This window comes from Strix uralensis, chromosome 14 (genome assembly GCF_047716275.1).
Source record: "Strix uralensis isolate ZFMK-TIS-50842 chromosome 14, bStrUra1, whole genome shotgun sequence".
NCBI lineage: Eukaryota > Metazoa > Chordata > Aves > Strigiformes > Strigidae > Strix > Strix uralensis.
Window position 1 is genome coordinate 11,231,599 of NC_133985.1, and position 286,844 is coordinate 11,518,442.

General features: G+C 43.4%; 6 protein-coding genes and 1 long non-coding RNA gene across 15 annotated transcripts; 5 read left to right on the forward strand and 2 right to left on the reverse strand.

Annotated features, from left to right (window-relative positions):
• Positions 1 to 20,869: 20,869 nt before the first annotated feature.
• Positions 20,870 to 28,019, forward strand: IL12B (interleukin 12B). The gene is made up of 6 exons (XM_074883855.1): positions 20,870 to 20,951; positions 22,896 to 23,177; positions 24,329 to 24,446; positions 25,394 to 25,596; positions 26,416 to 26,561; positions 27,894 to 28,019. Exons 1-6 carry the CDS (start codon positions 20,870 to 20,872, stop codon positions 28,017 to 28,019), a joined length of 957 nt encoding a protein of 318 aa, XP_074739956.1.
• Positions 28,020 to 36,954: 8,935 nt separating this feature from the next.
• On the forward strand, positions 36,955 to 42,044 carry SPINK9 (serine peptidase inhibitor Kazal type 9). Its single transcript, XM_074884010.1, has 4 exons — positions 36,955 to 37,018; positions 39,160 to 39,179; positions 41,346 to 41,473; positions 41,999 to 42,044. The coding sequence occupies exons 1-4, from the start codon at positions 36,955 to 36,957 to the stop codon at positions 42,042 to 42,044; spliced, it is 258 nt and encodes an 85-aa protein (XP_074740111.1).
• Positions 42,045 to 55,868: 13,824 nt separating this feature from the next.
• Positions 55,869 to 80,870, forward strand: FBXO38 (F-box protein 38). 7 transcript variants are annotated; one of them, XM_074884026.1, is made up of 22 exons: positions 55,869 to 55,953; positions 58,658 to 58,799; positions 59,666 to 59,799; positions 60,932 to 61,095; positions 61,497 to 61,662; positions 62,011 to 62,148; positions 62,448 to 62,585; positions 62,999 to 63,092; positions 63,517 to 63,647; positions 63,952 to 64,122; positions 64,370 to 64,512; positions 65,391 to 65,613; positions 66,306 to 66,425; positions 67,517 to 67,696; positions 69,485 to 70,204; positions 73,241 to 73,341; positions 75,013 to 75,115; positions 76,152 to 76,318; positions 77,472 to 77,617; positions 78,448 to 78,551; positions 78,816 to 78,929; positions 80,227 to 80,870. In XM_074884026.1, the coding sequence occupies exons 2-22, from the start codon at positions 58,672 to 58,674 to the stop codon at positions 80,403 to 80,405; spliced, it is 3,564 nt and encodes a 1,187-aa protein (XP_074740127.1). In that variant the 5' UTR covers positions 55,869 to 55,953; positions 58,658 to 58,671; the 3' UTR covers positions 80,406 to 80,870. The 7 variants fall into 7 exon arrangements, with proteins under 7 accessions (XP_074740127.1, XP_074740131.1, XP_074740129.1 ...); XM_074884030.1 differs by having other exon boundaries at positions 59,682 to 59,799; positions 61,008 to 61,095; XM_074884028.1 differs by lacking the exon at positions 55,869 to 55,953 and adding an exon at positions 56,138 to 56,365.
• Positions 80,871 to 91,142: 10,272 nt separating this feature from the next.
• Positions 91,143 to 233,224, reverse strand: HTR4 (5-hydroxytryptamine receptor 4). Its single transcript, XM_074884035.1, has 7 exons — positions 233,111 to 233,224; positions 190,075 to 190,156; positions 166,709 to 166,834; positions 165,524 to 165,724; positions 150,923 to 151,076; positions 148,387 to 148,955; positions 91,143 to 94,057 (listed from the first exon to the last, which is right to left on the reverse strand). Exons 2-7 carry the CDS (start codon positions 190,098 to 190,100, stop codon positions 93,970 to 93,972), a joined length of 1,164 nt encoding a protein of 387 aa, XP_074740136.1. The 5' UTR covers positions 190,101 to 190,156; positions 233,111 to 233,224; the 3' UTR covers positions 91,143 to 93,969.
• Positions 102,273 to 104,865, forward strand: LOC141949715 (uncharacterized). The gene is made up of 2 exons (XR_012630840.1): positions 102,273 to 103,399; positions 104,414 to 104,865. It is a non-coding gene; the product is annotated as an uncharacterized LOC141949715 (long non-coding RNA).
• A 21,152-nt stretch (positions 233,225 to 254,376) lies between the features above and the next one.
• Positions 254,377 to 255,609, forward strand: LOC141949882 (putative G-protein coupled receptor 19). The gene has a single exon (XM_074884003.1). The coding sequence runs from the start codon at positions 254,380 to 254,382 to the stop codon at positions 255,607 to 255,609; it is 1,230 nt and encodes a 409-aa protein (XP_074740104.1). The 5' UTR covers positions 254,377 to 254,379.
• Positions 255,610 to 270,361: 14,752 nt separating this feature from the next.
• SLC26A2 (solute carrier family 26 member 2) lies at positions 270,362 to 282,512 on the reverse strand. 3 transcript variants are annotated; one of them, XM_074884199.1, is made up of 3 exons: positions 282,359 to 282,512; positions 275,248 to 275,900; positions 270,362 to 273,022 (listed from the first exon to the last, which is right to left on the reverse strand). In XM_074884199.1, exons 2-3 carry the CDS (start codon positions 275,887 to 275,889, stop codon positions 271,517 to 271,519), a joined length of 2,148 nt encoding a protein of 715 aa, XP_074740300.1. In that variant the 5' UTR covers positions 275,890 to 275,900; positions 282,359 to 282,512; the 3' UTR covers positions 270,362 to 271,516. The 3 variants fall into 3 exon arrangements, with proteins under 3 accessions (XP_074740300.1, XP_074740301.1, XP_074740299.1); XM_074884200.1 differs by lacking the exon at positions 282,359 to 282,512 and adding an exon at positions 281,048 to 281,182; XM_074884198.1 differs by lacking the exon at positions 282,359 to 282,512 and adding an exon at positions 281,087 to 281,165.
• Positions 282,513 to 286,844: the final 4,332 nt, after the last annotated feature.

Below are 286,844 nucleotides of genomic sequence, written 5' to 3' on the forward strand. Positions count from 1 at the left end.
GATACTAATCACTGAAATAACAGGTTGTCTGGTCTTCATATTTCACTGGATCAGATGACCCTCCTGTCCTAAGCAAATATGTTTCCTTCCCTTTATTCACTGGATCTAAAGGTCTTGACATTTTTTTCTTTCTATCCTCCAGCTGGTAGCTACATGGAGATATCCTTCACTCCATCAGCTGGCCCACAGTGACAGCAGTATCCATGGCTCAGTTTTCATGCTCTTGGGATATGATCTTCTACAGACCTGTTACTTCTGGCCCTGGAGATGATTTGGAAGTAGAAACACCATTGACTCCAGTAAGAAAACCGGGCGAATTTCTCATACTTTTTCCCATACAACAAAATGTCTGTCTCTCTGTGAGAAAGTCGTGGAAGGTATATCAGAGGAGGAACAGTTCAGGGTGAGAATTTCCAAGTTTCTTTGAGCTCTTCTTTTAATTTGGGAGTTTGCATCGCATGAACTTGATCAGAAATATTGGAGGGGAGGGGAAAATCTGTGTGCGCACACACGTGTGTGTGTGTGTGTACCCACCACTTTGCTGATAAGTGTAATGATTGTGGCGCTCTTGATACTTGATATCTTCATATGACTGCTATGACAGCTCACTTTCTGTGACAACAAGGAGCCAGTTTCAGGCTTCTGGGTTTTGAGGTCAAGTTAGGTCTTACAGACAGTTCTGGGGGAAGTACTACAGCGAATACAGACTTAACGTCTTCTTTGAAAGGCTTACTACTTTATTACATAATAGAGCTCCACTTCTGACTCATTGTATTGTTTTATTTCCCCTAATATGTAAATTAAACCACAGAGTTGTTTTGACTGGAGCTGATTATCACATCCCTAGATAACCAGTCAGCAACTGGAAGGTTTGCTAAAGCTGAGGAGGCTATGCAAATTAGTGACTGTGTACTCCACCTCTGGCTGCTCTCAGAAGGAAACAGCAGTTTTTAACGTAACAAAACTGGCTTAGTATTTCAAAACTGAAAATCAGAACTGTTGAGGGGAAGAAATTGTGAATGCATCAGAAAAAGTCACTATTTTGAGATGATGTTCAGTACATTGCAATGACTTCAAATAATACACAGGTGGTCCTGAATGGCTGGTTTTAATCTGAAGCTCTTTTATCTTGTGGTGAGTGAGAAAATGGACATGAGCAGCACAAACCTGTACTATGCTCCTGGAGGATTTTGCAGTGAATGCTCATGGTAGTCTCTGTGGACAGAGATGAAATGTACTGAATGTTGTTTCAAAATAGTGACTTTTTTCTCATCCTGCGAAGGGGGAGGCTGTGATCCCTGCTTAGTAGCTGGAGCATATGAAGGATACCACTGTAGTGCTGCACCCTGCGATGATGCACATGGGACACCCACATCCAGCCAGTGTTGCTGTCTGCTTCCACAGTGAGCGCCTCCTTAGACTTGTTCTCTCTGTTGTTTGTTTCATTAGTTTGTTTGCTTGTTTTTCTTTGACATGCTTCAGCTTTTTTGGGCTTGATATAACTCTTTGTAAGGAAAATATTTCCTTTACTTTCTGAGGCAGAGAACTCACTCTCAGTGAAAATGGCCAACTTCTTGAAAGACAAAAGTTTCCAAGAAAGATAAAATGAATCTGAGGAACTGGCATTTCATTCTGTCATTACATTGATGTTTTCATATAGACTGGTGGAATACTCTGCACCATGAAAATGGCCAGTCAATGAGAAAAAACATGGAAAAAAAGGAAAGTCTGAGGGCTTCTTCTGGGCATTCATTGAAAATATGTCAGCCAAAGTAATTTCTAGCCTATGCAAAAAGATCAGGAAAAAATGTAAAATCTGTGCTTGCTCTGACTAAACCAATGGGCCTAGTGAGAAAGAAGCAGTGGCTGCTCCCAGAATGTCTTGATGTTTCCTGCCAGGAAATCCCAAAGTCCTTATTAGATCTGTAGTGATACAGATGGGAAGTGATTGCAACTGTGCCGGGGGGTCTTATGTCTTCTGCACTGAGAGATCAGAAACAGGGAGGATGGAGTCCTGCTGGTGCGGTGCGAGGCGGTACCCGGAGAGCAGTGCTGGCGAGGGGGTCTCATGCAAACAAATCCACGCCTCTGTGCACCACACAGACCCCGTGCAGGCCCCTCGTGGTGGCCAGTGGGGATAGGGCCACCACTCGCCCATGCTCCAGTCCTACCCTCCAGCCTTTGTGCAGCAACACGTGTTTGTTACTGCCACCTTTTACACTTCCAAGTCAAAGACATCATTCAGCTGTTTCTTACTAAGAAAATGTTTGAGTTACTTGGGAAATGCCCTGCTCCTGGCCTTCCTCTTTCCCTCTATGGTTTCACCACAATACTCATCTTTAACAGGTTTGTACAAAAAAAAAAGGAGCACTCCAAACAATTTTAGTAAACAAAAAATTTCAATCTTAGATAGAGAAAATGTTGCTGAAACTCAAAGTGGATTATTTTCAGTGAAATTGTGAAGGAAAATGGAATTTTCTTTTTTACCAAATGTTCCATTACCATAAAATGTCATCAGTACGGAGAAAAAAATCTGGGAAGAATCCCAAAAATCTGGGAAGAATTTTTAATCAAAACTAATCAAGAGAGGCTGGATCCACAGGAAAAATGGACTTAGAGTGCTTTTTATTAGAATGTTTTTTTAAAAGTCCCTAACACTAAGATTCCCCAAAACCAGATTTTGAAATTTTACTTTAAATACTTCTACTTTTCTTTCTTTCTTTCTTTCTTTCTTTCTTTCTTTCTTTCTTTCTTTCTTTCTTTCTTTCTTTCTTTCTTTCTTTCTTTCTTTCTTTCTTTCTTTCTTTCTTTCTTTCTTTCTTTCTTTCTTCTCTCTCTTTCTCTCTTTCTCTCTTTCTCTCTTTCTCTCTTTCTCTCTTTCTCTCTTTCTCTCTTTCTCTCTTTCTCTCTTTCTCTCTTTCTCTCTTCTCTCTTCTTTCTCTCTTCTTTCTTCTCTTTCTCTCTTTCTTTCTTTCTTTCTTTCTTTCTTTCTTTCTTTCTTTCTTTCTTTCTTTCTTTCTTTCTTTTCTTTCTTTCTTTCTTTCTTTCTTTCTTTCTTTCTTTCTTTCTTTCTTTCTTTCTTTCTTTCTTTCTTTCTTTCTTTCTTTCTTTCTCTCTCTCTCTCTCTCTCTCTCTCTCTCTCTGTCTTCCCCTCACCTTTCCCACCCTGCCCCCACTCAAATCTATCAAGACAACTTGCTGAGTGCCTGATGTTTTCCAAATAATTATAGTTAGACTTTAAACAGATTCCAAAGAAATCTAAAGACCTTCTTATCTCTGTATGGCCATTTCAACTCCCACAAAGCTGCCCAAATCTAAACTGATTTAAACAAATTTTAGCACCTTGTTCCTTTTTGCGTAGCACAAGCATTTATAAAGAACAGATTTCTCATGGATACTAGTATATCCACCCTGCTGATAATGGTAGTTGCTAGAAACTTGCAAAACACAACAGCCTGAGCATCACTGGGAAGTTTAAACTATTTAATGGGATATTATCCATTCTTCTGCCCTGTCCATGTGCTCCAGCCAGTGAGCAATACCAGTGAAATCCTACAGGGATTTCAGGTCGGATTCTCATCCTGTGGGAGTCATGGTGGCACAGCTCTGCAGTACCACTGTGCGTGTTCATCTCATGTAAGATTCTGGTCTTTTGTTTCCTTTTCTGCAAGTGGCAGTTTCTGCCACCTGAGCCAACATGAGAGGAAAAGTCTTTGATTCATAACAACCAAGTAGCTACATCAAAGAGAGGCAGTAGCACCAGCTGGGATGGCTTTCGTCAAGACCAAGGTCAACAGGAACTTGAGATTTTATGCCAGGACTGGGTAGGAGGTAGTCTCTGGTCTGAAGCTAGTAGTAGAGGTCAAAGGCTACCCAATGTTACTGGTAGAGCCTTGCGCCATCCTGGGGTTTCTGTTATATCTCAGATGCAGGAACCCTCCCACATGGTTGTGGGACGGGCCTAAACCTCCAAACAAAAGACAGTGACAGGGAAGGGGAGCTGCCAGATGTTCCAACTTCACACTGAGTGATGGACACAATGCCTTCTCCTATAGAGAGGATCTTTTATCACAGTTTCCTAAATTTAAGCAAAGGGGATTTGTTTTTTCCTTTAACTTTGACCAGGATTCCCCTTTCAACTGAAAAAATTGGTTCTTTTAAGAGGAGTGGCTTTGACTTTTCCTTCCCAAGTGCAGATATGCTGAAGTTGTTTGTGAGGAATATCGAATTTCTTTGCATTCTGCTGGATTTCAACACTAGTAATGCTTTTTTTTTTAATATAAAATGAGAAATGGAGGCAAAGTGGGTAAGTATTTGAACAATGAATAGTGATAACAGACGTAACCTACATACAACTATACACCATGTTATCTACTGATGTCTTGTCCACATCATATGGTTTTATGTGTGCTGTTAATGGAAATGTACCCATGCCTTTTCTACTACATTTCTGCCTTGCTTGCCAGGAATTGTGACTGAAGTCATAGCAAAAACCTGAGCACTACTGAACATGTCAAACAGGACCTTTCTCAACAAAGATGTCTCTGGCTCACCTATGAATGCAGACACAATGTATAACAGCAGTGCAGTGTGAGATAATGTAACCCTCACTGTCTTGACAAAAATCAAGGCTATTTAGTAGAATCTGTGTTCCTCTACGCATCTTTACTTTTCCATAGATTTGTTATACGTAAATAAAGCTGCAGCGCACGTTAATGAAGTTCTATCTCACCTGCTCAGTCACAGGCATTCAAGAGACATTTGTGCGTAAGATAATGTAATGTTTCTGGGGTTCTTTTCTCCTCATTTTTCTTTTTTCCTTTTCATGAACAATTAACTGTAAGGAAAGAGCAATGCAAGTGTAGTCCCCTATAATGAAATGGTAATTATAGTATTGTCACAATGGAAATTCATGACTGCTAGGGATTTTAGCTCTGATGACTGTTCTCAAACCCATGGCTGTGCCCAGTCATCTCCCATCTAGCAGTTGTGAATAAACTTTGCCCTTAGTTATTTATAACTCTGTTTGGAAGGTTCCTGTTTTCTTAAAACAACACACACTGTTGCAGAGTTGACTTCTGTGGAAAGCTGTGTGGTGACTCCAGGAGTATGCCTGTCCTTATACCACATCCTGTGTCTGTGGTGTTTCTGCCAGCTGGCTCATGGAGCCAGGCTCATGATGTGGACCACAACCTGCGATGTGGCTGGCCCTTTCAGCCAGCATGAAGTTCCCTGCAGGTCCAGATGGAAGTGTCCTTCCAGTAGGATGCTCACACTAGTTAAGTAGTATGTTCATTAAATTCAGCTGGTTGAAAAAAAAAAAAGGCAGAAGGTAGCAGTTAACATATGAAGGATACTATTTGCTATATATTGTTCTACTGCAAAATTTCTGTTCCATCCAATCTATCTACCTACGCTAAACTGCATTCTGTGGTAAAAGTGCTTTCCTGCTGAACTCTCTAAATATGATTGACGTCTTGTTTGCTTTGGGCAAACAACAGTTCCTTTGACAAAGGGATTTATTGTTATGATTGTCAGACTAAGGCTCTCTGACGTGATTCTTACTCTCAGGTGTTAAGTTTAGGTGGAGGGAATTGAAACAGAACATCTAAAACTGATATTATTATTACATATACAAACAAGCATTGTATAGGAATATCAGTGTTTAACTTCTGAGGCAGTCAGGTGTGTGCTCATGAGAGAGATTCCGCAATGCAGGGCTTTCTCCTGATATTTCTCACTTGCCTTAGAAATTCCATAACTAATTGGAAGATAGTACAGCTTTGCCTCACAATATTAGAGGAATTTACTTTGTGGAAAGTCATAAGTGTAAGCACATGCTTTGCTCAGACAACAGAAGTCAGAGAAATAAACAGTGAATATGAGGTGTACTGTTTTCATATGGTGTTCCTTGCAGTGCTATTACCACGGAAAGGAAGTAATGTCATTTGTGGCTGGAACCCACATTTGATTGACTTTCTAGTGCAGGGAAAGGTTTGGTGGAGATAGGAAGAAACTCCATGGTGCACTCATTACGTCAATACCTATTGTGTAACTTCACTTAGCTTTGCACAGAGGAATTGAATTTTTGTTTTGGGTACTCTGAGGGGTGTCCTAGGGGATTTTGTCTATAGAAAGAGGCTACAGAAAAAGCCAATTAAAGATGTAAAGTTAAAAATGGAGTGATGCACTTTTGGCTCAAATAGCTTATAAAGTCAAGTGGAATCTGGGGGCCAATGAATTTTTATGCTCTGCAGCTCTGCACTGTGGGGTTGGAAACTAGGTTTAATTTCCATCCTGTTCATTCATTCTTCAGCTAGATAGAGAGGACTGTCCCCCTCAAAAACCACTGTTAAGCTTCAGGGAAGAGCAGAGCTAAGAAGTGACACAAGAGAGTCAACCATCACTGTGTGATAGCTGCAGGGGTTATTGATTTACTTAACAGGGTAGCATCCTCTTCTCACCGCAATCTAGAAGGTCCTGGTTTTGTTACCTTCATACTTTCTGCCTATAATGAGAGCCGAATTCAGTACAGACTCTCCTGTTATGGCACAGGATCAAATGAGCTCTCATATGTGCAAAAAGCAGTGAATTTTAACTTGAATTGAGTATTGATAGTCTGGTCAAAACTCTGAAGACCCCTGTGTATAGGATCACCAAAAAAAGGCAGTGGGTTACATTTTTGGCAAAACCCAACCCTAAGTACAAATCCATGAACATTTTAAGTGTGAAGCATTTCCTTTTCTTTTTTTTTTTTTTCTGTGTCTCCTCAGACAAACTTAAAAGAGATGTCATTCCTGCTCAAGTCCAGGAATTTACTGACACAGGTCAATGACTTCATCTGTGTGTCAGACGCTTTTTCTGTGGACCTGTTTTGGTGCATTTACTCAGGATGATGTCAGAGCCAAGGGAGGAGCAAGAGAGCACAATTCCCAATATGAGCAACTCCAGACACATCCTCATACTCCATGGCATGATGGTAAGTAGAAACAAATGTGTTCACTCCATGCAAGCAGTTTCATCATTCTTTTGGGAAAGTACTCAGTGGAAGTTCCCTCATGCACAGCTTTCTCCTCACTTCGACACCTAAATTGTTTGTGGAATGACAGTTATTGGCCAACCAGTAATCTCCCCTGAACAGTAGGTAAGTTCACACCCAAAATCTCAAAAGACACCCCGTAATGACATGAAAAGCTGTGTGTCTGCTTTTGCCTTGCTTGAAAAGAAATGTAAGCAGTCACCTCCTTTCCTGTTTTGCTTCCTCTGTGCCCCAGTCCAGTTACGTTGCTCGCAGGCAGTAAGAACTGAAGGACAGTGATCACTCTCTCTGCTCCTCACCTTTCTGCATCTGTGCAGCCCAGGCAGTAGAGACCTGCTCCTTGGATGAAGCAGCTTGATCCTAATGTCTTCACCTTCCTTCTCTCTTCCTTGCATCTGAACACAGGGGCTGTACCAGCTGGTTCAGTATTCACCTTCTTAGCTGGTTGGTTGATGTTGTATCGCCTGAAAGTAGCTTTTTGAAGAAACTGCAGAACAATAGCATTAAAAACAACACTGGGGTGTGTGACAATGTCTCTTAGTCCCATTGCTGTTAAGTCTTGAGTCAAGGCATTGCAATGTGCTTTGATGTGTCTTCTGCCGTATGTAGTCACAAAGACTCAGGACACTGCAGTGGAACTATCCTCTTGTTTCTTCCCCTGCCACAGTGTTTGGGGTCAGGTAGATGTTCAGATCTTTCAAGTTTGAAATTGGAAATAAAATCCACATTTTCTCAGAATTTTTAGAAGCAATACTTTAAAAAAAAATACATTCTTTTGTTTCTTTATTTCCAGTCACATTTCTGTCATTTCTACCATTCTAGCATCTGTATATGTAACACTGTTGAGTGCAATTCTGGATGGCATATGGATCAGTCAGTGGCTGAATATGGAAAAAGCCTCTTTATGTACCAATATGTGCTTGGTTTTAACTAAGGTAAAGGTCTTCCCTGTGTTCTCTGATACTGTTTGCGACAGGATATGGAGCTCAGCTGGCCTTTGGACTGATCTGGACCATACATTCTTATTCTTTGCTTCCTATTTTACTTTTTTTTTTTCCTTAATTAGAAACCTAAGGGGAGATCAGAACTGTTAAACCATGAACTAGTTATAAAAATGTTACATGATACAACAAAATCTACCAGCAAAAGAGTAACTTCTACAGGATCCGAAACTGAGTCAGAGATCAAGGTTCTGTGTGTGTCCATATGGGCTCAAAAACCTGCCATTGCTGCATTCTTGTGACCACAGAGACTGTCCATGTGCCTGTCTCTGTATTTGTGTAACCTATGTGCAAAGGAGGTAGTGAATTTTTTGGGCACAAAATGAAATGAAAGCCACAGGCCATACATCACGCAATGGGGAAAAGCAGCAGAGCAGGGGGCTACAACCAGCAACTGAGTCACTTGCACCCAGTACAAAACTGCCATCAGCTGGCATGAACAGAAACAATGCATTCCCGGGCAGGAGTGGAGGTGGCAAACACTGGGAAAGGTCAGGACAGGGACCATACAGAGATGCAACTTCAGATTGTCATTATTATTCCATTCTTACAGCTGGCATATCAGCACCCACACCTGCCCCTGTATCTTGAACAAGAAGCCTTCTGCAAAGTTTTCGTTAAGAAATGTGTGGTGGCGAGAAACGGAGATGAACTGCTGTGATTAAGTATCTAATTCCCATTAATCTTGTAACAGTCTGTATGGCAATGCAGCTGGGAATGAGACAGACAAAATACAGTTAAAATCCAAAGACTCTTTCTTATGTCTCTTTCCTCTGCCTGTTTAATTATTTTTGGCTGCAGATATCATATTACTGGTAAAAGAAATTTTTTAAAGACTTCCCCCTTTCAAATAAAAACAAGATAAATTCAGTCAACAGATTCACTTCATAAACATTGCAACAAGGACAGTTCAGCAGTTTAAAAATTGACAAAGAAAAATGGTGCTTTTGAGAGGAGAAGAAAAAATTGGATCCCCTGTTTTATGGCTACAATTAATAACTCTGTAATAAAGGAAAATTATTCAGGGACAATAATTTTAAAAAGTAGAAAAATGTAATACAACACTACAGCACAATGCAGTACTACAGAACAAGTGTTTTTGCACTGAAAGTGACACTGTAAAAATAACTTTTTGGGCTTCTATTTTTTTTTACTTTACAAGGAAATACATTGAGAAATTATTGAAATATTTGTATGCTCCCTATTAGAGTTCAGATCTACTCTGAACACCTTTTTAATGGACAAAGTTAAGGAACGTGAATTCTGTTGCATACTTCCAACTTAAACTCATGTGTTGCTGGTCTCCCTGGTGGTTTGCTGCATGATTAACTGTATGAAACTAACTACACAGAGAGAACAGAATGTATTAGTTTTCTGTCCTTGAAATTCCATGATATATGACTCAAGTGGATATTGAAAACTGGGTTTCATATTTCTTCAAATTTTCCAGTGGAATTTTAAATGTCTGTTGAGAATTTTAGACTACTGTGGTTACATTATTCTTTTAAAAGCTCGTTTATAAGCATCTTAGAACAGACTGTGGGCCAGTTTGCAAACCTCTGTTGCACAGAATATTTTACAAAAGCCTAACAGATGCATTCATTCCCTAAATAAGCCAGAGGATAGACTTAGGTCTCCTGATCCACTCTGAGAAGGCAGGCAGGTCTGATCATGATACATGTAAAAATGGTGGAAGTTTTTCCTATCCTTGAGTCCAGCGGTTCCAGGTTGTTTCAGCCAAAGCCTGCACACATGGGGCAACCTTCCTGCAGGCACCCTGGTCAGATTCAGAGAACTCTGAAGTAAGTTTTCCTGTCTAAGCATTGTAGCTTTAGTACCCAAGAGGACTTTTTGTGAACACTGGCACAAAAGCTGTTTTCACTGATGTCTATGCTGAAACACCCATTATATTAGAGGCAGAAGGATTATGCTTGTACTGTTTTCTCTTTAAACATGGAACATTCCTTTTTCCACTGTACAAACTCTGTATAAACTTGCATTAATCCAAATTTGTCTTCTATCAGGAATAGAAAACAAAAGCCAAAAAAAGGCTTTTCTTTCAGCTTTTTTTTAAGAGTGTGCGGCAAAGTTCCAAAAACCGCTTACATATTACCTTACCTTTTGTAGTTTAACAGAAAAACTATGTAAAGTTTTGAATTACATAGTTTTAGTTAGTCCTAGACTAGTGGCAAGAAATCTTATTATTTCTCTAATTATATTAATAACTCTCACAATTTTACAGGGACTTATCTTTTCTTAACATGACAGTTAATCTTAAGGCTTAGACATACATGATAACCATGAGAGTGAATTCTCAGCTTACTTTTTTTATTAAAATAAGCTTCTAGCTACTGTGGTTGCAAAGAACAGCTGACCAGTGTAACCTCGCTCCACCCTGAATCCTAAATACAATATCAGCAGAAGACAGAAAATATTGTTTAAAAAATACCCCCCGGAGGAGATAATATCTGGGGACTGCGGAAAGGTAGCAGGGCTCTAGCCTCTTCTGGGCATATTTATTTCAAATGTTATCTGGTACATAACAGCAGGGAGGATTTGCTGGTCCACAGTCCCTCTCTTTTCTCCATTCTACTGTGTTGCTAGAAATCATCACATTTCAAAGCTCCTGAATTTTTAGCACTCAGGGTTGGTAATTCTGTAGTCCCACTTATTACAACATGACTTCAGCAAAGCTAACATTCACAGAAGTTACAGAAGCGAATGTCACATCACAAAGCAACCACTGGAGTCATTTCAGAAATTTCCTTTGACTTTCAGAAGTTGAAGGATGCTTCAGTGGTTCATTTGTGAAACATCTTTGCTTTCCAAACAGGCCTTGTATGACCTCATTCATTAACAGTCATAGGAGGTGTTAAAGCTCTTATGACATAACTTAAAATATTTTTTCACCACCTCCAGGAACCTGGAATTTTCTGTCAGATAAAAAATGATGCAACAATATGCCTAGGTCATGACTGGGCACTGAATCTTACTATGAACCCCTAGTATCCCTTATAAGATGGGGCCCCATTCTCAGTTTGAGTCTCTAGGCTTTAGGATAAAATAAATATATACACATTAAAAATTACATAGCAAAATAGGAAGTTGTCATGACTTCCCTTTTCTTCCAGGTATATCCTTAAGTACTTTAGTTTATGTCCATCTTTCCCTTCAAAATAGCAATAAAAGCAGATAAGTATTGTTCATAATGATTCCACTTTGTACTGACATACAAGCATTAAAGTACAACTGAAATTCTGTCAATGCAGTATTTCATACACAGATGAAAGCTTGCTCTGCTGGGATCCTGAGCTTGATCAGAAGTTGCATGGCAGTAGTTAGCAGAGTGACAAGCCGGAACTACGTGCCCTCTTCAGAAAGATTCAAATCCACTTGTGAAATACCATGTAAATGTAGACTTAGTCAATGGAACTACTAGCAAGAATAACTCCTCTGCTCTGCTCTACTTTGCTCTCATTAATGCCATGATAACATGTCGGTACCTGAGCAATGTGCATGTATATAGCACAGACTTTTTGTTTTCCCCGGAGGACGAAGTGTGTGAAGTTTAGAAGGGCAAGAAGGAAGGTTGGTTTGTTCTTTATAGACATATTGCAGGCAGGGTTAAAAAAAAAAAGAGGTGCATTTGGAGCAGAAGGCAATGGTGTTTTCTGACTTGCTGGAACATTTCATTCAGAAATCTTGGGCCATTTCTGGAGAAAAACCTGTTTTCCTCCCTTCTTCTTCCCTAAAGAAGTATTACCTTTATGTCCAGATTTCTTCCTATTAAAAAAGGTAAGAATTTTTAACCACTATCATCCTCTTAACACTCCAGGTGTTGTTTTAGATTTCCTGAGCCCAGCTCTGGTGCAGCTGGAAAAGAATGGCCGTGAGGGTCCCAGATAAAGTTGGAAACTTACGTAAGCTTTTGCAAGATATTACCAAAAGGCTGGAGTGGTTCAAAATGTCTTGCAGTGCCTTTAGCAATTTTCCCTTTCCCCAAAAAATGGCAGCAAATGAACAGCACTTTTTTTCCCCAGCTTTTCCCTTCACCAAAGCTGCAGATCACTTAGCGCAGCACAGGCTACACTAGCCGGTGCAAAAGCAGCAGCCCTTCATCCATGGCTCATGAGCAGCCTGTTCCTCATAAGGCCCTCTGATATTTCAGGTGGCCATAGGGATGTAACGTGTTCATACTGCATTAAAGGAGAACGACGTCTCATGTTGCCAACAGCTTATTATTTTTTTCACCTCTGAGACATCAAAGGCACCTCTGAGACTGTAAATCCAAGTGCCAAAATGATTTCTTAAAGTTGCTGGAACAGATTAATTTAAAACTTAATTTAAAACTTAGAAAAAAACTTATCAATTTATACTACGCTTTTGATAGGTGAGTGGTTACAAATAGAATATTCCATATAATTCCACAAAAATTACAGCATAATGACTCCTGAAATATAAAAGATCTGCAAAAAGTGTTATTATAACTCCCCTTTCTCTAAGGCATGCTTAACATTTGCAGTTCTTTTCTAGCCTGTTTCTATTTTGCTTAGAGTCACTCACTGAACACTTTAAGTACATGCACTAAAAGTATGTCACTTGCTGTACAAAACTGATATGTATCACCAAGTTAATTCCCACCTATCAGCAAATATAATTTGTAATGATATCTAATCAAATAGATGTATTTCATATGAGAAGCTCAATGTCTGAGGAAAGTATCTGATGGATTTTAGATGATTAATACAGTTCCAAAACCTGAGAGTAATTTCTCAATAACTTCTCTAGTTAGAATTTTAGTGCAGATGGGTTTTATTCCCTTGAATGTCATGATATAGTTCTCCACTTTATCCCTGCATTGGTCTTTCTTCAACTGTGGCCAAGGAATAACTGAAGAGCAGTATGAGAGCATCAAAGCATTTTCTAGACCATACAATAGATGCTCTCTGGTTATTGTCTACATTGAAACGATTTACCTACATTGCCTGATCCTAATAGCAACAGAGAAGTCTTAGGTATTAACTGGCTTTTAGTAAAGAAAATACAGACTTTTCCACGGATGTTCTTATGGCTTAAAGTACTGTGATGGACTACATTGGTCATTGCCTCCTTGCCACCTTCATTTACGTAGAAAGGCTACCGTTGTTTCCTGTATACTTGTTAATCCCAGTCCAATAGTGTGATTCTGGGTTTTAAAGACTATCTGACCCCATCACACATCCATTGCTAACAATCACTGGCTCTAAAAACTGTGACCAATCTACCTACCTAGCTATGTACCCACCTACCTAGCCACGTACCTTTGCCTGTCATGTCTTAAATAAACTGAAATTCCTATTAGTGCAATACAAATCATGAGTATGTCACCAGGTTATCTGCACAGATACTCAGCAACTGATTTTGTTCCCCAAGGATTTTATTCTTGATTATTTCTAATTTATTGTGAATACCTGAAAAAATGCTATATGTAATTTTAGAACTGCAAGGAAATCAAGTGTCCAGCCTCCTTTGTATAGAAGTTGCCTGACAAACAAGAAAATGCTGCTTGAATTTAAGTCAATAAGTTACTATTGGGTTTTTCCCTTTACTTTCAGTTTGATATGTTATTTCCCCCACCCCCAGCACTATATCCTGGTCTAAGTAATGGTGACAGTGGATTTCAAATAGTTGCAACATCACACTCAAGAAATGAGTGAACTTCATGTAAAGTGAACAACTTGCATCTAGATCCTACAGTTGAGTGTAGCATATCAGATTTATGAAATGTGAATAACAGATTTATGATGGAAGCAGCGGACTGATGTAATAGGAAGCATTGCATCGCACTGCATTGCATCGCACTTAAACAAAAGCAATGAACCATCTTCTATGCATGCTCAGGGGGAGGAACTTCCCGTGTTAAAGAGGACCGGTATCTCTATAGTTCTGCAATGAGTCTTACACAGATACCAGTTTCTTTTGTATCTCTGCCCCAGATTTTCAGAGTGGCTACGAAGATTTGCAAAAGCGTATCATAGACTTAGGTACGCAAATCCCATTGACTCTCTGGAGTCATTTACTGTAGAAAATGTGGTTTGGTTCTTAAAACCCTTTTGAAATGTCATACATCTTTTTGCTTTTTTTAATCCTTATGCAGGATAGTACTATCCCCTTCCTCACATTCTTTTTTTACTTCTACTATTGTCTCTAAATACAGGCTCTATATATAATGGAGTCTATGTAGAGACACCCAATACATTGTGAGTTATAAGTTGACTGGGCAGATGTGCATTTACTGGGGAGAAGGGAGTAGGACTAAGAGATGAAAACCCCTTCTTTCCACTTCTCTTATTTAACACCAGCTGGTACTCTGTGTCTACACAGAGTATATCCACATTCAGCCCTACACAGAACAACAGCTAGCTCTAATCTGAAAGCTGAGTAGCTACATTAGCATGATACTGGCCAATTTATCAGGTCAGGCCACAGTAATACTGTTGTGCAATTTCTACTCTGGAGGTGGTGGATGGCCTGCCAGCTTGGAGTAATTAGGTAACATCTTATTGTCCTCTCCATCTAAGGAGAGATGCCCAGAGTCCCATCTTGGGTGGCTGTTCTAGTTCTATCATAATGCAAATGAATCACTGCTGTATAAAACCTAGATTTTTTTGATTTTTAATAGAAGTGGAAAGTATTTTTCCCCTCTATTGTTTTGCCTTCCTCTCAAGGTTTGATCTTGGTTCAGTGATTCCACATAGTAGCTTGCGACTGGAATTTTTTAGGAAAGTTCATTGATATTACACAGTATTTCCTGATGAAGTCACATAAATCACTCTTTGGTGAATTATATATAGAGAACAGAGTTCCCTTCTCACTGCTAATACATTAATATTAATTAATAACAATTAATAATAGTAATGAATAAATAATAATAATAAACAAAAACTTGATCTTTGGCATTAATCTCCAAATCAATATCCATGCAAAACGAGCCAGATGCTGAAGGAAATTCCATATAGAGGAATCATAGTGATTATACAGTTTAGATAAATCTTCCTTTTACTAATGTGGTGAAATAACTGCATCATTGCACAATGCAAAAATCATCTGTCCCTCAAAAGAAAGGAAAACCATTTTCAAACAGGCCCTTTCTGCCCAAAAGGAGGGTTTCCATTGCATTAGAGGAAAGCAAAACATGGACATAGAGTTTCCACCATTCTCTTTCAGTGTCATAGGGGAAGTAGGATAAAATGATGGGAGAGAAGCTGCTCTCCTCCAAATTTCCCCATAAGAGTATATGAGCTCATAATGGAAAACCAGACTGTCATCAAAAGATATTTTCACAATCTCTATGTTTTAATATTTAAAAATTCCTCTGATGGATCATAGCAAACTATCCCATCATGGAAGTTCCACATAGATGTCTGTGCTCCATAACTGGCATCTAGGATTCTTGACATAAAGCTTGGGTACCGTATTACTCCATTTGTCCTGTAACAATAACAGAGATGTATGCTTTATGCATGTGTGTGGCAGCATGCACTCTGAAAATGTGTATTTATTTATATTAACCATTAACTATTCATGTTTCAGAACTGAGCAGGCATTTAAAGGCTACCATCAGGTTGGGCAGATGTTTAAGCTATGCATTAGTGACATTACAGTCAAAAAAGAAAAGACGTAATACATGGCTGACATAAGCAAACAGGCAAGCTAAGATGGGTTGAGAAAGAAGTAGGCAACATGTATGTAAAATTACTTGTGCCCTTATCTGCTCAGTAACCAGAGGCAGCTCTCAAGTTTTCCTGGTCATTGCTGGCTTGCTGTTAAACTCATGTGTTGTCACAGAAGTGAATTTTGGAAATTGGGAATGGTCTTAAATAGGAACAAATTGTTGCCTAACCTGGGTTCAGCCTGGGCTCTTTCTCACTTGTGAGAGGAGAGCTGCCCTAAGTGCTTCCCAGAGGCTGCAATTAGAACAGGCTGAGACTACAAGGGGAAAGGGGTGTCACTGTTCCCTGGGGCTTCCTCCCTGCCCCTGTTACAAGGCTTCCCCTGGGAGAAGAAGCAGATGAATGGGAATATGGTGCACAGCCCAGGCGCCTTCTGACATGCATTTCAAAGGTAGCCAGGGATCAGGATCAGAAGGAGACAATTTTGTCACCTGGAACAGTTTTAATACCTTTCACTTGACTGTGCCCCAGCTGCTTCTGCCACATCATTCTCAATGTGCTTTTTCAGACTGCCATTTTCTCCTTCTGAACAGTTGAAACAACAACAGCAGAAGTGTCAGTGTCTGCATGGCTCTGCCTTTGGCAAAATGGCCTGGGTAACAACAGCTGTTAAGATAGGAGTGGGAATATAAACGGTGTATGTGAATGCAGGACCGAAAACTGCACGAGAACACATTTGTCCCAAATGACCATGTAAGAGAGAAAGACAAGCATCAGCCAGATGCAAAGATGGTACACGTGCTTGTAACCCACACGTCCTTTCAGTGTGTGTGTAAAACCGTGTGTATGTGTGGGAAGGGGAGATTAGAGCTTTTTGTGGACGGTGGAGATGTATAGGTATCAGTTAACATTTTGGAAGTGTCTAGTACTCTGGCTTATCTGTTATATTGTTGATATGGATCTCAAATGAATAGTTCACTGGTTGCTGGTCAATTCTGTGTCACAAATAAATCAATAAACTACTTTGATCCAGATTCAGTATACAGCATGTGAAGGGAGCAGTTTTTCTCTGTGACAGAGGTGCCATTTCAAACCTGCTGCAGAAGGCTGCACTCACAGCCTGCAGCCCTCTCGCTCTCATCTTGCCCAGCTCTGGCTGCGAGCCCTAGCAAAGGGAAGTCTGGGGCTGATATTTGAGTAACAGGTTGGGTACATTGGACTCAGCAGGGGAGTTGTGAGGCCCATCTGAGATTGCAATGATCTAGCTTTGTGTTTTGTGAGATGGGAGGGAGTTAAAGCTCAGCTGCCAAAGGTGTATGTGATCCTACTCAAGCTGTGTTTCTTTGAAGAGGATGGCTAAGGAGAAAAAAGGATTCCACTGGCAGTACATTTGTGTAAAGCTTTCAGTACAGTTAATCCAGAATCCTGAAACTAGTCTCATTCAAATTAGAGCATGCCACCCTCTCTGCTGTTTGCCTCCCAGATGTGTAACAATAAACAGGAACCCCATGCACTGGGAACTGCTGGAGTTCATAATAAGTTTATCTCACTGCTAATTTGGGTTGTTCCTCCTTTTGTTTTATGTTCTTGCCATATTTGGGGGCACCAAATATGCAACATATTGCAGATGCTTGTGTTGTTTCATCCGTGTGAAGGGCTTATGAGAGACCACTGACTACAGCTGAAGGGACAGGCACCATCTTTTCATTGCTGGACTGATTACTACATTATAGCTTTGGTCTCTGGGCTGTGGGAATACTCCTGTCACTAGAAAGCACACAGGATAGTGTTGTGTCTATTTATGAATTCCTAAAGCATGTCAGGTTGAATTTCAAACTACTTTTTTTGCTTTCATAAGCAATGTATTTCTTCTTGCTTATAACTTTTCAGTCACCTTATTCAGGTTTGGAACAGGGCTAGAACAACTCAGTTTTGGTTTGCCTGACAAATAAAGTGAATTTCACAAATAATTTAAAAAAATAGAAACTTTTTCCTCATTTTCAAAGTATATGCTATGTATGGGGCTTTTCTTATGCTTGAGTACGGTCCAAAAGGAACATCAGTTTATAAAGAAAAAACAATAGGTTATATTTAAAAACTGCAACATAAAAGAGTGTGACAATCTCAAGTTTTTATCTCTGAGCAAGAACTACTTGTTTATTTTTTGTTGACCTAAATCTCAATTTGTAAAATAAATAAAATTGTAAAAGAGCAATTAAAAATTCATTTTTCCGTAGATTTACTTCTGATTGATGTGGTAGCTGGGATTTTACTTCATGTAATTATCTCTTTTGTGCTTACCAGGTAGAAATAGATTTAGTTTGTTTATTTAACTTTCTCTTTCTGTCTTCATAATATATTTCCCATCAGACAATTTTGGAAGTTTATTTAGTCTGTATTTACTCTTCCTCAGATGATGAGCAGGCAGTATGAGAGAGACAGAAAATCAAGCAGGAAAGGAAATGCCTTTGGCATACCATAAAGGTCATTGTAACAATCTCATAATCTCATTTCCTCTTTAAAGTTTACCTGGGAGTCCCAAACTTTTTTTTTTTTTTGCTTTAGCTCTGCCACTATGTAAAAAAGGAACTCAAGCCACGTGTTGCAATTCTGTGGTATTGCGGTGAAACGGAGCATCCCTTTCCTTTCGGAGTTTAGAGGTATTTATAGGGGAGCCAGCACTTTGCTTCCTTCAGATCACAAAACCAACCTGCCTGGCAACTTCAGCTAACAGGCATCACAGGAAAAGGTGAGAATTCATTTCTTCTCTAACACTGGGGAAGCACAAGTCTGGTACCAGCTGCTTCAGATGAAACTGATGAAAACTTAAAATTCTTTAATTAAAAGTGTATTTAAATAGTGGTGGCATTTTTCTCAGGAGAGTATTTGTATGCTTACCTGCCTGAAGTTAGGCACATAATGTATATATGTATATAGCTCATAGAATTGTTATCTAACTTACAGAACAGCTGATGTTATAAGGTAATAATCTCTTGTAATTTACCAATATTCATGTTGCTGGGGTGTGTGCATCAACAAATATGTATTTATAGTCAGACCGTTCTCTGTTTTAAAAAACATGCAACACCATTGAGTTGGCCCTGCCTTGAGCTGGGACTGGTTCAGATGACATCCAGAGGTCCTTCTGACATAAATTCTTCAGTGATTCTCAGTGAAGGAATCTGTGCTGATTTACAGCAGCTCATGCTCCAGATCACAGGGAACATATGATGTTGATACACTCTCCTCATCTATGAAGTGCTTGAGCAACTGCACTGATGTTCAGAAACTGAGCTTATTTCTGATTAATTTTTCAATAAAATTTTGAGATGGGGGGAGGGGGTGTTCTTCCCCCATCTCAAAAATTGAATAATTTGTTTATGAAAATTGTTAACTTTTTTCATCAAAAGCCTGAATTGTGAAGCTTCTCTCTAAAACCAGGAGAAACTTTACTGTTTTCAAGATTTCAATTTTGATGAAAGGTTGATAAGGAAAAGAAGGCATGTTTTACACTCTTCTCGTCCAAGTTTTGGTCAATATTTCAGATACTGGTTTTATGAAGCATAGTGATGAATGCCATGTTACAATGAAAGAAAGTAGCATCTTTCAGAAAATTGCAAAATGTATTTTTCTTTCACAAATTACAGGTAATCCTGCCTACAGTAGAAAATCACCAGGAGCTAAGAGTGTTTGCCTTTTAATGAAGCAATGATAGGCTGCCTGATAGCATCTGGCTTTTCACTGATGCTCATGCCTCTCTCTGAGTACAGGTGCAATGTGAGCTGGCTCTTCTTCTAGATACTCTCCAGATACTACACTTGTAGTTGCTGGTCCCATTAATAGCTGTGCTGTGCGGTGTACAGAATCAGATGGCACGCTTTCTTGGCCTAGGTCCAGACCCAGCTGTTTTCTGGTCAAGATTAAGGACCACTAATAATAGCAGGAGTTGCCAGTGAGGAATTTGGTGCATACAAAAATATACACATACTCTTTCTTCATAAACTGAAATGAAAAGGTTTCATAGCACATGAGAAGAAATCAGGAGGACTACTCCCCTTTTTCTGAAAAAGTCTGGTTTGGGGGGAAAAAAGCCCAAACCACTTAATTTTGTGTTTTTCCTGTGCATTCAGACTCCCACTGTAGTTAGAATAGACTTTGAAAGATATATTCACTAATCTCTTTTTCTAAGTCATACTCCTATTCATTTGGCTTAATCTCCAGTTGAAAAGAGTCTCAAAGTGTATCTGAATAACTGTTGTTAAAGTTTTTTATGCACCCAGTGCTTACTACAATATTTGGCAAATATGTTTTGTGTTTCATGAAGAGCTCTAGCCATATTTTGAAGTCAGGACAAATATAAATTTATATATTGTATATAGAGCTATATACTTATACATTCTCCAGTGAGATATATGTATATGTATCAAACACAGCAACAACGATATACATGTCCAGCCATTTCTGCAAATATAGCTGTGGTACTGAATCCAGTAAGAATTTTGCCTGAAATTGCTTGCAAAATTGATTAAGACTATGCAACATCAGGTGGATACTAGAACTTGTGCCAGTTAGGCAAGTGTCAGTGTTGATGCCAGCTCCACATTGCATTATTGACAATGCTGTCACCTGTTCTCACAGAGTTGGTGAAGACTACAGTCCAGCAAAACACTTCAGCAGGTCCTTCATTTTATTTGCAATCCTTTGTTTTAGTAGGACTACTGACATGCTTAAACCAAGGAATACACTCACAAGCTTTGTATGACTGAAATTTAATGTTCGTTGATTCTTAAGTCCAATGCCTTGTTCATGCAACTAACCTCACTGGCATCAGCAGCACTTTTCTTGCATGAGGGACATTTAACAGAGGGGCATGGGAATGCTTCTGAGCTCCTGACCGTGTAAGACCTACACACACAACAATTTCCTCTAATTTCCATGATTTCTTCTTTAAACTGGTTTGCAGTGTGAATAACAAGCGAATCAAAATCTGGGCTTGAACTCCAATACAAACCTGATATTCGATTTTTATGTGGTCTAAAAGTTCTTAGAATGAAGAATGTTTCTTAGTTCAATGGAACTGACTCTGTCTTCTCATTATCCTGTCCTGCATTGAGTTCAATTTCAGTACACAATCAACAATCCTCAATGAAGTTTAGTAATTTATTTTTTCCTTACAGATGTCTCACCTACTATTTGCCTTACTTTCATTATTTTCCTTTGCTGCCCTTCTGGAAGCACAGTGGAAACTGAGGGAAAACGGTAAGTAAGCAGTCTTCACTTACTGAGACCTACAGCTGACTAGGACACGAGGGTATTTCAGAATTATACTTGTGTCCACAAGCACAGAATTTGTTAACTATAGTATCTTAGGCCAAGGTTCTTCCTATTTGTTTTGAATAACTAGGTAACTAATTGTTATTAATGGAAAAAATATTTAGAACTTCTAAAATGTCATACAACAGCCATTCTGAATATCTGCATTAGAAACCCTCTTATTTCCTATTCCCTGTTCTCTTGTTTCAAAAGTTTCAGTCATGCAGTCTGGAAGCAGAAACAGTATCTTGTGACTTAGGTAATAGCCCACAAACAAACAAGTGAAGAATTATTTGTCAAAAAGAATATTTCACAGTAAAACCTAAAACTAATTTCTCCAACTTTTCTGGTAAATAACTTAAATATAAATACATTTGTAAAAATACAGGGTCAACAATAAACAAAAAAACCTTTTGAATAACTTACCAGAAAATAGGGCTAAATTCAGATAATCAAATTTGCTGTTCTTATTCACCCAGTGTAGCTCCATAATCCAGGCTGTCTTCAGTGCAATTATCCAAAAAGAGGGACCCTAATCAACATGAGAAAAGTATTCTCAACCTGATTGTGTTTTGTTTGTAAAAAGTAATTCAATTACTTTTCCTTGTATCTTTACATTAAAAAATTATTTATCCTGCGGGTTCCCTGGGCAATACCATGGTGCTGAAAACTGCAAATGTTTGTCAGTATTGAGAATAATCTTTGTGTTTGAAGACTGCAAGATTTACCTTGCCTGTGTTTCAAATATTCATAAGCAGTTTGGTAAGCTTCCACGCTTCCTAGAGTTGCATGTTTTCTGCCATTTGAGATTCATTTTTTAGCGTTTCTTCTTTGTGGTAAAGTCTTAAAGCTCTCATTCTGATAGTGAAATGCTCTGGTGAGAAGGTTGTAGAGCTCACTGGAACTCTGATTTCCTGAGCTGAGTGTCTGCTGTGGTGTTGACACACTGAGAAATGAATTTTTGCCACTTCTTGCATGTGGAAGAGTCTCTGAGGGCACTCAACGTGGTTGGGGAGCATGTGACAGCAGTAGTATATTTGAGAAATGACAGTCAAATTCGAGAACTGTTGCCACACAGAAGTGTAGGTGAAGTTCTTCAGCCAACCACAGCAAAGAGACAAGAGAATGTTTCTTTAATGGGGTGGTTCCAAGTTATTTTGTTATGTGGTGTGTCTTTTAATTTGGAAAGACCAACAGGGCACTTCAGAGTTACGAGACAGCATTTAGAAGACCACATCTCCCTGTTGCAGTCCACTTAGCTCTGCTGTAGCTCAGCGATCCCCTGTCTCTTAGTAATTGCTCCACTGGGATGAGGGTGATAGGAGTACAGATTGTTCCCTGCAGAAAATGGAAAAAGCATCAGCTACAGGCAAATACAAACCACTTACCCAGAGCTCCCCTCCTTCCCTTGGTCACTCACAGACTTTTGACATTGAAGAGGGGAAAGTGTCACAGCTTTGCACCACAGCAAAGCACCATAGTACAGAGTGGTTTTACATGCCATTCTGTGAGCAAAGGCCACAGGTCATGTGCAGGAGGAATACCTGGGCTCAGTGTGTCCTGGCATCGTCACTTTTAAAACAAAGGTACCTGCCTACTTCCCATGGTTACAAACTGCTGTAAGATTCTCTGGGAACATGGAAAAAATAATCACTTCTTCCATTAAAATGTCATCCCTATTGATCAGCAGGTTCTAGATACACTGTAAATTTCTAAGTCAAACCTCTTCATGTAATAAAGATTTCCAGGTGATGGTGAGGCCTTGGGAAAGAAAGCCAGAGATTTATTAGCAGTTTTCCTGCAGAGTAGAGCTGAAAACAAGGGCTCAGTTCAATCTTCACACTGTTAAGTATGAGTAGCTGCTAACATGTCTTTCTCCGCAATGTCCAGTGTACGTCATTGAATCAGAGTGGAATGATGAGACACCAGCTAAAAGACTGGAGCTCACCTGTAACACATCTGACGAAGCACTGCCAGTTTACTGGAAAAAGGGCACCGAACTGAAAGGAACTGGGAAGACTCTGATCGCTGAAGTGAAGGAGTTCCCAGATGCTGGCAACTACACCTGTCTGACAGCTAATACTCATGAAATCATCAGCTATGATTTCTTCCTCATAACTAAAATAGACTCCAATGGGCAAATGATAAGGTCAATTCTGAAAAGCTTTAAAGGTACTGTCATAGGATGATGTGATGTTTCTTGCTCAGCTTAGTGCATTAGAGCTTTGTGAGGACCAGAGGGAGCTTTCTGGAGAAATGCATGAGAAATATCCACCTCAAAATGGGTCTTCTTCAAATGCTTTACTAACAGTGAAAGGCAAATGATTACTTTGGTGGGTCTGTATATGGTGCGGCTGATGAGCAGCATAGGAATCAGGTGCCATGGGATTAATTTAGGACTCTCTAGACCTAGAAGATGGAGTGATGGTAGGAATTATTAGATACAGGATAATGTCAGTACCACACCACTGCTTTTCTGGTGGGAGAGCAATTGACTTGCTTTGCCTCCACTTCACAGACCCAGCACTCAGGAAGGGGTTTGAAAAACCAGGGCTACATGATCTGACAGAACCAGGGACTGACCTAGATTTTAAGTGCTGTCATTTAGGCTTCTCCATTCACAATTAACCCACTGGGGTAAGCCTGTGATGTTTTGCATTTGCTGCATGAACCTCACTCATCTATATCTCATATTGCAGTCCCTTGCTGTAGTGCCAGGAACTTAGAATTTCCAAGGCTTTTTCCCCGGCTCCTGGATCCACATATTAGATGCAGTAGCCAGCTAAATCCAGGGTACAATATAGAGTTGTTGAAAGTCTGCAGTGCTGGGCAGCAGAAACAAAACACACACCTATACTGAGGCCTCATTCACTTCTTACACTGGAAACATCCCCCATCAAGTGCCCCAGTGTGTGAAGATGTGAGATTATCCACTGCGTGCACTCTCACGCGTGGGGTAACAAATACAGAGGTTTGCTAGCTGAATAGCTGCAATATTTCGTTGTGAAAGGAACAATGGATTTGTCTATGTAGATCTCTTACTGGCAGCTCTCTTGCAACAGCTTGGCTATGCTCTAGCTCCGGTCATTAACCATGTAGATGTGGTTAACGTGGTGCCATGTAAATCAGCCTTCAGCCACTGTGTGTTATATGGGCTTTTAACTACAGGTGGCTGCCCAAGTGGCAGTATGAGACTGTGTTGGCCTACATACCTACCACCTGCCAAAGTAGATGGGAGTCTATTGAATTACTGTTTTCTTTGTGTTTTGACCGTTTTGGCAAAAAGAGTGAATAAATGATGTGTTCTTTCTTTTTCCATGTAGAGCCAAACAGGACATTTCTAAAATGTGAGGCAAAGAACTACTCTGGAATTTTCATATGTTCATGGATGACAGAAAATGAGAGTCCAAATGTGAAGTTCACAATCAGAAGTCTAAAAGGGTAAAAGCTTGTACTTTCCTTAACAACCTCATAGTAAGGCCAGAACAGCCCTTTGTGTTACTCTGTGTAGGAGATCCTGGGGTTTGGGCTATTGAGGGTGTGTAGAAAGCGAGGAATCCCACTTTCAGAGTCTGAATATCTGCAAAATGTTTTGAGCCATCACTGGGACTAACTTAACTAATAAGGGCATGGAAGTTGCTCAGAAATTAATAAAGACTTGAAAATGGAACAACCCCCACTGGACTGTTACAGCTGCTACAGTACAGCCACAGAATAACTTAAGCAATATCAAAAACAGTTCATGCAGGGGAGAGAGAGGAAGTTGAGCCAAAAGCAGAAACAATCATAGCACTGAGTCCCTTCACAGCAGATCCAGCGGAATTAAGGGAGTGGGAGGCTGCACCCACTGCAAAAGCCACATGTCCACTGACAAGTCTCTGTTGAGGAACACTACAGAAACCTGTGAGGGAAATATGTGAGGGGAACCTTGTGGGGATTTCCTACCTCCCACTACTCTTGGGGGTTTCTCCAAAACATGGAGTGCTTGAACAAAGGTCACTTGAGTTTGTTAAAGAAGAAACAACTGCAAAGTGTTTTATTTTGCTGAATGCAAAAATAGAATCAGATTCAGGTAGTAATTTATAGACGGCTTTTTTTTTCTTTTTTTTTTTTTTTAATCTCCCAATGGATACATTTTAACCTTCCCTTATTTCTTCCAGCAAGGTTTTGGAAAAGGCTAAGGAACTAAGATACGCTTGTCATGGGACAGTGATAATAAGAAATGAGATAGAACTCCCACTGAACTGTTTCTGCAGCTGTTGAAGTGCAGCCATAAAATGATACAGGCAACATCAAAACATTACCTTACTAACTACATGTTATTACTGTGGCAAGAAATTCTCAGAACGAACCAGCATTTCCAGTATTTTTCTCTGTTCTCTATTCAGTTCTCAAGGAGACGTAACCTGCAGCAGCCCTGTAGCTCATACTGATAAATCAGTGACTGAATATACTGAATATACAGCCCAATGCCAGAAAGAAAACTACTGTCCGTTTGCTGAAGAGCACCAGCCAGTTGAGATGTTCCTGGAGGTCATTGACGAGGTGGAATATGAGAACTACACCAGCAGCTTCTTCATCAGAGATATCAGTGAGTAGACAAGGAATCATGATTAATTCTTAGCTTTATTCTTACTGCTGATAGTGGAACTAACAATGGTAGCTGATCAAACCAAGCTTGGGAATCCCTGCCCTATTCTACTGTAAATCTGTATCAAGCCTCCAGTTACAGGAACAGGGGACAACAAATCATAGCAGCAGTCCGGAAGAGGATGAGGAAGTGAAGAAGCAACATCTCCCTAGCTTGTGACCTCCAACCCTCTCACTCCCACATCTCCCAGAAGTTTCTGTAGCCTTATCTATTAGATGGACATGTTTTGGAAGTTGTGTGTGGGAGAAGTCAGCGAAAAACCAATAACCCAGCAGGCTTTTCTCTGAGAACTGCAGAGTTACTCAGATAATGGTTAACGCCGTGTATGCTTCCCTCCTGACCCGTTCTTGCAGATGGGCATCCAGGGCGGCTTGGTAGAAACTGACAGGAAATGAGAGGACCAGTTGTGACCATGATGCCACAGGGCACAGGAAAATGAAGCAGCATCCTAAAGAAACAGATGTTTTGCTAAATGCCCTAACAGTCTGCAGGGGTTGAACATATTCCTCGGTGTCCAACAGAGCCCTCTGCAACTCTCCAGACAGAAAAAAAGAAGGATCTTACTCAGAGAGTCTCTGGGAGAGTGCTTAATTTTCCATAAGAAGCGTACAAGGCAGTTCTTACACATCATGCCTACTCCTCTCTTAATCTCATGGAGGCTCCCAAAGCTGATTCCTATAAAACTATCAACAGTAGTACACCAACATCTGATATTGTACTGCTAATGTGAATTAATTCCTTCTATATTTTCTCTTGCAGTAAAACCTGACCCACCCCAATGTCAGTATGTGGCCACAAATGGAACAGTGACCTGGACATATCCCAGAACATGGAGCACACCAAAGTCATACTTCCCTTTGACTTTCAGGGTCAAAGTTGAAAGTACAAAGAAACACGAAAGCCAGGTAGAGATACAACACTTGAAATACAATTTTCTTGCTTGAACAGACAGTATAAATAATACAAACTTAGTATGCAAGAACCATGGACTAAAAGTTTTTTTAAAAAAAGTGCCAAGACCAATGTGGCAAGGTTCTCTCTTGGCAGAAAAAGACCTCCTTCCCAGTTCTAGAAAAAGACCTACTCTTCCCAGTAAGATCCAAACAACACACTCTGGGTGGATGCAACCCTGATGTAACTGGGGAGATAAAATCGTGCCCAGCATTGCATAGCTGTGTAGCGTGAGAAAAGTATTTACTAATGCATTAGTAGGCTGTGTGGGTCCTAATGTGGGAAAATCCCAATTTCCAAATCAAGAAGTCTAGGATCTGTTGCACTGTTTTCCTTGTATGGTTTTTGTACCTGGGTAGCTCAGACTTTCTTTATAGGTGAATTGGCAAATAAGGAATCAGTAACTCATTTGGTAGCATTTCTGTGGAGACTGTAGTCTTCGCCACTCACTTTCCAATTATTAGTTAATTGTTAACTAAACATTACTACTCTGTATTAGCTTTAAATCACAAAATGGTTTTGCTTCCTTTGCTAATGTGCATGGATACACTAAAGGGTACATGACAGCAGGGTGGCGATTTGCCTAGGTTGGCAAAGAAATCAGCAGCAGAACTGGCACACAAACCAGTTGACCACAGTGCAGGTCCTTAGCTGCAGCGCTGCCCTTCCTTGGTCCAGCAATCAGAAAAGTAAACAAATGTAATGATCATTCCAGTTTGTCAACTGATTAAACCAAAGACACTAGAGGATGTCTTTTTCTGTGTGAAAAAAATAAGCAAGCCTGTACCAGCAGATGGGGCCATTCTCCCAGTGCTGACTCCTCGGTTTTAGTAGAGTTGTCTTGTACGATTAGGTAGAGAAACTGGTGAGGCTACGGAGTGCTTCTTGTATTAGCCACAAGTCCTCAGTGGGAATTTCAACGATACTGAAAAGCAGCAGCTTCTGTCTTTTAGGGTTCCCACTCTGGGGGAAGAAGAAAAAAGAGAAAAACCCAGATAAACAGATCAACCCTTTGTTTTAATGACTGCCTCAGGTTGGGGTTTGGACCACTCTGCAACACTAACTTCAGTGGGAAGTGGGCTTTTTAGTTTGTTTCTACTGAGACTCAAGTTCTCAGAAGTCCTCATGACTTTGGTATCTGTGGGTGAAGATTGGTGGTGCCTTTGAAACAACAGGCTACCAGCGGGTTTTTTGAGTTACACGTGCTTGTTGCAATCTATGTGGCACTGTATTGTATGTTCTGCTTGCCTTTACAATCTGCTGATGGAGCTGTGCCCTGTTCATAGGTCTATGATACTGATGAGCAGTCTATGCAGATTCCAACAGCTGGACCAAAAGACAAGATCTCTGTGCAGGCCAGGGATCGCTATTACAATTCATCCTGGAGTGAGTGGTCTTCACTTTGCAGGTGAGAATTAAAGAACCTTCTACTGGAGAGGCAGGGATGATTCCTTACTTAGGAGAGTAAGGAGTCTATGAACTACTTCTGCTTCTTAAATACTCATTTATTTCACATTTCCTCATAACTGTTTTTTGTCTCCTGAACATTTTTAAATTAAATATCTGTGAGAGAATAAACATGTAAATGTACTGGGCTGTCTAAAAGATGATTCCCTTAAAAAAAAAATAATGAGGAAACAATTAGAATCCATTTAAATCAGAGAGGAAACAATGGATGTAGGTTCATGGACATGGGTAGGGTTCTACCCAACTAGGCAATTATAAAATACTCTTTAAGAAATACACGATCATTTGGCCATTGCTAGAGTAACCCATGCTCATTTTTATCCTTTCTGTGCATTGATAGTTTATGAATCAATATTGGGTGTCAATCCATATACAGCTGAGTTTTACCAGTAAAATGAGAAAGAAGGTGAAGAGAGAGAGAGGGGACTGAAAATCTAGGTCTGAGGAAAATAAAGATAATTCTTATGTAAATTTCTTTTATCTTACAGATAACCAGTAAGAGATTCTAGAAGACTGGCACAATGCTCCTAAAGAAAGCAAAGAATGAATTAGCACAAAAACATAATTAGAAGAAAAATCTGCATTTGAGATTACTAAGAAGCCATATAATATCTTTTTTGTATTAGATTAGTAGGGTCCTGATTTTAGCAGCTCTTTTCAATTCCCCACATTTGAGTAACACCTTTAGCATACATCATGTTATATTAACATGTCTAGTATTTTGATACATTGCTGTCAGCTGTTATTGAAGGTTCTGCATGTTATTGTATTGCATTTATTTATTTATTTATTTATCTATCTATTTATTTTTTATTATTATTTATTTACTTGACATGACTTGCAATGCCAGATAATGGCAGTTGCTATTCAAACTGTGTTAATTTATTTGAAAAGTAACTTACTGAAAGAACTGGTTTAGTATTCCATTATTTAACTGTTTAATTATTTGATTATTTATTTTATTTATTTATTTATTTATTTTGTTGAGACGTATCAGCATAGAAAGCCTTGGCTGCATGAGCCAGCTATGTATGAGGGCCATCCTCATCATCCAGTCTGATGGCAGATGTTTTAGTAAAAGAAGGAATTGCAAGTTCAGAGTCCTAAAAATGTTAGCTGTTGCATTTTGTCAGCTGTCTTTGCTTACATCATGTTGATGCCCAGCTGGTGAACACTGCAAATGGTTGTTGCATGAAATGAACCACTCTCAAAGCCCTACACTTCCAGCTGAACCCAAGCTGCAGTGGGAGCAACAGGAGTGCTGGCGTGGAGGTTGCTTTGAGTTGCTGTGGTTGAGAGTCCTGTTGCCACCTCTCATGAACAGGAAAGGAAATGGGAGCCAATAGCTAAATATAACACCTTCTAAACAAAACTCCATTTCTTTCATGCTTGTGATCGTTAGAGGCCCTATATTCAGTGACCCATGTGTACCCAGTGCATCTCTTGCAGTGGAGTTTTCTGACAATAAAATTAGTTCAGACCTGCTGTGCCACAGGCAAAACCACAGGGCACAAGTAGTCAGGAATCTGCAACTGAAACCAAGGCAGCTTAAATTATTTAAAAGTTTAACTGCAGTGTATCTGATATTTCAGAGAGCATTTGGTAACTGGTTTTATATGTGGATGTTAAACATCTAATCGAAGTTAGAGTTTTAGAATACAGATTTTTATAGTTAATTTTAAAAGTATTTCCCTACTACTGAAACATGTCCTAGGTGTCCTTACAGAACCTTAGGAAAAAAACCCCTCAAATCCTGGTTCTGAACTGCTTACAGTGTAAGTCCCCAGGTCTGGAAAGAAGCAGAAGCATGTGTTGAAGCCTGTACATTTTTGCCAAATGACCTAAGTCCTGACTTTCAGGAGGGCAAAATACATTAAAATATCTTTGACGATTTAGGCCTTAATCCCTGCTTCCTTTTTTTCCAGTCTTAGAAATGGGTGGTAATTTAAGATATTTAAACATTGAAGTGTGGGAAGTATCTGATATTTCAGAAAACTATTGATAATCTAGCTACAAGTGCTGTTAGTATTTATTAATATTAAGTGTATGCATCTTATTTCTGCTATAAATGCAATTTACCATGCTTGTTTTACAAAGGACCTAATAATAAATACATCTGAAAAAAAGAAAATTTGGTTTACTTGTGATCTTTTAAGAAGAATGGTTAATATCACTCTTCAATTTCCTACCAGAATATTACACACTACTTCTGAGGCAATGTATGTAGGGAGAAGTAATATTACTGATTAATGCTACCAAATTCATGGCCTATAAAACTGTACAGGACAACACAGAAAAGTGATGTCTGTTAGTCCGCAGTCTCTTCTAAACCCTCTGCTGCAGTGATTGGTTTTTTTTGCAGTCTAAGAGTACATTGAAGTTCACTGGCCTTTGTGGTCAGGAGACTTGCAACTGAAACCAGGCTGACAGACATGTTGAGGTCTTTGAGGTTTCTCTCTAACACTGTTGGTACAGTGTTCAGAAGTAGTAGGACGTTCCTGTTCTTCAGATATCTGGGTTGAAACCCTGGCACCATTGAAACCAATCATTGAAACCTCTCATTAACTTTGATTCAGCCCAGTTTTCACTCTCAGAAATGCTCAGACTAAATTTACAAGTATCCTGACAAAGACTATATTGATCTATTACCTTTAGAGGAATATGCCTTTCTGTGCCATGATCCCATAAAGTGAGTTAAACTGCCCTATAGGAAGCTTTTCTGGCATAGATCATGAGGTAATGAGGAGTCCGTAGTGAGGAAAGTCATTGTCTAAGATTCTTCAGAAAAATAACAAAGCACAGCTTGAAACTGCCCCTTTTTGTGCAGAAATCAAGTTAACTGTAAGACGGCTGCTCTTCAAGACATAAAGTTGGCTTCAGTCCTTGATTATCCATTTCCTGGGCCTTACATGGATCCAAGTGCCTCTGAATATCTGCTTTAGAAACTGTCAGACAGTTTCTCATCTCTGAGGAACTCTCTAGAGTGTATAAAAAGGTGTTAATATCACAGCACAAATATTCACTACAGTGGCACCATACACTGGAGAACATTTCCTAACATACTCCATTCAGTCAGGAAAATAATAGTTGATGTGTCAGTTAATCCTTGCACTTCTCTCTCTTAATTCCTCTCCTTGTTGCACTGCAAATAATCTGGAAACCTTCTTATAATGTCACAATGCATAGATTCAATCAGGCTGCACAATGTACAAAATTCCCCCCCCCCCCCTTTAGATTGCAAAGTCAAAGCTGCTGAAATAACATAATGAGAGAACTAGGTTTATTCCTGAGGCCCTTATGGTATGAGAGTCATTTATTGTATAGACACATAGCAGACACATAGCAGCTCCTCCAGCTTTCTATTCATACTCATCATTCAACATGTGGCTTTAGGTTTTGCCTACCACACCTCCCTAAATCTGTACTGAAGGGAGACTGACTAATTCCCTCCAGGGCTTTTTGTGGGTGCTCCTCATCTTAAAGAATGTTTTACAAATAGTTGGTGTATTTAATGAGGCACTAATAGGTTGCAGTAGGAGTCTGCTATCCTCTACCTGCTTCAGCCATTAGAACTGGGTAAGCAGGCACCTGTTAACAGCAGAAGGAAAAAAAAGACTTATGTCTAATTAGGGGATCTGTGAGAGAACAAATATTAGATTTCAGGTCCAAATGCTTCACATCCACCCCTCTTTCCATGTTGACCTTCATCTTTTCCCAGTTCTTCATAAGTTGTAGCTTCTTTTTTAATAAAAGTTATATTTTCAATAGAGGCAAAACCAATGTATTTATGTCCTGAGACATGAAAAAATCTAAGAAACTTTTCCGCAAATATTTCAGTTTGACTGACTTCAGTGTGACAGAACTTCAAAGTGCTAAACACCTGGAAATTACATCTTAAAATACAAAACAGAAGGCCATTTAAAATAAGTCCTATTCAATGCTCACTGTCCAATTCATTCACTGCTAAGTATTAAGCTGTTAATGCCTGTTTTGCATATATCTGTGAAGAATCAAGTCATTCAGAAACATCAATGGTATGACACTAAGTAACTCAAAGGATTCACAATCTAGTTGCACAATAGTAGGTATCACAGCCTTGTAATTTATCTTAAAGACATCAAAAGATACAAAGAAAAAGAATAAAAATTAGCTCCAGCCTTTGCAGAGAGTCATGGTTTGTTGGGGTTTTTTTTTTACTTTCTAAAATAACCTATGAAACCTTCAGCTGGGATCTGTCCCAGCTTGATACCTGCAATTTTAAAGAAAGGCTCCTTTGATCCTGAGGTGTGGAAAATGGAAAACTCACATTCCTTCAGGCAAATACCCAAATGTTTTGGCACAGTTTGATGCCTTATGAAATACATCACTTGGTTCTCAAATCTTCCATTGAGCAAGACTTTAGAAGTCTGATACGTTAATTGCACATGGGTGGACAACCCTAACCACCCACACACAATAAAATTGAAGGAGCCTGTGTACTGGGTTGTGTATAAACATGCACTGGAATCACTAAGAGGTCTGAATTCCCACTCACGACCATATCAGTATCTGTCTTGGCTTGTATATTCTTCCCAGGTATGCATGGTGTCTGAGAATATGTTTTTTAGCTATTTCATGTGCCCTTTTTTTAGTACTGTTGATGTCCTCAATGTGAGGCACTCCATCATATGAATGGGAACAAACTACTGTGCATCAACTCTTCCTGGAATGCAGCCAGATAACATCCTCCCATGCAGAATAACTCAATTAATGACATGCTGCAGCAGCATATTTGGCATCACATTTGTGCTCCTTTCGGGACTGCAAAAATAAAAGCAATATATCAATAATTGTGACAAATGTTCTCACTCAGAAAAATATGCAGTAGTATTTTATCTGATGTAACAGGATCATTAGAGTGAATAAACATTTGTTCACCAAGTAATTGCTTGTTCTTCTTCAAAATAACAATTTGGAGAGGTAAGAAGTTGAGAAAAGACAAGATACAATGGTAAAAGTAGAAAACTATCAGAGACCCACAATTAACATACATGCATTCAAACAGTACGTCCCAGCTCAATGGAAACCAGTATGAGTTTGCTGATGAGGCCAAAATTTCTCTCATAATTTTTCAATCCAAATAGAGTATTACCGTAAATTTCAGAATTAGTTTTAGGTATGGTAAAGAGGCCTTACTTATCCAACTCTGGGAAGCAGCTATTACTAAACAGATTTGAATACTTGTTTTCCAAGAAACGTTTATTTCAAGGAGCTAATCTCAATCCAATGTGCTACTTTATTGACTGTGTTCGCTTTGTCAAATCTACTATGTTAACTCATAAGGACAGATAAAATGTGCCACGAAGTCCCTAAGCAGCTGACTGCCAGCAACAGTTGACATTCACCTATGAGAATCACAGAATCAGTTCAGGTTGGAATGGACCACTGGAGGTTCCCCACATCCCCACCCCACCACCAGACCATGGCCAGTTTAGAACAGATCCATTTCTTAATGTCTCCAATAATGTCTCTGGGCAACCTGTTCCAATGCTTGACTACTCTCATTGCGAAATTTGTTTTCCTCACATATAATTGGAATTTCTTTTGTTGCAATTTGCACTATTCTCTCTCTTCCTTTCACTGTGCACCTACAAGAAGAGTCTGGCTCTTGTCCTCTCTATGCCCCTATAAAGTAGCTGAAGACAACAAGGAGACTTTGCCTCCTTTCTTCAAACCAAACAAACGACCTCTCTCAATCTTTCCTAGTTATGACACGCGCTTCATTCCTCTAAATATCTTGGCAGTCCTTTGTTGGATTTCACCCAGTATTTCAGAGACTTTCTTGTGCTGGGGAGCCCAGAACTGTGCACAGACCCTCATAAGTGCTGAACAGGGGGAAACAATGATGGTTTTGACTTGATAATTACATTCTTACTAATACAGCCCAGTGTGCAGAGCTGGACTTGTTCAGTATAGGGGCAAACCATTGACTCATGTTCAACTTGTCCACCAAGAGAAAAGTCCTATTCTCTCAATCTGCTGCTGAATGTTCCTGAAGACAGCACTCTGACCTAGATGAACCTTTGGCCTACCTCAGTATGACAGGTCTCAGGTTGTCAGACCAGCTCTGTATGAAGACTACCAGGGCAAACAAGCCTCTGCAAGTCTTGACAGAAAGGCACCTCAGATGAAGCATTTTTTCAGTCCAACAGTGACTATTTTCTCCAGTTGGCTAATGTGAATTCTGCCCATTCTTAAAGCTAGGCATACAGATACATAGATACTTCAATATCCTTTTAAACTGGAGTTGCAAAAAATGCTTTGTGGCACTGCTTTTTACCAAATTTCATTTTGAGATTTTGCACATGAGTATTACCTCACAGCAGAAAGTGAAACAGGCTGTTGCTTTCTGTGTATGTATTTTTTTTTCTCAAAGCTTCAAGACAGCTTTGATATTTCAAAACGCAAAGATCTGCAGAACTTCATCTGACACCCTGCTGTGCCCTGCTTGCAGCGAGCTCCTATTTGTGCACCCTACAATATGTCGCAGCTTCTCATCAGAACTGTATCCCTCCTACTTGAGTGGTCTGAGAAAGCCCTACAAAGATTAAGGTCCACGGCTCAGAAAATTCGTCTTAATTTGATTCAAAAGCCCTAATCAAAACACCTAAACATTACCAGAAGGAAAACATTCACACCATGACTTTCCTGCTATGGGGCATAGAATAAGCATCAGGAATCCTTTCAACAGTGAGGTAATTTTCAAATTCTAAGAAAAATCTGATCCAAAAATCTACCTCCCTCGTTATCCCCTTCCAACCTCCAAAAGTCCTCCCTTTCTACACTAGTCCTCAGAAAATCTTCCTACATTAACTCAGAAGACTGCAAACAGGTGTTTATATTCTTCCACTAGACAGATGGGATGGATGCGGAGGTTGCATCAGACAGTACACTCTATAGCACCATATTAGGCAAGAGAGTGTAACCAAAGTGGCAGATTTCCTCATACCAGTGTCAAGGAACCTGCGTGTTCTGTCAAGCTTCAGTTTTATAATTTCAAGATATCCTCAAGTGTCTTGTTTGCTCAGAACTACTCAGACTAAGAGTACTTTCTGGGTTGTTTTGGATTTTGCTCTTGTTGCCTAATGTTGATAATTGTCCATCAATCAACAAACATGTCCTAAATATTCTCCATCAGTTTATACACGCTCTACAGCAGGCTCTTCAAAAAGGTTTTGCACTTCCCAGAACAAAAATTTCACTGACATCCCAAAGCAGCAGAATCCAGACCAACTCCAATTTAAATCACAGCCTGTCTTTTGTGATCTCCACCTCACAGGAATATGCACAGATGTTCAAGAACAAAGAAAAAATTAAAATTAAATCATTGAAGTAAGGGCATTTGAAAAAAAATCTACTGGCCTCCACCTCAAGCCAGATCTTTATCTATTCTGGAACTGGAATTTGATGGCAACTATTTTTTTTGTCCCATTAAGCAATGAGAAATTAACCATTTATGCATTACCTACATTCTTTAAAAACAAGATGATCCATATTCCTCTTGGGATGGATCAGTGGGGCCCGAGGTCTACTTGACCTACTACAACCTTTTCTTCAAGAACATTCAGTCCTTCTGTCTTAGTGAAATTAGCATATATGACCCTAACTCCTTCGTGGGGAAAAAACCCCAGGCTATCTTGCAATGTAGGGAAGGTGATCACTGAAATGCTGTGAATTGTAATGGTGTGCAGGGATATTTCATATTGACACAATTTGCACATCTACATTGTCAATCACTGAAGAGAAAGCAATTATGGAAGGATGGGTTCAAACAAAACTATAGGCTCAAAACTCCACATTACTTTGAACTTTATGAAAATTAAGACTTGGATCTGAGTTTCCCACTGTGACTCTACCCCCAGTCTGTAGTATAAAAGCAAGAAAATTATGCCTATTGATTAAGTCACTAACACACAGGTATGTTGGATTTGTTTAAAGAATCCCACATGATATGACTCCTATTGTGCTGGAAATAGCAACAAAGGAAAAGACAGGCAAGCACAGGGATCTTCTTTATATCTCCATGACAGCAAACTAGGCAGTAACCCAGCAGGATGCACAACGGCTGTGAACTCATCACTTCTCTTTGCTAGGCAGTGCAATGCACTATCGTTGCTCCTTCTGTCACAAAGCATTGTTTCTGATCTCTAAACAGGTGGAACTTTAAAGGCAGAAGAACACTGAAAGACTGGGGGATCTTCTGGGCTGTGTGTGAAGATGAAGGTACTCATGTGAAACACAGACTTTTCCAAGCAGCAACTACTACCACAGAGCAGTCTGAAAGGGCTCAGTGCATGGCCATACTAACCAGCATCGCTTCTATCCACAGCTAGTGACAAGGGTCTCCAAAATGTCAAGAGAATAGGAATTAAGCATTTTAGCTCTACTGGTGTGAATCTTTTGGCATATACCCAGTAACAATGATCTTTTTTCCCTGGGAAAAGCTCTAAGGGTCAATATGGCAATAACAGAACAGCAATAAGTAACCACCTTACTGAGTCACTCCTTGAACTCGTTAATGGAGATGAAACAGTTAATTAGGCAAGGGGATTAGCCAAAGTACAATACATCTCCTTTATCAACACAATGCATGCTGTGACGCTCATCTTTGCCCTGTACTTATGACCTTCATGTTGTAGAGAAGACATTCTTATTGATACTACCCATGGGCAACACCTTCTTCTAATTACCTTCTCTACAAGGGGGATTTCATCATCAGGGTTCCTGCTCTTTGTGTGTGCATGTATATATACCAGCTCTTGCAGATACACAAATACACATTTAAGCTAAGTGTACTGGAATACTTAGAGCACAGATTGCTGTGAAACAGGTCAAGAACCCATGTCTACCATGAAGATAACAGGCGCCTTTTTGCTCCTCACACTGGCAGCTCTTTGCTTAGCAAGTGAGTACCCTTTTCTATTTCCTGATATGTTACAGTTCTAATGTTCAAACACTGCAAGCTTCTCAGTCTACTGGGATAGTAAGCGATGATTGCTGCACTTGGGTGGCAGAAAGCAAGTGAAATTTTATGCCTGTGCACTATTTAGCAAGCAATATTGCACCAGCTTCACAGTTGCCAACTTGAGTAGATGAAACCTATTCCTTGATGGTGGTGTGAATCAGAGCCTTATTCTGCAATATAACTAAAAAGTGAACTGTAAAGCCTCAGAACTAAAGCAGATTTTTACCTACTTTTTTATTTTTTCCACCGGAGCAGGGAGCTTGGAGGTGATGAGGTCCTTCTCCTGCCAAACTGAGCAAGCAGGAGACATTGATTCTGCACGGGCTACGTAACATGGCTGTGAATGACCTCTTTATAATGTTATTTTGCCAGCCTTGAGAGATCTTTGAGGCACAGGTTGTTATATGATAAAATAAGGAGCTGGGAGGAATTTCTTGAGCCTTCACTTGGTAATTTTTTTTAACAAAAACTTGCAATTAAAAAAAAAAGAAATATATAGAAAAAGAAGTATATTTAGAATAACTGGGAGTCCAAATCTTCTCTGCTAGTAGTATACCAGTTCAATAGCATTAAGAATGTTAAAAAAGCAAAACAATGAAAATGTTAAAACAAAACCAAAATTATGAAACAAAATAATCTTTTCCCATTTTGAATAGGTCTGAAAAGTTTGCTTTGAAAATAGTCTCAAAATCAAAATTCTTATGAAAAATGTCAATTTCAATGAAATGGAATGCTTTTGATGAAAACTGTTCCTTCAAACAGTGTTTCATTAACTGCAGAAGAATAAATATTATGTTCATAAGGATTCCAGCAGATTCCTTCCTCGAACTTTCTAGTTTATCTTGTCTGCATTAAAAATCTATGGATCAATACTTTTTCAGCCACATCTTTTTTGTATTCACTCCCAAATACATAGTGGCTACTAAAAAAGGTTACCAGAGAAAAAATAACATCTTAATGTTTTTGTGGAAGTAGGTTCAATTTGATCCAATTCCAGAACAATGAAAACTCAGTCAAACTTCTGGTGATATAGATTGAAACTTAACATGGAACATTATTTATGCTAGTTTTCTTTACCTTGGACAGCTTCATTTCATGAGAAGATATAAGCAGCTCCATGAAAGGAAGTTTCAGTAGAAAGCTTAATGGCTTTAAAGATCACAAAAAGCTACATTTAGTCAGGAAGACAAGTGCTAGAGCTGTATTGCCTTTTATAACATAATACATTTTCTTCCTGCTCCTTCTGTACAGAAGCCTCTGCCTGATAACTTTTATCCCTTGGAAGCCACAGAATGACGGTTACAGGACAGAAGAACAAAATACATTCCTAAAGAAAGTAACAAATGTGTCACCATAATGGAGACATGCCAGTGTTACTTGATTACTTTCTGGGAGGCGTAATTATCACTGTTTTGAAGGAGCTTTTTGAAGCCCCACCTGAGAACAGGGCTCCATTATATTAGATGCCATGTGTATACAAAATAGAAGCCAACTCTTCTGCCAAATAGTTTAGAATTCATGTTGACTGGCAGGGGAAAACACTTTTTTAAGTGGTATTATGATCCAAATTGCATTATCATTATTATATATAGTATTATATTTTAATTAAGATATTATCCATGTTATTGACAGAAAATCAAAGTATAAATGCACCATGTTATTTGCTTACAGCCACATATGATTTTTTTAAAATAAACTTAGGAATTAAAACCCACTCATGCTCAACAACTAGTTCATCCTAACAGCCTGGCCATTGAACATAATATTGTCGCCTGGGTTTTCAATCTTTTTTCTGGTGAAAAGGGGAACAAGAGCCTCCCTTCCCTCCCATGACAGAGGCTGTTCTAGTTGCTGACACAGCTTTCTAAGGTAAACAATACAATAAGGTCTGCTTGTTTAATAGGTTCTGACACCTGTATCTTATTAAACACTGAAAAACAATGTCAGTATTTACTTTCAAGGAGGTAAGAGACTTGGTGTTGCTGGAAGAGCTGGTAGTAATGAAATCATCCCAGTTGCAAACTGAATGTTCATCAACAGTGTTTTTTACTTTATCTTTTGTGATTCTGTTTATATTGCAGATGCTGCCAAAGAGAATGAGGTGAGTAATTTTCTCCTTTATTTCTGGATCAAAATACATAGTTTGTAACAACATGAGGTCCATGAAGACACAAAACCATGTTAAACATTAACTGAATTCTGCCAAAATATTGAGATTTCCAAGAGAAATCCCTGCGTTTGAGATATGTGGTTTCCATACAGTTGTCCTGACAACTCCTAGATGTTTTTACTTGTAATGCATTCTGGGCAAGAAATTGGGCAAGGCCAACTTTTAAGTCAGAGAAATCAAGATTTTTTTTAACATTTATCTGGTGGTGACACTATAAGGCTTTCTCGGTGACTTTCAGATCCTAAATCATGTACCTAGAGACTTTAATTTCTCTCTGACCATGCTGGACTGTCCATCCTGGGGTCAGCCTCTGAAAGAAATGAGACACCAAGCAATAAAAATCCTTACTTAGATGAGCAGAGAAGCCCTTTTGGAGTCCAGTGGACAGTAGCAGGGAGTGGAAATTCACACACACACAGAACTGGTCCCACACTGGCACAACATATACAGCCTCTGATGCCTAAATGTACACCAAGACATACATACTTTTCCAGGAAAAGCCTGCTCCACTCTTCACACCAAACTAAGTATCTTCCCCATTTTACCAGCTGTTATACACATATGGGGCAAATTCACCTAGTTTCTAGCTGTTTTTATTAGCTGGCCCTTCCTTCTCACAAGTTGGTGGTTGACCAGTTTTAAAATGGTAAGTTACGAGTCACAAAGACTCCCCCCCCATGCCACTGCCTGTGCTGGGTTATGTTGTGGATACCTGTCAGCTGTGTCAGGTCCCTGACCTGCTTTTGCCATGGGGCTTGGTGTGCTGCCTCCTGCTTTCCAGCCACAGAGTTCGAAATGTGTGAGCAGCCAGGGCTTTGGAGGAGAGGGAAAGGACCAAATGAAGGGAAAACCTAGGTAAACTAACATCCCATATGCTTTTTTTTGTTGGTTGGTTGGTTTGTTTGTTTCAGTGTGACACCGGATTTAAGCCTGTAATACCCAAAAGAGTTATTGGCTAATGACTCTTTTTGTCAGTGGAGACCTCAGCCTGTGCTGAGCCATAGCTGAAGGAGCATCTGACCACACACACAACTCCTCACTTCACCCACCTGCAAACCCTGGGCAATGACTAGCATAAAACCAATCATATAATCTGTAATAAATTCCAGGGGTTGGCTGAAGTAGTACTCTTCACTAAGAGTTAGAATGAAGGGGGGAAAATCAGGCCATAACAATAGAACAGCAAGGTTGGGTTCTGTTTTAAATATATACATTTATAATACCTATTTTGGCTAGATCTTCAGGAAGGAAAAGCTCCAGTCACAGTGTCCCTCCAAAGACTAATATGCTTCAGATTGTCACTAGACTAGCAGCAAAGAGAGCTGAACCAGTTTTAGTTACAGCAGCACCTATAAGGACAGGTGATTTCCTAGGCAAGCAAACCCCAGGCTTTTGAGGATGACAACCAGCACATTAAATAGAATATGTGCACTGCACAAGGAACTCCTTGCTTGTCAAATACTAGGAATGACATTCATTTGACAGGAGAAGATTGAGCTCCAAAATCAGAACAGGAGTACTTTCAGTCATTTCTTTTATGAGTTTGTACTCCCATTTTTATATATGTCTGTAATGAATACAGTCCCACTACCAGATGAAGGCCTTTTAATAATTTCTTTTCATGTTAATACTTAAATAGGACTTTACTTAATTCCACCTGGGCAGATTCTTTCACCAATGTAAAAAGATTCAAGAGCTGATACTTGTGCAATAAAGAGACAGAAACCCTTCACACCCTTGAGAACTAATCTTACCTGAATTTACTGACAATTGCAATAGAAGAAATATTAGGACTCAACTTTTCTGTAGATGGAAAAGGGGCTGTATTTTTCCAGTGACTGTATTCTTATTCAGATAGACAGCGAAGTCCCTGAAGGTGCTCAGTACCTGACATGGGTAGCATCACACACATCTCTATCAGAAGAAACATTTCTTTTTTGAGGCTTAGGCTCAGCTAATATAGAAGGTGGAGCCCCATTGACTGTGCTGCTCTAGAGCAGCTGACAAGCTTGTCCAAAAACTTCATATATTCATAACTTCTGCAGGTGGAGAATGTGAGAAAAATAGATTCAAAGAAAAATTATACTCTATTTTCAGGTAGACTGCAGTGAATACAAGAGGTTAGAGAGAGGAAGGCCTATTTACTGCGAAAGACTCTATCAACCTTTTTGCGGCTCTGACGGGAAAACATATAACAACAAATGTTCTTTCTGCAAAGCAGTTCTGTAAGTACAATACTATGTAATTACTCCTGATTAAGCCAAAATCTGAGGTTAGCTGAGTTATCTGGTATTTCCAGTCCACCTAAGTGCTATAATTTCTTTCAGGGTCACTATTCCTCTGCTTCTTTGCTTAATCTTTATAGACAATTGCTTCTCCCACCAATAAGGTCCAACTGATCTAAACAAATGACCTTGATATTTGTGTGAGTAACTTCCTATTCCAGCACAAACTGTAGAAGTCAGACAGTAAAGAGAAGAGTCCAATGACTAACACAGGGCTAACAAGGCACCTGGACCCAAATCAGGTCATGTGAAAATTCAAAAGTGGTACTGGAAATACTTTGCTTTTTATGGATAAAATACATAATTTTTAAAAGAAAATTGTTTATAGCTCAGTGCCTTGTCTGCTGCAAATGTTTATAGTGTCTTCTCTGCTAGCAAGTTGTTGGCTGAAGACTTCAGAGAGATTTTAATTCATAACGTTAAATTTAGTGTCTGCAATGTCTATGTCCTTCCTTTCCTTTGCAGGCGAAGTAGAGGTGCCTTACATATGAAGCAAGCAGGGGCATGCTGAATGAATTCTGCGTGACAGAGGAGAGTGCTGAGAACAGCTTTACACTGCCTTATCACAATCTCTTCATTTAATTTCATTCATCCTGCCTGTTCTGCCGATGGCGAACAAAGCACAAAGTAGGCTTTTCAGCTGTGCTCTGTCATTTGCTGCTTCTCTCTGCTCCAGAGTGTTGGGACTGACACTTCTGTCTTCCCTGCAAAGCGCTTCCTCGGGATTCTCAGGAGCATTCTTCTTTCTGTAGCAAGTTGCTTTTCACATGAGCTTTTCATTATATATTTGTCTCCACAGCTAAAGTTCAAATCTTCTGACAATGCCACCTGATTTGAGTGGACACAAGTCAGTGCAGGCATTGCCTCTTCTTTCCTTGTTGGTGAAGTGTCTTCTTTCATTTACCCAGAAACTTTCGCAGATGCTTCTTTTCAAAGGCTTCAGCTTTCCTAGGCAGTGCTTTGACTCTTTCTGTTTTGTAGTTAAATTTTAAATTCTCATTTTTCTTCTAACTTTGTACAATTCTGATTCATATATGTTGTTTAGCTACTTAATTTGCATGTTTACTAAAATAAACGTTGACTCATTTTTTGTCCATTGTGACCTTTCTAGAGAATAAGTTTACTGCATCCCTTGTTCACAAATGAGATATTTCCCAAGTTACAGAAAATCATAGAGCAGGAGCTAGGGCCAGAGGTAAAAAAACAAAGCCTGCAAGACAAATGTTGTAACACTGATAATATGCACTAGATGGCCTCATGTTACTGGAATTTACCCTACAATCTGGCTCTTTTTTTTTTTTCTTTCAAATGAAATAACCCTGGTAAACTGTAAGACTGTATAAGCTTCATAGCAGTGTCTCTGTTAAATCCTGACATTTAAATGTGATCATTAATTATTCTGTTCACATCTGATAAATTGGCTGCTTTCAGACCTGAAGAAATTTCTGTTCTGCTCTTACATCCTTATTATCTTCATTATTAAGCTAGTTTATGTCTTTTACACTTGAATAGTCAGTCAAGGGAATGCATCTACTCAGAATTAAAGCTTATGAATGACTGACTTTACTGGTCTTACACGTGAAGAAAATTTTGAAACTGGAATATGGGTATCATTTTTGATAATTTCTGTGTGGTAGTCTAGTTGAGCTATGGTAAGACTCATACTTCAGAAGAATGGGAAATGAGGAAAGAAGCTCATGTCCTTGCCTGTGAAGGCAAGACACCAAAAAGCCTAGCCATTACACTGCTGTCTGTAGCACCAGGCAGACTGCATTCTTTAATGGAAGGACCAAGAGGCTTTGTTGGTCCATGGTGTTAGTATGTGCTCTTTCTCCTAGCAGAGCTGGGAACATTGATCTCATGCCCTGTACAGGAGAAGAGGCTGTTGGACTTTGTGACGCTGATTAAAAACCAAAGAGAGAGTCTTTCACAGGCTACTTCTTTGCCAAGGAATTAAACAGTGCCAGGACACGGCTGCCAGCACTAGAACCCCATCATCTTTACTTTGAAATTGTTAGCATGGCCCTGGCATGATCCTGTCTTGGATCAAAATTCTTCCTAACGTTCTCAGGCACATCTTGGGCAGCTAGAGACTATTCCTTTTAGAAGCTAAAATAATTTCATAGCAGAAATGTGACTAGACTCAACTAGTTAGCCTCTGGGTGACTAGGCTCAACTAGCTGGCCTCTGGATGAGAGAGGCTCTGTTTAATTTGTGAGTACACACTGACGTAACCCTAGTCTCTAGTTTGATTTATAATGTGAACTGGCTGAACTATTTTTACGCTAATTGCCTATTACACTCAGTACATCTGGAACATCTGGAAGAATGATAAAGCTGAAAACAACAAAAAGTGAAAGGAAAAATAGAGGATTAATTAAACGCTAGATTAAGTATGTAAATGGAGTGCTATTTTCCAACCAAGCAAACACCATAAAAAGTAACTACTCTGCATTTCTATGTCAAATAATACTAAATAATGAGTGTATTTAACAAGTGACTTCTTTTTCCTGACTGTACAGTTCCCTAATGCATTGCATATCTGGGTAAAACAGCAGTAGCTACCGAATGTTATGTAAATCGTGGCCAGATGGATTTCTTAACATTATTATATGCTGTTCCCAGGCACTGGTGTGTCACATGAAACCACAGGCAGCAGAACAGGAGCCTAGGGACTGTTTTTTAGGATGGAGTGGGATTTATTTCCCACTGTGGGAGGCTTCAGACTCCTTTCTAAGGGACAGGTGCTCTTAGTGTATTAAAAACCTACTCAACGCTCTGGATCATTCGAAGGCCACTGAAACTGATGGGAGGCTACCTGTGACCTTGGCTTTAATTCTCATCTTTCAGAAAGAAGAAAATGGGCATGTTGTTTTCTAGGTGATGCATAAGCAGAAGACACTGACTTTGATGTTCTATTGAGGTTATCGGTTTAGAACAATGGTTTTAGCCAAGTGCTGGGATGAAACTGGAAACTTAAACATTGAGACTAATGAAGATGGATGAAGAGTTTCTGCATAGACCACGGCCCCCTTCTCTTTGCAACTGAAGTCAGGGTTAATTAGCATCTTCATGTGTCAAAGGACTGACTACTGCTCTGAATACCAGGTCACACATGTATGCGAGGAACACAAAGCTCCTAGAGCAAGGAATGTGGTTACTCTCTTCGTGGTACCTTGCAGACTGTGTTTCTGCTCGGTATATTTCTCTCAATAAATTCAGACTTTATGTATGGTGTGGGTGGGGAGAAGTGGTGGAAAGGCTCATCTTCAGGGGCCTTGTTATTCGCGAAACAGAAAAAGCACAGTTCATTATGAGCAAGCTATAGTTCCTACAATGCCAACTTATCGATGCTATTCCAGTAAAGCTGGCAGAATAAATCATTTACATTCATCTTTGCACTTTGTTAACAGAGGCTTAATTAATAAAGGCCATTTCCATGAAACCAAATGTTCATTTCATAGTAAAAAAAAGAGAGTCTCAACAGACAGTAAGCAGGTTTCTATCTCACATATTTCTTTATTTAGTCCCTCCATCATTAATATTTTCTGGCTGTGGGAGGTTTATGTTGCTATGAACTATGTTCCAATGGATATGTTTAAAATAATTTTTTTAATGAGACTGGCCCAACTGCTGAAGCAAGTTATCAGAATGACACATTTTCAAATGTAATTTACACTTATGGTTGCTTTGGAAAGCAGACCTCCCTTCCATATTAGTGAAGAATGGATGCAACAAATCACAGATGATGAAACTTGGCATGTTCAAGCATTTTCAGATGGTGGCAGTAACAGTAACCATGAGCAGATGGGTGAATATCAAGCAGAACCAATGGACAATGTTAATATGATACAGGAATCCACCAGAGATCAACACATATAGACTAGAGTTTAACATCCCATAAGATCTCTTGAATTTTTTCATCTCTTCCTCTCCATTAGCTCCTACCTTGACCCCTAAAGGAGAAAGGAAGACAGAAGGTAGCTAGACAATACTGGAGATCAATATACCAAATGCTGAGAAGCAATGGAATTCAAGTCAAAGAGGATTATGTTTTATGGAAGGTAAAATATGTTATCACCACAAGGGAAGCTAAGGGTGAAATGTAACAAATACTACAAATCTTAGGAAAAATGAGAGGAAACCTTCAGGAGAAAAAAGCTCAGGGAAGATTTTAAGCCAGGAAGCTGGAGAGCAGCTCCTTCTCCTCATTATCTCCTCAGGCTTACTTCAGTGCACAAATCAGAGCACCATAATCTTTGCCGACTCCTAAGGATGCATCTGTTAGCTGAAAAAATCTGTAGTGAAACACACGTTGACCATACTGCCTTCTTTCTTTTCTCATGATTGCTTGGTGGAGAAGAATCCATGTATTCAGCTAACCCATGTACTCAAGAATCCTGCAGGCTGACTGAAACACTAATAAGGGGTTATGTGCAGATGGCATCTTTTTCTCTTCTCTGTGAAATAGAGAGGCTGGAAATCCTTGTAATTCTAACACAAATAAAGTCATGTGGACTTTTTTAGCTGTTTATATGGTTATCTTCCCACTCTCTTTCAACCCAGCATGAACTCTGTGAATAAATGATGGAGAACACTAGAATGGTGGCATATATTATGAAAATACTGATGTAACTGATATTAAAGGGTTTTTTTCCCATATTTCTCTGGCCAAAGATAGGGACATTACATATGATTGAAATACTTTCTAAAAATCTTTGAGAGTCTAGTGAAGTTGCCATGTCTTGAAGTTGCAGGTAAGACATCTGACTAGAAAAGCATTGCAATAAAAATCCTCCACTGGGTCACCAGACCATTCAGGTACTTTCAATGCATTTTTAGTTTCTTCTTTAGCTAGACTTCTCACATCAGTACCTCCAGCATTAATTAGATATGTTGCTCATAAAGAGATAAACTCTAAATCTGTAGTAAGGTAATAAATTGTTGGTTAGAGCCACAAGTGCTCATGACCTCTGGCACAAGAATAGCAAGACTTAAGGGTTGTGTTCATGGACTGGTGAAAGAGGCTAGTCAGATGGCTATGACTATTATCTTTTGGATTAGGACATGTATAAAGCATGAGGATGTAGGCTGGTACTGCAACTAAAGATAAATCAGTGGCAGTAAAAAATCTGCCAGTATGAAATGTTACTGCTCATCAGCTAGAGTTGTTTCCTCTTAAAAGAGATAAGCTGAGGAAGGTAAGGAACCTAATTCTCTTAGTATTGAATGAGAGGAATTAATGGAGGACACTGGCAGAAAATTCTTCTATCTATCCTAGGATACAGACTAAAGGCATCAATATCATGAATTATGTTTATCTGGAAATCAGGTCCCAGCAATTAGGCAGTAGGAATGCAAATGAACAAGATAATATTGTAAAAGTTTCTCATTGTTCAAAGGCTTGTGGCTCTGGACAGTCAGCCTAAAAGGATTCTCACAACAGGTTGTCTTGCCCTGAATGTGTCTTGACTAAGAAAGATCAAAATGAGAAAACAAAGATCAATTGGAGAAAACAAAGCCAAACTCTGATGTTTCATCATGATGTCAAAAAATCCAGCAGACAATTTGGGGATATTTTCTGCCTTCTAGCTTGGCTTGTTATAGCCTAAGTGAATATTCACACCATCTGCTTTAGTATATTAAGATATTTAACTGTGTTTGTGGACCATACCTAAGATACTAAGTTTCTGATGCTTCCAATGCACATCCACAAGCGTGATTCAGAGCCCTGTAAATTAGAGGTCTAAAATATTCTACCATAGACCCCTGAATCTACCACAGACCCCTGGGACTCTAATTTGTTTCCGATAATTTCTGACATGAAACAGGAGACAAGCAGCTGGAGAGCAATACTTTCCAACATGGAGTGTGTGTGCTTTTTATCAGCTCCTGCTAGCATCATGTGCTGGCCCATAGCTGTAGATAACGCTGAGAAGCATACCAGCTTTTGACACATACCAGAACAAAGAACATGATTTGCAAATTGCTGTAAATGACATCTGAAGAAAATGCTGAAATGGCTGGACAATCTGGACAGTCAAGTTTGTGTGATGGAGCAATGACACAGAAATATGGGGAAGGAAAAATGTACGTAGCTTGAGTGAGCTGATGAAACATGCTCGGATTCTGTTTACTAGAAAATAAAATAAAGGTAGCCAGGTATCGGCATTGAATGGAAAAACAGAACAGATCTCCTTGCACTTATTGAAGATTAGAGTTTTCAAAACTCTGCACTGAAAAGGTACTCATATATCATTGATGTATCTGTTTATATGTGGAGAAGGAAGGGCTTTCACAGTAAGGTCTTATGACATTTTCACTTCTATGACAAGAGGTAATGAAATATAGGCCTGAAAATCAGATGGGTTTGGATTCCCAAAAAAAATGCCAGTGCTATAAGAAAGCTACTTCACTTGTCCATAAAGCCTGCACTGTATTTTCTGGTATTGTTGTTACTGTCATTTTGACACTGTAGTTACCGTCATTGTTCTAGCATGTAAGTACAGCAGATGAAGAGCACTGGTGCTCCACAATGCTCAGTATAAGAGACGGACCCTGCCCCTAACACCTCAGAAACTGACTGGGAAAGCCAACTGCTGAGGGGGAACATAGCCACTTTGATCAAAGCCTCTTATATATCAGAGATGTATGGGTGAGCCAGAACCAACATCCAGGTCTCCTGACTCCTACACTAGCAATTACCTTCTTAAAGACATCAAGGGCAAGATGAAAAATTGCCAGCTGTGCTCTACAGTTGCTATTGCACAAATCATTCTTTAGATCAGACTAGAATCCCATGTCTCTGGATTGAAGATAATACCAGGTGACTGACTGGTGAAGTATAATGGAATATAATTCACATTCAACTGGCTTCATTATGGTGTATCAGTGTCTGGTCAGCCTGGAGACCTGCATTCTAATCCTGCTCTAAAAGCACTGTGATACTGCTCAGGATGTTTACACTAAATAGCTCAAAGGTTTTCTCATGCCTGTTGAGTGTTTCTAGTTACTACAGTTATTTGGTGTTTCTGAATTTTTTAATAATAGTAAGTATTTGGAAAAAAACAGGCCATTAGTGTCACAACTTGGAGAATGTAAGCAGAAGACATTTGCAACTATTTGATCTTAAGATCATAAGATCTTATTCTGTAAGACTCTGTAACCTGTGGCTGCAAAGAGCCAAGGTAAAAAAAAAAACCCACACTGCCAAAATACCAGTGAAATTCTCAACACTCAGTACTCTTTATTTCAGCCGTGTGTCAAGAAGGAGACATCTTAAAAGTTTAAGTTTTTATTGAATTTGCATTTTCATGGCAATCTCTTGCTTTGGAACATTCTTCAGCTGTCTCCAATAGAAAAAAAACAGATGGAAGAGAATCATAAGCAAGTCTTGAGCTAAGGGAATGGGTAAACAACCAGGATATGGTGCTAAATTAACTCTGATCACATTAGTATGTAAGCTTAGAAAAAGATAGAAAAAATAATTTTTCCTACCAGATTTGACACCTTTAACAGTAGATTGAAATGCTATCCTGTTACCTTTGCACAAAACATGCAGACTCCCACATGCTCTGTTTAAACAGATGTGTTGCCCTCTCTCCCCAAAGCTTTAAAAATGACCATGCAGAACATCAGAGTACCAAAGCTATGTATTTCAGTGATGAGCAACAATCAACACACATATAGTGTATTAACCAAGGAGCAGGAAAAGAGACTCAGGACTGAGGAAATACAGATTTTTTTTTAAAGAAAAACTGGTTATAGGAGTCTACATATTCACTCACAAAAGAGGGTTCTCTTCTGAGTTTAACAAGCCACATGCAGAAAAAAATGTATCTGTCATGAAAAACAAAACAAAACAAAAAGTCATGATGATCATCAAGAAATGTGAGACAGACTTGCCCAGGAATCTTTCCCAAAAAGGCCATTCTAATCATTCTCTGTGGCATGGAGCTCATTATCTCTAGTTTCCTTCCGTTCTGTTCAGGTTTTCGTACTTCACCATCACTATGACAACCCTAATCATTGTCTCACTTTTTTTTCTCCAATTCAAATGAGGCAACCATCAATGTAAAACAAAATAGACTAATACTAAAGTGAATTGGAATGAAATGAATTCTGATATTCTTCAGAGAACATTATTCAAACTTGCCATCCTTACTTGTACTAGTGTACCTGATTACTTCTGGTTTTTTGGACTAACACCTGAACAAATTCCATATAGAGATTTTTGGCTGCTTTTTTCCCCTTTCCTCAGTTTCAAATATTACAGATAAAAATAATTACAGAAGCAAAATTTCCTCTCTGTTTTGTAGAAGATAAATAGACCATAATCAAAACAACTAAAGTCTGATAACAGTTGGGTTCTGCGATTTAGTTCCTGAGGATCTGGGAAACTGAGGCAGTAACAATCTTCCTTGGGAATCACTCAGAAGGAGTCATGATCAAATTCAAATAGTAATCCAAACTGTGCATCTATCTGTCCTTGGAGAACTCACAAGCGTGTAACAAGATTTTCAACTTCTATATTACACAATATGCATGCTTTGACAGTTTGGATTGTTTCTAGTAATGCAAAGCTTTATATACAAGTTATATATACCATGAGTTACATGAATTAACTTATCAACTGTCCATAAAGGGATATTTTTCCAATTCTGTGGGACATGAGGTGTCTTAAATTACTGAGACACAAGCAAACACATAGAGATACACATTTAAAGTCTGAAAAACTGAAAACATCTAAAAAATGTTCTTTCCCTTCTTAATTGGACTTTGAAATTCCAGCACAAGATGGTGACAGGGATCACTAATTATAAAGCTTTCCCCTGTAGGCCTAGGTATTCTCAGATATAGCAGGAAATCAGAATGCATCAGCTATAAACATGACAGCTCTAGTATCTCATTCCCAAAGGTTAATGATTCCTCAAAGAACCACAGGCCACCTTGACAGAGAAGTATGTCACATAAACCTTATGCTAATTTGGCCATGCTGTGACCATGTTCCTTCACACCTCCCAGAAGCAGCACTTGAAGGTAGAGAAATGTGGGCATGGGGAAGGCTGTTTTCCCATCCATGCCACTGAGGTGCCACCTCCTGGGAGAAGCACAGCACATCTGCAGCTGCTGGCCCCCCACCAGCACACCTCTACCCTTTCTGAGCACAGCCAGAAGGAAGATAATTTCATGTGACACAGAACTTAATGAAACAGATTTGTTTCTGCTGCTGTACCCACTCTGGTGGCTGGTTTCCACTCCTGCAGTGAACAAGCCCATCATTGCAAGGACTGAAGCTGCATCTGCTTCCATAGACTACACCTCAGTGTGACCTTACAGGAGGGCTTGAGGCTTTTGACAGGAAAGCATTCACACCCTTCCGAACACGAGAGTGACAAAACAAGGGAGTTCCCCCCCCGTTCCCAACAAGCGTTGATTTTTATAGCTTGTCATGGCCCCAGCTCTCACCCGTCTCCCACAGTGAGTAGGACCCCAGTTTAATTCCAGCTCTGAAGGCCCTCGCTTCCCTATCCCAATCCTAACCCTACCTAACCTGAAGCAAAGGGCTATGAATTTCTTTCCACCTCCCAACTCCAAATATACATTTAACTATAGCTCCCTTTTGAGTCCAATGCTTATTGTAGCTTTTCTGTCTGATCAGGAAAAAATTCAGGACCTCAAGGGAGGCCACGGTTTCCTTTGCTCCCTTTGTAAATCCATGAAATCACAGAATATCACCCCTGAACCTATTGCCTTTCACCCTATGCCTGCCCGAGGGAAAAGTGCAGACACTGAGATGCTACAACTACACTATTTGATTTTTTGTTATATACCTTACTAAGAATTTATCGTATTTCTGGAAGATGTTTTTATTTTTGAATTCTGTCTTGCAGCACAGCCTCTTAGGCCTGTTGTTCTAACAGACTCCACACCCTCTTAAAGGGGAGGGAGAGGTGCATTTGGTGACTGTCAGCAGACACGGGCACATTCTGCCACGAATGGCTCCCTGTAATCCTCCCACAAACTGACAAAACCTGACACCCCTTGTCACTTGTGCGAAATTAAACAGCCAGTAGTTTATATGAATTTCTAAGTAATGCCTCCATGTTTCCAAGCAACCAGAACATGTTACATGGCTATTCTGAATGTGCTCACTGGGCAGCTGAACTGTCTCTTTCTAACTGGAGGGTATCACAACAGCTTCCATCAGCCAGGTCAACAGAAGACAGCCCTGCATGGCTTATAGCCAGGGAAGAGGAGACAGTTCCACTCAGTGCAACCAAAACACCTTGGCAACAGATGGACTTCCCACTTGTGAAACTGTAAATATAATTCAGAAGGGTCCAAGGGCCACCAGAGAGGTACTTTCTCCTGTGAATGAACTTCAAGTTCACAGCACCAAATCTGTTGTACAAATGCATGCATATTCTTTTCTATAAATCCTTCCATAATTAAGGAATTAATGAGAAGTGATTTTATGACTTTCTAAACTTCCATGACTGCCAAGAACACTATGGAACTGGTAAGTTTATACTATTGCAAACAGGTATGTAATTATCCAAGCTGAGACCACCTTCCCTAAAGGGAAGAGACATGTAGTCCCACAATCTTCTATATTTAAATTATGTCTCATGGCCAAACACATGGCCAGTGCAGATGAGTTGTAACATCCAGGTATACAGACACAGATAGTATGGTGGCAGTTCAATGAAACACGCAGACAACAGCAAGTACTAGCAATAAGAAATAAATATTTTCACAGTATCAGTGTTATGCTAATCCCAAAGTTTTTACAAAATGTTCTTGAGCTTTTTCAAGGCAAAGAGGGACATGTGCATATCAGAAAATAGTACTCATTCTTTCAAGGTTTAACCTTGTTAGAAAAGATAATTTCTATGTGAAGAAGACACAAAAATGTGATGCTAGATATTTAAACCTTGATGAAAATACTACTGACATGTAAGAGGAACCCTATATGTCAGAATCCCTTCGATTCACTTTTATCAGGTATCAGTTGTGGAGAGAGCAGCAAAATACTAACTGCTGACTCAGTGATGCAGGTGAAACACATTAGGTACCAATTTCTTATAAATACAGAGAGAAAGACTCTTCTTGGAAGAAGCTAGTGATATGTTGGGGTTTTGGATAAGTTAAGAAATTTTCTAATAATTATGTTGCTGGAGTAGGACCAGATACAAGAAAAATTATATATAAATTATTAATGAGGAGTTATAAATACAGTAAATGTGTTGGGTTTAGAAGATTTTTCTCAGCTTGAAGTTTCTGTTTGGAGCTACATGGGTATTTACTAAGTTGTTCCCTTAGAAGCTTTAAGTTTTGAAATGTTGATAAGTTTTTGCTAGCCACTTCATATGTAGTTAGTGCTTAATTTTATCATCTGTTGGGATAGAGATCATTCATTATCTCAGAAGATTAAAGCCTAGAAACATCTCTTTGGGAGACCAGTAAGTATTGAGAGTCTCGACTTTTTTCTTTAAAGTATAAAGGAATGCATTAATTCCCTCAGGTCTTCTATTTTTAATTCAATAATACTTGTGTTACAGAAATAAGATTATGAAACCTCCCTAAAATATAAATCTGTTGTATGTACATCCAAATAGCTTCCACCAGCTCTGAATGAGAGATCTCAACACTCTGGATAAAAGGAAGCAAAGCCATGTTCTAATATTAGTTAAACAAGCAATAGCCTCTTAATCTTGTAAACTTCTCAGTAGTGCTATATGTAATGCAGTGTGGTATTTCATTTCAAATTTGATCAAGCCCAGAACAGTATTTATTGCTGGCTGTTCAGCATCTCTAGTTTCTAATTGTTTTGCTTTGGTTTTTCATTTAGATAGCCTTGAGCAACTCAAACTCTGAACTTTCTCATATGTAGCAGTGAAGAGAGAAAGAAATAGAACAAAAAAATTACCTACAAAGATTCACATTAACTGATCTATGTGATGTTACCGGGTTTGTTATGAAAAAAAGACAGTGGTTTTTTTTCTGCTGTCTTGTAACCACCTAACTATTCATATACTATGACTGTTTATACATAAGTTTAAATGATAGTTAAACCAAACTGCCCTGCCTAAATTCCCTAATTCAGTTTAGTCTCTCTTGTGTCCTTTTGGCAATCTTCTCTTATTGCCATTAAATGTGTGCCCCTGCCTTTGGGGAGGGGGGCAGGAACAAGCATTACTAGACTTGAATCCTGATGTTGAATGAACTTGTTTTCTTCCCAGAGGGGGCCTCACTTGCCTACTTTCCCTATATTTTAGGGTCTAAATCTTTTGGATGCTGCTGTTGACACATCTAAAATCCACACTGATTGCCAAGAAGAGGGTCTGTCCCTGTGTTGCACAGTTGCTAGCAACTGTTCAATGTTCAGCAATAGCATCAGTGGCACCAGTTCCTCTCCTTCAGCAACCCAGCTTAAATTGTCTACCCTGCATGCACACCTGTCACTGGGTCACACTGCTGTATGCTGCCTTCTGCTTTTTTTTTCTGTATTGAAAGAATCTTACAGGAATATAATGTGCCAGGTTGTGCATAGATTGTATGAGGTATTAGCCAATAGATGTTTCTGTTGTCTTTGCTGTAGGTAGCAGTGATGATGTGAGAAGCTAGCTGAGGGATGGAGAAACCAGACTTGGACAGAGCAGTTATTTTTGTAGTCATGAGAATTGCTTCTAATATGCAAGAGGAAAAGCTAAACAGGAACATTTCCTGAAGCCATTTCACAGTTGGGGTAAATAAGAGTAACATCAGACTAAATGTGAAAGCTACTGCATCCATTAGTTGTATGATCCTTCAAAAGAGATGGTCTCAGTGCTTCCTTGTCGTGGTTTAACCCCAGCCTGCAACTAAGCCCCACACAGCTGCTTGCTTATTTCCCCTTCCAGTGGGATGGGGGAAAGAATTAGAAGAGTAGAAGTGAGAAAACTCATGGGTTGAGATAAAGACAGTTTAAGTAAAGCAAAAGCCACCTGCACAAGCAAAGCAAAACAACAAATTCATTCACCACTTCCCATCAGCAGGCAGGTGTTCAGCCATCTCCAGGAAAGCAGGGCTCCATCAGGGGTAATGGTTACTTGGGAAGACAAACACCATCACTCTGAATTTCCCCTCCTCCTTTCCCCAGCTTTTATTGCTGAACATGACATCATATGATGTGAAATATCCCTTGGGTCAAGTTGGGATCAGCTGTCCTGGCTGTGTCCCCTCCCAACTCCCTGTACACCCCCAGTTTCCTCGCTGGTGGGATGGGGTGAAAAGCAGAAAAGGCCTTGACTCTGTGTAAGCGCAGCTCAGCAATAACAAACATCTGTATTATTAGCAGTGTTTCCAGCACAAATCTGAAATGTAACCCTGTACTAGATACTGTGAAGAAAATTAACTCTATCCCAGGCCAAAGCCAGCACACTGGCCATACCTTATTCCATACCATTTACATCATGCTCAGGTCTTGCACTGCCCGATACATTCTCATTACCTATTGCCACCCTTCCCATCCTTCGATATAATACACAGATATCATTCCCTTAGTCTATGGACCACCCCTTTGAAATGTCTGTAAAATGTCTGCTAATGTCCACAAAATGTCCATGGAGTTCATTTAATCCATGACTTTGGGCTCCATCTGTTATGGTGGTCACTCAGGATTGGGAGAGGTGCTGTCTTACATGGGCACCAAAGCCAGCTTGGGTCAGATTGCTGCTGCACTTGCAGAGTTTCTTGTAAGGCTTGTCCTCCATTGCGAGGGGTATAATTTTACAAATTACAGTCCTCTTCATATGTGTGCAAAGTGACCTCAGAGTCTCACGTGGCCTGTGAGCTGTTTTAACCCACACCACTTCAGGCGTACACTGTCACACATGTGCAGTTGCTGTCCATCGTGCCAGAACTCCTCACTTATCTTTCAAGGTTTCTTCAGTTTCTTCTTTTTCAAAATACCCAATTTATGTCCCTGTACCTCAGCGGGCATTTAATGCTCTCAGGGGTTTGACCTGGGGATCTCTGCCCTGTCACCGGCCCTGCGGACACACGTCCCGCCACCTGCCGCAGGGTGAGATGAGCCCAGGGCGGCCGAGACAGTGGCAGGTCGGGCTCGCACAGCCGCAGCGGGCAGCGGGGGGCCAGCTGCGGCTGTACTGTAGCCACCACCGATATGGTGGCCCCTGGGCGACGCCTTGAAGATGGCGGACGTGACGCCGCACTCAAGATGTCGGCAGGAAAGCCCCGCCCTTCGCTGCCCTCAAGATGGCGGCGGGACAGGGCGTCCCGGCTCCCGCCCTCGCCCGGCGCCGGAAGTGGGGCCGGAAGCGCGGCGGCGCTGGCGGAAGGCGACGCGCAGGAAGCGGCTGCCGGGGTTAACCCTCCCCCCGCGGCCACAATAACAGGGCGGCGCTGAGGGGCAGGTAAGGAGCTGCGGGCCGGCGGCGGGGCGCTGAGCCGGCGGCGGTACGGCGGGGCTCGGTGAGCCGGAGGCTGCCGCCGCCCATCCTCTCGCGGCGGGTGGGCCTGGTGCGGCAGAGCGGTGCCGCTGTCCCCCTTTGCCGGCTGGGGCTGTCGTTGTCCGGCACCGGGGCCCTCGGGGCGGTCTGGCCTGGGGCCGGTGAGGGCCGTTCCCCGGTGTGACAGGCCCTGAGGAAAACTGTTCTGCTTCCTGCTGCTGTGGGGGAGAGGGGGAAGCCCTGAGACGCCGTGTTAGGGGCGGCTGCCGCCACCGCCCCCCACCCCCTCCTCGCTGAGGGAACGGCGGAGGTTGGGCTGGCTGCAGCGAAGAGGGCTGTGGGGAAACCTGCTTTTATATCGCTTATCTAAGCAAAAGTAAGCTTGGTTTTTGTTTTGATTTTTTTTTTTTTCCTTCTCCCCATAAGGAAACACCCCTCTTAAATTAGTACTTGCCAGACCGTCCCTAGGTGTTCGGCCCGCATTTTTCTCTAAAGTGCTCGTTTCGGCGGGGCGGCACGGGTCTCCCCGTGGCTTTATAAGCTTTTTAACTTCGGTGTAGTAGTTACTAATCAAGAAGATAACGCGTCGAGCTGTTGTTTCATATGACGACTCTCGTGAATTAGTTAAGTTGGGGCGAGCAAAACTGTTTTGACAGCTTTATTAAATATCTGAAGGTTTTGCTGTTCTTTTTTTTTTTTAAATGGGGTCAGCTTCCTAATGTAGAATGAGATGTTAAAGCTGCACACATTAGCTCAAAATAGTATCAAGAGAAGCACGTATTTTGCAGAAACTGCTGCCTCATAAGAGACTAGGTCATTCTTTTTTCCCTTTACTTAATGGCAGGAGCCAAACTGAACTACAGTCCAGACTGAGAGGGCAGGTTGTACTCATTACATTTAAAATTTAAAGGATCCTTTCAGACTCTTCCCTATGTGCTGGTCTGTTAATATCTTTCTCTTACCTTATATCACAATCCTTTTAATGCTGTTCTTTAAATACTGCTGTATTGTACTCCCTCATGTGTCTGCATCAATCTAGAATTTTTACATTGTATCCTGCCCTCTCTTCAAATTGAGTCATCAGGTGACATTCACTGGGAACCCGTGTAATACTTGTTTTCATCGGAATCCGATCTCATAAATAGTTTGGAGTCAATTTTGGACTTCATGAAGTTGAACAACATTACAGTGTAGTATTACGAAAATCCTAAACCCTTCCAGTGTGCACCGAAAAGAAGGGTAGTATGTGTACAGAAAGCAAACTCAGTGTCTTTAGCTTTCGCTGGAGAAGTCCCAGCCAATCCAAAGGAGTAGAGAGATGTTTCATGCTATTCATGGGCAAAAGGTGCTAATTTAGTTATTTTAATATCACCACTTTAAATAAAATTAATTATGACAACATACAGTTGTTAATTTAAAATGCATATGAAAATGTGTGAAAGCACATGTTTTTCAATAATTAGATCACAGTGAAGCTATCAATAGTTCAGATTTTGTGCTGTCATATAAATAAATTGTGTTGGAGAAGGCAAAATTTTTCTTTTTCATTTGCATGAGGTACTTTGTTTTTCTTCTCAGTTGCCACTTCCACATAATGTGAAGCAAACAGTGTGGTAGATTTACATCACAGTGAATGCCAAAATAGATGCATCTCTGACAAGTTTTCCCAAATCTGTCTTTTTTTTGAAGTTGTTTCTCCTCATCCACTGAATTTTGGTATTCAACCTGTTAAACAGGTTTACTGAGTTAATAATGCTTTACCCTGCTTACCAGAAAGCATTCCTCAGCTAAATAGCAATAGTGAAGACATTTCTCATGCCATTCATCTGCATGAGGTGTTAACGCAGTTATTATAATGTTAACATCAAGTTCATATTTTAGTTACTTATTTGTTACTTCTTGTAATCAATTTGTCTGTTTTTAAGTTAAACATATATTATTGTCCTTCTGTGCCTGTTTGTGTGCTGCAGGAACAATGTAGACACGAACACATTAATTCAGTAAAGAGAAATAGGAGGGGACATCCTGCTGCTGAGGCAAGGTTTTTCTGGGGCTTTGATCTTTAACTAAGCAACCTGAATATTTTATTTGGTATTCTAACCTCTAAGAAGAGCTAGTTTGAGGACCTTTAATAGGGCATTTTTTGGGAATGATCAGTAGGAGTCCATTTTTTCTACAAGGAAAATTAGTTACGTTTCTGTTAGAGGCTTTGGGCTTTCTTTTTCACTGGAACCTGTCTAGTTGGTATTTGCTTGTTAACCTCTGTAGTCTTTGCACAGCTTTCCTGTGCTTTGTCTTGATCAACTAGTGTGTGGATGGTATCTCTGAAGACGTTTTATTCGCGCAAAGAATTGATTTCTGATTAAACCTGTGGTGATTTTCTCCTTTGTCAATTTCCCTTAGCTTAGAGGGACTTTCTACTTTACCTAATAATTATGAGGTTATGTCTGAGACCTCATGTACTAGGCAAACTATAACTTGTTGGAAGAATTTGTCTATTTCTTAGTTACCTCAGTTCAGCTGTACTGGGACTTGTCTTTATTGGCAGATTTTGCTGGGTTTTTTGGGTACAGAAAACTTAACTGGTGTGTCCTCCTCTACTCTCTGTCACTTTTCTCTTTCAGTTGCACTGAATTAGCATAACATTGTGAACATTTCCTTTCATCAGGAATCATTGCAAATATGGGTCCCCGGCGGAAAAATGTGAAACCATGCTCAATGAACAGGGAAGGCTCTGAGTCTACCAAAGCTGATGAGCCAAAAGATTACATGAACCAACTCTCTCATGAAGTGCTTTGCCACATCTTTAGGTGAGCAGTTTACCAGAAGTCAATTTATTGTTTATTATTATATTGTTTTATACTTTTTTCGCCAATCTTGCCTGCATTGATGCTTGTGTCACATAGTATTCGGGAAGTGTAGATGTTCCACGAGTGAACTGGTGGATAAAAACTGGATAAATAGGCGTGATAAATGTTTTTCAGTCCCAGAATTCCTGTGGATACTTTGAAAATTAATTTATATGAATGTCATGAATGGTAGAACAAAGAAAAACTAAGTGATTTAATTCTGTTCACCAGTGTGTGGTAACAAGTGTTTAAATATTGGTTTCAGTGCAGAAATGTGTCTCAGGTAGTAATGCATAGTTGAGGTGCATGTTTTGAAATTGTTGCATCTGCTTCATAGCGTGCGGAAGGGAATTTGAATGAGTATGTAATCTTCTCTACAGCACAGTCCTCCAAGGTTCACTCATGCCTATTATATTCAAAACATAATGCCTTACCAACAAGTTCTTTAAAAACAGTAGTTCTCTAAAATGTTTGCAGATTGAGCGTGGTAGTATGTACTAGAAAATGAAAGTACCTTTAATTAAACCATGTAGAAACTGTTGTGGCAAATGGTTTGGTCAGCAGAACTAAAACATCTCTCCATTTTAATATTATATTTGTACCTTAAATATCCTATATTCAGTGTCAAAAATTGGTGAGTCATTCTGCTTAGCTAAATTTCATGCTTTATTAGAGTACAGTCTGAAAATTTTGTTTGAATTAATGTTTCTAGGTGTTAGAAATATATGAATTTGTGTAGTCATGCTTGGGATGTTCTTGAGTTTGGATAAAAGTTGAAAAGGATCCACCTTTGATAAATCAGAGGAGTGTTTTTTCCTCTCCCAAAGGTACCTTCCCTTGCAGGATATCATGTGCATGGAATGCCTGTCCCGGAAGCTGAAGGAAGCAGTCACTCTTTATCTGCGAGTAGTGAAGGTTGTGGATCTATGTGCAGGCCGTTGGTGGGAATACATGCCCACTGGTGAGTAATGCACTCACTCAAGATAGGGCAATAAAGTGGTATTGAGCAGAACTGTCTGTGCTATCCTGGTATTTATAATGACATGCAGGGTAGATTTTCAAAAACAGTAAAAAGAGTTAGATGTTCAATTCCTTTTGACTTTTGTGAGATTTGTGTGGCTTTCTGGAGTACGTGGTTTAGAAAATTTATCTGTGTCTCTGTGTGTGTGTGTATATATATATATATTGGATATTACTGTAGCAGAAATGGACATTCTCTGTAGCAATCTGTAAATACAATCTATGTTTGTCTGATTGTTGTAAGGGAGTTAATCCAAGGGTTAATCCAAGAAGAGGCTGTTTGCATGCAGGCAGGAAAAAATACAATGGAATGAGAGAGCAACTCATCTGCCAACACTTAACAATGTAAGAATAAATAAGTTTTGATGTCACACCTCAAGCCATCTTCAGATCAATAGATAAATTTGCCAACCTAGGTCAACCCTGTGAGTATTAGGATTTCTGTTGGATTTAAATTACACTGCTGGGATTTGTTGGGGAAGAGAGCGAAAATGAATGAATTCTAAAAGTTAGAGGATCTGCAAAGTTAGATTTATTATGGCTGATATCAGGTAGATGGTTAGACCTAACCTAAGATAGATGTAAATATAGGTAATTTACTAGTTTAAAATTCTTTTTATGTGTTGTTTTATGTTAGAAAAAAAGAATCCTTTGCTTTAAGAAACTGTCTGATTTCTTTGAGAATTGTGAGCTGTGGTGAAAAGTGATGAACTACATATAACTGATCCAGCTGGGCATTTTTGAGCCATGTAGATAAATGGAATTCTGGGAAAGACAGAGAGACAAAGCCTGCAGAGGTGCTTCATCTGAGAAGGGAGAAAGTATAGTTAACCCTGTGGCCATGCAACTGCACTGAAGGAAACCTATAGCAATCCTGAGACATTCAAGGCAGACGAGTATGTAGGTCATGATTTCTAGAATCTGGAAGTAGAAGACAAGCTATTGCTTCTCTGAGTACGTCTTTCAACATTGTAGAGTTTACACTACCATATAAAGAGAACAATGTGTTTGGCTTTCCCTTTTACTAGGTGACTGCTGTCACACATATACCAAATCTGTTGTTATCATCTTAGGTTTCACTGATTCCAGTTTCCTAACGCTGCTGAGGAAGATGCCAGACATTGAACAACTTTATGGTCTTCATCCCAGGTATCTTGAAAGACGCAGAGTCCGTGGCCATGAAGCTTTCAGCATTCCTGGAGTTTTAGAGGCTTTGCAGGCCTGTCCAAATCTGCTGGTGAGTGGTTAGACTCAAGAGAGAACCTTCTTCAGCAACTGAGGTGATGCTTGTTAACAGAGCAGAAGAAATGTGACAGGGACTTACTGCTTATGGGGCTTTGTGTTCAGACCTGGGCTTTGTATTCAGATCTGGCTGTACAGAGCAGCAGTTAATTGTGACCATATCTGCAAATGAGTACTATTTTTAGTTGCACCAGTGGGAATCACAGGTGCTCTCAAGTCCAGAAATGAGTTAAAACTCTGATCCCTCTGCTTTTGAAAAGGCAAGTCTTGCTACAAATTAGAAGTGAAATAACACATTGTGTTATATATAGTGTGTTATTGAGAAGTGTACATGGTTAAGAGGATGTTGTTGCTTGAACTGCTGTTAGAGCATTTGCTTTGCTTCCTTTTATCCAGGGTGTTGAGACCTCTCATTTAGAGCTGGTGGAAGCTATTTGGACATACATGCCACAAGTTCACATTTTAGGGAAGTTTCGTAATCGTAATGGTGCTTTTCCAATTCCTCCTGAGAACAAGCTGAAAATTCCTATAGGAGCTAAAATTCAGACTTTGCACTTAGTAGGTGAGTGTGGTAATGGTGAAGTAGTTGGCCTTAACACAGGTGAATTTAAAGGTTTTGAAACTCTGCAAGATTGTAATTCTTTTTAAGAGAGGGAATTTGGCATGTGGCATTTTTGAAATGTTACTTGCTATATATATGATAGCAGCTCCAAAGGGCAAATCCTAAAAAACTGTGTTGACAAACTGAGGTGAAGAACTTACATTTAAAATGTTTACAGCTTTTCTCACATGCCATATAGCAAAGAAAAGACTTCCTTTTTAAAGCCAGAATGTTAATCCAAAGAAATTTAGCCTAGAGTGTATAGTTTAAAGCTTGTTTTAAATGTTTGTTTTGTTTATGTATTATTAGGGGTGAATGTCCCTGAGATTCCCTGTATCCCAATGCTGAGGCACCTTTATTTGAAGTGGGTGAGACTCACGAAACCACAGCCTTTTAAAGATTTCCTTTGTATCAGCTTACGCGCTTTTGTCATGAGGAACTGTGCCGGTAAGAGGGATTCATGTATGGAGGGGATGTTTTAGCACGTAGGAAAACTAATTCTGTTAAAACTGCATAGACACCAACTGTAAATAGAAATCTTGGAAGACAAGATTCTGAAAACAGTCATTGTTTTATTCATGGTGTTGGATGGAAATGTATCCCTCTCCTGTACATTATTTGGTGCTATGTAGTTCTGTTGACTTCCTGATCTAGATGGATATATGTGTACATTTTAAAATTCTTTAATGTGATACATTCAGTGTTAAGTGAACAACCTTCTTTGTTTGTTGGTTTGTTCTATGTAGGACCCACAAATTCTTTGAAGTATGTTCCCCTAGTGACGGGCCTGGCGTCTGCTCGAAATTTGGAGCATTTAGAACTGGTTCGTGTTCCATTTCTTGGAGGACTTATCCAGCATGTGGTAGAAGATAGCTGGAGATCAGGTATGAAACTTCTTATCCCTCATATTTAAAACAAAGAAATAAAAATATTAGTAAATACTGGAGGCATGTGAAACTTAGCTTTTTTGTATGTAGCAAATCCTTTCTTGATCATTATTTTAAAGGTATCGAGTTTGGAACTATGGTTATGGTGCTAAGTATAGCTCTGTATTAAGCATTGTTTTGACCTTTTAACTGCAATTAATGTTTGACTGATAAACTAACCTTCCAGTTGCATTTGTTAGTGAGTAGAACTGGCAGGATTGGAGGGGAGTTGGGTGCAAATATGTGTTTTATTGATTTACTAACAACTATGTTTTGTTAATTCACTTGTCACGACAACACTGGTGGAAATACACAAGGCTTAAGGTTGTGATCTGTGACTGAAGTGAAAGAATGTTTTTTTTATTTCTCAGGTGGTTTTAGGAATTTGCACACTATAGTTCTGGGAGCTTGCAAGAATGCACTTGAAGTGGATCTTGGCTACCTCATCATAACTGCTGCACGAAGGTATGGGCCTTTAGATCTCTCTTTTCCCCCTTCTCCTTTTTCAAAATAAGTATCTTGGTAATGAAGTCCAAGAATGTGAAGAAGCAGAACAACCTTCAAAAATTTAAGGAATAAACATTTAAACTTTACGTAACAGGAGTATTCTGTGGTTAAAATAAGTGGACTTATGTCTGTTTCTGAATGGGTTTGTGTTATAAGCTGCTGCTTTAGACCTATATCTGGTAAGTGTGGTGCTGTTAGTCTCACAAGTGTATTGCTGTATAACTGCCAAATACTGTAAAGATGCAACAAATATCCTCTTAATCCTGCCATTGTTGAAAGAATATCTTCATTTTATTATGAGAGAGCATCTTCTTGCATGGTTTCTATGGCAATTTTGTTTTGGCATGCCTTTTAATAGGGAACAATTCTTAATTGCATTCAGGTTGCATGAAGTGCGGATCCAGCCTTCCTTGACCAAAGATGGTGTTTTTTCTGCTTTGAAGATGGCTGAACTGGAATTCCCACAGTTTGAAACTCTTCATCTAGGATATGTTGATGAGTTTTTACTACAATGTATGACATTTTTTTATATACATAAATTATTTGACAAATATAAGGATTAAATAAGTTCATGTGTTATCAGTCATTTTCTAAGAGTGATTAAAAATATTAATGTATCCATATTGAGGCTGCTGATCTCATACAGCCAAATATGTTTTTCTTAACTTCCTCAAACTCACTGAAATTGGGAAAGTCTCAGCTTTATTGAACTGAAGTAATAGTCTGATCCATTTTGCAAAATTGGACTAACATAGGGAGTTAGAAAATAAAAGGCAAGTTTCTGAAATTTACTGCTGTGTTTGCTACTTTTTCATAGGCAAAATGACAAATGGAGACTTGGTGAAGTATGGCTTGGCTGATGTGGTTGAAAATCCGGGAATTATTACAGATATTGGTATGAAAGCTGTAAATGAAGTTTTTTCTTGCATCAAGTATCTGGTTATTTACAACTGCCCACATCTACATAACCCAAATAATTGGATCACAGGTATTGCAAACATTTGAAATTTATAGCTATTAAATGGACTGCTGTAATATTAAACCAGAATTTTTCTGCTCATAGTACTACTTGTTCTATTTCTTAGTAAGTACAGTAGGTGATGCTTGGTTTGGAACCATAATGATGCTAGTAACAGTCAGAATGGAGATACAGATGCCTACTGTCAAATCTGGAAAGGGTGTAATGAAAAGTGAGATAGGACTCCTTCAGGAAATGCATCTCTTCTCTTCTGCAGATCATTCAAGGTGGACCCGACTGGTTGACCTTACCCTGGTGCGATGCCATGCAATAAAGCTAGATTCTTTTAGTCAGTTCATTGAGTTATTGCCAAGCTTAGAATTTATTTCTCTGGACCAGATGTTCCGTGAACCTCCTAAGGTGAGTCTTTGAGGGAATGGTTTTGCTTTTTATTGTTGCCAGCTCGTTGGAAATACGATGAGCTCCAGCTGTTATGCATTCTTTTAGAAGTTGTAATTAAATAGCTTGGTAAATAAATGAATTTGGTTTGCAGTTGCTATTATCATGATACGTTAGGGAGAATGATGCTGCTTCTGCAGATAGCAGTGGCAAGGTATGATCTTGTATGTATATGTGACCAGGAAGTAAGACTCACATTGATTCTGTTTCTGTTGAGGACTCTGCTGCTTAATGATTTTGCTGCTGGTTTTCATATGCTTTTTTTCACACTTAGGAATCTGTTTACAATGCTAAGGGGTATTTATGATTTTGTAGTGGGTGAAATGGGGGTACTGTTGCCCCATTGGAGTGCTTTCAAAGCCTAGGAATCTTATTTCTTCATGTTGTGCCGTCTCCCACACTGTAACACAAAACCTTATAACAGCTGTTCTAATAATGAAAATGGTCTAGGTAAAAAAAGCTACTTTTTTTGATCATTAATTCTATCTTGAGGCTACTGTGTTCTGGGAGGACTGTATAATCTGCTATTTGTATTAATGTAATATGATCTCAGAGCAAATTAAATACAATTTAATAAAGTAAGATTATATGCTTTGTGGAGTTCCCTTTCATTAAGAGTTTAACAGAGTGTAAGCTTTCTGGGTTGCCAAACTTAAGATGGACCTCTGCAATGTGTAGCATAATGAAGTATTAGGGGACAATTTCCCTGTTCTTCACATGCGTATTGTTCTGCCACCCCAGATACTACTGACAGAATGCTTTTTTTGTTGGCATTAGGATATGTTGTTGAGATAATGTGTCCATGGTTTCAAATCTTAATAGTTGCTCTTCGTTTTCAGGGTTGTGCTCGTGTGGGTCTAAGTGCAGGCACAGGAATTGGTGTCTCATCTGCCCTAGTCAGCAATCAGAACTCTAACAATGACAATGACAACAACAATAACCACCAGAATAACAACAATCCAAACATCCACCACAACAATCACCAACACCCAAATGACCAGAATGAGGAGAACGAGCTGCGGCAGGATGGTCAAGCCGAAGAGCAGCAGATTGCAGCTGAGGGTAATCTCTGATCTTTGTGAACCTTTGTAGGAAGTGATTTTATTTGCATTGCCACTTACGTAGGTTCCTAGAGAAGATATGAATATGTGTTGAAAGCTTGTTGCTCTTTCAGTTCCTGGTGTGGAACTTTAATCTTTTCTGAGGACTGTCTGTACATCTCTGATACCTCTGTGATAAAAGTTATCTTTGTATTGATTCTAATAGTCATTACAGGTGCATTACCACCCAATTAAATATGTCAGTACAGGTGTTAGCAATGTAGAGCTTGTTTGGTACTCACCTCTGGAAGTCTGATGTGTTTTCTAGGCTCCTCTGGTCAGAGCTGGGAGTGCATCACAGTGTCAGATGGTATATCTTTAAACTCTCCCAGAAAAGGCAGAAGTCACTGGGGGGAATGAATATGTAAATCCTGGTTATGCTGCTGTCTGCAGTAGAACAATAGTTTTGAGGAGGAGTTGAAAATATGGGAGAAGTAAATCCCAAAAGTTAGGCTGGGGCCTTGGCGAAAGAGATGTAGAACAAATCTGTGAGAGACTCTGTGCAACCTAGAGACTCGCTGGAGGAATCAAGGCAGCTATTAATTTATTTCTTTATGATCTCTGACTCTCTGTGGATGCTGATTGAACTTCTCCTGTGTTTATGGGCTCTCTTCCTTCTGTTTCCTCTTCTTGACCTCATCTTAATCTTTTCAGCACTGAATGAGATGGAAGAGGTGGCACAGGAGGAAGGGATGGCTGCTGGGCAGGACCAGAATGAGCTCCCGGCTCACAGCCAAGCTGCTGTTCCTATGGAGGTTGACGAAGAGCAAGCAGGTAACTGGTTTTGGAAGGAAATTACCTTTTGGTATCCCTTTCTTGAGGGGTTAAATTTTTCAGTATAAGTCTGGTTGGGGATGGTTTTCTTCAGCTGGCTTGTCTGATGTGTTTAGAATAATGATGCTAGCACAGCTTACTGCTGTGAAGAAATTTATTCTGGTTTTTTAAAGTCTGTTTTACAGTATACAATTTTCTTTTGCATATGGAGTAAAATATCTTGATCTTAAAGCCTTATTTTTGTGCCCAGAATAGTAGAAGACTTAGAAGGCCTGAATGAGCTTGTCATGTTCTTACGTTGGTGTTAAGGGCCTTACTTCTTTCACTGCAGCATCTGGATTCTTTTTTGCCTTTTCTTTTTTTTCAAGACAGAACAACTTGTTCCAGTGTTAATTTCATTTGTATTAGTGACATAAGGCAGTCTTGATTTCTTTTATAGCCACTATTTGCTGGACAACATAATTTTCTACTAAATATGCCCAAACCAAGAAATAACATACACATATGCTGGATCTGTTCGCTTTTTCAAGATAACTCCTGAAAAGGTTATTTAACTTAATTTCTTGTGTTATTCACCAGCAGTTATGTCATTGTGATTGGCTAACACCTTTGGTTAGTAGCCAAGAGAGGTAATTAACAAAGCACATTTATGCTGAAGCTTGATAATTCATGCTTGTCCTTCCCACTTCTAGTGGTGGGATTTAGAAGGATAACTGCAGATGTTCTGACCGACATTTCTGTCTGTGGTGGAGGTTTCAGGGACTGCTTATAATACATAGTTGTGCAGTTACTTGTACTATTGTGGAAGAACCTTTAAGCTGTTCTGAAGCACAGAAACATTACAGAAAACTTGTGTTTTGTCTTACATTGTCACACTCTTCCCCTTCCAAACTAGAATGCTTTAATGCTGAAATGCAATGTTTTGCTCTTCTCGTGTTTGCATTTTAATGAGGCAGCCTCAGAATGGGTGGCTAAATTTAATCAAATTCATGTCTTGACATTTTTTCAAGCAGTTCTGAAAATTTACAGCCCTTTAATCCATGCTTGGCTTATTTTTACATGAACTGTTGGCATTCTTCTACTGTTTTCAGGACCAAGTGGCATTCAGCCTGTTGTAAAAGCAACACCTATTACTGTCCATGATTCAGACAGTGAGGATGAGGAAGAAAACATGGGGACTTCAAGAGCCTGCATCACTAACAGCATTGCACAGAATTACTCAGATGGAGAAGAGAAAAGCAGGGATCCAGTGGAAACCAGAGAACCTTCAGGTGTGGAACAGATGGGTTCCTGGGCACTGTTAAGCAAAATTTATTCTTAAGCTTCAGTCTTTCCATCTTGTTCAGTTTTATTTCCAGCTTTGTCATGGGCATTTTTGCTTGTTTGCCCCCTACTCTTTTCTTCCTGCTATAAATGTAGAATGAAGGTGTTAAGGACGCATCTCTCTGAGCTCCAATCACATCGTCGCTGTACGGAAACACAGAAGTAGTGGTGCTGCACTGCTTTGCATGCAGAAACCTGCACCTCCTCTCTTGGATTTCCAAGTCCACAGAATTTATCGTTTGTGAAGCAAATTTGCAGCTATGTTGTCTATATGATTCATCTGTCAAAATGCTGAAACAGAATGTGACTGTTGGGACAAATGCATGAGAGTTGTCACCATCTTTTTTTCTGAAGGGGGGCCCTGTGAGAGTGCCCTGAAGGGGACACTTTAAGATCAACTTTACTCTGATGAGAGCTTTGGAGATTTGAATTCTCAGGGTGATGTTCAGTACTGTCATCTTCACTTCTGAACAACACTTAATATATAGCGTGTGTATACATATATTAGTAGTAGTAGTATGTATATTATTATGACTCAGAGTCAGAGGCCTAGAACTTGATGGTAGTATGACAACTATAGAGAGACATAGAAAAGGGCATTGCCTGTCTCTTGAGTTTACAGCTATAAGCTACTCATCTGTGGCATTAAGTCGAAGTCCTCGGTCTGATGCTTTATGATATACGTTCTTTCCAGCAACAGAGATTACATGCTATTTCCTATAGTTTGTATTCTGAGTGAAATAGTTTCATACATACGCAAGAAAGGAGGAAGTCCAAGTCAAATTGTGATCTATGAGTAATTGACAGATGAAGTACATACAGTACTAAGCTTTAATGAATATTTAGCTAAGCGGTTAACATAAAAATCCTGCATTGCGAAGGATTGACAAATGTACTGGTTTAGTACTGGTTTAATTTCTGCAAAGCCTAGGACATACCCAAGCTGTAATGGATCAAGTATCTTCCTGTTGTAACCAGCATACTCCCTACACATCAGCCCCCCTGTCTTTTCAACAAGACTGGTAGTTTCAGCTTGGAAATCTGTAGAGTGTGGGCTCACAGCATAGATGTCAGTTCTCGTTTGAGGGTTGAAATAACCTGTGTTTGGAGACAATTTGCATAAACTTTTGTATTGCCAATAATGTTTTTTTCAGGCTTGGTTTAGTGTAATTAGCTGAGAGGATTAAGACAGTAGACATGAAGTTCCAGTTGTGATTTGTACACTATCCGTTATGGTTTTTTTACTCATCGGTAAACTGAGACCACTGTTACCAACTGACACCACTTTCCATACCCAGGAGGGGGAGCTAAGGATTGCTATTGAAAGCATAAAGTTTAGTCCTCTCTATGTTACTATTCAATTCCCCAGATTGATTCCTCCTATTTAAGAAAACAAGCTTATGATCAGCATGTGTTTCATATTTTTATGCTTTGGCATATTTAACCAGTTAGCTGTTTTGTGAAAATATTAGCCTCTCTGTGAGAGATGTATCTCATTTAAACTGACAAACACTTCAACACATCACTACAGAAATAGCTGCAGGACATTACAGAGATTCAGGAACTGCTAGAAATGTAATTCCCATAATGTGAATAGCAGCATGGTCCTGACAAGATTTGTCATTGGCCTCTAGGCTGCCTTCTGTTTTAAGTAGTCTCTAACAGAGTAGCACTCAGCATTTATTTAAACTGTGTATTAGGTTGTCTTATTGTTCTCCCTCTCTTAACTCTTACAGTGAGCGGTAAAGGCAAGACACCACTGCGGAAGAGATGTAGTGTCAGCCAAGTGGGCCAGACAAAGCAGTTCCATACCGAGGAAAGCAGCTGTGAGAAAGGTTGTCAAGTAACAAGTGAGCAAATTAAAGCAGACATGAAAGCAGCAAGTGACATGCCTGAAAGGAACAAAAGCAAAGATTCTTACCCAGGTTGCAGTAACACTACAGGATCAACGGGAACTTCCAGCTCCTGCAGTGCTGTTTCTCCTAGCCCTGACTGTGCACAGACAGCTAATAGCCACTCTGGTGGCACCAGTCCAGCAATTGGAGATGAATCCAGGCAGTGTGTCTGCTCGCCTTGTAAAAGTGAAGGTTCCAGTGAGAGAGAGACTGAGGAGAGCTCTGTTTGTTCCAGGTGTTCCTGCTACAAGCCACAGGATGCACAACAGAGGACTAGTGGGTGTTGCGATGGGGAATGTCCATCCACGAGTGGAGCCTGCAGGAATGGACCAAACAGCACTGGGTCAGATTTTGCACTTAGGACTCTGCCAAACTGTGGGCCTCCGGGAGGGACAAGTGATGAGAGGACTAGTGGGAGTGCCTGTGGGCCTGCCAGTGAGGAGGAGAGCATGTGCTCACAGCGAAGGAGCTGTGAGATGGAGTATAAAGAAGAGTATCCTCGCCGACCACTAACAAGAGCTAGAAGCAAGCTGTCCCATGTCCCTCTGGTGTCAGAGTCAGGTATGACCTACATGCATATATTAATTTCTGAGTGCTAGCATGAGACAGTATTGAACAACTGCAACACCCACAGATAATACTGAAGTTAAACATGAAGTTTATTGGTTAATAATTTAAAACTAAGTCGTTTGTCAAAGGGTCAGAATATTGATGGAACAGAAACGACTGACTTCACTGCCATAGCCAGGTAAAATAACAGATCTCTCTGAAAGAGTGACAGTGACTTTTTTCTCCGTGCAAGTATTTCTGTATGTGTTATCCGTACATACTAAACAGTGTTTGATTTACTCATTTGAAAACCAAATGCAACTTCTTTTGACAGCTTCTCTCTTCCTGTGAAGGCTGTTATTCATTGAAACATAAGACTGTCTCCCCCATTAAAATTCTCCCTTTAAAAGGAAGAAGACAGCAGGTATGCTCAGATCTTAGCAAGAAGGCAAAAGTTAATAACTGATACTTTATCAGCCAATAAAGAAGGCCATAATTATAATTGAGCCAATCTTGTGCACCTGCATATTGGATTCTGCTTCCGAGTGTATAAGGCGTGGTGATCAAACTTGTTGAAAATTGTCTTTTTATTATATAGGTTCATGCTTCACATCATGTAAAACAAACAAAACAATAAAATAAAAACAAAATCCTGAAGGGCTGGAATGAAGCCAGAAATGTTGGGAGAAAAGAATAGATGTGAGAGGGGAACTTGCTGTTTCTTCCAAATATACTTGCTTTACAAAATAATCATCTTAATCTGGCATAGCACACTTTATGGTTACCTTATATATCCAGGATTCTTTGAGACTATCTGGCAAGTGAAATGAAACGTGCTAGTTACAGAACTAGCATGTATTCATCGGAGGTCGAAAAGATAGATAGAAAATTCATATCTCTGTTAACATGGAAATTTAAACACAGTATGTCCTAGTGCCTTCCCAGTTTTTCTTAATGTTCCAAAGTGTTAACGAAACCTGAATCACCTAGGATATTGTTCTGTAGCTAGATGCATCTCAGATTGAAGAAATGATCTTGCTATTAAATTTAAAATGTCTGTTTTCTGCCTTGCTCCATTATGAGTACTAATTAGTCTACAAAAATCAAAAGAAAATATTTCCTCTCTATCCTCATCCATTACCAAAACATGAAGTGAAGTCAGTCAGATCTAAGTATTAAATTAGGGTATGTTTCTGAAAGTATCTCTGTTTTCCTGTTTCAGTTGTTAGGAAAAAAGATCTGTTCTGTTCATGGAGAAAAATGTCTTGGTATTTCCTATATTTAGCCTACACAAGTCAGAAGTGTTTTCCCAGCTCCATACAGTTATATGTATGTCTTTGTGCACTTAATTCCCTCTTTGAAGCATCCAATATTAGCTGATGCTTGAGACAGAATGTGAGACTTGTGTCATTTTAATCTTTTAAATCTGTGTTTAAAACAGGACTGGGAGGTGGCTTCTGCCTGACTGTTACAGTGCTTTTTTTTCCCTAGGATAGGATATACAACTCATTAGAGTATAACCTGAAAATGCTTTGTTAGATGGAAATGTTTTTCCATAAATAGTCTAAAAATGTGCCTTGAATATGATTGCTTTCTGTTATCCTAGCATAAATGACATTGTTGTTTTCGGCTTCTGTAACAAACTGTGTTTGATAGTAGAAGTATTTTTTTCTCTTAAATTATTTACTCATATTAAACAGTGGAACCAGTAAAATATTAAAGACAGTAAAATTTTAAAATCATTATCACCACAGACTAGCTGGCTAAAGGATGACTCAAGTGTGTAATTTTGATTTTCACTCTAGTAAAAATGTAAGCCACACTTTTTCTTGTAATAAATGAGGGGTTTTTTTAAACTTGTTTTAGTCTGCATTTGTAGTGAAGCAAGCTTTTTCACATTTTTAAAATGCATGTTATGTTAAACCTTCTGTAAAGTTTTCTTGGCCTTGGGCTACATCTTGAACAATTCAACACAAAATTGGAAGGTTTTTGCTATAATATAGCCAGGAAGTATTTCACTATTTGTAGATACTCGAAAACTGTTGAAAAAATTCCCTGGGAATGATGATTCATGGGTGCCACAAGATGGGCACTTAATATTATATCTTTCAACCTGTGGATCAGCTAAAGGAGTAGCCTGAATTCTGGAGCTCATAGGCCCACTGAATGTCACATGTTAATTAGTAGTTTACATGTAGTAGTGGAATTTGATGTTAAGTAGGAAAAGAGATCTTTTTTAATGTTAATAGCCATATAGCATGGAGTAGTTCATACATAGTCTCTAATATTTTGCACTTCTATCTTGATTGTGAATCTTTGTGAACATGCCATATGTTTTAACAAAAAAGTCAAAGGAGGCTCAATTTTAGTAAAATAATTTCTCGTTTTGATCTGTTAATCACAGAAAATTAATTCTAAGGCTTTTTTTTCTCTTACTGTAGAAAGTAAGGGTGGTTGTCTATCATCATTTCTTTTCAAAGCCTCATCTTTTAAATCAAGCAGGAATTTGATGTCACTGGCACATGAAATGGGAGTAAAAGCAGCTTGGGAACATCAAAGTATTTTATACCTGGGCATCCTTTGCAATATTAGGAAAAACTTAGCGACAGTTATAAAGAGCAGACTTTCAAGTAGTTTGAGATTATTTCTACTGTTTAAAACATTAAAGCTATTTTGGTTCTTATATTTGTCAAGAATGTTCTGTTTGCTGCAGAGAACCGAGTGTAACCTAACAATTCATCTGTTCTTTTCTTGGCTCCACATCTTTCTGTGATGTTGAACTTGTAGGTTCAGCATTCCTGTGTTTTCATCTATAAACATCCCATCCCTTTGCCTCAAGTTATTTAGTATGAATGATTCTGAGCAACAAACCTGAAAGTGGGTTTTGTGCAAGGAAAAGAGATATAGTTGTTTTCAAGTCAGACAGGTATTTTGATCTGCTTGTGTAAGAAATGTATGTTTTTATTGGATGTTTTCAGCTAGGAAATGCCTCTATTGTTATCCTGAGATGTAAACAGAGGAAAGATTTTTCTGGTTTTCTGTTTCCAGAGGTGGCTAAGCCAAAGCCACGGCAAACCACAAAGCGGAAAAGGACAGCTGACAAGTCCACAAGTACAAGTGACCCAGTTATTGAAGATGATCATGTTCAAGTAAGGTCTCTTTCTTCACTTGCTACAGGTTTATCAGCTGGGGATGCTCATGAACAATGATGTAATTCTAAGCTTGTCTTCCGTGTAGAGTCAGATGAGTTATAACTGGTGTTGCTGCTCTCTTTGCTCTTAACCATGTACAGGAAATTTCTCTGTTAGGTGCAGTGATACTCTGTCTGGCCTGAGAAGAGCAAAGTGTAAGCTAAAGCTAAACTTGGAAGTTTGTCAGATGCTCATGGCTATAGTACTGCAAGAACTCCTGCCTTTCCACAGTGTCCTTCTTGATGTGCAGGGGAAAAATTTATTCTCTGTGGCATTTATTTTTGAAATGACATCATAGGCTATGGCTGTTAAAAAGAAACATGAGATATGTAATTACCTCTGGACGTAGCAACTCAGCTGTTACTTTGAAGGCTGGGGATTCTCTTAGTATATAAGTAACATGAGTTAATTCTGCAGTGAAGATCAGTCATGGGAGGAGAAATTGCAAGGTCTGGCCTCACTGTATTGAGGCTATTTACCCAAGGCTCATGTTCTAGCCAAGCATGAGATTGCTTCAGAAGGTGACTGAACATCTAACTTAAGCTTTTCTTCTGAGTTCTGCTGTAGAGGAACCTGCCTGCATTTATTTTCCCCTCTCGGTCCAGTGAAGAACTTAGCCTCACTGAGCTAAGATAGCTTTTGTGAATGTGTCCCATAATATTTTTCTGGTTACTAGGATGCATTACAGCTTTTGTAATTAGCATAAAAGGTATTTTTGGGTACATGATTTTTCTTCTTAAAATATGCCATTTTGAAAGAACAGTATTGTGAGGTTTTAATTTATTTTTAACTATCTGTGGTTACAAGAAACAGCTTAAATTGCTGGAGCTGAAAGAATCCATTGCAGAATGCTTCTTTTTTCTCTTTACACATATTTACTTTGGTGTGATAGAACTCTGTTTAGTCATATTTTTATAATTGGCCAGCTTCATCCTTGAGCTGCTAAATTTTGCTAGAATTTTAGTGATAAAACTTTGAAAAACTCAGATAAAAATCCAAAAAGATCCTTTCTTACTACATTCTCCCTGTGCTCATGGTATTGGAAATGATTCTGCTTGAGCTTGATGCGTACTTTATTTTTCTAACACTGGTAGTGGACATAGAGAATTAAATAAGTTATTTATATAATTTTCAACCCTCCATGGTAGATTTTCATCTGAGATAGCACTGGTGAAATACATTGGTATGGGAAGTTCAAACCATGATTCTCCGCCATACCTCCTTTCTGTGTTTAAACAAGTATTACTGTCCAGGATTGCCATTTTTGTCATTGTGGTTGAAAGACAGAAATTGAATAGTAGAGAATTTTAAGTTCCTGACAGATGATACTTAGGTTTTCTGATAAAAATTGTGCTTTCTGATATGACTTCTCTTTTAATCTTGTGAAGTTTTTCTTTTGTGTTTTGTGATGTTGTTGATCAGCAGGAAGTCTTGTCTTTTTTTCCTCCTTGCTGTCAGTAGCCTTAGTTGTCTCAAATACCTGTTGTGAACAGAAGCTGTATTATATTGATTAGTATCCAGTTAATATCCTTCTGATCTGGTGGTGTCTTTTAAAATTCAGTTTATTTTAATTTTTTTCTTTGCTTTTACCCTGTCATAGATTATTTCTTTCTTTAAAATTTTTGCCAGGTACTGACTTTGAAATCCAAAAACCTTGTTGGAATCACCTTGACCAATTGTGGAATAACAGATTTAGTACTGAAAGACTGTCCCAAAATGATGTTCATACATGGTATGTAGTTAATGTCATGTGTAGCTCCTCCATCTGGCATTATTAGAAATTTCTGAAAGAATTAAAGTCAGTCCACTGCTTATTTTGTATTCATCAGCTGCTTTGGTAAATGTCAGGCTGATGCTCAGAACAGCAAATAAGACTGCTTCTCAGATTGAATGCCTCTTTCCTTATAAGTCATAACAGGTTTAATAAAGATTAATATCTAAAAATCAACAGATGAAATTATATGACAGTTAGGAAGATGCAATGTTTATTGAAGAGTGATAATACAGTAATTGGAAGTTGATGAAATGAGTTTGAGAGTACCTTGTTTTTTCTCTCATTTCATTGTGCTTCCATAGATTATTTAGCTGACATGATGATACTTTCCTGCTTGACACGATAAAAATCTGTTTTAAATTATGGCACTTAAGCTGCATTAGATTCACATGCCAGGGTGTATGACTAGTCCTGTATTGAAGCATTGGGTCATTTGATGTTTTCTGCAACATCTATACTAAATAACACTTCTTCTTCTGAAACGAGGTATCTCTATTTAGCAGAAAATGAAGAAATTATTTATTCCAGAATACTTCTCAGAACATACATTAATTTTGAACTAATTTTCATTACAGGAGCAGTGTTACTAGAAAGGAAATAGCTTTATTTTACATTGTGTGACCTCACAATACTCTATATTTGATCTGATTTTGAAGTCAGTGGTTTTCAATTGTGGCAGTCCACAGACCATTTCAGGGGACTTAGTGAAAGGAAACAAAGAGAGAAAAAGGTTATTGTTAGATTTGACACAGCCTTTTGAAAGGACTTTTCTTACAAATTCACAAATTAAAAGTTTGATCATAATGTGGAAGAAATGAACAGCTAGTCTATTTCTTCACTATACTTGTTGCCAGCTATCCAAACTACCTCAGTAATTGTCTGTTACTGTTTGCCTTCTTTTGAAATAGCTTTGAAAATATCTGACAGGAGGCTCCTAAGATCTTTTCAGTATTATATTTCTTTTCTTTTAATAATTTTGTTTGCTGATTTATAGCTACAAGGTGCCGTGTATTGAAACACTTAAAAGTAGAAAATGCACCAGTTGTCAATCGGTTTGACTATGCCCAGTGCAAGAAGTTAAACATGGATCAGGTTCTGGATCAGATTCTCAGGATGCCACCGGAAAGAAACCGGATTATTTATCTTCGACCAATGCAGCAGGTACACAACAAACTTTCATTTAATCATGAACACATCTGACGTTCTGCCTGTATTTTACCACTCTTGGCTTCATGTGTTTTCCAGTTAATGCAAGAAATGTAAATGTTACAGTAACACAGCTCTGAGAAACTTGTTTATTAAAACTTTAGCCCATCAAGGCTTTTATTGCAGAATCTGAAACTTGGATGATACTGAATTTTAAGACTTAATGTTACCATCTCCAATATTAATTGCATTAGAAGATATTGTAAAAAATTATGATGGATTGAATTCATTCCAAACTGAATAACTAACTGTAAGAACCTAGATGCTCCTAAATCAGCTTGTGGTTATGTATAAGCAGAAGCATGACATAGGCATAGGTTAAATCTTTAACCCATGTCCTACTAGACGTAGTAACAGCAGTTAGTGTTTTGAATATTAATTTGCTGAAAGCTGCATCTTATTTTGATGCTAAACAGTGTTGCAAGACAGTTGCGGTACTGGGAGCCACCCTCTCCTCCCCCAGATTACGTGTAGGAGATATAAGCACTGACATTTAGCTGAATTGTTGAGGTCATTTGACAAGTAATTAAGAGGGCTTAGTTTAAGATCCTGAATGTGTTTTTTGACTTTATCACTCTAACCAGAGCATTCTGTATTAGACTGTGATGCTGCTTCTCCCAAGCAAAGTTTGCCTTACCAATGAGGGAAAGCTGATTTGATATAAAAGCCATCTTTTCTTTGAAACCAGATCTCTTGCTTTAGTTTTAGGGGACAGTGGTAAGAAGGGGGGGGAGGGGGGGGAGAAAAAAAATACAAACCCCATGACTCCCCCTAAGCCAGAGACAAATTCTGAGAACGTGAAGGTAGTTTAGACCATTATGTAATTTTATGAACGTTTACTTACATATTGGAGTTGTGAAACACATCAGAAAATAGACAATCCCCATCACATTTCACTACCTGAGAAGATTCATTGGCAAAGCTGCACTGGGAAAGTTTTACTCCACTTAATCATCTATTTGCTTATGTATGCTGTTAAAATTTCTTTTCACTGGACATGTTTGTTCCCCCAGAATTTGGGGGATTTGGTAGATGTCTGCTATTGACTCTGAAATCACATCTCTTTGTTTCTCTTTGGTTACAAGTCTTTGTTTGCTGCCTTTCACAGGTTGACACGTTGACTCTTGAGCAAAAGATATTTAGTGGCCCTTATCCATACCACATTTGCATAATTCATGAATTCAGTAACCCACCTAATGTCCGCAATAAGGTGCGCATTCGAAGCTGGATGGACACAATAGCAAATATCAACCAGTGAGTACTTGCCCTTCAGTAACTTTACAGAAAAGGTATTCTGTCCTGAATCAGCAGCTACAGCTTCAGTCAAGCTGTAGCCTTGCTGAATTCTGTTAGCCAAATTAAAAAAAGAAAAGGTTTGTTGACTAGCAAAGGTTCAATTCTAGATGTAGAATTCTGATATAAAATTTCAATGTCAAGATGTATCTAATACAAAACATAGATTAAATAAACGTAACTGTGAAAAACACTGTAGAATTCTCCAGTTCTCTTCCATCCATCAGTAATGCAATTGAACACTGAAGTAGTCAGGATGGCTGATGAATATCTTCAAATCTGAAGACAAGTTTCTTTTAATAAAAAAGAGAAAGACTGATTTACTCCAAGACATAATGTTAGTTTCTGGGAAGGTGATGTGCAGTCAATGTCAGCTCCTTATTGAGGAGCAAGAATTCCCAGCAGCAGGGAATTGTATACAGTGGCTCTCATGCAGCTGTTTTAAACCAGTGTTTTTGTTGTCTTGGTTTTTTACTAAAATGACTAAGAGAATAAATTTACTTCTGAAGTTTTGTTTAATTGCAGCTATGTTGGATTGTTTCTTATAGATAGAAAGCTGTGCTTAAAAGGTAGCGTAATTGGTTTCTCAACTATACATATTCTCTGTGGTTACTCTCACAAACAAAGGGATTGCATACTGAGTTTGTGTGAGGGTCTTAGAGGAGCATTTCTCTGGGTTCAGGCTCGTTAAAAGAAAGGTTGTGTAATAGGATTTCCCATTTGTTTTTTCTCCCTCACACTTTCACATTTCCAGTCACTACTGGCTGTAATCTCTTCCTCCTTCTCTCTAGAGAGCTTATTAAATATGAGTTCTTCCCTGAAGCTACGCGAACTGATGAAGACCTTAAGAAATACACTAAGTACCCTTGGGGACGAGATATTTACACTCTAGAAGGTGAGTGTTTATAGAGAACTGAAAGCTGGTGATCAGTCTCTTGCTAAGATAAGTAACTTTGCATCAAGTTACAAGAGATACGAATAATAATTCTCGTCAGGAAAGTGGAGGACTGTTGGCACAGAGTGGGGGAATTGAAGTGAGGAGGTGCTTTTCCTGCATCAGTGACCAGTGTACATGGTATCAGCGAAGCTTACTTGAAGAGTACTGATGCTGCAGGAGTGACATTGTCCTCTTTGTATCCTCATCCTGTCTGTCTTGTAGGCATTGTGGATGGCGCTCCTTACTCCATGATTACGGACTTCCCATGGTTGAGATCACTGAGAACAGCAGAGCCAAACAGCTATGCTAGATACGACTTTGAGGATGATGAGAGAAGTGAGTAATCTTTTTTGATGTGTTCAAAGAACTTTAACTGGTGTTTGATCTTAAGCTGACAATGTGCTCCTTTATTTTTCAGTTTTCTAATTCTTATGCTATTTTTGGTAGACTATAAATAACTACTTGTAGCAGTGTTGGGAGCTGGATGAGGAGGGCGTCCAGCAGAGGAGAGGGCCATAGTACTACAACAGTGTATCAGCCAGCTGGAGACCCCTAATACTGATAAAATCAGAGGGCCAATCTGGTGCATAGCCTAAAAATGTGATGGGTTTGTCATACCCAGAAGAATGAGTACAATTAAAACACACACAAAACTGATGTGATGTGTGGTCCCAGCAGTTCAAGTTCTGTGGAGTTTACTGGCATTACTGCTGAAAGCTCAGCTGGACTACTGCTCGGGCTTTGCTTTACGAAAGGTTGTTAAGGTAGGCTGAAGAGTCCAGCAAGGAGACAGGAGACTCAGAAACTTGGGAGAAAAGAGGAAAGAACTGGACTTGAAAACTCTGGAACAGGGATGATGTGGGTTAGAGTTTAGGGTAGATATGCCTCTTCCTATTTAGGAGCTTGTCTTATAAAATATTATAGTGGGCAATTTCTAGGGCTCAATTAAGAACTTTGCTTGGTAGCAGGGAAAAACGTGTTCCACTGCTCAATTAGGAAAATCTTGGAATCTGCTTCATTAGAGGTATTTTTAATTGACATCAGTTTGGATATTCTTATCTAGCTCCAGTTCAAGGGGATGAAGCTCAAGAGGATGAGGAAGAAATCGTTTTTGACTATACCTTTCTCTGATTATTTTTTTTATTTTATTTTTATTTTACTTGAAACTGATTCATAGACAATGCTTGTAGTTCAGTATGTAGTCTGAATTATAAGAAATTGATACACATTTGATTTAAAAGAGTAGTTAGATTAAACATGATGTTAAAGCCATACAAAGTAAAGAAAAGGCTGCTGCTTTATCCTTAATTGCTCTTGTTTATAAAACATTTGATCAGTGAAATGGATAACCTGAAAGCATGTCAGGGGCAAGGCTTTGTTATGCACTGGGATTCCCTTCACTCACAGACATGCGAACTTTGTGTACATTAAATGAGTATTGGAGCTATCAAAGTGCGCTCCAATGGAAGCAGAATACCTTTTCTGCTTGAATAATATTCCTTAAATGTGGTTGTTCAATGGAAGATTTTTCTGTTTGTTTTGTTTTCCTTCTCTCATTTAATGCAAAACAGATTCCCTTGTGAATTTCTTTATAGGAAAGATTCTAGTTTTTATTCTTATGTGTTTTCCACAGCTACTATTTATGCACCCCGAAGGAAAGGACAATTGTCTGCAGACATCTGCATGGAAACAATAGGAGAAGAGATCTCTGAACTGCGCCAGATGAAAAAAGGTGTATTCCAACGTGTGGTGGCTATATTCATCCATTACTGTGATGTCAATGGTGAACCAGTAGAGGATGATTACATTTGAGTGGATACTCTCCCTAACCTGTCATCTCTTCCTAAATTCCGACTGGCACTGCTGGCCAAGAAAGCAGGTGGATTCTTTCCGAATGCAAAGCATTTTCTTGAAACGCATACTTTGCAGTTGCTCTCTCACAGTTTGGAAAAGAGTGTGTAGTAAATGTATAATGAAAAGTAAAAATTGTATACTAAGATTTGTACATAGAGGAAACAAAAGAAAAACTTCCTAATACTGAGACTTTATTTCATATGTTTATACAATTTAATTTAAATTCCATTTTAATGAAGGCCAATAATTAGGAACAGGGAAGAATATTTGAATTTTTCAGCCCATACAATTCATAGCAGTATTTTTTTTCTTATAAACAAAATCCCATTTGCTGTGTTCAAAAGAGTCATCAGAGTCTCTTTTAATCTGTGCCTTTTTCTTGAGCATTTAAGAGTCCAGTCTGAGTAAACCTGTTGAGCACAATCTTTGTGTCTTGTGTGCATTTTTCAAAGGGAGAGAATTATTCTACAGCTGTTGTAAAGAAGGCCAAAGCAGGAAAAAAGAGTAGTGAAGCTGGTGATCTGTGATAGTTTATAGAGTTCATTAAAAACATTTTCTGGGAAAGAAAAAACCCCACATTTAGCACCTTAGAAACAGAAGATATGTTCTAAAGCATTTTGTACCATTAGATTTCATTTTAATAGTGTATTTGACTGTGTAATATGAAAAATAAGTTGCTAATTGTTGGTTCCACTCTCTTTAACATAAATCTGCACATACTAAATGGCTGAAAGCTGAATTTTCCCTTAAGACAGGCAGGAAAAGGGATGTGTAATTGCTTAGTTATAGCTGTGTCAGTGCAGGATCCATCTGACTCAACCAGTGAGCTTTCAGGCTGATTCATGCTCACTCATGAATGCAGATTTTCCACGCAGTCAGTAAATACTGCTGCTCTTTGGCCCAGAATGCTTGTATATAGAAAATGCCTCTGGTTCCCACAGTATCCATAGATGTTTTGTGTGTATGTCCAGAATTTGCTGCAAGTCCAGTATACAGGTATAAAAATGCACAAGTTAGTTTTAAACTAGCTGGTTTGTGTGCTGTTAGTAATGTGCCCTGTGGGGGTGGGAGATCTCTTAAAGGCTAATTTGCTGTGCTGTGCAACAGTGTCTGCACGCGCACGCAGCTGTGACTGCACAAATGCACCTTTAGAAGTGCCCTACAATCAACTATGGCTTGATCTATCATTCACACTCTTTTGAAGTTGCAACGTTACCAGCCTAACAACTGACAGTTTACTAACTTACTGTGGTAAAAGCCATAGAGCAGATTAGTTTGTACCATAATGCAATTTTACACATCATTGTTAATGATTTTAATTCTTTGAACTTTGGTATAAATGTGACTAATGGGGATTTCTATGACGTTTAGCTGTGTAGAACTGAAGAGGCAAAACTGTTCAACACAGCAAAGCCACTGTTAGTTTTCCCTGTATCTGTTCCTCTGTGGAAATTCTTGAGGTAATGTGGAACTAGAAATATATTAGGTAAGAGAAAGAGAATGGTGCCGAATGGAAGCAGCAACAGATTTGGTACAGTATATTTTTCTCACGTGCTCTCGCTACTCTTAACTGGAGGTGGAGTACTAAATACCAGATAATGAAGTGAATGCTGTTAAATTTGCTTTATTGCAGGATCACAGTTAATGGTTTAGTTGTAACAAATATATTTAACCATAAATAATCTATTCAGTGATATTCAGACAAAACATAATTGTGACCCTTCCTAGAAGTGTTTCAAGTAATCTGAGTCATTGATTCAGTCATGTTTACCATTTTAATACAGCATGTACAGGAAAATGTTGCTGCGTTTCTAGAGTATTGCACCAGATCTCCATCTGGTATCTCTAACTTTAGCCTTTTGAAGAAGTATTTATACAAATAATGTACTTATTTATATTCAATATTTCCTTCTGTAAGCAATTGAACCTTGCAGTAATTTTAACCTCTTAAACATACACCCATTTTACACACAGTGGTAATGTAGTCACTAAATTCATTGTGTCCATCTCGTGAGAGCTCTGGGTGATTGCGATTGTATTGGGATTGTATCTGGGATCTGGCCAGGAACCTGCTCCCTTCGCTAAGTTCAGTATCTGAAATTGAGGAAAGGAGCAAAGCAGATGAGAAGAATTATTTTCCTGCTCAATCTTCATTAGTTAAAAGAATAAATAAAAATGTATTACTAGTACGTGAATGGGCATAGTGGGTGTCAGCAGGAGCTGCTGTACAAACAGAACTTTGCTTGCCAGTCTCTGGCCTCAGTGGTGTCCTGCTGGGGGTGGGCTGCACACTCGGTACTCTGTCACTGCCAGCTGAAAAGCTGTCCCAGTGATGGGGGCTGAAACTGTCTTGATTTGTTTTCCTCCGTGAAGAACAAAAAGGTGCAGTTGTCATTTGGGTTTCTGAGTTCTTTTGTGGATCCCTGAGTCACTTCGCTAGGGGATGGGTGTTTGCAGTAGAGATTGCTCTGACATCAGCCCAGTTTGCTGCTGGAGTGCGCAGTAGTGAGTGTTCTCTTTTGCAAGTTGTTTTTGATTTTGGTAACGACACCAAACACGTCTCTGCCAGAGCAAGGCTCCTGCAGCCTGGTACCGAGCAGGATCGGTTCTACACCCTTCGTTCAGGTGGTACGGCGGCGCCGGCCCGCTCCGCCCGGAGCTCTCCCCGCGGGTGAGCGGTCCCCGGGGCGCTGGGAGCCGGCCCGCTCCTCGCCCGGAGCTCTCCAGGGCGGCGCTTGCGATCGCCGGCCCTGCCAACCCCGACCGACACCTCACCGCGCTGCCGCCAGGGGGCGCTGCCCGCCAGGGCTGCTGCCGCCTCCTCTTCCTCCTCTTCCTCCGGGGTTACATCGGCAGGCTGGGGCGGTGCCACACAGTGTAAAGCTGGCGCTGTCCTACCGACTTGTCTTTGCATCACCGGGCCCCAGCTTAAATGCAGTTTCTTGGAAGGCAGGTTCTTGTGCCAAGGCTATTTCAGGAGCACTTTCTATATAAAGCAATATATCTTGCAAAGTTTCAGATACATTAGTTTTACGAAATTCTGGCAGAAATTTTTTGACCGCTTAGGGGAAACTAAGGCTTAGAATTAAGTAATATACAGTCAAGAATTGTTCTTTTGTTTTTAGTTTAATGGAACTTGACTTTTTTCTTCCAGAAAGACTTTTCACTTGTGTGATATGCAGGTCCTTTTCATGACATGGGTTCATAACCTCTTCTTGAGCTAAGGTCAGCAAAGAACAACTGATATAAATAAATAAATACCCTTCTATCAGAGCTCTGGGTAAACTAAGTAGAAATCAATCACATCCTTTCCTTTTTTTTGGTGCTTAAGCAACTTGATTCCAGGAGGTCACAAAAGGTACAATAGAGTATATTTAGACATTTTAAAGTAGTACGTATTGTAGCATGCTAAATCTCTTGCATGCCACAGAGTGTTTTAACAATCTCTTTTAAGGGAATTTGATGTAGTATCTAGAAAAGGTGATACTTTATGTACGTTTCATTTTCTTTAGTCCTACATATATCTCCAGAAGATCCTATATACTGTTTGAAAAACTGACACCACATCTATAGAAGCAGTTGCAGAGATACTAGGCTTGAGAAATTCTGGTTTGCAGCTTTCAGGTTGTAAAGGTATACAGTCTTTTGTGTCTGAGCCTCCCCTGTCTCTCCATTTTGTTTCCTTTTTGGGCGCTCTGTTATTCAATTGCCATGTCAAGCCCTGGCAGGCAAGAAAGGGTTCCCATTGGTCTGCTACTTGTTAAACTTTCCTCAGGAAGCAGCCCAGATGCCTTGTCTGTCAGTGGCAGGCTTCCCCTCTTCACACTGAAGTCCGGTCTGACACCTCTCTTTTGGTCTCTGGCAGGAGGAGCAGGCTGCTGTCACTGCAAATAAGATGGCTAAGTGATCCTGCTCTGTTCATCTTTCTACAACAGAGAAAACTCCAGCTGGGGCTTTTAGCTTTACTGTGCTCATGTGTGGCAGCTCTGGAATGAACTATGAAATCCATCTACAGCACACTTAACAAACAGTGATATTTGCATCTGGATATCAAAGCAAGCTGTTTGCTGGAGTTCAAAGGCAGCTTTGCAAGCATTAAATCTGATAGGTAAGGAAAATGACAAAGGAAACTCTGATAGGATTGCAAAATTTCTGTCCCCTGCTTCCTTCACATGCTTTGCATGCATGTGACTTCGGGGAAAGAATTCAACAGGAAGTATTATCTTCCCTAGGTTAGCTCTGACTTAACAGTCCTGCTCAACAATACACTTCCTGGGTGGGTTATATCTTTGTTAGATTTATATGCCTATAGTGCAGATGCACTACTCAGGGGTCTCCTCATACAGCCAGTGAAAAGAAATAAGCGCTTCCAGAGCCTAATTCAGGTGGCCAAAGGCAGGTATTGACTAGCTCTCCACTAATTGGAAAGTGACTCTGAGATGACTCGTGCCACTGCAGGCAAGTGCTTGAACTGCTTTGTGCCTCTTTTTCCCCACAGCAAGTAGGAGTAACAGCATTTCCTGAAAGGGGATGCAGTGATCATGGCTGTGAGTTGCTCAAGTGCCTGGGAAAAGTCATCTAAATAGAGAGTGCATAAGGAAAATAGATAAAGCAGAAAGCATGCTTGGGATGTGGGCACTGTGGAAAGAGGAGCACAAAACATAGTGTTTCAGAGATGGGCAGTATGCTGGTTCTTGCTTTTTTCTCTGATTTAGGAGAAAGACAAAATCAGTGTTTGGGTTTTGAAAAGAAAAGGATTTTGAATGTATGCTTTTATTTGAGGAAGAGTTATAAGAGACAGGAAATTTTCCTTTACCCTCACTCTAGTCTCTCAAGCTCTTCAGTCTGTTAGAAACAGCTGTAGACTCCTGCCCTTGCCCATGGTTTCTGCTCTGAGTTATTAGTTCAAGCAATTCAAACTTACTCCCTTGTCAGAGGGAAGACAGGGCATTTGTGTGCTGTGCGTGTGGTAACAGGACAGCCAAAACTAGTGCCCCATCAACTGCAGAGTTTCCATTAGCTCATTAACAGTCATTAGGTGCTGAGATGAGATAACCTTTCTCCATTGCAGGCTAGTTGCAGAGCAAAACCACTGGCTTTGTGTTTGCAGGGAAGAACTTCTGCTTCCTATGGTATGATGGCTCCAGAGGAATTATCTAAGCTGGAAACCTGCCATTTAGTATGAGAGCGTGAGATACGTATGAATGTATAGGTGCCCATTGTTCGTGACAAGGGGTAAGGAACTACCCAACCTGAACTGTTGGGTAGCTGACCTTCGTTTAGCCAGTCCAGCTATATCACACACTTCCAAAGAAAGGTGAGGCAGGAAGATGAAACATGTTAGCAAAGCAGCACAAGTGCTTAACTTTTCTGGAGGTATCACCCCAAAACCTGGCTTCATCTCAGAAGAAAACCTTTGGCTGGGAGCTTTCAGTACAATGCCTCATTGTTTTGAAGTGCTTCATTTATGAAGACCCACAGCAACCCCCAGCCTTTGGGGACAGGCCATCCTGAAGAGGAGCTACCTGAGAAATGGAAGTATTTCTGGTAAGGAAGGTGCTTGCAGAACAGTCATTTGCAAGAAAATACTCAGGATTGTGACAGGATGGGCTGTTAAAAAATGTCCTTGCTTCCATGGGACAGATGGATCAGAAGCAGAGAATAGGTCAGGTTTCTCCTTCAGCAAATACTTCCCATGGTGGTCCGCAGTTTAGATGTGAGCCTTTACAAACAGAACTGTAAAGGACATATGAAAAGCTGTACATTGGAACTCTGGTATAGCATAGGGAGATGGCAGCGTTTATCTGCTGCATATAATTATGCTCTGGACAAGCTACCGCATCTGTGGCTGAACTGGAGGTCTGCAGGCAAGGAGTCCGAGGGTAAGAGTGAGAGAGCATAATGACAATCCTGCTTTGGCTGCTACTGTTTGTTTGTGGAGAGAGGACACAGGTCATCTTTTAGGGTTTATTAGATGAGGGCCACACTTCTGCTGTAAAAACAAGCAGAAACATTTTCACTCAGTTTTCAAAGCAGAAGATCATGTTTCTCAGTGGTCTATGCTGGCCAGCTCCCAGGTGGATTTCTGCTTGAGGGTATTTCCCAGTGTAGTTTAATCTCCTTATCTATCTCTCAGTCTCTTCCTCCTCCAGGAGCGAAGAGAAACAAAAATCACAGATTTTACATTAAAGTTAGACTCTGGCTTTACTGCACTCCTCTTTCCAACTCATTAGTTGGTCAAGGAATGGACCAAGCAAGTGGAGGTTATCATTTTAAACATGCCTGGTCTAGCAAAGGGCTAAAAATCTGGCAGTTTGAAATGGGAACCGAGTTGTGCTCTCAGGTGATGCTGTCCACCCGTAGCCAGCGTTGGTGACGCAGAACTCGATGTAGGCTCTCAGGGGTAGATAACTCCTCTCTTGGTTGTTCTGAGTTTATGCGAGAGGCACACAGATGTTCACAGCTTGAATTTCTGTCTCTTCACATGATTACCAGTAATGATCTTGGGACTGCCATTGAGGGCTGTAAAGGTGGTAGCAAGTGAATTGACTCTTTCAAAGAGAGTAATGATCGAGTGTAATAGCGGGGCACAGTCGTGGAAACTGGTATGGAGTAAGCGTATATGTGTTAATCTATGCAGATTAAAGTAACCCCTGGATTAATAGCTGTTGTTCAGTCACTGACAGTAGTTATTGCAATAACGCTCTAGACTCTCCTTTACTTTTTCTGGTTTTTGCAGATAGAGGGGTTCCCTTGAATGGGGTTGGATTTAGAGATTAATGTTATGAAGATGACCATTGATACGGTGTGACAGCCCTTTCAGATATTCATTATGTCAAGAGCCCTGTTTGGTGCGTGGGTTCAGCTGACAGGAATATGAAAACAGATTCATTACTGAGGCTGCTGGAAGAGGATTTAGTTCTGATACTCTGTCTGGATCAGTCAGTGCCTGACTGAAACACACCCCATGGCAGCTGGAGGTCCTCATTTGGGGCCTCCCTAATCTTGACTTGGAAGAAAGCTTCATGGTAGTCAAGGGTAATACTTAGCAAGGAAATAAATTTTGCTCTTGTCCCAGAGGACTGAGAAGCCCCCTTCACAATATCTCTCAGAGAGTACACACCTTGGCACTACAGCTGTTGTGTAAGGAGCATCAGCTAGCATTGCATTCCCATTCTGTTGGGGTCCAGGAAAGATATTTAGGGTTTCTCTGGGTTCTTTTAACAATTGATTTCAAGAACTTCAGAAGATCAATGAAAATAATTTTAAAAAGACAGAATTCTGTAAATTGTCAAATAATATATGCTAAAATAATGTTAGGCTCTTCTGCCAAATCTTTGAAATTCTTTAAGTACTAAACATATATTTGACAGGAAATCTACTAGATTTCCTAATAGCATAGGCAATTTCATTTCACTTCAACAGGAGTAGTGGAACTCAGATATCGGGTAAATGCCAGTTAAATTGTATCTGTTTTTTTAATTAGGTGAGAAAGTTCCTATGATAAGGTGAGTCTTTATAAGATGCTGAGTAAATATGTGATTATTTGGATTGAGAAAGATTTAAGTTATACAAAAATTGAAAGAACTAAAAGCTTTTATATATTTTTATTGAGTTCATATTAGTAGGAAAAAACAACAGATTTATTGCCTTTTGGCATGATACTACTCAGAGATGGCTCAGGAAATCTAATGCAGAAAAGATTGGATCCTAAACGACTGAAGGATTTACAGTTGACAGTTACAGAATGAAAATGCTCTCCTTGGCTTTAGCGTTTACAAAGATGGGTGAAGAAAACTCTTGAGAATGACTCAGAGTCTGCCGTATGTGGGCTGCCTGCTCCAAGAAACCATCATTTTACTGGCGTTGTTATGTATTTTTCTTCTGTGCTAGGAATTAAATGGACACGGTTTGGACTCAGTTGGTTAGTTCTGTTGCACACTATTAAGTCAGGCTGACACCAATATATACCTTAAATACCTTTTGATTCTTCCTCATCTTTGCTGAGCAGGGCCATTTTTGAGTGTATTCTGTTCTAAAAGCCACAGTTCTTTGGTCAGATGATCTTGAAGATATTTGTTAGTAATACCTAAAGTGAGAGGTATTTTGAGATGCACAAAAGCATTTAAGTATAACTAGTACACTATTACTGATTATTCGCAGAGCTCTTGATCCCATTTAGGGCACAGTAGGAGAAGGCAGAGTAAAATAAAAGCCATTTTGAAGTGTGCTGAAGTCAAAGGCAAGGTGAATATCACTGAACCCTCTCAGTTCTGACTCATATTCAAGTTTTCAGTGGTTACCTAACACATTTCTAATGTATGTTCTCCCTGAAGTGTCCTTTGTTATAACAGACACTCATGGAGGACCAGAGTTTGCAAAAGGAAAGAGACTCTCTGGAGCCAGGGATTCATACTGCTCAAAATCAAGATGACCCTAATGACGGTTTTCATTGCTCATGTGAGTCCATTTTGCTTGCACTCATTCTGCAAGCTAGACCAGCACTGCAATGACCCTCGAACTGGGGACTCCTTCAGGTAGATGTGCTAGGCCAAGGTGTGGGCTCCTATGATTGCAAGTAAATCATGACCAGTAATGAATTAAGCTTATTAATACGACAGTATCTCTATAAGCAGATGGTGGTTGTATGTGCCTTGCTATCTGCTTGTGACTGGAAATGTGCAGAGCATTGAGAAAGAGGTTTTCAGTGTGCCGAGTTTGTTTTTTCCACTCAAGTCCTCTTCATGTGCATACTATGTGCATGGCCTCTCTTTGAAGCATACACTTCTATACTGAGATCAGGAGGGATTTTAGCCTTCAAACAATCTGGATGTGGAAAATGTAGATTGGAGCCAGGCACTATGTGGGTGAGAAGCAAGTAAGGGCTCCCCATGCATCTCTACAAATACCCCTCAGCTCCAACACTGTCAGTCCCTCTGTTCCCACTGTGAGCCCCTTCTCAGCTCTGCTAATACACCGCAACTGGATGTAGGCACAGAAGCAATGTACTGTGGTGTAATGCAAATGGAAGCTATTGCCTTCACTTTTAAGCCACTGTGGTAAATATTTTCATTTCTTATTGTGCTTAGGCATCGGATCCTGCAATAGGAGCAGGTCACGTATTAGAGTTCTGAACTCAATGAAAAGGGTTTTGATAATTTATTGAAAGCATTTTTCTAATTGTTTTGCAGAGATGGTTTCTCCTTTTTTTTTTTCCATTGCCCTCTCCAAGATCAAACAATGAAAATACATTCAGTGTTGAAAGAACTGTGAAGGATAAATGTGGAAGGGACATTTCCCCATAAGGATTCATCTGCCTGCATGGTGTTTATGAGCATGACCTGCTAGTACACTTGGGCTGCAGCCATATCTCCATACATCTCGCTAAGCAACACAGCTGCTGACTGCCTCAAGCACTGACATTTACAGAGTGTGTATCATCCAGTTATTGCTTCACATCCCTCCAGACAGTCTTGATCATCAGCTAATTAAAGGGTATGGCCTCTTCTGCACTCTTCCTTGGAGCTTCTGTTTTGTGAACACAGCTTCCCATTGGTGACATGTTTATTATGTCTCTGAATTTTACTTTGCAGCAAGACTGTGACTTAGTTTCTATCTGAGTAAACTGAGTATCAGAGACATGGAAAGCTGCTCAGTAGAAAAGATGGCTTATCTCATGGTGGTGTGCACCTTGACACTGTCTAGGGCCCACTTAAAGTCAGATGGCCCACAGTTTTTAGTGTTAGGCTAAGTTTTCAATCTGCCTCTGGAAGTAGTCAGCCTGTTCTGCTTCCCTCTTTCAGGTAACCTCAATGCATCTTTGGATTTGCTTGTCTGGGCACATGCCCTGCTATCAAATGTCATGCAAGATCTCAGAAATGCTTCTGGAGCCTAGAAAAATACAGAAATACAAGAATACAACTGTGTTGACAGATCAGCCTCCTGAAGAGGGTGTAGCAAAGGTCCTCCAGCCAATTTCTTACTAGCTAGCTGTTCTGCTAGCACATTACCTCTGGTGAGGAAAAGTGTAATCAGTTGTAATCCAAGAAAACAGCTATAGCAGGCATCATGCTTAACACTTCTGAGGCTCACTGCATTCAAAAAAAAGTAAAGTGTTCCCAGACCATAGATGTGGTGGTGTGATAATTTGCTGATGAGTACTAGTATATTTATGTGAAAAAATAAATACATGGTTATTAGAGTGAATCTGTGAGAGAAGACAGGAGAGATGGAAAGGAAGGAAGAAAGGAGCATCCTTTTTCAGTCCAATTCAATGGGAAACTCAGAGAAACAGAGCCACACAAAATTATATCTGACTCCCCATTTGCAAATGCCTGTCTTGAGCATGATGCCTGTAGAGGTGACATCTCTCAGTGTAGGTAGTGAGAGATGAGGTGGACACAGCACAGGTGATGGAGAAAGAGGGTTCAGTAACAATTTAAGAAAAAGTGTGGGAAGAAAGAGCCAGTGCACAAGAACTTGGTGCAGGAGGCAGGATTGTTCTGGTAGATAAATATTAGGAACTTTATTATAAACCAAGAGCTCATCAGTATTTTTAAAGCAATGGGGTCAGATTCTCCCTTGCTGTTGTAGCTGTTGTTTGAGTATATTGTGAGGCAGGTGGAAAGTATTACTTGGTAGCATTTTATGTTTTGAATAAAAACAGTACAAGAAATGAGCTGGAGTTTACTGCAATGTACATAAAGGATTTTTTATTTTTAGAAACATCCAATGCGTTACACATTATTCAGCACAGGCAAAGACTCTGACACTGCTAGCCAAAATGGTCAATGGGAAGATGAACTCAGAGGCTACAGGAGCAGCTACCTTTAGCAAAGGAGGTCGAGTATGGGTCCTTTCCATGAGACAGCTGCTTTTCCATAGAAATTCTAACATTACTGATGATGGACAATGTAATTTACTGGGTTCACAGAAGCATTGCTGAGATTATTGATTTATTAAGCGGGAGCTGCCAGGTGGTTCATGACAGGTTTACTGAGTCCAATGAGCAATTAGCCAGGGATGACACAGAACATGGACATTTCATGTTTGGTATTTCATTCAAATATAGTGTTTGGAATTGGAGCCTTTTTCCCAATCAGAGCTGTTGACCATTTTGGCTAGTGAGCTACTGATCCCATTTATAGAGCCTTCTGAACATTGCCCATGAGTAAAATTCAGTGTTGAGAAGTTCATTTTAAATTAAGAAGAGATATATTACTATAACACATAAAAATATAGGAGAAAACAACACTTCAACGACAACAGTGGAAACAAAGAACACCATCACTATAGCATCTCCATGCTGCTGGTTCCGTATCACTCCAAGAAATTTCACACCAATATTTTGATGCCTTTTAATGGGGACAGAGAAAAGCTTTTATAGGATTTCTTTAAGAAATTTGATACTTGAGGTGAAACCAAGACCACCTATTCTGCAGTCTTGCATACCCAAATCCAGACAAAAACCCATGAGAGCAGTTCCACAGAGGTGTAGATCATAGGACTGAAGCAGCTGGGATAGATATTTTTTTTTTTCCCAAACTTCCAATAATGGCCTGTTTTTTTCACCCACTGTTCTGTTTTGGTGTTAACAATAGAGTTGAACTGATAACGAGTTCTTTTGGAAACACAACCTTGTAAAAACAAGTCATTGCCAAACTGTTCCTAATGATGAATCAGGAATTGGCTCAAACTATCTCACCCTCTCTTTTCAAATAGCTCATGTTCTTCCCATCTGCACCTATCACCACAAACACCAATAGTTTTTCTCTAACTGCTAGCAATTTTCTGCATTAGTGTCTGGTTTCTTCTAATTAGGTCTGTTTCTGCCCAGTAACCTTTGAATCCTATAGGAAAATGATGTGAAGCTTTATCAGTTTAATTTTATGTGGAAGAAGTATTTTAAGAAGTCAGACACCATGGCAAGGAAGCCAGTAGCTCTTATCATGCATAAATTTTTTTCCTACTAAGCAACATTTTGGTTTGTTCAAAGCAAGATTTGTTTGTTTGTTTACAGTAAATACCTGTCACATAGCAACAGAAATATTACTAAATAATAATACATATAATGTTAAGCTCCTGGGTCTAGAAGCTTTTCATGAAAAAAAACCCCACATGTTCCTGATAAAAAATAATAAATAATGTAACCTTTTCTTTTTACATTAAAAATATCTGTACATGATTACACAATATAACAAAGTATTTTATTTTCTAGGCTCAGGGTGGCATCTCTGGGTTACATCTTCATCTAAAAAGGGTAGAGGCTTGTAGTCTTGATCCTGCATATTTCTCACTGCATTTTCCCAAAGTTGCAAAGTCTACAGCCTTGCCTACCCTTTCCATGCAAAGGTGGAAGCAGCTCACAAGGAACATAGCAACATCTACATGCAGGAAGCAGCTAAGGACTGAGATTTTTGCAGAGATGTGCATATGGTGATATTTGAAAGTCTTGAAACTTCTTGCCTCAACTGGAAGAGAACAGAAACAAATAGAAAAATAAAGATGGAAAATGTAAGTAGAAGTCTGTCTTTCCAATGTAGCTAGAAAAGTTTTTTAGATGGTATATTTTTCAAGATGGCACTTAGTGATCTATTACAGACTGACTCTGTCTCTTGGCCAACATTTCTTCTTGGTAAGAATGCCCAAAGTTTGCTCAGAAGAGGACAGCACTGGCAGCTTGCCTGGGGTTTGAGGGCCACATCCCATTCGTTGGCCTTCGAATGGCAGAGGATGGCCACTGTTCTTTAGCAATTGGGCTGGATTGAAGCACCACTTGCAGGACCTTCTGTTAGTGGTGGAATGTCTCTGTAGGTCCCACTCCAGCTTGTCAGGCACCATGTACACCCTATGAGTCTTCTACCAATGAACTTGGCCAGGAAACACAAGAAAAGCATTTACAAAGAAAGCTCTGAAGGGTAGGGTGAATCAGCAGCTCATGCTGACCTTTCACCAGTAACTATAATCAAACGGCAAACATTTCCTCTTATTTTGCTAAAGAAAAGGTAGTGCTGTTTCTCTCCTGACAGCAGCTGGTCACTGGCAGGCAGGATCTGGTGCAGATCAAGCAGGCATTTAGTCTCACATCATGTTAGGGCTCTAGCCAGAACTTGTAATCTTTAAGATCATGATATCACAGGACACAGAGGTGGCTTGTACACAGGTGGCAGCTGGAAAGGAATAACAGAAGTCCTTGCACTGGGTGGTTTGTATCTGTGTTGTTTCCTTACGTTGACAGAAATCAGCTCACTCGTGGAATAAGGCTCTGACAGTCGTATAGTCCTGCTGTCCTTGCAGATACAGGAAAGTCTCCGCAGCTGTTTTGCTCATGTACCTTCCTGTGCCCCCATCAATCCACACACGTGCAGCTGGGCATTCATATGACGTCAGTGCAGGAGGCACCATGACAATGCAGATGAATGAGTCTTCATAAAGTCCTGCTGTCCATGAATCCGTTGGGTATCCTAAAAAGGATCTGTTAATCTGTTCCTTCAGCTGAGCCATTCCTCTTCTAGGGCTGTGACTAGAAACAGGACTCTTGGGATTCAGGGTCATTGTGGATGGGAAGCTTCTCATGTTCCTGATGATGCCCATTACGTAAAACAGCGTACCTGGGAGTGGAAAAACATAAAGATTTGTTAGTGCTAGTTAAAAGGACAAGATTATGTAAAATAAATTCTTGAAAACTCCAAAGTACATCTTAAGACAGTACTTCTTGCAAATATCCAGATCCCACATTAAGCAAATGTGAATCCCTACTTTGCTCCATAACAGGAAACCAAATCTTCAGTTTGATGCAGTCAAGGCAATCCCTGAAAACCAAGAACCTGTTGGTTTTCATGTATCTAAGGTGCAGCTGGTAATGAGAGAAGCCAGACCAAAGAACTAAGAAACACTGATCATCTGTAGGTAGACTAACCTGAAGGTAATTCAGTTAATGTCTTCAATGCAAGCATTTAAAGAATCATTTGAGACCAGCTTGGGAAGTGAATGCTGTTTAAGACGAAACCAAGACCAACATTTCAGGGCATTTCCACTTACAAAAGAAAGTAGTCTTTTGCAAAGTTGGGTTTAGTGCCAATTCTAGTATCAAACCAGCGCTGTTTAGGTTTTATGTCCTTTGGAGGTATCATGTCATATATAAACCTTTCTGATATTTCTCCAGGCTTTGGGCCAGATACGGAAAAGCAGAATTCTGCTGTAAGGAATTCCACATTATCTCTTATCCTGTGCCTCATCTACCAGCCTATTTCCTGCTGCCCATCTCAACATGGCTTTCTGAACAGAACTGTTGATTTCATTTGCTAATGACATGCCGCTCTTTTCCCTAAGTGGTGTGCAGTGCTTAGTAGGAATAAGCAAATCTGAGGTGACAGCAAAAATGTTGGCTAACAAGTAAAACTGATTTAGCATATCTTTCCAGAATTTCACATTTAATCATTCTTGCTTGCAAACCCCCTGAAGGGTACAGAGCAAGCCAGGTATCTTGCCTTGGCAGTCTGTTTCATTTAAACTAAACTGAACCAAATCATCCTTCAAGTAGGTCCAGAAGTAGGAAGCTGCAAAAATAACTGTAAAAACATATTTTTCCCTAGTCCAAATGCATATCAGGGAAATCAGGTCTCTGCTAAGACTCTCCTCTCCTGAGTGTTTAGAGATGTAGATATATTATTTCTCTTAGTAACAAACATCCAAGACATACCTGAAATATCCACATCCGAATAAAGATTAAAAAAAGAAAAAAGCCTAAGGAAATAGAATAATGTATCAGTTGTCCTGCTATTAGCAGAGGGAAAAGAAGTACTATCAGCCTCAGGATTTGTTTGAATAATCATTAGAAAAAAGGTCAGGGACTCCTCATTGTCTACATATTCAAAAACTGATACTATGACATCAATTTACTTGGCATTATTAATCTGGATGCATCTCTTCCTCCGTTGAGTATACTTGGGAACTAGGCTCCTAATTAAGGTGCTTACAGTGCCACTGAAATGTCTGAAGTAGGTGTCTGAATATCCTACAAGTGATGTATCTGTTAATTCCAGTAGGTCAGCCAGGCATGGACTCAAAGTGAAGCTAGGGTGTAAACTGTACTGCCTGTCTGAATTTGCCCTGGTGAATATTCCTGGAGGAATTTACCCTCTAATGTATTAGATGATGTTTTTCAACATTGTCAGGCTTGATTGCCTTAATACAGGTCACTATATATCCATCACTTTAAATAATGATCATAAATTTCAAAAAATGTGTTAGTTCTACCAACAAGATACAGACTTGATGTAAGAAACAGGAAGAGACATTTCGCATCTAACACTGAACAAACACTCCAGTTAGATGACCATGAAGCATACAAGTCATAACATAATTTTAATTTCATATACCAGGTAAGACATGGCACATTGTGTGACGCAATCCACCAAAGAGACCTTCAGCATGGCAAAGTCTCTGCTACAAATGGTGATACAGAGGATGAGAGCCAGGAGACACTCCGCTCTGTGAACAAGGCAGACACAGTTCAGAGCAACTTGGGACTTGCTCAGAAGCACAACAGACAGGCACTGAAAGCTGACTTCATACAGGATATCCAAGGAGCCAAACCTTTCTTCTTCTGCAGTAGTCAGAAAACAGTTGTGCAAGATCAGCAATTTAGCAGGTGATGCCGTTTGTTACAAAGATGCATTAAGCTAAAGAGAAGTCATTAAGGTGTCCCAGGATCTCTTGTGGCACAAAGTGTCTGAAGCCTCTGGCAGTTAGCTCAGCACTTCCAGCTGTTTACCCTGTGGGGAAAGAGGACGGTAGGAGAGGAGGAAAGAGCATTTGTAGGCAGGGTGCAAAAGCTGCACCGCAGGGGTGATGGCTTGCTCTGGTACTGGCACATCGTTCCTAAAAATCTTACCAACATCTCCAGGAAACTGTTAAAGGAGTCCTCTGCTGGCAGGCCTTTGCGTTACCAGGATTGTTTTCACATATTGTAGTTTTTCCCTTCAAATGAAAGTTCAAAGCTACCTGCCAGTTACAGGGCACCAATTTAGTGTCGGATAAAAGACAGGATTATAACAGCCCTCCTTTTTTTTTCACACCACCCTGTCTTAACTGATCTGCTCTCTGAAAATATAATTAATTTTTCAGTCATCACTATCTATGTGAAGCAAGTTTCAGCTGCACCTGAAACTCATTTTTGCCTCACCTACAGGAATGCACACCTAATGTGCCTCAGCTCTCACCCAGCTGAGAAGTCAAGCACCGTGGGATTTATTTTACTGACTGCAAGAAGAAAACAACACCCGGACCCTGCATGTGTGGGCTGAATGTTTCAAGAGAAATTTATCAAGAGAAAATATCAAGTAGGTTTGAGTAATGAATACATTTGAGGAAGCCATAGTATGTGAGCAGGAAAAAAAAATTAAAATGTTTAAATGCATTAAATAAATTACCTGCAACAAATTAGTTGTTCAGCTTTCCTGCCTATAATGAGTTCCCTCGTTGGAATCTGTATACGCTGGCACATCAAGCTACAAAGCTCAGTTACAAATAGCATTCCAGGCTGCCTCTGCCCTCTGTATCCAACTCCTCCCAGAACTGGGGGCGAGTGTTACTGTCATTTCACCTGACAGCTTTACTCAGATCATAAACACCACCACCCAGTAATAAAGCCCAATAATGAAAATGTATTACCACCTATAAAGGGACCATGCTGCAGGCTATTCACATACTTGCCAAATGGTATTTTAATTGTGATGATGACCAATTTGGAGATAATTGCTTCTGCATCTCCTGCTGTTTCTGACAGTCCAATGGACTCTTTAATTAACTGGTTTGATTAGCTCTCAGCACAGTGAAGGGGAGCTGTGTGGTTTTACCCTCCATAGGTCCATGACCAGAACAAGTTGCTCCAGCATTATTCTGGGAAATTGGCAAAAGCTGGGGTGGAAACACCAAGGGGAGACAGTGGCTGTTTGTAATCTTCCCGCTTTCATTCCCTGCAGAGCTATCCCCCACACCAACTTGTACAATTTATTAAGGAAGGAAAGCTGAAAAATTGCTGGTCTTTGGCTTCTCCAACCGTAATAAAAAACAGTCACCATTTTCATGGAGCCTGGGGTCCCTGCTTAGTCCTCTCCTGATGAGCAAACTCCCAGCATCCACCTCTGTCCCCCGGGATCATGCCTGTCTTCCTGAAAAGCAGAAAGCAGTGCAATTTTGGGGCAGGGTTCCTGGCTCTAAACACAAAAGCTAACTGCATCCATTTCTTTGACAGAGCATGACCCAGGAGGAGGGGAAGCAATACCCTGATGGTATGCGGGCCATCCCTCTATCAGAGCTTGCAGCCACTCGTCCAGTTTCCAGAAAGGAGCCTCTCTGGAGATGGTGCCTGGGGTCCTTTGGGCAGTGGGGAATGGACAGGAATTGGAAGGCATCTGCTTTTTCCCAGAAATGCCTCCTACGAACCTTTCATGCTTGCAGTATCTGCGTAAAGCTGCCTACACTGGTTACACATGCCCATGGCTCCTCTGCACCAGCAGAAGCGCCTGGGAAGCACAGCTTGCAGTTCTGCAGCTGTTTTACCCATGAATTACTCCCCTGATTTTTAACCATAGTCCTTGCTCTGAACACTCATTTCTGTCCTTCTTCCTTAAGCTCCCTGCAAACTCGAGTTCATCAGCCTGCAGGCAGTTAATCCTGGTGGCTGCTGTGAAGGGCAAGGGGCCCATCGCAGGTACTCTGTGAGGGTTTGGATCACATTAGTAGATACTTCTCATTAATAACAAACTGACAGAGAGCAAAGACAGCCTTTCCCATCTACAGCTGAATCACTAATGGGCTAAAGGAATTGTGTGGCAGCATCTCCTGCACTTTCCAAAGCCTCTGAAGAGTGGGCTTAGTGTTCCGTCAGCAGCCTCCGTCTCTTTAACCCTGTCAGGTGAAATAATTTTACCTAGAGTGTCATAATAATAGCAGAGAGAAAAAGAACAAAATAAATGCCCACAACTGTCCAAGCATGGCAAAGCTTTCAGCCAGGCTGAAGGCAGATTAGTAGAAGGAGCCACAGCCATCCTAAACCCACTGTAGGTGCACAGCTGTCTTTGCTCTCTGTTTAGCAATCCTTTCCCAATACACCTGTTTACATTATTAATTGCTTCCATTTTTGAACTGGCAGAAAGTGGTTCCTGTTGTCCTGACATTCACTGGAGACTGAGGTGAGGTTTTGCAGCTGTCTCTGGACTGGGTGGGGAAGGGTTTGCTTTTATGAGGGGCGGGGGGATACTGGGAGCTGTCAACTCTCTGCTCCCTGGGACTTTTGCCACCTAAATCCATTCCCCCTCTGCCCAGAAAATGAAGGACATATTGTCACCAGGTAGAGAAGAGATTTTGCGCATGCATTCAGACACCAAGAGGTCAATGTTGGTGCAGAAGTAGGTGGATGGGTGCATTTATGGTACTATGTCTGTTACCGGCACTGCCAGGATGGCTCGCATCGCATCTCGGCTGGCTACACAAATGGCTGCAAAGTCTGGGCAAGTTTAGACATGAACTGTGCAAAAAGCTGATAAGCACCAAGTGTCATAGTATTTGCAAATCTTTTTGATAATCTCTACATTATAAATGCAGAATAGTTACTGCCAGAGTTTCTAAATACCCCCTGGTAATACAAGACTAGAGATAAAATCCTTGATTCAAATTCTTTGAAATAAGTGGTGTTCTTAGCTGTTCGCTTTAAATTGTTTGAAGCCTGTAATATACTCCACTGCTGGCTCGCAACAGTGACCTTACAGATGTGCTAGCCTGTGAGAGTCTCCTACCCACACTCACAAAATTCAGGAAAATTACCCCTAACTGAAATGAAACTGTGGTCCTGGGACATGCCTGTACTGGGATTTGGGCTTTGTTGCTGGTGGTTCATTAGTGACTCCCTACTGGAATGATGGAGGGAACTCAGGCATGGCAGAGTCAGGCAAGAAGCAAGTTTTAACTGTGACATGCTTAAAAATTTGAAAGAATAAGAAAAGAAAGAAATCTACAGGTTTTGCAGCACTGAAAGTTTCCCTGAGTTTGTGCCAGTTCTATGAATTTGTCTTTTAAAAAAAATTAAGAAGCAATAATTCTGTAAAAATGACAAGTGAAATTCTTCATTTTAAGGCATTGAAATTTGTTGTTGTTTTGGGGAATTGTCCTTTATTAATTTTACTGATATTAAAATTTTTAGAATTTTAATCTTTTTTTTTGTCAACTCCTTGCATTCCAAATGAAAGATTCCAAATTAAACCAAACATTAAATTTCAACAAAACCAAAACTGAAAATTCTAAATCTATTCATGTTTTCCTGACAGTAGCATACTAAAGCAGAAATCTGTTGTGCTGAGCTCTGGCAAGCTCCTTTTGAAGACAGTGCATGCCCTGAAAAAATGTACAGGCTAATTTAGTTTAGAACTAGGAGGTTTAATAGGTTGGAGTGGATGTTTAAGGAAGGTCAGAGCATCTGAGAAACATGCAATTATTAAGTCTTGATAGGTCAAAAATAATGAGTTTCAAGCTAAAATCAGCAGTATAGAAAATGCTTTTCCCATTCTCCAAAAGTTTTCACAGTTTCAAATACTTTCCCCATTTCTGATCTGGAGCAAGTCTGTAACTTCTCATGAGACAGAAAAAAAAAAAAAAAAAAAAAAAAGAAGGAAAAAAAGAAAAAAAAGAGCAGACTCCAATTCAGGTTCAAGGCCTTTTTCTGCCCTTTATCAAGGTGACTAATCTAAGCACTGTGATATTGGCAATTTTGTATAAGAGTGCACTCATCTGCCTGTCTCTTCAATTTTCTCCTTTTTCCAGTTGTTGATTGCCAGCACTCCAAATGAAACATTTCAAAATACTTTTTTTTCTTCATATGCAACTAGAAACTCCCTCCAGGATCCCGGAAAACGTCTCAGTAACAACTTTAGTACAGCCAATTTGCATCTTTGAAGGTTGTGACAATGGTTGCAGAGGCAACCCAGAAAACACAGATATTTCTGGTTATTCTGGTTATTCCTAGTGAACACCATCAACTTTTCCACTGCTCTCCCATTTCCTTTGGCTACCTTTGGTTCTGCTCCCAGTGGGCTCAGACAGGCAGACACGAGTCCTGCGCCTTTGCATCTCATTGTCCCCTATTTCTGCTGAGTTTTGCCTGCAAAATTCTGATGACCCCATGGTTGTCCCACAGCTGTGGGGTACAAGAGATGCTTTGGTACAGAAGAGCAAAGCTTTCAGCTGTAGGAGAGCTGTAAACTATGTTTCTGAGCAGCCAACCAGCAGCACAGCCCTCAGACTGCCCATGGAGTGAGGAAGATCTGCTACAAGTGGCATCTTGAGGTAGCCTGGGTAGGAAACATGCACAAGGAGATGTGAGGGCAAGGAATGAGAACCTGGATAATAGCCAGAACTGGAGAAATAGAGACTCCTTCAAACTCAACAAAAGGAACCTTGATGCTGTGTCTCTGCTTTCATCCATGTTCAGACCAGATCCTGAAATCTTGATGTGAAAATAGTGAGGCAGGAGATCTCAGAAATAAAATACTGCAAAAGAGTTGAAGTGCAAAGAATTGTCTCCAGAGCCATCACACACCTTGCAAGATGATGAAAGTGGTAAAGTGAAGCTGGTACAATAAGATTTCCAGGAAGGAAGGCAAATAGGTGATGATCGCTCCCAGTTACATCACAAAATCTCTTGTTATTTGCAGAAGCACCCAGTAAACACTTGTTAGGACTAGAGAAAGACAAGATGTTACTATGTAAGATGTGATAACCTGTGAAGATTTAAGTTTTACATGAGCAGAGAGTTCCATTTTTAATAATGGAATCTACCATTATTGAACCCAACTACCTAAGACAGTAGACAGTAGAAAGAGATTGTGCATAGGTAGAAGCTGGCTGGAGCCACGTTTTAAGCAGAACTGAGCTTTCAAATTGAATAAAGACATGAAACTTTTTTTAGATTTGACAATTGTGTTGGTCCACAACTTAACTTTCCCTGCATTTTTCTTTCTCTCACAGCTGCAAAACTCTTCAGTGGTTTCCCACCTGGAATATGTGCAGCACCACTATTGTAGCTTCACACTCAATATAGTATCCATTTCTCAAAGCTCCGTTTCTTTCAGATGGATTTACAGAGAAAGAATAACTAACTCTCTTCAATATCAAATTGGGATTACAGTTAACAATCACTTGGCAGACCAGAGTAGGTTATTTTAATGAACACATCATTCTGAAATAAGCCTTCCACCATCTGTTCAGTCCCATAATTATAAATGCAAACAACATAATTCATAAATGCACTATAAAAGAGAGGGAAAAAGAGAACAGCTTAAGATGACTGTTTGTTAGTTATCCCAGACAGTGATGCATCTGTTTACTTTATTCCTGTTTCAGGAGCAGGTAGAAAACAGTCTTTTAATTCTGTATTTTATAGCAGTCACTAACACACAGTAAATGATTATCTGTAGATGATAGAGATGTCGTTAAGTGCAGTGCGGCTTCTGGTTGGCATCATCATTTAGCCATATCTATGATGGAAGCACCCAAGAAAGATCACTCAGACCACCCTGAATCCCAGTGGGCCAGGAATAAACTTTGAGCATGTTTTTCAGAACACAGGAAAGAGCCTGTGGCGTTGGAGTGCCCTCCAGGGTTACAGGAGTTAAGGGTAAAGATGACAATGCTATTGTCTTCCTGAAAAGATGCTTTTGACATTTTGGAAAACTGGGAAATCTTGGGAAACAGTCAGAAAGTTGAGAAGAATATAAATGTAAAATCCAAGAATCTCTGGAATTTGTTATTTTATTGTGTGACATTTTTCATTTTGAAAGAGGCAAAAAAAATTTTTAAATCTGAAATACACAAAATGTCAAAATGAAATGTGAAAAAAATATGTTGTTTCACTCCCATTTTCTGCTGAAAAAAATGAATACACATAATCCAAATTAAATGTATTTTCATGAAACATTTGATTTTAATACAGCTGCATATTTAATTTTCAAAAGGTCAGTGCAGAATTGTCCCTCTCACAATTAGGTTCATAGACTCCATAAAATTAAAAGCTTTCTAGTAACTCTGTAATCTCTGAGTGAATGACTCATGCTTCCAGCCACTAAAGTGAACTTCCACATTTAGCCATCAGTAGAAAATCAGTATAACAGGATAAGAAGAATAACCCCTATCTACTCAACACGATTCCTGGGGCAAAATGGAACCAGATGTTACAAGCTCGTTGTCTTTTTGTTGATATGTATCAACATAGCAGAACATCGTAAATCAATTTCATATTCAATGCTGCAAACTAACAATAGATCTAGGATGAATAGGTCCTGCTGTTTCTTTGTGGGTTTCTCATCTCTTCCTCTCTTCTGAGATGAGCAAGATACTTGCAGGATTTCCTAGCAATAAGGTTTAAGCTTATTGTGTATCATGCTTGTGCTGCATCTGATTGACCTGCAGCCCAGAGGAGACCAGCACGTTATCGGAGGTGAGTTTACTAAAGGTAGGTCTTTCACTGCACCTGCACATGACTACCTGTGACCTGCTTTGTCCAACAGAAGCCAATTCAGAGAGAATTTATCTTCTAAATGTACAGGAAACCAATGAATATAAAAAGAGTGCATGAACTCAGAAAACACAACGAGAACTGCTCCAAGAGAACTCCCTCAAATATCAGATATATTCCTTTAACTCTGTAGAGATATACTTAATGTTTGTTTCTTGTGCTCTTTCAAGCGCAGGGCTCCCACCCAAGAGGGCTGGAGGAAGCTGGATTTCAAACCAGACGAACCCAGGCGTGGGGATGGTGAAGCCGTCATTATGGCCGGCTGCTGCTTCTGCTTGGGAGCGGAGTTCGTCTGGACGACAGACGAATGTCTCCATCCCCTCCTCCTATGACTATTTCTCTTCATTGCAAGCTGACAGCCTGCAGAGCCCATAAAGATATGGTATGATTATCTGAGTAAAGTGGCTGGGTAGATGATTTGCTGAATCACCTATTGGAGCTCTGGTGGAGAAACAGCCGACCAGATGTGGTCGGTATTTGTCTCTCTGCAGCCAGGCCCAGGAAAGCACAGTCATGTGGCAAAAAAAATTAAGTCCATCCTCTGCAACAAGCCTGACAACAGGGACCTTCCTTTGCCTTGAATGTCTTTTATTCCAGTCTTGGGGAGGGATCATCAGTTATCTGTGTGTAAAACCCATCTAGTCAGTGGACTTAATGTCTCAAGCAGCATCAGCACCAAGGAGAAAATACTCCTAAATTCCTAAACTGTCCTAGTCAAATTTGAATTCTGTCCTAGTCTTATTATTTTTTTTTTTTTTTTTTTAAGTAAAGGGGAGCAAATATCAGTGGACCATTCCTCCTTTGAGATGATGCAGTCCTTTGGGAAAACATGGGCAAAATCCACAGAAATACCATCAAAAGTCCCATTTTCCTATTGCAGCTGAATGATGAAAATCCAGATCTCATGAAAACATTTGGATTGCTAAATTATTTATATGGATATGACAGCAATGTTGATTTTAAAGTCCTTTGTAGTCAAATGTAAATACAAATTTGTCTCTATCTCATGATAAGTTGGGGTTTTTTTTCCACTCTGAGCAGTTACATTGAATATCTTAATTATCTTTAAATCAAATAATGCTGTTCAGACCTTGTGAGCTGGAATTAAGCACTCATCATTCTTTACTAAATTTCAGTTAGAGGTTTTAAAAACAGCTGTCTCCAGCCCACATAATCCAGCCTTCAGTACATTTTGTAAGACTTCTACGTGCCTCCTCAGATTTAAAATTAGCAGACAGTTCTTGAAGTAAGCAAAGCCCTCATGTGAGAGAAACATACCGTTGGGAAAAAAAAAAGGACTTTTTTCGTATCTGACAAGTCACAGAAAACAAAGAAAGCATCCATCAATACATTTGTTTCTCTCCTTTCTTTTTCCTTTGTTCCATCATTCCTGAAGGATGTTTTCCTCAGCTGAAGCTTGCCTGTTCTCTCACTCTTACAAGCCAGCTCTGGCTGCCGCTTGCTCTAATGACCTGCAGCTCCAGGACACGTTCCCAGACCATCCCAGTCAGACAAGGGCCAAGGCATTCCCGTACAGTATGAGGAAAGTCACTGTAGCTACGTGAGGGATGTCCTCATCTCCAAAAGTGGAGGTGTGCGGATAATGCCTAGCGGATATGTGACCACACCATCACTCAGGCACTACTGCTTTAGGTTGATGCACAATAGAAATGTTTCATGTTTGTTTCTGGCAAAACAAGACTAAAACAAATGAACCTCCAGTTCATTTATTTTTGTGTTTACACTAGAAGCATATCTTTTTTTAAGGAGGATGTTTAACTCCTTTTAAAAGTACAGGCAAATAATAAACTGAAATATGATTTTGAAATAAAATGTCAAAACACTTCACATCTTGTTTCCTTTTCATTCTCTTCTGATGAAAACATTTGCTGAACTTGACCCAATCAGTTTGTTTCCCTGGAACTGCAAGTGCTTATTATATCTTCCTTTTTTTATTCTTTTTATTGCCAGGCTCTGTTAATGAATTTGGTCTAAGAAAAATTATAGGAACACATTTAAGCTGCTTTATCTTCAACAACTAATCCCAGCACACTGGTCCTTTGCTCAGAAGACGCTTGTTCCGTGAATGAAGGAAAATCACATTGGCCTCTCCGGTAGAGTGCTGAACACAACCCTTCACTTGGCACAGGAAGTACATTAGATAGAGATTGATTAATGAAGATAACTAATTAGGAGCCTGGCCTGAGTCACCCAAGGCATTTCACATAGATCAGCAAAGAAGCAAAGAGTTGAATTCAATAAAAAATAGGGCCGAAGGAACACATTTCTGTATGTCATTATCTCTAGGTACTGGCTAAAACCTTTTGCATGATGTTATAAAGTCTCATTCTTGTGTCAAATAATAACCTCTTAAGATGATTACATTCTTGATAGACATCAAAAGTTAAAAACAGGAACATGACTACAGATACTTTAATGCTAAGCAAACAGACAAATGCTAAATGTGTGCTAATAAGAACAAAGATCAGCTAAGTTCTTCAGTGAGCTATTCTAAGAAATTGTTCACGGAAGATTACCAGGGACTCAGGACACCTCAAGACTGCAGAGGTGGCTTTTCCAACAATTCTTGTTTGATTATGGGCAAACCATGCCATTTCTCTGAGCCTTCTTTCATTGTGGATAAAATAGAGGCAATAATACTTCCTTTGTATGCCTTCTCTTTAGACTTTAGCCTCTTTGGAACAAGCATTGTGTCATTTCAGATACGAATAGTGTCTGGTACAACTAAATCATAGTTTGGTTCAGGGCCCTGGTGCTCCAGCAGCAGCAATTAATCTCTTAGATAAAAACAGTTTGTTTCAATTTTAAAATGTCAGAAATGCTTTCCAGGACAGAACAACCTACAGCTGTAGGAAAGGTGTTTTATTTATTGAAGAACTTCTTTCCTCCACTAAATCATTCGCACCCTCAGAGGCTGGGAATATCCTGCCTCTGGGTCACTGACCATAATGATGCTCTCAGGCTGGTGAAATAGAAACAGGGAGATGGAGTTTCGTTTGGACCTCCCATTTCTCATTGCGCAGTCACAATAATTACATTCCACCTTTCCTCTGGTTCGTTTAGCAGTGCTTACTAAAAAGGCTGAAGCCTCCCTGCACTGTAATGGTCATGCTGCAGTTCTGCAGCACTGTGCTTGTGATGCTGAGCTGGCACGATTCTGTGTCCTAGATGATTCTGTGATTCTGTGATTCTTCCTGCCTGCCCATTTCTTAGATCTTGTCTTATGAAACCAAATCTTCAGTAGCAAGCAGCTGAACAGGTTAAATTTTTCAGCATAAAACAGTGTCACCATTGAGAAAGTTAATACTTTGGGAGATGGTTACCAGATCTCTGCCATGAGCCAGAATCACTGAGCTGCTGATGGCTCGGTGGCTATTCAGACATGAGCCAACAGGGCTCAACTGGACCTTAAATAAACCAAATAACCACAAACCCAAAGCACGGCATCATGGTTGTCAAAGTTGTTCTCTGCTGTCAGCCTGACCCAAGCAACTATGCTCAACTGAGAATGAGGTTTCCGTTTCCCAGGGAGCTGGTAAACTCTCATTGCTGTTGCCCCTGTGCTCCTGTGGCTTGATTGCATTTTCCCTTCCATGCTCAAGTAGGTGCCTGTGCCTTCCAGGGCTGTGAAACTCAGCAACTTTCAATCACCAAACCTCACTTTAAAAATAATCAGCCTCATTATACCATTAGCAGTTTTGATCCTGTCGGAACAATAGCTACCATGTTTCTCCAGTACAGCCCAAATGCATCTCACTCGCCCCTCGCTAGGAAGATGAGCAGTTTGTATCTCACCTCTTCCTGGATGTAAGGATGAGAATCACAGGCACCCCTATGCCCGACTCAGGATGTGCAAGGGATGCCACCTCTCTGCTCCCCTCCACCCCATTCATGGAGACCTGCTGGGGCACTGGCACCCCCAACTCTCTCCCCCGCAGCTCTGGGTGCTGAGCAGCACTGTGGATCTTAAGCAGAAAGATGATGCTAGCTAATGCCCCTCCTGACCCCACTGGAGGGCTGAAGACTCCCCCTCACCTTGATTGCTGAACTCGACTATTGCAAAATATCAGCATATGGTGCGATAGCTTAAAGATAAGCCTGCTTTGCTTTTTGTTTAGAGCTACGGAGGCAATGTCTGGAGAAGCTGCCTTGGATCTCATGTCAGGGTAAACCAGGGTCTGAAGAAGGCATGACCAGGAAGGTCCCCAAGCACCTGGGCTGAAAGGTACTTTTTCCTCATTCTAACAAGTCCAGTAGAGGCATTAGAGATATGACAGAGATTATCAGCTACTGTGTGCCACCTCTCTGTTGATATAGGGCTATACCACTTGCCATTACTTTATCCAGCTTGATTTTGGTCAAAGAGTGTTTCTACAGTGGTTCCCTCAAGAGACTACTTCATGTGCTAAGAGATGTCATCACTGACTGGCTTTGCTGACAGTCATCTTAATTACGCTTGTCCTATCTCCCAGTTTGGAATTTTCTCTTTTTCCAGCCTCCTTATGCTTCTGTCTTTCAGCTGCTTGAGCTGAATGATGTTTATAAATTTGCCTATTCTCCACTGCAGGATGTCCTGCTCAACTTTAGCAAAAGGTCTTGGACTTTGGATATTATGAACATAAATGTGACAATGACTGGTGATGAAAAACATGGGATCCACACAGCAACCAAGATGATGGAGTCAGTCCAAAGATGTTGACTTTGTCCATCACAGATTTGCACCTTGCTAATGTTATAATAGTTCATGGTTCCACAAGAGAAACAGACACTTGGGCACTGAAGGGCAGAAACTAAGCTAACTTTAAAATCAGTGAAGGAGCTATTTGTTTTCAGTGATCTAAATCCATTTGCTAATTATAAACACCAGGATAAACAAGTAAGGCCATTCAATGCTGTGCTGCAGAAGATGGGTACTTTCCCCTTTTTCTCACATTAACTCTGTCTTTCCATTTCTCTCTCACGAATGTTAAGTTTGGCACTACATTATATGCTCTAATTACCTGCAGATTTTGGCCTACAGTTCATTTTTGCACCATAATTAATGCAACATTCATAAGAGGTCCAAATCTGATAATTAGGAGAGTACTTGGAAGTGCTCACTTAGGTTAGAAATACACAACATCATGTTAAGAGCAGTTTATAACTACCTGCAGATGGGATAGCTCATAATAGGCTTCTGGTTTTTTTAAGTAAGGTGTTTCAATTACTGAAGTAAAAGCAGGATCAATTAAGAATATTCAAATGGAAGATAATGAATGGTTTTTTTAATAAATGGAGATCTTTCAACTGGCATAATTAGATCTTTCATCTGGTAGGAAAAAAACCACAAGCCATTTATCAAAGCTGTGGAATGAAATAGTGGCAAAATACCTTGGAGCAGTTTCCTTGTGCAATGGAGACACCACAATTTCCAAATGTACTTCAGACCAGCAGCCATGAGCCGCAAGACTAACTGTTGTTTGTCAGGCTTCAAACATGTGTCAGAGTGTTTGAACTGCAGCTGTCTGGGAAATGGGTGGCTTTTCTGTAGTGAAATATCCAGTGAGAAATGACAATTGCAGTTGAAATCTGGCAAAAAATTCTTCATCATTTCATGTGTCTACTTTGTGTGTGCAATTGCAGAACTTTTTATGTCAAAACAAGACTTTCTATAAAGAATTATGTGTTTTATAACAAAAGTCTAGCATATGCACATTGTTAATGTCAGTCACTAGTTTAAGTTCCTTTCTGAATAGCGAACTATCACAAACTCCCTCACAGCATCTGGGGCTCATGCACGTTCCCTCCTACTCTACAGCCTGCTGGTAGGTTTTCTGGTCACCAGGGTACATATCATCCTTTCCTGCTTTTTATAGGGCTGGCTCACACACGTGCCCATGCAATGTCTATGGTTTTGTATCCTGGTAATTTCTGGATATCCTGAAAGTGGTGTTGTGAAATTGTACATATCTTAAGGCACCTAATGGTAAGATCTGAAAATTATATTTTCTGGTAATGGACCAATGGCACAAAAATTAAATAACAAAAACCAGTATTAAGATCAAAATGAGTAATAAAGATCCTTGTTGATGTTTTTCACATCTCAGCTAGTATCTACTTTGTTTTAGGTTAAGTTGTAGTAAGTCTTACTAATTTAAGGTAAGTTTTCTTTGGCTACAGTAGCTGTTATCTTTTCTCAGCCATCCATCCTGCTCCCAGGAAAGGACAGCTCAGATAGCAAACACCATGTTTCACCATGTTGTGTTGAATGGGAGTTGCCACTCCTCTTTCCTTCTTCCTCAATGTTTTTCAATTAATATTTCTATGATATGCATTAACTAGCACATTTCTGACTTTAGACTGCTTCTCTCTACAGCCCACTGGGTATGAATTCGTAAAACTTTACACAACATATTATGAAAAATATTAACATGGCAAACTTTTGAGCTGTGCTCATAACTAATCTTATTTTGTAAGCATTTTATTAGGATTAAATGTCATACCACAGATGGTGACATTGGAAGTGGGTGCTAATTTGAGTAAAATCTCCATATTCTCCTCCAGACAGCCTTGGTTTGATAAATGGACACCGCATTTTCTTTCAGTGCACTGAGGGCAGCAGCAGACCCTCTGTGCTCTACTACTACTCTGTCCTCCTATACCTGCCCCATTTGCAAACATTAATTCCCTGCATTGCTTTCATAGGCAGTTGCTCCTCATTATTAGTACAGTTAAAACCGATACCAAAATAAGCCAATAAGTACATATTGCTTGGTGGCTGTGTTTTCATTCCCCTGTTGTTCTTCAGGAAGGATGATGCTTCGTTTGCTCATCTGCCTTCCCTGCCAAGAGCTATTTCACAGCTAGGTTAGATCGTCTTCAGGAGTATGCTGGGGAGGACAGGAGGTGCCTTTGACAGCTTCTTCATTTCAATATGATTCAGAGGTTGCTAAGTCCCCATTTTCTGTTAGCTATATCCCCAAACATCCTGTGATGATAGCCTGTTATCTGACTTCAGCCTTTCCAATCTCAACAGGATTAGTTCCTGGACATCTGCTAGTGAGGATCTTGTACAAGTGATTACAGCTACTGCTCCCCTCCAGGCTCAGGGACCCTCTGACCTTCTGTGTGAAAGAAGGACCTAAGGAAAAAATTTTCTCATCTGATTATCATAGAAAGCAGAGCCTCATCCCTTCGGAAGATGTCCAAATGAAAAATGTCAAGCTCAGTCTGAACATTTGAATACACCATGTCCAAGGATGCTTCTCCAAGTGTCAGAAAAGGCAAAAATCTAAAGATGAAAGGGCATAGCTGCAAAGTTTCTAATTTTTAGGAGGGTGAGAGGAACCCAAGGAACTAAGGAGCATAATCAAAGCAGATATTTCTTCTCTGGTGAGTTTAATAAAGTAAAAATAGCCCTAGGCAATCCCTTTTGAGATCCTCTGTTACACAAATGCCTTGTAGATTGGAACATGACACTTTAGAGCTGTATTGATCAATGTATTGATTTTGATCATAGGAGGAGGTAACTAGTGCAATCAAAATATCCGGTAATTGGCTGGGAGAAATGCACACAATAATTGCTGATAAAGTCATATTCCTTCCTCTGCTGACACAATTAAGTTTTCAGTTTCCTTGCAGAAATACAAGGTAGGAAAATTAAGGTTCAGGTGAAATTAGTCATTTATTCTACTTGATGTAAAGTGAAGTGCTGGCAGAAACCAATTCAAAAATATTTTATGAATATTGAGTCTTTGGATTGACTTAGCCAGGTTTCAATCCTTTAAGCATATGTGAAGCTCTGGAGTTCGTTGCAATGGGTCTGTGGAATATATATTTTCATTGGCATTCAAGTCACATATCATAGTTACACCTGCAAATGACAGAGAACAACCACAACAGTATGTGGTACCTAAATTTGAATGCTAACTGTCAAGACAGATCATAAATATACTTGTCATTTGTGCTGTGTCAATAGTCATTTTATGTTTTAAATATCATACAGATTCAGAATCAAGAGACTGATTTGATTCAGATGGGACAGGTAAGCCCAAAATCACCAAATCTTGTGGCAAATTCTGTTCTGCAAGATTGGATTTTTCAAAGTCTCATCATGTCTTAGCACAGGTGCAACCATTCTCCCCAGCACAAGTCGTTCAGAAAGCACAAGAACCCGAGCACGGTGCCTGGGAAGAAGCGTGGATGTCCCAGCAAGCCTCAGGTGCAAAATCTCCCTTCGATCCACAAGTGAAACTTCTGTCTACATGAGAATTGCTATGAGCTTACTTAAGGAATTTCTTTATAATCTATCCAGCACAAGAAATATCAGTATCTTATTTAAACAAAGAATGTTTAAAATGTAAAACCGAAAACAGACATAAAGTAAGCAAAACCCCATCTGTGTTTTCCCTCAGTTTATGCTTCTTTAGGTCCTTCAGCCTGAGCCAGCGAGGTTGTATTGGCCAGGTTTGCTTTACAGGGTGGGATCTTGACCATGTCCTCGCAGCATTTTCCCTGAAGACATCTGCTTACCTGGCTGAGCTCTGCCCCATCTTTGTAACTAATGGCATCTCGAAGGCCGCTGCTGTCCGAGGGATTCCCAGGCTGAAGGAGGATGTTTAAAGAGAAAATGCTGCTTTGACAGTCAAACAGAGCTATGAAAATATGCTGGCAACATTCAGATAAGGACTTAAACTTTTTTTAAGAGATCTGATTGTGCTTTTTTGTGCTGTTTGCCGCCACAGTGAGACTATCTGCACATGCTGCCTTGGAGGTTGATTCCTTCAGACAGAGCCGTTTTTCCTGAGCCAGGCTAACCACAGAGGTGATTTCTTTTCCCCCTCACATAATGAATCTCACTGGTGGCCCCAGCCCTTCAACCTATGGACCTGATGTCCAGAGCACCACAGTCCTATGCTGTACAGTAATTCAGATGCACCACTGAACACACCATACTGCAGCTTTTCTAAGCTGTGGCATAAGCTGAAGGAATATCACCCTCTGTCTGGGTCTCTCTGTGTTTGTACGTATGTGTGTAAATACTTTATTTGCCTATATCTGCTGTTAACACTAGGCTACTTTTGCTATTTTGTGATTTCTTTTAGTCCTTCTGCAGATATGATTATCTTTTAGGTCTCACAAAACTGGCAGACCCTACCCGTCCATTGCTTTATATATTGCCTTCAAATGTAAAGTGCAGAAGCAAACAAATAAGTTGAAACTTCTGAAGGTTATGATATCCCTTTCCTTGGTTGCTCCTGGGCATCTGTATTTTCTGCTTCAGAGAAGACAACATAGTCTATAAATCTCTGCCTTAGCCTCTGCTTTGGTAAATAAATGTTGCTCAGATTTATGTTTGTTCCCCTTCTTGAGGAAAAGCAAAGCAATGATACACGTAGCAAATGGAAAAGAAAATTGCATTTTAGCCAGCAAGTTTCAAATGTAACTGACTTAAGTTTTGGCTCAACTACACAATCACTGGTCTGTCTCTTATGAAATAAACCCAGTTTTGTACCTACAATTCTTTGTGTTACATTGAGGCAATCTAAGATACACTTTTCCCAATAATTTAGCAAAAGATCACACAACTGCATGATTAGCATGACACTTGCTACACATATAAAATACAACAAGGTTTTGCCCTCTTTTTTTTTTAGAAAAATGTGAAGGTGTATTAGCCCTTACAAGATAAATAATAAGAGGTGTGCTGGACTTTGGAGACATTTGTTCTTTATTATTTTATCAGTGATCATCCTAAATCCTTCGCTTACACTTCTTGGAATGGTCTCACAGTACTAATTACTTTTAAAAGTGAAATGATTTTTTCTAGAGCAGAGATCTCTGACTTTGTCAAAGCATATGGTTTTCACACACTGTGCCTCTAAGCCCTTCGCTTGTGCTAGCAATCACTTGTTATTTATAAGTGAGCAAACCCAAATATTTACCTTTGGGTGGCACTGGTTTCCATCCAGAACTGTGCTATCTCAGAACCAGTATCTGAGAACAGTATTATCTGGGGAGGACATTGTCACACCCTTGGCTAATGAGCACACTTGAGAAATGTGATTTCAACCATACTTAGCAATAAAAATAAGTTTCCAAACAGCCCCTGTGATACTGAGAATATCAACAGTGAGCTCGTTGTTAAATGTTCCTGTTTCGAAGGCAGATGTGACCCTGAGAGCTCTGAGTTTCTACTCCAGCTGCTCACACTAAAAGAATAGAATAGAATAGAATAGAATAGAATAGAATAGAATAGAATAGAATAGAATAGAATAGAATAGAATAGAATAGAATAGAATAGAATAGAATATTTTCAGTTGGAAGGGAAAATTTTTTTGATCACACGCAATTTTTTTGGATTACAAAGGTCATTGATGTAACAATCAGCTCACCTCCTTACTTGACCCCCAGATCATTTGCTATTGCAGACCCATAAAATGTGTTTATATATCATGATCTCCACACTGAGCTTGCAGCCAAATGTCTCAGGTTTTCCCTTACAGTGTAGCAGAGGAGTCTAGGATGGGTTACCTGAAAAATAAGCCTTATTTAGCAAGCAGAGATGGTGATTGTACTGTCCCTGTGTTTCTAATGCAGTCAGGAAATTACTTTCAAACAGGACCACAGATCTGGTGGCTCCAGATAGACTCGTCTCCTCATATATCACCCAAAGTACTTTATCTGTGCTACCAACATGGAAGTAATTTCAGCTGACTACATTGGTGCAAAGAGTGTTTTTCTTGCTGAGCTTTACAGCTTCTGAGTGATTGAAAAGCAGTAAGCAGCATCTCACAGTGATTAGCAACAGTCTGAAAAACATGGTTTCTGCTACAAAACTTGGTAATATACTGCCACTTAACTCTGTTGGGAATTCCCAAACTGTCTGTGAACACGCCATGAGGACACAAAACCAGGACACTGCGGTACTGAGACCTCGGACTATTTAGGAGGATGTATGGCTTAATGAAACAGCTGCTTTAAAAAAATGAGGCTGTCATGGCTGAGAAACAAAATATGGAGAGAGGCTATCTATTGAGATCATCTATTATACAGGCATTAGGTTTGAAAAACCAGAAGCTGAGAAAAAAAATGTATCAGGAGACCCAAGAATAGCTGCTCATTTCTGCCTGGGACACTGGCACGCTCTGAGCACTTGTACAGCAAGAGAACATCACAGCTGAGGCACAAAAGGTGTGACACTGTAATAGGTCAAATGGGGGTTTCTGGGCAGGGATTCCCCAGTTCTTGTAAAAAAAAAAAAAAATCACTAGCTTGCTTTTACCCTTTTTTTTAAAAAAAAAAAAAATTGACCCAGAACAACTAAGCTTCTTTCTTTCTTTTTATAGGAGAGACAACTTAAGATTTCTCTCCTGAAGTAAGAACGGATGACACCAATTACTGGAATTATCCTTTCATTCTGAATAGGCTAAGAAATGCTAATTTCTCCCAACTATTTCATACAGCTGGTGTGTCTGGAGTGCGATGATTCTGTTACACAGATAAACTGTGATGCTATCAGAGTAAAAGATCAGAGAAATTAAGAACACACTAATCTAGCTGCTGTCTCAGAGAGGCTTGTAAAGGAAATCTTGTGTATATTTTGGCAGGGCTTTAGCTGTGCTACCAAGCCTCCAGATGCCAAGGTTTTAACTCCTAGCTGTTTAACAGGTATGCCTGTGTTGGCCGAAAAAACAGGTGTGTTCCAGGGCCAGCACAACCTCATTAAATAAATGTGGTTGGTGAGGCTGCCATAGTAGCGTTAGTGAACAACATGTTCCCGGTATGTGCCTTCATGAATTCAGCATGTCACAGCTGCTTTGTCTAGCCAGTTTTGAATTGCTCAGTTTCATCTTCTCCAGCTGTAAATCATGTTGCTTAATTAATCTTAATTAAGTGTTGCGGGCATCTCTTGAGCTCAGTTATCTCTTTATTTAATTACAGTAACATACCATATAATGTTCTCTGTTTGATGGGATGTTTTGCACAATAGTTTAATCCAGAAAATGAAAGAATTAATTAGTCCTTAGAATACGTCTCTAAACGGGTGGCCAAGTAAACTGCATGTTTGTCACAAATGCCTGGACTCGTTAGTCATCATAATCTATTGCTGATATTATATACACAGAATCAGAAACACATTGCCTGGTCCCGTGGCTCTCAGATACTCTGTAGGCTCTTCTGAAGTAGAAACCAGACTAATGTTAAACTGAGGTATCTGGCATTTGTCAGCTGAAAGGTTTGGCCACAGCCCAGGGGAGTTTACAGTTTCACTCTTGTTCCATAAACATTTACACCTTGTGAACTGGCCCCCCTCTGCATCCCCAGCTATGGACCAACTGCCCAGGGAAATCTGGTACATCAGCACAAACAAATGTGCCAGAGCAAAACCAGCGCAACGCAGGGCCACTGCTCCTGGAAAAGCAGCTCAGTTTCCTTCCCTACCACCTGCCTACATATCTTTACAGGCCGTACGAGTTTCTTTTCTCAACAAAGCCCAGAGCTACTGGCCTCCCCTTTTCCTTTGCCAAAAAAAAGATGGATCAACAACAAATTGAACATTACAGCAAAACTCTTGCAGCAAGGACAAGGCTGAGCAAAGGCAGGGGACTCCCCTGAGCAGACTGCAGCCCCTGAGCTCCCGGGGCAGTGTGGCCCTGACACTGCTGCAGCGCTGGGCCCTGCTCGTCAACTTGATTTGTGGCAGCCTTTGCTGTCATGCTTTTCTCATTTTGCACATGGCTGTTATTCCTTCAGCAATACAAGTGGAGGGCAGCACAACGTGAGCTGCACTGGCTACCAGGCAAGGTATGCAACCCCTGAAGACTGTTTAAGAGGAGCGCTTTCTTTCCACCCACCCAACCACGCAGACATATACACTCAGTCAAATACACTTTACCATAAAAGAACAATACTTGCTAAAGAAAAACATGCAGAGCCCGACTGGTTTGCTATCAAATTTCCATTAACTTTCTGCTTCTTCTTGAACTGAGCAGGGAGGTTAGATGCATCAGCAATCTCTCCATGTGCAGGACACTTGAGTTTTGCAGGTTAGGAGACTGATGAGAACGTGATGATCCTTGGAGACTCAAAAATAAGTACTGAGGGGGAATTACTCCAAAGCAGCATGCAGCTTTCATTCATACTTCAGGAATTGGCTTCATCCAAATGGGGAGAAAATCCAGCTGGCCCAAAGCCCTTACAAACATAAATGCTGGTTTTCCGGTACATATGGCAGTACCATTCAAAGAGCTATGACAATGATACTGTTTATAGCTCTGAAAATGGCGCTGCCATCTGCACCATGGTGCAGCAGCTCTCATCCCCAGGATATGACTCTGCAGAAGGACCCGTCCCGTGCCCTGCTCTTCTACATGCTCAAGTGTCCTGCTAAAACACAGCGCAACTCCCAGGTCGTTAGTTGAAATAAATGAGAATGGAGGTGTGATTTCAGTTGAGAAATCCCTGCCATCTTAAAGAAAAGCACCCTTGAAGTTCCCGTTGTGGTTGTCTGGAGGAAAAGACAAGGAGGTGCTGCTGGCTGCACAGTCTTCTGCTGCTGTTGCTACAGTTGGCAGTCAGCCCCCTGCACGCTATTCCCTGCAAATGCTAAGGAGGCTGTTGCAGAGGTGCAAGTGGAGTATAGTGACACAAGCACATGTGCACACACACACACACACACACACACACACACGAGCCGGTTTCCTCTTTTACTCTGTGGTTTAACAGGAAAAAAAAAGGAAAGCCTTCCTCTTTTTCCTGATTCCTCCCATAAACTGGCACATTTTCTTTCCTTCACTTTTGATTAAAGTCAAGATGTTGCAGTGGGAGCATACTGCGCTCCCCTCCCGGACTAGTTAGTAAATGCTGTGCAACATTGGATGCTAATTTCTCCTGGAGAACAAGCACGTAGCATTCGCAGGGCACGATGCGCATGCTGCACCTACCAAGCAAGTTGCCAGATACCCACTTTCCAATTAATCCCAGTGTGCTCCTTGCAATGAAGCACTGATCATTATTCTTGCCCTTTCCAGCTGGAAGCCAGTTCTAGGCTGGGTATTTCCAGTTGCTCTTTGAGACCCGTCTTCAAAACAGAAAGATTTATGCTTTGGAAAATTGTGCAGCCCCTCATTTGTGTTCCTGAAACATCTTTCCAAGACAAATACTGTGTGACTACAGCCATAGCTCCCACCAAAGATAGTCCTTATCACACTAAGGCATTGTTAAAGTAGGAAGAAAGACAAAAAGGAGCTTTTCCTTCTCCTTGACAGTGGTGTTCTACCTGCAGTCTCCAAGGATTATTGTGGGAAAAGGTTTGTGTTACAAGCTGAAAATACTTTTTCTGATGTCTGAAGCGTTTGAATCAGTTGTGTTCCTACGACAAGCACTGACAGCTTTCCTCTCAGTGCTTTTAAGCCTCAAAAAAACCCCAGCAGGATCTCGAATAACTTTCCTGCACCCTCACTGAGTATCTCATCAATAACAACTGCGACAAAATCAACTGGGGGACATAAACAAGGACAAAAAGAGAAGCAGAAGAACAAGAAGCAGTTTTACCATCTCAGTTCTGTCTCTAGCCCATGCTAAACTGGCCCAGAGCTGCTATAACCTGTGAGGGTGACAGTGGCTCATGGGGTTGGCCAAAAGACTATTGCCATGCTCTGGCAGAGCTGCCCGTGCCATGGCCATGAGAAGGAAAGCAAAGGTGCTTGCTGGTTGTGACAGCCCTCTGGGTATTGACTTTGGCCTTCAGGCCAGCTGGGATGGACACGATAGCTCCATCACAGCTCTGAGGCACAGCCTACATCAGCCTTGGGGACTGACTGGAGGACCCCACTGCTTCTCATGCATTGCATTAGCAGTAGCTGCTTGCCCTCCCTAAGCTCTGCACCCTCACATACACAGAGCAGCCCTACCACGTACTTTTTTTACCTTCAGTTTAACAGTTCAGGATGGCATCATGAGTAACTCAGATTTTTAGAATAAGTTAATGCAAGGGCTAAAATAGCATTTAGGGAGTCCATTTATCTCATAGAAATATAAACAACTTAATCTTCTATTGACATTATAATATAAAGGGCTCTAAAGGACAACACTATCTCAGAGAAAACATTGCATAGGTTTGAGCATGGATTTTCTAAGTGGCAATTTGATTTGGCAATACTTTGAATTTTCTTGGCCCATGAAGGGAATTTATTTAAGCAAGGTGCTGTATTTTTTTATGAAATCATTGTACAGTCAATCCTCCTTTTTGACTACAATTTTTTGGGGGCTATGGATCTGCTTGCTTTAGTATTTCAGGAAATGTATGCTGTCAAAACTTTGTAAAGAATTGTTCAAGGGACGAGGAATGTAGGAGCATGTTTATGTTGCTCTGGCTCTGTAGGTATTCATCAAAGCTCAGCAATGGCTTAATGAATCTGCTGGAAAACTCCCTTTGACCAGTCCTGTGGAGTTCCATTTAGGGACCCCATAAAGTGTAACTTCCTGGCCAAAGGAGCTACCAAGTTTTTTTTTAACAGCAATTACTTGTACCAAAATATTGTAGTGCAGGATCATTCTGCCCTGATGCTCCAGCTCTCTGCTCTGATTCACAAAGTGAACCTCTCATTATCTTTCTCCAGTGACACAGAGGCAGTCACTCACCTCCTTAACAAAAGAAATGGAGCAATCCACATTAAACAGGGAGGCAGCCCTAACCAAAGTACTGTTCTTAACTAACTCTATCATAGCAGCCTGCCAGGGCTTCTCATTTCATCACAATTCCACATTTTGGAACAGCTGAATTCACTTCCGAATGAATCATGTTGTTCAGAGATTGCCTTGGCAGCCTGCTTGGGTTTTTTTGCAGACCCTAATCAAAGTAGTAGTGACCTTAAAGACTGTGGTAAATAAGGACTGGTCTTATCAACATGAAATTATGAGATACATCTCTGCACATCTCACAAACAGGATAGCAGCAGTCCATCCTGTGAAGGAGCCTGCCAAGCCATGGGGTCAGATCCCTGATTGCTGCTAGGTAGGCAGAGCAGTGTAAGAGGCAGTGGACTGTGCTGATTTACACAAACATGAAATGGCTTGTGCCAGCAGCATTTTGCCTTTTTTTGTCCTTGCTCCTTGTTGTGTTCTGAAACTGAGCTACTTTTGCTGTAGACTTGACTTCTAGGGAGGTGTTTTTCACTTTGACCAGGAAAGTCTAAAATCCTAGCAGACCAGATTGGTAAGGTTTTGTAACTATTTAGCATAGATACAATTGACTATACTATGGAAAATCAAGATTTTCTTCTCTGTGACTAGCAGAGCAAGTGGAGAGGTGTTATGTTCAAGTGTTAGTGGCTCACAGGATTTGGCAGCACCTCAGTTAGCTTGGATTGTTCCAGGCAGAGTTAATTATTTCACCGTAAAGCAGAGATAGCAGCACACCGAGCTGGAGACTGTAGATCACCATTTGCTTGCTCTCTTCAGTTGAGCTTTTTGGAAGAACTGCAACCAAGATGGATTACGCTTAGGTGATGGACATGCCGAGCAATGTTTGTGTAGGGATAAGCGCATGTGGTCATGTGATGGGAAAGCACAGTGGAGAAATTGCCAGAGGGAGGAAAGCAGACACAAAAACTCACATGAGGACATTTCACAAACACTTGACACAAAGAACTGAAGGAATAACAGACACGTTAGATATCTACATCTGAAATTTAGACCTTTGAGCTCTGTGCTCAACCCCCATCTAATGACGAGTGCCCAGTAAAGCCTCTTAGATCCCTAAATGTGAAGAACCAGAACAGCTATGAACCTGCCTCATGCAAAACCTGCAGGAGCCTCCAAACCTCTGTCTGAGTGAGTTTCAGCTTTCCAGCCCCATCCTATTGGCTCAGGCAGGCTGGCATTGGTGACAGCAGCTTAGTGAGCAGAAGGATTTGGAGTGGAGTTCAGCCTTCAGGTCCTAGGCAGTGGCTTAGGTAAAGGAGTAAATTGCAAAATTATAATTCCCAGTGAGAGAGTTTGTAGGCAGTTGAGCTCTCCCTTAATTGCGATACTGCCTGTTTACTGTGCCCTTCAATGCTGTAGAATAGTGTCCTTTTTATAGCTGAAATGTGGCTGCAGAGTGCTTATGTACAGAGTCTGGCCAGGAGAGGGTTACCAGAGACAGCTGTCTCTGCAGAGCAGGGAGATGGGTAGGGCAGCAGGAAGCCTGACTCCTCATTAGCACCAAGTGCCTTGGTGGAGAGGAAGAAATAAAAGAGCAAGGGTGGGAGAGCAGCACTTCTGGGTGCTAGAGTGGGTGTGGTGATTGAAGGAGCTCTGTTAGTGCTCTGTTATCCTGGAGAGCATTGAAAAGGTGAGGGAAAGGTATAAAAGATAGTGATGAGAGGGGGTGATAGCTGTATTACTCCTGTTCTCACTGACAATTATTTCAGCTGAGGAAATCTCTGTGGGTTGGGAGTTATGGGGTTTGTACCTGGGCTCTTTTAAGTGCTTTCCTTTGTCTTTCCTCTCTCCCAAGAGAGACATGGTGCTCCCTCTCCTCTCTGCTCATCTAGCTGTAAATGGCTGTGGGGCTGGGGAAGGACCTGAATGTTGCTGAAAACCAGAGCTGCTTGTCATAGCTTTGGGAGTACAGGAACCAAGTCCGTTGGGGAAGAAATGGTGTGGGGTGATGCTGGCAGTTATGGCTGGGAGGCTGCTCTCCCCATCTTGCATGCTGCAAAGGGTGAGAATATCTCTCCTTTGAGGAGTTCTGCTTCATGGGTGCTTTTGTACCTACAAGTGTATCCAGGGGATAGGGACAGTCAAACCAGCTCTGAAACATCCTGGAGTCTCCTCCTAATCCTTCAAGTTTCAGCGATAGCCAAGAACTGGGGGATGCTGGAAGTTACTGAGGTTTTTCTTCTCTTGTAGTAGTGTGCTCTCTCAGCTGTTTAGCCAGGGATGCCTTCTTTGTGCCTGGGGTCCCTACTTCATGTTGGTCTACTTTAAATTAGCAGTTTAGGCAGCTTCCACTGTCTGCTTTCAAAAAGGCATTTTGGCAACCCCTTGTGCTGAGGAATGTCCTTTATTTCTTACAGCCCTTGAAAGGATGGTGCTAGTTCTCCATCAGTGGTTGAGAGTTCTGCAGTGCGAAACCTCAAAAGCAGGTTGAGGGCTGATACAGGGAGCAGGTTGCAGCCTGATTACAGCTCTGACTCTGCATATGCTGCGTCCTAGCCAGGGAACCTGGCTACAGAAAGTTACAGGTGGCAGAAACAGAAACTACATTCTCCACTTTGAACTCTGCTGTCTTAAAGCAACTGTTGAAATCTGCCTTTCTTCAGTATCTGTGTGTCCTAATGAGGAAGAAACAAAAGCACTGAAGGGAAAAGGCAAAACCTCCTGCCTGCCACAAATCTGTTGGGATAATTGGAGGTTTTGTGGGTACTGGGGGCTGCAATCTTCCCAGGTGGCTTCACTGGCTGGATGCAGAGGGCATGGTCTGGAGAGCAGGTGGAGGGATTGGTAATGTTGAGATGCTGGAGCAGTTGTGGGCACTTGAAGGGTCAGATGCATTCTGTGTCTCCTGATGGAAGATGCAAAAGTCTGGTCAAGTATCAGTCCTTGTGACTTCTCATCCCAGTTTCAAGGTAAGGAGATGGTCATTGTGACTACCTGGATTTTCTTGGTCCTGAAATGAGCTCTGCTCCTTTTCCCTGCCCTCCTTCCATAAACATCTTGAGCAGGAAGCCAATTTCACACTTCCTTTTTAATGTTGAGCTAATTGGAGCTGTGTGTCTGGATGTGTCTGGCCCCTGGAGCATTCCCGTGATGCTTGTCCCATCCCAGCTGGAACCCTACACACCATCTGAGGGGAAGAGGAAGCCTCAGAGCTGTCAGAAGGTTTAACTGACTTAAGATATATACTGGAGTTACTGGAGCTTTCCACATTCCTGTGAGAACCTCTCATGGCTGTATCTAAACTCTAAAAATTATTAAAAGTCCTGTATGCTTTATGCATGGGTCAGGCTTGGTCCAGCCAAGGGCCACAGAGAGCTCTTCTGTCCTGAGCACATTCTGTGATACACAGTTGTTGTGGTTTAACCCCAGCCAACAACCTAAGCACCACACAGCCACTTGCTCACCCCACCCCACCAGTGAGGAGGCTGGGGGTGCACAAGGAGTTGGGAGGGGACACAGCCAGGACAGCTGACCCCAACTGACCAAAGGGATGTCCCATCCCATATGACATCATGCTCAGCATATAAAGCTGGGGGAAGAAGAAGGAAGGGGAGGACATTCGGAGTGATGGCGTTTGTCTTCCCAAATAACTGCTACATGTGATGGAGCCCTGCTTTCCTGGCTGAACACCTGCCTGCTGGTGGGAAGTGGTAAATGAGTTCCTTGGTTTGCTTTGCATTCATGGCTTTTACTTATTAAACTGTCTTTATTTCAACCCATGAGTTTTCTCATTTTTACTCTTCTGATTCTCTCCCCCATTCCACCAGGGGGGAGAGTGAGCAGCTGTGTGGTGATTAGGTTGCCATCTGGGGTTAAACCATGACAATGGTGGTGTGCAGCTCTAATATGAAAATAATCCCAGCTTGTTACTGTCCTCTGTATCTTGTTTACTGCTTTGTGTGGTACCTACAGGGTGAGACCCTGCACTATTGTAATGCAGTCCTCTGAGTGAGAACAACTATCACCAAAAGGCAGTGTTCCAGCTGCATGCTGTCTGCAGCATCCTGCAGCCAGGAGCCCACCCTCAGTGTCCTGGGTGAAACATCCCCATTCAGCTGGGGTTTCTGCCTCTACTGCACAAATCTTAGGCTATGCATCAAATGAGGCTTTAAATCATGTTACAATAAATACTGAACAGACACATGCATAGAGCTGCAGTAATAAAAGAAAGGACTTACAGAGCATGTTCATGGTTAGACAGGAGCTGGTCTACTGCAGAAGAGCAGGAGGAGCTTGGAGACAGAGGAACAGCCACTTTTAGAGCAGAAAGGAGGAAAGACAGACACAGTGAGGTAGTAAGGGGAGAAAGGAAAAAACACAGAGATAGTTAACAGGAAAATGGTTTCCAACTAGCCCGACATTAAACAGCAAATAGTTATATTCCAATAGTGTGAAAGTTAGTGCTACATCCCCAACATTCCACTAAAGGGAAAACCTGATTTTTACAGTAGTGGTGGTAAGTGGGTTAGAACTGTATGAGCCATCAAGTGGGGCCCCTGTTTTCATAAACCATTTTGGGAATCTTTCAGCTTTTCAAGAATATCCTTTTCCTGTCTCACTCATATGATTTTAGGCAGGAACACTCTGCTGAGCCCATTTTCCAAAAGGTCTTCAGTGTTGCTCTAGGAGGGGATCTGGTAGCTATATACTGTCTTTCTCCTGCTAATTTCATGAGTACCACCAGACCAGCTGGTCTGACTGAGGATCTTCTTTTGAGGAAACAACCTGTATCTCTCAAACAAAAGTCTAGGGACTAGTAACTAGGCCACTTAATTTCTATCCATGATAACTGACATGTTCACTGCTAAGAAATTTGATCTATGGAGGCAATGCAAACCTGCCAGAGATCCCTGGCTGGTGATCCTTGAGCCTTTTGACAGCACTAGTATGCTGGAAATGTCGGTCTGCTTTTTTAAGTACAGATGGGGGAGTAGTAGTTGAGCTCCTTGATTTTGTCAGACTGCAGTGCTGGAATACAGCAGTTACTATTTAATTTTTAGTAAAGTTATAACTATACCTGGCTGCTAGCCAGCACCTGCTACTAACTTTAAAAATATACTGCTGTTGGCTGTGAACAAGGTACTACTGGTCTCTCACCAATCCTCTGAAGTGTAACAGAGAATTACCAGTGCTTCTTAATGCATTTAGGAGTTGTAACTCCCATTCCTAGTCTTGCATTTTTCTCCTGACCAGCCAACAAGAGCCTGATAAAGTGCAAATGGAGAAGAAAAATTTCCTATATAAACAGCAGCAGTTCTGATGTGGAGAAGTTGAGAGCTTCTTAGGCCTTTTCATAAGCAGGGATTTCCTTGGATTTGATGGATTTGTTTGTTTTTTTCCCCATTGACAAGGTACTTGGAGATTTACAGGCAGGCCTTGGTCCCTGCTGTAGATTTGATGTCACTGTTCTCTTCACCTGGGCTGCCCTCAGGATGAAAAACACCCTGTGTGTATAGCACAGGACCTTGCTAGATGTTTCAACCACTTGTATCCTTTGGAGGGGAATCTTTAATTTCTTAAGATACAAGTAAAAGAAAAGCCATGCTGCATTTGATAATATTCTCAACTGAATAACTACTCTCACTGTTAGAAATTTGTGCTTTATTTTCAGTACAAATGTTCTAGTTTCAGCTTTCAGCCACAGGATCCTCTTTTCACTGCCTTTTATACTACAGGTTGTCTTTGATTGTCTTCTGGAAGCTTTGATTAAAGACCAGCTTCCCCTTTAGGCACAAATAAGAGATTATCTGTGAATTTCTCACCATAAGGCAGGTTTTCAAATATTTCAGTTACTTTGTGCTTTGTTCCCCCTGAATTTTCTGATTTTTTTCCATGTTCCTGACTTTGGCACATCAGAACAGGCTACAGCATAGCCTGTGACCACACCATGTCAAACAAAGAGGTCACTTCTTTATTTCTATTTGATATTCCTTCTATTTCTTCATTGGTGGACAGGAGAGAACCTCTTCCCCTCCTGACCCACGGGTGTGCTGAGCTGCCAGATCTCTGCTCAGCTGCCTGTCCTTGCTTACACACAAGCCTCATCCTCTGCTGACTGTCCCTTCCCCTGATAGACTCCCACTTACAAACAATTCATGGGGATCAGAAAAGGGGATTCTGATCATCCAGCACCTGCCCAAAAAGGGAGTTTTGGGGAATTAAGAGAAGCAGGTAGCTGAAATCTAGCTGTAGTGGGATGAAGACAACCTATGTTTGCCTTTCCAGCCTTGAGGTGATTATCTCCATCCATATCTTCAGGTCATTACAGGTATGCTTCCAAGAACCTGATCAGAAAGTCATGAGATGAGAAGATGGGTTTTTATCCTATACTTTTTAAAAAATGTAAGCATCAGCTGTACCCCTTATTTCTCTGAGGTGTGGCAGATCTAGACCTTATTCTGCAACAATTATAAAAAAATAAATAAAGCAGCATATACGGGAACAGGAGCGTGCAGTCAAAACTATTTGCCAAACAAAAAAGGACAGAACAAGTAAGGAAACAGTCAGTACTTTTCAGGTTTAAATAAGGTTTCACAAGCTGTGGAAGACAGGGAGGTTAGTGCAAAACACAAGTGAATTAGCAGCTCCACTGAATGACAAGGAAAAGAATTACACATTAGGGCAAACTGTGAGAAGAAGGAAAAGATTTTCACAGTTAACAGCCTTGGCTTATTTTCTGCATTTGCTTACATCTCTAGTTTAATAACAAACAGCCTTTTCCTTTCAGCCCAACAATACCCTTATACTTCTCCTGAATCTGTCTATCAAGTATTTTGAGAGCATCATATCAGGAGCTGCATGATCTTTAGATTGGGATTTTATTCTCCTTCTGCTGACTTAAAATGGGGGTTGGAGGGAAGGATTAGCAATACATCTGTGTGATACACTTGATTGCAGAGATGGAGTACCCACATTTTGGTACTGTGAATTCCATTCTGGAGGAGTTTGCCTTTCTCCACTGATTGCTCTGGGGCAAGAGAGAGGTCCCAGTTTAGGCACATAACCAGAGTGGTGGGATTACCAACCCCAGGTAACTGCAGGCTTGTGGCTATCTCAGACCTCTGCCTGCCTCTACAAAAGAGACAAGTTTCTGACACACAAACACTTGGATTTGGCTTGACTGGCCTGTTTTTCCTTCCCTAAAAGCCACTGAACTAGCTTAAGAGGCTACAGTAGTGGTGCCAAGTAGCATCAGTGGCAGTGAGAACATAACTGACAGCCGAAAATTATCCTGCTTGGGCACAAAAGCTTTGTAAGGCTAATTTAACCACAAGGGATGCCTCTCTGAGCTTGTGTTACCTGTGTCATAGTTTGACAAAACCTGTGGTAACAACAGCTGAGAATTTGTATTGGTAAAGAAACGAAATTTCAGGCATCTAAAAATTCATCTGAATTAGACAACTTTCCTTATGTCATGAGGGTATAATTTAAGGTTGTCCCTTAATATATGTCTGACTTATCTGAGCAATATTTCAAAGACTAGTCTCTGTAAAACTGCTTCTCTGCTGCTTCCCAATATATGTATTTTATACTTAAAGACATATACGGATTTTGCAGATCATGAGGATCTAAGTGTTTCCAAAACACTCAGCACCCAGGTCGGTACTGGAAGCCAAAGGGAGAATCACTGCTGAAAATCAAAGTCCTTTAGTCTGGGGCGCCCTGAAATATTTGCTTGTAAAACTCTGTGTGTCTGTGTGCGCCCATTGACTTCAAACAAAACGAGCACGTGAGGTAGGACAGCTCCAGGAGAGCATGGCAGCCCATACTGCTCAACCATTAATTAATCTGACAGTAAGAAGCCCAAGGTAAGCATACACAATTTTACAGCCAAAGCTTCCAAGGAAAACCCATGTGAACTCATGCATAGGGGAAAGAGATTTTTAAGGAAATTAATTTAGCCCACAGCTTATTTTAAAGGATTTTTATGGGCTTGTTTTAAAATTTATTAAGAACAAAGATTCTTTCAAAAATGGAAAAAGAAGTGGTGTGTAACTGAAGTGCATAATTTCCCTAAGTTCTTTGGACTGTTTTTTTAAGGACTTCTCTCTTGCATCCTGTTTTCTTCACTCCTGTATGACCACAGAAGCTGTACGGGGCTGTGCCTAACGAGGGAGCTCCAGCAATGCCAAGGTGCTGCAGAAGGTGCATCTCCTTGCTGGGGAGGTGGATGTGACACTCCTGCTGGGGTGGAACTGAACAAATGTTCCCATCTTCTGTGCTGACAGCACTGTGCCATTGCCGGGTGCTGTGTTGTCGATGGTAAGAAACTGAGCTCTTTGAATATCTCCTGGTAACATTTCTTGAAGTGTCATTCGTAATTGCTTTCTTGCCTACGAAGTAGGTGCTTTGTGCAGTCCTTGTCTCAAATATTGTATCAAAGTGTTATAAAGTGCTTTTATTGCTAATAAATACTAACTACAGTGCTATAAAAACTTGTCAAAAAGCACCACAGGACATGAATCTCACTGAATAAATTATATATTTAATACATTAGTGTAAACTGTTACTGTTTCTGTGCACTACTGGGCAGATTACAGATCAGTCAATGATAAAATTAGTCATACGTAACATTAACATAAGATACGACCAGCTTCTTGATTTTTCTTTTCTTTGGTACTAGTACTCAAGTTTGCCTGTTTGGCTACGCTCTATTTCATGTAGCAGCACTGCATCCCTCCATTCCTTCCAAAGTGACAAATCCATATTGTGTTTCTTTCACTTCTTAAAAAAAAAGCATATTACTGTGGTTTGCACTTAAACAGCTGTTACATGTCTTTCCAGAGGTGGCTTCACTTCAGTGGAGAAAAAATGCTGCCAGGACTCAGACCTTTGGAGACTTTGAGGCTAAAGGAATTTCTATACTTCATTTTGAGAGAGGTAAGGATTTCAGAGCAGTATAATGCTCCTATGAGTATGTCACATTATATGATGTGTGACATAATACCAAGGCAAAGCACAAAAATGGAGAAAAAATACGATGGGATGTAAGGAGATGTGAACTACCTTTTTGTTTTTCCCTTCATACAAGTGGACGTACATGAAGATAAGCTAAATGCAGTCTAACATTCACACACTTGTGTTGAATGATTTAGAAAGCAATCCAGAAAAAAGGGTTAGTCTTTGCAGCGGTGTTTCCCAAGCTACTTTGGCCTGCCTTCTTCCAGGAGAGTACAAAATGCAGGCTGATGCCCTTGCAAATGTCATGCCAATGCTTGGCTGATGCTATGGGCCATGTGAGTACCTGCCTGTTTTCAGGTATAGGCAAGCTAATGCTTGGTTAGTGACCAATGGATCAGTGGTCCTTTGTAACACTGAATCCTCCTGGGATTGAATGAACTCATTAACAAAACCTCTTATTAGCTTCAAAAGGATCAACAACTGACCTGGAAGAGCATCTTTCTGAACTAGAACAAAGTTAATGATCTTGAAAGCAAAAGCATCCAGCTGCACTTGGATTCACAGTACAGGTCGCAGCATTTGCAGGTGTTTCAACTGCTTGCACGAGGCTCAGAGTGCATTCCCACTGCGCTGGTGCATTTGATGTCATCATTTAAGGAGGCTGCTGCAGGCAGTGACGGCTGCTGCAACAACATCTAACAAATACTGGCTTACACCTGACATTCTTCCCAGGTAATAAATAGCACTTTATGAGCTAAATGCTCTTTAGTACCACGTGCTTCTTTAGTTACTGAAGTGCTGTGCTGCATTTGATGGGCCTACGGAATAACACAAATCAACAGCCTAATTAACATCCTTTCTGTTAAGTCTGCAAGAACATGTCTTCAAAGACTGTCAGTGACAGTGACACTTAACAAGTGTCAGACAGAATCAACACGCTTCCTTGAGGGACTTGATTGACTTTGAAACTACTGGCTCAGTCACTGCCAAGAAAGGTTTAACAAAGCAAGATGGTTATTTTGACTTCTGCAAGGGAAAGCAACATTAGAGAAAAGGAAGAATGCAGGATGGACCACAGCAGTGTTCCTGCTTTCCAGCACAGTACTGTTCAAGCAAGGAAAAGTAACACAGCTCAGCTGTATCCCAAGGATTGCTCTGTTGTGCAAAACTCATTTCAAAACCTGTGCCTGTAACATGTCTGTGTTTTCTGGAATTAAATTTAAAGAAAGTCTAGCTAAAGACTCCATGTTAGGACTCTGACTCTGCTATATGTGGAAGCACACAAAGCTAAACTGAGCTGGAGCTAACATGTCTTCCTTCCCTGATGAAAGTAAAAGAGGAAAAATATGAGTGAGTCTATCTGCTAGTTAACTCCTCACTCTATTAATAGGACACATTCCACAGGAAGAAGGGAAAACTGTTGGAGCTGTCCTCTGAAAAATCCCCACATTTTTTGCAGTGAAAGTATGAGACTGAGACAATTTCAGCCAGCTCTGCATCTGACAGTGCCTACGCCACTTCTCCTCCACGGTCAGAATGCCTCTGTGCTTGAGAGTTAATTTATAAACATTTTACATAGAAAATGCTGAAGGTCACTTTGATCCAAGTATATGACATCTGTGGAGGAAGTAGCCCGCCTCTTTATGACCAGATGTTTACATGTTATCGCTCCCTCAGAATGATCTTTCAGAGAAAAAATGCACATTTCTCCACAGAGAGTGACGGCTGAGTCCCACTGTGGATTTATCAGTTACCATTGACATCAGGGATACCAGCAGAGACCTCTTAAGCTTCCAGAAGATACTATTTCTTCTAATCCAAACAAATCAGTCCACCCACAAACTTCCTTGCTGGTGGTCTGGAGCCCTGCAGCAGACTCCTGGCAGGGCACAGTTACAACCTCCCAGCATTGCTCAGGAAAGCTCTGAGCTTTGAATGTAGATCAGCGCCTTGTAATACCCTTCAAATACCCTTCACACTTGGATCTGTTATGCTGTTCCTGCTCACCTGTTGCCTCTGGACCCTAAGAAGCTAAATTCATACAGAATAGAAGACATTGCTACAAAAAGTTCACTCCAGCTGCACAGAGATTGCAGCCTCCTTCCTTATTTTGGCATCTCACAGTGCAGTTAATTACACTTGATATGGAGCGTGCCAGTAACATTTCCTATGCTTCAGTGACCTCTTGGGAAGTTCACAGGTTATGAATTTGAAGTAGTGTTTATAGGTTAAATTCAAATATGAATTTGTAAAATAGAGGATGGATAACTTGTTTTGTACTGACTACTTTGTAGACTTTGGGTATAAGAAGCCATGGATATGAACATCAAGAGAGAGAAATTTTTAGTAAATGAATTAACAGAATGTAACAGGAGAAATTAAAAAAAGACTTATTTTTAAAGATGAAACAGAACTTAAAAAGCATCTAATAGTGAAAGCTATTAGAAATCATGAAAGTGTTCCCTACAGAGGGTAAGGAATCTGCTTTGTCTCTGGAAATTTTAAAATAGACTTGGGACTATGACATGTGTCAGTCACAGGTTCCTCCAGCCAGGAGTTACTAATCTTGCATGTTAAGATATGATTACTCTTCTCATTATAATGCCTACAAAATATGTAGGCTCATAGTGAAACCAGTCTTCAGATTATAGGATTTCAGATGGTTTGACATCAGTAAAAAGAAAATACATCCAGATTTATCCCTGCAATGTAAGAAAAAGACTTTAGATGTTGAGGAGCTTGTACATCTCCAAGGAGAGGACTACAGTTTGTCATCAGTAAGAGAAAGTAAGAACCACATGTGTGGTTCAATGAGCTCTTTAGGCAAGAGAAATCATGTAATTTGATCAGAATTAAATGAAGACATAGGGTCAAAGGAAGAATCCAGAAGAATCCCCCATTGATAGGGTTGTGATCAATGAAGGCATCATATGCCAGGTATAAATCTCATTGATAAAGATGCAACCATAAAGCACAGCATAGCAACAAGAACAAAGATGAGTTCCAGAACTGCCTCCTAAATGTGGCTACCTGAATTTTAAAAATACTGTCTTCTGTGATGGATGATAGTAATGCTGAAGTAGCCTGTGATAGCCAAAGAACAGAAGGAGTAATGCAGAAGGACTGGAAATCATCAGTTAATGGAGGAATAGCCTTACTCAGCTGTATGTAATGGTTGATGTAGCATTTGTAAGACATTATGTACTCCTGAAGGCATACATAAAGAAATATTGCATCTTTCCTGGTGGCAAAACCAAAATAAAACCACATCTGTGTCAATTCACAGGTCAGGTCATCTATTCAAGATGCAAATGCATACTGAGCAGCAGATGTTAGCAACTATAATCTTTGCTATGTCAAATAAATAAAAATAAAAACCTCAAAATGGCCAATTTACTGTTTTGAAATGTGCAGTTTAAGGTGGAAAGATGCTTACAGCTGACTAAGAACTGAAATCACAAGCAGAAATCACAGACAGGCTCACAGCAGGCTTAGCAGGTACCTGAATTCGATAAAGCACGTAAACCAGGCAGGCTGGCACTAGCAGCCACCCAGCAATCGGAAATACAGGCAACAGTTAAGGATCCAAAAAGTGGCAAAATGGTAAAAGGCAATCAAATCACAGCAGATGTACTGAAAGTCCTTGACACCTTCCTGGAGAAACCAAAGAGCTAGCCAAAATGTTTTGAGAATAACACGGCTTTTCTTTCCCACAGACACACCAAAAGCCTTAGAAACAATTTTAACTACAGCAATGGGGAAGCTTTTCCACAGTGTGAGTTTACAGAGAAAGAGGCGGTGCATATAATTAATATAATTCTCCTACAGCAACCAAAAAGAAAGAGGGTTACTGAAAAATGAAAAAAGAAGTTAACCTAAAATTAAAATGCACTTAAACAATTAGCTCTGAGTTTGAGAGATGTCTTCTGCCACACTGAATAATAGAATATAACAATAATTGCTTAGATTTATATAGCATTTCTAGCCCTAAGGTATGTGGAGCTCTTTGCAAATGCTGATATGCATTGTCTAAAAACACTTTGACTGATGAAACATATTAATCTCTGGAGAGAAGGGTAACAGGCCAACACATTCAGCATAGCTGTGCAAAGGTCTTGGTTGGGAGCTACGCAGCTGAAACAGAAGGGAAGTAGGTGGGTAGTAAACTGCTACCCATAACAGAATTTATTCAGGTATCAAAATTAGTTTTAAATCCTGTTGTGGCCCTCTGGGATGAATGGAGAGAGTCCCAAAGGACTTGGAATCAGATTCAGTATGTCAGTACGTATTATGAGGGATGTATGTATTGACCTAAATGTAATTGTTTAAGTTGCATTCAATTATTTAAGTGATATATTTTCAGTAGGTCTGGGCTTTGCCGTGGGACAGGAGGAGATGTCAAGCAGTCCAGCTGAAGGGAGCGCAGTGCTATAGCCAGCAGTGCTCCTCTCTGGGCAACGGGTCCCAGCTCCCAGTGCAATGGGCAATGGACTCCTAATTACAGCTGGAAGACAGATAAGCTACACACATCTTTGTCCATCTCATCACACCATTCCCAGCACCAGCTATTCAGCCTGTCCTGTATTCCCAACACAGGGCGCATTGCTGTTGAGAACTTCAGCTAAATATGGTTACGTGAGGGAGAATTCATTTTTCAGCAGAAGCCTTCTGCTTTAGGTGTATAAACCTGAATAAATACCTAGCACTGTATTGTTGATTCAGGAAGCAGAGCTGGGATTAAATTAGGCAGTCCAATAATGGTGCTCCGTATCGGTAAAGACTCAAGTGAAATCAGTTTAGAGCTCTTCCCAACAGATAATGTTCTGCTTTTTCATCAAGGCCTCCAAACCAATTAAAGTTACCATTCAAATCACTTTGTGCAAAGCAGGAGCTCCTTGCTTTTACTGGCAGGAGACCTAGAAGGATGGAAAAGTAAATGTGTGGAAATCTAGCCCATCTTTACTGAGTGAGTCTCACCAGACAGATGACTTTCCTGTATTCTTCATGCACTTGCTGTTTCCCTGCACTATCTTTTGCAGGAGAGAGGAAAGGAGACTTCAAGGAAAGTTGCAGATGCTGGACAGGAGGGAAGTGGATGGGAGAATGGCAGTAGGTGCTGGGACTTTGCAGCAAGGGAGGCATTTCTGAAGCCTTTGGGAGAGCACAGTCAGAGCTCTCCAGGGCTCCGCATGGAAATCATGTTCTTGTTCCAAGCCAGCAATTGCAAAATGCTGGTGACACACTGTTCATTATGCAAACTGGCTGCGCAAAGCGGAGAGAAATGAGAAACAGTCATGCATGTCAAAGACCAGAGAGGTTTAATTGGAAAAGACAACAATTAATGTAAGTTACTTAAAGTTTCCATTTGAATCAGAGAGACAGTGAAGTGAAACCCAACAATAATTGCACAGAGAAGAAATGTTGACCTGCAGCAGGACTAGCCATCCCTGTGGCTTCTTCCCCTCTTCTGCTTTTCTTAATGGCACCCTTCCTTCTAGCACTGTCCTCCGACAGCACTGGAGGGGCTACCGTCAGCTGGATCACCACAAATATCTGTAAACCAGATTGGTTTCCATTTTTCAAAAACAATAAGCAGATTAAGAGAGGCTTTGAAGAGAGAAATGGGGCTGAGCTGGGGTGGCATGGGCAGCCCGGCAGCTCCTGGAGTTACTGGACTGAGCCCAGCTTCCCTGGATGGCCCACGGAGTACAAAATCCCCACTGCAGAAAGGGCTTTCCCAAAAACCTCCAAATTATATGGGTCATACCACAAATGGGGAGGCACAGAACCAGGGGTTAGGCATTCCCTAGGGAGATATAAACCAGGGCAACGAACAGCAAATCTCGGATTAGAAGGAAAGCCTTAACTGGGATCCTGCCCCACCAGAATACATCAATTGCCTTCATTACCCAAAGCACAAGTCATGCAATTAAAAACAGACAAAAATGAGTTGGTATTTCAGTCACTTCCAAGCTCAAGGTGCCCTTCAGTGCCTTGGCTTCCCTACCAGAAACAGACACAGAAGAGAAGTTCTGATCTTGAATCTTGTATTAAGCCAAGTAACAAAAAGGGGTTTATCTTAGCTCTAATATCTTTTTCCAATATACAGACATATTGAAAGAGATTACCTTACTAAAATTGAAGGAAACTGTGGTATTTCAAAACCCTAATCCCCTCTTTCCTCTGTAGGAAATAAGATAAGTATCTTGATTTCACTCGGTACAATTAGAAGAAGCTTTTCTCTTATCAAAAGTTCTTAGTTTCCTCTAGTGAGGCATTTTCTGAGCCGTGTACCAGGCTTCAGCAGTGTCCTGATTATTGGCAAGAGAAGTGGTTTTTGGGCAAAAGAAGGTACCAGCCTCCTCTGACACAGGCTGCAGTGCAGATGCCAGCATCAGCTTACCCAAGGGCAGGAGTCCCCGTAGGAGCTGGTTTGTACGGGGACAGGCAGTTTGCTTTGGTGGTGGGTTTTGTGGGGCTTGGCTGGCAGGTGGGACCGGTGTGCAGTCAGGGAGGACCAGAGAAGAGGCAACGGGCACACACACACTGCCCGCACAGACCGACATGGTGCCAGCAGCACTTCATCGTCCCAGGGAGCTGGTGTGATGCTGAGCAGGGGAGGGGAGCCAAGGTCACTCCATGCCCCTTCCCTAGACTTTAACCTTTTCGCAGAAGAATTTTGAAGTGTGAAAAGAAAAAAGAATCTTAAAACTGTTCAGCTTTTAAATTTAGCACAGATCCCTAGGAAAGAAAAAGAAGGGAAGGGGTGGGAGGAAGAAACTTACCCCAGACTTCACAGATGACAGTTGAGAGAAATTAGTGTCTCGACTTCCTACCCTGGGGATAACCCAACCTCAATAAAAAGTCTATTGCATTTACAAATACAAAGAAAGGCTTCAGCAATAGCTTTAAAAAACACCCACAATAAAAAACAAGTCCGCCCCCACACAAGCTGGAGGTACACTGTATGCGATAACGCTGGTGGTTGCTTCAGTAATCACAAACATGCTTTGCCTTCCCAAAACCACGACAGGGGCACAGCAGGGGCTGTATCTTAGACAGTGAGCACAGCTTTGGAGAGGCTCCCGACTACCATGTCTTGCCATAAGCTCCCACCCCCACACAGCTTTTCTGACTTCAATTAATGGTGTAAATCCTGCTCTTTATTTTCCAGACTGTGCCGGAGTCTTCCTTCCTCTTTTGCAGCTCTTGGCCTTTGGGATTCTTTTTTCTGATGTTTGGATTTCAAATGATGTGGGAAGCGCCTGCGATGCCTGCCCAGGGGTGTTTGTGCAGCAGAAGCCCAAAGGCAACTTGGTGCTGAACAGCCCAGCATCTCCCACTCCCTTCCCCTGGGGTGACAGTCTGACAGAAAAAACCTGGAGATGTGTCTGTGTCACTGTTAAGTAAAAGGGGCCAAAACCTCTGCTGGCACTGGCTCCCACTGACGCACAGCTGCAAGCGCGTGTGCATTTTTCACTAGCTGAAGCACTCAGCGGGGCTGTAGCACTGGCCTTGGCTCTCTACCCTTTCTCCCCAGTTTCCCTTTTTAACCCTTGCGCTTTGACAGTGAGAAGCAAGCTGCTGGAGGAGAGCTGACAAGGTCGAGTGGTCCGAGGCTTGGCAATGGGAGCATCGGTGGAAGGTGGGCACAGACAGTCGTCATGGGGAAGCAGCTGGACAGTGATGGGAAGGGAAGGAGCCCTTACTGCAGCTTCTCACCAGCCTGGCTGTGGCTGCGGCTGCTTTGCCCTCCACACATCCCTGTGTGCGCTGCCATGCTAGATGTATGTCCTGGCCATTGCAAGTGCTTCTGTCCAGGGTGGATTCAGCCTCTGTGGGCAGCACATCAGCTGCCTGGGGGAGCTTTGTGTGCCACCAGCTGTGACAGGGTGCCCTGTGCAGTCACCTGTTTGTAGAAGTCAGAAGATACAGAAATACACACACCTTTCTTCAGATGAGGGAGAGGGGAAAGGAAGGACAAGACAGTTGTGCAGATGATGATGTCCCATCTTTTAGTTTGTAGGTTGTTTGATACTTCACAGAGCAACACACGGCCAAGCACTTTGCCATGTGTGCAACTCTATTTTTATGGTGATATCTTCTGCTGTTGTGGAACATCTAGATTTCCTGACCCAAGGGCTTCTCTGCTCTTGCACAGCAGAGTGTATAATCTCACCCTGCACTTCCTGACTCAGCCTGTATCTCCTGTTTGAGCTATCATGTACCTCCTGATATTTATAGCTCTCTGTGTCCTGCTCGTGATCCTTCACAACTCCCAGTCACAGTATTTGTGAATGTTACATTAGAAGGCTGTTACTGTGGAGAAGACTGATGCCAAGTTGTAAAATCATGCCAGGGAAGTTGGAACATAAGTTTGATTGTAAATATTGGCAAAGCTTCATAAAAAATTACAAGTAAGCTCCTCCAAGAAATTACAAAACTCTTTTTTTAGTTGTTATTGAGCCTAATGAACTCCTATATTTTTACAGAATACCTTTTCAGGTTTGCAGCTAATGAAATTTCAGTGAAAATCAAATTATCTCTTGACTAAGATTAACAACATTAGCAAATGGGAAGACCTAATAAGTGCTGTACTCTAATTCCCCAGTCTGAGCCTTTTCCCTGGTACAAGATTGTCCCCCTATACTATTTTTAACTCCTTTGTCCAGCCTAGATTTAAACGGCAGAATGAGATGAGACATCTGTTGTGTGTACTGTACCTGCCAGCACATACCCACTCTGAAGAAGAAACTGGGAAATAAGAGCAAAGGCACAAAAGAAATGTATTTAGAGAAGTAACAGAGGTTATTTCAAGGTCACTGAGAACACTTGTGCTGAACTGAGTGCAAACCAATACACTTGTGCTGCCTCTGCTAATACTTCAGGGACAGAGGCAGAAGTTGTCTTCTCCTTTCTTAAACTCATCACCCCCACCAGACTGCAATGAAATACTCTGGCTACTTACAAAGCTCCACACTACCGAGAGCTGATCAGCTTAGGCCATAGTCTGGCCTGCCAGCTCAGTGCGGTGTGGTATCCCTCTGCTCCCCAGCTGCCCCCAACTGCCCCTCGCTTGTCCTGGACATGGCTGCCAGGGTTTGAGCTGCCTTTCCCCTCTGAAATTGTGCAGCACCCAGCAAAATGGTGAACTGGCTTCTGGCTGGGTGCCCTCAGTGCTAGTACAACAAAGCAATGGATTGAAAGCAAAAGGGCTGGGGACATCCTTGTACTGGAGACCAGGTCACTCAACCAGCAGAGACCCTTGTCATCACCCAGTACGTCCTGAACAAAACAGGCTGCAGGTCTTCCCTGAACTCACTCTTGCTTTGTGTTCAATACCTGTTCTTGAACTAGAGAGGTTATTACAAAGAAAGCCAATCTTCAATCTTAAATTTCTAGGGGTAGAAAACTGTGTATGATAATCTGTTATCATGGCTTATGATTTTCACTGTTAAAACATTATGTTTCTAAACATATTAACATTATGTTTCTAAAGCAAGTTAGTGCACTTTAAACTTCCAGGTCTTTCCCTTGCTACACATCTGTGCATTAGATTTCTGTACCCAAACAGACACTGATCCCTCTGTCTTCTCTAGTACAAGATAAAAAGTTCATGTGCCAGGACTATTTTGTTACAGCCTCTTTTTGAAATCTTTACTCACACTTCATTTTTTCCAGCCTCCTTCCGGAGCACGGTGCCCCACTGCCAGCCCTGCCTGCGCTGGGTACGCGGGCAGCACCGGCTCGTCTCTGCAGGAACAGCCCCCTCCACCCTTCAGGCTCAGTATCAACTGGGAGCGGATGTTCAGCATCGAAGCCTGTTTCACACTGGCTGTTTATTAGCTTAGCCTGTGGTCTGGGGTGGTGTTCAGCATGCCAAGAGGCACAGCCATAAAGACCACGTTTCTGTAACTCTCTGGAAACATTTCCCTTGTGCTCAGTTAACCAAGTAATTCAGAGCGCAGAGTAGCCCTGTGCTGCTTGCTGTTATTAATGTTAGTCTTGTACTATCTGCATATGTTATCAGCAATTATTTTTCTTCTCCAGAGAGGAGATTAAAAGCAAATATCTTATGGCCAAGACCTGTTCCTTAAGAAGTCTGACTACAAATACACCTGCTAGAAGATGGTAATTTTATTATGATTTACAAACTAAGGGGGTGTTCTAGTTAATACTTGCCATGCTGATGTAGGTACCAAGTCAAACGTGTCACACCTTGCAAACTGCAGCCTCACAAGATTAGTTTGGAGAATTGAGATCTACCTTCCATAATCTCATGTTTACCAGTGGTAACACTACCAGGGACATTACCCTGTCTTTTCAGATTTTTTGTGTCATATTCTATATCAAACAGTCTGAGCACTATCATGTAAGCACATTGTTTTTCCTTCCCATTTATCTTTGGGTGGAATTTTGTGCCAAACCGAGATCCTGGGAACGAGACAGAGGCAACCTCAGGATACCAAGCTGCTGATCCACAGGGTTATGATCTTGAAAAGTCCACTTGCCAGCTATTGGGAAATTCTGCACTGCAGCCGCTGTCCAGAGGGTAAGGTGAGGTAGGAAGCACAGGAACCCAGCCTGTGACATCTTTTGGGAAACAGGGACAACTTCTGTTTCTCTCAATGTTCTTTGATGGATGCAAAATCAGCAGGATGGGGGAGAAAGCTGCACTTTACATAGGCAGTGTGGTCAGGTATCAACGAGACCTGGAGCAGTTCAGCTCTGCTTCTGGTTTCCACAAGGGCCAGAATTAAGGCCAAAGTGAGGCTCTGTGTGTTCCCGGGGAAGTTTTCTGCTGTCACAGTCATACCATATAATGAGATGATTTCTGTCAATTCACCAAGCTTTAGCTTGTTAAAAATTAGACATTTTTCCCTTACTTGTCTTACTAAGAGGTTGTTTCAAACCATCACTGCCATGATGGCTGGAAACTTTCACAGAATCACACAGAATCACAGAATCATCTAGGTTGGAAAAGACCTTGAAGATCACCTAGTCCAGCCACTAACCTAACATTGACAGTTCATCTAATTCCATCCTTAAATTTATTCCTGGCCACTTTATATTCATTTGTTCTTATGATAGCATTATTCCTTAGTTTAAATAACTCCTCTCCCTTCCTGGTATTTACCCCCCTTAAATACCCTGGTATTTACAGACAGCAATCAGATCCCCTCTCCATTTTGCTAGACAAAGCAAGCCAGACGTGCTCGGGCTGTGGTATGGAGCTGCGCGGTGCCGATCCTGCCGACATGCGGAACTGATAACTTGAACTGAAACTATCATCGGAGTGGAAAACATACCTTGAGCAATCTCTGGTTGTGTTGCTCAAAGGGCTCAGCCCCGGGGCTGTGCCAGACTGAAGGAAATACTCTTTGTCACCCCTGAAGTCATAATTTTTGAACAGTTTTATTTTATATATTTCATGCCTTGGGACAGAGAGCTCTCGTGAGGTTTCTCTCCTTGTCATGGCTCTGTACCATGGTGGGAAGAGCAGCCTCCAGTGACTCATGGGACCACTTGCTTGCTACCCTTCCAGCAGTGCTCATGCTGTGGGGTGGGCTTTTGGCCATGCCTAATGCTGTGCTTGCAGACTTGTAACAGGGGAAGTGTGTGAGGCTGGGGAAAAGGGCTGCCGGACAGCACCCGAGCATGGCAGCACTGCTCATCCAGACACCTGCAGCTGATGAAAAATGACACTACTGCAATTAATGTCAAGTCCACCAACCGATTTATGTCTATTAAATGAAAAATTTCATTAGATTCTCTTGTGCCTCTTGCTAAGCACTGGAGGGTCCCTAAGGACAGAGCCCTCCCAGGTGCAGAAGAGGACATTCCTTCAGGGCCTCCAGTCACCACAGAGCAATGTGATAACGTGCCTGCAGGATACAGTCAGCTGAGGGTGGCTGCCCACAGGCCTGCTAATCAGAGTAATTTAATCACAGGAGCATGATTGTTTGCATCTATTTGCTAAAATGGAGCAAAATAAATTCCTACTATCAAGGACAAAAACCAAAATTCCAGTCTAAACATATACAAAGATATTAGCTTCACCTCAGCAGTATTTCATCAGCTTCTCTGAAAACAAAAATTATTTATGTCTCACAATGGGGAGTTTCCACTAAACCCCTGTCAAAAAGAGGAATTACATTAAAAAGCAAAAATTGCAGGGGATAGAGATGTCAGGGGATGTCATCACTGGTTGTGTTTCTCAAGCTTTTGCTCAGAAACTTCCTAAAAAGAACTTAGAGGGAATGTGCTTTATCAGCACATTCACAAAGGGGTGAAGTTCTTGCCTATTGGTCCCGTTAATAAGGTGACTGCTGGAGAAATTACAACACATATCCTAAAGCTTAGCAGCCTGTAATTGCTCCAAGTCTCACAAGCACAGCAATATATGCTGCTTACATTGTGCCTCCAAAATGACCTATGGAAATCCAGTGTGAAAACAGCGAGCAATGAGGCAATGAAGGAAAGAGCAAACCAAGTCCGAATGATCTGTCTTGGGGCTAATGAACTTGTACTGAAGAACATGGTAACGTATGTCAAAGCTCTGATCCATCTTGCAGGACCATTAAAATTCCCAGGCAGTTCCTGCCCGTCAGAAATTTTAACCCTAATGGCCTGATTTTGTTCTAAATAACTGTACAGCTTTGGGCAGTAGAATCCTGCCTCTGGAATTCTTTTCCAAATGATACTTTAGTGATAAAAAAAAAAAATCACTGAACATCTACAGAAAAATCTGAAGGGTATTCATGTTGTAGTTAGTACTAAAATAAAAAAAAAAATCAATTTTAAATTGAAGATGTGCATCCTTTGTGTTTAAAAACTGAGTCACAGTGAAGATTCCCTTCCACATCAATTTTAAATTTGGTCAAACCAAGCTACACCAGCATGTTTGTTATTGATATTTTTTGCTCCCTTGCCAGGTCTGTGAGTTCTGCACACCCAGGTGCCTACCTGCTGCTTGTCTATTTCTCCTTAAGAGCAAAACCAAAAAAAACCTGTCAGAAACACTGGGAGAGCTTCAACTAATGTGGTGGAGCCTCCAGGCAGCCTAGCAGAGTGAATGAGGAATGCAAATAGCTGGCTTTGAAGCTGAGGGCAGTCAGGACACCCTGAGATGGAAGCTAAACCTTAATCTTTCACCTCTGGGCCAGCTGAAGACCAGAGCCTTTTGGAAGTTTGTCCAAGAAAAGCTGTGCCTGTACCGAAATATCTCATTTTCTTTCATTTGTTGCTTTTTTTTTTAAAGCAGCACCAAAGCCCTTCCTTGCCCAGCCTGGCCCGTTGCTGCTGCAGCCTGGAGCTGAATTCCAGATTCTCACTGCAGCCCTGGCTCACCGTGCTCTTTCCAACATCACAAACAGAGCAGGGTGTAACACCTCCCTGATAACACAGCCTGTAAACATCTCCCTTCCAGAAATAACTTTCCTCTGGGTTACATGATTAGTTGTTTCCACAACTGCATGCACATGTGTGAGACAGAAAGAGAGAAAACACAGGGGAGGAATATTTAGCGTCATGTAGCAGCAGCAGACCTGAGCTCAGATTCCTCTCTGATGCTACTGAAATGTTTTCTAGGGACTTCAGCAGGAGGGGCTGAGATATTGCCCTGGCTGTGCCCAACCTGTCCCCCCACGCTTGCTGCCACAGTCCCTCCTTTCTCCAAAACACCTCTGCCGGTGCCACCGCTCTGTCGCGTGGGAAAATGCGATAACGAAGGCACGTGTCCCCCCCGTCTGAGGCTACATGCACCTTCACCGATGAAGCACCCGTGCCGGGAGAGCTTTTGGCTTGCCAAACGCCAAGGGACGGCTCTGCCTGGGGAGAGCTGGCGAAGAGGCAGGCGAGGGGAGGCTGCGCTGGCCAGGCTGGCGGCTGGAGGCTCGGCTGAGCTGGGCTGGGCTGGACTGGGGTGGACTGGGATGGGATGGGATGGGAGACCCCCACTGCTGGTGCCAGCCCACGGCTGCTGCTGCGGAGGAGGAGCGGCGGGAGCCACCGGGGCCTTCCGACCCCCGGCAGCAAGTGTGTTATTCTGCCTCGGGAAGCTCTGCAGTCTCTGCGGCTGTCCTAGTGCCTAAGGAAGGATAAGAGATAAGAGGAACAGGAGGAGGCAGAATAGGAGATATTTTACTTGTAAACCCAGATCCTTGAGAGAGACCTGCCAGTTCCATCAGAAAGCAGCTCAGCGTAACTCTGTGTTTTCTGAGTCAAGCCACAACTGCAGCCCACAAAATCCCACCATCACAGGTGGGATGGGATCGCCGCTCCATCCACACCTTATGAACACAAGTGAAATGACCCACGCCGGGCGCTGAACCTGCTGCGTGATTCAGCCCATACCCACTGCCTGGCTGCACAGGGAAACCACAGCACTCTTTAACCCATCTTGTGAAGCCACTTCTGAGCCTGGGAGCTCAGAAACAGCCAGAGGATTTGTCACGCCACAGCAACCAAATGCTCCCGCTCCCCTGAAGACAACTCTGCAGGAGAAGGGGATGGTGCTTGGTGGCACAGGGACACCTGGCCAGACAGGATTTGACCTGTGAGGAGGTGACTGAGCACTGATGGAGTTAACGACCTTGTGAAATTCAAGCTGTTGAAAAGGCATGGTCATTCAAAATCATCTTTCAAAAGATGCAAATCGCTTTGCTTCCACAGCAGTGGGCATCTGGGCATCCTGATACGTATTTGCTGCAGGCAGCACCCAAGCTGCTGCTCAGGCAGTGGGATCCTCCATGTTGGGGTGTCGGGGAGACCCCAGGAGCAAGGGGAGATGGGTCTCTGAGCTGGCTGCCTTGCAAAGCCAGGAAGTTTTCAGGATGGCTGCTTGTCTTTGTGTAAAAGCTACCTCATAAACAGAGGAGGAAAGTCTCTTCAACTTATTCACTGTTTTAAAGCTGCATAAAGTAATGCAATGCCATCAGCTCATCCATCCGGCCTGTATGTAGTAGCCTCTAGCCCAAAGGCTCGTGGCCAGGACAAGGCGAGGAGTAAGGAAGAGCTCCTACCTTTGCCTTTATGGACTGGAAGTGGCAACACAAAGCTAAACACAGGTGCAAATTCACCCCCAAGCCCTGACCCTCCTGCCAATCCCACATGTCAAACCCCTGCAACAGGAGGGTCTGGCTGTGTGGAGAGGGGCAGTGGGTGCACAGGGCACCCGTGGAGCTCCCGGCACTGCGCAGACACCGCCAGAGCTGTGACAGGTCTCCTCTCAAATTACAGCAGACATTTCACAGTATGCTTGTGCCAGGAGGGGCAGCTCTATGGCAGGGGACTGAGCCATAGGACAGGACCAGCCCTGTGCACTGCCCTTGGGGAAGCATCACCAACAGGCACACATCACTTCTTCCTTCGCTCCATGGCAGCTCTGACCTTCTCTTCCCTACAACCAGGGTGGATTCTTATTCCAACAGATCTGTAAGCTGTGGAGTTGCTAGATTTCTAAACACTGGAGACCCAAGTTGCTGCGTTGCCTGTTCGAATGGCAGCAAGGAAGCACTGGGGCTCGCTGCAGTTCAGGAGATTTACTGGCACAATTACTCATGTTCCCTATAGGGACCAATAAGGGTCCACAGCAGTGCTCTGGTGCTGAGTGCTGGCTGCACACAGTGATTTACTGCACACTTCTCCCAGCATTTTGTGCACCTTCAGAGTGCTGACATGAGAGTGGGCTGATTGGGTTATTTATTTAATTGTGTATCTATGAAGACAATGAACTTCCAGCCCCCAAGGTGCATGCTTCTCTTTTTTCACTTCGTTTCTCTTGGCTCTTCTAAAAGGAAAATCAGGATGTGTTCTACTTCGGAGAAATGAAATTGGCATCAGCTCTGTCTGAGAAGACCTCTCTGTGATGGAAAATGAGCAAATAAACCAGTCAGTGTAGCTTTCCCTGAGCAGACTAATCACTGTACTGTGCTGAACAGTGCACTTCTGAGAGGAAATCGGGAATACACCAAAGTGACCTCCTTGACCCAAATGCTCCAGAGTTTGTCTACTCTGATCATTGCTCAGATATATTTTACCCAAAGTCATCTTCTTTGCTGTGGCAAAATTTCAGAGCTTGTTTTATCCAAGAATTCAAGCAATGCTGATCTGGGTTCCCATCCACTTGTGCAGTATGAGAGTTTAATCATTCATGAAGGCATGAGTTTGTTGTTTTGTGTTGAATAAATATCTATGCATGACAAAAGATATGCAAGCAATATGTTTAAAGGGGAAGCCAGCATTTTTCAGATGATTATGGCATTTTGCTTTCAGTCTCATGGTGCACAGAACTCCTGAACTCATGCTACAGCCATCCAGAAACCCGTATCTATTGCAGTTAATTATTGTACTAATTTTTGCCATACGTTAGTTGAGTGCTCATTGTAAATTCTCCTATCCACTCATTATTCAGAACAATTCCCAAGTCCTCTCAATGAATGATATTCCAAACCACAGGTTATTAGAACTATGAATTGCAAATATTTATAATGAATTACACAATTTGTGCTGCAGCCAGGGAAACAAACCTTTGTATATGACATGTGAGTTGCAATCTCAGCCATTGAAAATGAATAGGGCATGAATTTCGGGTTGTAGCCACACCTGCAGATTTCAATTCACCATTTGCGTGTGTCCTGCCTGAATTTTGCAGTTGATGAGACACAGCAGAATTGAAATAGGTGAATATCCAGGGGGAAAAAAAAAAGGTTCTGGCAATTCCTACACTTGCAGAAAGCAAACCTGGAAAACAGGCAAATCAAAATTTTCTGTGAAAGCTGAATATTTAATTCTAATATTCTTTCCCATCGTACACATAGATCCAGCTCTAACCAAATCCTATCTCCTGGCTGTTCGTGACATCTTCAAAACACATTTTGTGCCACATCTTACCCCGCCCAAGGAATAGGTGTCTCTCACACCAGCTGATGGCAAGTTCAAGAACAAAATGGGTGACAGGAAATCCTTTCCCCATCTTCTGGTTCATAATTTAGGGATGAAGTGGGGTGGTTGCCAGGGGATTAAGAAAGCCGTGGTCACCCTCATATCATGGTCGAGCCATTGTGCAGTCTGCTCCCTTGCCCCATCGCCACTGTGGTTGTGTCTGGCCCCAGGTGTGCTGTAAAAAGTCTCTCCCTGTCTGGGACACCCAGAGCACCACAGTCTTCACAGATCACTTGAAAAATAAAAGGAATGAGAACTGTCTCCCAAGCGGTCTCTCAGTCTGTGTGTGGTGAGGGCATCTGCCTCTTCTCACTGCACTCTGCTTCTCCTTCTTCTTTTTTTCCCATTCCTAATATAAATGTGAAAAATCCCAAAATGGGAATGTCAGAACATTATGACACTAAAGTTATCAGAAGAAAAACAGATGAAATGCCTTTCTTTCCTGGAAGGCACTCTCACAGGTCAGGTGCATCCAAGAGCACAAGCCTGAATTTTAACAGTGACAAACATATTCTTGCACTTGCTAACACACCGATGAGATGATTCTGAGCAAGGACAGAATGGTTTGGACAGGTAGAGCTGAAGGAAAGTTTGGATCTTCTCAAGATTGGAAGAGGAGAGGAATTAGAAATCCCAGACCTACTGTCAACCACTCCTGACTCCCTTTGAGGCTAAATGACTCACATCAGTTTAATACAAAATTGCAAATCTCTGTGGGTTTTGGGGAACTCTGCCCTAGATTCAGCACAAGGTCTGTCCTTCTCTTCAGTGCTCTCACTGCCAGGGTACAAAAAGCAGCTGTAAAATCCCACTTGCGCAACTTCCCCATTTGCAGAAGCTCTTGGTCAGGAAGAAACAGATTTGAGGTTGGAAAAGAAGTGTGTGAACCAGGTCCAGCCCCTGTGCAGCTTCTCAGTTGGGTTGGTATGAAGCCAACTCATACAGGAAGGTTTCGGTATTTCAGCTGCTGTGCACAAACCCCTTGTATTTCCAAGCTAGTAAAGAAATGTACATTACATCTTGAGAGAACCTGCCTCACTAAATTTCTCTTCCAGCCATGCTGGGTCCAACCTTTTTTTCATTTAAGAGAGAAGCACTGAAGAAATAAAAGTTCCTCAGGTGAGATTAACTATCCAAAGACTACAATTAGTTGGTTTTGCTTTAATCCCCACACCTATATCATCATCAGTGCATAATCTGCAGCAGGGAAAGAAGTCACGCTTTTCTCATCAGTTACAAAGCTGAGGAAAACAGAAAATAATTGCTCTCTGAAGTGCTGATGTGCAGAGCCGCATCCCTCTGACATGCAGAGGGAGGAGGGGATGTGGCAGCAGGAGTAAGTGTCTTCTGCAGAGCTGGAGCGATATTGGAAAGGCAGGAGATAATCTGACTTGTACATGTACTATGTTGAAGAGAGGCAACGTGCTCTTATCCATAAAAGTACTCATAAAGGCTAGAAGTGGACAAGATGCCCTGTGCAGATTTGGTTCTTATGGGGCCTCTTGCAATAGCTGTTACATCTAGACTGACAGGATTGTTATACTTTTCCATGGATAACTTGTGTGTGGGAGCAGAGTGGTACAAGTGGGAGGGAGAAGCTGGAAATGAGGAAAGCCTTATCTCATCTCCGTGCTGGGATCCACCATTTACTGCAGCCCACCAGAGCCTCCCCAGTTGGCCACGGTGGCCAAGACCACGGCCACCTCTAGCTTTGGTGGGAAGGTGACTCTTCACATTTGCTTTGGCCATTGCAGGGACATCGATTTGTTTAAAAAGAGTCTCTGAATGAGGAGTTTGTCAGCTCAGGGACACTCAGCACAGAATGAAAGAAACCCCTAGCAGCTCAGCCCTCCTGGAGGTGTGCAAAGCCTCCCTGGCTGCTCACTCGCTGGGGAGCCCATCTCCCCCATCCAGCATCCCCAGGGCAGTACGGGCCTGAGCCTGCCTGTCCCACAGTGCACAGGCAGGACAATGAGGTCTCACAGCAAGATAAATCAGTGCAAAAGCAGCAAGACAACTTGGAGACACGAGAAGGCACTGGCATTGCCATCTGCAACACTTGGGAGGTCAAACATCAGCACGGACTGAAGCAATTCACCTTCTGGGCTGACGTGCTCCCTGCCCTCCACATCTCAAACCCACACCTAAGAGAGGCTCCCTGTTGTCTCTTTGCCTTGTATAATTAACAAGAGGTATCTTGTTGCTGTGCTTACTAGCCAAAATAGACACCACTCTCTCTTTCTTTGTGTTTAGGCCACCGGGCTGGCCCCGGTTAACCAGGGATGGGAGAGAGCCCTTCCTTCCCTTCTCCCCATGCAGGGATGCATTTCCAGCATTTGCCCCTGCAGCTTCCCAGCCAGAGGGACCAGCTCGCTCACTGCGGGATAGTGCACTGCATCCAACAAGGGCTGCTCTCTCAATCCTCCTAACTGCAGCAGAGGAGCATATGGCTTGTCCCGGGAGCACGACTCCGATAGAAACCCAGGCTGAGCAAAGCATGCATCCATCACAGACAGAAGGCTCTGGGACCACAGCCCCCAAACAATTTTTAATCAGCAGAAGGTAAATACGTTGTAATGTCCTTCATGACTTAAAAAGCTTGAGAGGTCTATCTTAAGGTAGTGACAAGCCCTGCCTCATCTCCCATCCATTATACGGCTCAGGATTCTTTCCAAAGCTTCAGAGATCATTGCAGAAGGGAGCTGGCAACCAGCAGATCAGACTCAGCTAGGAAGTGCTCAGTGTCTGATTTAGTCTCTGGATGGGTTCAGCTCTGAACACAAACATGGTTACCAAGCCCTCATCTGCATGTGAAGAGCCATGAATTCATCTACCAAAAGAACCAAATCTCCTCTAGACAGTTGCATAGAAATACCTATGGTTTTTTTTAAAGATTGCAGTTTGTTCTGATATTATGGGAGATAATTGTTCTTCCCTGTCTTCCTCCCGTGCTCTGCCTCCCACCTCTCTGCTCAGGGAGAAGAAGACAGCAGAGAGTGCCTGATACCACAGAGCCCTCCAAACCCCTCTGTACCCCCACAGTGCACAGCCCACACACTCTCTCTTGCAATGAACACACTGTGGTACTCAGTGAAAGGTGGAGTGTGTGAGGCATGGGGTTCAAATGCACCGGGACCTCAAACTGCCAACCACCAGGACTATGTTCTGTAGCCCGTGTGAGGCACACTCAGCTCCCAGGGCTCCCACAGAGGTGGGTGCCACTGCTTTGCACAGGGGCAGGCTTTGACTGGGTTACAGTAAAAGGCAGACACCTCAGCATTTTCTGAACTGCTAAAACACAATGGCAAGTATCCCTCCTCGCAGAGAGCCATTGAAGTGCCCCAGCAGGGTCAAGGCATTTGGGGAAGTTCATCCTTTGCCCCTCATTAGCTCAGAAGATGCAGCAGTGGCCGGTGGGTCTACAAAGGCAGAACCTAAGAAGGGGCAATGGGGGTCAGGATACCTTTGCTAGAGAAGATGGAGTAGGCAGCTTCCCTCAAGGTGCTCCCTGTGCAGTCAAGTTGCTCCCCCCAGACCAAACAGCAGTGCTTGCCAAAATGCATAGATGACTTCTGCATTGTCCCAGCTCCTTCCTGAACACACCTCTGGAGAAACTGTGCATGCCAACACTATCTACAAACCCAGGTTTTTTGAGCCCCCTAAGGATTTCTGGACACTTCTCCAGCATTCTCTGTTTTTAAACAGTTAATCCATCAGATATTTCAAATGCAAAGCAAACCAATCCTTTACAAAACCTCTACAGAAGTACTCTTTCTAATGAGTCCGGGCATTTTGCAGCATCCGAGAAACACTCACCTTAGTACATGAGTTGATCCATTTATTGTGGTGGTGGAACAGGGGACCGTCTGCCCCAAGATGGAAGGCCTTCGGTATCGCTCATCACCACAGCACAGGATGATGAGGAAGGCACGTCTGAAAGACTTGTTCAGGAAGGCGTAGAGGAAAGGGTTCAACCCTGAATTGATGTAGCCCAGCCACAGGAAAGCCGTCCACAGCTTTCCCGGCACCGTGTAGTTTATGAAAGGGTCCACTATGTTTGTGATAAAGAAGGGGGCCCAGCACAGGCAGAAGCACCCCATGATGATGCACAGGGTCTTGGCAGCTTTGGTCTCAGTCTTCATCCGGTGCGTGCTGTGCTGGTCCGGGTGGTGCTGCCGGCCGTCGGTGGGGGCCCCCGCACGCTGCAGCACCTGGATCTGTCGGGCATGCTCCCTGGCCGTGACGTAGATGCGGTAGTAGGCCAGCACCATCAAGAGGAAGGGAATGTAGAAGGCCACCACGGAGCAGGTAATGGCGTATGGCTTGTTGACCATGAATATGCAGTAAGTGGAGTTGGAAGCCTTGTTGAACTGCCTTTGCTGGATCTGGGGCAGGGAGAGGAAGGACAAGGACAAAGAAGGAAAGAAGTTCAGCATTGCTCCTCTGATACCAGCACTCTGTTTGCCAGGATACCTCACCACCGCATTCCAATTCTCTCTCCTCCCTCCCCTCTCCCATCGATGGTACCTGCCTTACCCGCTGCTGCCTCTCCTGCCTGTGCTCACACCAGGGGCTCTCCAGTCCTGCTGGTCCCCAGGTCTGCAGGACCAGCCCATGTTGCAGCTCCGGCATCCCAGAGCATGCCTCAACCTGGTCAGTGAATTCCCAGTTCAGACACAGCGAAGGGGAATAACTTCACTTCGTGACGTGCTTTTTTGCAGTGCTCACTGCTCTGTCTGTCAAGCTGTGGTTTTACACCAAGGATGCACAAGTTTCACACAGCCAAGTCCCACTGGGGTATTAGAGAAGGACCAGATGGACAGGGAAGGGACAGGGCTGCAGCATCTGGCAGGCAGCTCCACGCTGGGGGTGGCACTGAGCTTCCCAGGCACAGGGGCTGTGGGCAGCAGCCCTGTCAGGAGAAGTCTGAAGGTTGAGTCTATAGGCTGAGATCTGGTCAATGACTTGTGATGGAAACAGAAACAGCAGAGGAAGAAAGGGGTCTTGCATGTGAGTTTGGGGAGCAGAGGGCATGACAGGGACAGACAGCATTTCTCTGAGGCTATTCTTGCTACAAAACAATGTCACTGCAGATCCATCAGACCCATAATTTCTGGTGTTTACTCCAACAAGACAATAACCCTGTCTCCTATATAAAACTATAATATCAAAATTATTTATTAAATTATTTAAATTCATTAATTTAAATTTATTTATTTATATAAACTGAGCAAGTAAGGATGTTTACCTCTAAAATAAACTGTGAAGCATTTTCACTAGGTGGTGTTTGAACCTTGCACTACCTCTCAGCATGCATCTACTGAAATCTGCACAGCGAACGCCAGCAAGCTACAAGGAAGGGCAGGGCTTGCACTGGTGTTTAGAAAGTCTGGTACACACAGATGGGTGTCAAGTCTTTTCTGAAAAGGTGGGGGCAAAAAATGAGTGGAAGAAATCAGATACCTGACATGGTTTGTTAAACAAAACGCACCTCCCTTTTCTACCAGCTGCATGTCCTAAACGTGCTTGTCTGGAAGCAATTTTGGCTTTATCACCTTGTCTAGAGGCTTGGCAGCTTGCACCTGTTATTCTCCATGAGCCAAAAAGATTCATATCTCCTTGACTGAGACTTGGCATAGAAGATGCCACATTTCTTTAAACAAGCTCTTCTACATAAGGTGCTTTCACAGTTTGCCATTTTTTAATCCCTGCATCTCCAGCTTGGAAGAAGAGCAGATCTGCAGCTCTTAACTCCTTGCCCTGCAAATGGGATCCTGCAAGTGCAGCCAGACTGCGGTGGGAGAAACTGACTCCTGCTGAAATGACTTGTATGGGGGAACTTCATCTTCTCCCCCACCTTCAAGGCTCACACCAAGACAGGGGATATTGATGGGACTGGCCCAAAGCATCATTCCTTCTGGGGAACTCTGGGTTTCCCAGCTCTCTAAACATTGCTAGCATGGCAAGGAAGGACCATCGGGCTCAGCCAGCAGTGGCCAGCACTCCCCAAGAGCTGCAGAGGCCAAAGGGAACCGAGGACTCCTGAGGTGACCATTGGGAGCCAGCTGGGGCTTGTCCTTTCAAAGGACTACTCACTGAACTGATTAGTAGACGTAGGTAAAATTCTCTCCCAGAGCCACCACTGTCTTTGTGACAGTCCTTCCAGGACAGAGTCATTTCAAACCCCCTTAAAGACACCCTCCAGAAATTCAGCAGTCCCTGTGCATCAATAACAAGAAGCTTCTCCTTCAGCCTCTCTTGCCTTCTTTTCTCTGAATATTGCTTTTGAAAGAAGAACATACATCACCAAATATATTTGATAGCAGGTTGGTGTACCTCCTTAGCCACTCACCAGATCAATGATGCCAATGCTATTCCAGCCTTGCATGATAGGGAGGAAAGAAATAAAAGTCGGGATTACCCAGCACCCTCCAAGCATTACGGCGATGCGCAATGGAGTCATCTTGTTTCTGTAAACCAGAGGCTGGCAGCAGATAGCATAGTACCTGCAAGGAGAAAAGTGAGAGAACAACCTTCATCAAAGGAGACTTTCATGTCTTCCAAAAATAAAACTGTAAAGCATTTTCTCCAGCTTGTTTCTCCTGCCCTTCAAAATAAAGAAAAAATAAGTCTATAGCCTATTTCCATTGACTGCCTCTCACACAAGGAGCTCAGGATATTTTCACAGCATGAGTAAATAAGGTTTCATAGTGCCTTGCAGGGGAAAGCCAGTATTTTGTTTTCCAGCTAGGGAAAATGAGGCACAGATTAATGCTGTGGTTTGTCTGAGGTTGCAGAGCAAGGGAGTGACTTCATATTCAGCCCTCCTCTCCCTCTGCACTTAGTCACAAAGCTGTCTACACCCTCCTTACCACGATGAATGAGTCCACCTTCCTTCCATTTAGCCATAACTGAGTAAATGTTGGGGTTTTCCTAACTGCAATGGACACTTATTTTGACAAGACTGCAAAAGGTGTTATTGCAAATTAACGAAGTGTTTCAAAGCTGTGAAAATGTCAGTAAAATGAAGTGTGTTTTTCCATAACCAAGCTCCCTTTCTACCTCCCAGGAATCAGCCTCTTGTCCAGCTGGGCTTTAACCTTCTGCCACAAGGACAGGGCAAATGTCTGCACCAGGCTTCTAGTCTTTTCACCGTCAAGGGGATGTGCCCTGTGCTTTCCTTTCTCCTCCTGATCCATCCAACATATTCATTGTACAACAGGTCCCTGCTCTTAGAATAACAACTGGCTATGACAACTAAAAATGTCATCTCAAAGAGATTCTGTTTGTTTGGTCCCTGTGCTACCCACCTGCTAGCAAATTTCTACATCAGGAAGGTGTATCAAACCTAAAACGGGAAATCTCCTTGCTCTGAAATTAAAATATGCCCATAAGCATAGCAGATCAGCAACCATATCATCCTGTTGCAGATTTTTGGTGGTCCTGACCTGAAGGTCTGTCTCAGGTTCCCAGTCAAATATTTTCGATCTTTAGATTTTTGGATTTCAGCACACTTTGTAGAAACTGGCCAGTACTGATGTCCCCACAGCTGCGAGAGGGAACTGGGGTCCAGAAACACAGGAGTGTCCATAAATTCTCAGGTCTTCTAAATAACTAAATATATCATTCAGCTATGTACCTGACGAATACATTTTCTTAGTGAATGAATAATGATGGTAGGTGTAGTTTCCAGATTTGGTAAGCACAGAAATTACGCAATATGGTGCCCCACAGGATATGAGCACTGCATTGAAGAAGTAGCCACAGTTCCAATAACTATTTATAAAGGGAATGAATGATCTCTGTCAGCGGTTTCTTTGAGTCAAGCCTCAACATCAAGGTATAATATGTACATAGAGAGCCTCACTGTTGAATGACTATAAAAGTTAATTTTATGAGGTCAGCAGAATCATGAATTAGAGACATTAAATTAGTAAACACACACTAAAGCTGGACCACTAACCTGAGGAGATGACCGTGAGAATTTCTAAGTGCCAGCAGCACATTAAAATAAGGCATATGTGAATACACACAGTTTATGTGTATATAGTAGAGAGATATCCTTGAGGTATGCAATTTATTTCATCATTTGAGTGGGAAACAAAAGGCTTGTGCTAAACAGGAACAAAAATCCAAGAACTTCCAAATTTTTTTAAGACTTCTGTAGTCATACAGAGTCAACTGAATTGCTTTATGTGGAGTCATGTGGAGTCAACTGAATTTCTTTATTTTGATAACATCAGATGATATATTCCACACAAAGGGTTGAAATAATATCAAAGTGTCAAAAGAAAACATTTTTTAAAAGTCTCTTTGAAACAAGATTCAAAATGTCACCAGGGAAAAATGTTGAAACAAGCGTTCAACTGTTTCAATTTGATCATTTCTACATTCTCTTCTGGTTTCATGTATGCATGAAAATCAGCCGTTCCTCTGAAAAGTTTCACTTTCAAAGAAATAGTATGTTTGACAGTAACTGTTCTTTTAGAGCATTGGGTGAAATGTTCCTCTCATGGAGCTCATGCTAACAGCCACAGCAGTCAGTGGGTCTGATTCCCGTCCCCATTAACACGGCCCTCACGTCCCTTCCATGAGGGAGAAGAAGCTGAATAATCTACAGGAACAGGATTTACTTAGCTTTGGAGCTTGCCTTCACTGGATCATGAGTTGAACAAGTGAGGGTATCCAGCCTCAAACATACACAAAACTCAACTGGGTAAGGCCCTGAATGACCTAATTAGAGAACAATAGATTTAAGTTTGAGTTTGGTCCTGTTTTGAAAAGAGGGCTGGATCAGAGACCTCCACAGGTCCTTTCCAACCTACATTTTTCTGAGTCTATCAGACAATGAGGACCATCATAGTCAGATTTCAATATCTTAATGATTTCAGAGGATAGAATAAATATTTCTTTTGTTCCTGGGATAACTACCTTCCTCATGACAGCCACAATGTGTTTGCACAACTTTGTTCTGTGCTGCTAGAGCTTATTGCATTTGGATTTCCCCCTGCTCTCCAGATTTCCTTCCCCCAGGAAATAAACTGACCTTTGAATTCAAACAGGTATTTTCAGTAATGTTTTTGGCTGCTTATTAGGACATACGGTGCTCCTCTTGGCATTATGTGCAACTGCTCTTCTGACTCTTAAACACAAAGGAGATATATCTGGCATATTTTATTGTTTACTATCTGAGAGACACCTACTGGAAAGTGCTACCCAGTGCTGGACATCAAAGGATTCCTGTGACATGCCTGATGGCAAGTTACTGCAAGTAATCAGAGATTTTGCAGAAAGGGCAAAAGAAGAAATTCAATAAATAAATGGGAAAGAACAGCCAAGACATCAGCTACCATTTCACAAGTTGAATAAGCAAACAGAAAAGGAAAACCATGATATATTACTAATTAACTACAGCAGGAAAACAATTCTTCTAAGCAGTTTGAGTTATTACATTTCTGTACTTCTATCTCTGCTGCAGCTGACAGCATTACACTGACTTGTACATGCTATTAAAGGCCATTAGAGTTAAAATTATGCCTGTAAAAATGACATCTTAAGATCTCATATTTCTTCCCTCCCAGTGATTCAGCAGCAATTTTCCTCCACTTACATGTCAAAAGATTTTATTTTTTTTTTTTTTTGCTAACTGCTGCTACCATGACTTCCCTTGTGTTCAGAAATTCAAGCTGGGTTCCTCCTGACCTACACCGTTATCGGTAACAAGGTTCCACAATCGGAGTGTGGGTGACAATTTCGCTGATGGCGAGGGAGGCAGAGAAGCACACCGTCCACTTTTCCATAGCTCAGCAGGATTTCCATTCAACGGTCCCAAGAATCAGATAATAGAAATCTGGGTATGCTAACGGAAGTCATTGAAGTCGCACCAATTTTTGCAGTAGCTGGTGAATTGATGTATGTGATCGTTTGGGCATTTAAGCAGCTATTTATTCACTGAGAGAAAAGTAATTATATCTCTAAGATTATCAATAGTTTTAGTCAAAAGCTGAAATAAAGACATTTTCTTATTCTACATTTCTGCTTCTTTTCAAGCTAAAGCTGTTTTCCTGTGCTCATAAAGAATATCTATTATGTACTGGTACGACAGTGTGATGGATGAATATAAAATGTAATATGAACACATGATTAATACAATGTCCAAGTTTAATTAAATATTAATTCTTACTATTATCATTCAAGACCCATGTTTCCGCAGTTCCTTGAAAATGTTCACTTGCCTGTTACCTACAGCAGAGCAGATGATGCGAAACTCATCCTCTCCTCCACCTCTGTTATGACATTCTTCGCTGAAGGGGAAATACAAGAATCCCTTCCTGGAGCTGTAGATCTTGCAAGTAGCTCCATAAAGCAAAGGTTATTATAATATTTCTCCTTTCCCGTATCAGACATTAGCCATATGAATGAATCAAGTCCTAACATTTTACAGATGGCTCAAAACAAGAAATCTGTAACTCCTATGGCCTTACTTATGGCTCTTAAGGTCACTGCAGATATGTCTGGCTACTGAGGACTTTTGACCTGCCCAGCATAACTTGGTGGCTCTGTGAAACAGTGCAGTGGCCGGACTCTGTCTCAAGGAACATGAATGTGATGCTCCCTGGTCTTCCAGTGGAAGTTCCAATGATGTGGATGATGTTCCAGTTAGTGCCAAGTGGATCAATTCCCAAAAGCAGAGTGTTACAAACACTCTCCCAGGATCTCCAAGAGGTTGCAGATGCACCTCTATTACATTCACAAAAGCTATAAAAAATGCCCAAGGTTCAGTGACTCAGTGCCCCAGTCTGTGGGGCAATCTTCTCCATAGTCCTACAGGCATCACCAGCAGGAGCTGCCACAGTCACTCACATACACAGTGTCTGTAAGTTTGCTGTAAGAGCAAAATGTTTTATCCTTTCCCAACAGGACTGGCGCTTTGCCTGCCGGCGAGCTCATCTTTACAGCCAGTGCTACACATAAAACCAGAAAGCAGATATAAATGCTTGATGAACTGTACATCAGCAACACATTTGTACCAAACAGCCTTCAGCACTTTGGGTAGAGAAGACATAATACCACAATCCTCAGCAGTAGGATCATGGACAGCTTGCCTAATGTTAAACTTGTGCATATGTGAAGACAGGAGATGGCAGATAAGAGGGAAGCTGTGAAGCCAAAGAGAAAACAGACAGAAAATGAACCTCAGTTATATTCTTGTCTTGTACAACTGAATGTTGAAACTGCTGTGTTGGCCCAAGGCTTTTGTGGAAATATAAGCGGTGTAAATCATGGGTGTTTGTTGTCATTTTGCCTGTATGAAAAATCCTATGCATACATGCACACACACGTATGCACATGCCCTGTATCATATCCTGCCTTTCCTCTAGGAAACAAATAGAAAAAAAAGATTCTTGAAAAGCACTTCAACTTTTAAGTGATGACACCTGCAGTTATTACAAGTTTATACCTTCTAGGTGCTTGTACACAAGAAAGAGTCAGACTGAAAATTAGCATTGCATTTCAACACACGGGTGATCTAGATCTGACAGCAGCATAATTTAGCTGTGGTCCGTGGCAAGGACGGCTATTTGTGGTAGTGACTGTCTGCATACTCATCAAGCACCAACACGATGAGACTCCACTTGTGAACGGGATCTGTGGTCAAGACTGAAATCAAAGGTCCAAGAATCTACATAACCAGCTGGGCCAACAACGTTAACATCCACCAGTTTCTGTGGTTAAAGAGAAGCAAGCAGTGATACAGCAGCCAGCACATTTGGCCACCCATCAGCCTGGACATCCAAGTGCCTCCTCAAGACCATGGCAGTGGAAAAGCTGCCCTGGGCACATCTCCAGAGAGCAGTCCTGGAGTCCTCAGCTCCTGCCTCAGATCAGTGATGCTCTAACCACACCGGTGCTCTTTCCTTGCTGCCTGGGCATTACAGAAATATAATTACTTAGCTCCATTAGATAATTTCTTGCCCTTGGAGAAAAATTAAAGTATCTCACTGGTTTGCAATACAATTTTGTTTGAGCTACGGGTATGCAGACACTACCCTGCAAGCTCCTTAGATATCGCAGACAGACAAATACACACCCACCTTTACTAAACAGACTGGTTCTGTGGGTGGCCCACATTTAAAACCATTTGGTGTCATGTGCATGTATAAAATCATATACATACCATATGTTTTATCATCACTGGGGCCAAAATGAGCCAAGGAAAATGTACTGAATACTCATATTGAGTAATTTTTTACCACCCCTTAAATAATCTAGAAAAAAGAAGAGGGTGGGAAAACTGCTATTAGCTCTCTCCCAAAGTTAGGGTGCAACAACCGTGCCCATACAGGCTCTGTGCCTGTATGAGTCTGCTGAACCATGCCTTAAACACCAAAGTGGGAATGACTTGTTTGTCAGTTTCTAAGGAAAGAGAGGCCACAGAAACACAACAGGAGAAAGCCAGACTGCACTAACTGCCACTGCAGGGGACTCTGCTCCTAACCCGACATCCAGGAGGAGGCTGAGCCCAGCGGAGGGGCTCGGGGGGCTGCCTCCCCAGGCAGCCAGCACAGATGCTGAAGACACTGACCTGACAGAAAACGCTTGTGAGTGATAAGAGAGATGCTACTTGTCCTCGCAGGACACCAATTATATATAAGGATTTGCCTAGTTTGGAAAATCCCCTTCTTTGTCTTTTTGGAGTTCTACTCTGGCACACTTCAGAAAGCCCAAATCTGAGCGTGGTTTTGCTCACTCCTCCTCTCCCTCAGTGAATCCAGACTAGTCCAGAGTCTTCAGCTGAACCCCGACTAAGTGATGAAGCCTTAGGAGCTGGGATCTCAATTTATTTGTGCCTGTGTGAAATTAAAACAGCACTACTGGCTTTGCTGATTTTTCTGTGAAACCAGATTCTGGCCCCTGTATAACCAGATTTTTACTTTTTTTTTTTTTTTTATGTGAGAACAGCTCTTTCTCTTTTCCTTTTTCCCACTGAGCAAATAAGTTATGGTTTCTGACTGTGCCAAATAAAACAAAGTTATGCATCGCTGGTCCAGAAAAAAGAAATGTCCTAAAATGATTATATCTAACAAAATTAAATTCTTATTAGAAAAGCAATGGCCTGCTGGTGTTGAGATAATTACACTGAGGAAAACGCTAAAGAGAACAGTTAATTGGAACTGGATAAATTTAGCTAGTAATACAAACAAACGTATGTTGCCAAATGGAGATAGAGGACTCCTTCACGATCCCTGTGTGGGTCGGTGTGTGTGGAGGGTTATTGGCAGCAACAGTGGTAAATAAATTACCATATTTCTAGAGGGTTTGTAAAGATTAATAAAGGACAGTGCATCCCTCAGGCTGTGCCATGGCCATCTGCTCCATTATTTTCCTTAATGCTCTCAGACCTGAATTCTGCAAATCCCGTGTTAGTTTTCTTGCCGAGCTGAGCACTGACAGGGATAACCCCACAGTTACGTGTTGTGTCTCGCAGCCCCTGTGGACGGTCTCCCTTTGCCCTTGCTCAGCCCCTTCCTCTGATGCCTCTCTGTTCCTCCACCTAAGCACCTGGGAGCTGTATGAGACCAGATGCTTCTCCAGCTGAAAAGGGCATGGGGGATTTATGGCCTGGTTCAAAACTATAGCTGGAATTTGTGTCATATAATCAGATTGCCGACTGCCTAATCATTACTTACTGATAGCTATTTAAAACCTAGTAAGTCTCCCTGCTAACAACATCCCCCCGCCCCTGGGCAGCCAGCAGATGTTTTGCAGAGCACCACTGGGCACAGCTGCTTTCTTCCCGTCCTTGAGAAAGCCATCATGCTCCCAACCCCGAGTCCCACCGTGGCCCAGGCATCCTTTGGCGAATCAGTCGCTCTCGCCCGTACCCCAGCTGTGTTGGCTGTAACACTGCGCAAAAGGGACGAGCACGAAGAGTGATGCGATGCAGGGTGGGAACAGGAGGCAGCAGACAGGGCGGGCAGAGCCAGTGCCCACCCAAACCTCGCTCCTCCTGTGCCCCTTGCACATGCTCTCCCACCCGTGCAGGGAGAGGGCTGCTTCTCCAGACGGACTGCCCCGCAGAGCACTGGAGGTTGGGAATCTCTAAAACATCATCTCTCTCAAGGGACTGTGCTCGTTTAATGTCTGAACAGTACATTAATGTTAATTAATGTTTGTAAATGGCGCAACGAGCATCTGTCACCCTGGTGCTCCAACACTCTTTGGATACATCTGCTTTGCTTTAGCCTTTATTTAGCAGAGATTATGTGGTATATTTGAATTCCAGTAGGATTAGCGTTGAATATACAAGCACACAGTTAGGTCTGTTTGATTGTGTGTTACATAGCAAACCTGCAAATGTTTCAAACATGCCAGGCAAACAGTGTACCTAGTGCCCAGCACAGACTTAGACTTGGAGGAAAGCTTCACAGGCTGGGACACAGCCAGGAGAGCTGGGGCAAGCAGAAGGGTGCAGGATGCTTTGGTTGTATGAAGAGCAGAGCTGCCAGATGTGCATCTAAGCCCAAGAATACAGACATTTAGGACCTGTTTGTTTCTCTATCCCCCCCCCCCAGACTTTGAGAAGTAATTGTATGGCAAATTGTACTGCAAATATTGGAGAAGAAAATTGCCTTTCCTGACAGGTTAAATGTATTTGGAGACTTTATCATAGCTTCTTGGTCTATTTATATGCAGTGCAATTATTTTTATTGCATAGGCACAAAGAATGGGTAAGTATGCATAAAACATGCAATAAATAAATAATTCAAGGCTAAATCTTTCTTTTATATTAGAATACCAAAGAGATGATGAAAAGCATAACCCAGTGACAGCAAAATTTGGATTCAGTGAGCCCTGAGATACCTCTCACACCTCAGAAAAACACTTTTTCAGATGAGACTGAGAGTGTCTCATACTTATGAGACTTAACTCCCTGTGTCTGACTGGTAAAATCAGTTTATTCTGTGGTGATTTCTCCAGATTTTCTCAAATGCCTTTGAGAATTAAAGCCTGAATGCTTTTTTTTTTTCTTTTTCAGAGGCAGTAATGGAAATAGGTACAAGATATTATCAGATAAAAGTCTTTTCAAGCAACACTTTCTGAAAATGTTGAAGAGAATGACTTTCCAAACTGAGTCCTAAGGATTAGATTAACCACCCAATTTTCCTAAAAAAACCCAGTTGTACGCCCTGAAATAAAACAGAAGGTATGAAATATATGAATCACAGGAAAAACACCAGCTAGAAGAAGCATACTTTCATAAAGTCTGAATGAACACAAGGGCAACAACTAGAAAAAATTACATAAAACACTGTGAAGGAAGCAGTGCTGTCAGAGTTCCTCCAACCCAGATGCCAGGAGGGGTGAAGCAGTGGTGATGGAGAACAGGATGACGATGGGCTGAGTCACGGAAACCCAGGCATTTATCTACCTGTTCTGATCTTCTCAGGGCCATCCACCACTATCTCCTCATTCAATCTGTCCTCTTAACACTGCTTGCGAGTAATTTCTCACTGTGGAAAAAACCAACCCCAAAACAACCAAAAATTGTCACAGAAATTCAAGTTTCTGCCAGCAGCCTTTAAAGCCCAGGTCTGAGTCTTGGCAGGTAAGAGGGGAAAGGAAGACATGTTGCTCTTACTCATATCAGAGTGAGCACTTGGAGCTGACCTGAAAGTTGCTTGGAGATGACTGCAGAATACTGCAAAAATTAAACTGTCTGGAGGCCTCTTCAAATCTCAACTAATGTTTGCAGAGGACAAGGGAGAGATATGTTTTGAAAGCCTGTAGTCCAAGTCCCAAAAGGAAAATTTGGTGCAGCAGTTGGAAATGAGGAGACTTTGCTAGCCTGTTAAATCCTAGCTGTGAACAGCACGTGTTGGGTACACTGCTCTTTTGGGTTAGAGGATGGTTACTCTGTCAAGTCATTAATCACTATTAGACTGCGCTGTCAGGTACCTACATTTTAACTAATATGCACCAGAAACAGCACAACTTTTTGAGTTCAGTCTGCAAAAGGAAAAGGATTTTTAAAATTGGCAAAGTGCTCAATAAATACGTGGAATTTAGAAAATTTTTGTACTCATATGTATTCAAATGTGACTGAAGTGTGGGTATTTTCACTTTTCATCTCTAGCACTGACATGAAGTGAGGTGAAAATTTTCTCCTTGCCCTTCTCAGGATGGCCACAGACCAAAACACACCTGGAAGTGATGTTCCCAGGACAGTCACAGCAAGGGGCTGGCAGACTGGGAAGAAGAGAATGCACATTTAAAAGGTGGGATTGAGCCTTCTTTCGGTATGGAAAATGGATCTGTTATTTTGTATCTGCCACTCCACCCAAGCTGTGTTGAAAATCCCTGTTGTCCTGCTTGCTGAGGAGGTTTGGAACAGCAGCCAAATTCATTGCAGCAAGAGTAAATTAATCTCTGCAAAAAGGACACAGGAGTGAAGTGGGATTGTCACTGGCTCCAGGTGACCCACAGCATGACATAGCACAAGTGTAATATCCCTCTCCGTGTAGCAAGGAAGACACCTTGGCACATCCTTAGGAAGTGGTAAAGACCAAAATCAAAATGTCTAAATGTCTATGTTCTCCCTGACTTCTTCCACCCAAATGCCTCCTCTGAGAGATGGAGGGAGAGACCTCATGTTTCATTTCAGTCAGAAAATGGTTTATTAAACAGGCCCAGGCCCAACAGGAAAAAAAATAATGTCCTTGGTCTTTGTTAATGTTTAGACCAGACAGTGTTGACAGGTAAGAGGTATCGTGTTTTGGATCTGCAGGCATCAGGTCTGCTGCTTGTGTGGTGGAAAGCAATTCTTTTATATGACATGTTTTCTGATTTACCTAATCAGGCTGCCAGACCATGCCAGTGAGCAAGCACTGCAGAAATGTAAAATAACATGTGTGGTGGAAATTCAGGAAGAAAGAAAGTCTTTTTAATAGAATGTTTGGGACAGGAAAGAGTTCATGAATTAGCACAGAAATTCCCGGTCAGGTTAGGGCAGTTTCTGCACTCAAGGATGATGTCCAGGTGCATATTCAGTGATGGCTACAGTACCCTACTGGTGTCCTACCAAGTTGTATTTTGAAACTCATGTTAATTGGTCAGCCAATCAGTCAGAGGAAGAAATGCAGCTTTAAGAGAGGAAGATGACTACGGACAGACCCACCTCCATAATATTTTCATTTATAGCAGTTCAGAAGAGTTAGTCCAGAGCTAGTCAGGTGCTACAGGAGGCATCTCGGTCTGTCGCAAGCACCATGGTGGGTAGTCTGAACTTGATGTTTGGTCCTGGGACAACCCAGAAGCCTGTAGTCTTGGGACTCCATCAGATTCATACTGAGGTGTCTGATCAAACAGAAAGTGATGAAAGCCATGCATCTGACTTGGGATTCTCGTCTTCACATGAGACAGAGAGATCCCAGGCTTTCTCTTTCAGCTGACACTCACTGTCAGCAAACACAGACATAATTGTGCCTTCTTGTACTGGGAGAAGAAATACACCTTTTAAAACATCTAAGATTAAATTCTGGTTTTTTTCATGTCAGTGGCAAACCTCCAAATGATTACCCATGGAGTCAAAATAGCATCCAAGATTGACTTCTACAGCAAGACTGAATGGCTAGGAGAGCTATGTAAGCCCTGCAGAGATTAGATGACAGAGAAAAGTTTCTATGGCAAATTCAAGTGCCTTTGGAGAGGAGCAGCCTTCTCAGTGATGTTGCTGTTAGTGCTCTGCTAACTGTGCTGTGTGTGGTGGTCATTGCTCTAACAAGCACTCAATAAAGCCATTTTGATAAGAGAAACAAAAACACAGTTCCGGAGAATTATGTAAAATTTAGAACAGCTCTGCAGCTAGTCTGCAGAGGCACCATTCTTCAGCATGAAAGCATCAAGCAAACGATAAAGGCTGCGATAATTATCCATGTCAGGCTGCATCCAGCCACCAGCTTGGAGAACCTTTTCTCTTCCCCTTTCTCTGCTTGAGAGCAAAGAACGGCACATGTATGGTAATCACATGCGAAAGAGAAAGAGCATTTGTGTGTCCTGAAATAATTCCCTGACATCTGGCAATTTCAGGTTTGTTGGGTGTCAAAAATTGCTGCTGTGTTTCTGTATCCCAGACAGTGCAGCTCTGCTCCCTCACCCCTGAACTCTCAGAGGTCTTCAGCACACCCATCACTCAGTAATGAATTAATCCTCTGCTTCTTGTCAAGCAATCTGATGCTGTTTAGTCTAACATGGCCAAAACTGTGGGGATGGCAAATATGGGGGGATTTCTTTCTGTCAGTACATTCATGAGGAAGAAGTTTACAGGCATTTTCTGAAAAAAAAATTTTTGCTGTGACACTTAACATGATCTCCACCTCCTTCCAATTCAGAGCCATAAACACTTTTTTTTGATAAGTTTGGCACCAAGATTGGTGGATGTTGGGTGTTTTTAGCCAATGTGTGTGTGTATTTTTCCTCCTACTTTAAGAATCTTTCTAATCCTGAAGAAATAGGAAGAATATTTCTGGACAAGCAACAGGTTCAAATACACACTCAGTAAGCAGAAATCTTTAAAAGTGGGATACTTTTATCACAGAAGGCCGAGCCACTTAAACGGTGTGATGCTGATACAGGACTCATTCAAGTGCAGGGTCTGTCACCCTCAGACCCCAGTGCAGGGTGTGCTGCACCTTCCCCAAACTTTCTCAGAACACACAGGGAACAAGTTTAGAGAATTAGTCTCCTCCAAAACATGGCTACAGCTTCTGCTTTCTTTCAAGACAGCCATTCTCCTCTTCTGTGTAGTATTCTAGTGATTAAAGCATTGGCTTGGGATGGAGTGGGGGTCCCCCGGCTCAGATCCCTATTTCCCTCTGTCCACAACAAGGGGAACCATCTGTGCGTTACTGTAGGCAGAGACGCTCACCCTTTGCTACGGCAGCTCTACATCTGGCAGAGAAAATTCAAGACTCTGGGCCATAGAAAAAAAGAGCATAGAAGAAAAAGCAGAGTTGTAGTCCTCTCCAGGTGTTCACACTCTGCTCCAAATGTATCATTTAGTACAGAATAATCTAATCCATCTTGGTTTAGGGGGGTTTTGTTTGTTTGCTTATTTTTCCATTTCCAGTTCCTTCTGCTGAGCAGGGTGTTTGCAAACTCTGCCTCAGGTCTGTTTACACAAAGAAAATCTTCCTGTACAAACCTGTGATCTCTGTTCTGTATCCCTAAAAAATTAACAATGCATTTTGATAGCCATAGACCCAAGGCTGCCCCCAACCCCTTCGCCACCCCCAGGCGAGGCTGTCCCAGGAGCATGGGGACCAACGGGGACAGACAGCAGGAGCAAGAGCTCATGACATAGCAAAGGGCAGCACAGGCAGGAGAAAGGGGACAGTTTCCCTTCTGTGCCCCCCACATGGGCATTCCCCATCCCCTGCGAGTGTCAGAGAGCAGGGGGTAAAGGGGTGGGGGAAAAACAATATTTTCCCTTCCTGTCCTCTTCTCTACATGACCCCCTACATCTAATTAAGAGCCCGAAGAATCAAACTCCAACATTTTATATAACAAGGCCATATCCAAAGCGCAGTGCATAACATCCCCTTTACTGGTAACTGGCTCAAAGTGGCAATTTGTCAATGTTTTTAAGATAATGAGCTTCCTATTTGTGTTCCATCCATCTAAACTTCCAGATAAGGAAATGCACTGTAGCTGTTACATGTCAGCTTCTCTCTGGAAACAATAGTGCACGTTTCAGTGCCCCCCTTCCCACAAAAAAGGAGTCCTGCCTGTCAATGGAGAAGTTAATCAATTATCTTTTGAAGTCTGGCCTGGGTACAGAGTCTTTGGATGAATGATGCTATTTAAATATCAATTGTCATGATGATGAGAATGATTAGGGTTATTCTGGCCAGATTAGTAATACTAAGTAATAATACTTATAAGAGTATTGAAATCTCTGCGCAGGACTCAAATGAAAGCTCTAAATATTGCTTATTAGAATAGCTGGTCAAAATGTTTTCTTCTAAGTATCTCTCCTGTGAAAAGTTCTTGCTATTCTGTATGGAAAGTTCTGCCACCTACCCAGAAAAACTGCAGTAAAACAGAACTGTTTGCCATAAATTATTTAGGATTTTGGCTTCATTTTAATTTTGTAAGAAAAGTTTGAAAGAAAAGAAAGTTTCCGGGACCTCTCACAAAGCCTATGCACCCTTTTCATCAGCTTTATTTGCCTCCTTGTTAGCAGTCGCTAGTGGAGATGGGCAAATGTATGTCTTAGAAAAACAGCCCATAATATATGGTTTGCTCTTTTTGCTCTTTCTCCATATAATCTAGTAACATATGCCAAAATGTGTCATTTAGTAATACTGGTGTTCATCTGCCTGTATGGCTGCTAACAGCACGAAGAGCAATTCTGTTAACACTTGAAAGATAATGTCAAATATTTTTTTGACAAGAGAGAGGAAGGCAGATAATTTAGTGTTTCAGTCCCTGGGAAGACAGGGCTCAGCACAACACATCAAGCCCTTCACCAGCCAAGCCTGCCCTGCAGCCCTTGGCAGGGAGCAATACCTGACACTGTGATGGAGTCTCTGCTAAAGCATCCTGTGCACGATGCACCTCTGCCTGCGACAGCTGCAGCTCTTTCCTTTGGATTCATCTTTGAGGTGTCTTGTTTTTAAGGAAGAAACTGTGCCACGTCTAATCAGTAATGCAAACAGAGCTGTGCTGCAAAGCAGCTGAGAACCTCTCTTGATATAAATCTCATTCCTTTCAAGTTTTTCTACACTGATGACGATTCAGAGAACTCTTTCCAAAATCAGCCACTGAGAGAGATTTATTGCTCTACAGTTCCCAGCAGGTCCATATTTGCCCTTTGGCTACTGCTGACAAGCAACAACACTGAAGAAACTCAAAGCAACTGTAACTATTCTCTATGCTCGTGTGTTCATACCTGTCCAGAGAGATACAGCACAGGTGCAGGATTGACGCTGTGGTGAGCAGGACATCAAGGGACGTTCGGACCAGGCAGAACATCTCTCCATAAATCCAGTTGTCCTGAACCAACTCAATGGCTCCAAATGGCATCACCAGCACCGACACCAGCAGGTCCGCAAAGGCAAGGGAAACAATGAAATAATTGGTCTTGATTTTCCTGCAAGACAGATCACAAAATTAGGGCAGAACAGTTTCAGTGCAGCATTCTCTATATGAGGACAGAGATTTCAGCTTGCGTTTGGATCTAATTTGCTCCATCACACTAAAAGGTCCTCTCTAACGTACTCCTCACTTTATATGCTCACCCTTAGCTTGTTCCTGGTCTTTACAGCTAAATATCCACTGTGATCCCTGCATAAAAGCATCTTTCTTCTCACACAGAAGAGGTAAATAGATGCTCACAGGCCTCTGCATGTGGCTCAGCCTTACATCCTGCATTGGAGAGTTTGGGGTGGAGGAGGGGGATTTTATTTTAACTTGTAAATTGAGAATATCCTTCCAGAAAGCACTGAGAAGAATCTAGACTGAAGCTGTAATTTTAACTTGAAGAGTACTTTTTAAATCATAACAATAAAATAGAATTAAATCCATTAAAAATCCCACGCAGAATATGAATAGAGGCTGTTGAATATCTCACTCTGCTCCTGAGGCTAGTCTGACAACTCCCAGGGATAGCAGCAAGCCTCAAGACAGGAGATTTGCCTGTGAACCCCAAAATCACCGGCTGCATTTGCCAAGCTGCGGCAGTGCAGCACAACTGCAACAGGACCTTGACCTGCGTGGTTTTCTGATAGACTTGTTAGGAAATTTGAAATGGAAGAGGGGTAGAGGCCAACCTGCTTCTCCAAGAAGCTTCTGCTTAGCTCTGTTTTTCACTGATTTATCTGTTCTTTTACACTGAGAGTGATAAAAATGTAGAGGATGGATACTAAAATGATCCCACCGCCATGGTATAAATCCGAGTGGGGATGCACTGAGGCCAGTGTGGGAGTCTGACATCACCGTGGTGCAACGCACGGACAGAGACATGCTTCATTGCAGCAGTTCATGCCTCAGCTGTGGGAATGGGGCTTTTTAGGCAGGAATTTTCCCCTGTGCCTCCCCAGGGAAGGGCAGGCGGTGGCTGGCTGGGTGGGCTCACCTGAGCTGCCTGTCCCGGCACACGGCCACCATCACCAGCAGGTTCCCCAGGATGGCCATCAGTATAACGGCGGAGATGAAGGTGAGCAGCACGATCTTCTCCGCTACGCCGAAGCCCTCACTCGAACTGGGGAGCACACAGAAAAAAAGAGAAAATAAAAGAAGCTGCAGCGGCACTGGGAGGGGATCGCCTGGGCAGCACTGATGTGCCAGTCACGGGCACCCGTTTCGGCGAGTGTGAGAGCAGCATCCCCATGCCTTCCACAGGCTGCTTCCCACCAAGACCATTAACAAAGAACATTTCATATTTATGGGGAAAGTTGTGAGGTTTGTGTTCATCAGCAGAAAGGCTACAGGCAGAGGATAACTGCAACACCCGTGGCTGCCCAGGTTGCCCAGGGGTGGGTAAGCCAACACGTACAGTGGAGGAGCCCACTTCCAAGAGCTGGAGTGAACTTTGTCTGATTTCTGAAAGTCCCTTCCAGTTCAGAGCCTCTGGGTGAAAATGTTTTCATTCTCTTTTCACCTCAATAAATAATGCTATTTTCTATGCAGAAGTATTTTGGTTTTATTTCCTTTAGTTTTTCCATTTTTTCCCAAGGTTTTCCTCCAGATGAGAATTTTACACCTTGCATTTTGAAATATTCTACATAATTTTTTTCCTTGTTCTCTCCTCCCTTCATTCTGTGCTACAGAACAAGAGGCAGTCTGGCATGGGTTTTTTTTCCTTTTCACTTGGTAACAGAAAATAAAATTTTTTGCAAAGGAAGTGCCTAATTTCCCTCTAACCTGACATCAATAATCTCTTTCAGTTAATGAAGAGAAAGAAAAGAAAAAGGAAGGATAACACAAAAACACAATGTTGAACATATTTTACATCTGCATTTCTACAAATATCTTGTTAAATGTTTCAAAAACAGTTGTTGGGGTTTTTTTGGAGCCTGCAAAGCAGGGAGGTAATACACAGCATGCAATAAACAGTGTTCAGTTCCTCATAAAATTATTTTTATTACAAAATTTTGACACAGTTTTTCCTTTAAAGATATTTCTAATTATGTATCCAGAACAAAATGAATCCTAAACCTTTGCGTGCTTGTGTAACTTTCCCTATTACATTACATGGGTGAGAATGGGTGTTTGTTCATGTTATCATCAAGTGTAGCTAGAAATAAACTGGCATTAAGAGCAGCACTTGACACTAATTCAGCAGGGAAATTTCTTCAGAGCGTATGAAGCTGGTATTTGGCACCCAAGATTAATGTTGTGAGATTGTTCAGGTAATTGAAAAATTGAACTGTTATTCTGTTTAACTTTCTCTGGGGTCATTTTTTATTTACTAAATACATTCCAGACTTTTACACTTTATCTCAGTGAATTCTCCTGATTTTGCCAAAGCTAAAGAAGATTAGAGACTGCTGAGGTCCTGCCTCCACTACCTGTGCCATTTTAATAAGCTTCTAGTGACTGACTTCACCCTTACCCTGCATTGCAGAACATCCACTTAATGACAATCTCAATTTTTATCCCTAAAAGTGATGCCACTTTGAGTATAACGTTTTTGCCCACTGCCAGATGCACCAGTGGGTCAAATGGCAGCCTGCTGAAGTTGGACAGTATTTTAGGAATTCCTTGATTTTCAATTAATGCTTATGAGCACATAAAGAAGAGGAAAGGAGATGCCCTGGCTTCACACTAGTTTCACAGAAAAACACAGCACTAGGCAGATATATGCAGGCTCAAAATCAAGCTGAAATATATGGCTATAAGAAAGAGGTCCAGGGCAACTGAATAGCCTAGCTTCATAAATGTACGGCCATATGCCAAGTAGTGCTTTCTCACCTGTGAGAGCGCAGGTAGCTTTTAATTCCAGATAATCTCCTGTGTTAGAACTAAGAGATTAATAAATGTCACATAGAGTGGACAGCTAGGTGTATCCCACCTCTCTTACAAGGTTTACAGGCAAAAAGTCCCTGAGCACTACCAGGCACGTGTCCTTCTGGAGGTGGGTTGCTGGGGTACTAGTGTATCAGGAGAGGGGATACAGGTGGCTCAGGGCGAAGGGTTTTGTCTTGTGTTGGAATGAACGATCCCAGCCCACAGACAAAGGCAAAGGCATGACTGATTCTTTTGCCCTGTCGGTTTTCAGTGCTAATGTCAGTAAATCCACTCCTGATTAATGTAGGAAGATCTCTGGGGTTATGTTGAAGGGGTCAGACATAGCCATGGGTTTGCATCCAGCAAGACACTTATTTCTGTGCAAGCCAATTATAGATGCTAAGATAGGAGAAAGGCAAAGTCAAGATGAATTTTTATTTAGCATCTGAAAGAGTTTGCACTTAATTAGGAAGAGTTGTCTACTGAACTTAACACGACTTCAGTGAGGGCAATTAAGGCTCCAAGAAGCTGAACAAATCCTGCAGTGCATTCGGAAATGTTGACAAGGCTCTGTCTGTACTAAATTGGCTTTCCCAGTTTTTATTGGGGAGCATTGCTTCCTGACACCTTGGGTCATTAGTTCTTGGACAACTCTTGCAACAAGTGGATTTTGTGTCTGCAGTTCTTGAAATTATACTGCAGTTGCTGCCTGTATATTGCCTACACTGGTCCAGTCATTCTTCCTCCCACCTGACAGTATAAAATCCCTATCGATCAAAATGATCTGCCTCATCCATCATTCTGACAGTGGCCTGTAGGAGGCGAAATGCCTACATGCATATAGCAGTGCCTCCCTTGCAAGCTATCTCATGCCGCAAAGGTCTGCGTCACAGTGGGCTTGTGTTTAATAGCTCTTGGTGGAGTCCTGTGCCTTCCCCTCTCTGGTCTGTCCTTCGAACTCTCAGTACATGTTGAACACCATCTCTGGGCAGCTTTCCTCCTTGATCTCACAGTAACATGCTAAATGCAAAATCAAGCAAATGGCATCAGTTTCTGTGCTCCTCAATCACCAGTGACCACCTCAAATTGCATACAGAGATTCTTTTCTCAAAACTAAAGGTAACTGGCATCTAATGCCTTATCCTAACTCTAAAATCCCAAGCCACCCTGCAGAACCAGTCACTGGCCACACACAGCTGCTCCTAAAATAGGATGTCACTCCTTCCCCCTGCTGGAACTCACTCTCCCTGTCGCCCATCCATCTCCACATACATCTGATGTGAAAGACCTCCTCTTCCCCAGAAGCAAAGCCCTGCATTGGAGATTTTGGGAGGCAGGAATCTGGGAGCTGCCAACACATGAACCTGCACTGCAGCAAAGTCCTTTGGAAAAGGATGACCAGCTGAGAGCGGGTCCTTCCCCATGGGCACCATGCACAGCGGGATGCACAAAGCGATTCTCCTCTGCCGGAGCCGCACAGACGGCTCTGGGCCCACCACGTGTCCTCCTCCTGCACAGCTGGGGAAGGTCAGACACTTGCCAAGCATCAGTATCTTGAGCTCAATCAAATGCCAGAGCCTTCATTAAGAATGTTCATCGGTAGAAGACAACACCATGAAAATAAAAGGGAAATGGAAAAGGAACAACTTCAAAGGCACGGCTCAGCCACAGGCCTTCTAGCTGGGTACCAGGTAGGATGAAAAGCCTCAGGAACAATGGGGATGCCGAGATCAAAGGCATCTTCACTGCAGAGCTGTAATTGTACCTGTTTAAATAAGCCTTCACAATAGGCTAACATTACTCTGTGGTTGCATCTGTGAAACAAAATGTCAAACCACACTAAACAGTGCCATACAAAAGATGTTCCTTTTCCTCCCAAGTGAGCATGGCAGCACATGTGCACTGGCACAGCAGTAAAGAGGATGATGATGGTTTAGTTATACAGAGCCAGGCTGAGTTAGATTTATATTTTGTCTTATCTAGCTTTGCTCAACCTTCTGGTGTTCCTAAACAATTCTCATCACTGTCTTATTTGAGCACCTTGCATCTGCACTCTGCAGTGTGTACAGAGGGGGAGAAACACCTCCCTTGTCCCCAGGCCCTGCCAGGGGGTGAGCTGGCCATCAGCCGTGCACAGGGCTTCTTGGTCCACCATGCAGCGTGCCTTGTGAGGGAGGCTGGCGACCGAGCCTGCTGGCTCTTTTTCAGGGGAAGCCCCGGGGTTTGGAGGCTGATTGCTGAGAGATTCCTGTCCCCTCCCCATAGCAGGGATGCTGGCTCTCAGGTTGCCCAGGAAAAGGAACTTGGTGTCAGGATGCTCTGGGGCCTCATCCCACAGAAGGAGGTAGAGAGGAGTGAAGCATTTTGATTTGACCTGTACCTTGAATGAGCTGCTCTGATCCTAAAGGCAATGGGTTTGCACTCAGACATAAACATTTCACAGTAATCAATACAACATGTAGTAAATTCATGGATGAATCTACCTGCTATTGCCACCGAAAGGATGGCCCTGTCGCCAGGGCTGGCTCTTCACATCACGTCTGCTCCTCGGGAGCACCGCATCCCTTGTGTCAAGGCGTACCCTCTGCTGCTGCCTCCCCGGCCATGCCAGCATCCACGTGCCGTGCAGCCAGGTGAGCAGGGGCAAGCCAGGTGTCCTGATGCGCTGCTGGCTCCTCAGCACGCACTGCTCCCCTCACGATGGGCACAGTGGCTCTGCAGGACTCAGGGGAGGAGGGAGCTTGAGGGATGCCAGAGAAAAGAGCTCTGGAGGTAGAGATAAATGATGATTTTCACCATGCAGCTAGGACAGAAATAGCTGCAGACACCTCTATGCTCTTCCTTAGCAGCAGGGTTTTCTGCATTGAAGAGAAAACTCCTACAGCTGCAAGGAAGTTATAACTCTGAAGTTATAACTGCCCAAATTTGGTGCTTTGGAGCATAAGATTGACCCTGAATTTAACCCGGGGTTTGCTAAGCAATGACACCCAGAGTGAAGGGATGTGGGTTTGGGTGGAAAGGAGATTTTCCCTTGCAAGGCAGGCATTGGCTGTCTCCTTTTGTAAAAATACCAGATGTTTTCCCCTCATTCAGGCTCATGAAGATGCACAGGGACCATAACAGCAGGTGAAGACTTGGATCTGCTCTGTGCTCCCAGACATCTTCCTCAGTGAACAAACTTATTGCCTGGTATGGAGACCTCTGTTCCTTCCAGCCTCATCAGCTCCAAAGAGCTGTGCAAGTGAACAGACACTGAAGAGAGTTACCCACCTCAGCTCTTCTTTGGTGCACACAGATTTTGAGTTTTACTCATCAAAACAATCTCTGGAAATGCCAAAGGAGGCCAGCACTGAGCCACATTTCACCAGATGTTGCCCTGCTTGAAGACTGAGGGGTACTTCAGCTTCAGCCAGGAAGCAGAGCAATGTTTTAAACCCACATTTCCCATCCGGTGCACACAGGCAACCCTGCCATGTGGCATCCTGATCTGCAACATTTGACTTGGCTGGCTGCAACCCAGGGCTCTGAACAGAGACCAGCAGGTCAGAAACACACACTGGCACGCTTGTCTATGGAGCATTTGCTGTGATAATAGTTTTGGAAGCGTTTGGGAAATCTCTCCAAAGAGTATTTCTCTTGTGCCGTGTTGCATTGCTCCCCTGGGGAACATTAGGCATATGCATCACCAGGGGTGCAGGAAGGATGATATCTGGGCTATGGTTCTATACATCTGCCTTTTGAATAAGCTATCATTAAGTAGGAATATTTGTTAATTATTCAGTCTCAGTAATTCAAAGCTGTTAATAATGGAAGAAGTGGATATTGCTGTAAATTAAAATCAATGGTTTGCATAACATCTTTGATCAAATCTGAGTGCTCTGGCTTCCAAGCATGCTTCCCTGTTTAATAAAGCAGAGATTGATGGGTTTGCTATTATGAGGAAATGAGATTCAGACGAAATGATTGTTGGTTAGTAGGAATATAGAAATCTCTTAAGGAAAAAGCTGAAATACTGATGTGGAATGAATGGTTAAAACCCATGTATGGACACATTTGAAAGGTTCTTCTGTATAGTCATTAATGTGAAGAAAAAAAAGTGTAATTATTTTTTCAAGCTCAATTTCTACTTTCCTGTAAACACCCTGACTTTTCTAAATGACCTCAAGTGTTTTTGCATATTTTATGCAGCAATTAAACTGCATAGATCAGTCATGTTGGTAAGACCACGCACATTGCTCCTCTGGTTTTCGTTACACCCATCACACCCTGACCTCGCTGCCACTGCAGTGGGAAAAAATCACTAATAAACAGCTCAGTGCTGAGAGCACCTTTGGCACAGCACAGACACTCCTGCGGGAGTGAGGGAGATGTAAAAGAGAGTGAGGGTTGAATAAATAAGACACTGCTTTTGGGGGCAGAGGAGTGCAGCTGATAAAAAGGAGGGTGGATGGCCCATTTCCAAACTGGAGAGGAGTAACTCTGCCTGCAGAGGGAACCTGGAGCATCTCCTGGAGGAAGCCAGGGACTGTAGGGAGCACTTCCTAACAAGGGACGTGTGTAATTCTCACTGAAGAAGATTAAAAGCTCAGAGCAGTGGGGGCCTAGAAAAGAGCTTTCTTCTTGATTTAACAGTGGCCTCAGTCCACTTTGTTTTCAACCAAGCCAAGGCTTTTCCCTCTGTAACTCCAGCTGACACGATATTTCATGTAGGTCTTTAACTACAAATAAGCTGTCATTTGCCTCTCCTCCTTTCTACTCCCCTGATTATTCCTAGACATAAAATCAGAGGCTGAATGCTAAACACTTAAAAAACAAGATATGTTGTTTTATGAGTAAACCTAACAACGCGTGTCTCAGTATAGAAATGTGACAATAGGGAATATATTATCTGATCTATGGCTTTCCAGCTGTTACCATAGTCTTTTCTACTGCCACCTAAAAATATTAATCAGAGCCAGCATTAATGCAGAAGCATGTGATTTCTTTTAATGCCTTCAAACGCTACACTGCCTGTGCTGCTCCGCTTCAGACTGTGCAGATGGCAGGACAACTTCTAACAGATTCAAATCAATTATGTACTTCACTTCTGTTTTAGAAACAGATTGAAATTAATTAAAGTATTGACAAGCCAGAAATAAACAGCATTCTATGTATCAAAATAACTCAGTCATATCATTAGTTCATTTGAGAGCTTTTTTTTTTTAACCAAATAAATTGTGGCAGTGGGGTGGGTGGGAAGGGATGAGGTTTCCTCCTTTCATGCTGGTTTGAATCTCAGAAACGTTCTGCAAACCAACTTGCTTCTACTGATGGTGTGGGGCTGAAAACACAGCACACTACGCAAACAGCAGCAGCCCGAGTAGGATCATGAATGATGAAACAAAGACTTCAGGCCATCTCCTCCTGGACAAAACTACTGATAACATCACCACATGTGATCCTGCACCTCCACCCCAAGTATCTCCCAGAGGCTGAATGCTATAGTGCTTCAGAGAATTAAGTGTTTTAAGCAGCTGATAATACTGATTAAAATCAATTGTCAAGATGAAGAAAAGAAGATGGGCTATTTAAACGTTTTAAAAATTGCTGTGTGTGGGCTGCGCAGTCAATCAGTAGGTGCTAGGAGTGCTCTCCCATTCCGGAGTGAGTGCGTGCTGGAGATGCCAGACACTGCAGGACCTCAGGAGACATCGGGGTCAGAGCAATGGCTCCAGCTCTGCATGCACCTCAGGCTCTGAGGCTGCCCAGATTCGGGCTGACAGGCAAGGCACGAGGGGCTCCAAGTAACAAACCCAGAAAAAACAGATTTTCTGCTGGTCCATGCAATTTCCTTAGCTTACACCAGCAGAAGTCCTTGCCTTTTCTGGATGGAAATTGGATCTGGGGCTGAAAACTGATCCTGAACAATGCATTCATGAGCTTTATCATGATCTTCATACAGATGAAGGTCTGAGACCTCGAGAGAGAGACAGCCGTTTGCATGGTTATATGGGAAATGTGCAACAGAGGTAGGAAACAAACCCAGACCCAGGGAGTCTCTGGGCACTGCCTAAGCCTTAGGGCCTCTCCCCTTGCAGGGGAGTTAGGCAGGAGTCCAACAGCCACGTCCGTCTCTACATTTCACACAACGAAGGATGAAACCCTGGCTCTGCTCTTTCCCAGGCAGCAGATCAACTGTTACATAATTTACACCCACATATGAATGGATATTGCTGCAAGGCTGATGCATATAAGTACAATCCTTAAAAACCATTAGACTGTCACTTAAAGCATAAACTAAAGTTAATTTATGAAATTAGCATTCGATTAAGATCATGGTATTTACATGGAGGAAGGCCAGACGCTGCAATTACTTACTTTGGATCCACTAACAACTACTGCAGGACAGTTCTTGTGCAAAGCCCTGTGCAATCACAAATTGCAATCTTAGACACCTACCTGGAGTTTGTAGGACCCTGGCACTACGGTTTGTTCCTTATAATATACTTTTAAGTCTTTAAATTTTACTCACATGGCGAATGTTTCCCTTTTATTTTCAGATAAATATAACAATACTTTTCAGGTATGCAGGGTCTACTTATTTTAATGACGTTACCAAATACTCTACAACTATGAAAAAAATCAAATCTCTGGTTCAGGCATAGGTAGGAATTTAGGCAGACTACAAAGTACAGCAGAGATGTTGTAACAATCATATCTCTCTTGTCAATGCTGAATAAAACCAAAGATGAAACATGTCTTTAACCAGCAATGTCTTGATCAGTTCCTAATTATAATTGCTCCTCAGAAGTAAGCCCACTGCACCTACCAAACCACATGTCAGTTTAATGAAGAACAGAAGATGATGAAAGAAGCACAAAAATAAACCTGACTTTTGGCGTATATTCCGTATTAATAATGTGATTCATTTCACTTGCATATACTATAAGTGCTGAAGACATAGTCTAGTACGTACTTTCAAACAAGAATGTTTGTAATTTGGTTATTGTACAAAGGAATTTTACTTTGAGACATAAGCAACATCAGCATTGCACATACACGTACAACTACTTCAAGCTTTATCTCAGTAGTTTAGAAACAGGGAGTAACTTCATGTAGATCTGTGATATAATCTCCTCTGGCACACGAGTGAGCTGGAAAAATCAAGGTTTAGACTCATGCTAAACATACTCTGAGCGCCCAGATTTCTCACAGAAATCTGTGTGATGCCTCCTGCAATAACCAGGAGCAAAACTGGGGTGCACTGAGACTGATCGAGCAGAGCCCACTACTCTTCAAGGCTGAGCTGCTGCTCCTGGACTAAAAGCATTTGTTTCCCTGTCTCACTATAATTTTTCCCACAAAAACCAAAAAGTCCTGCCCTATGCCCACACATTTGTTTCCCCAAAGATAACTCTTCATCATAACACCATAATGGCATTTCTTAGTCTTCTTTGGCATTCTTGTACTGAGTTCTCATTTTCAAACCAGGGAAAACCTCTGTTCCCATCTTTGCTGAAAGTTGCAAGACTTTCAAACAAAAAGCATGAAGGCCCTGCTCTGCTTTTGAAGCAATTTTTGCAGTCAAGGAAATATTGTTAAATGAGAGGCATTTAGACAAGACTGGTGGAAGAGTCCTGGCATCAGGCTGTACATTAAAATATCCAGGCTATGTACTTTTCCCACTGCTTGTTTACACCTTGGACAATAAAAGACAAATACAGCTATTGGCTGTCTAACTTCTAATATTTCCTGGATAGTTTCCCAGTTTCAAGAATCTAGAGGAATGAAAGAGTTTCTTGTTGTTACCCCTGCTAATGGAAGACTTGGCACAGACAAGATAATACATTGATTTCTGGAACACATTATATTTGAGACACACCCCAGACACCCTGTGTGGCTCTGAGCCACACAAAACCAGTTCCCAGCTCATTCATTACCAGACAATAGCAGGAAGTACTTTCATTTATTTTTTGAAGACAACGTAAGACTGTATGTCCCAATGAGGTTTTTTAAGGCACAGCATGGTGGAGTTCATCTGTTCAGCTCACAAGGTGTGTGCCCCTTGAAGTATTTGACTAGGTGATTGCCTTGTGTCCCCAGGGAATGGTGTGTCTCCTTAGTCCCTTCTCCAGTGCCACAGTTTCTGAACTGTCCAACCAGTTCACTGGGCCCTGATACAAAACACATCAGTCAAGCAGGATAAAAGTCATCTTTAAGATGTCATGCATTTCCAACTCTGCTACCTCAATTTGAGCTTTACCATAAAGACCAGAGTTTGGTAAAGCTAATTCTAGAGGTGGCAGCCAGAAACCTTCCAACCCCAGAGTTCATCAGCTCATTTTGTATGAACCTCACTCTTGTATTTAGGCTCCAGATAGGTGTCCTTTCTAAGCAAGGACACAGAAAGTCCTTAATTCAAGAACAGAGCACTTAAATTTCTTGTTTTATTTAAGCCTCCTTCTATATCCCCAAGCGAAGTGCATGTTCTGAATACTCTCCACAAAAGCCTCATCACATTTCTCGCTTCAAATAAACAAGAGAATGTCAACCTGGGCAAGCAGCAGGACAGAGGAAAAGCAAACAGTTGGGACTGCTCTGTAGATGGTAATTGCAGACACTCAGCTCAGATGCAACCCAGATCCCACCCAGGAATCACTACCAGCACGTTTCTCTGAGGCCAGCCTAAGGATCTTTGGAAGTGTTTGTTCAGTCGTGATTTCCTTTGGCTAATAAGCTTCCAGGAGGAATGTCTCACCATGCTCATCCGCAGAAGCCCTTGACAAAGATTCCTAGAAACAGCTGTTCTTGGAGAAGAGAGCAATGTGAAGGGAGAGACCTTCTTCCCCACAAAGGAGTGAAATGACCTAGAGGTTTCTTGGTGGCATCAAGCATGGAGTCTCCACTCACAAATTCTATGAACTCCAAGTTTGATCCACAACTGAGAGCTAGCTGCTGCCTCTCCCAGCTATCTCAGTGCAGGCTGATTTTAAAAATCTATTTCAGTTTGATAACTGACCACTTGCAAATGAAGTACACCCTGATATGCTGGGTACCACAAGTCTGCCACTGCCTGAGAAAACTGCCACTGACTGAGGAAACTGTTTCAGGAACTGTGAAGGGAAAAAAGGAAGAAAAGCTCAAGGGGAAAACAGAGAGATAAAGCCAGCAATGGGCCACAATGACACTGCTTATGGTGTCCTGGTTCAAGGGTCAGCACCACCAGGTAAGTTCTTTAGACTAGAAAAAAGCCATGAAGCTGCATATCAAAATGGATGACAAACTAAGAACCCTATTGGAAATAAAACTTACTGCCCAGACATACTTGAAAACAAGCAAAGGCCTGGAGACCTGAAATTTGATAAAATAGAGCAGAAACACAGGATCAATTTGAGGGTTTAAAAGCCAATGGAGGAAGAAAGGCTGGGCATGTCAGCTGTATCATGTGGCCCTATTTGAGACAAGCGAAGAAGAAAGAGGAAAGGTGCCTGCACCCAGCATCTTAGATGCACCTAGAAAATGACCTGCAAACACAATGCTCTTTGCAAGTGTCAGAGAAGGGACTGACCAAGCATAGAGGCACATGGCTCAAAAAAAAAAGACAACAGACTATAGCAACGATTTGGTTTTGTGGGTAATTTGTTCCACATCAGAGCAGGGAAACTGGCTCCCAACCTGGGGTCAGCAGATTCCTGGCAGTACTGAGCAGCCAGGGGTAACCAGGGAAGCGTGTTCCCATTGGGCTTAAATTCTCTGCTTAGGGGTCTGCAAGGCTGTTGGAAATATGCAATAGCACCTGCCAAGCACAAAGCACTGAAAACATAATTAGTGACATTTTTGGAAAGCTGGTGCAGGTCATTTTAACTGAGGATGAGTACAGAAAGTCAGTTTGTTTTGTGATTAGTTTTATGGCCATTTAAACTTCATTACTAATTTCAACAGGTATTTCAGGTGAGGGACACTGTTAGTTGAATCAGTTTACAGCTCTGAGCTCCAGTGAAAGCTTCTGTTTTACAGTGTTTTGCCAAGAGTAATTCTAAACAGATCCTCATGTTGCTGCAAGGAGACAGCATCAACAAGGGCTCTGAGCGTGGCTTACAGGGAAATGTATAAGCAATACAAAAACACTAGGTGCCTGCACTGGACTAGACCCAGATCTGCTGGGCTCAGGAAAGCATACTGAACAGTAGCTGAATTGCAAGATATAAAAACCCCATGTTTCATTGTAGCTGCCAGCTCTGCCTGAGAATCACATCCCCATTATGGCCCATAAAAATGGAAATTGCAAATAATGGCAGTAATGGGACCAAATCTATTCCAGCTGCTTGGGAATAGAGAAAAAAATACACATTCTTCCACTCTAACATGGCCCAAAATACCATGAAAGCAATTTAATTCCCAGAGAAGTAAAGCAGTCTGTTTTCCAGGGATGTCTATCAGCAAAGAGGAGGTTCGTATCTTGATGCACAAGCCCTGAAGAAGCGTCTCTGGCAGAGGCTGCAAAGGGAATGGCACATGACTCCCACCATCTCCTTTCCACAGAGTAACTCAAAATCTGTCTGGACTCCTGTGACATCTTCTATTTGCCCTAGTCCTCCAAATAAATACCTGATCCATGGGTTGAGTTTGCTCAGAAATGTGTCACAGCTTTTGGGCAGCTTCCTCACCACTCAGCTTTCAGTCCTGAGAACATCTTGACTAAATTAACATGAACCAGGTCCTTCCTGCCCATCTTCTTTTGTTGGATTTATTTATTCTCTATTATACTCCCTGTTGAGTAGACAAGAGCCTGTTCTCAAACAAGTCCTCAGAGCTCTCAGGAAGTTCATGAGAAGAGCAAGCCCTGGACAGGTCTCCAGACTAGTCTACTGACAGTGAGCAAGGAGCTGGCCCATCACCACAGCCCTACAGTCTCACTGTGGAAAGAAGGTTTTGGAAACAAATAGACTTTGTATTTTCAGGTCCTGGCCTCTAAGGCAAAGTTGAACAGAACTTAAATGCCAATAAATAGAACTCTGGAGATACAAAGATGGAAAAAAAAAAAAATCATCTGAACTCTAGGACCCAACTAGGGACTCATGTGATTTTCCAGATTAGGCTAAGGAACTGGAGACTAAGTGAAGTAAACTGTTTACACACATTTAACATCTGGAACTGACTTCTTTTAAAAGAACTCAGAGTCACTAGGACATGCTCTTGCCCAGCACTATAATCACTGGAGTCTGCTTTTACCTCTATCTGGTACCCTGCTGAAGCAGTGCCCGATATTCCCACAGGGAGGGCGCTTGGGCTGGGAAAGTCACATAAAGAATGAACAAGCAGATACTGGGGCCATTAAAGCTTGGGGAGCATTGGAAAAGCAAGGAAAATGTCTGTGCCTACTGTTAGGTAGAAATATTCAGTGCCTATACACAGAGGCACAGTTAGAGATGAAGGGAGGGGTGACAGAAGACAGATATGACCCCAAAATTGCCATGACACATTTCCTCTGCTCTCACGTAGGCATGAGCTCATGTGCCCTGGGAAGGGAAAGGCCCTGCTCAGTACATTTTCTCTGCTTCACTCTGACCCATCAACAGATGAATAGCCAGATATTTAACAGCGTCCTGCTCACCCCATTCCATCCCTCACTAGCAGTAAGCAGAGGCCTCTTCTTTCTCCTTCGCTCCTCTCTGAGCTTACAGCAGAGCCAATGTGCAGTTGAAAGGTCAACTGCTGGTCCATTTATCACAGGCATACCAGCACTGAGCCAGAAACCCGGCTTCTGTCCCCAGCAGCCCTCTTCAATGTTGATACTCTGTTTCCAATGCTTTTTTCTGCAAGGGTGCACTTTTTTTTTCTAACATTTCCAGATTTACTGTTCCTCAGATGTGAGAACTAGAAGGGCATCTGACAAGTGTGAGATCAAATTCTCCCTGCAGTCCAGGCATCATATATTGGGAAGGACATGAGACGCATAAGGCCATACTAAGCTTTTAATGATTCAACAGGATTCAATAGAGAGTAGAAAATTTTAGCTTTTTTTTTTAAATAACCTATCTACAGTGGATTCACCCCCAAACAGCCAAAGACTCCCTGAAAGCTTCCTCTCCACAGGGTTCCTGTCCATCAGATGGCAAAGCTTGTGTTCAGACAACAGCCACTTTTATTTAATGTTCTGACTTTGGGAGGCAAAGGCTTCTCCTCAGAGCACACATGATGGCAAGTCCTCAGTTAACAGATGGGGCAAGACAGTAAGTTCAACCAGCGACTGAAGTTCAGACCTCTGACTGTTTGCCAGATCAGGGAGTCACATCATTGATGATTCATTGCTACAGTACAGTAAGGGCACAATAAATAGTGGAAAGATTGAACTCGGTAAGAAAAGGAGTATATTTCTTATCTGCATCGTAGATGCACTCTGCTCCAGGGTAACAGTCTATCAACAGTCATTTGTACTACCTGATAGCAGGTCCTAGACACATTGCCAAACAAACAGCACAAAATGTTTTGCTGCGGCATCTTTCATATCTGAGATAGTAGAAATGCTCTTTCCCAAGCAGTGAATGGCTCATTCTGCAGCTGCACACACTATCGCAGCAGGATCTGGAGTAGGTACAGCTCACTGCAGCTCTCAGCATCACAGCCCTATTCCCAAGACAGCATTCCCAGCAGAGATGTCTACCCAGGACCTCAGGAGTGTCTTTCTGCACTTCTCCAAAAGCAACTCAGGGAATTTTAACTCACTGAGGAGAGAGCAAAAGTCATTAGATTTCCACCTACAGCCAAACCTCTTTGGTTTTGAGACACAACATCATGTCTGTTCTATAAGGAAACACAGCTCTGTCAACACGACTCACAGTGCCCTATTAACCCTTACACAGCTAATCTGGTCCCATGTCTCCCACACAGCTCTAGTTTTGCAGCAGTCCTCTTTCTCAAGACACCATGATACACCCTCCCAGCTTCCTTACTCACAACCTCTGAGCACGGCTGGCTCCAGAAATCCCAAACATGGAGACAAATTGAATTTTGCCAGCCTAATGCTGACGATCAGTCCTAAAAGTCAAGGAGGGTGTCCTGGAAAGCCCCTGGCACTGCAGCTGGCAGCTTTGCCCTTCGAGGCAGCTGGCATGGGTAAAAGCTGGCAAGAAGGTCCAGCCCATTTTCCTGCTCTGGGCAATCTGCTGCTTTCTAAGGCAGCTGCCCATTTCTGCCAAGCGCTAGAGCCAGATCTGTCCCAGGATATCCCAGGCTTTGGGACTGTTTTGACAGCCTTCCACAGCCTCTTCCAGATCTTCACTAGCTGTCACTCTGTGCAGCGACACTGAAGCTAAAAAAGGGATATGCTGAAAGACACCAAAAAGTTAATTTTTATGGCCCAGCTCTTTGTCAAGGGCATTTTCATCTGCACTGATTCCTCGGGGCACACTAATATAAGCAGAGTGAAACATAACAGAAGCGCGTGACGGCCTTACCTCCCTAGGGGAACTCAGCACACGCAGACAAATGGTGGAGCTGCCCCTCTGCCTCTGCACCCTCTAACTTATTTCACAGAATATATGTCTTACTTGCTCCACAGCTGCTGTAAGGGAGCACACTATTAATTTGCAGAAGCTGGAGCCAGGCTTAAAAATTCCATTAATTAAGTGTTGGCGGAGGTGTTTGGAAAGACATTCCGATAAATATAGTGCTATAAAGTGTTTCCCTAGAAACTGAGAAAAAAGTTGAACAATATGAAATGTACCCAGGCTGATAAAAGCTATCGCTCCTGCTGAGTGGTGCCTGGGCTGTAGGGAGCATTCGGCAGAGACAACTTCTTTTGCAGGGCTTTTTTGGCTACCAAGGATTTTTGGTTGGTAGCACAAAAATATGAAAGTGAACCTCTACACCGTGCCTTGCTTCCCTGTGCCCTCCTGCTTCACCCCTCTTCTTGCACCTGGTGTCAGCAGATGGGAAATTCTCTGTGAAGTCTATTGCTGCAGATTCAGAAATGGCCCATGCATTTTAGTGCTCCCAGATTGTGAACTCCGTCCTAGGTGCCCCTGCTGTGCCCAACCACCCCAGCCACACAGAGGCTAAACCCAACAAACCCAGCAACTGGCAAATGGCTACTTACAAAATGGTTCATTTTGTTCAACAGCACAGCTTATATATGGTCATATCTACAGCTGATACAAATCAATACTGTTAAGTTTTGCTTCATAAGGAATCTGTAGGGTTTTACTTTGCTCTTTTCTGGCATTGTGTGTTCTGCCTGCCATTATCCTCAGGAGAAAGTGCACTCATCCACATCAGCTCAGCAAGCAGAATAGGACATGATATCACTTGTATACCAAGGGATGAAAACACTCAGCTCTCATCTACATGCTTCTCTGATTGCTGCACCACTCCTGCCTGGGGACGCAGGCAGAGAAGACAGGGCTCTGCAGAAAATCTTCTCAATCAGTATGTCTGTCTCCACAGAAATGCATGAGCAAATACCTTTCCGGATGGATGCTGCAGGTATTACAGGAGGATTAGAGCTGATCTTCCCTTAGAAAGGAGGCTAGGAAGAGTGCTCTAGGCTTATTCTGGCCTGTTAAATGACATTTTAGACTGGTATTTCTCACCTAAACAGAAATGTGATCAAAGAAGTTGAGACAAACAATGATTTAATGACTTAAAGTGTAGAAGCTGGAGAGGTTTTGAAAAGAGCTTGTGTATATATAAGAATAAACACTTACATTGCAACCTGCTGGAGGAATCTTAAGCTGTTTGCTTTCCATGAATCCCCACTGGCAGGGCACTCAGAGCACACAAGCTCTTTCCTAAAACCCTTCCATTTTCTACACTTCAGGTCATTAAATGAGATAGTTATTTTCTTCCAACCACTCAGCGCAGCCTCCCCCTTGCCCAAATGACCACCTCTGCTTTCAGCCAAGTTTTCTGCCTGTCCTGCCTCATAACTCAGGTCTTGGCCCCCTCAGTCCTCACTGCTGGCTGCCAGTGTCCTAAAGAGAGGGGAGCACGGAGATCGAGGGCACACACCGACTCCTCTCCTAGGACATCCCTTAGCTCTTTGGGTGTCTCTCTCTCCCACTACTGACTGTTGCTCCTGCTTCCCCCCAGGTTTGGATGGGGAGAGGTGACTCAACACCTCCTCTGCCTCTTTCTGCAGTCAGCCATCCTGCCAGCATACCAGCTCTAGATAACAAACCCATCTTAGAGACAGCCATCAATAGCACCACTTCTTGCAGTCCATGGAGAAAGGAGCCTCTTGGGCCAACACAGCAAGGCTCCAGATTCGGGACTGACTCAAATGTACAACTTGAATCGAGACGGTGTATCATCGAGGAGGTCTGCTGTCAAAAATAATGTTGACTATGCCTCTGTATGAGGATTTTGGGAATAGCAGCTGGGTTAAATAATGGAGTATTTTCTTTGCTTCCAAACAAACACAACTAATTCAACCAATTTAATTCCTTGTTCCTTCACCTTGGTTCTCATTTCTCAAAGTCAAGACAAGATTAATGAACCCCACACAGTACTGCTGGAGGGCTTTGCGTTTTTCAGAGTACTTCAAGCCACAAAAATACCTTCAGCAACAAACTGAGAAATCTAAAGCTGATAAAGCCAAGTTTGGAAGCAATTAACATCAATCTAAAATTCAGCTGGTTTGGGGGCTCAGCTTAAAAATAAAAAGCAATTACTGTTGTGGCAAACTCAAATAATACATTGTTTCTCCATAGGTGATTTAGCAAAGCGAATCTGCCTTCACCAGCAGCTACAATAAAAAGCCTTATATAAAAGCTATTTACTTGGACTGAGCCGTCTTGTGATGTTTTTTCAAAAGCTTATTTCTCAAGAGCGTAACAGCCTCTCCCCAACACCTAAGGAAGCAAGAAACTTTTATACAGTGTGAAGTACACAGAACAGCCCTGACCACGCTCAGAAGTACCCATTCAAATAGCAGAGGTTTCTCCTTGTTGCCCAAGAGTGTGAGAAAAGCTTCAGGCAGCAGAACCACAGCTACGCTTGCCCAGTCCTGACCATAAATGCCAGGCAGCTGCTCTTCAACTTCTCTCCCTACTATGGACTTGAAGACTAACAAGGGCTGCTAGTGCTGGAACTTGTATGGGACTCTAGTTGTCACAGTGAGGAGAATCTATCAGTCTTGAAGATTTGCCCAAGGATCTACAAAGAGTTTAATATGAGAACTGGAAAAAACCCTTGTTCTCAAAGCCCAGAGCACAGCCTCTTAGGTTAAAATGCTAACAGAAATATTTTAAAAGCTGCCTGAAGCACAATTGTGTGGTCAATATTTAGCATGCAATAGTAGGGTCCTTGCCCAATGGAAACATCAGCTGACACATGAAAATCAGTTTGAAGCTTTTGAGAAAACTTCAGATTGCCTCTCACCAGTAACTGCAACTTCCCAACCTGCTGCACCATTGTAAACCACACCAGAGCCTACCTTCACCAAAAGCTCTTTCATAAAGGTTGAGCCAATGCTTTTCAAACTGTGTCAGCAGAGCAACTCTGATCAGTTAACTGAATAAAGCATTTGAGCACCCTGAAGCTCTAGGGTGGTGGGAGATTTGCAGAGCTGCATCACAGAGTCCTCTGTGGTGCCTGATCAGCTAAAATTGAGGCAGCCCAGGAACCAGAAATGCTGAGCTTGCCATGCAGCACCCATAGCAATGGGATGAATGAATGAACAATGAGTGCTGGAGCTCAAAGAAGGGCAAATGCACAGGAATGGCCAACCAAACCATTCAGAACTGGCATAGATTTGAGTCACCTGTGTTCCCATCAATGTAAAGGAGTCAGATTTAGCTGCTATGAGATAAGGAGGGACTGGCATGCCGACAGGAAGCTTTACTTCACTCCTGGCTACAGGGAATGCTCTGTAGTGAGATGATGAAAGTCTTACCAAAGGTCTAGGAAGGCTTTAACAGTCTTTAATAAGGCCATTGCTCACTCCCTGTGCACAGCACATGTGCAAACTACACTGGCAAGTGCCCAAGAGAAGCAGAGTCCTCCCTATTTGGGCCTCTCCGGATTGCTCAGCAAGGTCTGCAGGTGCCGTTCTTGGTACACGGAAGCGCCTCTCACAGCTTTCATGTCAGAGTTATTATATACCTACCCACACTCTGTAAGAGCCAACTGCCTGGTTTGTACACAGGAAAACAAGACTCCACGGACTCCCAGATGACTTCTGTACACACAAACTATGTCTATTTTAGCTGGTAATTTGGCACAATGGGAGCAGATCTAAGCCCCTACATCTCCCCTCTATGCAGGACATGGGAGGGATATTTTTGATTAGATTTAGCCCAGCCTCCCTGCTTGAATGTCCTCACCACACCTGAATGTGGAAGCCACATGGTTTGAGCCCATGCTTCAAAACCTTTAGTCCTCAGTGTGGACTGAAGGGCGTGTGGTGCAGAGCTGCTTGGCCTTCCAAGAGGAATGTAGTTCAGAAGTCCCTTTGCTAAGTCCTATGTGATCTGAACTGACACCATGTGTGGGGATGACCAGGGGATTCACCTGCAAGTGTAGGCACAGTAAAACAAACTGCAGCAAAACCATCTCTGTGCATATTTTCCTTTTGTGCCCAAAGAGATTCAGCCTTTTTCCACTTTCTCTGACGCTGTCAAAATCACTGTGTTTGTATGAAAGTGAAATTTTCTAATGCACAAAAAACCAGAAAAGCTGAAAAAGAGAAATGCAAACATGCTTGAAGGTTTGTACAAATTTACAAGAACCATAGGCAAACACCTTGTTATGAGCAGGCAAGGCAGCAGCCTACTTGCTAAAACCCTGGCACCAGGTCTGGCTCCAAACACAAGATTCAAAGTGGTATATCACAGCCTACAAATGGAAGAAGTAGTTTGTGTCAGTGAGGGTAGAAGTGAAGGCATCTGCAGGGGCTCCTGCCCTTTGGCTGGAGAGCATCAGCAGCAAACAGCCTACGGTTCACTGTGCTAGAGCAGGTCAGTGGGAAGTAACACTGCATTCTCGTTTGTAGTGTGCCCAACTAGTATTTTTATAAAGTTGTTTGAAATTAAGAGAATAAAGAGAACAGTTGGTTTTTTTTCTCCATACTCTAACCAATTCAAGGGTTTGAGTTTTCATTCCAAACCATTTGACAGCATCTCATTAACCTACTGCCTATAATAAATGTGTCCAATAACAATCACCAAGTCATGCGAAATTAAAAAATTCTGTAAAATATAAATCGGAAATACTTGCGAGGTCATTTATTTTTCTATTCTAGAATTAGAGAAAATGAGGACTGCCACTCCTGTCGGCTGTGATAAATACAAGTCCCAAAGCAGACTGTCTAAAATTTCCAGGAATGTGTCTCTAACCTCACACTGCAGCTTTCCTAAAACTCATAACCAATTTTTTTCCACAGAAATAAAACATTTGTACAGTGGAATCTGCCTGCAATGTTTCAGGTAGCTACAGAGATGTAAAGCATCTCTGGCATCCTCCAGGGCACCTCGTCAAAACCCATCCAAGGGCAGGAGCCCTGCTCCCACAGCCATCCCAGCTGGCTGAAGCTGGGCAACTGTGGCACTTGTTGCTCTGAACCAAAGAGTGACATCCTGTTTCCACAGGGCTCAGCTCTAAACAAAGTCAACCTGTCCCTCTCTCCTCCCATCTCGCTGTTGTCCCCATGTTGTCAATGCACCTCCTACTTCCCCAAGCTTTGCTCCCCTTCTCATGCAGACTTCCTACTGGAGCATCCCTGAGCTCTGCATGGATGGGAAGGGGGGACCCAAGTGCTCCCACCTCTCAGGCTCACCACGTGCAGCTCTGGAAAACAGCATGTGGAAGCCCCTGGCTTTGACAGAAAACATTCATTATTTCACATCTCAGCACAAAAGCTGGTATCAGGGCAGATAAAGGAGAAACATTAGCTACTTACTGGTAGCTGACAAACAAAGCTCTAAACCCAAAAATTTATGGTTTGGAAAAGTGTGGAGTCAAAATAAAATCATGTGTGTACCACAAAGTCTGTTTATGCAACCAATCACACAAAATGAAGGCCTGCCTTAGTTCAGCTCAGAAAGAACCCCTAGGAACAAAAGAATAAAGTCATTCCTGAAGTATAACAAAGTGAGATCTGACCACAGTGTTTGATCAAAACAGCTGGGGAACGGTGAATCAATATTGATTCAGGAGAGCTTTCAAATTCCCATGGATTTTCATTCATCAGATCCCCAGGAATACCTTGTGTTGCTTCTTTCAACATCTAAACGGGAAGTTGGATGAAATAATTCACCAGGAAAGAATCTCCCCCTCAGAGATCCTTTCAATGTCCTACCAGGGTCAGACCACACCAGCTGGCCACACTAACCAGTCTCCAGGAGAAAGCAGTCTCTTGAGGGACTCTTTTCAAAAAACTTTTCCCCAGGCCTGTGCAATGGGCATTTTCCACAGCAAGCCAACTGAAGGAGACCCCCAAAGTTCTGCCCAGGCTCCAGGGCTCCGTGAGTACTCAAACCCCCCTTCCTCCCAAGCACCTGCATGCATTCAGGCTATATCAACTATTAGAAAGTATCACAAGTAGGAAGAGAAAGTCTAATTCTAATAGGAATCATTTGGGGTTTGTTGTTGGGGGGTTAGGGGAAGGGTAGGGTTTTGGCTGGGTTTTTTCTTGGACCAGGATTAAGGCTGATTGGAATGATAGTAAAATTCAAAAATAAGAAGAAACAGATAATGATCTCTTGGTTCCTACAAATTGTGAATTACAAAACTCCAATAGATCACTTCAAAACATCCATGCTGGGTCAGACCTACTCAGTGTTTGTCTCCACCAGTGGCAAATAGCACGTTACCAAAAAAAAATATACAGGTAAGGTAAATAAAATGTCACACTTCTGGTATAGCCTCCCTGTGCCCAGGCACTTGTGGTTCAGGCACATGCTGAGCCAGTTTCTCTGTGGTTCTTGGTGTATATGAACTGACAGATTTTCCTTTTGTGAATGATGAAATGCATAGTGGGGAATTTTTTTCAGTGTAGTGAGAAACAGAAGACTTTTTCCTAGTGTCTTTAGAGGAAGGAAGAAGTTGTAGGGAAAACTGTCTGGTGTCAACACCTTAATTCCCTTTACAGAGAAACAGCAGTAGCCTACGCATTTAACTACACTTCTGGTATTAAAAAACAGACAAATTTCATTAAGCAAAACACATTACCTCTCAGCATTGATTACTGGGTTATAAATGTGACCTGCTAAGTGTGCATTAAAGCAGCAATCTGGAGTTGCTGGTGACTTTCCTGACACTTGAGTAGGTGAATGAAGACCAGAGATGTCCTCTCTGATAGTACAGCACTTTGAGGATGCTCATTAAGAACAGAAATTGTCTTTGAAAACATTATCTCACTCTGTGCATGCAACTGCAGAGTGTGCGTTGTGGCTTGCACAGAGGCACGTCCCAATCTGAAAGCCCAAGAGCTAGAAAGCTCTGAGGACAAGAGTGGCATGACAGGATCCCCTTTGAGGTGTTCCCCCCTTTTCTGTAATGTGTTTCCTCCTGATTTCCATTCAGTAACTCCTTAGGGAAAGGTTTCCTGGAAGACATACATTTGACCTGTCTCTATGAGAGCAATTTTCTCCAAGATGTTTCCCCATGTACTTGCCACCTGAGTTTCCAGGCAGAGGAAGGGAAGAATTACTCCTCAAAATAAAAACCTGAAACATCAGAAAGATACTCCCTGAGGGGATTTTAAGAAAACTCGGTGGAAACTTACACCTCTCATTGCAGCTGGAATATTGCTTCCTCCCATGTCTGGGCCAGCAACATGGGTTTGATCAGAAGTTTGATGTCCTTGTGTGAAGTAGGTTTGGTGGGTCCTAGTTCAGCTCCCCACACAGTTCAGTGTCACCAGCAGCCTGGCCAGTCAAAAGGCCAAGAAACAAGAGGGTCAAATCCTAGTCCTACAGAAGGACCCTGCAGATCACACCTGAGGGGTAACAGCAGAGCCAATGCCAGCCCTGTGTCCCGGGGACAACTGCAAACAGGATCTCCAGCCTTTTTGAATAATTTCTGTTGGCATCACATTTCCAGGATCAAAATGATCCATACTCAAATTTGTCTCTCATTGATACCAGTACTGTGCCCAGGGGTTTGGAATTCCTTCACAGATGTCATTTTTTTGCTTGCCCCAGTATAAGGCAGCAGAGATGAGGTTGTAAGTTTTTAGACCACTGCACCAGAAAGAAAATAAACTAGAATCAGACTTTCAGCAGGCACAGATGGGCTTGTGCCTGGTCTTTGATGGGGCCCTATCCTACTGCAAGTAAGTCCTTGACTTGGCTACGCCACATCTGACATTTACACAAATAACAGGGTGACACTACATCCTCACAGAAGCTCCAGGGAACCCAAACCAGGCATTGCTGCAGGAGGAGAGACCTTAATCTACAGGCAAACAGAAAATACCATCCTGCAGCTTTGCAAACACACCGCATGGCCACTGCCCCCTCATCACCAGCTGGATGAGATGCGGCATAGGAGGGGCCCTGTAGTTTATCCTACCTCACATTAACATCAAGTTCTTCCATCACAGGCAATAGGCATAGGTAGCTGGGAGTTCAATGTCCATAGAAGAGACCTCGTCCTGCAGTGGAGAGAGTTAGAAAGGACAGTTATAAATCAAAGGATCTCTCACAGGTGCACATTTACCCCAGTGAAGACACCCATATGCTGCATTTTGCCCCTCCGGCCTGGCTTCTCTTGAAAACAGAAGTTATGTAGACATGTCAAAATGAAGTCATACCACTGCACAGAGCTGTCACAACATAATTTTCTGTTATCTACCCTGACATATTCATATTTCACAACGCTAAGGTGCATGCCTGGAGGCATGAAATCAAGCTGAAGTGACAGACAACCCTTTGTGGTTGTGTATACACCACCCATTCATGCATAACCTAGGGCTAACAGACTGCTTCAACATCCCAGGGGGACACTGGCTCTACCAAAACCAACAAAAAAATTCACACTCTTATGAGCTTCCAGGTCTTCACCTGGAAGCCAAAATCAACCTTTAATCCACTCCATGATCATCACTTCTTCTGTGAACTTCTGGGATTTAGATTCCCAACTGCAGCAAGGTAGTAAACTACTGTAAGGACTGCTTCATGGGCACAGAAAGAAGATTCTTCTGAAAAAATATTCAGTTTCCATAGGGGTGAGGAGAAGCAGCATAGGCAGAAGCCATATGATACCATGCATAGGACACAGATCACATCTAAGACTGTATCTGTCACAGTCCTCTGCAGACATCTTGTGTCATTTGTTGAAAAATACCACTCTGGGTAGTGCTGCCTCAAACAGTAGCAGCTCCTTGCCTCTAATTACCACAAATGAGTTAGTAGAAAAATAGTTTTAAAAGACACAAACCCAAAGAACTATACCAGTGCACACAGGACGCCATGCTGTACCCAGTGAGTTCTGGGTGCTGGTGTGGGAAAGGGCGCACACAGAAATATCCTTGGTCAATCCATCCTGTCCTTCTGCGAGTTAAAACTCCCAATGACCTCAGAGAGATCCATCTATATATATTGCCAAAGACTCTCACAGCTGAAATAGCCTTATTTCTAGAAATAAATGCCAGCAACAAATTACTAATACAGGCACCATTCTCAAGACTTGTTCCAAGACCAAGTTTTTATGAAGTTCATGAAAACATGTTATTTTTCAATTCTGGTGACACCAAGGAGCTGAACACTGTTATATAAATGACCTCTTCCCATCTATGCTTACATTCAAAATTACATGCTGTTGCACACATGTGAGCTGCACTGGACCGAAGACTTTCATGGTAACTTCCAAACTTTCAAAGCTACAAGAAGTAGTTTAAATACAATCAACTGAAGAAGGCTTGCAAAACCTGGCTGGGAAAACACAAGCAAGAATGCTTGGTAAATTAGTTTCTGTTTTTACACAAAATTAAAACATTGACTTACCACTAAATTAAAATAGGTTTCCTGTGACACTATATTGTACAGCCTTATGAATACTTAATAGCAGTACAGTAATTACAAAGAACTAAATGATTTGCAGCTCAAGTTAAAATGAATGTACTTACTCCCAGTAACACTAAGTGATATAAATATTAATGGGATTTTTAATTCTATCAAAATTCCATCATGACTCCAAAGAAATGAATGCACCACCTTAATAAAGAGTTTGTGTATTTGCTGCTGTTACTCCAGTGAAAAAAAAAGTTTCTGAGCACTTCAGACTGTTGATTGCCCCTTGTGTTGTGTCTCTAGAGAGCTGAGGATAATGCCACCACCATGGCACTATTAATATGAACTCAAATGCAAATAATGCCATTGTGGTTACTTGGCTTCAAAGAAAAGATTGTAATAATACTGACTCAGACTTCCTAGATACGATGCCAGGTTTGCACTGCAAATGAACACCCACTACCCAGGCATGGTTCAGTGTTTACCAGAATTAGTACTTCAGTAGGTATAGACTATACATAGTTTTGCAAGTAAAACTTACTTGACTCAGAAGGGTGTTTTTATCTGGGGGTGGAAACTTTCAGAATTACCCTTCAACTGGTGTTTCTAAGGGCACCCTGGAATCTGGCGACTTAAAAGTCTACTGCTGTATTTTGCCAATATAAGGGTGAGACGTCCAGAGTTTCTGATCAAGTCATCTTTGGGTCTGTAATATCTGACCTCCAACTTTAATTTGGGGGGGGGGGGGGGGGGGGGGGAACTCTCTCCTGTGCTCCTGCTCTAGAGTTCTTCCATAGAACAAAACACCTAACAAGCTGTGGGGATGGCTGCCTGTCAAAGATACAGGAAGAATATCCTGGAAGATGTAAAAATACAACCTATAGTCTCTGAGCTCAAATGGACAAAAAAGAAACCTAATTATTTAATCTCTGAAGAGGTTTAAGTAACCACTTACTTCAAATCATTCATTTGTTTGGCATATAGGTTAAATTAATTTCAGTTAATTCAGACGCAAGTACATCAGAATAGGTCTGACAGGGTGCTTTGTTTCAATGGGGTCAGGAGTCCGTTCTTCCCTGTCCTGTCATTTCAAAACGGATAAATATGAACCAAAGAGAACAGTCTCCCAACTGCAGACAAAACACATGGGATCTTGACCCATCTCCTCTGCCTGCCAGCACAGTTTGTGAGCAGTGGTTAATTCTGCCTTAGAGCATCCTTCAGAAGCAAGTTGTCATCTTGGTTTACTGTGGAGGCACAAAAAGGTTGCCTGAACCCCACCAAAAGGATTCAGAGCAGGGCAGAAGCAGCCCCTGGACATAAGCTATAGATATTAAACTGATCTTAGTGTTGAGGTAGCACAGATGTGTCACAAGGAAAATCTGGGCAAATTTTGTTGACACTGATTCAGGGGAAATTTTTCCTTTACTATGCAGAGAGGCTTTAGTACTTACTGCTACACTGGAAAGTTATGAAACTGCTTTGCTGCAGTTCACACCTGTTACAGTTCTGAATTACAAGGGAAATGTGTGTGTGTGTATGAGCCAGCAAGAACGGAGGGTAGGAATAAGAGAAGACAGAAAAAACGTCACCTATCTGCACTATCCCAATCCCCCATGCTCCCTTTGGTATCAGGGTCTAAGAGGCACCTTGGGAAACTTCCTAAAGCAGCAAAACTCACAATTTCAGTACAATCAGAATTGTTGTTTTACCTATTCATCAAAATGTACTTTTCTATGTAGTCACCAGCACCACTGTTCCTTCAGTCACAGCACATATGACTTGCTTAAAAAAAGGAAAACTTTTTTGTTTCCATAGTATTTTCTTCACTTGTTTTGTCTTTATTTATACAGTAGAAACAACTTTTTTGGTATAAAATAGGAAAAAATGAAGGGTTTAAGGATTTTGCTAAAACTACGAATTTTGTATACAAAGTCCTGCTACATCTCACTGTGCTGTTAGGTGTGTTTCTGGCAGCCACCCCATACACTGTGTGACAGCCAGCAACCACGTTTCTTACACTGCATCTTACATACTATTATTTTTTCTTGTAATTCTTTACATATCCCTAAACTCTGCAGTCCTGAACACTTCACCCACCCACCCCCCCCCCCCAACATGTTATCTTTTTCCCCACAAATACAGAACAAGCAACATTTGGGTCTGCACAGGAATGCATTTAAAGCAACACACTCCACAGCCCTCCAGGACTGGAAACCTCCCACCACTGTACAGGAGACCTATGGTGTTTTAAGGGCTGTTAGTACTTTCATCTTTCCCCATATGATGAGGCATATAATGAACATATAATGAAAGGACACTGAACCAATGACATTTTTTAGCTTTTGGCAGCTTTACCATAATGGATTTTAAAAACTGGATCTTCCTTCCCTTTTGTTCTCCCCATGACATGCAGTGGTTAGACTTGTAGTCATTGGAGTCCCAACAAAGAAAAAAATGACGTCAATACCATGTAATAAAAAAAAATCTCCACACGTTATTCTGTAAATACATCTCACACAGAGGGCCTGTTGTTATTCTTTGTTATTAAAGTGATTACTCATACTCAATTAGGAAGCTGTTCTCTGCCTCAGGAAGATAACACTGACCTCCTAACACAACCCTTACAGCACCCAGCCTATCACATATATATATTCCTGTCAGCACAAAAGAGCTTCTCTGCTGTTGTGCATGGTGGTGATTACAGGCACAGGGAGCCATGCACATCACTGCAGCCAGGTCATGTTTTCCTGAATGTCCAGCTTCCAGCAGCTCATGAGCAGTCCCTGCACTGTAGCACGGGCTGAGGGCAACAGTTCTGCAGACCCATGGTCTTCCTCTCCCAGGCTCCAGAGCCTTTCCATCCTGTGCTTGCTGAGAGCAGCCCTGCTCACAACTTGCCAGGTAACCTGAGTGGGGCTCCAGGTCTGGTTTCTTGTACAAATCTGGTTCCTGGCTTCTAGCACAGGCTCCTACTCAGACATGGGTCTGCTCTGCTGGCCAGATGGGAGAGTCAGGCTGAGCCTCCACACTCCAGATACGTCTCAAAATGAGTCTTCTCATATGTGTTCTCTTCAGATTTGGTACCAAGGGACTGCAATGAAAAGCTCGCCACAGTAATCTACCTAAGAACTTCGATTGCCATGAGGGGCTAAATTCAGAAAGTGAAGTGAAATGGTTTCACTCCTTCAGGTGTCAGCAGAAAATTAATTTTGCTAATTCCTGCAAAAGAAGAAAAACTGTTCAGTAATTTTGTATGTCAAAATCCCAGTTTGGGGTCATCTTGTTTGCTTGATTTTCTGCAAAATTTTGTAATTTTAATGTGCACTGAAGGTACACAATATCTGTACTATCATGCTGTCACGGAGAGCTCTACAATAACTGAAACTTTCTATATTAGAACAAAAAAAATGAAATCTAACATAGAACTCAAACAAAAAAACCCAAAACAAACAAGAAAAGGCTTTCGCAAAGAACTGTTCACCCAGAGAAACTTAACTGAAGTCAGTACTCTTGGCAGTATTTTCACTTCAGCAAAGCACAACATTTTTTAATGGAAAAAAAATACAGGCACAGCATCTCCAGCAGGCTTGACTTGACAGCTCCATAGACTTCCCTTCTGGAGCAAGAACTCATCTTATTTTATTCTCCACTAATCACTGCTACCAAGAGCAAGACAGATATACCGTATGTGTATGACTAGTCCTAGTCTTCACTGCACAGGAGACTGACTTGGGAAAGGCAATCCATTAACAAGCCTCAGCAAGGCTGCACTGATGGCATTCAGGGAAATCAGAAACCACCCACTTGTCAAGATGAGATCAGCTGCATGCTTGTGCCCCACTCCTTCACCTGACACACCACCAAGTCACCTTAGTAGCTGCTCCCCTACCTCTGCCCCTTCTCCTCCTCACCTCCACAGTGGTGCGGCATAGGAAAGGGAAAACCCAATGAGGAGATGGATAAACCAACATATCTTCCCAACCAAGCTGTAGGGACTCTTGGGGAAACTTTACTCAGTGGCTTTAAGGTATTAACAAAGAACTCACTTCTAAGAGAACATACAGAGTTAGCTGGTGGCCATCAGCTAATCCTGTCTCTTAAGTGACCACAAACTCACCTGCTCTCTGTGGTGGCCTTGTTGTGCCTGGTAGAGATGAAAGTGTCCCACCAGATGACAGCAATAGCCACACCAGTCTTGCAAGACATCTTCCTTGCAAGGCACCGATTAACTGAGACACTGACACATTCTTCATCCAATTTATTTCCATCCCACTCAAGCCCCATCTAGTTCCACTTTCTGCCACTGCTGAGTTGATGACAACAGAAGAGTTGAGTCATTCTGAAAAACTTACACCCCCATTTCCTGCAGTGCTGGATTGTGCTGCTTCATCATTTGTGACACCTTAAATGAAGTTGCATCTAGGGTGGACTGAACAGCCTGAAAAGCCCATTTCATTTTACCTACATTGTATTTTGTACTGTTCCTCCTGCTCTACTGCACCACAGGGGAGGGAGGGGAATATAAAAAAACCCCTTCAATTCAGTTTCATGCTCTCCATGAAGAACTGGACTTATCACTGCAGTTCTCCAACTTCACTCTTCTAAGTGTAAGGTAAAAAAATGCCCTTGTCCCCCATCCATTGCCAGCTTTGTCTTTCCAGAGCAGAGTGTGACGTGCAGTGACAATGACTTGATGCAGCCTCTGACTTCAGCATACACATCCTACAGACACCCGTTGTTATTGGGTAACACAGAGCAGTGGACTGATAAAAAAAGATGTCACAGATGTTTGGCCCTCCCCTAGAAATTGCTGTCCTCGACGTCTCTCAGAGTGTAAGTTCTTGGAAGTACAGGGAGTGATTTAGCTTTCATCCAGCATTTGAGATTCCTGATTGAGGCCAGAGGAATCACTCTAACATAAATCATATCTGAATCTGTGATTTCAAGAGGGTGCTCTCTTTCTGTAGAGAACATCTGCCAAATTAAAGCTGTGATTGAATAAAAAAAAAAAGCTGTTGCTCGATTCCCACTGCATTTCACATTTGGGGTTGTGATTTTTATCATAGCTCCATCTCCATCATTGTCAGAGAAAGAGAAGTTGTTAGCAGAGGCTAACTGAACAAGTTCTTCCCAAGCCACATTAAACTGATGCTGTGGAGTGACAGTCACCTCAATCCAAAGATAATTTCTTGCTCATCACTGCAAAGCAGTCCAAAACCCTCCAATTGTTGCAGGAGAATATCCTGCCCATGACAACACTTGAGGAGTCGGAAATACCAAAGTGATCCAATCTGTTCGCTCCCAGATAAAATAGCTCCATTTCCACCACTCATTTCTAATAAAGGCACTGCCCCCTCCCACAGCACTTCTTGCCTTCTCCGTCACTGCTGTCTCTTTTCTCCCCACGAAGGACAAAGCTGATAAGAAGTCCCTCCGTTGTCAGCAGAGACAGATTGCTGGACTGATTTTAATCAAATGTCATTCCAGCAGGTTAAAATGCAGCACTTTGCTTAAACGGAGAAAAATAAAAAGATAGATGTGACACGTCACCTGGGAAAGAAAATGGAGTCCAGCTTTAAATAGAAAGACACAAGAAATGTCTTTTCACTGAAGGGTTATTTTTCAAAACAGCTCTTTAGACTCACAGAGAGAGCTTTGGGCTTGACAACCCAAACCACGGGCACCGAGTTTAACGGGCTCCTGTTCCCGAGGGACGCAGGAGTAGCAGGCAGGTCACAGCGGAAGCCAACACCTGGTGCTCACCTGTTTGCAGACAGGCAGGCTTTCCTCCATGTCAATCTGGCCTTCGTGGCCTCTCATCTGTAACCTCTGTGCCTTTTCCACCTTACACTAAGGTATTCTGCACTTTCAAAAATGAAAGTTTAAATGCCACCTTTGAGTACCAAAAAAGTACTGACAGCACAATATAAGGGCTGTTCCCTTGGAAAGGACATGTGGAAGCAATTCCGCCTACCTGTTCTCTTGGACCAAATATTTAGAGCAGTAAAATTTCTACGGGCTGTTCAAGGGTGACTTTGTTTCAGTGCAGACACATCTGTATGAGATCCTTGTGTATACCACTCCACATTTGTATAAGAGCTCTGAGCAGAGAAAGCAGCTATAAAACCTGAGGGGTTATTTACTATGACAGTAGTATTATGAAATTTCACAACTTGCTGCTCTCACCTTTAGCAATTACTATCAGTTGGTAACCAAAATGCTCCAAGTCTTTGACTGCAATATCAAACCCTCAGCATAGGAAGCCAAGAGAACATCCAGCATGAGACCGTGGATCTTAAAAGACCAAGATACAGTAAGAGCTATCAGTCAACAAATGAAGGCAAGAAGGGTGGTTGAGTTCAATGAGTGCATCAGAAGTGTGGGTAGAAACACAGATGGGCATGATTTACTGTCACAAATGGGTTTGTGTTCATAAGGACAAGGCACAATGTTAGTGCTTCTCATCACCACAGAGGAGCAGACATCATACATGTGTTTGATGGGGATTTGTACAGGGCTACCATGTTTCCTTCTTGCTCACATGTCATAACACTTCCCCATAACTCACTGTAAATTTTCCCTCCCTAGAAAACACACTTTCCAGCTACTCTTGTTCTCACACCAGCACAGACCCAGGGTATGGAAACTACTGCTCCAGAAAGGCACCAGCTGTGCTTTCTGTGCCTACAGTCAAATAAACTTGCTTTATTTACACAGCAGAGAAATGTACACAATAAATGCTAGGAAAGATGGAAATCCTTCAGCTCTGACACGGTGAGATGGTCCTGAAGGTAACTCACAGCTCACTGGACAAGCTACAGGACACCCACCACCATCACTAACTCAGCCCTGCCTCTACAGACAGCCACAAACACATGGACCTGGTGCTTGATGCAGTTGAGAGCAGCTCTACACTTTAGCTGAGATCCTTGCTTTTACCAATTCTCTAATAAATTACTAGCCAGTATAGTGCCCTCCTACTGCAAATGAACTTTAGAGACAAGTGCTGGTGGTCCTGTGGCAGAGGTTAACTCATACCCCAACAAGAACACTGCAGGCAGTGATGGGCAGTGACTGTGTCACTCAGTGGCAATCCTCTGGTTTACAGCAGCCCAAGCCTTCAGCCTCTTGTTTAAAAAGCTACCCTGCTCCAAAGCAAACAGAAAATGACCCATGGAAAATGCACATCACCAGAGGCATTCATCTTATCACAGAGATACACCGCTGCGCTGTTCTGAGCTCTGCTAATGAGTACATGCTGGCAGTTGACACCTTGAGACAGCCGAGGGAAAGAGCAGTGAAAGGAACCATCTCCCTCCTGCCATTGAGTGCTGAATGTCATAGGGGGAGCCTGGAGTCACTCCCAGCGCCCGAGTTTCAACACCTGATACTATTCTTTGCTTTGCAGGCAAGTCTTTTTCACCTGATTTTGTTCCTCACTTGGATTCCCATCCTGCCTGCAAACCCACTTGGGTAGCACTGCATCACCGAGGCCAAGGAGGGGAACCATGAGTCAAAGCAGATGAGCAAGCCAGGAAAGATTCCTCATCATGCTCTGCAGAGAGGAACCCTCCGAGGCTGCCACCGCACTGCAGGCACCATGATTCATTCGTAGCACGAGAGGGACTCGAGCGTAACTCGTCTTTCACGCTACCTTCAACTCCTGCCTGATTTCCTACATGGGTCACTGTGTGGTGGACATGTTACACTCCCCATCTGGAGTTCATGCATGACTATAGCTTTATTGTGTTGGAATAAAATTCCTCTGCTTTATTTTTATTGCTGCCATAAGATGGTTTTGTAGTCTGTGAAATGCCATCAGGAAATAACCTCCTGCTTTGAAGCCCAGCGTCAAGACACGCCAGTCACTGTGTTTATGGTTCTGCGACTCCTGGACTTCAGCAGAAACAAAAGTATTTCCTGGCCTAGGTATCTTTGTTTGTTGTAATTGCTCCTGTGTAACTACGACTAAGAAATCAGTAGGGTTGTGATGAATTACATCTTCTGTGATTTCAGCTGTACAAAGGGTTTAGGTAAAGCTTTAAATCTCAAGCATTAAAAATTCCCTGTTACTTCTGTCTGACCAAACTGACTATTGATGGGAAGTTTTAGGGTGCATCTGTCTGAATACCTCAGCAGCAGAGGACATCTTACAGAGGTTAGCTGGAAATTTATAACCCATGGCATGAAAGCCTACAGGCACAGACCTTACCTGCTCCTGCCCAAGGGTGCCAACAGACCTGCTGTCCTTGCTAAAAAAAAAACCCCAAAACCCTCACAACTCCCTGCACATGGGGGGTTAAGACAAATAAACTAATGCAAACACGAAGCTGTTGCAAGGGTGCTGATCCCACATAGTTTAACTCATTGCACCACATTCACACTTTCTCATCAACATTCTTGATTGCCACAGGCAGACCAGAGCCAGGAGGTTTCTGCTGCCCCTGTGCCAGGATGGAAGTGCCATGAGTCCATGGGACATTTTGGAAAATGAAGCAGAAACAAAATTCCCAGAGCAATAAGCTAGAGATATATGTAACCAACCCAACTGACTCATGCCTCTGCTGCCATTTCTTCACACTCCATTAAAGGATGACAGCTTCTGGAGAGAAAACTGGCTGAGTATGTTAATCTTAAACTTGATCTGCCTCTGGCTCACTTCAAAAAAATTAGTTGAGCAGCAAGCTAAAATAATCACAGTCCCCAAGAGACCATGCAATTCTCGAGGTCTGTACAAAATATATAAAGTGCACAGCCATCACCTTTTCTGGTTAAGAAGCTGATACCATCAGGTAATGTCAAAAGGTTAATTAATTAATTACTTTTTTAAAAGACGGAGATGAGGCAAGAGGGAATGCATTATAATACACTCTCAGCACACAGGCTCTGACGTTACCTACAGAAGAGCTTGCTCCAAATATTTCACAGCAGTAACAGAACTACTTTGAGATGACTGTAGGTACTTACATACTGCAGCAATAAAGCAGTGACCTTCTCCGGTGGTGGTCAGAGGGGAACAACTGGAGTATGCAAATTTTTCTTGTGAGAAAGTTCAGACAATCACTATGGGCTCAGTATCTAACCAGGCTGTGCTGGCAGTCACGCCACTACCCTTGCACTACTAGCAGCAGTCCAGGGCAAGGGGGCTCAAACAAGAGCCTGTGTCCCAGCTGCAGGCTTTATCAGCTCATCATCCCAGGTGGAAGCAATGAGTGATCCCATCACAGAGCAGATATTTGTAAGTCAGGCCCATGTCTGCTGGGCTATGCAGGGCAGTGTGGGGTCAAGAGTTGTGTTGGTAGGGGTTGAGCAGAAACTGGGTCGGATGCTTCTCCTGCTTAGGAAGTATGTATTTGGAGGAAGTGTCTTTTCCTACCAAACTATGCTGAGCTCAGCACATTCTGAGATGTTGTTGATGTTTTTGACTTCTTTTAAATTAAATTATCAAATTACTGAATCCTTCTCAGGTCATTAAAAGTGAAGAAACCAAAATAAACTTGGAACTCTGAGACCCTGAGGGTTGACACTCAAGGTTATTTTTTGGTGGGCTAAAGCTGTGAGCCTTATGGCCCTCCTGATGGGAGGGGGGTAAAGAATAAATGAGCTCAAAGGGCAAACTGCTTTCAAATGAATGACAGGGCATGCTTTAGGTGGGCTGTGAGTTCTAATCAGCCAGACTCTCCAGGTAAAACAAGCTGTCCCGACATTAATTGTGTCTGACACCTGGCAGCTATGAGATGTCATGTGGCTCATTTTCAATGGTTTCACAGAGATCAGTTATTTCTACCAGCACACGTACTTTGAACAAGGGTATTTTTCAAATTCTGCTCACTTCAGGCTGTTACTCCTCAGAATGGTTTCTGTCAGGCTCTCTACAATGTGCCCCATGCTGTTGTTTCTCTTGTGGGTGAAGTGTGTCCTGCTTTGTACTGCTGTGAAGTGCAGGCTTCCTAATTCCCCTGCTTACTTTCGCTCTGCAGAGAATCAGCAGACCCACAAAGGAAGTAAGTAAGTAAAATTTGCCTGGACTTGGATGCAGAAGGCTTCACCCCTCATTTCTGGTGATACTGGAGGGACTCTTGGACGTGTACCTTCCACTAAGAATGAGATGTGCTGACACAGCAGTTACCCTGGACCAGGCATCAACATTACAGAGACAGCTCTGTGGGTTATTCCCTCATCTTGAGGTATCATGTAGATGAAAAGATGAGCATGAGTGCATTTGGCCAAGGCTTCCATGTGGGACATCATGGTGCTACACTAAGAGGAACGTTTACTGGATTAAGAAATGGTGATCGTGGCAGATAATCTGAGATTTACGTTTCTGAGAAGCAAACAGAAGCCAAAGCAGGAATATATGAAGAGACAGACATGTGCATTAAAAAGCTTAGACAATATCTAATGTTTTTAACACAGCTGAAAACAGTGAACTAAAACAGAAGGAAGGATGTAAACAGAATAGAGCAATAACCACCAAGTCACAGACCTGCAGCACAGAGAAGCCTCCATGCCAACAACCCCGCAGGGAGGCACGGGTCGGATGTCACAGCTGTGCTGTATTTTCAAAAAATACTGTAATGAGAAGAAAGGGGAAGGTGGTAGCTATGGATATATAGTAAAAGCTTGGGAATGGTCAGAAAGCAGTAACAATTGTAGACAAATCTGTAGGCTGCAGAAGAGGTTGATTTTGAGCATACTGGGAAGAAAAGAAATATTAAAAGTTAAGCTGATCAGTTGGATGATGGTAGAGTTGTTGACCATGATTCAGAAAAAGCAGACACTGCCAATAAATACTTCTGTTCTACTTTTGGGAGCCATATTATGTGGTGATGAACTTTTCCATCCTCACAGACATTAAACAAAATAGTAAACAGCAGTTACTAATGCTAGACACTTCAAAATTAGCAAGTCCAAATAATGGCATTTTTAAAAAAAAAAAAACATTTTAGAGAGTTGGGTAAGGAACTTTACACATGGTTGATCTTTATTTCCAGTAAACTTGGACAATCAGAGTTAACAAAAAAATGTACCAATATTTTGAAATAATAAAGTGGATAATCTAGGTAATTATAAGCCTATCAATCCAAGACTGCTCTCCAGAACGATGATAACATGGCTCATAAAGAATACAATTCATCAGGAATTAAAGATGGGGAGTAGAATTTGGCAAATCAGTGTGGATTAGAGGAGAATAAATTTGCCATCTTGATATTTTCAGTGATAATCAAAACCAATACTGCTGTAATAAATTGATGCATTCTCAGATTTCAGAAAAGCATTTGATTTCATATTACATGAGGTTTTGATAAAGAAGCAAGGACAATACCAACTCCGTACAGGACTCTTGGGCAGAATTAAACCCAGTATAGTGACAGGTCTCCAATGTACATGCAACATGGAAATGCTGCCTAACAATTCTGGTTCTAGCATGGTACCCTGGGAATCTGTTACAAGTTTTCTGCTACTCAGTTTTTTACCCATGACAAGAAAAGTCTCTTGAAATCATCACTTAAGAGTTTGCTGGTGACCAAGATCAGGGGGACTGATAAATTGATCAGGCAGCACAGCATACTGACACAGAGCAATCTGGATTGCTCGGCTATATTTTGCAAGGAAACTATATGCATTTGAGTATAACCAAGGTGAGGCAACATGTTTGGAAACCAAAATAAAGGCAATATTTACAGGACAGGGACAATTTGGCCTTGGAAAGAGATGACTGAAAAGGAAATGAGGTCCCTGCTTGTTGTCAGGTCAAGTCAAGCGCCTACTGCCATTTGTTGTGGCTAACATAATTCTCAGGAGGATCTTGAAATGAGAAAGCAGGTATGAGGCTGCTATGGTACCTTGCTCCATCCTGATGTTGGCATAAGAAAGATGTTGGATAGCTGGATATACATAGGAGAAAAGCCAGGAGCCTGACGAAAGAACTGGAAGAGATGTTTTTACCATAGGATGCTTCTGGAGAGTAATCTATTTAGTTTATCCCAGGAGAGGGAGAATAAGGACTTGAGCATGTCCTGCAAGTACATACTCAAGAAACAGGACACTGGTGACAGGACAATCCCAGTGGCAGAAGGCATGCTGGGGACTGAAAGTTGAAACCAGGCAAATTCAGACAAGCAAGAAGACGCATATATTTGACTTGTACTGATTACGACTGTCGCACTCAAGCAGTGCAGCATGACCAAACACACTCCTATGAGGAGGCAAATCTCTGCAGGTGATGGCAAGGCAAAATCTGTGAGTGAGCAGAAATGGGAGCCTCTCCAGACAGTCAGGCTAATGGAGGGGAAAGCTATGACTGAAAAGATGAAATTGCAATGTGAAGGCATTGCAGAAGCATCCAAGGGTGTGAAGATTGAGTAATGTATCCAGACTGATGTGCGTGGCATTTACCTAGTAGTTATTTGCTGTCTCCAGTCACTGATTTCAGTCCTTCATTCTTTAAACACAGCAAATCATTCAGTGGAAGGAAGATTCAGCAAAAACCCATGAACGCCCTTAACTGATTGAGGTATTTTCTTTCCTTTCACATATGAAGCGCCAGAATCTCACTGCCTGTATAACTTCTGATGTTCAGACAACAGAATTATGGAAACTTGATTCTTAAAATAGCAAGAAGAAGCGGGAAGAAAAAAAAAAAAAAAAAAGACATGTAAAATATAAACCTGTTCTTGAGGAACAGAACTTTCTTTTCCCCTCCTTCTGTAAGAGGAGAGAAAAGAATTACTCCTTTGTACCCCCTGAGACTTCAAGCTCTTTCTGATGAGATTTAATCACTCCAGAGAGCTGTTTGGAGCTTTTGCTCAAGATTTCATGCAACTAAGAGAGAAGCAAGTGCCACTTCAGAGCCTTGTGTTACGTTAATTGCTCGGGTAAAGGGAGGCAAAGAAAAAGATCTGTGTGTTCCCAAACAGTCCTGACTGTGCCTGAAAGCACTTGCTTCCCAAACTAATCCCCTGCTTACCCCAGATACTTGATGACTTACTGGTGGCATTCAGTAAGAGGTAGTCAACTACAACAGACTCTCTAATTATGGCATGACCTGTTGCTAATTACTGTTTGACTAACCCACTGACTGCTGTTGTATTATCGCACTAAATAAATAATATCCACTCTCCTCTGGCAGTGTTTACAGAACTGATTTCCCATTCAGCCTCTACGCAAAGCTGTAAACAGTCCCCAGTGACACCAGCTGCTCCAGTCAGACCCCGGGGGTGGGAGCCCTGCCTCACGCGTTAATAGTGAGTGATGGACATGAGTGCTGAGCAAATGTGACAGCCAACAAGCCGCCAGCTCAGCTGAGGTCCTCAGAGCTGGAAGCATGGACTGACGTGGCCGCAAGGGAGGCGCTGAGGATCCCACATGCCCCGGAGGCCTGGGCGCAGGCTGGAGGTTTCTGAATGCAGTGTTTTCGAGGCAGTGCACCAATATCATCAAACACCAGATGTTTCATCCCACCATACGCATTTTGGGAAGACTGTTGATCAAATCTGTCTGGCAGATCCAGCCCTGAATGCTTTCCAGCCACTTTCCCTGGTGACCTGCTCAGGTTGAAGGATCGCAGCCTTTCCAGACCCTCTCCTGCAGAGGCTGGATGGTCCAGCTCACGTTCAGCCTCTCTGAACCTACCACTGCCAGGAGTCCTTAAAACTTTGGCTCCACTTGGCCACCGCCTCTCAATGCCCAGTCTCCCACCCCCTCACACCCAAGCACGGATGACTGCCACACTATTTAATTTTGAAATTTTCAAAAAGAAACTTCTAAAAATCATTTTGAAAGCATTCTGCAGTTCTCATGTTGCTCATGAGAAGATTTGAAATTTCCACTTTTTATTCCCAAGTACGAAGAATCTCTGACTTTCTGGCAGTTATAGCCACCACTGTAAATATTCTACCAAATAAATTAACCAGTAAGAAAGCTCATGGGAACAGCAGATTTTTAACTGAATATTGTGCACTACTTAATAATAAATTCTGAATTTGCAATGGCAAGGACTAGCAATGTCCCATGAAACTGAACAAAAATAGTCGCAATATCAGTTGCAATAACAAAAAAATTGCAATGAATGGTCCATAAATGGAAAATAAGTACAGAAAAGAATCTGCATGTTGTCAGCAAAGTTTATCATTCATAGTTCTTAATCTAAAATTAACCTACGTCTAAAATTATCCACGATAAACACAGACATTCAATCGTATACCCTCCATAGTTATTGGGAGTGAGATATTCCTTACTCTTGAGCTCACCTGGACTCATGGTGTGTTCCTCCTGTGCTAAATGAATTTGGAGGTAGCAGCATGCTCAGACGGCAGGGATATATGGATGGGATGGTCTGTGATACTAGAAAGGGAGTTTGGCATCAGGGTACAAACGGCATCAATGAAGGTCCTTCTTTCAAAATTGTGTAGTTTTAAACAAGAAAAAGGTTTGGTCACAACCAGATAAACCAGCTTAAGACAGACCTCAAATTTCTCGGCTTTTGTCTCTGAAAAATATGTTATACAACATGTCCTTCATGCATTCATTTTGGGGCAGAAGTCTGATGCAGGGAAAGAGCTTCTGCTGGCCATGGAGGTTGCAAGTCCTTTACAAGCTACTTTTTGTTATTTTTCACTAATATTCCCTTACTTTCACCCAACTGTTTAAGCTTTTTTCTTTCATGGTCTCAGGACTTATGCCAAAACCTTGCATCAGCTGGGGCCTAAGTGTGACCAGCTCTGGACAACTTCAGAGACTGAATTGTGCCATAGGAACAGGAAAGCAAATGCTGGCAAGTTTCACTTAAGAAGATGAAGAAGGAAATTCTCACCTTGTCCAGCACACCTGTAGGATGCTCCAGCCTATATAATTTCCTCCTTCTTGTTTCCAGGCACATACATGGCAGTACAGCGAGTACAGCAATGCATGGGGACAATACAGCACTACTCTGCAAATTGTGCAGCTATTTATAAAAATACCACAAAAAGTGGTTTTAAAAGTTGCTATTGTGATTTCCTGTCATTTTGTACTCCTTTTATGGAGTACAGGCATACACGGTGGTGAGGAGTAGCTGCAGCCTACAGATGCAGTTCAGTATTTTGAGACCGCTTTTAAAAACTTCTGTGTGGGTGTTTGCCAAAGGATGGGGGTTTTTTTATATTTTCTTCACTGCTAGTGAAACAACCAACTTTTACTCATACTTACACAATCCATCATAAAGTAAATAAAAAAACCTACTTGTCCTAAGAAGTTGCGAAGTACTAAATTAGCCAAAAATAAATGTTCTTGTTGGGAAACAAGTTCCAGATGTGTCTGCCAGACTCCTTCCATCCAAAGCTGCAGTATTTAAGGGTCCACAATACAGCCTGGATACAAGGAAAGAAATTTCACTGTTGTTGAAACAAAAACAGATGATCACTTGAGAGGCATTTCTATCCATGCTCCCTGGATGTGTTTCCCAAGGCTGGAAAGGAAAGTCAGTGGGGGCTTGGTTCATATGTTGTTAATGGGAAATCTGGAGTCCCTGCCAGGACTCTTTTAGGACACAGGTGCAAGCAGAGTTGGGACACCAGAGGAAGAGCCACAGGGAAAGAATGAAAATGAAGGGTTTGCACGTGCGCCTTCCTTATGCATAGCCAAGAACTGCTGCTGGCAAAAGGTGGCTAAGTCATCAGATGGGCAATTCCTTCAGAGTCCTCCTCCTCCCTCCATCAGCTGCTATTACAAGGACAGGTTTATCACAATATATCTATCTTGTGCGTCTCCTGCACCCTTAGGGAAGTAATTTATGCATTCAGTGCCTATTTCCCCTTCTGTCTTTTTTATCCATTTGAACCAAAACCTGTTAGGGTCGGCATCCTTGAAGCACCAGAAACCAAACGGGCCCGACAGCGAATCCATGAGGCCTGAGAAGGGCTCTTAGGGCAACCTGCAAGTCCTCCATGAAAGCGACCCAGGCAGGGACCTAATCTTAGAGTTCCCATAACAGCTACTGCTCCTTAATCATGTTACGCTGCTTTTGTGGAGCAGAATTGAGGGCTCTGATTTTGGCCTCTGGGTTTCTGTTACAGGGATTACCAATGGGGTCTACATGGGGGAGGCTGTGGGGCACCTGAGCCAGCCAACACCATGCTAGGCACAGAGAAGGCATCTCTCCTGGGAGGGGATCTAAGATCTGCTGCTAGCCCCCAGAAGCGGGCGCAGATACAAATCCTTCTCACATTTGGTTCTGACTTGACATTTGCCAGTGGCTGATCCAAATTTTCTTGCCAACTCCTGTCCAGGTCCTGCATGGACCAAGTTTCCTTCTCACAGTTTGTGGCACAGGAGGCACAGGTCATGAAAGCTGCCACTGAGTGTGAGATGCCCCAGGGTCTGCATTGCAATGTCACCAGCAGAGCGGCTGGAGCTCCCCTGAGCCTGCCGAGGCGGAGATGTGCTTGGTTCGGAGGGGAGCTGCTGGCAGCGTGTTGCAGCTGCTGCCCAGGAGATCAGTGTGCATCTGTCTGCAAGCCCCAGAGGTGCCAGGATGAGCCCCTTTACGCTCAGTACAAAAGCTTTTTGCTTTGCTATTTGCATAAGAGCTTCCTTCCCGGAGGTATCCCCTGTTATCCTGGAGATAACTCATTCCCGTGGTTCTGGGAGCTTGTTTGCAGACGGGCATCTGGGGAGCACGACCTACCCTCTGAAGTGACTGCATTGTTACCTCCATTCATTCGACCTTCAGTCAGCTTAAATACAGAGAGCTTAAACAAACATTATTATAAAGTGAATTTTAAAAACCTATTTCCTTGTTTTGTATAATGTACAAGATGGGAAAGCTACGGATCTGTCTGCAAGGAGAACTGTTGTTTATAGCATGAAAAGCTCAGGGATGTCAGTGCAAAACAAGCACGTGCTGCCCTGGGTGTGCTCTGAACTTCCCTGGGTGCACGTTCAGCTGCCCTGGGCACATGCTGTGCTGCTCTGGGTGAGACCAGTGCTGTCCTGGGGGCACACTGAGCCGCCCTGGGTGGGCTCTCTTTGCTCCAAGATGTACATCTGGGCATGACCTGGCACAGCATCTACTCCAGCTGCACCTCCAGCTCCCTATGTCTCCCCCCACAACTGCCTTGCTGCCCAAACAGCTAAGTGCAGAACGCAAAGCACTAGCATGACTCTGTTAGCTCTGACGATGCTTCAAGCCCATGGGTTTACATCAATCCAGTCTTGAAGCTTTTGGAAGTGCTCACCCAAGACCACCCTCCCAGGTGTGTTTGTGCTAGTACAGTGAGGCAGCTTTGGGACGACACACATCTCATGCCCAACTGCCCTGCCAGCCATCTCCACTCAGTGGCTGAAATCTTTTTTTCATGTGCCTAGATAAATTATCTGAGAGGAAACTGCAGTGTTTAAAAGGAATGAAGAAAAGTAAGAATAGCTTCAAAAGTATAAACAAAAGCAATGCTCTCCTGAAGAGCCAAACCAGGTACAGCTCCTCTCCAGCCTGTCCTCCCCATCTTGCCTGTCTTATAACTAGGTTTTTCTAGTCTTAGTGGGAAGAAGGGATTACACCTTCTCTCATCTCCAGAACCATACAAAGAGTAACAACAATCATAGAGATGATTTTAAACAAATTTCAGGATTACAGACAGAAACTTCTCTACACAATTAGCAAGTGAAGGTAGTTAACTGTACTGCATTCAAGTGGACTATGGGAAACCCAGGCACAGGGAGATTAAAGGCCATGACCAGGACTACAAAATCAAGCTAGTAGTAGAGCTGGGATTAGAAATCAGCTTTTCCCTGCTCTGAGCCTGCACAACATCTGCATTACCAACAGGTAATTTCCTCTCCTTTCATGAGTATGAAACAGGACTCCAGGTTTCTGAGTGCCTTTAAGTCACCTGCTGGGCCTTACTCTCTTCTGATGAAGATAAACAACAATGGAAAATGGGATGCCATGGTTGCAGAACAGTTTTATTAACACCTTCTAGATGTTCAGATGTGGTTCCCAAGTCACAGCTGTGGCACATGAATGACAGTCGAGCTGTGCTGACAGGAGTCTGGCAGCTAACACGGCCTCCTGGCTGGCCCTGTGTGGCCTCTGCAGCACTGCCCTGGGAGCCACAGGCTCCCTCTCCATAGCTCTCCTGGCTCTCACTGTCCAAGGCTCCTCCACCAGGTGAGCTGGCCGCTCTTCTGCCAGGGACGCCACAAAAGATCCTCCCTGGTGCTGCTCACCTGCCCAGAGCTTCACCTCCATTGACCCAACTGGCAGATATTTGAAGCTTGAAGGTAGTTTTTTGTCCCTCAAAATTATAAATTTGGAAGGTTGTGCATGGGTCTGTCACTGACCCAAAATAAAAAAAGATCAGAACTTTTCTCTCCTGCCATGCAGAGGTGCGGCAGTAAATCTCTGTGTTAAATTGCCACCCAGTGTCAGAGCATGGGATGCCAGAATAAACTACCAGAGCCTTTTCACACTGTACAACTGGAATTTATAATTCTTGGCTTGATGTCTAATTGCCATACAGCTCACACCCTCCAGCCACGTGGTGGACATAACTTACCCTGTTGCACCAAGCAAAGTCTTTCCAAATTCAACACCATCTGATCAAACGACTATAAACAAACTAAATACCAGTACAGCTCTTGATGGCTATAACTGTTAAAATGTTTATTCACTCTGTGAGCAAATGAACTTGTGCTTTGGAATGGTTATGGCCACTAACACTTGTCTAACTTTAAGAAGCTTTTATAAGACTTTGTAAACTTTTGTTACTAAATATAATTTAATTTCTATCTTCTGGACATCAACATTTTTTTTGGAAGAGGATTGCTCTAAAACAACTCCATAGCAGGCTTTTAACTAAGATTTATTTCCTGCTTAAGCAAAAGTAAAGCACTATACTAAGCAATGGAGTTGTATTTGTCCAAAACCAGCAGGGGAGAAAAGTATAAACCTCTTCTGACTTTTCTTGTGTTCCTTGGGAAATCTTATGGGAAAAAAAAGCACAAAGAAAACACTTGAACTTAAAAACTGTGGCATCTTAGAACTTCACCTGAGTTCAGATGAGCTTCAGGTAAGACCATTGGTCCAAATAGGGCAGCAGACTACAGAGCTAGAAGTAGCACTCCTATCCGGAGAGTGCCTCAGCAGTCTACACTGACTGTATTTGGAGGTCTCAGTTCAGAGGTACCATGAGTGTGCTTCTACACACACATTCCTACACACCTGGAGCCTGGTGGACGTGCGTGTGAGTGGCAGCATGACGAATTAAGTTCATAAGCGCTTGGCAGCATCCTCAGCTTCCTGTGCCCTAAAGACCTGCCAAAATTCATGGATGGAGAAACCACAAAATGTGGAAGAAAGGTGTTTCTTCTCAACACCATGTGTAAAGAAGAAAAAGTTTAATCCTCCCGTTCTGTAACAAACCGGATTATTTTCTCAAAGTCCATCATACTTCCAGTAGCTCCATTACAGACACGGGCTAATGAGCTCTCAGGGGTAATGCTGTGCCCCGGTGGAAGGAATCACACTGCATTTGGAAGAGATAAGATTGGACAAAAAGCCTTAAGGAGGTTGCCTTCATGAACAATTCCTTCAAGCACAGATTATCAAACATAGTTTAGTTTTATATTTCATAGCTAAAAAGCTTGCTCAGTCTCTCCTGCTGTTCTGGTTTTGTGTTCTGGTGCAGCAACAGCTGAAAAGCTGGTAAATCCTGATGCTAAATCCTTGGACTGCTTGTTTGCAGTATGTGACCAGACCCTTCTCAGGGCTCACGAGCTGTTTCCCAAAGTCTAAGTTCAAAAGATAGTTTCACCTTGGTTTGTACCATTCATTGTGAAATCAGCAAGAACAGCCACACTCCCTTCCCAGCCAAGCTGGTGGAAACACTGCCAGCAGTTTCCACAAGCTGGCTGGTCCCTGCTAGAGAATACGAAACACCAGATCTCGCAGAAGGGTTGAATGAGGGTCAAGAAATCAATATCCTCTGTGGAGGATTTGCCAAGAGCACCGGGAGATGGCAGTCCTCCAATGACCGTGCTCTTTCTTATCTCACATCTTACTATTAGATACCAGTTCAAAAACTGCCACCTCCTCCCTACAATACAAAGTCAAAAAAAGATGAGAAGGTCATGTAAGGCTTGTTATATGTTCATGACACAAGTTTATGGTCTCTCAATGGGAAACACAGACAAAATGACCACCTGTAAAAATTACTTCCAAGCCAAGCAAGCCTTCACAGTCACTCGAAACTAGTAATTTGTCATTTTGGTCTTTTTTTCCTTCCTATTTGTCATTCCTGGGAAAACTCTTCAGGATGAGACTTGTCATTTTCTCCAGATGGATCCAAGGAAAGTCTGATTTATGCTTTTCTGGAATCTTCTCCCATCACCTCTGCCCCTGAGCAGTGCATGAGCTGTTTGCTTCAGCAGTCATTTAAGATCCTTCCATACACATATATTTATTGCCACATACTTTTCTGCTTACTTTACCCTAAAATCTCCAGACTCCAGCAATACTGCACTTTTTCAGTGGGTCCTAACTGGCCTTTTCAAGAAATTATTCCTTTGGAGAAACAAAAAATAAATCTTAACTATAGAGTTGATTCTCCCACTACATCAATTAATTCTATTTCCTTCATTAGAATTAAATATGATTTCCACCAGCACAAGAGATCCAGCTAACAGTACTATGGCCATAACCTCTCTGTAAATCCCTTAGAAATTCACTGTAGCTCACAGATCTTTGAGTGGTGGTATCAATTTATTGATTTTTATCATAATTGTGGATGTTAATATTATGTATTCATCACAAAAGGTTTATGTGAATACAAAGCACTACACACTCACTTTAATATCAATATTCATCATTTCTCATTCATCAGTTTCTCAGGCTGGGTTGTGACTGTCTCTGTGCTCAGCAGCATGGAAGGGGTAGAGACAAAAGAATCCATGAATCCTAACAAGCCACTAGTGCTCAGGAACTTTTAAAACAGTTTTAACAGTAACTAAGCTGGCTGCCTCAAACTTTTTTTTTTTTATTTCCAGAAAACAAATAAATAGTAAAACAGTAAAGCTATGCAGGTAAACTAGACTGAGTGCATAAATACTGTTCTTTCCCAAATTATTTTTTTCAGATGAATAATCAACTCATACTAATGCATGAAACTTCCAGATTTTTGGAAGATGATCATGAATAACAGCCCCCTTAAGTTACCACTACTGAATCTGATGCTTCAGTTTCTTGTATTAGCAAAATTGTTCTTCACTGACTTTGAGGACAAGGAAAAGACAGGAATGTTGTTCTCAGCTGCATTAGGGACATCTCTCCAGTGCAGTCGTTAGCCCTTTGCCCTCTGAGAGGAAGCTGCCTGCCCTGCCCACCAGCTACCTCCTGCCCACCACACAGCACACCGCACCGCCTGACACTTCGGTGCACAATGGAGATGCCTTTAAACAATCACACCACTCTCATCTAGCTCAGGAAGCTCCTATAGACACAATACGATTTAAAACAACAGTGATAAAAGACAAACAATAATAAAAAAGACTGAAGAGCATATGGTCTACAGCAGAGACTGGGAAGGGACAGGGAAGGTCACACTGTCTGCAGTTTGCTGTTAAAGTTAAATGTGGATTTATAACTGATTGGATCTTCTGTAATAAACCTTCCTACACACCTGACTTCCCTGAGATCTTTTCTAACATCCCTACTGATGCATGAAAGCATTTTTGTAGGATTTGTTAAAACTTACTATAACGGGTCATCAGGACTACCGCATCGCTTGCAGCACAGCTTGTTTTGGGCAGGGCTCTTGCTTGTGACTAAGAGCCACGTGAATTGTGAATTTATGAATACCATGATCTGTGCATGTGTCTCACTGCGATTTTGGACCTTAGCCCACGTGCTTCCTACCCTTGACCTTGGAGATTCCAAATGCATCGGCACCATTTGAACAAACTTCCCCAAACCAGTTTAATTTCTGCACCTTCTCTGGGAGTACATGTGGTCACATGCAAAAGCCATACAGGTAACAAGCTTTAGGTAATTACTCCCCAATCTTTCCGTGGGGACCACGAGACAGACAGAAGGCCCATAAAGCATTAATACACTGATAAGTTATCCAGCAATATGGTGATATGGCTATTTTACAGCTGCAGTCCAAAGGTTTTCAAGGCATGAAGGGTCTGAGCTTTGGCATTCCGGGGTGCCTTTTTTTTTTAAACCGTTTATGTCTTTTTTCATACAGTTCTCTCAGCTACTCCAATTACAATAACTCAAACTGTTGATTGGTGGAGGGTTAGGAACATGCCTGGGGAATAATGCCCTTCTCAGGAGGACCTGCCTGGACCTGTTACACAGGTCAGGAAAAGGACAAAGCTCTAGCCAAGACAACCCTGTTAAACAGCCACCAGTGATAAGAGAACAGCTAATCAAAATGCCTCCTATTTGCATTTCTATAACAAAAGTAATACTCTTTTGGAAGGGTTTTAATCAGCTGCAAGTGGTAACAGCAACCCCTACCTGTCAGTGTAAGGTTCAGAGCACTGCCAGACTGGCCAAACAGCCAGGAGAAGGGCGGTCAGGAGTGTACATCAGAGGCTGAGACAGAGTTGGGAGGATAAACCAGAGATGCCTAACTCCAAATTATGTATTTCATTCAGAAAAACAACTCTTCTCCCCCTCCCTGCCTTGGGAATAAGGACCTAGCCTTCTTCATGTCTAAAGGCAAATCTAAAATGAGCTGATGCTCTCCTCTGTTCAGCAGAGACAGCCAGAGGTGCCTTTCTGGATTACAAACATGGTCCAAATTTTCCCCCGGAAGCCCTCGGGAAACCCTTGGTGCCAGCCTGAAGCCCTGCTTCGGTGCAGCCCTGTGTGTGGTGCAGCCCTGCTCCTCCTCCTCCTCCTCTTCTTCCTCCTCCTGCTTCTCCTGCTCCAGCTGAGGAGTGAAGGCGGTGGAGGGAATGGAGAGCAGGCTGAAAGCTGGGAAGAGCCCTCTGAGCCTTTCAGTTATCCAGAGCTGGCTTAAGGCTTTTCAGCAACACAGACATCTTCCTCCCCATCCCCTCTTTGTTTTCTGAAAGCAAGGGAAGATGCTCCCTCAGGTGTAACTCCACGACTGCACAGACCTGTGAACTGTTCGTTCAACTGTGTGGAGCATCAAAAGAAAACGTCAGTGAGATCTCTGACATCCCTTTTCTGTGAGGCCAGGTTTTGATGTCTGTGCTCACAGCAGAGAGTACTTTATTCCTGAAGCAATGATGTTCAAGGCTCTGTTTAAAGAGGGAAATACGGGTCGATACAGCAGACACCAACTCGCTTTGCCCTCTCCATCAGTCTGCTGCTTCCCCCTGCCTCAGCCAGTCTGCTGAGACTGCTGATACTGCTTCGCTGCATCCCACGCCCATTGCTAAAACCCCTCCTTATTAAAAGTAATAGATTGGGCATTTAATTTTCTCTTTGCATGGCAGGAAATTACATCAGGTCCTGCTATGAATGATCCAGAAGTGAAGTTTCAGCTCACTTAGTAGAAGTCACTAAGTCACTGCTCCAAGTGCTGATTGAGACTAGCTCAGCTTTTGTCACGCTAGCTACCTCTGAAACGTGTTCACTCGAGGAATTCATGGGCAGCAATCAGATGTTTTCCTGCCTGCTTTTCATCACAGCTCATCAGAAATTGGGATACAGTTGGGGAAAGGGCAGGGGAGAGAGATTCTGAGATGTGATGAGAGAACTAATCCATCCTCGGAACAGGAACTGATTTTGCATTTTTTTTTTTCCTGCTTATTTTACAGTAAATAAAGAATTAAGGAAGATTGCTGAAAATGTGTCCATTCAGGCAGCAGCTGAATTTCCTGCTAATTGCTTTCGAATGGTGAGGGAGGAGGGAAAGTGTTGGGACATTACAATAAGCAGTAAGTGGTGTGATTGGTGACTACCCAAAACCTTGCGTCTGCACATATGTCACTAATGATAGTAATTAGAGATGTGTTCTCATAAAAGCCCCGTATTTAGTGAATGATGGTGAACATAAAAAAAAAAATAAAATCCATCTTAGAGGGAGAGAGAGAAGTGAAAAGTCATATATCATGGCATTTATCTTGTCTGAACAAATAGTGCCCAGGCTCTGCTCCCCAGCATTTCCCTGGCAGTCTCAGGTGCAGCACAGCTCCCACAGCCCCCAGCTCCCCCCAGCCACCTGCTCCCCGAGCGAGCCAGTGGCTCTGACCTGCCTTGGGACAGGAGCCAGCTGAGGGCAGAATGAAGAATGGCTTTGCCAAAGCCCACCATGAAAAGGAGCGGCACAAATAAGATTAACCCTTGTCATGCACTAGGTCTGCCTTTGTTTCTCTACCTTCTGGGTAGATCTGGGTTCACAGGGAGGGGGAAGCTGCTAGGAAACGTATGCTGAATAAGCACCAAGACCTATTGGGATATGCATCCTGGATGCACTCGGGAAAGAGGGCAGGAGTACCTGTGGTTATAACGTACCCTTTTTAAAAACACCCGTGGCAACAAGCATAAAGTGCCTCTGTACAGGGAAGCAGGAAACACTGAACTGAGACAATCTCCTCCTGTTATCTGTATCTTTGATTTATTATATTTAACCATGCTTTTGATCTGAAGGAAGAACATCCTAATGGAAAACAGCATCAAAATCTTTCGTCAGCACCAACTTAGCAGATCCAGTAAAACCTCTGACCCACCATCAACTCAGCAGATCCAGTAAATAAGCATGTTTTCCCCATGAGTTTTCTTTGTGATCTTGACTTTTTCACAAAAAACCCAGATTACACTGAAAACACTTTCCCCACAGGAAGTTTACATTTGTTACTTAAAAAAAAACCAACCCACTACCAAGAAAATCTGCTAGGTCTGTCATTTAGTTGTTTCAACTCCATATTTCTCTTCAGACAGACTGTAAAACAGATTCTTAGGCCATGGAGAGAAAAATCAGATGCAGAAAAAAGGCTGGGAGAGACCCTGAGGAGCTGTTTAATCAGACCCAACTATATTTTAACCTGCTGTAGATGACATTTTGGGATGGAGATTCCATGTTCTCCTTATGCAGTCTGCCAGGGGGAGTACACGTAAGGATTATTCTAGAGTCTATTCTAAATCTTTCTTGCTGCAGTTTATTGCTGTGACTTCTTTTCCTACCCCCAAGAGACACTGAGATCTGTTCATTACTCTCCTTTCTGCAGACACTCCTGCATCTGAAGAGCAGTACCACGAATCCATCCCTGGCGGTGCTGACACAGAGCCCAGACTGCCCCAGCTCTGCTCTTCTCTCCTGCTGGTTTCTGAGAACTCTCCCTGATCTCTCCCGTACCTTTCCTGAAATGCAATTTCCAAACCTGAAAAGAGTGCTGAGAGGAAGGACTCCTTACACGTGCCTTACACGTCATATTCCTCTGTATGAATGTGCTACTGTGTTTGCTCTTTATCAGCATTAGTTGGTGGTTTTTATTGATTCCCTGCTTTCTCCGTATTACTTTCATGTCCTTTCCCATGCAATACCTTCCTAACCAATCATTCTCCATCCACGTCTTGTGCAGTCAGTGATTCCTGCCTAAGCACAGCTCATCATCATCAGGTCCATCAATCTTCATGTGAAGATCCTTCCCCAACAGTTACTCTGTGATGAATACAGCATGAGTCCTAGAGAAAGTCTCTGGAGAGGTATTTCTGAGTTTTGCACTCAATCTATCTTCATAACCTCTCAGTCAGGAGATGTGGGCACTCAGGTGTGATAAGGTTGACCTCCACCAGAGGCTGATAGGAAGCAAACTCTCTGCACCCAATTCCTGACAGGAGACATGTGCATCTCTGCCACATGGGGTATGAAAACGTGTCACCAAGAGCTACATGCTCATAGTGACTGCCTGCAAGTTTTCATGGTTCATGACTGAATTCAAGCATAGCACACTGCAGAGCCCATCACACATCCAACGTGCCAGTGGAAGTGGCAGATTTCTGCAGACACAGTTGATTCCCTGGGGGAAAGCCTGCCACGTGCTAGGGAAAGCTCAGCAGAAACCCTGACGCAGTGCGAACTTAAAATCTGTTTAGGAAAACTGTCTGTATTTATAATCAAGCCTGGATGTATGACTGTGGCTTCATGTTCATTCATATGAGATGTGTGCACGCCCGGCAGTGAAAATGGCATCTTGATGTTGAGATAGGAGCCCATGATCTCATCCTCCCTACATGGCCAAGCACATGACACCACGTTTACGCCAGCCTTGTACTCCAGCCCCAGCGCTGCGTTGGCTGGAGGACACACAATACCTGATCCAGCACATAGCCTGCCAGGACAAAAACCATTAAATTTAAGACTGTTTTGACAAACTCAGATGACTGAGAGAGGGCATGCAACAACTTGGTGCTTTGTGTTTCTGACGGGGCACTCGGTGTCGTCAGCCTGAATTTGTCCTCACATGGGAGCACAGCTTTACCACACGTAACTACATTAAGACGTAACTTCACATACAGCTGTTTACTGTAGAATTTGGAAGACAGTGTTCCCTGGACCACACTCTTCCTTCAACTGTTCTGAGCACCACTAAGGGCTTCTGCAAAGGCCAGATAGACGAGGAGACAAGTTTACAAGAGAAGAGGCTCCAGATAGTCTGGCAGTGCCTCCCCTATTAACAACACAGCAGCAGAGCAGATAAGGAGCCCCTGCCTTCCTTTAGCCAAGTAGCATAGAAATCCTAATTCACTCATTGTTTAAAAAGTGCAGAGGGGCAAAGGAATATAAACTCTAGCTAGGTTTTTACTGTCTAAGCAATGGTCTTGTAGAGGGACAGCCAGAGGAAAGCTGAAGGGATGAAGACCTTTCCCCACGAAGTCTCCACAAGTGATGTGGATAATCCATCTCACTGCTACGAAAGGAGGAAACTAGTGTTACTCTGTGTTCCACAGCAACCCCTACAAATTCTCCAGGCCTTAAATTATAAATCCTTTTCGGTGTTGACCACCCATCTTTTGTTTCCCTATTTAGTGAGAAGAAAATCTCATTTAAAGGCAGGTTCCTCCATGAGCTCCACCACCATGTGGTGCACACCCCCCTCCCTCTGTCACTCTGGGGAGGTCACCCTGGGACATGGAGGTCGATGGGTACTTCATGGGGGCACGAAGGCCCACCTGAAGCGGGCTGGACACAAACTCCTGGAGGAAGACAACCTCTTGTAGCTGGCAGGCCAGCAGCCAGGGCAGACCTCTGCATGTGCAGGCTGTGACAAGGGGGAGGGAAAGCTGCAGAAAGCATCCTGCGTGCCTCTCCCTGTGCTGCAGCTCTCTGGGGAGATGAAACGCATCCTCTCTTCCCTCTCCGCATCCTCACTCAGTTGCACTGCAGCGACTGCCATCAGCCTCGCATCTGGCCCCGGCTGCCATCACCGGGTGCCGAGGGTCAGGGCTGTGCCTGTACAGCCCCACCAAGGGACACTTTCCCTGGAGGAGCGAGGCGGGAGGCGCAGGCAGTGATGTGGAGCCAGGAAGGTCCGTCCCGTGCCATCTCGCTGCGCTGGCTGCTTGATGCAGTGCTAGCTATGCTGCGCGGCGTCCCATGCCTGACACTATTTTTGCCTGCGGTTTGAGCTTCAGTGAAGGATGATAATCAGTCTGCACTGTGTTTGTCATTTTTCTTTGCAGATGTCTTTGGGGTGCTTTTCTTGCTGTTGTTGCTTTTAGCCGGACTTTTTTAAGTCTTCATCACCTAAAAATGTTTTTGTGTGCCAAGATTAGAGCTTTCAGTCTCTCTTGGGTTCCCTATTTTTGGATTCTTGATCTGGGCTCTCATTGCTAATTTTTTTGTGTTTGTTTTTAAATAAACAAAAGCTGTAATAACAAATGTCCAGGGACCCACAGAGTGGTGAAGGATCAGATGTTTGCTAAAGAAGAGGGATGTGACTGGGGAAGAGAAAGGAATTGACTGGGAAACACTGCAGAGCCAAACATCCCAGAATACCTCACAGCTCATCTGTCAAGCAGCAATGCCTAGAGGGGAAGGCAGGGAATTCTCAGGATGCAGATAAACGCGGATGAGCCAAAGAGAGGCAGTCAGTCTTCTGCCACCTTTACCATTCTTGCTGATAATAAACAACGAAGCGTGCTCACAGACCACAGCCCGAATCTTCAAAGTGCCACGCAGCAGGATTGCTTGGCTACTGATAACCCTTCATCCGCCACAAGCCTTTCCCTTGCCCTTCTGCTTGGCCAAGGGAATCCTAGTGCAGTGCTGGCTCTGGCAGTGCAGTGGAGCGCAGGGATTAGCAAAGCAAGACAGGAGTACATGGGCTGTGCCCCCTCACCCTCCACAGCAACCACCCACCAAGGCAAGGGCTCCAAAATCCTCCCTGGGGGGCCACTGAGAGTAGGTGGAAGACAGGGAAGGTCTGGGACTGTGTTACATCAAATGCAAAACCTGCAATTATTGAATTTACCCAAGAACTACAAGTCACCTGAAACACAAATTAGCTTTCAAAGCCTGTTTCATTCCTCACCAAGCAAATTTCACTATTCCTGGTTTGCAGGCTTGGCTCAGAGTGATTACTGAACACACACCCTGACACCCAACCAGCACTGCAAATGGGAGGAACCTGGAAACATGTGAGATGCCAGCTGGGTCCCCAGTGCTGTCCTTTAGAGAAGACAACCCTAAAGTCTGTCCTGGAATTAAAAGCTCTTCCTCCAAATGGAGTTAAAGCAAAGTTGAAGACTATTCCTTGAAGACAAAGCTGGCAGCCTTGTCCAAACCCTTGAGACTGAGCAGGGAAGATAAACTTGCACCATCTGGCTCAGGCCATACCCTGTCCACCTCTCATCCTCTACCTCACAATGCTTTCAGCACTGCTAGGCAAAAGATGTGCTCAGAAACCCTCTTTAGACTGGGACATTTTCCCTGAGATAATTTAAGTGTGAGAGATGCTAAGAAAGCTGCTGTGTGTTCAAGAGGAACAGCTTCCCCTTCACAGGCCATGCTTGAGGATCTCCCCTGCTACGTCCCAGCACTTACTCATCCCTCCAGGGGGTTTCAGAGTTTTCTGCACAGCCATACGCAGCCCATGCTCTGCACAACCTCCTCCCCACCTTTTAATTTTTACCTTTTTCTAGAACTACTCAGCAATGCCTCGACTCGTTCCAGAAAACCCCAGCAAACCAGAGCTCCTTTACCTTCTGCCCTCAGCACTTTAGCCCAGGAAGAACTAGCAAAGGGAGACCCAGAGCAATCCAGACCCATGTCTGCACTGCCATAAACCCACCTTTGTGATGAACTGACTGTGCCTCTGGGACACCCGCTATTATTATAGTCATAGCTATGTACTACTATTGCTAGCGGCCTCCTCCCCAATAATAGATGTGAGCATACAAAGCACAGACACTGAAGAGCAAGGCTGGTGTGAACAGAAGGGTAGGGGGAGAGGAGATTAAGCGGTCAGTCCTGTGCAAAAGCATCATCACAGCAAGGCAAAAATCTGTGGAGATGGCTGTAAATAGGTGATGTTCAATAAAGGCCTGAGGTAGATTGTTGCATATGGCAAAACTGAATGATAAAATGATAAAGCATTGGAAAGCTGGGATTTGGGATGGGCCCCTTTGTAAGGTGGTCCGTCTATTAGTTTCTGCAGTGTTCACCAAAGATTAAAGACAGTTTTAAAGACAGGAAAATGTGATTCCCGAGCGATATCCAAAAATGGAAGTTTCCCTGGGTAGAAGTAACCAAAGCTTTTCAATGCAGAATAAATTTCTGTGACATCATGGTTAAGTTCAATTCTTCCCCTATTTACGCAGTCTCCCGCTTAAACTGCAGTAAGAATCCATCCCTGGGCAGACCTGCAGACACTTGAGATTTGTTCATCATCTCTGCAGTTTATAAACCAGGCTGAAAACTTCCTGAGATGGGTCTTCTGGCAAAATCTCAAGGCACTGCCTTAGAGCTGGTGTAAGAGCTGAAATCCAATTTGCCAAATGTTATTTTCCTTCATTTACTATCTTGAAGGATAATAGCCCAAATCAAAATCCACCCTTGCTTGCAACACCCTTGCTTCTATCTAATCTTTTTCAGTATTAATAGTCTCCATCTCCTGGCATCGAGGTGCAGCATTTGCTCTTTCACCAGCATTTCCCTGCCAATATTTGCTATCGGTGTTATTTCATTTACCACCTTTCCTAGTTATTGTAATGCCCATCATTCTGGCAAAGTATGAATGATAACAGGGAGTGCACTGGAGCTTTCCCTGCCTTATCTCCTTAGCCCAAAATCCCTTCCTCTCTTAAAGGCAGCTCAAGTGCCTTTTTGGTCCCTGCAACCTTGTGAGCTTTAAAGCAAAACCAAGACAATGTCCTGGCTGAGCAAAATAAACTCTGGGGTCCTGGACATGGGGGTCACCATACACATGGGTACACCCTGTGAAGGGAGGTAGGAGGGAACTCGTGCTGCTGAGAAGCAGCTGCCACCTCCCCATGTACACAGGATGGCAGAAGCAGTGGCGCAGGATCCATCCCAAAATCCTCCCTGAGCAAACACATGCTCCCAAACACCTCTCTGAACTCACAAGAAAGGACACAAGCTTTGCTCCCACCACTTGAGAGCTCCTGCACCCCCATCGCCTCAGTCCCCGTGCCCAGCAGCAGCCATATCTACACATTTCTTCTGCCCCATTCATGGACCAGTGGGAGGCAGGAACTGGCAGCATCACCTCCTTTCCAAGAGTTTTGCCTGAATAATGACTCATTTCAAATACAATGAGAAAAGCCCTGCTCCAGACCATGGTGGTGGATGATCAAGGGGATGGTGTGAGCTGCAGTTGCCTGCTCCACCAAAGACCTGTTTATCCCAGTACCCACCACGGTCCTCACTGGGAAGCTCCAGCAGCATCACCTGCTTAAAGGGATGGTGGGCTGCATCCCTGGCAGAGTGGGCCTGGCTCAGGACTAAGCCCTTGCACGGTAAATGTAATGGAACAAGAGATGGTAGCTCAAGGGAAAGGGAAATCTTCATTTAACAGAGAGGGAAGGGGTGAAAAAGATTCTCAAGTATTCTGATCTTTCCCTCTCCATCTGGGTAGGGAAGGTTGGACTAATAATTTTGCAGCTGAGTCCAACTTCAGGATTCAAGCTGCCAGCTAGCTCTAATGCATTTCAAATGCAAACACACTTAGTCAGGTCTTCTTTTTTTTGACAGTTCTACCTTCATGATTTCAGCTCTTACACTGAAAAAAGTCCCTGCCCCAAATCCTTTTTAAAAAATAGTTAACTTGAAGAAGCTAGACCTTAATAGAGCCCTAATTCCCTTTGATGCCTCCCATGTAATTCACTGGAAGCACAGTTTGCCAAGTAGGAGATTTTTTTCATTAAATGTGTATTTATCAACCAGCTTTTATACACCAAACAATGATACTATGGTGAATTTAACGGCAGTTTATTGGCATCCCGTTGTCATGGCATTGCAATGTAAAACATCACTGTGGACCTCCCACTGTGATAATTTCAGAATAAAAATTTTAAGTCACTGTTGAAGAAGCTATCAACAATTCCAGGCAAAACCACCCCAAATCCCAATGTCAGCATTTCTAATGTGCCCATATAAATCAAAAATAGACACCCAGGAAAGCGCAAGGTTATGACCCCAAAAACATCACATGGAAGACACATGTTGCATTGAATTGCAAAATCCCCAGTGACTTGAGTCCATGTTCCTCCTTCTGCTGTCCCTGTAGGGCCTGACCTAAAACTGAACTGACACGCTCATACCCACTGTAGGCCAATACAGTTTAAGAGAGAGCTGGACAAGGGCTGATGCTCTAGGGAGCCATGGAGGAAGGAGATATTCCTCACTGGAGCACTTTAATATGTACAAAGGAGGATGCAAAGAGAAACTGGCCTGGTGCAAGCACGGCATTTTGGAAAGGTGTTCCAGCAGCTGCCCAGGGAAGAGCCCTGGAAGACTGAGGACAGTCACAGCTATGGACACAGGAGGGTCTCAGGGGTCAGTGACTAGCTTTAGTTATGGAAAGACAGAACCAGAGTCTCTGCTCTGCCCTAGGTATCCTTGGCTAACCTGGGCAAATTGTTTGACTTCGTTCCCTCCACAGCACAACACCCTGTTCCTGCTTCAAGGAACTGCTGCAAGTATTAAGCGGAATTTAGTCAAGGCCCTGCAATGCCAATGCATACAAGAAGGAGGAGAGATGGGGACAAGAAAGGAGAGAGCCAAAGCTCAGTGCTGACTGCCTGACATACTTTTCTTCTACAAGCTAATTATTTAACTTGCATATAGGTCTTCACATATATTTGCACTCACTTTGCCCTGACTTCACGACAGACTGTCACCCACAGGTCTCACACACCATGGTGTCTCCTGCAGAGCCCATCTTTCTCCTCTCTTTTAGTAGTTACTTCCCTCAGTGGTTATGGTTACTCAATGGATCAGGGAAAACCTGAACTGAACGGGCAGAAGAAAGGAAATTCCCTTCTTCCTCTGATTTCCTACTTTCCTGGTTATTTTTTAATCATCATAGTACAAGTAATGCTTGCTTTATTTTATTAAATGTAAACAGAAGTGCAGATAGGGCTGGTTGTTTCCTTTCGTGAGTTATAATAGAAGGGATCTGATCAATAAGATAATGCAGCCAAGCAGAGTGCAGCAAAAATCATGCACTCATAAAAAGCATCTTTGCAATTAGTTTTTAATCAACTCCTGTGATTTTCCCCTGACCAGCACAGCTCTTAAACTCATACCAGCAGGAAGAGGCTTCCTTTGCACTTCTCTGACATGCCCCTACGGTAAAAGACAGGGTGGAGTATTTAGCCTGGTGCCTACTGAAAGATTTTTGAAGCTGCAGATGCTGAATTGCCTGTGTCTCTGCGAACAGGTCCATGTGCAACATGACCTGAAAGTCAGATCCAAGAACATGGACAACTCTGGAATGAAAAGTGGATGAAGGCAAAGAGGAGAAGGGGAAAGGGAAAGGGAACTTCATCTTCCACCAGCAGCAACTGCCTTCAAGCAACTGGCTCTTTTGTGCTTGCACAGTGGGTCTCCCTGCCACAAGTCCTGTTTTACTTTCACCGAACTCTCAGCCACCCTCCTCGGAGTGAGGTCAGAGAGGTGACCCATAGCAGTGCATATCACAAGCAAATCCAGCCCGAAAAGTCTCTTGTACAAGTGTCCCACAGTGTGTTGACTGTATTTTCCTTTCTCAAAAAAACCCCCAAAACCCCAACATTTCTCTTTCTAGAAAATATTTATTTTTCTAGCAATCTCCTAAAATTAAGAAGGGTACTACAAGCTCCAAATATTCAGTCACCTGCTACCTTCCCAGTCCAGCCTCTGACTTCCTCCCTCTTCTGCCCCTCCAGGCACAAAGGCTGTACACATCAGAGTATTTACTGGTTTATGCAGCCTACAGAAGCCAAGAAAACTTTCTGTTTCCCATGCCTGCTCTAGGGCTTCACGGCATAACACAACGCTGTGAGGTGAACCTGGCAGCTCCACTTTGCCAGCTGTCAGCGTGGGCATGCAGAGTGCTGTCCTGCAGGACAAGCAGCACCCACCACTCCTGGGGAGCTGCTGTGCTCTTCCTGCCACATTTCAAGCAAGAAGCTGAAGCATCAAAGTTCTCCTATTTCTTCTCACTGGCAGTAGCAGGATACCAGTTATTTACCTAAGGTTATGCAGCACAGACCTGCAATATCCTCCTAAGACATCAAGCAGGTCGTGTCTCCAGCGGACAGCATTCCCATGGCAATAAGTTAATTCTCCTGGTTTTATGCCAGAAAACACTGGCTTCAGAGTAAGCCCTGGAATCCATTCAATACAGACAGTTTTTTCTTCAACTGTCTGTCAGGACCTTTTGGTTTCTAACACTTAGCATATGCACATTTGTACTAAATTTGGTTTAAATGTCATCTCATCCCCGTGTGAACGGTGGCAACAAAGTGCACCAGGGACGGGGCAGGCAGTGAAGGAAAGGAGCTGCCCAGCAGGCAGGGAGGACAGCATCACCACCCAGGAGGGTGGCTCAGAAGGCTGGCTCCTCTCTGGGAGCTCACTCACACCAGAAACGTAGCTCCTCCGCAGCGCGCTCAGCCTCCAGTGACCTGCCCACCCCCGGGGATGCCGCAGTGCCAGCGTCCCCTTTTCTTCTTCCCACAGGTCCCTATTCATCTCCTGCCCAGCAAACAGGACCTCACTTCCCAAGGTGCCCTGTTAATTTGAACGGCCGTGCTCATAAAGTGAGGCACAGTGCAGCATGCCAGGTCTGCTCTCCAGCAGCGAGCCCTGACTCTCTTCTCTCCCCATACGCGCTCCACCTGGCACTGCACCAACCAGAAGAAGAGCATGTGTCTTCTCACAGAACAAAATTCCCAGGAACAGCCTGGAGTTTGCCCCAAGAAGGCAAAGAAGGGGCCAGACCACTGCCTGAAATCATTTCCCTTAATTCTGTCCTTCCAGACACTGTTATATTGGCTGTTTAGAAATCCTCACAGTCAAATGAGGATTTAAACAGGGTTTGGGGGTTTTTTTGTCTTCTATTACTATTAAACAACTGGTTTATTTCTTTTTTATTATTCCCCATCTGATATTTTGGAATTAATCATGAAGACATTTCCTTAGCTACAGTTTTTCTTTTGTTTGTGTCTCTCTTTTGTAGGTAGGAGAGCAGACAAAACGATCAGAGAAGTCCTTTTCTGGCTTTAAAAATCCACAGATTAAATTAGTGATAGTATTACTGTCAGCTTCAGAGTGGGTACGATTTTCAACTTTGGGATCTGTGTTTCCATGGATGAGCCCCCTTCCACTGGCATAAATCAGTGCAGTGCCACAGTAACGTAGAGCAGATCACCTGTGCCATGGACACTGCTAAACCACAGGCAAGCGGCTGGGGCTCTACAGAATGGGGGTTTATACCTGGTCCTGCTCCTAATCACCAACACTGATTTAGAGAAGTCCCATTTTCTCTCAGCATCCTGTCTAAAAGAATGAAATAACAGCATTGCTGTCTTCAGTAAAGTGCACAGAGTAAAAAACGCACTAGGTTAAGACCAAGGTTTTATTATGACAATTTATGCCCCTTGACTACCTGGCCAATACTTTTTCTCACCTGGAAGTCTGGTGATAGCAATGGCAGACAGTACTTCTTGCCAGGGAGAAAGGTGGTTTGGAGAATAACCCGTATGCTGGAGTTTAATCTAACGCTCTCTCTTCCTGTTATGACTCTTATCGTTTGAACCCAACAAAGAAGTTACACTGGATGTATTCCAGTGGATTCTGTTGATTCCTAATGTTCTTGAAAGATGTTTTCTCTTCATCTTTAACCCTCCTGATCATTACTATTTCACTGATTCCTTAAGTCTCCCTTATCAAGACACCTACATGTTGTAACTTCTAATTTATATTCATTGCATTACCTTCCCTTATTTTTCTAGGTACAATGTTGACTGGTTTGGCGGTTTTATTTTATTTCATTTTTCTCTTCTCTGCTGAATGATAAAAACTTCATTTGGTAGTTTTTCCTGTTAGGGAAAACTTGTTTTTTTAACATCCCCATGGCCCATAAAAAACGAAGTACGTTCCACTGCTTTGACTCATCTAAAATCAGCTGCATCCTTCAAGTCCTCTCAGGCAAACCTCTGAGAAGGGCTTTAATGGTGGCAGCTTTAACTTCACTGATGTTAAAGCAGCCATGGCACACCATAAAAGAGGCCAGCACTTCAGCAGATTGCCACAAAAATTCTCCTCCAACTTTTCTGGTCCATATGAAACCAGCCTGAATCTCACCTTGCCAATCACTTCCCTACAAGGGCCCCGTTGTACACACTCTCGTTCAGCTGAGGTGCCCCGCTACAGTCAGGACAATTCAGGACACCTTCTTGCCTGCTGAGCAAGGACTCATGCATGGATCCAAACATCCTCTCAGGGAGACCTCTGAGAAAGGCTTTAATGGTGGCATCTGCACCTTCCTCATGTTAAAGCAGCCATGGGACACCATAAAATAGATGGATTCATTTGCTGCCATCCATCAGTCCAAATTAATTCTTCCGCATCTGAAGACAGTAATGTAAGCTTTTCATGGATGCTAGGAGAGTGGCTGCTGAGATGCTGAAAGGGATAATGTCAAAGTTTACTCATTTCAAGGACTTTAAAGCACAGAGGTGGAAACCTTCAGGCAGGACTAGCCACAGGGTAGGCGCCCCCAGGGGTGCCAGAGCCCAACAGCAGCAAGAGTCAGACATTCCTGCTGTGTCCCACACACAAAAAATACAGAGGAAGACATGGTTTAGGGTTTTGTTTCTGAAGACAAAGAACCTGAGGAGGACCCTGAGCTTGGGTTCACACTGGGAGAGATGCCACGCAAAGGAACAGGGGGAACTGCTGGCCCCGACAAGAGCTGACTGTGCCTCACCCCCCTTTAATGTACAGCATCAAATCTGTCTCCATGGGAACTATAATAAGGGCAAAACTTGTCTGTGCCATCTCAAACTGAAACAGGAGAAAAAAAGTCAAAGAAAATAACGAGCCCCACAGCAATGTGATTCTGAGCAAACGCAGCCCAAGCAGATGGCTGAGCAAGTGCCCCGCCGTCACCCACACTGGCCCTTTGCTTTGCTTGCTCTAAGCTGGGATGAAGCCCTTACCCTCCTGCTCCGCCGCAGCCAACAGCAGCTCTGGTGCTTGCGGCTGCAAGCTGCGTCGCTGCAATGCAAACGCTGAACGGTAGCCATCGACCGCCACTTCAGCTCTGCAGCGTGTGGCTGAACACAACTCTCGCCCAGCCAGAGATCAGAAGACAGGCACCAAGTGAGGGAGGGAGGGAGGGAGGCAGAGGGAGCGTGGGGATGCAACCGGGAATGGGAGTAGGACCATGCAGACCTGATTTTTGGAGGTGTTGAGCCTACGCAGAGCTCACTGACTTTAAAGAATACTGTGGGTGTGAGTACCTTTACAGACGGAGGAGATGAGGGCAGGGTGGAGTAGGTGGGGATGGGATATACTGAAGGCAGGGCACTGAACTCCTGTCTCAGCTCTGTGAAATACAGATTCAGGGATCTCGGGAGCAAAGGGGAGAACCCAGAAGAAAATGGTCTCCCTGCTTGACTTTGTGCAACAGGTCCAGATCCAACCCCTGCTGCACCAGACAAAACCAAGCCATGGCTCTGTAAAACCCAGATCATCTGTGAATAAGCAAACCCTCCTGCCTGCATCAGGACACAGGAAAAACACCCCAGCATCACCAGCGCAGAAGGTCAGCAAGTGGCTTTTCACCATTATCTTCCCATCCCAGGCTGGAGACAGGACTCAGGTGGGCTGTCACTGCACCCCAGCACCACCGTGCCCTGTGGTCAGAGATGACTCTCACCCTGGAGAGCGGCTGCCACCCCACCACCCATCTCCACCAGTGCACAAACCACTGGGTGAGTGCACCTCCAGCTATTTTCTCTAATTGTTCCCCTAATCACATAAAATTGTCAAAGTTCAATTTGTCTTCTTACAGAGTAATTTGCTTTCCACCATGCACTGCTGGCTGTGTCTCTCACTGTAACCCACGTGTCTGCAGCCACTCGAACGCATTAGGGTTGAGGAGGGGCCTGAATTAGATTATTTGCTCTAATAAAAATAAGTCTAATGGAATTACACAACAAGACCAGATTAAAGTCATCTGCTTTGAAAATACTGATTTTGGTTTTGTGTTAGCCAAGAGAACAAGCATATGGCTCATCCCTCTCCCATCTCCTGACCCACACATTAAGGCTCCTGTGGGAGGTAATTCACCCTCTGCACCAGCTGAGGCAAAGGTTAGCTCATGCTGACAACCACTAGCTTTTTCAGGAAAAAGGCAGCCCCACAACAAAATGCATGAGGGAGAACAGGGAACCCCAGGAAACAGAAGTGCAAGGAGATTAAATGTGAAAGCAACAAAGGACTTTCCTCCTCTTCCCCATAAACTGCACCACAACAAGGTTCTCCACAAATGCAGCCTGCCCCGCTAAATACCAGCGGTCGCATGTGCCCACGTGGCAGCAACCTCAGAGCTGCAGCCGGCCCTAAGCTAAACGTGCGTTTCACCTTTCCTTTCTACACACACACGCAGGAGGCAGGAGCAGGAAATAATGCTGGTGTTCAGTCCTCTGGAGACCCGAAGGAACTGCCCTGCTTTCCCACCCTGGATGTAATTCATGCATGGTGAGAAATGATGCCACACAATTTTTTTCCTACATCAGCGCAGAGGAGAAACGAGATGATAAGACAGCTGAGGACAAGTGTAGGCCACAAGTGCAGGCCTGAAGGTAGAAGTTGCCATCACCAACTGAGCTCAGTTGGGAAAAAATTTTGGTGGTCAGTGCAGGGCAAGCAGAAAGGGTCCCCCTACTCCTCAGCATGCTTATAATTAGTCTTCACAGTGAAAAACTCTGCTTCCTAGAGCAACCAACCAGGTTTCCAAAGAAACGTCTGTACCATTTACTTTGGTGTATTGGTCTTCTTAAGACTTGGAAATTTTTTTGAGAGACTACTAGAGGAATGAAGCACAGGAATAACAACATCAGAACAGAGGATGGTCTCCTAACTTGGCACTTGTCAGTGTCTTTTTCAGCAAATGGGCTAGGGAAGCCATAAGAGGATGATTAATTAGTAGTCCTCTTATGAGGGAAGATTTTCTTTAACCATCAGGAGGCTTAGTGATCGTCATGCCCTGACACGGGAGGGTCTATCAACTTGGCACACTGTCACCCCAGAATTCTCAGTATTTATACCAACATGCACTGCAGTCCTTGTGCTAGATCCCCAGGCAGCTTAAATCAGCGCAGCTCCTCAATGAAATTACTGAGATTACTTCCATTTACACAAGCTGGGCATCTGCAGCTGCAAACAAACCCAAGCATGGGGCAATCCTACCCCGTTTCTCCGCTCCTGTACACCAGCCAGTGTTGGAAGGACGGCACTCTCCTGCTTTTCACTCAAACGACAGCTTTGGTTTCAAACACAAACCCACAATGAATATTTCCATATTGTGTAGTGTGACAGTTAGATGTGCAAGGCAATATGTTGCCTCCTCGCACCTTCTTAGCATACACTCCATACCCTTCGCTTGCTGCTCCTACAGTGTGGGAGAATTGTGCAGGAAGTGTGGTCAGTCCCTGCAGAGGACACTGTGGTCCTCACCTCAAGGTGCTCAGCTCCTTCCTCCATCCCAGTGCACCATGGCACCGGGATCTGCATTCCCCCTTGTCCTCTACATCCGCCCAGGCACTGCCTCCTGCTGTCTCCAGCCCAGGAGCAGAGGAGTGTGGAAAGTGGGAGAGACCTGAGGTGTCCTCAAAGGAGAGCTGGGGAATCCCCATCTCCTCCTCTTCAGCACCCCTCTCACCACACGCTGCCTCCAGTCCTCTGTCCCATGTCAAGCAGTACCTCCCTTGCATTCATCCGGCAACCCCTTCCACCAGGTCCGAACAGACCGTTCTCACCCAAAGGACTTAGACCCATGCTGGCAGACACCCTTACCTGGAGGAGTACCTTGCTCTTTGTCCTGCCTCAGATTTCCTGGCGATAGGGATTACTTGGAAAAGGGGAGCAAACGTGGAAAACTCGAGGCGTGCCAGCTGGCTCCAGAGGACGGGGAGGAGGAGGTGGCGGAGAACCACTGATGGCACTCACAGGAACACAGTTGGCGCAGAGGAGCTGCATGTACGATTCGGAGACTTCCTAAAGGGCTTTAATGAGCCAACAAGCGCAGTCGGTGCACTTGCTCCTCTTACTTTTAAATCGGTGTTTACAAAGTCCTGGGGAAATTAAACTATTTCTGTCTATCCCCAGTAGGGGACTGTTTAAGGAAATAAGAGAAACATACCTTAGTGTGTAAGTACTTCTTATTTAAGCAAACACTCAGGTTCACTCATATGTTTGTTTTTCAAAGGCATTAATGGACAGTATTGACAGTGCCGAGGTCAGGCTGGGATTGGAGAAAAGAAGCAGCAAAGACCTTTTCAGAGGAGAGGAAGGCTGCTGCTGCTGCTCCTTGCACATCACAGGAGTCCCCCCCTCCTGGTGGGAACGCCACGGGGAGCCGGGTCCCCGGGTCCCCCCTGCCCGGGAGCAGGGGTGGGCGCACCTGCGGCTGCCGCACCGCTGGTCTTCCCCCGCAGAGTGGTACTGCAGAGGCTGCCGCAAATCCCGAGCTGCCTTCCCCGGAGACTGACCTCAGCCGAGCTAGCCATCATCTGCTGCTACCACCACAAAATCCAAGTCATCTCCTTGCCCTTGCCATGCCAAGGAAAAATAGTCAACTTGCTGTTAACACGGGATAGAGAAAATCATTCTCCTTCAAGAAACAGAGGGCAATATTCCCATTAAAAGTATTTTATTTTTTAAAAGAAATGAAGTCATAATGACATCACACACTTCAAAGCACAGTCCAGACCAACTGCCACTGGTCTGGGAGCGTGAAGCTGACAAACCAGGAGCTAGCTCCTTCCTCGCTGCCCTGAAGCAGCAGAAACTTGCAGCTGTGTAATGATTTAATTACTCACCCTTCTATGAAGTTTCTATAGGGGAAGTTTGTTTTGGAGCTAGGAAAGATGCCTCGGGGGGTTGAGGAAATGACACTACTTTTTCACTCACAGACACAGCTCCGTCTCTCCTGGCGTCAGACCCACAAACTGGCTCCACTCCCAGTACCTGAATCAAAGCACTTAGACATGAGCAGGACTCCCGCTAACTTTCCTCGGCTTTGGAGTAAAAGTCTGAGCAAGGTCGGTGTTCAGCAGCAATGAAAGGCTTAGCCTCTGCAACATGAGCTCGGGACAGATACAGAGCTTGGACAGCTCGGAGGCGACAGGGAGAGCTTCGCACTGTGGACCCTGGGACACGACGAGCACAGACCTGTCTGGACCCCCACGGCTCGGTCCTGGAAAACACCTTCCTCAGTGTCTACTCAAGTGAAGTTTCCTACTCCTGCAGAGCCCGAGGAGCCTCTCTGCTGGCAACTTTCTCAGCGGCACGGAGCTCCTGCTCCGTCCCAGCCGCAATAACGCTTCTCGCCTCCCTGCGGATCCCTCCGACGATCCCCGCACGCCGCTGAACGCACCGGCTGACCCGGCGCGGTGCCACCGAAGCTGGCGGGCGGCTCGCAAACCCCCCCGGAGTGGCCGCGGAGGCAGCCCCCCGCCAGCCTGCCCTCCAGCCCCCTCCGCACACACAACCGCACCAGCCTGCGCCGAAGCCGCCCTCACAGGTGCCGCGTCCCCCCGCACCCCGGCGGGGCGAGCCCCCTCTTCCCGTTACCGCACCGGCCATTCGCAACCGACCCGGCCACACGCGGGTGCCCCGGGCGCAGCCCCGCAGCGGCGCAACGGGCACAAAACGAGCGAAGATGGTGCCAAAACACCGGACCCGAGCCCGCTCGGGTCAGCTCCTCGGAGCCGAGGGCGCAGCGCGGCCCCGGGCGCCCAGCGCGGTGCCCGCCGAGGCGCGGGGGGCTGCGGGCGCGGCTGGGAGCGCCCCCCGACCCCCCGCCCCCCGACCCCCCGCCCCCCGCCGCCGCTGGAGCCCCGCGCTGTGCCGGCCCGGGCAAGGTGCGCTCCGTGCCGCCCCCCGCCGCTGCCTTACCATCGCCGAGCCGGAGCCCCGCGGCTCCCCGGGCGCGCCTCCTCATGGCGGGGCGGCGGGGCAGGACGGGGCCGCCGGGCCGGTCTCGGTGCGGGGCGGTGCGGTACACGGCGGGGGGGCCGCGCTCTCCGCCCGCCGCCCGCGGGGCTGCAGCGCTGCCTGCCGAGGCGCTGCCCCCGCCCCGCCGCTCCGCGGCCGCGGAGAGCGCCCGCCCCCGGCCCGGCCCGCCCCGCCCCGGGCGCGGAGCGGAGCGGAGGCGCTGCCCGGCCCCGCGCCCCCGCGCCGCGGAAAGTTGGGTCCGTCCCGCCGCGATGCGCCCGGGCCGGGCCGGGAGACTGCGCCTCTGCCCTCCGCTCCCCTCCGCAGGTGGAGGGGGGGCTCGGCCGACCCCCGGCAGCCCCGTCACCGGGCCGCCTCCCGGAGCGCTCTGACTCGGGTCCCCCAAGTTTTTGTCTGAGCGCTTTGGGAAGGGCAGGTCTGCCTTGATCCTGGCAAAGACTTTCCGATGCTTCTCTCTCGCTCGGCTTTTAAAGCCAACTTCAGGGATTTGTGCGTGTGTTTGTCTGCGTGCGAAAACAGCGGAAGGGAAGCGGAGCCACACTGCAAGCGCATTTTTCACTTGCCGTGTCAGCCCGGTTCGTTTGACATGATGAGAGCTTTGGCAGCTGAAAATCTGGCCCTGTGGCCCTTAAACCTCAGTCTTGGCAGGGGTGGACACCACAACCAGCTCATCATCTGAAATTTTAAAATACCTCAGTCATTATTGGACTGAGCATAAAGGCAGGATCTGAGCAGCTCCATCTTCAGGTGTGCTCACTGTCCACATCTAGATCTGCATTTTGTACTTTGGGGGTTTCAAGCTACAGTGCCTTTGTGCAGTTTCTCCTTTGGAAAACGGCTGTAAACATCTCATGTAAACATGAGGCTCGGTACTGACAGCTGCAGGGAAGATTTCTGACCAGACCTGCTTTTGGAAATGAAGCAATATTTTTCCAACTACCAGCACTCAGCCTCAGCTGCAGCTCCAGGGTCTAGCTGCACTCCCTCTATCACCAGTACCTCCAGGTCTGCATGAGACGAGGGTCCTCCATTCCCTCTGTGTAACTATGTGTCTCCATGCTGTGCCCTAAGAAACACTCCCACAGCCACTGCTGGTACGGATAACTCACAAATTGAAACCCAATCCACAGGGCAAGGCCCTTCATCTTGGCCTCTGCGTCTTGATGTAACTTCTGGCTACAAGCGTCGGCAGATTTGACTCCAAGAGACTTGAGTGAGATCCATGGCATGGGTTCAGGCAGACTGCTGCGCTCATACAACGTCTCTCGGGCTTTGTGGGTCACCCCGAGGGCTGTCACTGCGAGCTCTTCAGCCTGTTGTTTCTCGGAGCAGAACTGCACTGGAATGTGGTGATCCAGAGTACACACAGGTTCAGAGACGTAATTTGCTTTGCAGCTGTCGGTTTCATGCCCTTTAATCACAATTTAGGTCCTTGCACCTGGAAAAGGGACATCTCCGATGGTGTGTAGATGCAGGAGAAACCAGAGCACCCAACAAATTGCAATACATGTTGCTTGCTGACAAGATGCATAAAGTTTCAAAAAACAAATGTATATTAAACACAACTTATTATCAACTTGTTTGCTAGGACCCATTTTTTAAAGATCTGAGGGTTTTTGGCAAAGATCTTCCAAGTGATTTCTCAAAAAATTTGGCGGTATTTTCAGCCATTGCAGGCAAACACGCCTTCCCAGGCTGCCAGGCTTCATGTTTGTTGCATGCATTTGTTCATCACTATAGTAACTGAAAGACAGATAAAGAACAACATTAAGAAAAGTAAAACTGGGATCAAATCCATGAAGAAACACCTTGTCATAGACTTTTCTCAGACTTGCACCACTGAGGACAAAGTGGATGAGGCTGGTCTGGGTGGAGCTGAGATGGGTCATTTTCAAACTGGAAGTTAAAGCGTTCCTGAAACAATTTTGTTTTGCCTTAATATTCTTCTCCATAGTACTAACGTGAGCCTTCTGGGCAACTCATTATTATAGCCTCTAGCTTTAACACTAAATTTATATATATGTGGCTTGATGTCTGTTCATGGAGCAAGCAGTTGTAGCTCTTTCTGACAAGATCTGAGTGCTTGGAACAGCTTCTCACTTGCCTTCACCGTTGTTCTGAGTCAGGGTCTCCAGCAGCAGCTACTAATAAGCCCGACTGATAGCATGAAAGGAAAAACATCAGAGTGCAGAGCCCTAAGCCAAGCACATGCTGCAGTTTGCACATGAGCAGGCAAACTGAAGTCAAAAGGGTTTATGCGCTTTCCTAGCAGGTGTTTAAATGCTTCACTGGATCAGAGACCAGCAGCGCCATGGGTCAGGATTAAAGCTGCTCATCTGCATCCGTCAAACCAGAGAGTGATGGAAGAGAGAACGGAGCAGTCCCCTTCCTGCTGGCACCACAGCAAACTCCTGAGTGCTAGCAGGTGGATTAAAATCTTGCAGTCAGAGGAGGGTCTTGACATCTTAGGCCCCCATCTCCCCAGCCCCAGAGGTTAGAGCCAGGGATAAACAATGCTGTGCTGGCAGGAGTTTGGTTATGTCCTGCTGGGAGATGGGACAGCGATCGCAGCCTGCACCCACCCATTGCACGAGCACTGGGTCCTGGTTGCACTGTGCCACCCAGTTCCTCACCTCCTGTCCCTTTGGGGTGCCCGTATCACCAGTATTTGGAAGAGTAATACTCTACACCACGAGTACCAGGTATATACGAGCCATCTCTCCATCCAGGCAAAACCTACAGCAGCAAAGTGTTTTTCTGTCTGCAGGGTGGGCCGAGTGGATCGAGAGTCAAGGGAGTCATTCGCAGAAGCTTGAACAAAACGGAGCCCCTTGAGTAAAGATACCCGAATGTGAGCAGTGCCTGAGCAGAGCAAGGCTGCCTGCCGCTGCTCCTCTGCAGCCCTGGCCTCAGGATCCTGGTACTCTCTTTGCTTTACCAGGCGCAAACCATGAAGTGGGGAATAGATTTTGATGCATGGAGGAGGCAGAGTGCAAGACCCTTTCATTGCTGGGTGTTTCTAAACCCCAAGAACAGGTTATGCTGAACCCTAATGCTGTCATCAGTTTTGGTCATATTACATCACACCTCCTTTTAATGCAGATCCCCCTCCAGGATTATCAAAGAGTTTATTCAGCCTGAATGGGATGTCTCCAAAAATTTAATTAAATTTTTAAGAAGAAAAATTGGAAAGGATTAGAGAGGGAGATAAGGCAGTGCTTTTTCTTCTTTCCCCCCCTCCTCCTTTTTTTCCTTCTGTAACAATAATAAAGCCAAAAATCTAGTTGAGAAAAAAAGTGGCTGAGTGATTCATCAAGACTGAATCACAGTCACTATGCAGTGGAATTCGCTGCCTTCGCTTCTGCAGTAGTAACTCCGTCGCTGCTTTAGATCACTGGCTGTGCTTTCAGGCACAGCTATAAGACAGAGAGAGGGAGATAACAGAGAGGCTTTTTGGTGTGCACGGCATGTTCCCTTTGAACACAGCATGGTCTCCTTTGCCCAGTTGTGTGGGATGGATTTTATTAAAAAGAGAGTCTAAATAAATTAAGTTTCTTAGGTTTATACCTGCCATTAGATCATGCAGTCCTCCCACTCTGCTGGGGAACAACTTCTTTCTTTCTATTCCATTTTGAATGCAAGGTTCCCCGCTCTCGCTGGGAGGTTACCTCTGAAGTAAGCACTCTGCCTGGGCCACAGCATCTATTGGTACCCAGACCTAAGCTGAAAAGTCCAGATGCGGTAGCTGAACACCTCGGATTTCTCAGTGGTTTGGATCCCAGTCCATTGTGAAGAGGTGAGGCAGACGGAAAATTCTGGTCTACATCTGATTTACCGCATCAGCTGATTTAGTGCTCATCCTTACTTAGAGTTATGTCTCACTGTTGTCACCACCTCCTTTCTTTACATTATTCATTATTCAGTCCAGGGAGTGCTCTGGATGCTACAGCACTGCCATGCATCCAGGTTCCCAGACACATGATAAAAGTGCTCAGCCTGAGCTAAGGTGGGAAGCAGTTCAAAACTGAAACGATCAAAAAGAAGAGGGTCACACTAGTGATATGTAAACAGACAAGCCTTTAAATAATCAAACTCCAACATCTGTGGCATGAAATCTCACTGTTTGCAAGCACTTTGATTTATTCACCATGCTTTATGTATGACACTACCTGGATATATGACTCTCAAATCCAGTTCAAGGCAGGTCTAACTTTTAGCTTTAAGGGTGAACATCTGCATTCGTTTCTAACAGTGTAACTATCACTGTTGGTAATACAGACATCGTTAATTCAGGTTTCATCTGAGGGTCAGAAATTTTTTTTGCAAGCATTGAAATGCCCTCTCAGAGTGACCCTTTGTTATCTTGGAACCAAAGAAGAAACCAAAGCAAGGGGCAACCATGTCAGCACCAGCCGGAGAGGTAGAGCTGAAGCAGGGCCAGGTAGCTGCCAGCTGCCTGCGGGACAGAGGGTCCCCTTGGGAGATCAGGGCAGGCCCTGCACGATGGGTGGCTTGAGCTGTCTTTTGCAAAAACTTCTTTCTCCATCAACCACACAGCCCCAGCTTTTAAATGGCCAGAGATACATAAGACCACCTACCCCTTTCCTGCTTCCAGTCATGCAAGGTGGAATATTAAATAAGTCTGATATCGAGGGACAAGTCTCTCATTCATTTTTATGGGAGACAAATTTTTTGGAGATGAATTCCACATTTACTGTCTGTGAGCTGGAAACTACTAAACAATCCATCAGAAACTTAAGGAGGAGAGAGGTGAAATGACAGTAGATAATAAAGCATCCTCAGCCTGAGCCAGCATGGGTACCTGGAGAAGCGCTGGTGCTGTTGTAGCTCTGTTGGGGCGGACACGAGGCAGAGCCTGTGCAGGGGCTGTGCCCTCCTCGGCTGCCTCTTCTCCTCCCTCCAGTAAAGCCACGTCTGTCCCCGCAGGCTTGTCCTCACAGGCTGGCATTGCTGCTGGCTCTGTGTACGTTTTGGCTTTTCCTCTCGAGCGCGCACCGTGGTGCTCCCCAAGCTGCGGCGGTGTCTGACAGGGTTGTGTCCTCTGCTCTTCAGCATCGTCTGGCGTTTCCTCTGACTCCTCCTGGGAGAGGCTCTCAAAGTCCTGGGCCATCTCAATCCTCTCTCCACAGACCACAGAAATGTGACAGAACTTTTCATCATTTTAACCGGCTTTTAAAAATTCTGTTTCTAATGAAAATTTTCCACTTGGTTCTGTTCTCCTGCAACGAAGTTTGGAAAGAAAAAGACCTGCCTAGGAGGCAGAAATACATCTCCTGCCTCCTGCCATCCCCCCAGCGCTGAAAGGAGCCAGCTTCTCGTCTCACAGCACCGTGGGGCGGTCGGGTGTTTGTCTTTCTGCACTGCAGGAGGCACTGGCTGCTGCTGCCGGGAAACTGGGACCACAACACTGAAACCAGAGAAAAGATTCTGGTATTACCTGGCAAAAGAGAGGGAAGCCGCAGTGCAGGGGAGCTGTGTGGAGGCAGCTGAGGGCTGGGGACACCAACATCACCTCTCCCACCAGGTAGCATGGAGCATGCTGGACACTGGGCCTTATAGCCCTTCTTCCTGTAAGTCCCCCCTGCCAGGAGGGAGGGTGACACAGCCCCCTTCCCTTCCTCATCCCTGCTAGAGCACATGGATGAACTTGCTGGGAAAACGCAAGCGGCAAGGAGCCAAAGCCCTGGCACGCGTCTGTGCAGCAGCTCCTGAGGCTCTGAAGAGCCCGGTGGGTGCTCTGCGACCTGTGCTCAGCCCAGCAGGACCAAGGTCCGTGCAGCCGTGTACGATGTGTGAGCTACGCTGAGCTGTAACCCCGGCTGCGTAGGAGCCCTCGCTGGGCTTCACAATTTATATGCATATGAATCTGTATATATTTCCATGAGTACTTCATCTCCGCGTGAATAAGGATAACTATATGCAACTGTGAATAAAAGAGCTGAGTGAATCATTCATCATGGATTATTGATAGGATTAATTTTACCTCTTTTTCTGCTCTCAGGATGCCCACAAGCCCCCCTGAATTTATTTTCCCTCTTTTATTAAATATTTTTGAAGATGAAGTAATTAAAGCCAAGTAATTTTTCTCCTCTTTGCTTGGCTGAATGAGATGTTTGCAGTCAGGTTAACCACTGCAAATTCTCGCAGAAAGTGAGCGTCTTCTCTTCTGGCACCTGAGCCTAGAAGCTTCAAAATCTTTCCCTCGAACGTTCACACATGTAAAGTGCAGTCATGGGGATCTCAGAGGAAAATGAGCTCAAAACGGGGGCACAAGCAGAAATGAAGGGGTTCCATGAGCTAGCTCGAATGAATGACCACCAGCTGTGTCAGGCAGGGCTCAGGCAGGGCTGCGCTCGACTGCCAGGGTAGTGGGGGAAGGACTGTGTGTGTGTAAGCTCAGCTCGGCAGGTTCAGTGCACACACATCAGGAGGCTGTTTGAGCTCTTTTTTCTTCCTATTCTGCCTACAAGGAGAAATCAGCTCCTCTGTGGATTCTTCAGGCAAAGTCCTGAGCCTCTACACTGCCTGTGCTGCCCTTCCAGGCAGATCGCAAGGATGAAGACACCCCAGACTGCCCAGGGCTGGGTACCAATGGTGCTGGAGGACCTCTGAAGGGTGGAGGGCAGAGCTGGCCTCCACTGGCAGCTGGCAGGTCACACCCTCGCCCGTTGCTAGCAGAAGAAGGACATCTTCCTCTGGCAGGGCTCTCCGGTGGCTTTTTACGTGGCATCAGCATGAGATTTCAGCAACACACACTCATGGCATCAGAGCATGTCCCAGCACATTTAGGTCATGAGCCAAAAGAGCAATCTGGGCTTAGCAGTGCTGCCCAAGCAGGGAGGAGGTTAGTGTGGATCGGGTGATTCTCTGCCATTTCTCATGTACGTTTCTTTTTCACATGCAGCTCTTTTCACCCTGCCTGGGAACAGGACCTGCTCTTCACAGATTTGAAGCCCAATGCGTGTAAAGCCAGGGGCTGGTTCCCCAGCAGTTTTGGCAAATGCTAGCTGATGCTCAGTCTTCTGCACATGCTTCATGCCAAGAGCTTCATAAGCCCAGTGTGTTCAATCAAACTGTTCATATGCAGAAAGTTAACGTGGCTCCGCTTCCCACTCCGGAGCAGTCGAAATTCAGCTCCACAGGAGCAGCAGCCTGCTAGGTGCTCCCATGCTGTTGCATCTCAGAAGACTTTTCTTTGCACACACTGACCTCTGCTTGCACAGAGATCCTGGTGTTCACATGAACCAAAGAGCTGGCAGCATGAATGCCCGTGAGCATTACATGCAAAGTGCTGCAGGCCCTGAGAATCAAACGCTCATTCAAACCGATTTGATTCATGCTGGTTTTGCACGTCAGCTCTTCTCCAGACAGGACATTGCGGATCCTGTCTGCGGGCATTTGTACGTCCTATTATTCAGTGTGACAAGCATGTCCTGTCGTGTCTCAGTGTGGCTTCCCCTCGGCCAGCCGCACACCACCCGGCACCACCCCGGATGATTTTACACAAACAGGCCAACGATTGTTCCCTTGCAGATGGCTGCGAACTGCACTGGGGACCAAGGCTGCTGTTTCCATGGCAGCATGTAGATGATTCCACTTGTGAGCAGTCCTACTATTAAAATACAAACAAAAATAAACCCGGAGAGTGACTTTTTCCTTCCCACTTGTCTTTGGGAAGCCTTCACCCTCTGCTCATTGATGGAAACCTCGGGCTGCCTCTGTGCCTTTTCCCACCAAGTTTCCCTGGGGCCACTGGAGCTGTGTGAACGGTAGCAGCAGTGTTTGGGGCATCAAACACCGATGCCACACTGCACAGCCTCAGAAACACAGCCAGGTCAGCTCAGGTCAGCACTGAGACGGGAGCCAGCTGAAGTCAAGGCCATTTAGCAAGCGGGAGGCTGGTCCCAGCAGAGAGGGGAGCCAGCAGCCCGGCACTGCTCTGGGGTGCCCTCAACTACCCAGGAAGTAAAATCAAGGCCCCTCTTGGAGATGGAAAGTCTGTTTCCTAAGTTCTTTACTTGCTTAGCGAAGCAACATTATTTCTGACCATTAATTGTCTATCAAAAATCTGCAAAAACAAAAGAAAAAAGAAGCAGACTTCTTCATTCAGAACTGTTCAAAAAGAGGAGATAAGACTGGAGCCTGCAGGTGGTTTGCAAACCCCTTCTGGCAATTGCATGCTGGATTAGCACACAGTTACAGCCAATGTTTGCCCAAGTGCAGTAAGTGCCTGAGCCGTGGCCAGCCTCCCGCGCCCTGGCAGCTATGATGGCTGGCACTTCCCAGAATGTTTTTTTCAAACACAGTGGTGATTGCTTTTGTGTTTCCAGGACACCACTCGGTGATCTGCAGCAGCTCAGCAGAAGAAAAGTTAAACTAGAGCTCCCCATCTCAGAGCTGTGGTACCCATATGTTTTGGCTGGGCTTTGACAAGACAGACACGTGGCTAGTCCTCCTCCATGGCTAGGACTGAAAGCCACAGCTGGGATTTGCAGAACTAGCCTGGGGTCTAATAAATGCGGAAGACAGTTAAGTATTTTCATTTCCAAGAAACAAATACCAGAAATTCCCCACCCAAATTTTACTCACCTGTTGTGCCATGTTCAACCTTCAGCCATTTTTACTTCTCCTTTCTGCAGTTTCCACACTGGTTTTGGCAAAATACACTGCAATATTCACACAGCCTTGAAGGAAAATTCATTATGCACTCATTGTGCTTCCCAAACAGAGCAGGTATTTTAAGCTAAATAATGGGCACAGTAGGCCAGGCCAGGCACGGGGATAGAAGGGCTTGGCAAGAGGAAATCACCTTTCACCAGCTGCAGCTGCTGTGCTTCCTCTTTGAGGCCACACACAGTGAGTTATTTGTGTGAACACAGTTTTAAGGGTGAAAAAAAAAAAAAGAGAAAAAATAGAGGAAAAGAAAGAAATGGCTGCCTGTGGTCTAGCCGCAGCAGCCTAAAGCATCCCAACAGTACTCAGCCCAGTTATTGTAGTGTTTGGGGAATAAAAGTGGTCCATCTAATCCCCTACCTTATCTCTATAGTGGGTACTAGTGGATACCCAGGGAAGAGGTTAAGAGGGACTTGGGCACGTAGGCTCAGGCAAGCCACTGTTTCCCCAGGACACTCTCCAAGGCTCCAGTGATCTGCAGTTAAACAAGTCCCTCAACCAGAGAGGACACCGCTGCCTCAATTCATTGTTCTTCCATTAATTCCTCCCACTGCATTATGAACACATTTTTGGCATCTGGCAGCAAGGGGTTCCTGCATTAATTACCCCTTCTGTGAAGCACCCTTTTGTGTATCTGGAGTGTACCACATCCCTGTTTCAGCTGGTGCTTTCTTCTCCTTGTGTGAAAAGAAGCAGGGAACAGTCCTTCCCTGCTCACAGAAACACACAGGCACTCCCAGGGGCTTCTCCTGAAGCTAATGCTTTAATATGCACTGATGTTCCTGTTTCCTTCAGCAGTGCTTGCACTAGATGTGGAGATCTTGACAGCTCTAAGAGCCTATAAACAGGTGTATGTCTTAGTGGAGAGGCAGGAGCTGCTTATGCAGGTAGTTAAAAAGCAGAATTAGTAGCAGGCCTGCCTACACGCTCCAAGGAAGCACTCTTAGGACCTCACTCTACCAACAAAGCATCAAGCCCTCCAGTCTAACGTTTTCTTTTCAAATACTCATTTCTCCCAATCTGCACGTGAAGGTGCGAGCTTCATGCCTCCGTTCTCTGCAATGCACCGAGAGGAGCAAGTCTCATTTCCTTTAGACATTACCCGATGGGCATTGTCTGCTGCAACTGCTGCTGCAGGCACCTTCCCACCCGCTGCAGGGACCTTCCCACCTGCTGGCCTCTTCCCTCCACACTGGCTGAGCTGCCTTTTCCCCATGGCAAAGGGCAAGATGTTCCCTTCCTGTGAGCGGACCATGGGGAGGAATGACCCTATTGCTTTCGAGGCACTCTGCCTTTGGACGGGTGGGGGTGGAAGGAGGGTGGTATGAGGTAAGCATGGCTCCAGTGTGTCTGCAACATCTCACATGAATGCCACCAGCCCCTAACCTTTACCTGACCTAAGCCATGGCTGCTCACTTCCCACATCTCATGTCCTCCCTCTTCCCAAAGGCACCGCACTGAGGGTACCTCAGCAGTGGCGTTAGCGCCCTTTGCTCCGTGCCAGGACGGCAAAAGGCGCGCAGGAAGGTTGCACCCTCTGTCACCCATGGCTGCCGCACCAAAGGCCATGCCCCACGCAGTGCCCCAGCTGTACCCATCCTCCAGCCGGTCTCTGCGGGCAGGGAGCTGGAACCAGCCCGGCCGTGGCGGTGGCACCCACGGGGACGGCCGAGCACGGCACAGACCAGGCTGTTCCCAACGCCTTCTGCCCTGCAGTGGCAGATCTGCCAATGCGCGGTGTCACTCCGGCCGTGGCTACCTCCATGTCACGGTTAGAGGAACCACAGCGTCTCCCGAAAATTGGTGCCCAGCCTCTTGCAGCGGCTCCAGGCCACGGACTAGGACAGCCTCGACAGCTTTTATCCGTGTGAAACAACAATGCCATCCAGTGGCTGGTGAGCCCGCGCTCCCCTCCGCACATCACCGCAGCCGGGACAACGTTCACCTGCCTTGATTTTGTTTTTTTCATTTATTTTTAGCATACTACCTCGTCTCAAAGTAAATAGTCTCCAGACTTAAATACCCACAGGAAATGTTCCGCGCCCAAGAGCTCTCCCACCAGCACACACACCAAGCGGAGCATCCCCGTCCCTGCGTGACCCCGTCCCCACAAGCTGCCCTGCGCCCACACACTGCCCGTCGCTCACAGAGCAGAGCAGTGGTGGCAGGGGACCCTTGGCACTGCCAACTGTTACATTTAGAGTAAATACTGATTTGGAAGAGAGGGTCAGCATTTGTTGGAAGTTCAAAGATTCAATTAACATTCTTTTCTTTAAAAAAAAAAATTAGCATAACATAGAAAATTTATTAACAGATCCCTTGGCAAGGATCGTTTGAAATGGAAACAACTTTGAGATGTCAGCATTCACCGGTGTTATTTCTCTTTTGCTTTATTAAACTTTAGTATCTATTATCCATTACCTGCTTTGTGAGTCTCAGCTGCTGTCTGGCTTGGCATGTATTTTACAATACATTTAATCTCATCTTTATAAAGAAACCACAATTGTACCTGCTGAAACACACTTCTCAGTCACTGAAGAAAGAAAGAAAGAAAAGGAAAGAAAGATTTTCTTCTTGTTGAACTATCTTTTTTCAACCTTTTCTGTAGCTATGTGGGCTATATACATTTTTTTAAAGATGCAACAGCTACCTTAACAGACTTTAGCGATTCCCAGGAGCCAGGGCTGTTCAGGCACCCACCAAAGAGCCCCAAAACTGCAAGACCTGACAAAACTGCAGGATTTTGCCACATAGACCAAGGGCAGCAGATGAATGGACCTGCTCCAGTGCAGCTAGAACCAGAGTCCAGCTTAACGCTCATGCTCTAAACTCACCTCCTCCACATCTCAAGCTTTTTTTAGACCAAGCAAGTTCATTTCAGTTCCTCTCCCTATCTTGCTATTTATCCCTACCATCTTCCTGCCCTGCTTTGAGCCTTTTGCTACTTTCCTGAAGGCCAGGAATCTCAGAGGTTTTCCTTACTGCCAAACAGGGGAACACAAAGCTCTTTCTGCTCCTGTTTTGCCCATCATGATAATTCCATGCCACCTCCTGCCTGCCTGAGCTGAGACCTTGCCCTCACTGTCCCTGTGCCACATGTCTGATGGCTGCTAGAAACCAGGATTACAGCCTGTTAGGGGTGCACTGAAAAACAATTTATCCTCCTCACCTTTTTTCAGTGATGACAGCACCAAGGAAAAGAGTTTCTCTCCAAGTTTCTGAGACCTGTATTATTGGCAGATTAAAAAATACAGAAACCCCATCATTTAGCTGGGCTCACAACACCAACCTCTGCCTCAAGCCTTCTGTGGAACATCATTTGCCTCCACAGCTTGATTTGATACCAGCTGCAGATTATTTGGGCCATCATTCACCTCTTACAATATCCCCCACTTTGTGCCAGTGTGACACGTCTGCCACCCCCCCAGATCATGGCAAGCTGTCACCTACTGATTGCCACACTCAGAGCAAGCAGAGCTACCAGCACCAAGGTGCTCACTGGTTTCTCCAGCCCCAGTAATAAGGTCCCCACGGTTAGGAGTCTGCTTGTCAACTCTCCTCTGCTCTTTTTTCATTGAAATTGAGGTATTCTTGAGCAAACAGCCTGAAAAGAAGGAGACAATAACAATATATCAGAGATAGAAGGGTTGGTGGCATTTCTGAAACTTCTCCAAATCCTTGTCCCACCCAGGTGGACCATGACCACCACCTTATAACAGTGGCCTTGTCCCCAGGGAAGGACCCTGGGGGAGTCCCCTTGATTATCCATGCAGCTGAGCATCCAACCTCCTCAATGGTTTGCTTTCTTAAATATTTTTAATCTTGACTATTATCATTGTTGTTATTATTATTACTAACAAGTACTTCAAACTCTCAAAGGACATTGTAATGTGCACTAATTAGCCAGCCAGATGGTAGCTGCCAAGAAGGCAGCGCAGAGCCCAGCACTTCCTGGCCGCGGTGCGTGTCCATGTCTGCCCTGCTCCCCTTCTGCCCCCTCCTTGCTTTCCTCAGTCCCACTGGCACAGGCTTCCCTGCTTGGACTGTTCAAATCAGCCAGAGCAGCTGAGCCAGTTCGTTAGCTAATAGCTGGCATGTCTCTGGTGGCCAGCCAGTGCGTGTCCCCTCCTCAGGAGCTGCTCTGGCTGTGCTAGACCAGCAGAGCTCTGCTCTTCCTTCATTCTCCCTGACCTTTATTTTCCCAATCTCCCGTCACATTGATGGTTTTCCTCAGTGGGTTACTCTTCCCCTAACACACTGTGTCTAACCAGGAACTGGTCCATGGCCGTCATGACAAACCCACACCAGTCTGGCAACACTACTTTCCTCTTTGCTAAGCAATCCCTGGGGAAGCAGTGACATTTGAACCAGGGCAGGGTATGCACAGAGGTGGTGTAGACACCATGAATGCGCTGGCACCAGTGCTGCTGCTCCAAAAAAGCTTCCCTGAGGGGTTTTCTGTGCCAGGTTTGCCCACGCTGGCAGAGGGCAGGACTGGGTAGACCTGCACCATGCACCTCTCTTATCTACCTGGGCCCTTGGGAGATGCTTGTTGCCAAACCAAGATGCCTTCCAAGGCCAGCCCAGCCCCAGCGCTTTGGGACAGTGTTGCAGTATCCCCAGCCGAGGTCTTCAGCAGATCAATCTGCAGCTCAGCCTGCCAGGACAGAGAGCAGTACATGCACTTGGCAGTCCTTGCAGGCCAGGCTGCAGCCCAGGGAGTTGCCTTTTTTAAAAGAAGCTGCAAAACCATTTTTAGCTGGAATCCTTCCTGCATGGATCTGGAAGGACTACAGAGTTGTTTTCCCCAGTGAGGTCTCCTAAGAGCTAGTGAGATGTGAGCCTCTAAGTGACTAATGGCACATCAAGAAGCAAAGTATCCGCTTGTAATTAGGAGGGAACATCACCAGGCGAGTGGGGCGGATTTTCATTTCCTGGGCAATGACTGAGGGCAGCATTATTTGTCACTAAAGAGCCTTGGCTGGGCAGCAAGGGGTCCTGGGCTTGCAGTGATGAGTAAAATGGAGGTGCTTTGATCTGCCTCCTCTCCCTCATGGACTTTCTGATTAAAAGGCAGAAAATGATCAGACACAAAGTGGAGCAAATTGACTCCATCCGATTCATCTCCAGGCAAGGCTGAAAAAAGGGCAAAGAGTAGAGCTAGTTCAATAGCAAAACGGCAATTGCAGACAGATTTCTCAATCACTGGGCTGACTTCACTATTTTGTAGGAGATCACAGAGACCAGCAGCTACTGCTATGTGTGAGTACCTGGACACTGCAAGAATTTTGCCCAGAGTAATTTTCCTCTTCGGCTCGTTTCATCTCTGTCCTTCCTCCTTTTCCTTCCCTCCACTAGACCTGACAGCTTCTCCCTTTGGAGTGGCACTGGTCCCTATGGGAACCAGGATGTGACTGTCACCAGTGGAGCAGGGCGGGTGGTGGGGTGATGGCACAGCTTTCCCTTTCAGGGATACACAAGGACACCCTTTGCCTACCTGTGGCCAGCCTGGGCTGTGCAATGAGCTGGGATCCATGGCATGTCCAGCCATGAGTTATCCTCTCTGCTTTTAGCACCTGTCTCAGGCGGGATGAAGCTCCCATCTGCTCTCTTTATCCATGCCACAGGATCCTACCATTGCCATTTACTTCTGCATAGCCTGAGTGAGGTGAGATTATTTTCCCCATGTCTATCTTTCCAAAGTGGCCATCTCCCAGTTTGTAGCTACAATTACCTGCATGCATCAGCTGCTGATTTGTCCAGGCAACTGGTTGCTGAGTGCTCAGGAAAGCATCTAGCATGGGGTGTGTAACGCAAAGGTTGTTATTATGCCTGCAGGAGAGTGGCCAGACTCTTTTGCACTGAACTCTCTAGACATCCTCTGGGGAAGCCTACAGTAGACTTGTCCCCCTGGACCCTCTCTATAGCCACGGGAAAAGGCTAAGGGCTCTGAACTGCTCTCTAGAGAAACAACTCCATGTCTGGAGATGTCTTGATCCGCAGGGTTTGAGAAGATGAATTTCCATTGTGTGTCTAAAATTTGAGAATGTGGCCGTGCCCCAGACGTCATCACAGCCTCAGCATCACTGTCCAGCCAGACACGGCCACGACATGGGAAGCAGGAACCTGCTGCCAGTGCCAGCTCCCCCCGTAGACACAAGGAAACTTATCTGAACCTCTTCAGGAAGCTGCTCTGCTTCTTCAGACATTAATGGTTAATTACTCATGCAACTGCCCTTATCGTTCCAGGTGCTGCTGAGATAAGAGGTGCCACTCATGCTGTTAATGCAAATCTGCTCTCCTTTGGAGGAGACGCTGTCTGTAAGCAGGGGAGAAGAGGATTTCTGGGAGCCTGGCTGCTTCTCCAGGGCTCCCAGGGGTGCTGGGTGACTCATTATGCAGAGGATACTGAGCCATATCGTTAAAAAAACCCCAACAAAACGTCTTGTTTTCACAAGAACATCACTGAGAAAAGTCCTATCTCTTAGATTCATTGTGGAAAAAACAAATTGAGCACATTCCCAGACAAGTAATATGGGGGATTTTGCATCTCAAAAGCTTCTGTGTCTGCTGTTTCTGGAAAATCTGGAAATCCTACCAAATCCTACCAAAAATGTTGCTTGCAAAGCTGTCTGATTTAGCCCTGGCAGGTCCCTTTGGGGATGTGAATCTTATCGCTTCCATTTTAGAGCAGGTGGAGGGAGGGAAGGAACCCAGGCAAAGAGGGTTTGGATGCTCAGTGACTTGCCAAGGATGGAGCAGGGAACAGTGTGCTGTGGTCCTGTCCCTGCTGCCCAGGCTCTCGCCTTCAGGCTGCACCACTTGTGCAGCTTTCATAGCAGGGTCCAAACGTCATGGAGGGTCTTGGAGATGTGGGGATTGGAGGCTCTTTTCCATGTGACTGTAGCAGGAAAAGATCCCAGGCTTTGCTGGCAAATTATCACAGCCCTGTCATGCTGAAAGCTCTGCACAGGGAACCTGAGGCGGAGAGCTGGGGCTTGGAAATGGTGCAGCAGCGTTGTGCCTGGGTGAACATCTAGAAGGTTGGGCATGTCAGTGCACGTGCATGAGCGTGCATCCGGGCTGGTGTGCCTGGGTATCCACACCTGTGCACACTGCCAGCCTGCCGAAGGCAGTGTCCTTTGCCAGGAACATCATTTATTTAATTGCACAACAGAAATCACACCCAGACTTTGGCCTGCAGTCATTGTAGTTGGAAGAAGACTATGTCCAGGAGGAAATACCTGTGAAAGCAGACTCCTGTTTATGACAAGGACTTTACAGTGCTTTACACTGCCTCAGAGCAACCTTTTAAGAGGAGACTAAGTGTGGAAAGTACTTCTGAAGCAGATGTGTGGAGCTCAGGTTAGTAGTAAACTTGGTGCATGTAATAAAAACTTGGCACAGCTGGTGCAACAGCCAGGACCGAGGAAGACCTGTCCTCCTATCTCTCCCCATCTCTCCCTTGAGCACACAGCTTGAGAGGCTGCCTAGGCCCAAGCCCTGTGGCTCCAGGGCCGGCTCCACCCCAGCTCTGCAAACAGTTTTGGAGACACTTGCTCACAATCACCATCTGACGTTTGCAGCTGGGATTTTTCTTTCATATTGCCAGGGCATCATCCATCATCCATGACGATACCTCTACACAAGGCACCCACTGAACTGTGGACTGTGCTGAACCCCTCTGGAGCTTTTCACCTGCAGCTGGCCTATGTTAGCCCAAGCCACTGTCCGTTGATTCCTTTGTCACCAGGCTATCTGCAGTGAAACATTAATGCTGGCCCTAACCTTTATTTGTTTCCCAGAAAATCCAGTGCCATCACCTGCAGGTCACTGCTTTCTCTTTCCAACTCAGTTTTGTCTGCTAGGGAAAGCTTACATAGGTAAATTCTATGCACATGCTGGCAGCACACTAACTGCTTTATTGCAGTTACAGATCTGCAGAAGCAACTTCTTGCCATTATACAGTGTGTGTTTCCAGGAACAGGCAACAAGAGCAAGGAAAACAGCCCTCCATGCAGCAATCAGTGTCTTGTATGCTTTCTAAAAGGGGAAGCAAACACCCATCAGCCACTACAACCTTTATTCCTTGAACTTCCCCAGAGGGAGCATTTCAAAGCATCAAAAGGATTTAAACCTGTCCAGCTGCTGCTGAGGCATAATTAACAGCTGCACAGTCAGCTCCAACTGCAGCTGACAAAGCCTTAGCAGCAATCCTCTATTTATCACACTCCTGGAGTATTTATAGATCCACAGCAAGGGGGGGGGGGGGGGGGGGGGGTAGAGAGAGAAGGAGAATAACAGGGGAGCTGCTTACCAGGAGGGATAACGTTAGCTTTCAGCTGCATGGCATTTCCTTGACCCCTGGAGAAGCTTTAGGGGACAGGCATGCCAGATGCCCTGGGGTGCAGCCTGTCGGCAGCAGGACAGGGCAGCAGGTCCTCTCAAGTGGGAGATGCAGTGGGTCAGCCCCCAGCTGAGATGGTGAGACCCTCCAGCAAATAGGGGACTTGGGCTGTTGCAGTCGAGTGCTGGGGACAGACAAGTGCCCTGTGCCCTCACCAGAGAATTGGCCCCCAGTTGTGGTCCTTTCCTGCTCACATCTGCATCCAGCGGGAGATGGGTGGTGAGAGGCCAGCCTGATCTCCCATGACACTGATTATAAACTGACCTTGGACCATCTCATTTGTCCTTCCTCATCTTTCCTCTGTGTCATTTACAACCCAGGGCCTCTTCGTAGGAATTGATATAAAAATAGCAATTATCCTTGAGTTACCTTGGTGATCTGTGGGGAACAGAGGAACGCTGGGTCACTGGGATGTTTGACTTGTGGGCTGGAAGGTGATGCTGGAGCCGATGGGCTGGGAGACCTGGGCAAGCAGCCTGTGCAAGGACTGCCAGCAAGATCCCAGTTGCTCTGGGCTGAAGAGGAGAGGGAAGGTTGCCACCTCAGTTCTCCTTTCCAAAGGAAGGCATCACAGAAAAACTGCCAGGAATCTCTTTGGCATTTTCACAGCTCTCCCAGCTCTGAGCAGAAACTGCTCACATAAACAGACATTTCCCATGGCAGAGGGTTGTGGGAACAGCCACTCTGACAGTAATCTCATCTGCACTATCTTGTGCCAGGCTGTGCCCAGGAATTATCAGCACTGGTTTTATTTTCTGCTGTGGCTTTATGACCCCACTGAGATTATAAATGCATCTAAAGTCTAACTAAAACAATTTAATTTTCCCCATAAACAGTCTTATAAAGAAAATTATGGCAATACTATTCCAAAGGGGAAGGAAGGTCATAATCCTTGCAGGTAACAAGACTTTTCTTCTCTACTGACTTGCTGTTCAGACACAAAATGCGCCATTACTCATTGCTCCATGGCTGATGCAACCTCCCTGGGGACTTGCCTCATGCTGCAATGGCCGGCAAGGACCCTTGGAGAGAGGTGCTGCAGCTCCTGAGAGCTGTGCCCCACTTGCACCTGTACCCAGGGCACACTGGGCACACCTGTCCATCCAGCTCTGCAAGGCTTGTACTGGCCTGTTCAGTCAATTTAGCTTCGTCTGACACTTACCACCTTGCTCCAAGGACCTGCAAGCAGCTGGGCATACCATGCTCTTTAATCCATTTGAAATAAGACTTTTGATGACAAGAAGCCATTTTCCTGACCAGAGCCAGTACTATTCCTTTTTCATGCACAAGTCTCTGTCCCTGGGCTCCCAACTGGCTGTCAGAGTTCCTTTCAGCAGGGTACCTTCGGTGTCACATTTCTTAGACGAGGCCAGGATAACAGTCACATAGTAAATATGCAATTTGGAAGGTGTTTTTACAGATGGAGTTCACGGAAGAAAAGTTATTCAGGTACTTGGCAATAATGCGGGGCCTCATAGCTCAGAGCAAGGCCTAATGCCTGGGATGCAGAAGCAGAGACAGGGGGATGCTGCCTGGATGCTGAAAGGAGGGGTAAAATTCCCACCGCCCAGGGAGGGTCAGCATCAGGGCAGCGCTCCACGCCTTCGCATCTTTGCTCTTGCCCCTCTCCAGAGGCCTCATGGTCCCAAGCGCCGCAGCAAAGTCCTGCCCTTGGCCTTGCCCTCCCTGCCTCCTCTCCAGCTGCTTCTCCAGCCAGCCTGGTGCCCCCACCGAGCAGCCAGGGCTGGGCACCCCCTGGGACAAGACCTGCTCCCCAAAAGGGGACACGGCTCTTCCAGGCACCCAGGGACTCCTCCCCTCGGCAATTCCCTGTGTCTCCTGGCCGCAGCCCCTCCTGCTGAGCTATGGCTGGGGCACCTGCACCAACCAGTGCTTTTCCCCAGAGAGGAGCAGCAAAACCAGCTCCGCAGTCCCACGCTGGCCGGACGGCATCCTCCACGGGGGCCTCTTGGAACAGGTCCCAAAGAGGCGTCCCGGGGGAGGCAAGCTGGCAGGGAGCTGTGGCTGCAGGTGGAGCCGGCTCCTGCTGCTGTTTCTCTGCCAGCGCAAGGAGAGAACAACCCAGCAGGACTGCCCGGGCCTTTGGTCCTGCTGGGAAGGGGAAAAATTGCGTCTAAAAAGCAGACGGATTGTAGATTGTGTCAGCACTGGGGGTGCTGGTGTCGTCAGCAAAGAGAGTCCACCTTGGGTGAGCGCTCTGCCCTGCTTCAGAGAGGGAAACCCTGAGGGCGCCCAAGTTCAAGCACTGTCCCTCTGTCACAGGGAGCTCTTTGGCAGCCGACAGAGCCCACATCTCAAGAAAGCCAGTGCCAAGCTCGCTCTTTGCCTCGTGCTCACCCATTTGGTGACGTCCAGTACGCAGCCTCAGAGCCGTGGAGGCTCTGTGTTATCAGTGCCCAGGCCAGGCCATGTCTGCCCAGGGGATGGGAAGGCGGGGGAAGGACGGCAAGGCTCTGGCAAGCCAAGAAGGGGACCTACTTGCAAGGAAAAGGAGAAAGGGGGGCACTGTGAGGGGAGCCATGGCACTGAAAAAGAACAGGGATCATGCTCATGTGTCACCCCCCCGCACCCCTGCAAAGCCGCAGCTCATGCCAGGAGAGGACTGCTGAGCTCAGAAAGCTGGCACATCCCGAGGTCTAGACAAGGCGACCGGGTCCCTGGGCAGAGCTGGGCAAGGGCCTCCCCATAGGCCAGCTATGGGCAGAGGTTCCGTGCTGGGTGTTGGGGTCAGTTGCTGGGACAACCCTTCAGTTGCCCTTCGGCTCAGTTGCTGGGGCAACCCTTCAGTTGCCCCTTGGCTCAGCCACAGACCTGCAGGGTCTTCAGCTTGGGCGAGGACGCGCTCAACTGCGAAGAGTCACGCTTGCTGCTTGGCAAGCCCCTGACCCAGGTAAGGACATCCACCCTCTGCCCGGGATTTCTCCAGAGCCCAGAGATCCTCAGCAGCCAACGGCAGTCTCATCTGGGGACCGTTCAGCCGAGGCTCTGCTGCTGGAAATCCGCCCCCCAGCTCAGCTGCCTGAGCACACAGCCCTCCTCCCCCAGACATTTCCTTCTCAACCCAAACTCTGCCCTCGATTAAAACGTCTTCTGCAGGGCTTGGGGGGAGGTTGTCGTGCCACCTTGTTCTCAGGGCGGCAGAGGGAAATGCTACCGTGGGTGGGGCAGGGAGATAATGAGGCCAGGATGTGTGGGGACAGCATGGATGCTCAGGACAGGCTCTTTAGGAGAGACAGCGTCCCGCTCCTGATGAAACTTTGCCCACTCTGGAAGGGCTGAGGAGGCTTCACAGGGAGCAGCGCCCACCCAGCTTGGTGCCAGGCCTTCCGCTGTGCTGATCCTTCCTTTGCCTTCCAATCCAGACCCCACTTACCTTCCCAAATAACGCCCAGAAACAGAAAGGCTCAGGGACCTTAGGGACAGGAACACCAGTGTTCCACAAGGGTTGGATGCTACTGGGTAAGCGCAGCTCTGTACTACCCCCAGAACAGTGTCACTAAGCCCTTGGGGTGGGAGCAGGGTTTGGCTGCTGGCAGCCTTCCCCAGGAAGATGGGATTATGCTGGAAAACGTTTCTTCCCATCCCCCCCCTCGGAAGAAGAAACAGCTCCGTTGTCTCTCATCTACCTGAGGGATTTTGGTCAAGCCGAGGGAGCAGGGACACTCACTGCTGCTCTGGGTTTCTGCCACGGGCACGGGGCAGTACAGCTCATGCCTGGGCTCAGCGGGGCAGACGCCGCTCACTCCCGTTGCAGGACACTCCGGTGACACTGGTGAAACTGCCCCTCGGCCTCTGGCTCTGAAAGGCACATTTCTCTTTCAGAGGACAGAAAGGCCTGTCCCAAACTAGCCAGGCCGTTCAGAAAGGCCTGCATGAAACTTCATGGCCTCTGCTGTAGCAGACAGTTTCTCCATAAATTGCGGACCGTTTCTCTCAAATCTGCTGCTTGAAGCAGCGCGTCCACCACCGGAAATTATCTTTCAATGGTTACAGTAGGCTTTTCAAACATGCTTGCTAAATCATACAACCTTTTCTCTTCCCTCTTTCTGCAGCCTGAGCAAAAGACGTGGCCACAGTTGCCCACAGCATGGGTAACAGCAGCCATCCTTTTCTTCTCCCTTCCTTACTGCTCCTGCTGCAGAACAGGAGCCACCCCGAAACCTCCATCCCTCCTGCTGCCTACGAGGAGACGGGGTCCCCCATGGCACCCAGCTCAAGCAGGAACCACACTGCATTGCAGTATGACCTGAGGCCGGGGGAAATTGCAGCAGCCGGCATGGTTTGGGCAGTGCTGTGGCTGGTTTCCATCTTTGGAAACTCCCTCCTGTGCTTAGTGATCCACCGCAGCAGGAGGACACAATCCACCACCGACTACTTTGTTGCATCCATGGCCTGCGCAGACCTTCTCCTCAGCGTCGCCAGCGCGCCCTTCGAGCTGCTCCACTTGGCCTACGGCAGGTGGATGCTGGGGAACGTCATCTGCAAGCTGGTAAGGTATGTGCAGTACCTCACCCCTGGAGTCCAGGTAGACGTGCTCCTCTGGATCAGCGTTGATCGCTTCTACACCATCATCTACCCCCTGAGCTTCAGAGTGTCCAAGCAGAAAGCCAAGAAGATGATTCTGGCCTCTTGGCTCCTGGGCGCGGGATTTGCAGCACCGGCTTTCTTCTTCTATGGCTCCAGCAGCGACCACCACTGCCCCTTTTTCCCCCCGGGTTCTTGGCAAGGCTCTGCCTACAGTATCACCCACCTCCTGGTGGTCTTTCTGATTCCAGCCAGCCTCACTATCTTCTTCTACCAGCGGCTCATCACGTACATCTGGAGAATAGGCTTCAACGACGGGACTGTCAGGAGGACAATCAATATTGTCCCAAGAAGAAAGGTGAAAACCATCAAGATGCTCTTAGTGGTGAGCACGGCGTTTCTCCTGTCCTGGCTCCCTTTCTACGTGCTACAGCTGTGGCACCTGCACGAAACAGCCGACAGCAAGACCTCCTTGGTTTTCCTGGCCATCACCTGGCTCTCCTTCAGTTCTTCAGCTGCCAAGCCAGCCCTCTACTCCATCTATAATGCAAAGTTCAGAAGAGGGATGAAAGAAGTTTGTTGCATGTCCGCCATGAAATACTACAGAAGGAACGCCTACACCATCACCACCAGTTCCAGGATAGCCAAAAAAAATCATGTTGGCATCGCAGACATCCCAGCTCCGGCCAAAACTGTCACCAAAGACTCCATCTATGATGCTTTCTACAGACAAGAAAGGAAGAAGAAGATTGCCTGGGCTGCTGAGTCCGACCCTCCAGATAATTTAGTCTAGCTGGTTTCATTGCTTTAAAAATTTACCCTGCACCCCCAGAACCAGTAGTTTCCCCCCTGTTTTCATCCAATTCATGTTTCCATAGTGTTAGCATAGTTTTTAGGGAAAAGATGTTTTACTTTATTAAATGCTTTGATTTTGATGTGTGCAGTCTCTCAGTTACATCCTGCTTTTTGGAACTCTCCCTGAATCACGAGCAGAACCTTGCCACTCGCGGCTCACTCGTGCCCCCCAGCGCCCACGCCAGAGTCGCGGGAGCGGGGCGTTCCGGGGGGAAGGCGGCGGGGGGGAGCGGGGGGGCGGTGGAGGGAGGGGAGGCGGCAGCCCGGCGGCACCTGCGCGGCACCTAGAAGCCTTGTCTGTGGCTAGAGATGCCATACAAAGAAGCCTAAAAGGTCCCTGCCGCTGGCTCCTTACAAGCAATAAGGGGACAGAGCTAACACTGAAATTCCAGGCAGCAGCCACATCAAAGCAGCTGTGAGTATCACCTGGTGGCACAAAACCCGTGTGATGCACTGAATTTGAGTTGTCCTGCTGAAAGAGCCTGAAGTCGTTCAGTGACAGCTAGACCCAGACAGTGGGGGCATTCCCAGGGAGCACGGCCTTAGAAGGAGCCCCTGCTGATGGCAGGGTTCTTGAGGGCTGTGCTTGCCAGCCCCAAACCTGCTCTAACCTGCACCAGGAACCAGCCCAGCTCCAGGACTGGGGTGGTGGGAAGGTGGTTCACAGTTCCCTCTCCTCCCTTGCTGTGTCTGATCCTAAAGGATGTTTCAGTCACATCCAAGGAGCTGGCCTATCTCATGGGGAGAACAAAAGCCCACATTCAACTGGGTTTGGGGGTTTCTAAATCATTACATTGGATTCAAGGGTGTCAGGGTCTAGTCATGTCAGGAAAGGTTTCTCACGACTTGTAGACCTGAACCAAGACTGGAACTTAGAGATCTTTAGCTCAGAGAAGTTCCTAGCAAGGAAATGACAGAGAGGAAACAACACAAGAGCGAACATTCGGACCTGGTAAAGACTGACCAGAAAGCTTAAGGAAAGGGCCACAGAGATGGCATAGCAGCTCCTGTCACAGGCACCTGTCCCGTTACTGGAGGAGGTGGAGTTGCCCACCAGTGAAGAGCCAGCGTTGTCACTGTACCCTGCTAGCTGGAGGTGCCGGTTCACACACTGCCCAATCATGAGGCACAGGACACCGAAGGAGCCCATGAAGTTATGCCGTGATGTGGCTATAGCGACGTAGATGATATTGCAGAGGAAGCTGGTGTAGATTCCATAGGTGTGATCCATGTTGGATAAGAGGGAGTAGGAGATGGACTGAGGGATGGCAACTATCCCCGCCAGCAGCCCAGATATGACATCCCCAAGCAACTGCGTCTTGACATTGTAACAGGGAAGCCAGTCCAGCACTGGGAACAGCCGACAGAAGAAGGTGAGGATGGTTCAATGACTGCATGTGCAGAACTCTCTGGCTTTCTTTAGGATGAGATCCTTGGTGCTGAAGTCTGCGGGGTCATACTCCTCTGATCTGACATGTATAAAATTGGCAGGACTCTCTTCTGGTGTTAGGGAGCTCAGTATGTCATTGCTCTGTCCTGACTTCTGGCTTGATGTGTCTTCCATTGTACCAGGAGAGCTAAGGTGGGAGAGCAGGCAGCCATGAGGTGTTGCAGTCATGTACATCATGTGCTTTTCTTAGCTCCAGGGCTTATGCAGATTGTATGGATAAATAAATAAAGGAAAATAACCTCAGACAAAGCAAACAGAAAAGCACCTTCCCGTGGTGCCAGTTGATTTGTTTGTTTTCACTTATGGACCTGATTAACCACAACCTGAGACCATGGTTTAGATCACATTCACACTGGTGCACATGCCCACATCCGGGCCAGAGCTGCAGTCACCCCTGTGCTCCTTCCCAACATACATCTTGTTTTGAAACAGGACAGCAGAATGGGTTATGTTCAGACAATATTATTTCACTGAAACTAAAACTTCTTCAGGAACCCTGCATTTCTTGATGACACCTCCACTTAAGCAAAAACTATTTTGAAAATGTTGAGGTATTCCAAGTGATGCTTTAGGAATGTAACTTGTGGATAAGGGAGGTAATTTGCAAAATAATTTTTCCTTTAACATTTCAAAATTTTAAATTACATTGCTGGCTTGCATCAAATAGGCCCATCACAGGGGCTCCTCTCTGCAGAATAAAAGCATCCTACTTTTTCAGTCTGGATAAGTAACATATACACTTTCCAGAGCTACTCCAAGTTTTTCAGTCAAAATGCAGCTGCAAGAAAACATAACTTTTTGTCAAAACTGAAAAATACACACAGAGAAAAATTTTCCTGAGAGGACACCTAGAGTGGCTGCAGTTTGGAAACTGAACTGGGATGATAAGAAATCCCATTCCCTTGCCCCATGGGTTCATTTCACATCACTAGTCTCAACCCAAATCTCTTATCTCTGGCTGTGGGGAGATAACTGGGTGTTTTCTCACTACCTGGAGTTTCTCTGCTGCGGACAGACCTGTCTCCTCACACACGCAGCGCACACTGAACAGAGAAAGCATGAGGCTAACAACTGCAAAGCTGTATCCTTTGCCTTCCTTCTGGACCATGTGCTGCTTCCCTTGAGAAGAGATCTGAGTTACTCAGCCAAGCGATCAGCCCTTTTATCTCGCTCCAGCCGATGAAGACGGTGCAGCCAGCCAAACAGAGCTGTATTTTGAAAACAAACATCATTCTGGACGAGAATTTTTATGAAAACTTGTTCTGGCCATTAAGAATCATTGAAGGGGTTTAGAGAAGTGCTTGTACCAGATAATAGTATTGCTGGTATCTGGAGATGTGTTTGCTGAACAAGGGGAATGATGCAAAGAAACCATCCTGTGTGTGCTATTGCTCTGCCCCTCCCTGAACTGAGAGAGCATCCTTGCCTTCTGGGCTTCTCCGCTCAGGTTTTTGTCTATTCTTGAACAAGCTCTTGTTCCAAAAGACAATCAAAAAGCAAAACTTGTTCCAGAATGACATTTCTTTCCTGGTAGCTCTCCCACCAGCATGCTGCCAGAAGCCCCCTGCGCTCTGCTCAGCCGCCTGCCCAGCAGCTCCCCGCAGCCTCTGCTCGGCCGCACTGCGCTCACCCGCTTCCGCAGCGCCAGCGACGCCGGGCTTCACTGAGGCTTCCCGCTGACAGCGAAGGTGTGATGACACAGGTTACTTCTAGGTAGACGGAAGAACCTGATGTGTGTCAAATCTGCACAATCCACATTTTGCATGTGCCTTCTAGAGACCATAGCACAAATAACAAGGGATTTTGCTTTGCAGCACTAAGCAGGATTCAGTAAAATGCAGGGTTGCATTTCTTTTATAGGTAAAGGTGAACAATTGCATTAGCGGGCAGGAAAAAGTAATGTCTCATCATGCTGAATTGAAACAGCAGCCTCATAAATACCAGCTGTAGCTGTTCTGCCCTTGTGATCCATGCCAACAACCTACAGCTGACCTTTCAGCACACATTCCCGTCTGCCAGTCTCACCTCATTCTCCACTCTCTCTTTTCCATCGACCTAGTCTCTTAAGATTTTGCTGTGTGTGCCATTGCTCCATGGAGCAGGACAAATGCCTGGCAGTCAGGCAGCTTGGCCTCTACCTCTGCTCCTGGCACTGTGTTCTGGACTTGAGGAGGGAGCTGAGAGCCCACGGTGTCTGGAGAGATGGTATGGAGAGATGACATTTTCACAAGGCTTTGATTTAGATGTTGGGGAGACACCCTGAGGGAAGAGAAGAGGAAGATCAGCATCCTGAGCTACATTTATCTCATCAGTGGAAGTCTGTATCTCAGGAATTAGAAGTAAATAAATGAGAAACATCAGTGCTCTCTGATAGCAGGGAAAACATGAGAGCCCATGCTAGGGGAGACAGCTGCTCAATGTATTTATCTATTTCTATGAATTCTTTATTCTCTGCCATTTCACCACAGCTCATGTATTTTCAGGTACATCTGCTGATAGCTTCCCCTTCCCTTCCCCTTCTTTCAGTAATGGACTGTATATTTCCTTAGCCTTGTCATTCCTCTTGTCCTTAAAAGATGATTCCTTCATATGCTTTATAATCCTTCCTAGTTATAGCTCATTTTGTGTCTTGGCCTGTCTGATGTTGTCTCTACTCACTCATTTTCCTTTTCCATCTTCTTCCTTAGCAAATGACCCAAATTTCTATTGTGTGTATGATTCTTTCATCTTGAAATTCAGTCACTGAAGAACTGGTGTCAGCCATTGAAGAGCTGGCCAGGCTGGTCTTTTAAATTGGCTTGTTTGCTGGGGTGAAATGCATCTGAGCACACTCCATGCCTGGGTTTTGATCTTATGTAGGAAGCATTAATTTCCATTTCTGGATCTCTGATTTGTCCACCATGAAAATGGGACAAAGCACTTTTTCCACTTGTGACAGTATCTGGGCTACCTTTAACCTCTGCCCTGCCTGCACTGCCTGCTGCTGCTTTTCTTTTCAACTTACATTTCACTTATGTATTCTGAAACTCTTTTGTTTCTTATGATTTCCTTTATCACCTGATACAGCTTGGTAAGCCTTGATGTAGCCATGCTCTGTCACCTCTCCCAGGTTCAGGTTTTGGTGAGTTCTTTTTACCATTCCTTCTGTCTCCTTGCCTCCCCTGCCATCCTTCCCTACAAACTTCCCCCCACCCTTTCTTGTGTGCCAATTTCCAGTTGCTTTTGTATACTCAACTTTAAAATATTCCATACTTTCCCTGCAATTATATTCTCAAGCTCCTTGTCCCAGCTGGCTTCCCCGTGCGTTCCGTTCTCTGCGCTGACCTCTTTGAAACAGTGAGCCTTCATGCTAGGGTAGCTTCTGTGTGGTCCTCTCTGTGCTGGCAATTCAGGCTGTGGGCACTGAGGCCATTTTATGTTCTCCATCCTGACAGAGAGGATGTAAGAACATACTTGGTTACACTGAACACTGTATACGTCGCTGAAATCACTTTTACTGTATGAGGTGAGGCAAGGGCGGAAACTGCAAACATTTCACATTTGCTCTATAAAATCCATAGCAGACAGCTTAAAAAAAGAAACCCACAACGGAACTTCATGTGACCTTGAGCTGACTAAGGCTGTGCTGCCTTCCAAATGCAAGGTCACTACAGCTAACTGCTGAAACTGTTTTCAAATGCATCTTCAAGGCCTGTTCTTTAGTGACGTTATAAACTCAATTAACTGTTTAGCTCCATTCTGTGCAAGGCTGGGGTGGATAGATGGTATTAGCTTGAACAATGCAAGTGTAGACAGGACATTGCCTGCCAGTAACATGGAACCCTCTGTTTTTAAGACAAGCAGAAAGCATGAAATCAATTTTTTTCATTTTTGGCATGGTATGTGAGCAATGTAATGTCCATCTATGCAACAGCTACTGCAGACAGCTAGAAACAGAGCTGTGGAAACCAAAGCTCCAGGTACAAAGAAAATGCAGTACTGGGCTATTCTGGTTTTCTATCCTAAAGTAGAAAAAAACCATTAAATTGTCCATGATTGTTACACAGGCATTTTGCAGCAGCTAAGTGTAGCAAATTCAGGTCTCTGCTGCTGTGTCAATGCATCACTTTTGTTTAACAGGACAAGCTGGCATCTCCAGCCTTCTTTGGAACAGAGCAAACTGCACTGCACAATGATTTCTGATTTGCTTTAAGGCTCGTAAATACATTTATGACTATTTGGCTTCTGGAAGCCTTTCAAGTAGCATCCCACATGTCTTGGCTTCATAAATGGGCCAGCCTGGCTTAGTACATGGCTGCACTCCCCTGCTCCGCAGTTACTTAGATCACACGCAACTTTATAAAAAAAAGGCAAGTGAGCCAGGTAGTGGTGCCAGGTATCTAAGAGAGATGCTCCTCCTTTCCTTCAGATTTGGGACCTGACAGTCTTTTTGGATGGCTGCTGGTTCAGTTCCACTTGGAAATGAATTTTTAATGTCTAGACATCTGCAAAACATCATCTTTTTTTAAGGGAAAAGCAAGGAAAAGGAGAAAAGCCCAGAACTGGTCCCACTGCTGAGATATGGCAAAATGCAACAAAAGTGCCCAAGGACAAAAAAGCTGAACAGAACCTCTCCTATGGTTTCTTGGAAAGCAATTATTCACATTTCTGCAAGAGATAACACCAGAGAATGTGGAAGCAGTACACTAGGTCATCCCAAAAAATAAACCCGTTTTTGCAGTCTCCTGTTATTTTGCAGGGCAGTTTATACTAACGTGCAGGGGTCACAGCAGAGTGTGCAAGGCAAAGATAAAGTTCTCTCCATGCATAAACACTGTGAGGCCAAAAGTGTCACTCACCCTGTGACCACACATGGTAATGCAGTTGTCCCCTGAGAGGGCCCAAGAAACCTACAAATAAATAATGATAAAGAGCTACTGCTCGCTCCCAGCAATTAAGCATGAAGACAGACATACAAGGAATGTTTTTTAGTGTATTTTAAAAGATGTGGGATAGAGCATATCCTTGGAAAGAGACTCGGTGCAGGCATACCAAAGGACATGGAAGAGCATCTTTGGCCACAGAAGTCATACACCGCACGCTGGGTCCACCCTGCTAACACCCTGCTACAAGTCCTCCCCCCAGCACTGACGCCCACTCGTAGAAGACAGGAAAAAAGAGCACTTCCAGCACATCAGCTAGAGGGTTTGGGGGGCACTCCCCATTTATATAAGGGGAGTGAAAATAATTCCTTGTCAACTTTTGCGGCATTTTGTTGTTGTTTTCATGTTTTCCCCTGCATGAAAAATGTCCAGTGCTTATGACCCTTTTCCAAATTAGCAAGCTAATAACTGAAAATGCTATAATGGCTCTGTAAAGATTGATTACAGATGAATACAGTGGAATAAAATCAGGGAGACCCATTTCTATTTCATACTGAATTGGCGTTCAGCCCAGGCTACTTGGCATCATTTCAGGTTTGACCCATGTGTGTTGCCTATGAGCCCTTCACGGCACTGAGGCCATGCTGATGGGATGCTGTTTCCCCCTGTAGCTGTTCAGTGGCTCACAGGGTCACCCTGTTTGCAGATAACACAAGTTGCCCCCCCCACAGCACAGCAGGCTCTGTGTAGGGCAGAGCTCCTGGGCTGTCCCAGCAGCCACCCCACACCAGCTCATCATGCACTGAGGCAGTGGAGAGGGATCCTACAGAGGTTACATCTTGATGCCATAGGACAGAAAGATGGGTAAGAAGCTCAGAAACCACAGCACATCTCCAACTACTTGCCATGTGACAAAACTGGATCTGCTATTGGATTTTAAACAGAAGAAGCTTTTTCACACAACACAAACGGTGCGATGGACTGCCACAGGGTGTGGTGGGAGTCAGCAGGTTCGAGAAAAGGGGTTAGGGAAGCTTCACGGAGAAGTGCTGCAAAAGCTGTAACAAAGGTCTAAGTGCTTAGGAAGTTTCTAGCCTGCTGCTTACCGGGTGCTGAGAGGGCTCTGCGTGGACTGGACCCCTGGTACACCTTTCCCAAGCAGCCTCCACCAGGCTGTGACCCAGGAGATGGGGCTGGGGGGTCTCATCTAGTACAGGAGCATGTATTAGTTGACCGCAGGCAAGGTAGAGCCTTGAGTAGCACTGGTAAAGTGTGCTGCTGACTGAAGCCCGTTATCCCAGCTCTGTATCGGCAAGAATCAGTTGCTCTGCTGAAGGCAGCAGCTGTCCTACGCTTCTGAAGAGAGCAGAAAGCTCCTGCTGGCATTCTCTGTAATTGAGTGCTCCTACCACTCTGTTGGCACCAACACAAAAATTACAGCATGTGCGCTGAGGTCTCCTAAGGTAAAAGGCATTCTCAGGTAAAAGCTGAGCCATGCTGGATCAGAAAAATCTTTTGCATAACTCAAGGACATGTATGCAGAGATAATGCTGACAGTAACTGCCCAGGACTGCACCCAGAGCTACTCTAATTTTTGCTCTAACTCTTACTGACCATGACCTGACCAAGTCATGTAACCTGTTATGTCCAAAGCACTGAAATACATTGCAGCAATTTTGTAAGGCTCAATATGTAATACCACGCGCTATAACTACACATATTGTAAAGTACAAGTAGCACCAAACCTGACCAAATGTGTTATTTCTTGCATTTTAGGAATATGGACCTGGCCCACAGGAGGGTGCTGCTCACCGGCACACAGCACATCATCGTCATCACACTGCTTATTACTTGTTATTATTCATGAGACAAACTGCAGCCTGGCTGCACAGAGCACTGAAGCCAGAATGAGGTGAAAGCCTGCTGCTGGCCACGTATCGTCAGTCAATGCCCTCGTTTATGTTGGCAGAAAACCTCCATGCATGCCTACATGTGTACCACAGACAGTGCGGGAGAACAGTGCCCACAGCTGTGCACACACTGTGCTTTACAACAGGGACTGGGCACAACTGTCAGGAGAAACAGGGACTGGGGACTCACTGCTCAAATACGTGTGGCTCTTCTTCTTAAAATTTATAGCTGCAGCACCTTCTAAGGTATCAAGCATATGTCCAACAACAGAAAAAACTTAAATATCATCTTTTAATGGTGATAAAGAAATCCAAAGATTTTACCATATTTGATAGAAAATTCTTGTGCTAACAAATCTTCTATAATGACAATAAGGCACATTAGCTTTTAAAAATTACAATTGATACAGATCTAACAGACAGAGACAGTTTAAAGGAGAGTCAACAACATGCAGAGGCTATATCCCATAGCTGATGGTAGGACACAAGAAGATGACTGACAAAACACAACTTTCATCACAAATGTTTGGTCGATGAGCACAGCACTCAATGGGGAGCTGATGAAAACACACCTCTCCCCACGCTGGGCACAAGGCAAGGTCCGTGTCAGCAAACACCCATCCAGCACGGACTGATGCCACAGAGCCAGACGGCTCTCCCAGCAGCACCCTGGATTCCACCACTGAACTGGGGGAAATGTTATACCTTATTTTTACTGAACAGCTAAGTCACAGTAAAAAGTAAGGCTACGTCTTACACATACTATACAACTTTTCCACATTTTATTCAAATAAACTATTTTGTAAACTGGTTAGATCAGCCGACCAATGCGATCTATTCCATTCCTGAGGTCCTTTTTCGTGATTCTCCAACTTGAAAAAGCTACTCCAGGCAAAATTTGCCTTTTTGTTTATTCTGCAAAACATTATGTCACAAATACCTAAAATTACTCTGAATTCAAAATAATTCAAAAATCATACCCCAGAACATACCAAGGTACCAGAGAAGATGGTCAGGGACTCAAGAGACTGATGAGCTCAAAGCATCATGTGCTTTCCAGAAAAAGTGAGGCTTTATCTCTCCTTAACCATGCTTCAGTTGCATTTCAAATATACATAAAATTTACTTCCTTAACTCAAAAAGTGGACATAAAAAACTTGGACCCAGGTGCAGCAAAATGTTTCGCTTCCTATCTTCTTGTGGAGTCCTGAGATCATCTGGGAGCTGGACTAAGTGCTTTCAGAGTTGGAGAGAGCTGGAATTCAAATATTTTTGGCAGTAAGTTTACTCAATGGAGATTTGATTCTCCATACAGTGTTGAAATATTTTGTGTATTTGCACATTAGAGAACAGCAATATGCCTTATCTTATATAATCTCTAGAAAATAAAATAGAAAGGTACTAATTATACTATGAACTAAACACATATATATTAAATATTTGCCATTTTACCTAACCAGAGGCCTCACTTTTAGCATTGTAATGATCTCAAAAGAAAAAGCAAGACTCAGAATTATTTCCACTTCAGGTGGAATTTGACTGAAATAGTAAAGATCAGGTAGTTTTTCACATGAGCAGCTGATCCTACAAAGGCTTACAAACATGATAACCAAGTGCAAGTAATTCTTGGGACTTAACAAGGTCATTCACAGTGCCAAGTCTGCACTAAAGACATTGCTCCTTTTATCTATGCCAGCATAGTGGAAGTGCAAAGCCCTTCTAGTGTGGACAGTTAACATCAATGTTGAAGTCTCACAACAGTATCCTACACTGAGACTCAGCAAAGCAAAATAAGCTACATATACAAAGCACCTTGTATGGCATGAGCAGCAAATAATTGCTGTCTGCGTCACAGCTTCATTAGCCTAGCCATGTCAGTAAAAAAAATGTTAAAAATGTAAATCACCTCAATCATTTAATCACCTTTCCAAAGCATGTGAAAAAATAAAAAACCCACAACAGAAGATAATGTCCTGATACAAACTATTTGCCCGAAGAGTTTCACCCTCAACTCAAAGGGTGTCCTCTTGTTCCAGTTTCTGTGTCTTCTTCTAGACCAGCAGTCTCCTACAGCCCAGCCATGCTCCTCACTGTGCTGGGAGCAGGGAGGTTAAGGTCAGCGCTGAGACTGGGTGAGCCCTGTGCCCGCCTGTGTGCCTGCCTGCAGGGCCAGCATGGGTGTTCCTGCATCTTTTCTGGAGTGGAGTGATGTGACTTCAACCTGCTTAAAAGCTCTTCGTACCGGCAGCACTGGTGATGGTAGCAGGCAGCTAAGCATGATGGGGAACAGCGAGTTACAAAGCCCTTGGGTGAAAGGTCCAGGGAACTGGACCCAAGGAAATGTGCAGTGTTGCTGGTCTTCTCAAGAGAGGTCTGGCCACAGAAAGACTGGACCCGACCCCACCATGTAAGACCTATATCTAGGACCTGGCACAGGCACAGTTCACGTCTGATCTCAGCACAAGGCTGTGGGAGGCAGCTGGGTATCGACCAGCTTAAAACCCTGGTGTGGCAGCCAGGATGCTTTCCTGCCTGCAATACCTCACCTCTGCACTTCAGACCCATCAGCAGAGGATTTTAATGTCTCTTGGCACAAGCCAGCAGAAGTGAGTGGAGAGGAAGGAATGGCTGTGTTTTTTCCTAAAAGAGAGCACCTTTCCATTCATCGCTGCAGGCCGATGGGGAAGGAGCACAGCAGTCACGGAAGCTCTGTTGCCCTGGCTGAGAGCGCCATGTGCAAACTTACATCGAAATTAGATAAAAATAAATAAGCATGAAAACAGAAATCCCTTATATATGTAGTTCGGGACTGAGCAGGAACTCATTATGGAGGAAGGCACGTGGCTGTGTAACACAGGGTCGCAGCAGCCCCATATTAAAGACACCTCCAGGTTGATCTGTCGTTCCTGAGCTGCTACTCCTGCAGCTACACAAACGCTCACACAGCCCCACACCAGGCTAAGGCTCCAGCGGTGCTCCCCCACCAGCTGCCCACAGCCCCAGCACCCAGAAGACTGGTGGGGGTTTGGGGTTGTTTCACATTCTCTGTTCAGGAGCTTTAGCCTTACCAAAGAGCTGGCATGAAAACCGAGTAGCAGGTCACACATAATAGCAACATAGACAAAGGCAATGATTCTTCTATTTACAGTCAATCATATGCAATGCCTTACAGCAAAACACAGAAAGAAGTAGCAAGAAGGTGGAGGTGGGGTTTGCAGTGAATTAGAGAGGAGCGGATGGAGCTGCAATGGCTCACAAGGAAAACAGGATCACTAAATCGCCAAGACTAAGGTTGGCAAATAAATCCAAAAATAAGCACCATGTGCCCCACTGCAGTACCTTTCCCTGGTTTATGGAGTGGACTGAAAATTGGTTCTGTGTCAAAACATTCACACAAGTGAAACATTTATTAGTGCAACTGCCACTTAGGAGGAACTGACACTACTATCTATAGCCACAAGAAACATAAAAAAAGAACCTGACATTTAGCAGGAGACTACTAAAGACATTTCCAGGAGTATTTAGTATAGCTGAAGCTGTGAGTGTTAATTTCCATAATGCTGTGTTGTTGTCATTAATGAATGTGCTAATGATCTCTTAATTCTTCATTTAGACTGATAATTGCTGATTAGCACGTTTGGGAATGGAGATCAACTGATTTATACCATCTTCCAGTCTGGCCTGGGATTCTGAAGGTTGCACCTGGGATGAACATTCCTGTTCCAGACAGATGCATAAACCCAAAACCAATCGTTCTGAGATTCCCTCTTCCTACAGATTACAAATTAAGCTGTGAGGCAGGGATCAGAAAAGGCGTAGAAGGCAGTCAGTATGGCAGATTTCCCCTTATGAAATCTGATACACATTTTTCACTGTTCATTTAAAACAGCAGAAGGCAGAAAAGCCCTTTCCAGGAGTATCACAAAAGTATAACTGGATATACATAGCTGCTGGATCCATCATACAGCAGAAAAAGGTGTATATATATATGTGTACACACACATATATATATGAAATTCCTTTATAAAACAAATTATTTAGGGCAACAGTTTTCAATCAATGGTCCCCAATTCCTAAAGGTGAAATTGGATTACTTCTAAGGAGTCCATAAACATATTCAAGCAAAACATGCTTCTTGCCAGTTACATTAAATCAAATTCACATCTCTGTTAAAAAATTATTCTAGGCCTAAAAGGAAAATGACTGAAAACCTACTGTTTTAAGAAATTCCAGCCTTGATAAGCTCTAATCTTCAGTTAATTCCTAAGGACTCTACTATAGTGAACTGGAAAATAGCACATATTTCTGTTCCCTTTTAATCAGGGCTGTGTGCATTAATATAGACTTATTAGTACTATGACCTCTGGATGTTATCTTAAATAAGAACATTAAAAGTTGCTCTTTTGGTTGGCTGGCTGCTTTTGCTGTTGCATTTTAATACGATTTCTTGTGTTTTGCTTGAAATGGAATTTGGAGGCTGTGTTGTCAGTCATGGCTGCACAAACAGCACTGAGGCCAAATACAATGTGCTCTAGTAGCTAAACATAATTCACTTCAGTGTATCTTTTAGCTGTAATCTAAATTAATTACTTGAAAATCAATTTATGGCTGTTTTATTGTGCTTTTATGTAAACAAATACCCAGGAGCGACAAATATGCATCCTCCTAGCTGTGGAAAGCGTGCACTTCTTGGAAGTAACACTGCCGTTCCTCTCTTCCTGGCACAGGTAGAGATGGATTTGAAAAAACATCTTTTAATAAATAATTACTGTTTTCCCCTTCTCAGTTCGAATTTGGCTACACAAACCTATGCATGGTTGCAGGTCAAAAAATCTCCACCTAGGCAGCATGGAAATGGTACGGGAGAGAGGAACTGTGAATGTGAAGAGGAAAGAATCACACAGAGCAATTTCTACTCCACTTCTATGTCACGCATGGCTGATCCGCCTTAGAGGGGGTCTCCTGGCCAGCTGCTGACTCCTCCTCTCCCTCTCAGCTGCCCATGCCTAGGGGCAAAGGGCTGAGAACAAGTAGCTGCGGGTAGGCAGGAACATCTGCAGTAACAACGTACACTGCTTATTGTTTGCTGTGCTGTAATTTTTCATCAGGGCTTTGAGACCAAGGCACTGCTTCTAGCGCTGTTTTGCTCTCTTGAAAAATATTAAAATCAGTGTTTAAAAACGGTATCAATGCTTTTGTTCAAAGTTCTAGAGATGCTTTCTGGTAATGTGAACAAACTGTGCTGAAAAGGGACTCCTGCAGGCCATGGCACTGCCATCAGATGAATGCGTGTGCGTAGGTCTGCACTGCTCCCTGGCACCAGCCAGCCCGTCAGTGGGCAGGCACAAACCCCTCCAGCGACAAGGCAGGCACAAACCCCTCTGGTGACAAGCCTTCCCAAGCTGGCACCCAGCTGCGGGAGCTGCCGCGGGTGTGCCAGCTCTCTCGACACCAACCCAGGGGCTCTGAATAGGAACTCAACACAAAACAGGTATGGTGAGGAATTAAAACATCATTTCCATCCTGCACTCACTCCCTACGTAGGCGTTAACCCCACTCACTGCTTTTATACATCTTAGGCTAATCCACTGTGGTAATACCAATTCAGTAATTATAATTATCCAAACTGTGTAAGGGATTCTTAGCCCAGAATAAAAAAATTCACACAGAGGCTACTGCAGAAATGAAAAACTCAGCAGTACCTATCTGGAATTCATCTCCTTGTATAAACACACCTTAAGGCTGAGAAAGAACAATACTTGTGTTTTTTGAATACTGCAGAAGCTTTAGCATTTTCTCTCTGATACTTGGAGACTTGTCACCTTAACAAAACCAGTTCTAGAACACATAATGCACAGATCTCAGTTATGTGCTCCTCTTCAATATATGCTACAGCCACCCCGCACATTCACCAGTATTTGTATATGCTGCTATGATGTCCTAAAAGATGTAGTAAGTTCAGTTAACATAAATAGGTTGCCAGGTCCTGGGACTCATCTTTCTGCTAGGTAGTACTTCTCTTGAGGTCCCAGCTCCTAGAGTGAACTGATACGTGACATTTCAGCTTTCACAGAAAGAAGAGAATAGTTACTGGTCCTAGCACAGAAAAAGAAAATAAAACAATCCTAAACTCAAAATATATTTCTATTTAAAAAACATTTCATGATTCAGATTGCATTTTATTCAACTCCTGACATTATTTTTGAACAATTAAGGATGAGAATATTGTCTGTATACCTTTTCCCTTTTAAAAGCTATTAAGAACCTGCAATTCACACTGTAAACTCCTCTGGGAGAACCCACCAACTTCCATGTATATATGCTATGTATAACTGGTACTCAGTAAAAACTGTTAATCTCTCAATTCTGCCTTCATAATTGTATTCTATTGGTGTAAGAAAAGGGAACCTCTTCCTACCCAGTGCTTGTATTTTAGCATGAAGAACAGGCACTCTTCACTATTCTGCATAATTTAAAATCGAAGTACAGAGCTTTATTTACACCAACATGGTAAAATAACATTCAGCAAAGAATTTTTCTGGCTCCTTTCCTACCGGCTGTATTTCTTGTTCTGTCCACCCCATTACATAAAGTCCATGACAGAGCCTGCATAAAGGGTCTATGGTCAATAAAACCTGCATTCACACATGAAGTCTGTGTGACGTGGACAAATTTGGACAGATGTTGGATAATCTATTTGTCCCTTTTCATTTTGGTGTCTATGATTCTGTCTGCCTGGCATATATAACTGGATATAAGGGACTGTTTTCTGTTGAAACTCAAGAATTAGAGATTTTCCCTATCTGATGTCCACAATTCTAAAGAGCTCCTAAATATTAGGAAAACAAATGAGTGACCATAAACATGAATCAGACTTCTAAACAGTCACCTCTGAATAAAAGTCATTCCAAAAAAATTCAAGCTAGAGAGGCAAACCTTCCTGGCACGTAAAGGCCCATGTAGAAATGCCCCCATTGCCTGGCTGCACCAAGCTCTCAGGGGACAATGACAAGGTGATAGGTGGTTAGAAGCTATTCATTAAGACCTTTTCATGCATGTTTAGATTTTATTTATCTATCTGTCTCAAATTCAGGGAGGTTACAGAATCAACAACCAATCACTCTACAGTAAAGACCAGAGCAAACAGTCCCTGTCAGTCATTCCTTAGAAAATATAAGGGTGAAGGGATATGGAAAAGCAATGCCAGAACAAGGGACAAGAAATGAGTTGCCTCTTATTATTTGGCTGGGCAGGATGCCTGGACTACTTCAAAATCCTGTCCCATTCATAAAGACAGGGCTGCAATAAAGACTTCAGTGCTGATGATCAAAACTCAGAGGGGAACTGAGACATGGAAAGTTCAAGAGAGAAGAGAAATGAGATGAACAACCACATGAAACCTCTTAGATTCACAGACTGGCCATAATCAAGTTAAGAATTGCCTCCATTCAGTAACACCTATTGAATCACTATACCCAGCTGGCAAATTTAAAGCATCGAAACAGACTGCACAGTAACCAGTGCATTAACAACAACCCTGCCTCTTTTTCTCTGAGTGCATAGACATACAGCCCCACAGCCATTTTTTCCCAGGCTCTGTTCCAACTTGCTGCCTTTCCACAACTAGTTCTTAGAAGCGCTGGTCCCGCTGTGTCCCTGTGCACCCAATGCAAAGTCTACAGCCTGGTGCACACTGTGGAAGAGAAGGTGGTCCTCCCCCTCTTTAAAGAATTCTCCTCGAATCAGGGAACTCCTCACTGAAGGATTGCACTGGGCCAGTAGCACCTGGACATCTATCTCCCCGTAGTCCTTGCAGACCTCTTTGAGCGTGCGTATTCCTGCCGTGTCCAGAAACTGTACAGCACAACAGTCAATGACTATTGTGTGAAACCCCAGAGGTTCAGAGACAAAATCCATAGAGATGCTGGTCTGGTTGCCACCAGAATCCACCTCTTTCTCTCTAAGCATTCTTTTTTCTGCCTTTTTCTTTGCTGCCTTCACCCAGACTGGGTTGACCCCCGTTTGCTTATACAGGGTGGATTTAAAGCACTCTTTGTTGATGTAGTAGAGGGGTGCTTCGAAACGGAACACCATGATTCCTGGCTTGGTTTGCAAGTTCTTGTAAGCAGACAGGGATTCATATGTCTCAGATTCTGCCACCCAGCCAAGCAGCGGTGCCTCCGGTCTCTGAGTTCGGAAAATGACGCAGAGCATAGAGAAGCAAACACCAACCAAAAGACCAATCTCAGTACTGATGAGTGCTGAGGCTGCCATAGTAACTAGCCAGATCACTGTGTCCACTCTGCTCAAATGCCACATTTTTGGCAGGTCCTTGAACTTCCGCAGGGCTCCTCTGAGGTTTACAATGGTTATGACAGCAAGGACGCATTTCTGAAGGGAATAAAATAAAGGTGCAATCACAAGGAGGACTAATAGGATTACCAAACTAGTCACCATGCCAGACATTTGTGTCCTACAGCCTGTGGACTCCTTGACAAGAGTCTTGGCAAGAGCTGCGCTTGTTGTGAAGCAATGGAAGAAAGAGGGAATGATGTTGCAGAAGCCAATGGCATACATTTCCTGGTTGGCCCTCACAGTGTAACCATGTTTCTTGGCAAACATCTCTGAGAGGGAAACAGTGATGGCAAAGCCAATAATAGCTATGGGGATAGCATCCAACGCCACATTAGGAATCAGGCTCCAGTCTGGAGGGTGGGGTGGCAGAAACCCAGTGGGGATGTGTCCAGCAACACTCGAGTCATAAGTCTCTCTCAGCTTCCCAAAATGAGATGCCAGAGTAGCTGCCACAATCACAACTAGTTCAACTGGTATTGGAGCCTTCAGCCTGGATTTGAAATGTTCATTAAGCTCTTTGGTTGGGATAAGTACAAGAAAGCACAAGAAGCTGGTGATGAGATCACAGATGTTGGTCTTGTGTATGTTTCTGAAGATGTTTATCCATGTGGCTATGAGGGAGCCGATGCCACTGCTCCGTGGAATGTCTAGGCCCAGGAGATACTTGGCTTGTGAGGTTAGGATGGTGAAGGAGGCACCTGTGACAAATCCACTCAGCAAGGAATCGGAGAGGTACACTGAGACAAAGCCCACTTGAAAGAAACCCATGGCCACCTGGAAGGAATCAACCACACATAACAGATTAGGACACAATCTTGCAGATGTCATCACTGTGGAGCTCTGGAGGGAGGTGGGATAAAATAAAACCCACTGTGTACAGCCCTGGAGGACAAGGAATGGTCTGAGCATGGAGAAAACAGCTTCCAGCATTCAGCTGCTCCTGGTGCACCACACTTAAATGAAATGCATTTCTAACACTGAACAGGCTTTTTTGGGAATCTTCGTACTCTGAACCTGTGTTTTATTGTTTGCTCATTGGTTCAGTTGTAACTTCTAGTTATCCTAGCAGGAAAAAAGCAAGCCTGGGAAAAAAGCATTTGAAATACTGGCTACTTTTGCCGTATCTCTCCCAAATTCTTATAATCTCTGTGAACTTTGCAGGGATCCAAAACTTTTTTTGGTTGTATTTGTCTGTCTTAACCTGCAATAAAAATACAGCTTATGGCATAACAACTGTCCTTTGCACTGCATAAAGTTTGGTGCATTTGACTCAGAACGTACGAGAGCTACAATCTCCTGTGATGCAGATTATATAGAGATAAATTTTAAAGTGCCTTGTCATTCATTTTTATTAGTTGAATGGACAAATCCTCGGTGCTCTCTCACGGGAATGACTGGTTTTATGGATACCTATTCTACATATGAGTCTTCACACCTGGTAAATGTCCCTTCCTCCCCACCAACCTTCACACCCAGTGGAGCATGGACCTTCTCACAGCAGTTTGCTAGAAACCTTTTAATACCCTGCGCTGGCCAGCAGGGATGTCTACACTGTTATGCGAAGACTGTAGGCCAGAACTTACAGGTATTAAACTTTAAGTAGTGTCAGTCTGATATATCCTATTAGGTAGTTAAGGCAAAATAAAGATGGCTAGGATCACGGCTGGGAACTTCGAGAGAACTGCAAAGCATTACTGAAGAGAATGCAGGTTTGGGACCTGGACTGACTGGACACTGGCTCAGAGCCAAGCTCTAAAAAAGGCTTCCTCAGAGCCTTGGTAATTAAGTTAATTCAAGGTTTTTCTAACTGTAAAACAGCAATAATTTTCTTACCTAGTTATCCTGTAAGCAACTGGTGTGAGCAGGCTTATTTTTTGCTATTTGATTGTAAAGTTCCTGATACAAAGATTATATGATTTTGGTTGGAGCTTCCAATAAAATATATTTGAGGGTGTGAAAACCTATTGGTTAGCAGGCAGAGAGACAGTAAGTAGAATATGCTTAACATTCAGAGGGAATTAAGATAATCTGACTTCTTCACATAAAGAAACTTAATTGTACTTGTATTTGCAAAGAATATTAAGCACAATTCACAACTCCAAAACTGCACCCATCCTACAATGATGAAACACAAAATTCAGTGTACCTCGAGAGTCCCAGAATACTTCTGAAATTACTCAACACTAACTTGTAGTACAAGAAAAAGTCCCAGGTTGTGTCTAAAACCAGTATTTTAGAGTATCACAGGTATGAATGTGAACTCACAAACTGAAATACCACAGCTCTGCAGTACCATTAAAACTAAATCCATTCTGGTTAATGCATGACACTCTAAAAACAAAGATATCTGCTTTAATTTCAGCAAGCAGTGAATTCTAGTAAGTAGAGATGGAATGGTAAAATACTGTTGAGTAATATATTTTAATACAATAATAATTAAAAGTTTTATTTCCAATATATTTTATCATCTCAGTAGTATCCTTTTCACACAGTGGCATTGTTTGAGCTTGGAATGGGGAAACAGCAAAGTGACAAACAAAAAGAAACTGGAGATTCTTTTATTGTCCAGACTATTTTTTGATAAAAGAAAAGGCAAATGACTGAAGTCTGAAATTAAAAGCTGACACACCATATTCTGGCCCAATGAAATGGAGGCCTAAGCTATAAGCCAGGAAAAAAACCCCAAACAACAGAAATCTTCAGGCCACAGTGAGGAAGGTGGTGAGCAGACCGTGTGAGAGCAGCAGGTGGTTATGGGTGGGTCCTTACAGTCCCCAACAGAGAGCAATGCAAGCACAAAATGCTATTAAAAAAAAGGAGAGGACACAGAGGAGTTTCTTGCACCACAGTAACTGGAGATTTCCAGTCCTTCCAGTGTCCACTCCCCTGGGTGCAGATTGAGGACACGTGCAAGCCCAGCAGGCTGTTCATGTGGACAGTCACCTAACAAAGAATTGAAACTATTTCCACAGAATACCTGTTTGTCCACCTCCTCTTACCTGATAAACTCCAGCTATGAAGGTCATGGTGGCTGCCACTGTAATTGCATAGCAGCTTTTATCACAGAGCAGCTTCTGCGATGTCTGATTCACAGCCGAAATGGTGGTGTTTACAGACGCTGCTGTATCTGTGAGGACACTGAGTGCAGCTGGCTCTAAGTCATAGCCAGCTCTCTGTATTTCACGATCCACCACTTGTCCCACCATCAGGCAAATCACACCGAAGATGCCAACTGAGATGTGGCGGGAGGTTCCAAATATGAAATAAATAATGCTAGCAAAAAAGGATGTGTAAAGGCCATAAATAGGCTCCTGTCCAGCCAAGAGAGAATAGGCAATTGACTGTGGGACTAGCAAGACTCCCACAATCACACCAGACATAATGTCTCCCAGTAGGTACTCTCTTAGTTTGTATTTAGGAAGCCACTGCAAAACAGGAAAGAAACTGAAAACATAGTCTTTAATTCTGGCTGGAGTGCAGCTGCAAGTTTTCTTTGCTTGCTTAACCACCAGAGCCTTCATGCTCCTCTTCTTCTCTTGGGGTTCCAAGAACATTCTGTGATGGAAACTGCGTTTAACGTCGTCTCCTTCTGGCATTTCAGTCACTGAACGGATGTTGTTGAATTCTGCCATTGCTGCCATCTCAAGGACTCCTTAAAAACATGGAGGACCATTTGCATTAAACCATAAATGACTGTGCTATGTAAGACTTTATAATAGAGTGAATACAGTATTTATGAAAAGCAAGGGCTAAAAGTCTTAGTTCAGCCCAGAGAAAGCAATTTCCAAGCAAATTTGGAAAGACCCTCCCCATTATATCCCTATTAAGCAAGGAATCACCTTCCCTAGGAGGGAAGCTGATACTGTGTAGAATAAACCTTGTGCTGGCAATGTTGTGAAATGGAAAAGAATGCAGCAGCACTGTCCCTCTGGGAGGCTTCCTTGATAAAATCGCTATCTGCAACCTGTTCCATCGTGCAAAGATAAGACACGGGTTTTATTGTAGTCCAACAGTCACTTCAATTCAGTTGCTGAAAATTAACTACAATGAGTATATTTCTAGCATTGGTCTATATCTCATTTAGATTTTTTTTTTAAATGCAGTGATTACACCTGCCAAATATTATAAAGATTTGTTACCTAGGAAGATGCAATCTTTACACAGTGGCTTTATTTCAGCCAATGACACACTGCAAAGAATGCTTTTCACACTTTTTAAAAGCTGATTTTAAAGTAAATTACATCTGACCAAAACAATGCACACAAGCGGAAAACATATTAATGGGCACAGTGGAAGGTAGGCGGAACACTTCTGCTAGAATATGTGCTCTAGTACAAGCTGCCTACAAGCAGTAAACCAAGGTGATTATATCAAAGGACACTTAATACTGAAAACATATTGCGTGAATGTGAAAGAGCAAAGTCTTGACAAGACAAGCCCTAACGAAACTTGATGATACCAACAGTGATTGCCAGTATTCATACGGCACTCCTGGCTTCCAGAAAACATCCAGAATCTTCCAGAAAACTCTCTTTCAGCCACGATACCTGCTACTACTAGTATGTTGAAGCTGATACATTTCAGCCAGAAACCCATTCACCTGGTGCTACAGTGGAGTCAAGGCCAGAGGCAGTAGCAGAACCCTGAAAAGTCTAACTCCCAGGCTTCCCTTTCAAACACTGCCTTGCAGTCCCGGAGTCGTAATAACAACATACCCCTTATGGGCTAATTACACCCTCTCTGTGCAATGCAAACATCAACCAAACTAATGTTCTATGCAATGTTTATGACTGAATTAATTACCAAATCAGTATTGGTGCTAGCAGTGCTGAGGATGCCACTGAAGAGTCCGTCTCAAAATTTGCTCACTTAATCATAATTTCACAAGTAGCTATAAAACATTCACTCTACTAATCACTTCACCACAAGTCTCTCAAAAACATGTAAGGGGAGAAGTGAGAGAGGTGAGTTTAAGTGTGGTGCTCAAACCACCCATTTCTCCCACAGTCAGCCCATTACAAGGCACTGATCCTACAGCTATGCAGAGAGCAAACGCCTTCTCTTAGACCTCGGGCTGGCTGGCTGGAGCATACAATTTCCATTCTTCCTTTCCAGACCTGATGCTCTCATACGGAGGTATCCAAAATACCGTGCATCAGCCCTATGTAACGGTTTACACAGAGCCATGCCTCCAGCAGTCCACTAGCTCACAGAGATGAACAACCTTCGGTTCTTCCGGCTGGAAAGACAATACTAACCCAAGTGCTTAAGCTTAAGCAAATGATCCTAACCATATCAAAGGAACCCACACTAGAGTAGAAGCAGCTACAGTACTTAACATTTAGACTGGCGTCTCTTTCAAGATAAAAATATTCTGAGATTTCTAGAGCCACCTTCTAATTAGAAAGCAATTCAACCCGAATAATCCAACTCTTCTACCTTACACCACAGCATACTTCTCCCTAGAGCTACCAAGCTACAGCATGTGGAGGGCTATCAAAGTCAGCACACAGGACAGATGCCGATGGAGAGCCAACAGGGAATACCAGAGGCAGAGGTTCGCATTTTATCTTCTGCTCCATGCTGGGACTCCCAAAAGGTGTTTTCATTCACTACAGACACAGAGACAGCGAGCATCTCTGGTGGTTAAGTTCCTGCACCCTTTCAAATAACCAAACACAGCTCACTCTTTGCTCGCCTGCCACTGGACTGCCACTGAAAAGGAGCCGTGTTTCGAACAGACACCTCCCTGGCTCCAAAACTGTGAACATCACACTGGCATGAGCAGAGATGGATTTTCTGTGTAAGAGAGGGGCTGTATGCCTTCCTGTTACAGTATCATGACCTATACAACTCATGCTCTGGCTGGGGCAGACTGAACAGCATTGCCAGGTCTCATGCTGTGTGCAAGACACTTTATTAATACCTACCTCTCGTTCTCCACAACTACCAGGTATTTCCAGCAACGCATCAATGCTTTTCTCCAGCTCCTGCCCTGTTCCATACCCCCATACCTCCAACTCTATGCCCAATTCATCTGAACCACTCATGGGGTCTGCAGGGTGGGCTGCAAACCAGAAAGATGAAGATAGCTCTAAGCACAACTGGGCAGAACGTGCCTCTTTGTGGCTGCTGCTCTGAGCACAGGCAGAGAAGCTGCTTACGGAAAGTCACGCTCAAAAAAAAAGGGAAAAATTAAGCTTTAATGCACTGCTGGGTTAGGTGAGATCTAAGTGGAAAATTCCACAGTCTGAACTCAAGTCCTCTTTCTGGTATTTATGTCCTTCTTTTGGTCCTGGCCCTTATAACTTGGAGAACTGAGAGTCCTGGATTCAAAGATGAGTCCACCCAGAACTCTAATATATACACATTTTTAGGACTAAATTTTCAAATGTATTTATTTTTCTCTATATTCGCTCCTGTTAGACAAGCCAATCACCTAGTACAATAGAAGGTAAGAGAAGAAAGCTTCAGTTTTGCCTACCTGCCTTCTTGATTATTCCAAACTTCTATCCTACATCTTCCTAGCCATGCAGAATTACTGCATCACATAGCTGTACACACCTTATAACGATGAACTTCCCTTGGCTAATGCCTTCCAGATCAGTATCTTTAATGTGTTTTAGAATAATTATAGGCTCAGAAGAGCCATATGAAGAATCAGGATCTTTACAATGAGGAAACTTGTACTGCAAGAAGTGACATACCCAAGATCACATAGTGATCATGCTTGGAGAAGAACCCATCCCTACCTTCCAGATATCTAATCTCACCCACCCATACAATATTGCAAAGTCCACTCAGAGGTTATTCATAGCGCCTACAAAAAAAAAGCAAATATTACACAGTGAGAATGCAGTGAATATGGCATAGAAAAGCATGTGTCTGCAGTACTCTGCATAAACACATTCTGTAGTTGTATTTGCTCAAGCAGGTTTATTCATTTCACAAGCAGAGTTACAAATCAAAAAGCTTTCCACCCAAAGCTCAGCAAATCAATACTGTAAAAGCTGAGGGAAAACTTCACCTCAGACTACTTTTTATGCATAGCAAATTACTTGAGTGAGTTTGTTTTCTGAGATTTTAGTAATGAAGATCCTTCTGATTCCCCTCTCCCTCATCCAGGACTTGTAGACAGCTCACTCAAACCTGGGAGTTTTTAACATGCCAGGGAACTCCAACACGAAACCCAGATAGTTCAGTTCAGTTCTGCACAGGGCCACAGAACATCTGCATAGTAGATGATTTTTTGGTCATGTCTAGACAGTAAAGAAATGTTCTAAGTAAAAATCTTTTTGGCTAGTAAACTCTGAGCATATACTGGATCTTTGTGTTGACCTGCATGACAGCTTTCTCTACGTGGCATGAAAAGAGCCTTTCATCACACAGCCACTGCCTCTCGCGATGTCAGGACACTAGGAAATGACACAATTTCCAATACCCGTTTCACCCTTTTCTGCCTGAAAGCATTGCTCTGTATTATTTTTGTAACTGTTTACCCCAAGCTTGCCTAGTAAAAATGGATTTTGTCTTTAAAAAAAAAAAAAAAGAAAGAAAACACCCTTTGGTTCAGAATACTGAAGGATATTCTGTATATTTAACTTGGAAAAGGAGCTACTGTGCTTTTTATTTTGAAAGCTGCTATTTACATACAACTAATTTGTATGCCTAGAATTCACTTTTATCAGCTCCTTTTGGCCTGAGTAAGATCTTCAGGGGGTGTCCAACTGCAACAAAGCTTTACTTACGATACAAAGAAAAAGACTACAACACAGAATTAAGGAAATTTCCAAGTGACTGCTATAAAATAAAGACACAGGGAGGTACTGCATTCTTAAGATCTGATGACTTTTGCAGACTATTTCTGGATCCCATCTGGGCTTTTCTTTCTGATCCTATGACATGGCAGAGGTGAGCTGGCATCTGCCCAGCATCTGTCTTTGGGGAAACACTACCTGCAGCACAGGGCCTTGCTGGCTCGGACTTCATTTCTCTGTTGCAGATCACAGCCACCTTGACAGTAAGAGAATAATGGATTGCAAAGCTCACTCACCTGCTGAAAAAACGTACTACAAGCTTAAACTTAAGACGTGAGCATTTAAGAGTAAAAAGCATTCTTTCTATAACACTGATCTCAGTTTTCCAGTTTATTTTTCTACATTTCATGTGCATGGAGCCGTCACTGTATGTGATTGCTACCCACCCGCATGCACTCACTTGCCAGACACGAGAAGTTGCATGGACTTAAAAACTAATGCATAAACACATAATCTAGAGAGACATGAACAATTTTTGAAGAGATATAAAGAAGAAGCAGGTGAATCAGAAATCCAAATGAACTGAACCAGAGTTGGGATACCTCAGAGTCCTTGCAAAATCTCACCCTAAGAGTACAAAAGGAAAGCGTATCACATTTTGATAACTAAGTCTTTGTCCTTACTCTTGTTGGACAACAACCTTTTCCAAATAATCTTTTAACTGTTGTGGAGCAACAAGGAAATTCAATATTGCCATGATAACACCGAGATAGGCACTAGACTAGCACTGCATGTACCTTGGAAGAAAATTCGTATTTTTCACAATGTCCTTAACATCCTCCAACAAAACATTCAACCTACAAACCTTTATTTCTACAAGAGACCTAAAGTCATACAAACACTGAAGCCTTACTAGAAACCCTAAAATGGCACACCACATTTACCACGTTTAAGCAACACACTTGGGAACAGAGCTACCTATTGACTATTGTCACCAGCCATTAACTCAAGCGCGAAAATCTGCAAAGCCGGAAAATAAAACCTTGCTTGCGTGAAATACTCGATCTCCTACTTCCAATACCAGTTCTCCGGGGCAGCAGCAGTGCAGCCGCCTGCCAGCCTGGCTGGGGAAGGTCCCGTGGAAGTCGGCAGCCCCACTCGCAGCCAGCCCTTCCAGGAAAGTGGGCTCCGCTCCGAGAAAGCAGCTGTACATCGGTGTGACAGCTACACTGCCCTGCCCTGTCCGAAGCAGATCCCTTCTGAAGATAGCCGGCTGCGGCCTCACACAGTACTCCAGCAGTTTCCATCTGAACCGGCTTCGTCACAGAGAGGTTGCCAAATAGTATTTTCAGCAAGTCATTTCTACGTTAGGACCCTCCTCCCACCTGTACCGTTAGCTAGCGAAGGCAGCACACCGAAGAGCTGTGTTCGGGCAGTGGAAGTGCTGCCCCAAAGGCACTGCCATGGGCAGCGGCTGCCAGCCCATGCCACGCTGCGTGCCACGCTGCCTGCCTGCCCTCCTGCCTGCCAGCCCTCCGGCCTGCCTGCCCGCCCTCCTGCCTGCCTGCCTGCCCTCCTGCCTGCCAGCCCTCCGGCCTGCCTGCCTGCCCTCCTGCCCGCCCGCCTGCCCTCCTGCCTGCCAGTCCTCCTGCCTGCCAGCCCTCCGGCCTGCCTGCCCTCCTGCCTGCCAGCCCTCCGGCCTGCCTGCCCTCCTGCCCGCCCGCCGCGGCCCCGCCGCCCGGAGGGGAGCCCCGGCGGCGGGCTGTGTGTGCAGGGCAGAGGGTTGTGCAGGAGACCCGGCCGGCTCTGAACAGAAAGCCACGCACAGGGTTGGCACTGGATAAGGGAGTACTTAAAAATTTGGGTTTTAAAAATTAAAATCTGCAAGAAAAGCATACAACAAGAAGAAATCCACGCACTTTCTGAAATTGCGGGGCTTTGCTGGGAGCCTGTATCACTTTGGAAGCCACTCACCGTTGAAGCTTCCCGGAGAGCGACAGGGAAGTTGCAGCGCTGTTCACACAACGCTCAGTTCCATCCTTTCGATCTCCACACCACTTCCTTCGCGCCCGGCTCCCCGCCGGGCAGACACCCCCACCCGGCAGCCAGCACCCCCCTCCTGCCCCCCGGCTTTCATTTTCCACTTTCCTCCCCTTACTCTGAGGCACCGTCTTGCGAGCAGCTCCATAAAGCTGGGCTGTCAGCAGGAGCCCCCCTCGGGCAGCCCAGCCGGGCCCACAGCCAGACCCCACTGCCAACCTGCCCCCCGGCCCCCGCCCCGAGGCCCGCCCGTGTCCCCGCGCCGCCCCGCCGTCCTCCTTCGCCTCACAGCGCCGCTGAGGCGCCCACTCACCGCGGGGCCGCCGGCGGCTCCGGGCAAACCTCGGGCGGGCGAGCGGGACCCACCGACCGGCCGCAGCGGCTCCCGGCGGCTCAGCAGCGCCGGCCCGGCCCGGCCCCGCGTCTCGCCCCCGCCCGCCCTCCCGCGAGGGGGCCGGGAGCGGCGGGCAGCGGAGGGGAGGGCAGGGCCGCCCCCGCCGCGCCCCTCGCCGTGGCGCCGAGCCCGCCCGTCGCCGCCCGGGGAGGGCCGGGCCGCCCCAGAGGCCGCGGAGGGGGCCGGGGCCGAGGCCGGCACAGCGCGGCGGGCAAGGCCGGGCCTAGCGGGCCGCCCGCGGTAGCCCCCCGCCCTAAGGCTTCAGTTTTTGCTTTCTAGTTATTTCCAAGTGTGCTCTGAATTAGGAGCGGCCTGAAAAAGCCTGGTGCAGAGTGTGGGTCACTAATTCTGCTCCTTACCCCAGCAAAACAACCACCCTGAAACGAAAAACAAACCAGGGGAAGTCTAATGAAGAATCCACGTTTCAGTTAATTAAGTCACACTCACGCTTTTAAGCTGAAAGATTAATTATGTGTTGGTAACTTGAGGTAAAGTGACCTTAAACTTTATGTGGCTGTCACAGATAGGGAAACTTAACAGTTACTTCCAACACACAAAATGGCCTCATTTTGCTTTGTTGGTACCACTAGTATTCATAAAAAAAGGTCATTTAAAATCCCGCAGTGGTGTTTGCCCAGGTGTCCACATCTGTCTGGGAGGTACTTCCAACTCGGAAGGCCACAGGTTCTTTGACAATGTCGGTATTGAAATACGACATTTTTTTATCCCTGGTATATCTTTTTATATCTCTTGGGCTGGAGGTTCAAGGTCAGAGGGGCCATACCCAGCCTTTTCTTCGCCATTTGCACAGGAAAGCAGACATTGTCTGAAATCGAACATTGCCTAATACTTGCAGTTCAGGTGGAACCTCGAGCCACCCAAAAGCCCATCAATACACGGACAGAGAAAGTGGGATCAACTTCAAGCCTGCAGAATCCATGCTCATGTCTTTTGGTGTTAGGCAAATGCTATAAATCTTGCTGTAGAAATACAGAATATTTCCAATACTAAACATTTACCCTCTCCACCAGGGTTTAACTAGATGTCATGGTAACTAGAACAGGCAAGTTGCAAATGAAATAAAGGAGCTCCCTCCCTTTCCTCTGGCTACCCACCATCAAAAGCATCAGTGGCTCTGAGTTCCCAGTCCTCTTAGGGACTTCCACAGGAGTTTGTTCATGGTAACTCCAAGACTATCAGAGCCAATCCTTGTGAGGAGTGAGATCCATGACAAAGGCATTTAAGAGGAGCCCTTTGTGTAGGGACTCTGCAGAAACCTAATCAGAAACCACAAAACCAAGCAACAGGCATTTTATAGCATTTTCATTGTTCTTGAGGAAGTTGTCTTGATCTTGATCTTAAGGAAGTCTTGATCCAAGTTGTCTGTGGAATAACTTGGATCATCAAATACATCATGTCTTCATGGAAGAAACAGGGAGATTATATCTTCTTGGAGCACATATAAAGAACATGATATTAAAAAAATTCCCAAGCATTAATTTTTTTCTGAATCACTACTATTATTATCTTTTTACGGTACACTGATTTTCTAAAAAGTGGGGGAAAAAATGCAAGTAAATATTTAAGATAAGTAAATCATTTCACTTCCAACTGCTTTCTGCTTTTCAAGGTATATTAAGTTTTATGATTAATGTATTTCTGTGCTAAGGGAACCTTTGGCCTTGGAGAAATGTGCCTCTGGGCTCCTCACGCTCCAGAATCTCCTGCCAAGGAATGATGAGCTGGGGTTTGCTAACACACAAACAGTAGCATGTGCCATCTGCCCATCCCACTCAGTCTGCCTGTCAAACCCGCTGCCTCTGGTTCTCCAGATTGCCCCATCATCTTTATAATATCAAATCTCCAGAGACCAGTTTCTCAGACTACAAAATAATCTTGAAAAATGCCCCATTTTGTTCCACCAGGCACATACTCCTGGGCAGCCCTGCACACCGCAGCAGAGGAAGGCCTCCTGCCTTGCCTCTTGCCCAGCAACTCTCATACAGCCCCGCTGTGCTCTGGTCCCCCTGGCAAAGAGCTCTACGGGCTGCACAGGACAGCCTTATTGCCCCTCTCTGCCCTTCAATAAAACCCCTGTGAGTCCCAGGTTCTCAGTCCTCTCCAAGCTTCCAGCTCTGATTTCCCCCAGCTCTTGGCTGGTTTATGCTGCCTGGACCCCAGCCTTGTGTAAGGAGCCTCCTGCTTCTGGTAGTGTTCTCCTACTACCTCCCTGCCCACTGCCTTGGTCTCACCGGCTCTACGGCCCCCTGGTAGGACAGGTGAGCTATAGTGAAAGCAGCTAAAAATGTGTTATTTTATCTCCTTGTCCTTCCTTCCATGTACAACTTGCCATTCACTGAGATCTGGGCCTGCATTTTCAAAAAGTTGCATGAAGTTTGGAGATGGAGAAGGTGGGAACTGCCTAGCTTGCTGCCCAGAAAGTGAGCTCTATCTGTATATCAGAGCTCATGCAAACCTGCCTCCCCATGCGGGCAGTTTGTCTGGTCAGCCAGGCAAATGTTAATAGTCAGGAAATAGGGACAAAACAGAAGTAACATTAAGCTACGCTGAGCTTCTTAAACTTGAGCCTTTGGGGGGAGCAATCAGGAGCCTTAGGATAAGCTTCCTCAAGACTTCCTGCAGTGTCCAGTGTTTCAAAATCAAAGCAGTACCCCTGGGGTTTGGTGTCTAACCTGCTGGTCTTAGAAGGCTCTAGTGTCAGACACATAAAGGCTTAGATGTGGCGTGTCTGGCTTACTTAGAAAACCTATCAGAGTAAGTAACAGAAAGAGGCCTGTCCTAGCGTTTGAAATGCATTTTATTTATGCATTTCATTATAAATTCAGCCACATCACGCAATGTTTGGCAAAAGCTAAAAAAGAGCCATAAAATCCACTCTCCTCCCCTCTAAAGGTTTCCATCAAAGATGAGATAAATGCCAAGTAAAAATGAAGTGGGTGGAGGGAAAAGATCATAATAAATAATGAAAGATGCAATGAATCACAGTCCTTAGGTAATCAAAATACTTAAACCATGAAGATATCAAAAAGAAATAAGCTCTGTCCATATCTCAGGACTATGTATCTCACAATTATACTGCTATCAAGAATGGGTGTTCTGCACAAATACCTGTGCAGAATTGCTACACCATATGCCATGGTCCACTGTTGTCTCCTAGAGTCAAACGCTAATTACATGTTAGAATTTTCAGTGTTGTGGGTTAGAAGGCTTAGTTAAATAATTGCTGGACTCCAGTGTGTTTTCTTACATTGCTTTCATCTAGTCTTTCACCGCTCTTTGCTTCCTCAAGGCTAATGCATGGAATATTAAAAATATGACAAGTCTCAAATTCAGAGGAGTCTATCTTCACTAATACTACAGCAGGCAAATGTATGGGGGGCAATAAACTGCACCATCAGCTTAGTATCTTAGAACATCTACCTTCCTAGATATTAATTTTCATCCAAAAGCTTTGTGAATATGCAGCAGTATTAAAAAATATATTTTTTCCAGTCTACTTGAAATGAAAACCTTTGCTTTTGCCATATAGCAGCACTTATCTCCTTATCTCCTGAATCACATTAATTTTGCCTACAATAGAGTCACCTTCTTTTGCTCCACTTTGGCAAGTGTTTATATCAGCCCCAGATCTGAGTCTGATAAGCCTAGTAGTGAAGAGCTACGTGCACTTTTCCCTCTGAATTAGATGCTAGGCAAGTTCCATTCAGGCAATTATTGTCTTAGTTTTGGTCAGTAAGTCCCACTGGTCCTGGGTTTTAGTTATGCTAAGTACTTCAATCTTAGTCCAATACTGTATAATCTGTGATTGATGCTTCAAAGGCAGCGTTGCACCTGCCTAGTGAGGGCTGCACAAGCTCTTCCTTAAAGCACGAACAGCCTTTACCCAGCGTGCTGCAGACACTCCCTTCCTGACTGCTCCCAGTCCTTCTGAAAGCCTCCTGTGAATGTGACTCTGTTCCTGAGAACTGGATGGTCATCTGCAGTGAAGGTTTCTGGGAGGACCCTTTTCTAAACAGGTCACAGACATTTCTGCCCAGGGCTCGGAGATTCAGGGAGCTGATGGCTGGCATTGGAGGAAAGGTAAAGTCAGTACCTTGTCCTCGCTGGGGAAAGAAAATGTCATCACGGCTTCTCCCAGACTGTCAGAAATGGTGTTAAAAAATGAGAAGTGATTGCAGAAAAGGGGGTGGCCATATATCCAGAAACATGCTGGTGAGGGCAGCTGCCTGGGAGTACTGGAATTGCTCAGCACCCTGCTGCCAGTTGCCCTTTCCCTCTGCTAGCAAGGGGTAGAGCCATCCTCTGGTTCTCCCACAGCAGCCTGTGGCTGGAGGCACGGGAGTACATTCATGATGCAGCTTTCACTGAGAAAATGCTAAACTGG

Coding starts and splice junctions, on each gene's coding strand:
- IL12B (XM_074883855.1), top strand. CDS start 20,870: ATGTCTCACCTACTATTTGCCTTACTTTCATTATTTTCCTTTGCTGCC. Junction 20,952..22,895: donor GTGGAAACTGAGGGAAAACG/GTAAGTAAGCAG, acceptor CGCAATGTCCAG/TGTACGTCATTGAATCAGAG. Junction 23,178..24,328: donor AATTCTGAAAAGCTTTAAAG/GTACTGTCATAG, acceptor TTTTCCATGTAG/AGCCAAACAGGACATTTCTA.
- FBXO38 (XM_074884026.1), top strand. CDS start 58,672: ATGGGTCCCCGGCGGAAAAATGTGAAACCATGCTCAATGAACAGGGAA. Junction 64,123..64,369: donor CCCAAATAATTGGATCACAG/GTATTGCAAACA, acceptor TCTCTTCTGCAG/ATCATTCAAGGTGGACCCGA. Junction 78,552..78,815: donor AGATATTTACACTCTAGAAG/GTGAGTGTTTAT, acceptor TCTGTCTTGTAG/GCATTGTGGATGGCGCTCCT.
- LOC141949882 (XM_074884003.1), top strand. CDS start 254,380: ATGGGTAACAGCAGCCATCCTTTTCTTCTCCCTTCCTTACTGCTCCTG.
- SLC26A2 (XM_074884199.1), bottom strand. CDS start 275,889: ATGGCAGCAATGGCAGAATTCAACAACATCCGTTCAGTGACTGAAATG. Junction 273,023..275,247: donor TCATAGCTGGAGTTTATCAG/GTAAGAGGAGGT, acceptor GATTCCTTCCAG/GTGGCCATGGGTTTCTTTCA.
- HTR4 (XM_074884035.1), bottom strand. CDS start 190,100: ATGGAAGAACTTGATGTTAATGTGAG. Junction 165,725..166,708: donor TGCCGGGACAGGCAGCTCAG/GTGAGCCCACCC, acceptor TCTGTCTTGCAG/GAAAATCAAGACCAATTATT. Junction 94,058..148,386: donor GGATCAACTCATGTACTAAG/GTGAGTGTTTCT, acceptor TTCCACTCCCAG/GTACGCTGTTTTACGTAATG.
- SPINK9 (XM_074884010.1), top strand. CDS start 36,955: ATGTCTACCATGAAGATAACAGGCGCCTTTTTGCTCCTCACACTGGCA. Junction 37,019..39,159: donor GGCAGCTCTTTGCTTAGCAA/GTGAGTACCCTT, acceptor TTTATATTGCAG/ATGCTGCCAAAGAGAATGAG. Junction 39,180..41,345: donor ATGCTGCCAAAGAGAATGAG/GTGAGTAATTTT, acceptor CTCTATTTTCAG/GTAGACTGCAGTGAATACAA.